The sequence below is a fragment of the Vanellus vanellus genome (genome assembly GCF_965231255.1).
Source record: "Vanellus vanellus genome assembly, chromosome: 3".
NCBI classification, from domain to species: Eukaryota; Metazoa; Chordata; class Aves; order Charadriiformes; family Charadriidae; genus Vanellus; species Vanellus vanellus.
In genome coordinates, this window is record NC_138907.1 from 67,657,751 (window position 1) to 67,946,108 (window position 288,358).

General features: G+C 40.3%; 4 protein-coding genes across 4 annotated transcripts in view; 2 read left to right on the plus strand and 2 right to left on the minus strand.

Annotated features, from left to right (window-relative positions):
• Positions 1-23,218: 23,218 nt before the first annotated feature.
• On the minus strand, positions 23,219-24,923 carry TMEM200A (transmembrane protein 200A; the record flags this gene model as incomplete). The annotated part of the gene is made up of 1 exon (XM_082481245.1): positions 23,219-24,923. The coding sequence occupies one exon, from the start codon at positions 24,921-24,923 to the stop codon at positions 23,448-23,450; it is 1,476 nt and encodes a 491-aa protein (XP_082337371.1). The 3' UTR covers positions 23,219-23,447.
• A 96,425-nt stretch (positions 24,924-121,348) lies between these two features.
• On the plus strand, positions 121,349-163,157 carry SAMD3 (sterile alpha motif domain containing 3; the record flags this gene model as incomplete). Its single annotated transcript, XM_082481580.1, has 10 exons — positions 121,349-121,427; positions 122,184-122,373; positions 126,879-126,989; positions 136,753-136,938; positions 137,223-137,307; positions 144,378-144,545; positions 159,357-159,560; positions 160,713-160,884; positions 162,544-162,626; positions 162,873-163,157. 10 exons carry the CDS (start codon positions 121,349-121,351, stop codon positions 163,155-163,157), a joined length of 1,563 nt encoding a protein of 520 aa, XP_082337706.1.
• A 1,971-nt stretch (positions 163,158-165,128) lies between these two features.
• Positions 165,129-241,526, minus strand: L3MBTL3 (L3MBTL histone methyl-lysine binding protein 3). The gene is made up of 21 exons (XM_082480801.1): positions 241,415-241,526; positions 228,247-228,358; positions 225,881-226,040; positions 224,736-224,874; positions 223,381-223,465; positions 221,012-221,103; positions 216,694-216,798; positions 214,929-215,064; positions 210,787-210,878; positions 210,075-210,226; positions 198,366-198,442; positions 196,872-196,957; positions 194,429-194,539; positions 193,109-193,223; positions 188,637-188,739; positions 180,486-180,632; positions 178,959-179,123; positions 175,969-176,060; positions 170,517-170,680; positions 169,433-169,495; positions 165,129-167,029 (listed from the first exon to the last, which is right to left on the minus strand). Exons 1-21 carry the CDS (start codon positions 241,514-241,516, stop codon positions 166,886-166,888), a joined length of 2,442 nt encoding a protein of 813 aa, XP_082336927.1. The 5' UTR covers positions 241,517-241,526; the 3' UTR covers positions 165,129-166,885.
• A 37,157-nt stretch (positions 241,527-278,683) lies between these two features.
• Positions 278,684-288,358, plus strand: part of TMEM244 (transmembrane protein 244) — a gene marked incomplete at both ends in the record, with an annotated part of 11,473 nt that continues 1,798 nt past the window's right edge. The window contains 4 exons of the mRNA XM_082481348.1: positions 278,684-278,716; positions 283,651-283,736; positions 284,300-284,373; positions 287,260-287,385. Coding sequence (XP_082337474.1) covers positions 278,684-278,716; positions 283,651-283,736; positions 284,300-284,373; positions 287,260-287,385 — 319 coding nt within the window. The remainder of the gene's footprint in view (positions 278,717-283,650; positions 283,737-284,299; positions 284,374-287,259; positions 287,386-288,358) is intronic.

Sequence of the window (288,358 nt, forward strand, 5' to 3'; positions counted from 1 at the left end):
CATTAGAAATTAAAAAAGGAGAAATTTTCATCCAGAATAAAACTTTCAGATTCTTAACAAAGCATAAATTTGTCAAAGCATCAGATATTGAAAATTTAGCAGAAAAAGTCTCTCCATTCTGCCACACCTTTCTGAATATTTTAATGCTAAAATATGTGAAGTGACATTCAATAAGCATCACTTAAAATATTTACATCAACTTTGTAGTACCACGGGAAAAACAGAATCATTTACAATGTCGGAGACACAGAGAAAATAATTGGTGAATTGAGTGGCAAAAATATTGGCCACTGAAAACTTTACATGATTTGAAAAGCCAATAAATCAGAGTTCTAAGAAGATTTTTTCTTTGCATACCACAGAGAACTGGAATAAATTATCATAAAACCTGTAGATCTACTACCAGGAGTAGACAATGTTATGGAGTTTCTAAGTACATAATTTGCACTTCTCAAATTATGGAGGTTGTTCTTTCCTCCTATGAAATATTCATCAGCAAGATTATTTTATATTGTCAGACATTCACAACTGTAATCTTTTTTTTTTCCTTTGCCATTAAAATAGACTTTTATCAAAACAAGTTTGATTTCATTTGCCTTGTTCCTTGGAGAAGGAGCTTTTCAAAGATGAAAAAAGCGATGGCCACACAGGCAGGCACCTAATCCAAGTTTTCTGACCTAGTCCAATCATTAATCTAATGTTCTGGCATGCTGCACCTCACTTTAGATGTAATAAATTAGAACTTTTGACATTCTTAATTTGGAAAGGCAAGGAATCCTTATAGTCACAATTCACTGAACTTTGTGCTACCAACAGCTCAGCACTAAACTGCACGTACCAAAGTAATGCCAAAGGTTTATACCAATGTATTCGCAACATCAGTACTCCAGCCCAGTTGTAGTTACTTTTAATTTCGATATAGTATGTGAGTCAGACATGAAGATATGATCAAGCCAGAATTAATTAAGATCCTTAGTCACACTGAGCATGCCATAAATCAAAGCAAAAGTTAAAAAGAAAAACAAACTCCTTTTCAAGTTTCTCTGAGCGGATGCTGCACAATACGGTTTAGGAATTTGGGTTATTCTCTGCTCAGCCTACCATATTTTATGCATGTGTTCAGTAAAATACTCACAGAAATTCAAAACTCATTTAAGAGGATATCCTTCCTCATCAAAAATGAAAGAGCACATTACATGAATAACGATGAGACTGAAATTAGCTCTTGTTCCTTAGAGGAGCACCAGCTCTGTCTAGTTTAGAGGTAGTTATGGAAGACAGGCGGCCCTGGTGTCACAACTGGTTTTTTTAATTGATGTTGTCCACAGGCTATGACCACACTGTGTGCATCACTCATGCAAGGCACCCTCATGAAAAACACCCTTTTCCTGGGACGTCTTCAGGGAAAGAAGCTGCTGTGAAGGGGACGATAGCTAAGCTGCTTAATTCTTTCATAATGAAGTTCGTCCTTGTGAAACCTATCAGACGAAAGGGTCTTCAGAACTGTCTACTCACATCATAGGTATGCCCAAACTTCCCCACAAGGATCTGGCAGTGTGCCTCGCTTCTCAGAAAAAGCATCTTTAGACCTAACAGGCCAGTTCAGCCTTTGCGTCCAGCCACACTTTCTTTCCTCTGCCATCTACAGAGGTGGTCAGCTCGCCTGCAGCTGACGTAGGGGACACCGCAGCTTACAGCAGCATATCAACAGCCAAACCAGGACAACTATAAAATTTAGTACAGACGTTTGAAATCTGTTCTGATGGTTAACGCAGCAGTACTGGGCAAATGTTTGTAAAAGCTAGGTTTTGGTTGCATAAATGGCGAAATGTTGGGGAGTTACTGTTCTTCATAAACGCCAGTATCTCCACATGCGGAAAAACTCTTGTGTATAAATAATATTATTCAGTATTTGCTTTTCATTCCTCTTCTGTTTAAAAAACTTCTGTCACCTAGGCAGACAACAAAGGAAATATTATGAAATGTAAGGCTGCAGTTTCCAAAGGCATCTCAGCAGTTAACTGTTCGACTGACATGGGAATTTACAAACTCTCGTAAGCTCTATTAAGAACACCAGCTTGGATGAGCATTCAAATGCCTCAGCTATTGTATAACAACCAGCGATGCAGAGAAAAATCAGGTTGCACAAACCCCTTTGGGTCTACACACAAAGGTACAAACAGAATTTAATTGGGACTAGCCTACTTTTGGGTCAGTAGTGGCTAACCAGGTGAATATCTGCCTGCCCAGGCAGAGTACTTCTCTGGGTATTTCTTTTCCAAATCAATACTTTACAGTTAAATCGTATTTTATAAAACAGCTTATATACCTCATTACGGGAACCAGATTTTAAAGACAAAAGCTGAAAACTTGGGAAAAGAAAGTGGAATATAATTTGAATCCTACCAGGAAACCGGTAGTAAGTGTTTGTATGAGTACAGGGCTTGTGGTGGGAGGGGAAGGAGGAGTTATGCTTTAGCATAGCTGTTCATGACAGAAAATTAACATAAGATTTGCTTTTCCTATTGTATTTTTATCATCCAAGAACTGAAAAGATAAATGGATGTGTCAGCTCCGTAAGTGGAACTGTGCTGAAAAAGTACCAAATGGAAAATTAACCCCACATAAGCAGCCACCCTAGAAAGAAAAATAAAAACAGCAATTGCTCTGTGCGTGCAGTAAGACGGCTCCGATATCAGTCTTTCATTTTGATTTCTTTCCTTCAGCGGAATGCATCATTCACTGTTCTCAGCAAAGACCAGCATTGCATTACAATGAATGGCAATTTGATGAAGCAGAAAAATTAAACTGAAGACAGCCTGGTAAATTCAACTGCGGCTTCACCTGACGCGAGGTGCTCAGCCCAAGATGTGCCTAACGGGGCCCCAGCTCTTCACGCAACCCCCTCGACAGCAATGCCTGCACTCCCCGTAATGATACGATGCTGCAGATTTCAACCTGTGAAGTACTTCTGCAGGTGAACAGGTCGTGTTTTAACGTCAGCAAGTTGTTTAAAGATTTATTCGTACCTTAGCCAAATATGAGGTTGCATCTATCTCCCTCACCCTTGCCTTTTTGGAAGGAGAAGAGGGCTGGGCAAAATTTCTCATGGAAAGTCTTGTGCGAGGCTTACCTTCCAGGACTGTTTTTTAGAAAAGCAGTACACTGCTGTTTGAGGAAAGAACGGAAAGACTTGGTCAAATAAATTAAAATTATCACACTTAAATTTATTACTGAATTTAGTATATTGGTTTAAAGCCAGTATTGGCATTATGTATATTGGCTTATAGCTTAAGGTTGTATCCTAATAATCAATCATATATAGCTAGCTTAATTTTGTACATTTTTTCAGTAAAGCTGCAACCAGATGTAGCAATGGAAGAAGCAACATCATAGCTGAAGAAATCTGCTTCCACTGTCACTGTAGCAGTGTAGGTCACTCTAAATCCTAGTAAAAAATGTAGATTTGTGACCTATATACAGTATGTCACTGCACTTATAGATGGATAAAGCCAATGTGATATTACTGCTTGGTGGACAGAATATTTGCTCCACTGCTGTCCTCAATGGTTAGACAGAGTATCACATGTCCTCTGACTTCTGATAAGTTTTAAATTCCTGCACTGTCCAATCAGGGAGAGTAATTCTCCAGGGCTCCCTTCCCTAACAGCAGAGAGAAATAGGCTCCTCCAGAAGGTTATTGGGGTTTTAGATACACTGGATCACCCACTGTAGAGATTCTTTTTTTCATTTATTTGTTAAACGTAAAGAAGGCATTTGGCAACTTAACCTCACTTTCAAGTTTGTTTCAAGTATGGCTGATACATGTGTATATGTTTACATGGAAGGGAAAAGAAAAGGTTTCAAATTCCTTCATATAACTAATAAGTTGCAATAGTTTCATATGACAGTGTATGTTAACCAACTTCTATAGCTGTCAGTAGGAGCTATTGATTCAAGAGGAAATGACAATGCTTGTCAAGAAAAGTAACCCTCAAATCTGTCTTTTCTAACCCCTGTGGATCATTTGCGAAGTGATGGACAGAATTATTGGTCAGCTGGGATCCAAGCCTTATTTTCATTATAATATAATTTATCCCCACATTTCAGCACTCTTAGGACAGAGCTATGTTCAGGGACACTAGAATAAATAAAAGTCAGACTGAATGCTACTAATAAGGAAATGTTGTCAGAGTGATAACAATGCAGTAATGGCACAGATGATCCAGAGAAATTAATAACGTAATGGCTCGCTTTTTCTTTTAATTGCTTTTCCTTTTACTGAAAGATTGAGGCTCTGCTTTCCATCCAGTTCTTTACACAAGTAATTAGTGGGTGCAAACTTCTGTCAGAAGTGAATATTTTTCCATAGTCCTCAAACCAAAGTAGGCAACAGAACATTAGGTCTGGCATTTCTAATTACAACTCTAATTATATAAAATCTTTTCACCCAAACCAGCAAGAAACAGTTCCTACTGCTTAATGGGAGTAGAGCTCTCACCAGTCAACATTCTGGTACAGTATTCATCTATGTAAAAGTCAATTGCTGCATACTACCCACTGCCAACTGTTACCCACATGTAGCTTGAGTGGCCAAATCCATCTAGCAGCGTAAGATCCTTCCAGCTTTCTTTAAAATTCTGCCTCAGCATGGTGCTTTTCTTTTTTTAATAAGTACATTATCAACAGTAAACTAATATCAGAAGCAACAGGGAATCACTGCTGCAAGCCAGCAAGCTCCAGCGTTCTTCAAATGATCACCAGCGTGTTTTGTAATGCTTTATTACTACTTGTGCATCTTGTAGTTTGTGAGGCCACTGGCAGCTGATACTGCTCACAGCTAAATACTATATAGTGTTACTCACCAATGCAAAATCTTTCAGACAGAAGAAATGAAGAGGAATGGAATAAAACTAAACAAATACCCAGAACACAAAGCCAGGATGCCCAAAGATGGAATAGCTCACCCTGTACAGGCAGGAGGAGGACCCGGGGAGATGTCTCATGATGTACGCTTCTCCACATCGTATTTTGCCTCCTCTAACTACCTGAAGAAATATGTAGCCCTACAGGACAGAAGGACATTGGCAAACAACATCATAACCAGGGTTCCTTCCATTTTTTCTTTTTCTTTAATCAGATGTAAAAGATTCTGTGAGTCCATACAAGTAAAAGACAAAAAGAGAAGGCAAATATTTCCCAGCAAAACAAGCTTTCTGCTTTTGGCAAATGCCAAACAGCTGGCCAGGAAAGAAATGTATCTCCCCAGCACGGTAGACTCTACAGCAGCTAGCAGAGGTGCGGTGGGGGACAATTTTATGTTCTTCATGCACAGTGTTTGGATGTATGTGAACTGCACCAAGCTCATGCAACCTCTGACATGGTCATAAATAGGTAAGACGACAGTATTGCCCAGGTGTTTGCACCAGCCTGTAATATTAGTCAGGTATAGACCAAACAAATTCTTGCAAAGGACCCAAAGTGTTGTTAATGCTGTTTTTACACAGGCATCCCAGATAAAGTGTCAGAGGAAATCTTCCCACCTTCTCGTGCAGTGCTTATGCTCAAATTCTGGAGCGCAGTTTAAATAGCAAAATTTGACCAAGAGCTAATTTTTTTAAGGCATTTAGATGCCTGTCTCCCATTGCTGCCTTAAAAAATCTACAGTGAACAGTGTAAATTTGGCTTCACCCATATACAGGCAATTTTGATTCCTGCGCTTATATGACATCAGATCCGTGGGCACATTTCCAGTGGTATGTCTGTAATTTCCAGCTGTATTCCCAGAGGCTCAGTACTGTAGAAAGGCTTCTGATAAAAAATGCTGATAAAATAGAAAAGATTCCATTACAGTTGTGCTGTAACACTTCCACATCAAACATCCTTCCATGGGCTAAGAACAGATTTTTGGCCTCTGATGGGAATAGCAAAAGTATAGCCCCAAGTCTTTGTTTGACCAGCATAAGTCTTTGTGCCTGAGCTTCTAAAATTCTGATGTTCACAGAAGTTGCAAAAGTTGTGCAAAATGTTCCTTTGTTTGAGGGAACGCAGAGAAAGAGAGGAGCAACACATTTTTTCTTGTTGCTTGAGATTAGTGGTTAGGATGCTATGGATTCTGCCTAGTCATAATTAGGAAAATTGGCAAATAGGGTCAGCAATTAGATAGCAGGTCAGCACGTACATCCAGCTGAGCTAGAAAGTCATTGATGGAGCACGCAAACATTGAAGAACAGCAGCGAGAGGGGGCCTTTGAGAAAGGAACCCAGCACCTCCATTCCCAACAGACAGAAAGGCAATTCGCCATGGGAAAGGCTGATCAACGTGCCATCAGTCAGCTAATAGTACTGTTCCTTAACCAAATCTCAAATATGACGTTTTAAATAGACTTCTGCCTTGACTGACAGGCTGAAGCTGGTTTCTCCGTTGAAGTTTTTAGGATCTCACCAGAATTCCTCACTTGCCTTAGTCATGAGAACGAGATGTCAAAGGCATGCATACGCGTAACAGAAAACAACTGTCCCTTTTAGCTGGTTAAAGCATTCTTCCTCTTCACCTTTTAATTTTCCATTTATTTAAAAATAATAATTGTGCTTTGCCCTCATTCTTATGACTTTTTGCTTCTCCAGCCTGCAGGAGAATCAGCCCCAGGTGGGTGACAGCTTGCAGGGAACACAGCGCTGCGGCGGGGGGTTCGCCTCTGGGTCCTGCAAGAGCCTGCGAGCCCTGCAGGGCTCTGCCATGCAGGAAAGCAGCCCCCATTCTGGGCCATGCTATGGGACGCGTCTGCTGTTACACGCTCCCAAATGATGACAGCAGACTCCTTCTGTAAACAGTGCTTTCTTGCATTCTGTATCTGCAGGGGAAATCAACATACAAATTCACTTCCCCTGTAAGTTATGCTTCTTGCATAAGAACCATCCTTTCCAATGTTGATTGCCCCCAGAGGCAGCAAATACGTAATCCTCCCTGCCCCAGGGTCTCTCAACTATTTTTACCGCCTATGTAATGTCTCCGTGTGGTGTTGTTTTCCCTGTCCACAGAGGGTTGAAGGCTCTGCTGCAGCCTGCAAGGCGGGATGGCACTCTGTGTGGGTAAGAATGTATATTTAGCGTCAAGCAGCAGTTGTTTAGGAGCCACTCTGTCTGTCAAGTGCAAAGGAGGGCCAGGTTTCAGGGCAGTGTAGACAGAAATGGCAGTGAATGCATCTATTTAAGGGTGCTTACTCCACTCGCATCAGCCTCCAGCCACCAGCACCAGCTAAAGCAGACATTCGACTTGCGAGCTAGGACAGAAGCAGAACAGAGCCCCTCGTTTCCTCAGGATGAGCCCCCTTTGCAGGCTGCCACACTTGTGGACATCTGGTGTGTGCATCAAGAACGCATTATGGCAGCCTCCAAGGGTCACGTGTCTGGTCCCAGGCAGAATTCACCCCACAAAATGTTATAGGCATACGAGCCCATAGGATCCCTGCAGGTTCCTGCATACCAGGCAGCGTTAAACCAAACACTGAACCACCTCGTTTGAAAACCTGGTGAGCCACAGGTCTGTCGATGCTTAAATATTTCTGCTAATCTTTGGAGTCACGCAGACAGACCTCCACCTGGGAGGTGAATGCTCTTCCCTTTTACTAGCTCACAAGTCAAACGATCCCTTTTCACATTGCTTTGTTTCAAAAAGAGGTTCAATAAATAAGGGATCGGGAAGTCAAAGAAAGAGAATGAGGAAACCTTATGCATCTAGGAATGTCTCAGCTTTCACTTTCTTCTGTTCACTTGCTCTGTGTTTTGATCTGGCACTCACTGAATTAAATGGTTCTTAGTACAGGTCTCCTTTCCTGCCAAATCCCATCATCAGTCACTTCAGAGCAAAGAACCAGATCATTCTGAAATCCAATCCTGAAATAAATACAGTCCAGTGAGAAACATCAGGCTTTTTCCTATCTCTATACAAAAGCACGGAAACTACACTTGGAAATGAGATTTCTTGTCTGCTCTCTCTTCCACGTTGTCTTGTAAGGACACTAAAGAGAAAAAGCAAGAACTGGAAAGGTATTACAGCATGAATCTCTCCACATACACCTGCAGTTGTGTAGTTAATTCAGGGGGTGTAAACTCATACACCCGCTTAGACATTATGTCTCCCACTTATCAGCTCCATGTGCAGCCACAAGACAGATTTGGAATCACTGCTGGGACACCTATAACCGTTTCCACATCAGGTAAACATATGTGTTTTGTTTGGGTGCACACAGCTCAACAAGGAAAGAAGCCCTGTTTCCACAAGGAGCTAACCTCCCCAAGCTGAGCACTTACAACTAGTCGCAACTCTCTCCAGGCCCAGGTCTTCAAAACTGGGCTAAGTTCAAAAAAATCAAGAGCCTCCCCTTAAAAAATTTCAGATATTTTACAAATCAATTCTTAAATTTACAAATACAAGCTTTTTCTGTCATTTTCTGACTTCTGAGTATGCAGAATATGCTCGAGCCACACTTCCAGGCGTTGTTGCAGGACGGAGGGTAAAGAATGGAGGGGTTGCTGAGGGTTTGGTTTGCCCTCCAATGAGAACAGATATTGCCACAAACAGCAAGAAAATTAGTCTCCATACATCGCAAGATTTACAATCAGACCATGACAACTGGCAATATGGTAAGACCAGTTACAGCAGACAGTTATTTGGCTCCTACTGCTTTCCAGGACTCTTTCCAGTGGCCCTCCACCCCCACTTCCCAAAATACATGATTTCCAGCTCTCTACTGGGTCACGGTCTTTGGCAGAGCCCCTTTAGCTCTGTTCTGGGCCAGCTTGTACCGCTTTTGTGGAGAGCCACTCCTCTGACAGCTTTCTTGCTTGCTCAGCAACCTGTCCGGTTTATTGTCACCAGACTCCAACCTAGTTCACCATGTAGGGCAGCCGAGACCTCAGGCGCTTCTGCTATCTCTCGACTCAAAATCGTCTGCTGACACTGATTTTTTTCAGGCTAAGCTTCTGCAATAATCTGTTGTATCTTTGCTGATTCCCCAGGCTTACTGCCTGGCTGGGGGGAACCGTAGCTCTGCAGTTCGGGTTCAGGATGCAAAACCAAAACAATGGCACGCAGAGCTTCAGCCCTCTTGGGTTCAGGAAACACCGGCCAAACTGAGTGGTGGGGGATCTTCTGCGTGCAAGACTTCGAGGCAAACCAAACCCTGATTATTTGCAAAAATGTCTGGTACTCCTTCTTTAAAGCCCATTTCTTGATGTCCAAAGCGTAGATGCAGTTGTCGTTGATGTGTGTCACTGAGCTTTGGGGATACAAGGGCCAGGATGAGGGCTGTCTTACCTTGTTTGGTTGTTTTTTTTTCCCCCCAATTGCCTGTTTTCTCTTGAGGGACGCCACCTACCTTTAGGTGAAAAAAAATTGATGTTTTCTCTGGGCAGTCGATCTGTTCATCTTCCCATTACTTCTGATCCTTTCTGGCAATTTTACCTCCATTTTCCATGGCGCTCTCCCCACCACAATAAGCTCCTCATTCTTCAGCTGGCCACCACAGTACTTCACGGCCAGCTCTGTTTGTCACCTGCTATGGCATTTATAGAAAAATATGCTTTGAACTAGGCAAATGTATTGGCTGATGTGAGAGGCCGGAGGAGTACAGCTCCTGTGCCCCTTCACAAAGGGAAAGAAAAGCAAAAAATTGCTAAGTATCCCTTCATTTAATCATAAAAAAAAAAAAAAAACCACCACACAAAAAACTTTGTGTGGATCTAAAAATAGAAATTCCCCCCCCATTCCATTCTCTTTCGAAATAAGCATTTTCACAGAAACTTCTACTTTCCAGTTACTCCACTTTGAGATTTTATCATTTATTTCTCTTACTTTCACTTTTATTCAATATTTTACTATTGTTTTATGTTCACTGGGCGAGTGAAGGACAATAAACGTGTTGCTTGCAGAGGCATCAAGGATGATTCCACTAAGTAGGAAACCCATTACTGAAGGAACCAGCCTCCCTCTGTCTCCTGATGCCAGTATGCTCAAAGCTGTGGTCACGCTCCAAACGAGCCAGTAAATTTTCCTTTTTTTCTGTTTGACCTTTGTTATATTTACAATCAAGACTTGATGATCAAATTGAGGTCAGACTGCGGTCCCTGCCCTGCACTGCCAGCACTCTCCATGAAGGAGAGAAGACTGTTCTGCGGCCACCTTCCTCGTGACTATTACTGAGTTTTGGGTTGGGCTTTTCTTTCAGGAAATCAGTCTGTACCGGGCAGGTAAATGCAAGAGACCTACACACTAAGCAAACCACTTTCCAGCCCACGCACAACATTTAAACCAAGCAAAAGTAAAACAAGAGAAAAATAACTGAAGGGACTTCTGTCTTTTTACACTCAAATTTGAGCAACGCCCTGTTGTGTGCACATACGGCTTCTTTTTGTGACTGCTTTAGAAATTTTCCCCATAACATCAACTCTTGGTTTTACGAGTGTTCACAGTAACAGAGTTCTGTGAACCCGACAGACACTGTTGAGTACAACTTTGCGTTTAACTCTGAAGCCACGTTTCTTCCTTTGCTCATTCCTCTGAGAGCAAAATGGACTTATATTTGGGATTCTGCAAAGGGATCTTTAACAGGGACTATGTTGTCTTTGGTGGCACATTTGAGCTAAGGAAATCTGTAGCTCGAGGCTTGTGATCTCACTGTTGCAAGGTGTAGGCTATGAAGGATAAGCAGAGATCCTGCAACAGAGGTAGAACGACGCAGGAAAAAATTAACTAACTGTCATGGTTTAGGCCAAATCAGCTACTGGGGACCTGGGGGACCCCACATGGGACTGACAGATGCTCCCCGCTACCCCTCTTCAAAGAGAGAGGCAGAGGAGGGAAAAAGAGACGTATGAGTTAGCCATTCCTTGCAACAGAAATGCCATGACCCTGGTTTTGCTGCATTCTTTTAAGGACCCAGTAAATCTTTTCTCCCCTTGAGCAACTAAGGATGCTGCTGTTCCTACTGAAAACAGCCACAGTTTGAAAAGGATGGACAAAGTCAGGGGGAAAAAAATCGGTTAATTTAAGGGTAGAAACTGCAATGGCAAGTAGCTGAAATAGGAAGGATTTAGACAGTCTGCTGGGTAAAATGAGTCCCTCTCATTTTCTTATCTGTTAAAGCCTACATTCACTGTGACAAGAAACATGGAGCAGTGATAGGGCTAAGAGGAAAGGCAATATAAACCTCAATTCCTACCAATAGAAAACTGAATTTTTGTTACTATAACGAGTTAAATTTCTGCTATATCCAACCACATACATGCTGTGGATGTTCATATACTTTTCAATATGTTATTTATGTTCCTTGGAGAAAGCAAATGTTGTTTTCTTTTCAGATAACATTACAGCAGTTATATATATATGTCCTTTGTCAGTATTACTTGTGTAGGAGAAAAAACAGATGGTTCCTTCATACTGAAAAAGGCAAATACTACATTCTGAGCTTTAGGATGATGCCCACAGGCTTGAGTAACGAAAGTATCCTGAAGGAAATTGTAAATTGAACCATGCTGATTCAACGAGAGTGACGAGCTTGAGTAGAAACTTAATGACAGTTTCAGGGTCTGGATCCTGCTAGTTCTACTGTTGATTCCTTTTTCTGATACTGTTCAGCTTTCCCCATGTTATTAGCTAGAAGTCCAGAAACTTACATTTTCATTAATTCCACTAGACACTAAATGTCATTTTAAAATAGCTGAATCATTTGTAGTATCAGCTGCTGCATTTGCAGGAGGTACGGCTGACTACATGAAGAGCTGTACCAAATACTGATGCAAACCTTATTATCCAAATACTGGCATTGAATAGAAGCTTCTTTCACCTTGGAAAAGTTCCCAATGTACCTAATGTTCCTAAGATAAACGAAATGTTATTACCCCTTACAGTTCAGCAGCATATATGAAATAACTAATCTGTTTTAGACTTCTTATCACACCGATGTTATGCTAATTTTAGTTATTAAGTTTCTTCCTACTACTAGAGAGGCAATAAAGAAAAAATAGAAAACTGCGGTTGCCTTCATATTCTGGGGGTGCTTTTGTTTAAATAGAGCAAATGCCTATTGATGAGCAAATATGGAGAAGCCTGTACTTTTATAAAGAGATACTGCCATTCGAGCTCTTCTGATCAGCTCCAAAAACGTAAAAAGAAATATATTTCAGGCAGTTGTATGCAGCAAAGAGTTGGCCAGGACACATTTCTTCAACAGCTTCCCTTCTATGAATAGAAAAAGGAGAAAATCCTTATTTCAAACTTGTCCATATAATGTATCCACTCTCTAAAACGGCATGCATCTAATTCTGTCAGCTGGTGATATTTATGGCTTTCCACTATACTCAATCTATTGAGAGTTCATTCAGGACTGTGGTTTTTGACAAGAGGCAAGTCTTTCAAAACTGTTTTCATTGAGTTTCTTCATGTTCTGTAACAGAGCTTTGTCACAGAGGAGTTGGTTTTGAAAGTTATTTAATTTTTATTCCTATATGACATCATTTGGTTCTATGCTCTTGAAAAAGTAAGACAAAAGACTACACTAGCTTAAGGGGAGAAATGAGGAAAGGCAATGAAAATATGGCCATGTTTGTCCTCCAAGTGTCTACGATTTTAAAGTGACTTACAACTTACTTTTTTATACTAGCAGACATTGTTACTCGTTCAGGAAGAAATTCTTCTATAGACAAGAAAAGCAAAGCACTTTACTAATCTAGGCCCTGGGCTGCTTAGGAGGGTCTTCAGGTAAACATTTTTGCAAGTTATAGCTGAGCTGAGCTGAGCTTTCCAGATGCCTAGAAATGATCCATCATCCTTCTCATAGCACTCAACCTGGATGATCTTAAGTAGCTGCAGAGAATCTATCAACTTCAGCAGATTGAATTTCCCCTTTCAAGAAAACCAGTATCTTTCCACATCTCCCCGTGCTCAGGTTTTAAATAACACAAATCCTTTTGTCTCCCATTGCATGTGCTTGCTTATGCTGAATCTATATTTTATGACGAAATACAAAAGCTTTTCTTAGATAGATAACATGAAGAAATCTAAACTGAATATAAGGTAGTTTTTCTTTTCTGTAGATACTAATTTGAAAATTAAGGACAGCTGCACTGTGGTCATCATCTGTGTATGTGCTTGCCACCAGTAGGCACGCATTGCTTACCCTGGCACCTGTGCTGAAAGTAATTTTAACCACTGATATTATCAAAAGCAAATGTGAATAATATCCTTGCAAATAAGGTTAGCTATAATTAACTAATTATTTGTGCAGTTCAGTGAAAAGCAGTCTTTCTTTCCCCAAACCAAGTTTATAGCCATGATACAGGCCAGTATATTGTACGTCATGGAGCTTTGAAGCCATTTACTTGTCCTGCTTTGGGTGAAGCTCATACCTCGTCCTTACCTGGTGCTTTTCATCTGCAGATCACATTTGAAAGCAGGTGCTCTGCCTGAAGCTTATGCAGCTATTTCTTACATGAATTCCAGTTTTTGCGTTGCAAATAATTGTTCTATTACAACACGGGTGGATTTAAATGCCTTTCAATCTGCCAAAGCCTAAACACGCTGGCAAAGACTGGCGTCAGCATATCGGAAAATATACAGAGTTTCTTTACCATGATACATGTTCCTGATGTCAGGGAAGGGAAGAAGAAAAACTAGAAAGGATGTGCGATTGCACATCCTTTTACTGCTTATGTTAATAAGTATTAACTCCGCAAGGAGACTCAGCCCCTGACCTTCTCAGGGACCTGCCTCAAAGAACCTGCAAACGTGAGTCGTCAAGTCCAGTAGCCCTCACTGGTTTTGAGTTAGCACACAAGTTCCAGCTCCAGGATGTCAAAATGAAAAAGCGATGACTTCTTCCCCCATGGGGAATGTGGAAACACAACATCTTAAAAATGCTTTACACCACATATTAAAGAGGTCATTCCTTCTTAAAGATTTTGGGGGTTTGTTAATAGCGTGTGATATAACGGCAGAAGTGCATCGGAAATGGACTATCCAAGTCTGCTGCCAGCAACAGATCTCTTTCTGATTCAATGCACTAACCTTTTATTTTTTCTGGGGTTTTCCAACAGTGATAAAATCAGAACAATCGCTTTAGTTTTTAAAAAAATCAGAGAATTTGATAATGTGGTAGCCTGAATCCTTCAAGAGTCAATTTGGTGATATATTAGCCTGCATCCTCCCAGGTTGTGACTTGGGTTTTTAGCTTCTTTTTTATGGCTCTTCAATCTCATTAATAATATTCTCACTTTTTTAAGTCTTTGCTTTTATGATTTATATTGCACTTACTTCCACTGAGGCAGGAACGGATGAAGGCAGCCTGGCGATTTGGACCCAGGCATCTTCCTCCCCCCACCCACTTTGCACCATGTTGTTTACCTCTGCTGAGCAGCAAAAGCAGAATGCTCTGGAGTAGCATGCTCCACAGTAAATCAGCCTCCAGATCCAATAAAAAATGGTGTGTGTATGTACATATGTGTGTGTAAGTTTCATATGCTTATATGATCCAGCATATGAGTCAAATGAAATAATTTAATTGAAAAAATAAACCCTTTCAATCTGTTCTGGAAATCAGTAAGACGTAGAAGGGCTCAGGGGCACAGTTTTTTCCATCTGCCCTAGGTTTGGAAAGCTGCTTATAACATCAACTAACTAAGATCTATAGGTCTCAGAAGAGAAAATAACTGACTATTACAAACACACCATCATTAAGAAGCATCCATGCCTACCTTTAGCAACAGAACAAAAGCTGAATAAATTACTTACCAATAATACATATCAAGTAAACTTTGTTCTCTTTCCTCTTTTCAGGAATGAATTTTGATTTCTGCAAATGGCGTGCTCGTTCACAGACAACCACCAAAAAAAACAGATGCTTGAAAGGCGACAAGAACAAATAGAGACAGCAAGTCATAGGCAGGTATTCCATAGATCCACAGGAACCAGAACAGATAGGAGAAACCACAGAGAGCCTGTTATGTTTCTCTAGAAACCATTAGGCTACGGTACCATGCAAAATCCCAGTTCACCTGAGTCACTGTGATATTACGAAGAGAGGGTGAGGTTCACAACCAGCTGAAACCTATCTGCTGCCGTGGCAGTCTGGCTCTTCCTCTGTGCTTACGCAGGTCAGTCTTGAAGCAGATCGGCTCTCCGAGCTTGTTTTCAGTTCCTGACCTGGTTGACCACAGCTGCTAAGGGGGTAGGATCAGGCAGGAAAGGGTGGGAAGAAGGAAGGGAGTGGGAATCTGTGCCTTATGTTGGCAGGCAAGATTTAGTCATCTTACACCGATTACGAGACCGGAGACTAAGGCATCGCTGTAAAGCGGTGCAGGTGCAACTGTAAATATCAGAGGGTTCTTAATGACTTCCAGAAACGCCCTAACCCGTCCTACCCGCAAAAGGAAAATGTAAAGTAAAATAAAGTATTAAGGAAAGGCATGAAAACTTTGCAAAACTGCCAGTCTAGATAACAGTGAGAAAGGTATCAATGTCATAAGAATAAACACATTTATTCAAAAAGTCAGTGGACAAGAAACAGGTGTATTTTCTTCCTTAGAAGAATGACCAGGACTGTTTTCTGTGACAAAAAGCAAGAGTACTCCACTTCAGTGTTAGTTATAAGGCATACAGGTTTAGAAGGTGTAGTTTAATGAGAATCTAATATCCATTTTATTAATTCCCAACCCCTCCTAATCTATTATACTCACCTGACTCCTCTACACGAGAATCAAAAGGTACTGCCATTTAATTAAGTTATAAGTCTAATCCTCTTCCTAGTCCCCATAAAGAGATAATAAAGAACACTTGTTTGCTGGAGATAATACAATATGCTCACATCGTATGTCAGAGTGCTTCCTGTCTGTTAAAATGATAACGAATTCTGTACAGAGGCAAGACAAGTTTAACTATGTTATACCCTCTGTGTGATAGTAGCTGATCTTCCCCATATTCTTCATTCACATATTTTTATTTGAATCCATTGAGACCCTTGAAAAACTAGTGACTGCAATAAGACAGTAATCACAACAAATTGGAGCAGCATTCCTTCAAGCTGGAATAGAAAATGCCTAAATTGATAATTATCTCTGAAAAATGCTAAGAAATGCACCCTGGAAAGGGTTATGTGAAGTACTTCTATATGGTGATCATTTCAACACTAACTGCACTTACACAGAAAATCTCAGGGAAGGCGGTGGAAATATATGTTCAACAGTTAGACTAAAAAATGAAATTTTGTGACTGTAGTAAGGAAACTATATGGGTTAATACTGAAAATATTATATTCCATTAAATCTATTCCTTTAACTCCACATAACAATACTCTCAGCTTGGATACTCACTTTTGGTTCACTGTTTTCAGAATTATATTGCGCACATATTTAAGACCTCCAGCCAGCCAAGATAAGCAGCTAGAAGGCACAGGAATATTTTTCCCTGTGACAACTGAATTAAAAAGCAGAAGTGTATTGGTCATTGCTAACCAAGTTAAATATTGTCTTTACCATGAATTTTTACTTTTGCCTTGTAGAAAACTTAATTTCCAACAAAACAAAAGACTGTGAACAAATGCTGGCTGTGACAACTGAGCAGAGATATCCCTAGACAGAAGAGCACACAGATGTCTACCACAAACAATTGCTGTAGCAAATACCGAATGGCTTTTGTTAAGCACTGCGTGTGCCGTACACAAGATACTCCCAGAAACTCAAGTGCTCATGAGCTGATCCAATCAACTTTATACAAAAAGGATAAACTACAGTGGGATTCCAAGTAAAGCGTTGCTTTCAGCTGAACAAATTTTGATAATTTCAGAAGAAAAGTAGTTTGTTGCGGAAATCGGCCGGGCAAGAAGACTGGCGATTTGACACTCAGGTAAGGCAGACGTGTTTTTTTTTAAATGAACAACACACAGACGTGTACCTCCACTGTAGGAAGCTTCTAAAGATAATTTGAGATCCAGCTGGATTAATGACAGCCTCACCAAACGAAACCAGAAAAACCCACAAGCGAGAAAACATAACGGGGAGATGTATGCAATGGAGCCAACAGTGATTGTGGGAACACGCTGCGCAGCGTGAAGTGCCACATCCAGCTACCCTCTAACCCAATTTAAAATGAAACAACTCCCCCAAACCACTAAAACTGACAGGTTCTTTCCAGATTAATCCTATATACTAAGGGAATACTTTGCCTCATTTTTCCGCTAGGTTAACTAGATTAGAAATGGGGGTAAGGTAAGGTGACTTGTAGGAAAAAAGATCTGGAAATGAGAGCGTGGAAATGAGAGATAGAAAAGTGTGGAAAATGGAAGAAAGAAAGTGTGAAAATGGAAGCTGTGTAAATCCTCACCTGTGAGAAAGCTAAATTCAAGCCCCGAACGGTCCCACGGTGAGGGGGCACATAATCTCTGACACAGTAGCCTGTAAAAATCGGCACATGAAACACATCCTAGCAAGGAGTTTCAGTACATCTACTGAGCTGATAGAGAGAGGGAAGGCAGTGTGTATTAAAAAATAGTAATCTTTTTTACTGTATTTATAATATGCCAGAAAGAAGCAAAGGAGGAGTTATCTGTCCACTCTCAAGCCTGCTAGTAAGATCCAGGTAGTATGGTAGGCTTCAGAGAAAAAAAAAAATCAAGGAACTAAAGACAAGAATTAAAATGGGAAACAGGATAAGATGCTAAGTAGATCGGCCAAAGACAGCTCATACCACACCAAACTGGTATCTCTTTTTGAAATAAGAATTTTTTAGACAAAATATGTAATAGACCTCATATGCTCTGACTTCAGCAATGCATTTGATACAGTAGCACACCTGAAAATATTAGCCAAGCTGAATAAGAGAATGGGGAGAAAAACTATGCTGAGCACTAACCATCAAATAAGGAGGTGACAAGTTGGGCTGGTAAGGGACATATAAGGCTTCAGGGACGTAATTAGTGGAGTTTTTCAAAGATCTGATGTGGAACTAATCTTATCAAATAGCATTTATTAACAAATTTAAGAATAAGGTACATTTGTGCTGATGCAATTCGCAGAAGTCACTAAGGCTGTGGCTGAACTAGCAGTTTTTTCGGGGTGGGTAGCGTTCCTCTGAAACAAATCTCCAAGTTGGCCTTGTGCACCACAATTCAGTTTGTGTCAAAGAGCAGTCCCATAGCACACACTGGACTCTCTTCAGAGGAACACAAAAGGGAAGATGTCGTCCAGGAGCGTATAACATGTTCCAGTCACCAATGGATGTTCAGTCCAGCTGGCACAGGTGGGTGCTGGTCAAGTTAACCCTCTGAAATCCAACCAGTATGGACAACAGGTCCTTGGCACCAAGCACAAGACCTCCTCCTGCTGGGCTGCACTGACTGCCCGTGTAGCCTGAGTAGATAAGCATTATCAACGTGAAAGAGATCAGAAGGAAAACTAAAGTGTCTCAATGGGCTGCAATGAAACGGGATTTAATATTAAAAGTGAAAAAACCATGCACTTAGAGGCCAAAACAAAGACAGATTTACTTATAAAGTGGGAATCTATTCTGAGAACAAAAAGATCTAAGTGCTAAACTGGTGTACAGTGAGTCATAGGATAACTGAGCAACTAGTGTGATGAATTTCTTTTAAAATATGAGAAATATGAGAAACACCCCCCCCAAAACATCCTTATATTTACAATAGATATCAGGTTATTCCTGGAATATTTTTTTAATAGGAGAGCAGTTGGCTGTTGCAATGAAATTAAAAGTGCTGATAAGAATTTCAGCTGATAAGAGAAATATATTTACTAGCAACTCATAATTAATCTGCTGCACTTTGCAAAAACAATATTAGTTTTTGGACTGAAGGGCTTAGTGGGATTCAGAAATGGATTAGATGTTTCTGTGAATGCTATCCTGAATAATTACACCATCGGGAATAAAAACTGATACGGGACAACAATGTTTTTATGATTTTTCCTATGGAAATTTCACAGTGATTGTAAATTACTCTCCTCTAAAACATTATCTACCTGAATTAGAACCAAGACAACAGATTAAACATAGTGCTCTTTGTTTAATACACTGTGTTCTTATATTTCAATTTCAATAAACTATTGTAAAATAAAAGTATTGTAACTATTAGAGCTCCATTCTTTATGAGACTCAGGGTTGTAATTCTGCCAACTGTCATTCAGACAAGTAATACTATTAAAAACTGGGCTTCATCGAATGCATAAAATACTCCAGTGAAGTTAATTTGAAATACTAAGTCCTAAAATACAAAACAACTCAACATTGCCATACACAGAACATTGATGAAAGAGTTAATAAATGTGACCTGAAAGTTAAATGTGGTAACTGTGGTAATGGCAATTAATTTGCTCCTGAGTTTAATCTGAAAAGGTTTAAAAAAAAGGGCATGAACTTGCCCTTGAGTAGCTAAATCATACTAATTGAAGCACTCCTACATTATAATAGACCATTTATTCCATTTGCATCCTCATATATACATGCACAGTGTCTTGCTAAAAGATTTCTACTTGTTCATCATAATGCCATGTTTGGTAGGAAAATTAACAAAAAAGAAGGTAGTGCTGGGAAGGTGAAAGTCCCTGGAAAGGGTCAGAAAAAGCCACACCGAAAGAAAGAACTTAAGAGCTAAGACTAAAGCAATCCAGGAACTCTACAAGCTGCCTGAAAAGCTTTACAGAGAGAAAACTGCTCTGTGGGTTAAAACTGTTTTTCAAATTTCACTCAGCAGAAACTAAAGGACTAGTAATGCTGTATTTTAAGGATAAGTAAAACCAGCTCTCGGTCAGAGAAAGGCACTCTGATACCATTGCACAAAAATTATTTGGCTGTCTAATATAAGGAGGTGGACAGATGTAGGTGCCTACCTCCAGAACTGGCAGCCTCAAAAACTCTGCTCAGTTCTAACATTAAATTTCACTTTCCTTCAAAAGCAGACTGATGGTGCCAGCTCGCCTTTCCGTCCTTCGCACAGCCCAGGCATTTCAGCAGCCGTCAGGACGGGTAACACCATGCCGGCCCTTCTGCTGCTGAGAAAACCCATGCCAATGCCTTCCCAGCCATTAAGCCGTGTGCAGTGGAGCAGCTGGAGCCTTTGCCAGTCCCTCCAGCTGAACTCCGCGCTGCTCTGGGTGGAAGGGGTCGGCTCATTGGCTCACAGGGACAGTAAACTGGGCTCCCCAGGGGAGCAGTCAAAATACCAGCCTGGCAAGAATCCAGTCCCCGTTTCGAGGATTTTATCCAGCATCCATTTCATGTGAAATATAGAAGCAATCCTGGAAGAGATAATGCAACCCAGCACTTCTGCTCTATCACTGCAGGGTCACGCTCTTTATTTCCTGATGAAACTTGCCCAGTGAATGAGCAGAGTGAAACAGCTTTGCCCAGGAAGGGAGGCACAGACCTTAACATCAGTCTAATCCATAGGTAGTGATTAAGATGCTTACCTGAGAGGTAGAAAATGTAGGGCTTTTTAATAGTCTTAGGCGGAGGAAGGAACAAACTCATTGCTTGCACGATCTAAATAATTTCTTTTTGGAGTTATTACATACAAGGCATGCAGTGCCGTAACGTTTCCTTTGGCTAGATGTAAGGTTTAGCTTCTTATACCATGAAAAGGCTTGTGGTATAACTATACAATTATTTTCTCTGGTGACAAAACTAGTTTAAAACTTCCTGACTTTCGCTTCTTTTCGACCCTGCAGTTGTACCAGAGCAACTCATCGTGGGGCTGCACAGAGCATTGACAACAGAAATGAAATTTAAAAAACAAGTCTGTAATCAGCAACAGATTGAATATGATATTTACAACCTAAAGATACGATTTAAGTTTAAGACATGCTCCTGTCTTTGCCAGTTCCTTACTTGCCAGCTGCACATGGCTCCCATTTTGGCCACTGTAAAGTTCCTAACTCTCCCCAGGGAGAGTTGCAAAGGGTTCAGACATTTTTGCTCTACTGAAGTTTCTGACTTCTGACGAGTGTCCTTGGGGTTATTCAGAAACCATCGGGACACAATTCTGGGCAACCGGCTCTAGGTGGGCCAGCTTGGGCGGGGGGGTTGGACACGATGACCTTCAGAGGTCCCTTTCAACCTCGACCGTCCTATGATTATCTGAATGAAATATTCCATTTTGGGGTAATTTGGGACTATTTTTGTAGTTGGTCTGTCAACCGTGGAGTTTCTTTGTATGGTGTTATTTTGATTTCTTGCTTTAAAGTCAGTAGGTTCACCTTGAACTCCCAAGCAGGTAAATTTTTCCAAAGCGAGTACATTTCTCAGTACCAAGTATGTATGTCAAAATGAAAAGCTCATGCCCTGCTATATTTACAAAAGACTGCAAGTCCCACATATGATGGTACCCAAAGAACAGTCTTTTAAGCTATGATTTAATGTAACTATTAAGGAAATAAAAGCTTACATCATTCATGTCTTTAACAGTGTTTTCCATTTTCATAAGAATACTTACTGCGAAACTAAAAAGAACAGGATGTTCTTTTTATATAAAATGTCCTTAGATCAAAACCACTTTGAATATATTCCACATTACATGGAAAAAAAACTACTCAGCCGTTACATGTGTAGGTATGTCATTGAAATCAATTAGTCACAGCCAGATATCTAGTGGCAGGCTACTATATTAAGCACAACGTTATACGCAACGTTACAATCCCTAATTATTCTTTGATATGGAAGATTGGAGATCACAGAGGAAAAACAGGTCTTACAACGGATATATGTAGATAGACATTTTATTTCAAAAAATAGCAAATGTCTTAAGAACACAAACCAGAAAGTTATTAAAAGCTTCATAGCAAAATATTTAGCCAACTCTGTTACAATATATAGGCTTGAGGTTCTAACAGTTAACACTATGCCTCAATTCACTGAGCAAGGAATGCTCCTGATACATGAACATCGCGCAGTTGGAGTTGAAGATTAAAAACAGAGGGCATTTTTATCTTTGATCTTTAGTAATCAAAGTAATTGAAGAACACTGACATTTTAACAGGTTTGATTCTTTTGGGGAAAAGCCGTTAAAAATAATTCCTGAGTGTTTAGGTTAAGTGAATATATCAAAACCAACCAATTAAGACCAACATCCTGTTAGGTGAGCCTTGCGACTTGCAGTGACGCTCTCTAGCATGGCTGTCATGGCAGGATCACGGCCTAAATACCTTAATGAAATACATGAAAACTTTCTGGTATGCACATTCAAATTCTCATTTTCTTTAGCAATAGCCTACAACTGTCAACTGTGAAGCTTGCTTTGCCGAGAAAAACATTGTTTTAAATGTCACTTTCTTTTGCAAAATCTTGTAATGCAAATTGCCACAGCTAAGCCTCCAGTGAACCACCACACCAATAATTACGTGAAATATATAAATCAAAATTTAGGCAAGGGGCTTTCATACTCTGTTAGTCTACGTATTGAATCGCATGCTTTGTATCGGTATTTTGAACAGAGAAATCTAGTTATTTAGCTTCTTGCTATTGTAACGAGAGGCAATATATTAATTTTCCATTATTTTCTTCAGATGCATGTCACAATATCATCTTATGATACATCATGTTTCTAAAATCCTGTTGGCATTCACCACATTCCTATGATTTTAATTGAATCTGTATATTTTGATTTTAAAACTGCTGCCAATCAAAGTGGTTTAGAGAACCAATCCCAGAAGAATTTTCAGATTTCTTACTTTATATATGTTTTCGCAGAATTACAAGATTAAACTACAACGGATGTAGAAAGATTATTGCACAAAGCATAGTTAATAATTCACAACACTGGTATTCAGCTCGACCGATTACAATGAATTCACAAAAATGGTTTTAATTATACCCACTCTTTTCTATCCACCCACCCCAATATGTAAACAAGTTTCTCACAATGACAATGGCAAGATTGCAGTTACCGAGATGTACCATGTGTGAAAGACAACACCTAGGATAAAGGCCTGGATTTGACAATTCCAGTATGTGCTCCTGCTCACTTCCCATTCTAGACCGCAAGCACCATTTCTAGACTCTTGCAGTCATTAAATAAACAGAATTTACAGGTAAATGGAGCTTTTTTTTTTTTTCTAATGCAGGCTTCTGGAGTCAAATTGATAAAAAGTAACATGCTTATATAGAACAAAAGAAATAATGACTTAGGAAAAAATGGAATCAGTCGTACCAAAATTCTCTGAGCAATGATAATGTACAGTATTGCAGCTGTGTGTTACTAAGACAAAAAACTCTTGGCATTACAAAGATGAAGATCTCTGTTCACATAAGCCAATTTTAATGGGCTATTAAGCATTTGGTTAAAAACAGGCTTGTACTAGTCTCACTGAAAATGAAACACTTGTCAAAATGTTTGTTGTTTTTTTTTTTTAAAAATACTGTATGACATCTTCTAAATTGCAATTTAAATATTAAAATCTTGTTTCAGAAGTTCCCCGCTTTAGGTTGTTACTCAAAAACTCATCATGTTCAAAACTCAAGTTATTATGAGATCTTGATATCATAAGAAGCTTTTCCTTATTAGTGAAGTCTTTCTTGACTGCTGCTTGTGGCACAAGTAACCTATCCATTGGGTCCTCTTTGTTTTCTAGTTTCATATACCCTTTACTGTTGCTCCGATCCAGTCTGGGCCAACTGGGGTGTTTCCTTTGTTCTGCTTGGACAGTAAGTGTAGACGGACCCCTGTCCAAATCCAGGGACTTTGAATGTGAAGACAGAAGATGCAAAGATGTGTTGGAGCCAAACTGTTTCCTGGCAGCACCAGGGGATAAAAGCTTTCCTGTGCTTGGTCCGAGAGTCATAGAAGATTTGAACTGATCCGATGGAGTGTCCACAAATGAATTGTGTCGTGGCAGCATGGCAGCGACCGGTCTGTAGGATTCATTGGTATCAGTTAGTGGAATGGCCAGAGAATCCATAGACAGATTTCTAGACCGACTCCTAGTGATCTCCGAGTCTTCAGTTATGTTATCTATACTGGGCTCATCAATAACACAGTTATTCAGTTTAATTACCGGCAGTGTGAAAGCACTAATGGAAGATGATACAATGGATTTTGTTTCACACTTTATAGAGCTAGTGTTTTTGTCATCTGAAGCCTTGCTGGAGTGAGGGTAAAGTCCAAAGACTGAACCAGATTGCTCAGTCAGCAGAGGTGGCAGGAGGCTACCAGGGGTCCTATCTTCATTTAGGGTAATCTCATCTTCTTCAGCAGAACTATCCATTCTAAAATTACTCTTGAAGCCAGAGAAAGGCGCAACCGTGTTCGCAGCCAGCCGTGATGCACACGAGCTCCCGCTGTGCCTGAGTTCTCCTTCCCCCAACAAGCCAGTGAAGGCACCACTCAGCTGCTTTTGTTCCTTGATCCTCAGCGTGTGGATGTCTATTACAGTGGAGTATATGTCTCTCATGTGTATGATTTTTGTTTCCTTGTCACGGTTTTCATGCAGAATGGCATTTGCGCAAATAAAAATGAAGATTCCGATGCCCATAGTAAAAGGGCCCAGCATTTTCATCTTATCCGAGTGCATGTGCTGTTCAAAGAAACGAAGTAAAATGCTTCCTTGGCTTCTCAGGACCTGAGTTTCATTTACAGATAGATTATTTTCAGATCCTAAAAGCTGTTCCTTTTGGGGCCAGTATCCAAGGATGGCCATTGCAATTCCCAAGAATGCAATAAGCACTCCCAAAACAAGGAAGAATCCTGATGGAGAATAGAGACGGATTTTGCCCCTGACAATTACAACATCTGCTCTGGGCCGGCGTCTAACTGGTTTCTTCTCCTCAGAAGCTGGTGCTGTGGCAAGATTTACATGTTGCTGAGATCTGGCAGAGTCTTGCCTTTTTAAGGCAGCCAGTCCTGTTATGACTCCTCCGGTTGCTATCATAGTTCTGTATTGTGCCCTGGGGAAAAAAAAAAAAAGCAGAAATATTGAGGCAAGGAAAGGTTTTGTCTGCAAATATAAATAGCACTTTGTTAATCTGTAGATATTTCTTGATAAAATATTCACGACTTTAAAAAAGCTACTATATCGTAATCCAGTTATGATATAGTAGCAGTTTTGAGATTCACATGGCATGTTAAAAAAAAAATCCAAAAGTCTTTTATCACTGTAAATATAGGTAATAAAACTTCCATCAGTGATACAGACAGTAGCAGAAACCTAGTGCTCTTAGTGGTGATCTATCAGGATTAAAGATGAAAATGTTCAGAAGTCTTAATACATGATTTATCTCTGGACTGGTCTGCAGCGAAGTCAGTAATATATTATTACCTTGCATGTGGTTTAGATCATTTTAGCACTTTAGCTCGTAGTTCTTTTAAAAACTTCTATGACACACAATGACTCCGAATACAAACCATTCTACATATCCCCTTTAAGAGATATTTCCTTATAGATTTCAGCATATATTAACACATATTTATTCCATCATTTAAAGAAGATTTTATTAAGCCTATTCAGATCACCTGAGTCTCAAACACACAATCAATTTTGCCTTTCCTAATAAAGCTGATCCTCTTTTATGCATATCCAGATCCTTTTTCTCCTCTTCTTGGTTCCTCACAGACTACAAATCCAGTAGATCAGTTTAGTTTACCACATAAGAAACCTTCATAAATTTCAAGTTCACCAATTCAAAGCTTCATCACTTTATGAGGCAATTGTTTCATTCTAGATCTAGTTTCATACCTGGCTGCCTACTACATGAGAAACATTAACCAGCATATGTTTAAAAAGAGAAAGACATGTTTCACAGTTTTTTATGAGTAACAAATGAAACAACACAGTTCAGGAAAATTGTATTTTATTTTACAAGGCATCTTATAATCAGACTCAAAAATAGTTTCTGAGCTTAATTAATGAATATTAGAATGAATACTAGATAATATTATAAAGTAAAATTAAGATACTGTAAGCCAGGTATGAAAAAATTAAGTTCTCTTTGGTGGCCTTAGTAGGCTCAGAGATAAAGGCTGACATTCTGTTGCAGAGGAAAAGGCTTCATGTCAAAGCTGAGGATGATTTAACAAGCAAAGATAAAGTTGGACTGGGTGAATAATGGGAGAGGCGGAAAAGCAGAGGCAAGGCAATGGGTGATGCTTGCAATTTACGGGCAGTAATTTTGATCAGATCTCTTAAAATATTTATGTGTTTTTAAAAATCTTAGCACTGCCCATGCAAAAAAAAAAAAAAAAAGACTAAAGATTAGATCTATCATGGTATGAGAAATAAACAGACAGACTCTATATTTGGACACTGTCATAGATTTCCAACACTGTGCAAGCAGATGTCACACAAGCACATCTACAAACAGAAATCGGCCCAACCCACCAATTATGAACTTGGTTATGAAATTAATAGGGAATTTGAGAGAGATGGCCAAGTGGAAGGACTAATTAAGACAAAAAAAGGCATCCAGTGTTCATTATTGTCTGTTCAGCAGCAATTCAGATGACAGACAGAAAGAGTAGCACCAGAACTCCCTCCCTGCACCATCATTATTAAAGGACAGAGTGCTTTCTCTCTCTGTGAGAAACCTTATCTTAACAAAGGAAAGACCTGAAACAAGGCCCAGGGTGCTAAGTATACAGCGTTTTCTGAATTTCTGAAAGAGAGATTCATACTATTATTCCAAAAATCTCAGAAATTTCACTTGTAGTGTCAGGTATGATGTTTCTAATCTCTCTGGAAAGTCTCACCCTTCACAATTCACTTCCACAAGGAGAGGAGCTATGCTGGATCTTGTTCTTACCAACAAGGAGGGGCTGGTAGACAGTATCAAACTCAAGGGCAGCCTGGGCTGTAGTGACCATGAAATGGTTTGAGTTTGAGATCCTCGAGGCAGCGAGGAAGGTGTGCAGCAGACTGACCACCCTGGACTTTGGGAGAGCTGACTTTGGCCTCTTGAAGAATCTGCTGGGTGTGGTGCCATGGGATGAAGCGCTGGAGGGAAGGGGGAAGGCAGGCAGGCAGGCAGAAAAGCCAGGAGGCCTGCATGAATGAACGAGGAGCTCCTGGACATGACCAAAAGGAAAAAGGAGGTCTATAGGGAGTGAAAACAGGGGCAGGTAGCCTGGGGGGTATACAGAGGAATAGTTCGAGCAGCCAGGGATCGGGTTAGACAAGCTAAAGCCCAGATAGAACTAAATCTGGCCAGGGACATTAAGACAAACAAAAAATCCTTCTTTAAGTATGTCAGCGAGAAAAGAAAGACTAGGGAAACTGTTCGCCCTCTCTGGAAGGAAATGCAAGAACTAGTTACCCAGGACAGAGACAGAGCTGAGGTACTCAATGACTTTTTTGCCTCAGTCTTCACTGGCAAGGACTGCAGCCACACTACCCTTGACACAAAATGCAAAGATGAGGATTGGGAAAATGGAGAACCGCCCACTGTAGGTGAAGATCAAGTATGAGACCACCTGAGGAATCTGAAGGTGCACAAGTCCATGGGACCTGATGAGATACACCCGCGGGTCCTGAGGCAGCTAGCAGATGAGGTCGCTAAGCCACCAGCCATCATATTTGAGAAGTCGTGGCGGTCTGGCGAGGTTCCTGCCAACTGGAAAAGGGGAAACAGAACTGTTTTCAACTGTTCCCTGTTTTCAAAAAGGGAAACAAGGAAGATCCAGGGAACTACAGGCCAGTCAGTCTCAACTCTGTGCCTGGCAAGATCATGGAGCAGATCCTCCTGGAAACTCTGCTGAGGCACGTAGAAAACAAGGAGGTGATTTGTGATAGCCAGCATGGCTTCACCAAGGGCAAGTCATGCCTGACAAATTTGGTGGCCTTCTACGAAGGGGTTACAGCAGCAGTGGACAAGGGAAGACCAACTGATGTCATCTACTTGGATTTGTGCAGTGTTTGACACTGTCTCACATGATATCCTGGTCTCTAAATTGAAGAGACGTGGATTTGACAAACGGACCACTCGGTGGATAAAGAACTGGCTGGACGGTCACTCTTGTCCACTCAAAGAGTGGTGGTCAATGACTCGACGTCCAAGTGGAAAGAAGGGACAAGTGGCATTCCTCAGCAGTCGGTACTGGGGCCTGTACTGTTCAACATCTTTGTTGGCGACGTGGACAGTGGGGTCGAGTGCACCCTCAGCAAGTTTGTCGATGATACCTACCTACCTTTGGCGAGTTAGACACGCTGGAGGAGAGGGATGCCATCCAGAGGGACCTGGACAGGCTGGAGAGGTGGGCCCAAGCCAACCTCATACAGTTCAACAAGGCCAAGTGCAAGGTCTTACATCTGGGTTAGGGCAATCCCAAGCACAAAAACAGGCTTGGCGGGGAATGGCTAGAGAGCAGCCCTGAGGAGAAGGACCTGCGTGTGCTGATTGATGAGAAGCTCAACACGAGCCAGCAGTGTGCGATCGCAGCCCAGAAGGCCAAACGTATCCTGGGCTGCATCAGAAGAATTGTGGCCAGCAGGTCAAAGGAGGTGATTCTGCCTCTCTACTCCACTCTCGTGAGACCGCACCAGGAGTACTGCATCCAGCTCTGGAGTCCCCAACATAAGAAGGACACAGACCTGCTGGAGTTTGTCCAGAAGAGGGCCACGAGGATGATCCGAGGGCTGGAGCACCTCTCCTATGATGAGAGGCTGAAAGAGTTGGGGCTGTTCAGGCTGGAGAAGGCTCATGGGAGATCTTATTGTGGCCTTCCAGTACCTAAAGGGGGCCTACAGGAGAGCTGGGGAAGGACTTTTTATTAGGGCATGTAGCAATAGGACAAGGGGGAATGGCTTTAAACTGGAAGAAGGCAGGTTCAGATTGAACATTAGGAAGAAATTTTTCACTTTGAGGGTGGTAAGGCACTGGAACAGCTTGCCCAGAGAGGTTGTTGAGGCCCCATCCCTGGAGGTGTTCAAGGCCAGGCTGGACATGGCCTTGGGCAACCTGGCCTAGTGGGAAGTGTCCCTGCCTATGGCAGGGGGGTTGGAACTCGATGATCTTCAAGGTCCTTTCCAACCTAAACCATTCTATGATTCTATGATTCAATTTTTATGCTATCTGGGCAATTTCAATAGTTGAATGCCAATTTATTTCTTGAATGCTTCATGAAAAGCCATTATTTTTAATGTAACAATTTAAAAAAAACCCAAAGAAAGTTATTTGATGTTGACAGTCTTTAAAAATGGAAACAAAACTTTCTCACATGCCTATACGTTTAAGGGTTTCTGCCAAAACAAAAGAATATTATTCTGCAAAACAATGTTTTGAATCTCTAGACAGAAATAAATAGAACTTACCCATTATAAAAGCTGCTGTATTTTGTTATGACTCAATTATATGTAATTAGTTCTCTCTATGAAATAAATTAAGAGAATTATGGTATGTCTTTACTGTAATGAACAGATCGTTCAGCTATAACCTAGTTAATTCCATTATTCTTCTCCAGATCCCAGACCTTTGCAGGGGGACAAAGAGTTTCCATATTCTTGTAGTATCTTACAGGCACACATCAACCCAATATGTCCATTCTCAGAGCTGCCAAGGAACTGCAGAGGTATGGCAGGATTTGTTATTTTGTGTATTGTACTGTGCTTATCACAGCTACCTGGATTGCACCAAAGGGTGAACAGAGCAAGCTCACATCTACTTGCTAAATATTTTAAACATACCACTAGCAAGAGCTCCTCTCTAACTCTGAAAAGCAGAGACAACAAAAATGTTCTTAAAAGTTACATCTTAGGGTGTCTTTCTATAGAAAGTTCTCATTCGCAAATTTTACAGAAATTGCTGGAAAACCACATCTCAATTTCATTATTAATTGGTCTCCCATAACTTTGTCCTAGTTTGAGGTAAAACAGAACCAATCTTCTGTTCAGTAATTTTACTTTGCAGCTAAGCCTCTTCTAACTACTGAAATTAACAGCATATTGTGCAGAAAACTGTTAGCTCTCAGAGTGATAAGACCTGTATTTATGGTCGATGCCAAGGGATGGTATGCAGAGAGGCTCTTATACTCATTGCTTATTTGCTCCATTGGGGGGTTGGAAGCAGAAGAGGGCAGAGGGGTCCCACCTGCGGGGAGGAGCGGACAGGACAGGTGACCCAAAACTGACCAACAGGGTATTCCATCCCATCTGCCTCATGCTCAGTATAAAAGCTGAGGGATCAAAAGGTCAGCTCTCCTTCTTCAGCGGCCAGTGTCCGAGGAGGACTCTCTCTGTTTGTGTGCCTTTGATCCTGATCCCTGCATTCCTGAATCCAGATCTGGAATCCACTTCCAGTTCACTGAGTCCAGTCTGGAACTCTCCCTGTGACAGCCAGTGGCATGATCATCATCCTGGGAGCTTGATACAGTTTTACGTATATTTAATTATTTTCTTTTTATTATTTTATTATTAATATTTCATTAAAGTAGTTGAGTTTCTTCTAAACTCACAAGTCTCTTTCTCTCTCTCCCCCCTCTCCTTGGAGAGAGAGGTGGGGGGACAGCATCTGTCATTTCACCTCAGCGGCCAGTCTGGCCCAAACCACAACAAACTTGAAGGACAGAGAAACTGAGATGTCTTAAAGTGCAAGTGAGAGGGAGATCTCTCAAGCCACCTGGCTGGCCTCTTCCCGGTATTTCAGGGGAACAGGTTGTTCCTCTGCTCACTTTACTTGCATCAGAACTTGGATACAGGGGAGAGAAAGTCCGGCTGCAACAAGATGCAAAATGTATTTTATACATAGAAAGTGTCTCTCTCCTATTTCTTGAGTTCACATCAGTATTATTAAGTCCCCTTTCATGGAAAAATTCACAACCACTTTGTAAATAATAATTTGTGATAAGCCACAGAGTTGGTAAGGCTGTAACCTTACCAACCTTAAGTATCCTACTTAACAGCTGAATTTTGATCTCTTCTACATCTAATAAAATTAATGGTATTAACAGACATATTGGTATGAGATGATTTCACTTCATACAGACAGCTTTACAGAAACCAATTACAATGAAGCACATATTAAGATGGAAACCCTTTTTTAGAAAATACTATATTTAGGATAAAGTGGCATTGTAGATACACTTGAATTATTCTGCAAATCTGTTTAGTTTTACCACACAACAGCCATAATGAGTGCCAGCGACAAATGCTGCTTCTCTTTTTTAACTTAGTACCATGATTACATTTAGTTTTCCTCTGAAGTCTGAATTCAAACTTCTGAACAAGCAAACTTTAGAAGACTTTGACTCGGAGGTAGAGAAAGATTATGCTAAGAGCTCAGATAGCATCTCTTTGGTGGCACTGTGAATGATGACGGCTTGCTCTAAACCAAACCAAATAATGGTAAAATGGATATGGAATAAATTAAAAAAAAAAAAAAAGAAAGGGACAGGCCCGTAATTCATTTTATAGAACACAACTGTTTTGCTGATACAACAGCACAGCTGCCAAGCTCCTTTTGAAGAACAAAAGTTGAGTGACTCTCTAACCTCATAGCTGCTCTGTTTGTTTCATCTTCAGCAAGAACATCAGGTCCAAAGGCCTCGATAGCTTCAGGTTTTAGTCTTGAAAGAAGCAGTAGCCCAGATTTACCTCTACATTTAACTTCATGTTGTATTGTGCTGTTGTTAGAGTGGCCCTGACACCAGCCCTGTCAGACACTCAAAGATCACCCAAGAAAAGCCTGTCTTGGTATAGAACCTGTAAAACAGCCCCTGCTCACTCTCACTCTTGCTCTTGTTCTCCTCTGCATCATTCACACAGAGGAGAACAACTCAAGCTCTTGACACCTCAGTTCTAACATCGTCAATGGCTATTAGCAAGATGCACTTCACCTTTCATCCAGGCTGAAGGCTAAGCTCAGTCCTCTGCATCTGGCACACTTTCGAGGAGATGCCCTAAAAACCTCAGCAGCAAATGGAGCAACAGGTTGTTACGTGCCCCTTAGCATGAAGAAAGGACGGACCCCTCAGCAGCTGCTACTGCTAGTTATCTCAGGTAGCCTCAGTAGGGCCTCTAGAGAACCGTGTGGCTAGGACAGAGAAAAGGAGCTGGAGGGAAAGACCTAGGTGGCACCTGCAAAAGTACCGGTGGTGGGTAAGGAGGCACAAGAGGGGCTGCAGCCCACCTAAGAAGAGAATACTAGAGCCAGAGGAATAAGTTCAGGCAGGAAAGGTTTGCAGATGTGATGCAAAATGGGTAATGATAAAAGAAGCATCAGTTGGGGGTGTGGAGTGACATCTGCTTCTTCCTTACATTACACTGGCTACCCAAGCCAAGGCTGCCAGAGAGGCTGGAAGGGATTCTCCTTTATCACTTTTCCATATGGGGAAAGGCTGCTCAGATGCTCATGGAAAGGCTGTCATAAAAGAAACTTAAGAAAGAGGGTAAAAACAGCTTTCACAAAACAGTTTCTTTTCTACCAGTACATCAGGCTATCACGGGTAATCAGAAAGAAAGATGGTGCATTTCTTCTGCTAGCATTACCCGCATCTGACACTGCCAGCCTACAGAAAGGAAGGGAGGCAGGAGGCAGGTGACCTGGGAACTTGCTAGAGTAGCTGCAGAGCACAGAGCAACGGTGAATGGCCTGGACACCTCCACAGGGAGGTATGGCAGATAAGGAGTGACTCAGAGTCCGTTTGAAGCTAGGAACCATCTAGTAACACTCAGTTATCCTTTGGAGGCTAAGCAAATAACAGAATGGGTGGGATAGGATTTGATGGAATTTGAGCCCAGTTGACTCATTGATTGATTATCCCGGATACAAGAGATGTGTCAACTGCAAGAACCTATTACAAACTGCACATTTCTGTTTTAACAGTAGCTGAGGCAAGAGCTGCTATTTAGACAACGGCTCTAATGCTAGGCAGCCTAGGAAAATCTGAAAGATGTGCGTGTAAGAGCACAGATTCAATGGAAGGAATTGACTTCATAGCATGTTCTAGTGGCTCCAGCTAACTTCTCCTGGTTCCACAAACTATAAACTACTTATTTCTCTCTTTTACCTATGAGGCCACCACCTTAATAACCTTTTTTCCTCCCTAATGACTAGCATCACCTTAACTGTACTGCTGTCAATTAACTTTTTTCAGAGATGGTCTAACTGTTAAAAGTCTAATTAATCTCATCAATTGTTCTCAACTTCTAGTAGGCTTTAAAGTTTGGGGCTTCTATTTTAGGTGCCTGAAAGCTTATCTAACCTTTTAACTATTTTGGTACTACAAATGTTATTACTCCTACCTACAACTTAGTCTCTTGAATACATACATAGTCATTTGAATTATACTGAGATCTTACACTTAATTTTAAATGTATGCTAACAGCAAAGATGGGAAGCAAACTAAAGAATACTAGAATTGTATTTCTTTAATATTATTTGTTTTCTCCCAGATACATTTCAGTGCCCCTTACAACTTACAATCTTTGTTGTTTTCATAAATATTTTTCTCATTTACTGATTGAAACTTAATTATGTGAAATTATCAGAACTGTACATGCTATTTCCCTGTACTTTAGCTTTATGTAAAACTTCATGAAAAGTACACCTCTTCTGTTTCAGCAAATAAATAAACATCACTGCAGTAAGTAGAATGTGGCAGAACCTAGTTTATATTCCCATAGCATTTCCTATCTTACTATTTCAGCTGATTAGGAAATTTTTTTCCCATTAGTCCTTGTTTTGTTACCATTTAAGTGACTCAATTTTAAATTTTAACATGACGAAAAATTTTAACATTAAGGAAAGCTTCTTTTACCTTTGAGAAACCTGGAGTCCTAGAAATTAAGTAGGTATGTGAGAGACTGTTCACTCATAAAATATTTCTCTCATAATCAATAATGCAAATGATAAAGTAATACGAGAACTGAAAACAAAACTGAGTAAACAAATCAGTATTAAGCTGTATTTAACACATCTATACTTTTCTCCTGATGTATAATATATAAATATCACTATGTTATCTATGCATACAGGTTGTCATCTGGTACAACCTCTTCTATTCCAAAGGTAAAAATATGCAGTTTTATAGGCCCAAAGGGATTAATCATTCTGGTAGAGATAATACAGCAATAGCCAAACAGAAGGTAGTTCCACAAGCAGCAGAAAAATCATCCCAAATTACATTTTTATTTAGCAGTTCAACAGGCAGTGCCCTCCAAGTGCCTAGCACACCAATGGGACTACCCTCATTGGATACATCTCTCTCCTCATATCCATTTCCCCAAAACTGAGTGGATTGAGCAGATTAAAAGAGAAAAGCAAGCAAGCAAAAGACATCTTTTGTATTCATGATTATGGGTTATCTTAGGTGTACTTTGACAATGGGTGAGCAGAAAGCACGTGAAATGTGGTTTTAAAAATCTTCATAACCTCAGCCAGGATTTAAGTCATGCTAGCAAGTGCCAAGGCTAGGAAATTGCATGCCTATTTAAAACATTAAAGCTTTGAAATTTCCAGCTGAAAAAAACCCTTTGGGTTCAAATTCCCTTTAATGGTGCCTCTTTTAGGCTGTAAAGGGATAAGCTTAGGGACTAATCATGTCCTTTTAACCTCCTGGTTGCCAGTCAGATTACGGAAGCAGGCCAAACTATGCAAGCAGTTTCACAGCATAAAAAGGAAAAAGCAAGCTGTACATGGGTCAGGCAATGCAAGAGCACCAGGATGTGCGAGTGGCAGCGACAGGCAGAAGATCCACTGCAGAGATTAAAAACTGAGGTTCCCTGGATCTTGGTAGACCATGCAGCTGTATCAAATAGTTTGTATTTGCTTTATAATGGTACCATATTAAATAGTAAAATCTTTGCACTCATAAGTGGAAAATAAATCTTGGTATTAATAACATGTCAAAATCTGTTGGGAACTTTGAAGTCCGACAGTGATCCATTTATTCAAAAAATCTAGATCTGGCAGTGGTTTTCAAATCTGCACTGTACTGGTCCAAGCAAGACCACAGGGGCCCAGCAGTCACCTCTGCAGAATCTGTGAAAGATAACTAGGCATGGCACACCAGAACTTTCTTTAAAAAAAAAGCAATTTTTACTGCTTTAAGGAATCCAGGGGGTCCACAAATTGTCAAGGACAGAAAAGCACTGAGTTGGAGTGGATTTAGAGGATGGACTGAACAGACATTGGGAACAAAAGATAAACAGCTCAGGGTTCTACTTTAAAAGGTTGGATACTGAAACAAACTAAGAAGGGAAAATGAGTTTTTAAAAAACAAATCCAGGCTTTAATGAATTATGAGATCTCATTTCTATACATATTTCTATAATTGCAGTGTCACACTAGTTTGAAACATATGCAAAGAGCTACCTTAACACTGTACAAAGGGTCACAGCTCCTTTTTATCAAAGTGACTTTGATGCAACTTTCAGGTGTGGCAAGTAGTTGAAAGAGCCACACTGAATCCACACCGAATATATCAAATCTCTGTTTGTACTCACATTCATCCTATTTCACTAGCAAGTCTGGGCCATGGCATTCCCTCTCCTGACCTTTATGGCTGTCCACTGCCTTCTGTTAAAGCAGGACTCTCACAGCTGGAAAAGTCCAAGTATGACTGTGAGTAACCCAACTTCCTAATCTAGCCTTCCTCAAGCTGTTACACTGTCTGCATAATGGCTCAGTGGAAAGGTTATAAAATTATGCCAATTCACAAAAATTACAATAGAAATCCTTTAACCCTCTTATTGGGGGGGAACCCTCCAATCAAAAAAAAAAACAAAACCCAAAACACCACAAAACCCACTGAACTAGTCTTATAAAATTATACTTCATTACTATTAAGTGAACCTCTCAACTGGACAAGAAATAGAACTTAGTTACAAAGAGAGATCAATACCCAAACTTTCACAGCTAATCAGTCTGTGTGCACAGTAATGCAAGCCTCTCCTTCCTTTAGAAAGCACATGGAAGTAAGCTTGAAAAGCACCATTTTATTTTTCAAATCAAATTTTGCGACATACTGTCCAAAACACCTGACTCAGCAGGTCAGAGACATGGTTCATATACACAATGTGGACATAGCATCATATGATCACGGGATAATCCAAGCTAAGCAGGAGCTCAGGAGGTGTCCAGCCCAACCTCTGGCTCACAGCAGGGCCAGCTGCATGGTCAGACCAGGCTGTGTCCAGTCTAGCCTGGAAACTCCCCAGTATGGAGCCGGCACAGCCTCCCTGGGCAGTTTCTCCCTGAATCCAGTCTGAACCTCTTGTTGCAACTTGTGTCTGTTGTCTCATGTCCTAGCTCCATGTGGCACTGTGAAGAGCTTGGCTCTGTCTTCTTGATCACCCCCCTGCAGGTACTGGGGAGCTGTTGTTAGGTCATCCCAGAGCTGCCTCTTCCCCAGGGCTGAACCAGCCCCGCTTGCTCAGTCAGTTCTCAGGGCAAGAGCTTCTTCAGCCCCGACCTCCGTGGCAGCCCCGCGCTGAACCTCCTCCAGTCTGCGATTGTCTTTCTTCACATTTTATTAATGTGAAATTCCTTTTTTGAAATCACCTGGGATTTTATTTGGCTCTAAACTAACTTGAAATAATCAGCCAATAACTAGGAATTTGAACTGAAAATTACAAACTCAGAAATACTGATCAATACAATCGTAACCTAAGTGAGGATGCCTGTTATCCAGATTCAGGGAATGTTGTGACTGCATTCTTTAAATCACACCAAACAAAAATCCCTTTTGAATGCCTTCATCACTTAAGAGTATCTGCCATATACATTAATTATTTCAACTATTATGCCAAGATCAAAAGTAAGGTGAACACCCAGCACTACTGCACAAAGATGAATGCCTGAGCTGCTTATCCTCTTTGCTATTACTTCTTCTTCAGCCTGATCCTTTCAGCGGGTCATATATTGTAATTCTGTGCGAAATCAGCAACATTCAATATTGGCAGCATTACACAGAGCTCATTAGCTACTCACAAAAGCACAGAGCACACATCAAAGAGAGAAAGAAAGAACCTGAGTTTCTATATTTTGCTTTCAAGACACTGCTCTATGACTTGGCCTAGATTTGGTCTACAAGCTTTTGCCTGGCCCAGTTGCACTCACTTTTAAATTTGTTCCTTCCTCAACTACATCTACTGGCATACTGCAGTAATTCAGGTGTGAGTCTACAGAAGTTCATGGATTTTACCAACGTAAAACTCATGTAATGTCAGGTTGGCCCCAGGTCTCCTGCGTCTAGAACAGCTTTCCAGTCATCATACACTGAGCCAAACATGTTTTCAGGCCACAAAACACCTGACTCATGCAGTGTAAACCCACCTGCCCCACCATCGTCGCATGCGATGTCCCAAATTCTCAGCTGTCCTGCTCTCTGTAGAGGTACCAGCTTAGCTCAGGTCCTAGACAACAGACTAAAGAATGCCAGCTCTCAGGCACTGGGTGTATTTGTTTGTGAAATGCTTACTGTTGTCTCTGTATTCACTGTATTAAATTATCAATAAATTGAGAGCTGTAACTTGTTTTCTGAAGTGTGCACTGATAACTTCTTTACTTATGCGCAGAAATTTTCACTTATGCACAGATGCATCATGTCCTGTTCCAAAATATATCACAGAACTACAACAAAAGGCAAGAGGGAGCTAAAAACGACTGGAGAAACAAAAATAGGAAGAGGCTTTATAAGATTTGAAGAAAAGGTGTTTAAAAGGTGATTGACTAATAATGTTTTCTCATAAAAAAAATGTAATACGCACACAGGAAAATAAAAGCTGGGTATACTAGGCTCTAGTTTTCCTTTTATTTTCTTGCATTCTCCAGTTTGTCTGAGTTTTTCTACTAAAAAACAGCTAGGGTTTTTTTAGCCTAAATTGAGTAAGGTGATAACTGTCCTTTATGACTAAAGTGACAAAATCTGTTTCTAAGCTATTTTAGCACTTTAGTTTGCGTAAATCCATTTTCTAGTGAAAATCAGTGCTACAAATGGAAGCAGATATTTGCTATTTAGCCAAATATTCATAATTATTTTTGACACATTTATCCATTCACATTATTAGTGTTCATATTCAGTAATTAGAAATTATTCTGGGTTATCTATGGTTACAGGTGAAATAAGTAGGCTATTTTAAATGTTTTATGCCATGCAATCTATCTGCTTTCAGTATAAACAGAAAGTAAAGCCTTTTATTGAAAATAATCACTTTATGACTACAATCTAATTTTCAAAGTGTAAAAGCAGCATGTGGACCTTTATGCATTTATTCTAATTTACTTTTTTCGTTTTTTATCTTTTAGACATTACAAAGAATGAAAAGGAGCTTCCTTCAGAAGTACAAAAGTGAAAACTGAGATAATACTATAGCCCAGCAACCCTAGAACTGAAATCCAAAATGCACAGAACTAATGGGAATTCTGAAGCAAGCTCACACAACGCAGATCAGATTACTGATCAGCTATCAACCACAAGCCATGAAACAAATTTTACAAAGGTCTCTAGATGTTTCTGACAGACTGACTGTGTAAAAGCAGAGTAAAAGGTATGTTCTCTGTCATCTACTGCAAAGGAAAGGCATGACTAAATACTCCAGGGCTCACTGTGCCAGATAAATTTGGTTTGCTCATAAAAACCAAGCATGAAACAAGATCAAAAATGTTAGGAAATATCTTCATTCACAAGCACTAGGCTTGCTGGTTCTTCAGTTCTTATGCAAAAACAATCGAATAAAACAGTGGCAGGCACTTGGTGTGGAGGTATATAAGCACAAACAATGCTGGAGTGCTTTGGCTACCGTTTACACTCACATTATCTATCTTAACTAGCAATCTGCTACTTGATTTAGTCAGAGGCGAAATCTCCAGCCTAGACACACACTCTATGTAGGCAATGACCAGCTGTCATGAGACCAAACAAATGTCCTTATCTGCACTACATGCTCAGTTAATCATGTTAATAGTTCTAACAACTGTAATTTCCCACTGTATACAAGTCCAATGATTGTAAGATCAAATAATATCAGGAACAAAATGAAGCAGGTATTTCAAAGAAGGCTTAAATAATATACATATTCGATATGAAATCAAATCTATTTGCACCACAACTAAGACATCTGAGCAAAGCTTTCCCTCTGACCTAGACAAGATTTCTTGTTCCATAAAACATACAAACTCAAATGAGTAGGAGCTATCATTCTCTGTTTACCATTAGAGACCTAGGATATAATTTTCAGACAGACTCGAATAATGCCAGAGCCTAACTCTGCAAAGTACTTAGGTACCTACACTGCACAGTTGTATCTGAAAATCTCAGTGCATGACAGCTGTACAAAAATATGTTAAATGCCTGACTTAGCAGAACTTAAGGACCCAAGACACAAAGTAACTGTGAAAGCCACAAACTTAACCCTGCTACCTGTCCATTAACCCTGGCAGCATAGTTTTTAATTAGTGGCCAAGACACTTGCATGGGAAGTGGGGCATCCTGGGTGCCAAGCCCCTCCATCAGCAGGAGGCTTTCTTCCATGTCATTAGAAAAGCCCACACAATGGGTCTTTGGAACAAGAAGTGGTATTTGGACTCCCCAAGTGCCCCAGCCATAAGGTGAGAGTGTTTATATGGCCAACAGGAGCAGCTACTTCAGCACAGCTGTGGCCTATGCCATCCTTATGCTCATCTGGTCTGTCATTGCCTTCTGAAATAATTTTTGAGGACTATGATCCAAGGAACACTAAAAAAATATGGGTCAGTCTTAGGATGTCTTTTACACTGAAGACCTTTGTGCGAGTTAACTCACCCTGCCAAGAAGCAAGACAAATCAGCCCCTCCTCAGGTCTCTGTTGCCATAACTAGCAAGGTCACTGTATCTGAGCTGCAACATTTAGACAGTTCCAGCATGTCTACACTAAGTTTCAGTGACTTGGGGGTGCAGGTGGAGTATCAGATAGTTACAATATCATTGTATTCATCCACAGGGGCAGAAAAATCAGTGCATGAGGTTTAAGTTACTCTATGTTGGCAAACTAATTAGGCCATCATTGTATCATAGATATATTATAAGGACACTAATAACGGAATAAAATTTTTCTTGGGTCTCAGAAATCCCACAAAAGGAGGTAAACTGGTTAGCATTGATGCTATTCCCAATATGTCAACAATAGTTTCAAATGCTAGTGTCCTGGTCCCCAGTAGCCAATTTGGCCTAAACCACGACAGCTAGCTACAAAAAAAGGGATAGAGAATGGGAAGCATAGTTCAAAAATACATTTGGTATCTCACATAGTCAAACTTTTCTGCCCATTAATGGACACGGCAGAAATAAATTGTTAATTAACAGTAAAACTCAACCATGTCTTTAGCTGTAGCGTAGAGTGATCTAGCCAGACATCCACATGGGGGCATCAGTAGAACCTGTAAGCATCCACACTGCTACTCAGCTTGTTGACTGGTAAACAGAAGTTACAAAGTACACATAAGAGCAGCAGTTTTGAGACACAGAGACAAACAAATTAGTATTTCACATGTAAAAAACAACGCAAAAGTCAAGATCAAGGTTCAAATTAATTCCCATTATATAATTATGCCTCACAATTTCTTCTGTAATTTTAATCAACACCATTATCACTTGCATTAGAATAACCACTCTTTTTGTGCTAAAACATCCAAAACATGGAAACAGCAAGAATCCACAGGGAGCCAAGTAGTGAGATGCTAAGAAAAAGACATGCTAAAATACTGTGGGTCACATTTAGGGAATTGTATCTTAAGCTTTGGTGGTAGAATTCACTTACACGGATACATGATTTGCTTAGTAAATCTCTTTTTTCTTTTACTGTGATCCAATCCAACCCAGGCTATACCATTGGGGGTTAAAACCAAGCAATTCTTAGGTAGTACACTGAGTAAGGCCAGTTAAATATAGCAGAAGAACTGCTTCCGATGCTACCTCCTCACTTCTACTTGCTTCTAGGATGCCCAGGTGTTGTTCACACAGGGGACTTTGCATCTACCACAAAACCTTCTTTCTTGACCCTTAAAAGGTCTGCCTCTCTCACTTCAGACATCTACACTCCATCCTTCTGGCCCACATTTCAAATATAAACAGCTTTTCCTTGGGACCACAGCCACTGAAATATGGCAGAGTTCCTGTTATTTCATTTCGCATCTATGAATCAGCATATCTCTGTCCTGCTGTTTTGCAGAAAACCAGCTCCATCCAGTTGTTCCAGTTAGACTGAGTTCCTAAGAGAGAGTTGGTGGAGCTGTAGGCTGTCAGGCCTGAGACAAATGTGAATATTCCTAATACATGAGGAACGATAAATGCTACAGCTAGCTAAAACATGGTGCCCTAGTTAAAGACCCATTAACGGATGCGTTGCCAATAGTGTGCTCCTTATCTAGTGTGTTGCTCAGTTTCAATGCCCTTCATTCATAAAGTCTATATATCTATGTTTTAACATATCTGAGCTACCCTATGTAATTTAAAACATGACCCGTATGATCAGGACAGATGTCAACACTGACACTGTCAAGACTAGGTAATACTTTAATTTTAGCAGGAGATGTCAACTTTTATTAGCATGTACTATAGGCTGCAATTTATTCACAAATGACTTGCCTTTTTCTTTTTTATAAGCTCCTTGAGATTCCTTCGTGTATATTGCTATTGCTACATCACCTTATGCTATTAATATTTTACTTACTTTTCTCCTGGGTATGGTCACTGTTAATTACCAAGATAAATGTCAGTTTATTTTAATGAAAATCCTCCTGACTTAAACAAAGCCAGCATAATGTTCAAGCACTTATAAATCAAAGTAAGGCATGTTTAAACTAAAATGAATGCATGACTGAAGTTATTTGAAGCACCTTGTAAAAAACTGTTGGTTTATCTGTGATGCAAATTTAGGCAATGTAAACAACTAAGAGATGATTTCAATAAGGAGTTAAAGACAAGAAGAAAGAAAATATAAAGCCAGTTTTTTCCGGTTACTGTAAAATTTATATTTATATTTTAATGCTTTAGGGTCTTCTCAGCCCATCACAGAGCATTTGTAGGTATCAGTCAGTCTGGTATGTCTAAATCTTTAGCCCAATTCCAGAATGCATTGCTGAGGAGAAAACAAAATAAACGTCAGTAAAACTCTCTCAGCAGACTACTGAATACCAACAGATACAGCGTGGGTTACTTTTTTTTCTCTTAAGAAACTACTGCAAAATTACCAGCTCTGTGCAAGAAAATCAGGATGAAGAAATAGGGAGAGGGAGGTAAGTTGAAAATGTAGTTACAGATTGAGCAGCAGGAAGCTGCCAGCAGTCCATCATAAAGTTTTCAGTTCAGAGTGTAGCAGAAAGGGTGAAATACAGTGTCACCAGTTAATTACTTTTTCAATAGAAGGCTAGCAGTGTGTTACTAAATTACTTGAAATAGATTTATTTAGACAGCTAAAGCCACAAGCAAAAAGAAAATTAAAATTATCCAAGCATAATTGAGAGTATTCACTAAAATTCACAGAAAATGTAAAGCATACTTAACAAATGTTTATTTATGATTCCTCCTGTCTCACGGTTGTGTTTGAAGGTCACTGTTCAGTGCTTGTTCCTCCCAGTGGAAAGACAGCACCGATGCCAATGTAAGTATGGAGTAAGAGATGAGAGACATTAAAATAGAAAAGGCATTATGGAACAGTTGGGACTATCAAGATCAGTGCAGTTAACACCAACCAGAACATGCCCGAAGTGTAACCATTCTCTAGTTCTGCAAGATACTGTCCTAACAGAGGTTAATTCTGAAGACAGATACTAAGTTTGCTCTTTGACTTCCTTGCGGAAACCTTGACAGCTTTCATTCTGCAGAAAAGGCACTTCCTAGAAAACCATGGGTAAAGTAAATGGGTGCAGATGGACTGGTGTATATATATACAAGTCCAAATTCATTATGGGACTAAAATGTGAAGCAAGTAATTACTGCTTGTTCAAGGCAATGAAAGTACTGCAGCAATGCCACAGTAAGCCAGATACATGAGAAAGTAAAAGGTGAACCGTTATTTTTTTCTAAAAATGTGCCCAAGAATTACCAGAGCAAACATTAGAAAGCAAAAGTTCCATACAACATGAACTGAGCTTGACATTTGAAATAGTGGCCGATAGAGCTGCAAACACTGAGGACCACCCAGAGTGAACAAAGGTAGAGGAGCATGCAGAGAGATGAACCAGATCGTGCAACTATGTACAAACAGCTCGGAATGTCAGAGATAGAATGTAACTTAACCAATGCAAATGCCAAAAAAAAAAATGAAGATAACAAATGAGAACACGCTAGGAGGCAAGGAAAAATCAAATCAAGAGAGACCTACGCAAGCAATGAAAAAACATGACAGATGAGAATGAAACCAAAAGGGAAGGTAAAAGCAGCATCTGGTTATGAGAACTGTTTCATTTGTAGGAAATGTGTAGGATCTGTGGGAGTTAACTAGTCAGATACATTTGCAGCTGCTGGCAGATTTGGAAGCTGATCACATCCTCCAGGTTCAGCTGCAGGGTAAGATTTTAAAGAACAAGAATCTCCTTTTCCTTTCACATCAAACTGTTGGTTTTCCTCCACAGAAAGGATCAACTATCACCTGCCCAGAGGCTGAACACAGGGGCTTCATTTAGGCTTCTTATTTACTCTTCAGTTTTCCTCACCCTAGAGCATCACTAAGACACCAACAAGAAACAAGAAACTTTGCTACAGTCGTCCCAGAAGTGACGGACTGCTCCATGCTCATTCAGTACAGCCAACTGGCACAGCTGCCATTGGACAGAGGAGTACGCAGTACTCGGAGCGGTTCATAAGCACCTACGGCTCAGACACTTACGCAAGCTGGCTCCCGCGCAAACGTGCCTGCATCGCCCTGGTACACATGTGCAGCTTCTCATGCTGCCTTGACATCCCAGGGTGTGGTTCTAAGCGAGGCACATCCCAACTGAGAGCGTTCTGAATTCCAGCTATCTCTGATGCTTCTGCCTTTCAAACAGCTGTGATTTTGAGAAAAGGTTTAACACAAGCCTTCTGCAATATTTCACGACTGAGTTGCTGAGTGGGTGAAAGAATGGGTCAAAACAGAGGGCACTCACAACATCTCTCCTGCAGCCCTCGAAAGCTAAATTCAGAAGAGAAAGATCCAAAGATAAGACGCCTCCTACAAAATTAGAAATATAATTTCTGTACTACAAGAAAATAGGGTAGAACATGTTGGAATTCTTGTTGTTCTTGTTGGCAAATTTCTATTTGTTGTAACATTTTATTCAGGATCTTTGAAGGACATCTGGCCAGCTGCGGACTGCAATGAATATGAATATCCCCAGCATTTCAGATTGCCTGAAAGCTGTGCTTAGATTTTTCATTTGGACATTCAATCTCCATACAGTTTCAAGTCATATTTTCCAAGCCATGGGGAGATGCTTGTATAGTAGACCTCTGTTATGTGCTCACTGGTAACACGTGGCAGGCTTTCTCTGCCAGTTATGCAGAAGGAACCTTCCATACACTCAGGAATAGTCAGTGACAATACTGAACCTGATGCTTTCCCAAGGGCTCTTACTACATGCCTTTGCCATAGCAGGAGCACAACATTCAGCTCATCGCTGCCAGACATGCTGAAAGCAGGGACACAGTATTAGGATCTTAGTGCTTGATATTTGCCTGCTTTATTTAAGATGACTTAAATCTGCAAACAGAAACCCAGCTGTGCACTCTTTTCCTAACTTTTCAGTTCATACTCTATATGCAGATCCACAAATCTAGCCAGAAAACTCCACATCTGAGAAGCAAAAAAAAAAAAAAATAAGACCCATGTTACAGGAAGCTTGTGTGTGCGCATTATATGGAGCCAGGGATGGTGAAACAAGAAAAACCCAGATGAGTCAGCCTGCTTTGGGACCAGTGAGGCAGATTCCTAAATAATCCGTAAATTAGGCAGGAAGGAATTACTGCTTCTCCAGTTCATAGGTCTTACCAACCAAGACTCCCTTGCATGCAGTCTACATGCAGAACCTTTCTTGATGAAATATTCTCACTTATACTAAAATCATTACAGAAATGTCAGTAAAGAGTGCTAGTGTTAACAACATCATGAGCCCCTGGTGCCATCCCATGTGATCCTGCTCACAGAGGATCAGCAAACGTAAGGAGATTCTAATTTTCTTTCCATCTGAGGTATGATGCAGATCACGCAACTCCTAAAGCAGGACCATGGTGTCACCTAAACTGATTTCAGAACTGCTGGGACATTCATGTCACTCTAAAAGCCTCAAGTCCTGCAAGCTCGGAGAGGTGGCCAAAAGTTGAGATGCCAATGTGTCCTCTTCTTCTGGCTTGGAAACTCACAATCCATGCCTGATGCAGCACCCTACTCCTCCCCTATTCTATTCTACTGTTGTTATACTCATGAATAAGCATAGTGACACCTGTCCTTGGTGACTGTCATACAGTCCTAATTGCATGACACCACTGTGTAGTACTTGTTCTGAAAAAGCATTACTGAATAACATTGATGAAGTGCAGTAGAGCCAACAGAATATTTCTATGAAACCTTCAATTTTCCAGCACTTCCTGATTATCTTCTGATTTGAGCTGTGTGACCCAGCTGAGCATTAACACTGATTTTTTTAATTTAATTAGAGACACTCTGGCTTGGAGAGCTGTGACATGCTGAAATTCAATTGAATTGGGCTTGCCCTGGCCTCCTCCTAATACACACTGTGCTGATTAATCCAATCCTGTTCTGATTTTCTGCAGCACAGGCTACATTTATCTGTTCCCATTCCTTCACAACGAATGCCATTTGCATCCCTGATTCAGCACTGATTAACCATCAGCTTCTTGTACTTCATTGAAACAGTTACTGCAGAAAACTATTGCTTTATAAAGAACAGGGGCAAGAAGAACAAGACAAAGGAAGGGCGGATAGGAGCTCAACATGTGTTCTGGGGATGGATTTACAGATTTAGATTTGTATAGGCTGCAATAGGCATATAGCATTCAGAACATCTTTATTCATCTACATCTTTATTCCCATCCTTTCCTTTTGACAACACATGTGATTGTATTACAGCTCAATATTTTATCTCACCGATAACCTAAGTAGATTACGTCCACCCAGTGCCAAGTCTTGAGGACCGATGCTAGCCATGGGATAATGACATATATTTGTTTACTCCATTAGCTCATGGAAGGAACAAGTAAGAAAGACTATTCTGAGCTAAAAAGTCTTGATTCATGTTTCTTAACTATAAAATCATAAACCGATACCAGCATACCGGAACCTATTCTTAGTCAATATCAGAATAAAATCATGCTCCAGGATGTCCAGAATATAGCTATAAAAATTATGTCATCAGGAGATTATCACCAGTAGAATTTAAAACACTTTGAAAAGTTTAATATCTGTTTCCTCTTCATGGGACAACTAATACACAAGCAAGCTTACAGCAGAATTTTAAAGAGTGATTCAGAACCTCTTTCAGAAGTTACCTGGGAATTTTCATTCAAAACGGAAATTGAGTTCCCAAATTACTTAGATTTTGACACTTACCTTTAGGGGCTGAGCCTGCAATTAGGGAAAGGTTTAGCTTTAAGCATTTGAACATTACAGCCTCCTAGTTTCCATCTATTAACTGGGCCATGTCTCTTTTGCTCTGACCCTACAACACCCTCGTCAAATTCCTATTTACTAAGCACCAAGTAATTAAGTTATAACTGTTTCCCTTGACAGTTATTCCTTCCTCATTCTTGCCCTAGTCTCCACATCCCTCAGCCTTATAAAAAATTGGGGTTTAAGACTTCAGGCAAGCTTTCAACTGATAAATTCATACCTTGCTGTGTCTGTAGATCTGTAGAGCTTTACTGTCTAATGGTCTCTGTCAATGGAAAAAGGAAGAAAACCATTTTAAACAAGAATACCCAGGCCATATTTTTCTTCTCTAATTTATTTATATGATGATGGCTGTCATGATTTTGGGACCAAATCTTTGCATTTTTCACTCTCTATTTCAGCAGTGCGGTCTGCCTGGGGTTTTGAATTGCACAAAAAAAGCAGATTTAAAACATGTTAAGTAATGCCCAAATTCAATAATTCCTCCTTTAAATTATAGTATACTTTATATAGCAAGAAAATACATGATGTCTGTTCGCGTGTATAAAAAACCCATCAATTCAGAAGGTGTTAGCAAAGTTACGATCAAAGATTTACCAATCTTTTGCTGAAAGCCCCTTTCTAATTATGAAGTCTTTCAATTTTGCTTTTTAAAAAACACGCTTCCTTGTAGTTCACAGGCCACCTGTGAACTTCTGAAGAGCTCTCTTGTAGAAAATTACAGGGAAGGGGGAAAAAGAACAATATATCATAAATGTACATGAAAAACATTATTATAAAATATGCCTATGACATATGGGCAATAGCAACAGTTTCTTCAAAAGCCCTCTGCCAGTTGAGTATTTAACCTGGGGACTTAGCATCAACATTATTAACATGCTTAGTAACACAAATGCTGAAATACATGTAAATTCAAAATTATGTATCTTTCTATTGTCATATGAATGATTACACAAGGGCTACATTACTTAATATACCACACATTCAAATTTGGTTTGTTTACACAAACAGAAAATAAACATAATAACAAATAAACAAATTATACAGGGCTTTATTTTTCCCTATCCGGGCTGCCTTGCTGAAACATTGAAGCTGGCCCCTAGACACAGTCTTCTTCATAAGGATCACTTCACATTTTACATTTAATATTCACTGCTCAGTAAACGTTGTGTTCTTTCTCCACACAAAATTAAAAAGAAACCCATGCTTTGCACCATGTCAACTACAGCACTTTAACATTCAGCATAACTTGTACAAATATAAACTTTTACCAATTAGGTGAAAATTTTTCTTTGGATAATTCTTAAGTACTCTTTCTTCAATGCTGCTCTTAAAGCCAAACTAAAATCTAGGGAGAAAACAAATAGTTTAGTCCCTTTACCAATGGCAAAGACAGCACCAAATATTGTTTTAAAAATACAAGACTGAAAAAGACGTCTGGTTCATTACTTTACAATCAAAACTGATTTATAATCTCTTTCAATAAATCTACTGCCCCATTTTAAAAGTGACGTATTTGTTCCCACTCTCCCACTGGGATCGCTTTACCCCAATGTCTAGAAATATTCTTCTCACTTCCAGCTCCATTTTATCCCTAGATTATGCTCATTTTATGCTCATTTGGTTTTGTGCCACATATTCTGAGACAGCTGAAGTCAACGATGTTTTTGAGTTAAGCTGCACCTCTGCTGTTGAAACGACTTAGTACTTTTTCTCTCTCTAATAATTTGTTACAGTACCTTTAGAATTCTCAGTTTTATTAAGCAGGACAGATTCATGACTTTTTACAGTCTCAGAGCACCTGTTTGATCCACTGATATGTTTAGCTGTATGCTAAACTTAAAGAATAGGAATATTGCAGCTGACCTTGACAGCATTACAAGAGTGCTTCACGCTTTTTAAGCTAAAATGCTCTGTGCATTGATGGGTTGAAGCCAAGGGCTCAGGATCTGAGGTAGACAATACAAAGAACAGGCAAGGAGAGCAGATGCAGTGAGGACAAGCTTGTGTATCAAGAAAAAGTAACCTAAGGTAAAATGTTTTGGGGGTTTGCTCTTCACTTTTCACATAGTAATTCTTATTTCATTAAGATCACACCTATTAAGATTTCTCTAACAATCTATACTATATTCACATATGATGCATTTGACACATCAGAAATTAAAAAAGACAGAAGTACTCTACTTGATATCAGTGATTGAGGGTTTCTTTTTGTGAACCAGCTAAAATGTTTCAAACCAAGCTATTTTTAAGACTAAGTCCATTCCAAGGTCTAAACATAAAATATTATTTGTGAAAAATCATCATATATTACAGATTGAAAAATGCCCTATTCTACAGTGCAGACCTTAAGTATTAAACTCTATTTTCACACTCATGCAATACAAAGCAAATATTCAAGTATCGGGCTATCTCTTCATTCTCCTGCTTTCCCAGATTCTAAACCTAGGCTTCCCTCTTCCAGAAATAATCATAGTAATGGGAGCAAGAGCTGGGCTGTAGCCTGTGGTGCCATCAACTTGCTGTGAGGAAACATGGAAACTAAAGTTCTGACAAACAAATGCAGGATCAAACACTCAGGTGTTTGTTGCAAGGTGGTGGATGTTTCCAAGTTGCACAAACCGGGGTAAGGTCCTGCCTGCTCCTGCAGTTCTGTCCTGAATTGTAATCATGCTGAAGTTTTTACGTAAAAGATTCACACAGTGATGCTGAGGAGCTCACATAAGTAAGTGCGGCTGGATCAGGGTGGTTCTTTCAAATGGACTGTAGGATTTAAGATTTCTACAGGTTCAGCGCTTACTGTCTTTTGACTTAGTAGCTATTTCAGAAGAATCGGCAGTTTACTTTTTTACTGATAGGTGGCTTCAATCAATGTAAAGATATTTGTGCAAATCCCTATTATTGAACCTGCAACATACAGCTGGAGAAGGGCTACATTTTTGATACTTTTTTCCCTTTGCTTGCTTCTGGGTTGTCTGAGGTTTTGATTATTCATTTTTTTCCCAGGCTGCTCTGTTTTCCTCAGTCATGTCAACTGATTTTCTTGAACTATTCAAAACTAACATGTTTGACAACTGTAAAGAAAATATATTAAAAATAAAAACAATAGGTTGCTCTTCCCAGATCCTGAAGACACTGTTACCCAGCTAACCAAGTCGGAGGGAGAATATACTGATGTCTTCAGCAAATGCTGAAGGGTTTGAAGTCTTTTTCTAACCATAAAGGCCTGATTCCTTAGTTGCAGAATATGCTATCAGTTAATAATAACAAGATGAAAGCATATATGTGTATCTCCACTGTATAAAAGGACTTTTAAAAGCTGGCTTCAGAACAATTATCCAGTGACAACAGTGAAGGCAGTAGTAAGTACCCAACTTTATTATAATGCAGACAGAATCCTGATCAGTTCCTGAAACTTTACTTGTAAAAACCATTCTGGTGAATTGCGACAGTGGAACACCTAACATGGTATCTTCCCTCTGTCTGGTAACACATGCAAGAAGCCCTGCATTGTCAGTTGCAGAGCATACCAACCACAGAAAAAAAAATTCTCCCTAATTACCTTTATTATAACAAAAAGATACTTTGGTTTAATTTTCATTATTATTGCCCAAAATACTGTCAGCAAATATTTAATCTTTTGAAGCTCACAAAGCGTTTGATTTCAAATATTAAATGTGAAGTCTTGTTTCCTTTGATTATTTTTTTTATTTGTTGAATGCAGTCCAGTTCTCATGTGGGTGAAGAATAAACACCCCATTCATTATACTCATTGATTTGTACACCTTCACTTTGTCTTCCATATGTCCCTTACTCGACCCTTTCAGTCTAGTTTCTTCCAAGAACTCTGTCCTTTGAGAGAACAGTTCTTATGAAAATTCTCCTACTGCCACCCTAAATCCTGTTTCTGTCTTCTATAGTCTTCTCATAGTCTTCCACTCCCAGCTGCTGTCCATCAGCATGACTGAAGAGTAGCTGAAGATGTACACGTTAGACTGTAAACTCTAAGGGGCAGACACACCGAATGTGATCCTTTGTTGTCTTCCAAGCTGTGCAGGAGTTCACACCTAAGCACAGCAGGTTGTGTACATCACTACCGCTCGAATGTGGCAGGGCATCCCTTCCCACTTTGCATCTCCTCAAGTCACTAGCAAAAAAACTAAGTCAATTAAATCTTGAATCATTTTCAATTAATGCGTGATGTTAAAGTGTTTTCTGTTGGTAGAAACATTTCAGAAATTAACTCAAATGCTCAGAATTAAGTTTGCTTTGATGCTAATTAGTGAAATCCTTTGAAAATACATAAAGCAAATCTTTTGTTTCAGTTCCAGTCGTTGGACAAAAGTGGCCTCAAAGGAACCACCTCACAAAATTGTGAAATCAGATTCTGTACTATTCTCCTCGGGGAAACATTATTAAAACAAAGATAAACTTGCAGCCAGTGAGATTCAGATGGACTGTTTGTACTAAGCATAAACACAGATGTCTGCTTGAGCCACTACCTGAATCCAGGCACCCCAGATTAAGAAAAATTAAATTCTCCTATCATAGTAGACAAAATACAGATAAAGAACCTACTGTGTACTCTCATAAACCATGTATCATATACTTAAGAGAATATCTGTTGCATAACAACAGTGAATTTAATTATTTTGTTTATCTGTGAAGATTTATGTGAAGATATATATCTTCGCATTTGCATCTTGACATGACTAATGAAAGTACAGTGTTTTGTCTGCAACTAATTCGTTTTCACTTAATACGGCAATGACTGATTAATTTCATTTTCTGGTGTGGAGGACATCCTGTAACACAGTCAATGTTGCTTCAGAACCTTTGAACTTAATTATCTCCAAATAGAAGGCAGAGTAATAGATACAATTTTTCTCTCTCTTTTTCTCTTTCTTTATCTCTGAAATTACCTGCTGTGTATCAGATTTTCAAAGATTTATGGTTAAGAAAATGCTACTCTATCTGGTGCCCAATTCTCAACAGGAACTTTGCATTAATGTAATTTCTTTAAACTAAATTTGAAAAAAAAAATCACAAATCACCTACAATTAGAGGCCTGGTCCTACTTTTCTAAGTGCATATAAAATTATGATTAGCTTTTATGGAAGTTTTGAATGTGCAAGGAATACAAAATGGTATTAAAGGATATTAAGTTGCTCCTCTAACACAAAATAGCATTATGAATACCGAATAACTAGTCTGTGGTCAAAACACACTGGTGATGAGATCTCTTGAATTTTGAGAACCCACATTTACAAATGTGCCCTCTCAATGTAGAAGAGTTATGTATTTTAGTTCAATTTCTAATTGTTTTAAACAGCATTCAGAGACTTCTCACATCATTGCCAAAGTGTTTTTCCATTCCGCTTTTGCAGAATGGAATTCTGAATTCTGAGACATTATTGAAATTATTGAAATTTATATTATACATTATAATTTATATTATAAATTCAATATAAATTCAATAAATCAGGTATGACAGCTGAGTCAAGAATCAAGATGGCCATGACACTACTGGGTGAAATCCTAATTATTAACACCAGTTGCTAAATCTCCATTGACTTAAACAATGACAAGCCTTCACTTATGAATTAGAAGTTTCTTTTGTGGATATTCTGAAGCATTCCTTTCACACACGCTATCATAATTTGGAAGCTATACAAATGTGGGCAACACCACATAGGAAATGAAAAACTATAGCATGCAAGAATGAAATTTTTCTAACAGTGCTAGGTTTCCAAAACCAGAATATAATTATTTCTAGAGGATATTCAGTAACATATGTGCCAAGTCAGCATTCTGAATTTTTAGTTGCCCATATGCAGGGAAATCCTCAGCCCAGTACCCCCACAGTGATCCTAACAATGGAATGATAAGGAAAATTGTTTGGACGTGAACATAAATAGCTTTTAGCTTTCTTAGCAAAATCTTAACCAAGCAAAACTAGTTCTAGGTCAAACAACAGGGTTTTTTAGGGTGAATTTTGACTAAAAACATCCTTTTGATTGGAAAAAGAGAGGTTTCACTTTCAAAACACTCAAAAAATATTTTGGTTGCTTCAACTTTTGTTTTCAGTTGTTATTATTTTAAGCCAAAACCACCTGCTAACAGTAGTACAGATGCCCATACAAGGTTTAGTTTTTTTAATCTATACTGTATTTTCGGCAAAAAGATTTCATTAGCAAAAATGCCGCTCTGATATACATGTAGTATATCCTCAATTTTAGCTCCATCCTATTTCAAAGTTTTGACAATGATTAAATCAAAAGATGATGAAAAGAAACTTTACAGCAGCTCTTCTTTCATATTATTATCAACATTGAGTCGGAATGAAATGTTTCACATGTAAAAGTGATTTTTTTAACCAAAATATTGCATGTACAGAATGAGTCATATTATAAGTCACACAACTTCTGTCAAAAGAAAGAAATACTTCACATAGAACTGACATTCATCTGGTTAAAAAAATTATCTGTTTTTATGAAATGTGATTTTGATCTCCGCAAATCATGATGCTCGTAAGGAACTTTTATACAACATGCACACCATTTTCAGATTCATAAATTACCAGCTGTCACAGATTGCAGCCAATCTTGCCCCCGAGGTTTTCTGAATTCTTCTCTTTGCTATGGAACATCCTACACGTTTGCCAAGAGCTGAAAAGCTGCTGCCCAAATACAGGAGATTTATTAGAAGAGCTGAAGAGGTTTATGGCAATGACCAGTTATTTTCCCTTAATGTATCCCATTGTTCTCTCACCAAAAGCTACTCTTGGTTGCCAACATTTTTACACATTCCTGTTTGCTGGATTTTATGAAGAAGGGAGTTTTAAACAGTAGCTGCAGAGCTACTTTAAATCAGGAAACTCCACCAAATCGATATTCTCTTTGGGTGACTGACTTTCTGAACTTTATTTTCACCACAGTTTTTTGTCAGACAACATACTTTCTATCCTAGACAGAGCTCAGTCAGCAAAACTTCCTTGCAGGATATTAATCGCATTCGTTGCAGACCTGTGGCATCTTCCTCTCTGCCAGGCAAAAGACCGCACTACCCACAGAAGCTCCAATTGCTGCCTGGGGACTTCACAGCAGCATTCATCGAACTTTAATTAAAGTGTCCCCTTTGTCCCCTTTTTTGGGCTGCCAGCCTGATATCGTATATGGGAAGATAAGCAGAGAAGTGGAACAGATGGTGACAACAGATGCCATCTCTCAACACAGGCGAAAGGCCACGGTTAAATTCACAATACCACAACTCCCATCTTTCCCTCAGCCCCCCACCCCGTATTGTCACAAATACCCTTTGCCACTGGCAGTAGTCCTCTGTACCCACCCCAACTGTAACTGCTAACTTCCATGCAGTCATATTTCCCAATTTTGAGATTGGTTACGATACTCAGCTTCAACACAGGTTGATTAACTTCAACATTAAAATTACTTCTATTCAATTTGCATAAAATATCACGCGTGTAACTGCATATAGTTCGCACTGGATAAATATTAACCCATAAAATATAATTTAGAATTGAGGTATCATTCACTGGTAAGGCCCCTATATGACCTCCAACTGAATGCACTAGCAAAATTACTGTAATCTTTGGTGCAGGATCAGCCTATAAGTTGCCAGGAATCAATACTGCAAGGTAGTGAGCACTCTGGCTGCAAGTGCTCTGAAATAAATTTTTAGCCTGGGACACATCATCAGGAGACGAAGTTGGTTACACCACATCCTCAGACCCCCACAGGAATCTTCCAACTCGGAGCAAGGCCAACACCTTGATGAAACCTTGACTCCACACTCAAAATTTTCAACATAGCTAATTAAATAAATCCAAACTTTAAGTATTTTCTACTGCTTGTTTTCCTTGGTGCAATAACAATTGTGAGCAACTAGAAAAGGACACATTTTATTTTACCTTTTCTTAATTTTGTGTATTTTCAGTATTTTTGTACAAGTTTCTCTATTTCCTATTTAGTCATTTAGTGTGTTATTTGTAATAGTTTTTAACACGGTAATATAGAAAACAAGAAGTGCTAACATTTTCAGGAGCACTCAGAAGTCTAGCATTTGAAACTTACATTAGGTACTGAAGTACTGATTTCTAACACGTTGTCTCCTTCAATCTTCTTTGATACACAGATAATAGATATTTAAGATAGAAGCACTTAAGAACTACTTGCACTGGTCCTAATACCCTGTCATAAAACTGGCAATGGAAAATAAAACGTGTATGTCTTCCAGGAAAAGACTTCAAGATAACTGCATGATGCCACCAGCCAGAAGGTAAATACCAAATTCCAGTTTCCAGAGCCAAAATGCCTAGGAAAGACTAAAAGCAAAGAAGAGGGCAAGCTTTAGCACCTGTAATTCAGCTAGCAATACATTCATATTCTAGATGTTCTGATGTTTGTAGACACCTAAAAAATGTCCAGTGCAACCCTCCTGTAGAATTAATATATGTGAACTTTTTTCCTCAGTTATCTTCCCTAAGTGTCTTAGAAGTTGTTCACAGACCGACCCTCTTCCATTCCCCATGGAGTCCAAAGATCACATGCTGAGAGCCACAATTAGAAATTCAGCAACCAAACAAACTGTCATTTAAAAATACTTACAGTTTCGGAAGGCAGGTTTTTGAGGAAAAATTACAGGGGGAAAAAACCAAACCAAACCAAAACATATACATAAAAATTCTTTATTGTACGTCAAAAAGATTCCATATTGTAGCAAACTTCTTAACATTCTAACTTCTCAAGGCCAAGTCCTGTTGTCCTTATCCCACAGCAAGTTCAGATCTCCAAATCTCTTAGGGCCTTAATGGACTGCTACTGAAAGTCAATGGCCAAGTCTCATGTTGACTGACTTCCAGATGGCAGAACTGGGGAGCGATCAAATCTCTCTCCATGCCTGTTATGTCTCCACCAAGTTAACTCCTTAAATCTTCATGGGAAATTGTTATATTAACAGCCACGTGTTTTAAACAGGCCCACTTGTGGTATGAAGCAGATCTTCCACACAGATGGGTCCAGGTCCTCCATGCGGACTCTGGCTGAATCATGCACTCCCCCTACACTCCCTGCTAGGAAACCCTTGGCAGTTTCTGAGATAGCTGATTTCCTTCAGCCAGAAGGTGTCTCATACACATGTAAATGTGGGAAGTGCTATGGCAAATTAAGTAAGATCTCTGCAATATAAGAATAAGTATACTTGATCAGAAGAAATGAAAAGAATAAATTAGAAGATGCAGAAAGTCTAGTATGCAGCTTTTACTCATAGGAAGAAAGCATTCATACATTAGCCTTGGATTAGTCCTAAAAACTAGAAAAAAAAAAAAGAGATAATGTCTGTCTCTAAAAAGATTAGTTTTCCTGGTGTTCATGCAGTTTTTGAAATATATAAATATACAGTTACTTTTGCACAAATGTTCACATTGGTTGCTTATTATTCAATTCATCTGTGTTAGTGATTAAGCCATCAAAACTGATTTATCATTTTCAATAGTCTTGGAATTCAACATTCCACTCCGCAAATGCCGAATGGAAAAACACTTAGGCAATAAAGTAAAAAGTCCCTGAATGCTGTTTATCAAAGTAGTAACATCTGAAGATGAATTCAAATACAGAACATCTGCCAACATGTTGTCATAAAAATCCACAGCTGCATTACAGGCCATATACATTCTCTCAGGATATCTGCTGAGATGGGGGAAAAGAACCCTAACCCAAGAAAGGAAGAGGGGCTAAAAAAACTTCCCCCTGTAATAAAGATACTAATATAGACATGGCATCAATGTAGAGCTGAAATTCGGCCATATTCTTGAACACAGGATAGAGATTTGCTGCCTATACTTGCAGCCATTCTTGCCACAACCAGTACTTTGCTGGCTGGGGCTAGATGCTATTGCTGTGACTCATCCGGGATATCACCAAGCCGCAGGAGAAATCCTGCTGTGATCTACAGTCTGTTCAATGTAGGAGTATTACAGTAGCTCACAGAAATTGTTCTGGGGCCCTTACAGATGCCAAATCATACCTTACTTCTCCTATTACAAACAGTTCAAGTGCAACTGACTTGGGCTACTCATTTGAGTAAGATTTTATTTATTGTTGGTACAGATGCAAGAGCTGGGCCTTTAAATTTCTTAAGAAAAATGCATTTTCTAACATATGGTATAATGCAGATTATAAAATCCTTGAGGAGGCTTAAGAACATGTCATACAACTAGCATACTTCCAATGTTTCCTTTGAATGCCTTCAGTGCTCCTGCAGAAGGCGGCGCACCCCCAGTCCTTAGTCTGCCCCCAGTCCTAAACCCTCCTATGTGCCACTTTCTCATTAGGACCTGCTAACACCTCCCTCCTTCCTCAGAGAGGATCTGATTGTCTCACTTGGTCACCAAGAATCCCTCAAATCATATTGCCAGGCTTCCTTGCTCTCCCCTTGCAAGAGAGCTGGGGCTCTACACATCCCTCTCCCCATAACTCTCTCTGTGCTTGGGTCTGTGTGTCTCTAACTCTTCTCCACCCTAACTGCACCACATGCTTTCTTCATTCACTTTATTCAACCTTCCTCGTTTTTCTCCTATTTAGGCGATGAACCATTCAGGATGTCAATTCTTCTAGAAGGACTGTAAGATCCGAGATAGAGATCTGTTATGCCAAAAATGCTAGGAGCTGGCACCAACCAGCTCTTTGACCTACTGTAATGTTTCCCACACTCTGATCTGTGTATGATGGGCAAGTGGAGATCCCAGAAACAGAACAAAAACATTAAAAACCCCCTGAATTTAACAAGATAAAACTCTAATGAAGTTTAAGAAACACATAGATAGGGTATATTCACAAGGCTACTAAAACAGTGACTAGAGCTCTTATCAAGTAAACCGGGCCAGCTTCAGCTCAGCAGGGTTGGGTGTTGCTACCAGGGAAAGTGCCCTGATGCACCAAGTCCAGTGGATTAAGTGCTTTACCCTGCTGCATCCAGAAACTAACTGGGTGTGCACTGCATGAGCACCTGTGTATTCACTCACAATCCTCACGTTCAACTAGCCAGCGAGTAGCAGGCTCTGGCACCTGGCAGGGGTATCAGGTGGGCAAACGGTTCACGCTGGTATTTGGGGGGGGACGCACGAATGTGGGATGCCTGTGGGACAAGTGTGTGAGTGCATGTGTCTGTCTGCAGCAAGCATAGAGCTGGACCAGCTGGCGAGTGGGGGACCTGTGGGGTGAGTAATACAAAAGCAATTCATCTTATCCATCCCAGCAGAAAGAGAGCAGTAAGTAAAGGTGTGCCATAAAAATGGAAATAAGCCCACACTTCGTTTAGCCATCCAGTCATAGAACTGTTATATTTTAGTTGAGACTGTTAAATTTTAGTTGAGAAAAATGTTTAGTGAGGAAGAGGTATGGAAGCCAGCAAATTCTAGGGTTAACTTTCTTCTCCAGGTTTTCTCTCTATCCTTCATCTATATTTCCCCATGCTTCACATAATTTTCAAGTCATTTGTCTTATCAATTAGATATCTGAATGCCCACATATGTACTTTGAAAGCGCATAACAAGACAAAAGGTTAAATCTTAAGTTCAAGCAACAGGAGGTTGCCATCAGTTTAAACGGGATCAGAATGTTATATGTGATTCCGAATTATTTTTTTTTCTTCTCGGTATTTCTTGATGTGTGCCTTGCTGCCTTTTAAAAATAACTGCTACTATGGTTTATTATTTATATGCTTAAGAGTCTTTGGAGGCTGTCCATCTCAAATCTTACGAGAGTCGATCTTGTTATTCATTCTTAAACATTCATGCTTCAGCATTAAATTGGCTTATTAAACAATATTATGATAATTACTGTGGAACTTAAAAATGCTGATCTTTTCATAACCCTAAAAAGTCGAAGACTCATTTTAATGTACCCACAGGAATTATGGGAATTTAACTTATTATTTCTATAGTGACAAAAGTATGCTTTACTTTAGCATAACAAATTTAGCATAAACTTCTACAGAGAGCCTGATTTGTAAACATCTACTTACTTGCACTAACTTTTTTCTCATTTTAAGGTCACAGAAGTTTTACAGTAAATTCTTCAGTTATTGCACCCTGCAAAATAACATTATAATCTTACAAGTTGGCTGCAGAATCTGTTCAGAAAGAAAATGTCTTTAGTGCACCTAAATCCTGGAATTCCCTCCATTAAAATCAGTGTGATTTTTCATGCGACTAATGGCTGCTAGAACTGGCAAGAATTTGTAGAGCTGAGGCCAGAACACTACAGCTTTTCATTTTTCTGTTTGGCAGGTGAGGAAAAATTCTGTCATTCAACGGAAACTGGCAGATCTAATCATATGTGTAATTTCATATGGTTTTGCTTATCAACAAAACACATAAGCTGTATGATTTTTCAAAGCTTGTATTTTAGTTTATTTGCAGGATTGACACTTTGACCAGTCAGAATGAATTAATAGGAGAGATGTGGCCAAAAAGTTGAAAAACTATTTTTAAAAGTAGTCCTGCTGTGCAAGGTTTCTTCCAGTTTTAATTTATGAAAATAGTTCAGCTCTTAAGTTATTAGCCGCAGGTCATACACAGTAACAACAGCACCTACAATCTCCTTCACTAACCAGGACCTTTCGGCACCATACTCTATAAAAATAAAACATAGTACTCCATGTTCCAAAGAGAAGTATTTGCTTCTTACACCTTAGATGCATTAATTTTCCTCACCTCTTTATACTTTTTATTTTCCTAATCAGTTCAATTTAAAAAAAAAAAAAGATGATCATGACCTCCCCATTGCCTTTTCCTCACCTAACTCTGGTGACTGCAGAGAACAAGCCCCTTTCCCCCTGAAGGCACATCTGTGTATATGCTTCCACCAAATGTAACATTACTGTAGCTTCCCTGAACTCCCCCTAGAATTTCACTTTCTATTACAGCGCATCAACTAGCCTGAGAAGTTCTTCCTCAAATTAAAATTAATTGAAAGGTGCATTCAAACAGTATATTTTCATGCTCAGCAAGCCGACTGCAGTGAAGTATGGTATGACCACAGAGAAAAATATTTTCTCTGAATCTCTTTTTAATCTAGGCTTGTCATATGCTTCTGTACACTAAAAGACTTACTTTGGCTTGCTCCCAGCCTTCTCTTGAAACAAAGCCTGGTCTCTCTTTAGTAGATTACTTGTCCGTGTGTTAGCATACACGTTCAGATCCTAGAAATAGGGCTGGTTAGTTCCTCACTTCTAGAGAGGAACCCAGACAACTTGATTTTATCAAAGTAACTCTAAAATGATCACTATTAGAATGGTACGATGATATTTCTAGTGAACGCCTATCATTGTCTCATCTTCCTTCAGAAACATTTTCTGTTTCAGAGTGACAATAAAGGCCTCATCCACAGCAACTTTAAGACAAAGCAACCACTGAAGTCCACTATGTGTGTGCAGTACAAAGTAGACCATATGAAAAAAAAAAAATGACTGAGTAAAAGAAGATTACATTACAGGGAGAACAAGGACTTAATGAAAATACTAGCTTGCTTTGGATTCTCATTGTTCTCCATAGCTCTCCCTGCTTTTCTTCATCTTTTATTTCATGACTCACTCATTTGTTCCAAGACCTTAAGAGTTGCACTCAGTGCAGCACTGGACAGATTTTTTGGTAAAGATAAATCATAATCATTAGTAGCTTTAAATCATAAATAAGCTACACCGAATTAATGTATGCTATCAGCACGCAGTGGTATAGCTTTTACAGAAGTGGAAATAAATAAAATGTATTTTGTGTTCAGTGTATATGTACTAATGTACATTAGTAGAAATGTACTAATATTCATTGAATATGGAGATCTCAATAAATAAAAATAGTGACTAAATTATTACTTTCAGATAAAACCAGAAGGTCTACAGATAAAGCTAACATATATTACAAAATATTTGGGTTTACAACATAAATCGCATTTTTACAACTATCATTGGATATTCTTTGTTGTCCAGCCTTTGAACAGAGATGTAGGATCTTTTGCACAGATCATATAGAGTCTTTTCCACTTTCATTACCAGCCAGAATTCCAAAGACTGGGCATACTTACACCACGCAGTAAAGTGCAGTAAACTGAACTCTGAGCTACAGCTAACAAAATCCAAACCAAAGCACTGTGCAATGGTGCGAGCTTGGGTCTTGAAAGCAGAGAAGCGGATCCTGCTGCCTTGGATGCAACATCACTTTTCTATTTCTTTTTGCATAGGTGCTACTTGCTCCAGATGGCACGATGCTGGTTAAGCAGGTAACAAAATTTCTGACATTGCAATGTGTAGACACAACCAACTTTGGTTTGAACAGCTAGCTATTAGCTGAAGGGCTCTCATGAAAACTAATAGCCCTGCCCTTCACGCACTGGTATCAAGGTTTGCCATTTGTCTGAGGAAGCTGCAGCCTAAAGAAAGTGCGAGAGAAAATTAGTCCTTATGTCTGTCCTCGCATTTTGAGAGCCAGCACTTCTTCTCCACATTCATCCAAAGGGAGTGATCTTTTAGCACGGCCTTGTGTGACTGACAGAGCTTAAATCCTTACAAACACATGTGACCAAGTTGAACATAAAATGACCAGTTTTAAGGGAAGATCTTTAAGCAAGATCCTTTTTATGCATCGACTTACTATTTTGTAATGATTTGACATTAAACTTAGATTTTGGAAAAGTGCATTAAGTCAAAGTATCTCTGACTGCAAAGCCTTGTAATTCTCTAACAGATAGGTGAAGGACGAGAGAATACAATTGTCAAAATATTTAAATTATGTGCATAAATTTTTAGATTTTCAGGAAACCTACATAAAAGTAGACCTTGAATGTACGTTTTTTAAATTACTAGGAAGAATTTGGAAGTCTCCATATTAAGGCTGCTTGACGTCCTCTCTGCAAAATCTCCTTCTCTGCTATCAGCATCTCAATTTAAAGTGTAATGATCGTTAAGGATCACTACAGTTAGATATACCCCAGATGAAGAGCTTTTGCAGTTAAAAGTCAAACTGAGCATAACGAAACCTCCCATAGTCCACTGAAAAAAATGCATACAGATTATGCCTTGCCTTCCTTTCCCTGAGCATTACAATGAAGGAACAGTTATGAAAATCCGCCATTCTTCAATTCTTGTCTTCTCCCTGCTGATATTTTTCAAGATTATCCACCAAAGATATTGTGCTTCCTCAGTATTTTTCTTGTACCTCACTCTGCACTGACGCCTTTGGTTTGCAGGAAAGATGAAATTTAGAACTAAATAGGCACTGTAGATCCAAACTATTTTCAAGTATTTTGCTTTAAAAGATAATCAGATGATGCAATTTATAATGCTTTAACTTGCATTGGTCTTTTAATTGTGTTCTGGGTATGAGAATTAAACATGACGGCTTGACAGTACCTGGTCCAGCTGATTCTGCTATGGACCACAAGAAATTATAAAATCACCATTCTCAATAGCCCTTCCTGTCTGATTTTCTGCGATACATTTTACTTTGTATCATTGTGAAGGAAATAGTTTCCTTTTCCAAAGTCCATTTAAAATGCTGCCAAGTTAACCAGCTGCCTGGTTATTTTCTTTGTAAATTCTTTTCTTTGTAAATTTTGCCAGAATTCAGTAGCTTAGGGCTTTTATGGAACGGGGCAGTCCTGCATCTGAAGTTTTTGTGAAAACTTCACCAAAAACTGGTTGCCCGACTTCTAAATGAGATTGGGGAAAAATATATACTAAGGGTGAGATTTATATTTTTAACTGGTTATTTGAAAATCTGCAACACCTTACATACATATACATTCTATGCAGACTGTTGGTGTAACTGGGACATCAGTTCTGTGATGACAATTTTTGTTCAGACTCTAAAATAACATGAAAGAACAGGATACACACACACACACACAAAAATGATCTCTTCTGCCCAAAATTGTAAAATACCATTTAAAGATAAAGGATCACAAAACCTTTCTTTACACAGTACAGACTTTGCAGACTAACACCTAAGTTCTCCATTATTAACCAACCCACCTATATATATATAGGAAAGGGGATAATTTTTATGTTTCACATAATTTTCTGTCAGCTTGTCTCAGGTAAATAATTTTTCTTCTAAAAATATATGTCAGAAAAAGAACTGTTCAATCATATGAGTTACAAATCTGAACAGTAACAAAGTTTGCTCATACTAAATTGTGAAAATCAGACTTTGGGCCTGGCTTTAGGCTCATTGCACATACAAAGGCTTTGGTGAAGTACCTCTGAGTTTTGGGTAGCAAATGAGAATTTTAGAATTAACAAAACATTTCTGCTATTTAATTATGTATATGAAATTCTGGTCCCACTGAAATTAACAAGCAAGCTCTCAATGATTCTTTGAGACCACCACATCATGTGTTGCTTTGTGACATGAATGAAGTGAGAGATATTACCCACGCTTTGGTCCAACCTTGCAAACATGCAAGACAACACAGTAATTTTCCTCTGAAGTACTATCAGCAAGTACTAGCTGCAAACTTTTTCAAGTGGTTAATTATCTCATGAACATGCCAAACCAATTTCTTCAGAAACACTGCAGCTTGTACTTTTTACGTTCTTTGTTAAAATAGCCAAAATGTTATTTTGCTTATGAAAATACGTATTTCTCCTTAAATTAAGTGTTTATATCAGATACTAGAGGGATTAAGTATATTTAAAAATAATACTTCATTCACAGTTGTCCAGACCATGTTTCTGTTTGGGAAAAACTGGCGTGTCTGACTTTCCTGCTCCCAAGTCTACCAACGGGAACAGTCCAATACCTCACCAAGAACAACACATAAATATCATAATGTTCTTCTTCCAAAAACATGATCCATCTTCATCAGTGTCTTGGACAGAATCTCCAAATCCCACACCTGAGGCTTACTAGGAGACAAAGCTAACTGCGACACAGCCAACAGAAGCTGCCTGTAAGAAGCACAGACAGGAGGAAACGCAGTCTCTTAGCAGTGACATTTCTTCCTTTTGGGTGCTCTTCCAGGTACAGAGCTATGAAGGGTGCCAGCCAGCTTGGAGGGCAATTTCCCCAGGGAAGGAGAGCCTCCTCACTGACTGGCCTCCATGCGCCATCCTCTCCTCCAAAGCAAACCTCCCATCCAGCCCTATAGCAGACTGGGTGCCTCCCTGCATCCCCATTCAAACTTATCCCCAAAATTTCATGAAAATACAGGACCTTGTCACCCAAAATCTCTGACACTTGATAGTGTGATGATACAGTTAGTCATGCAATGGCCCCAGCACTAGTAACCAACTGTTTTTCTGACCAATACTGTTTTCTAAAGAAGACAAGCAGTTAGCTACTGCCTCTTACTGGCAGATGTCTGCTGACAGTCAGAAGTCAAGCCAGGATATGGAATCAATACGAAGACCACACATGATGCTCCACCTGTCAAAAACCTATCAGAAATGTAGCTCTGATGGACTTCTTGCAATATTACGGAACACTGGGCATGAAAATCAAAAAGAAACAACCCAACATATTCCACTAACAAAAGGTTTTAAAACACAAAAGGAGTGTCCACCTCTGGGTTATTGCTCCTTCAGTTCCCAGGGGATGTAAGGCTCAGGCTTTCCTGATGAACTGCTGAGCCAACTCACAACCAGGAATTCAGGCAGGAAATTACACAGGGCAAAAGTCATAATGTTCACAGAAGTGTGATACAGACAGTGGAACTCATCTCCACAGTCAGTAAGGGTGTCTACAGACTCCTCCACATGTGGAATGGCTCCAACTATATATATATATATCTCTGTCCAACCATGTGGCCCTGAAGTCTGCAGACTCATTCTTACATGCATACAAAGCAAAACCACTTATTCTTAAATCACAGAACTACAGAATAATTCAGGCTGGAAGAGACCTCCACCGCTATCTCCAAAGTTAGATCAGGTATGCAATCCACATTTATTTTTCCATACACTGCAAAGTAAGACAATAGAAAGATTTTTATTTCAACTTAGAAACAGTTCAGAAAGTGTTGAAATAATCTAGTCACGTGCGCCATAATGATTCGAGTCTTTCTTCAAGCCATCAAGAATATTACCAAATTGCTTGTATGCAAGAATTGTACATTAAACTTTGCTCCTTACAACTCGTAGCATGACAACTGCTCCTGAACTTACAGGGTTTGTGTAAATTATCCAGTCCTACATGGAGACATCTGGACCAACTCAGCTGGAGCACACATGTAATAGCTAACCCACATCTGGTGCCCATATTAGGTCAGGCATCACAAGGTATTGAATTTTGTTAGGCAGACTTACTGATACCAACCCTATTTTTGCCACACACAAATAATGCATTAAAGGCATGGTGTGTCTGCAGAATTTTACTCCTACTTAGACACGTTTATTGCATTCACTACACTGAGCATGTGCAATCTAAACTTTATCCAAGGAGCTGCGTGCTGGAGAACCACATCCAATCTCTCCAACATCTATTTATCAATACAGCTGGAGAGAGTTGCCTAAAATAAACATCTAGGCCATTATGTTTGTCTAAATAACGAGCTTACATTATATATTTCAAAGTAATAGCTTTGATGGAATTTAAATCCCTCTAGAGAAAAGCACTATTTAGCCACAAACATATGACTGTTCCACCAAAAAAATATATATATGCATGGATATTTTAGGCCAGAAAAGATTGTTGTCGTCTGCATGCTGCATATATAAACAAGGATACTCACCTCTGATTTCTTTATCAAGCCCATAACTCCTTGAATTAGATATTTCAGAAAGATAGTCTTGATTCTAAGAAAGACAGCTCAGCTCTCAGAAGATACTTTAAGAATTAATTCTTCTCACTGTTAGAAATGTTTCCAATTTCAATTGTTATTTCATTTTCAGTATTTTAATTTCCAATACATTTTGGTGCATTAAGATGCCTTCTGCCATTAATGACTCTGCTCAGGCACCAACATTCACAGAACTCTTTTCACTCAGGGTATATAATAATGATTTGATTTTGCATAGCACCTTTCATTCAAATATCTCAAAAATGCCTCATGAGTATTTATGAGTGTTAGGCCTCCTATAGAAACATCCCCATTTCGCAGGCAGGCAAACTGAACGAAAAGACACTAAAGATCATATTCTCCAAAGGGGTGAAAATCACATGGAAACAAGGCGCCTATGCATTTCTGGGAAGGCAGGGTGAGCCAAACTCTCCAAAGTCACAGACTACCTTCGGCAAAGCCAAAACCAAAACCCTCATCGTCAGATTCTTGTGCCTGTAATTCTATAGCAAGATCATTACGATTTGAATAAATTATTTCTAGATATTGTTTTATAAAGCTTAGGCGTACAACTCTGCATTTAAAACTCAGAAATGCACTACAAATTTAATACTGATGTTTCAATTACATTAACAGTACACACCATCCAGCACAGGACTGCAACAGTTTTTACAATGCTTAAGCAACTGACTGTTCTTACCCCATTTCATACAACAAGACACTTCAAGCCTAATGAATCACAAACACCAATATTCACAGCAAGCCCAAATTTGGCTTGGCAGCTGCTGAAACTCTGACCTATGGCAGAGACAATGAAGACTTCAGGCCAGCAGTTCAAACCCCAGTAACTCTGTGTCAATGGAAGTATGCAGACTCAGTCGCTTCTTTTCACACTTGAACCTGGGAGGAAAGTTTTTTTTTTCTGGATCAATGAACACTACTGAGTAGATGAAAGAACTTAATAGGTTTTCTCCAAAATGCAGCTAATAGGTACCAAGAGTGTATTCTGAGAGGAGTCTTATTAGGCACAGACCTCTTACTCTCCCAGCCTTATGTCATGCCAAGCAGCAGGTCAGATAGTACTAAGAGGCAGAAAATCAGTGTTTCCCATTCCAGCAGATGGGATTACAGAACCAGAAGAAAAAGTAAGTTCTCAGCACATTTATATAACCTTTCGTACAATTCCAGTCTTACTGTTCAAGCACACTGGGATGTAAAGGTTACTGAGATTTTACTACTATTTTTGAAGTGAGGGATATGGACTTTCATGAATGGCCAGCTTTTCGCAGAATGAACATCTGACCTCCTGAGATTTATTGGCCTCAGAAAGTCTTTCATATCTATGTTAAGGCATTTCTAAAAGTTTTCTAAAAAATGTTTCTCCTGGACTGGAAGAGATATCTTCCCCATTATGTTTCCATTAAGCATTTGAATATCACTAATAAGAAGACTGAAGATCTACTCCATATCTTGATTAACTTAATTAACCTACCATATGCTTTTATAATATTCTATTATAATCAAATAAATTAGATGGAAAAAAATCTCTCATACTTCCAAAGTTCATTCTACTCCGGCATTTTAGATATACAATTTAGAAACGTAGAAGACAGACATTTTAAAATCCACCTGATAAAAGCATGCTTAGGGACATTAAAACAACAACAAAAATAGCACCTTAACAGGGCTTGGATAAACTACAAAGTCTTCTTTGCAGAAAGCACATTCTGGAAGGCGTTGGGGGTTTCCAGGATGGCAGCTTATTAGCTGAAACTGATTGTCATGGCTTTGAACTAAAACCCTTCTAGCTCCTGAGAGCTGTTTTGGCTTGCTTGTGTAATAAAGGCAGAAAACATCTGTGACGTTTTTTGGGCCATGTAAGAACCAGCACTAAGTCCATGCCTAGCTAACATGCTGAATGAAATCCTAACCTTGTTGAAATAAATAGGAATTCTGCCTTTGATTTTCCATGGTCAGGATCCCACCACACTACCAGAGCAACAGTAAGCAAACAGGAAGAATACAATCTTTTTGCATTGTCTTGAGATCACAACAGGAAAAGACAATTCTTGACTTGCATCATCCAATTCTCAGTCTGTAATACCTAACCCTCCACAAGTCTTACGACATATATTAAAACTTCCATTAAAATCAAGGATTTATATTGATGTAAAATGTGAGTAACAATACCTGAGAATCCAAATTTTTGTCTTTGCTGACCTGTGTAATTAATACAGCTCTCCAAATTAACTTTGCAGGAGTCATTCAGTGGTCCAGTACTAGTTCCCGGCTGTGTGCACCCTAGATATAAGCAAATCTAAATACCATTTGCTTCCCAAAGCATTTGTTGCTCTGATGTAGGAAAAAAGGCAAAAAGGCAGAAGTGAAGCAAAGGAAGAGAGGATGGATCTCCCACGATATAAATAAAGAGAGGAGATAGGATTGCAGGCACACAAAAAACCTGAAGGATTTAAAGGACTATTTCAGAGAGGAACAGAGTAAGTCAGCTGTTATTGAACCTTTCACATAACATCATGTCCATGAGGTTCCTACATGTTGTACTACACGTTGTACTACACCCTGGCACCTTGTCTATACTTATACAATACAAGGGTGGCTTGGGTTCACATCATAAAGTAGAGCTACAGCATTAAGGTGCTTCTACTGCTATTCTTTGAAGCACACAACAAAACTGCATATGAGTATGCATATGAGGCAAATCCACTATCTGGTTGTTTGGTTTTGTTTTTGTTTTTAACAAAAAGAGGGGAAATAGTTCCATAAACTCCCTACTCTCCTCCCAAGATTTTTCACATATATATATTTGCTTGGGAAAAACAGAAATTACTGTCAGACCAGCCACAAGAGCCATAGTAGATTCAGCTAAACATTCAAATAATGCAATATTAGCTTGGCTACATAGCCACCCTTTTTTCATGTTCCCTCTTCATGAACTATTCAGACAGAATGGAGAGAGTTGCTGTGCTATAAATACACAGAGCCTGTCTCAGTAAAAACAAACAAAACCTATACTGAGAATGAGCTATAAAAAAGTTTGACAATGAAGTATCCTGAAAACTAAAACACAAGCCAAATATAAAATGATTAACACAAGCCATTCATCAGCTTCAATTTTATCATTCTCCCAACGCCATGACATGAAGTTGTATAATCTTTTGGGTTTTGATGAAATCCAGGATGGTTTCTCTGGCAGTTTTTCAGATCTCTGCTGTGGCTCATATTGTCTGTTTTTACAGTTTGATCATTATGACTGATAGTTCTTCTGAAAAATCTGTGTAAGGCAAGTTCTACTCAGCAACAGTCATCCTCTAGCTTTCGCACACAATGAGCTTGTTTAATCACAGCCACATGGTTTTACATGTGATGTATGTGAAAGTGATTTTAAATGTTTTTTAAACCATTTCTACTGTTTTGACCAAATCTCAAATTCTTTTTTTTCTTCCAGAAAAGCCTCACTGCATCTAAAGCAGTAAGAAATGTATAAATTAGGATCTGTAGACATCTTGCATCTCATTCACTTCATTGATGTTTCTGTCTGAGAAGATAATTTCCTATTAAGATGGGATTTAAGGCGCAGGAATTGTAGAAACCCACCCAGCACCTTAACTTCAAGGTCCATGTGATTACATGCTCAAAATCTCAGCTTTTGAAAACTAAATGCCTCAAGATCTTGAAGAAAAATCTTGAAAACCTGAACTTAGTGCTCATCTCAACAACCTCTGTGAATAACCCTTCCTCCTCTCTACCTTCCATATTGTGAATAAGCATACATGGGCGGGAGCTTGGCTGGAACATACCCCCAGGACACAGTACCCGCAGCACATCACCCCCAGGACACACTACCCGCAGCACATGACCAAGTACATCACAGTCTAAAACGCAGAAGTATGGCCAAAAGGCAGACAAGAAACAGTACAAACATGCATATGACCATGCTAAGGGCAATCTTTCAGTGCAATGCCGTTGTTGCTAGGGAAGCTTTTAAATTGAATGTTTGCAAAGAGTTCAAAAGCCACAAACTTATGGAGAATAGTAGGCACAAAAAAAAAAAAAAAAGAAGATCAGACCCCTTTTCTAGGGCCCTTTTACTGCTGTATGTCAATGTCTCTGCTGTCACTGCTGAAGACCTGAGTGTTACCCCTACTGTGTTTTTTCTCTTCTAAATTGCTAACCGTGGCAAGTGCCAACACTTGGCCTCATCCTTGTGGATTTACTGAAAGGCAAGAAGGAAAACAGTGTTATGATATTAATGCCACACGTATTTCTAGTCACACTACATGATAAAACTTGCTTCTCATACTTCCAGTTATTCAGATAAGAACCTCCCTACTACTTGTCTAAGACATTATTTGCAAAAAAACAGTCTTGCCCCTACAGAATAATTTATGTCTGTGGTTGCTGCTATACTACTGACCTATCTTCCTCTCTGTCTACATTCTGCCTTCATAATATCCTCATATTCACAGTCCTGCAGTTGTCAAGGAGTGAACTGTTCTTGCCTATATTTTTTTACGAAAGTGTAACAAACTGTGTCAGAGTTTCTCTGAGTTTTCTGTACAGCACAGAGCTACTGAATATGTGCAACTGAATCAAATGCAAGCAGTTAGGCACAATACAACAACAAGATTATTAATATAAAGCAACAGAAGAATCCACACAATAAACATTAGCCAGACCTCCAAGCACCAGGTCTAACCTAAGAAGCCCCAAGCCCCAGGGTACTAGAAGAGTTTCAGCCACATGCTCTTGGGAATATGGGGATTCCCAGACATAGTCTCACTGTTGAAGGGCAACATCCGCAACTAATTCCAGAGCAAATGACTCATCAGTAAAATCTTCCAATCCAAAATTCCATAATATCAGCACCCTCTCCAAGGGTCATCTCTGTTCCATACTGGTTTAACCAGCTTCTTTCTCCCCCCCATCTGAATTCATAGCTTGCTGTACTGGACTTGCCTTTTCTTTTTTCTTTTTTCTCCCCATTTTCCCCAGTAGATGCTTCTTCAACTGTAAAGTGAGAATAGCCAAATTAGGAAAGAAAGCTTGGAACTGAATTCTGAAGTCCATCTCTTCAGCCACAAGGTTTAACAAAAGCATATTTAACATGAGGGTGATGCTGATACTGCCTTCTCAAGGAGTTTTAAGCAATGTGTTACGCCTATTTCCAAAGCACTCAACATTCTGCGCTGAAAATTACCTCCTAAACTCAAACCTGAAAAACACGGATGACGGGAACTTATTCAAAGTGAAACTGTGTCTAGTAACAATTACAATATTCTGTGCAAGAGATGGAGTTTTACCTGAGACTAAGTCTAAATTCTGGAAGGAAGGACTGCAGAAACGAAGGATCACACAGACTGTTTTCTGTTCCAGGTTCTCCCTTTGGACTTTGCCTTCCCTAACACAGGGTAAATACCTAGTGACATGCATGCTGACAAAAATGGTTATAAAAGCAGAGATTAACTATTCTCAAAGTTCTTTGAAAAAAGTAGGAAAAACAATGAACTTCACGTCATGAAGTCATGTCATAAAGCACAATAATAATACATTTGTATGCTATGAAAAGGGCACAAGAATACATTAGTAAAATTATCTAGAAAACATTAACAGGAAGCTATACTACTTCATCTAAGACCAGCCTCTCATAGTCTAATTGTCACTTTCTGATAGTCTTAAGTCTTTTACAGGAATTCTATAATGCATACAATGCCATCTAGTCATAACCTCCAAATTCCACAGGGGAAAAAAAAAACTAAGAATGAAAAAATTCACATTAAGAACTAAACCAAAAACAGAACCACAGTCTCAGCTATAACCTATTTTCCATTACCATTTCAACTCTACAGCCAATAGGACAATGAAAAATGACAAACCGGAGTTTTGCAAAACATGACATTGCTTGTCCTTAACAAGTAAATGCTTCTGTGTGTAATTTCATCGGTATGCGTATTGTTTGCAAGCTTGGATTGGAAAACAGTGAGTTGTGTCTTTCTAATATAATACAGCCTATTGAACTATGTTCCAGCAATGTATGCAAGACCTTGAAGATATTCCACCATGGGCACCAGTTAATGAGGCCATGTCTTAGGAGAATAAAATGGAATTAGAAAAAGAATGGCAATAAATTCAGAATAGATGTCTGCAAAGTAATTTGAAAAGAAATTTCTTCCTGGCAAAGAGCAAAGCAAATACTTTGTAGGGGTCATAAGAAGGATTTGGGGAAGGCACTTTGGCACTGAATTAATGCAAAGTGATTCTAGTGCTCTAAACTCTATAAACTGTATTAATAGCCAAGCCCTTACTTCCCAAGAAGAGTCTTTTAGGCCTCTGGAAGTTTATTAATATTTGCTAGCCATTTTTGTACCAGGCTAATATTACCAGGCCAATAATTGTGACATTAAGGAACTGCCAGCTAGAGATTTATTTTGTGTGCAAGTTCATGCTTGTTTGGTGTATCTCTTGTAATCCATTTGGGAGTACGGTGTCTCAGTATGCTCCACCAATTCCACATATTTTGTATATCCAAACATAACATACCAAATCCCAGTTTCCATAACAGCAAAGTTACTATCAGATTTCTTTTAATGTAATTAGAGCAGATTGGCCTCCAAAGATAACTTTTAGTATCTTACTTCTATTTCAAATCCATGTATATTAGGACCATTGTAATAAGATTGTTTGGGCTGAGATGGAAAAACACTTTAATAAGTTGTGGATCTAGTGCCCAGCACCGGCTACTGTGTCTGGGCCCAGGCAGTGGGACTCCACCATGTCTCTTTCACGCTACCAGGAGGATGCTGGGGGCATTTGTGGCCAAGGTCAGCTAGCACCCTCTCAGGCATTTAGCTAGTTCAGTCCAGAAGCTCCTTCCAACTAGGCAGTTTGGATGCAACCATCTCAAAGACAGTTTAATACCCGCACATAGCCAGACTGCTCTTCATGGCCAGAGAACAGGTCTTCGCCTCATTAATTTCTTAACACAGACATAGCAAAAACATATCAGAAAGAATGCAACTTTGGTAGCTAAGTATTCACTTGATAAATATCACTTAATTATCCACCAATAAGTCCCCATTGTGCTTATTGTGCTCACTCGTCTTCTGTGAGACAATGACCGATTACATAGATGTGCATGGTGGTAACTTTTGGGTTCAGAGTATTATTTTGTTTGCAAACGGAAACAACAGTTTATCCAACTTGCAAATACTTCAAAATGCAGTTTCTATCTTCGTAAGCAAACTATACTCCATAGCTCCCTTTCCTTTCATATGTCTGAACTGATTTCCTTACAGTGTATCTTTTGTAAGAATCATTTTTGCAGAGCATCATGCTTTGATACACAACAAAGACAAATCATTTAAAATGCATCTGAGGAATACCAGAATGAATCTCTTCATTTTCCAGAGCCAAAAGATGGGAATGCTTCAAAAAAGAAACACCACCATATCTTTTGGTCTTACTATTGTATTCATTATTTGAGTTTATTTATGTTTATAACACTGAATGTAGCATCATTTATCTTTAAAAATGCAACTTACTATATCTCACCCTTTCTCTGCCTTCATTTTTTTGTCTTCAATATTTCTTTTTTGTCTTTTGCTTTTTTCCACTTTCCCTTCTCCCTTGCTTTCTTCCTTGTTCTTTTTTGCCTGTTATCTGTCATTTAACTTCTCCTTCCTACAGAAATATAGTCACACCTCAGGTGAAACAAGACAACTGTTAAATACACAGTCATTTATAGCAAGAAGTACACACCTGCCGAGTCTCAGACACTATCAAGTTTATTCAGTTGGCCTCCAACAACTCTACTGTGACATCCACATCTCCAGAACAGCATAGTTCCACGGTGCAACTCTTTCTGAGTCCAGCAGGCTGCCTCATACCTTATGCGCCACGTCCCTCTAGCACTAGATCATGCAAAAGAAAGAAACTATAGCAGCTAAGTTAAGCACACCTTGTGCGTCCCAACAAACACTTCCTTAGGAAAGCTTGTTGCTGCAGCAAAATGCTGCCCCGAGACATAGTGCTGCTCTCATCCCTCTTCACGAAGGCATACATTAAATGTATGTCTCATTACAATGCCAATACATGCGAAATTCCGTATTTAAACAAGAGAAACAGATAATGTCTGTGCAGAGAGAGGAACATACCTAAAAATACAGGTAATGGGATCAAGTCGATTGCTAGGCTAGAATATGTTTCCTTGACAATCCTGCCAACTTGTATGAAGAAGGGCAAGCACTACCAATACAATGCAATACTTGATTACGAGTTTACACAGGAAAATGGTTTAATAGCTTAACGATTCTGACAGCTATTCATTTACCTGTAGTTTCTCATACACTGAACCCTAACAAAACATAAGTAGCAGCTTTCAGTAATGGCAAACAGAAATTAGGTAACTGGAATTTTTTTAGTGACAACATACCTTTTTGTATATTTTCTCTGTATTTTAATATGTAATATGCCTTTGTTACTTTGAATTACACAAGTGAGAGGGAAAACTCCAGTGCTTTGAGCTGCAATTTTACACATGCAACTAGATGGATGGACAAGTAATGGTACTTTTTTTCATTTAAAACATTTAACATTTAAAACAGCATAATGTAAGCAATAACAAACTTGTTCTTCAACAATAGGCAACTGATTACAGCTAAACAGAGCCATTTATTCAGACACATTCAGATAGAGAATGTGGAAAAAAATAATCAAATTCTATTACTGTTACCACTATCACACAAAAGTCAATATAATAAGTGAATTTTTAACTGCCTCCTAATTAATCTGCTTTGATGGTGGTTTAAATTGACAAAAATTAAAATTACTTTTAGAATTCCCCCCTTTATTGGAAGAAAGTAGTGTGACTATCACTGGAAAGCTCTACAAAGCTTGTTTTGATTTCATATCCACTCTCAAAGCTGATGCTACAGATCCCAGCATAGGTCACAGGCATCAAAGCACAAACCTCTACTAAAGAATTAAGTGCCACTATCCAATTGCCAGAACTCCTAGGCTATTAGCACCCAACTGTATCAATGCTTCATTGAAAATGTCCTTCCCATTTTACAGCCAGAGTGAATTACAGAAGTATGCAGTTTCAACAGGCTCAAGTTTTAGCACTTTTTATCGATAGGTTTTAAAAGCACAGCACTGAGATGGTCAGTCCAACTGGTTTTGTGAAAGAGCAAAGAACACCACCACATTCACATAAAAAGAGGTTTTTCCTCTAGTTATTTGTTTTTAAACTAGTTTCTGTGAAAAGTAACTTATGCTATATTTTACATCTCTTGTGATTTTTAAAATCTGTTTGGTTATTGTATGTATCTAAAGCATATTTTGTTGAAGTGACAAAATCCTAGTTTCTCTGATTCAGTAAGAGTTTCATCGTTTAGCTCAGTGGGGTAGAATTAAAAAACAATGTAGAAAAATATGTCCTTTGTTTCTACTTATTTTAATTGAAGGAAAATGGTCACACTTCCAACAAAAGGAACAATTGAGTAAAATTCCAGTGAGATATAAATAATAACGAGATGTTGATACAAACGGACAGAAGAGAATAAAGTGACAACTGTCTTACAGTTGTCATAAGATTCTTCAGGATTTATACACAAAAAAGGTAGTTCATAGATGCATTTCCCACAAGCCTCTTTTCCTGAAAATCTCTGCTTCATCATTACACCTCATTGACAATGTTCCTCAGATGTCCAATTTTGGTCAGGTGGCCCTGCACCTCCCTGCCACACTTTTTTAGGTACTGGAACATGGAGAAAAAAGAACAATAACCTTCTCCAACGTAAAACATAGAAGAACAGAGGAGATGACTGAGAAGAAACATCCTTCTTCCTCAGGTCTTCTGGTCATTGGATTATTTTCAAAAAACACAAAGTGCTCTTTGTAATATTTTTGTCACCAAAAGACCAAAGAAAGAAAACTGAGTGATACAAAAATGTTCTGCTACTGCTGCAGATAAAAGATTTCAAGTAGCTCTGTATTACAGGATATCCATCTCATTTGGGTAGCTGTGCAAAAGAGAAAAACTTGATTTTTAAGAAGAATCAGGCAAAATCATGAAGTTTAAAATCAGTGATCCTGTAATACAGTTTGGGAAGGAGAACGCAATTTCATTTATACTAGAGGACCAATATAATCTGAATATTTCAGTACTAATTTCAGTCATCAGGTCCACTTGAGCTGCTCCTGGCAAGATTCATATACGAAAAGCAGCTACATACATACACCCGCTACTGAATTGTGTTATGTGGAAATGGTTAATGGTGGAATACAGTAATGACTTCTTGATGTACAGTTAGACTGAAGTCTCAATATGGAAGTTTAGAACAGTGTTTATTCTCACAAACTCCAGAAAAGGTAGGTACTCAAGAGCTAGTAAAACTAGTGAGTATGATAACAGCTGTGCAAAACATCTGTTCAGCAGTCTAATTCACTGGTGTTGTTAGCATTTCACCTTTCCATGCAATCAACAGTCCACCTATTAAGAAACTAATTACCCAGAGATTGTGTGGATTATGTGTTACCTAGTAAAGAATAAACCCAGAAACTTTCCTTTTCAATATTTTTATTTGAAAACTGAAGTACTAGCTATAACTAAAGTGCTAACCTAAGCACTGTCTGCAATTTCCTTTTATTTCCAATGTGCTTAGAAAGGGTACACAGCTCTGTGTTATAAAATATGTATCAAACTTCTCTAGGAAGATTTCTAATTCTTAAACAATTGATTAGCATCTTTGAGTAACTCAAGGCAGCACAGGTAGTACAAAGATTCTGCTGGTAAATGGACATCAGGAATGGACCTCCCCAAATCCTGATAGTCAGGACATATTTGGAATGTCTTCCCACATCCATCATACTGCAGCATCAGAAATCTTAATGACAAGGTTTCAGAGAACAGATTCAAGTCCTCTTAAAGGCTTTTTTGTAGAACTGTATTACAAACATTATAGAATCATATAGTGATTTAGGTTGGAAGGGACCTTGAAGATCATCGAGTTCCAACCCCCCTGCCATAGGCAGGGACACCTCCCACTAGACCAGGTTGCCCAAGGCCACCTCCAGCCTGGCCTTGAACACCTCCAGGGATGGGGCCTCAACAACCTCTCTGGGCAACCGGTTCCAGTGCCTTACCACCATCAAAGTGAAAAATTTCTTCCTAATGTTTAATCAATTTATCTAATAGGATATTCTACCTGGTTTTCATCTGCCTTTCTAAAGTGTTCCTGTTCTCCTTAGACCCTGTTTGCCAGCCTCATATTGAGGTCTGAAACACCTTAGGGTGTCTAAACTGGCAGAACATGCCTATGTGTTCACAAAGTAATCCTACTTTTGCTCTCTATGAATCATTTTTGAGTGTGCAAGATTAATTTCCCCTTTGTTACAGTATCACAAGATCAAACACATGTAGACTAAAAGTAATTCATCTGCTTATAAAGCATAATGGCACCAAATCAAATGGAGGCATCATCGCTAGCTAGGATATCAAGTTCCTCTTATTTCCATTACATTTTCTACCACTATCATAGACAAGACTGAGAGCATTCTTCTGTTAAAGGCTGCTGTCATGAATAGGGTTTGTTTTTTGGTTTTTTTTAGGTATCATATTTTTAATATCATAACTTTGTCTGGTTTCAGAAATTTTAGCGGGACGTTTCACTGATTTTCAGTATTTCAGATTTTTTGGCTCCTAAAATATATTGAACAAGGCACAAGGAGCAGCAATGTCCTCCTGCTGCTCCATACATGCATTTCACTCCTTAACCAATTTTCACTTTTCATTTTGCCCTTTCACCCCCAGAGAGGTATAAGTCAACCAAGAATATACAACCCATGAGATGTGGCTGCTGTGAGCACCTGCGTATGGCACAGGTATTTTATGTCACATGCCCAGCATTCAAGGAAACGGAAGCAGAACACATTGAAAGGTTTGGTCTGGGAAAGGTCTAGCAATGCAGTTAAGACAGGGAACAGTTTTATTGGTATTACTAGGACCTATCGCTACGTGCAATGAACTCGCACCATAGGTGATCATTAGGGATGGAAGTTGGAACTACTTACCTGCTTGAGGACCAGCACACATTTCAGTGCTTTGTCAGAACAGGGCTTGCTCAGTCTATACTTCAAAGGATTAAACTCAGACAGCCCACCTCTTATAATCTGATTACAGAGCTTCCATAAAAATGCAGCTCTGTTCCAGTTCCAGTGAGGTTGTATTGGGCAAAACCATTTCTATACATGGAATAAAATAATTCCAGTATGCTAAACTCTTGCACCAGTATTCCTTTTCCAACTTTCATTTGGATCATTGTTGCAATCCAACAAAGGAGCAACAAATCAAATATGTTTCTATGCCAACAAAATATAAATTATATATGATTTTATTTTCCAAATTACTATTTAACTACCACAGATCTTTTTCCATGAGGGTGGTTTTCTGTGCTCAGGACAAAAACCCAATTATAACTCATGCTTCAAATTATGAAAAATTGTCTTACGATTATCTTCTAACAAGTATTTTGCTAGAAGTACATTTATTGGCAACATGAGAAGTACATTAAAATATTCCAAACTTTGGCTTCATTATCAAGTAATGTAAGTTACATTCAATGGAAATATAATTTTCAGTTTTAAATGGGCTTTTCCCCACCCATTTTTACAAAGCAGCACAGAAACAACTAAAGGAAAAAATACACTGTCTCTTTCTATCTGGACATTTACTTGATTTCCATCCCATAGATTGGAAGCACCATCTACTTATAGAAACATAACAGTTGCTAGCGCATTGGTCTAGAACCAGGGTAAGCCAGAGAAGACAAAGGCTATGTTGACAGAATTTTACTAAACAATATAGTCCTCATGTCCTAAAAGCACTATGAAGTGCCAGTCTGCTACATCGCTACAGGTTATTTTGTAGTTCACGTAGAATGTTACACTAAAGGAAGACTTTTGTCTGGATACTTTTTGCCTTTAAACAGCAAAACCCGGTTTATTTTTCATAACCACTGCATAAAATAGACTAGCAGTGGTTAATGACAATCAGTCTTAAGAGTCAAGTAGATACAGCTATTGCAATTCCAGGTCTGCAGAACAGCTGCACGCGTACTGAATTCAAGCGCAAGCACTAACAATGGTTATGTTAGTAAGATATGAGGAGTGTCTACCATGCAACCAAGCCGTTCGCAGTACTTTTGTTTCAAAGTCTACCTCAGGAGCAAGCCTATGAGCGAATTATTTTGCAGTGAGTTATGTTTGCACGCAAGGGAATAGGGCAACCCCCCCCCCCCCCCCCCCCCCCGTCGTCCCCATCTGCCTCTCATCCTTCCAGATAACCAACACACCACCATCTTCCCCCTCAAACAAAGCTGAAGGAACCCCCCCAACTTCTGTGAAAATAGAGACAAAAGGGGGGAAACTCGCCGGGAGGGGGGAAGAGGTGAAGGGGAAGTGGGCGCAGCCCGGGGGCAGCCGCTCGGCGGGGCCGTGCGGTGCCGGGCTGCCGACCGGCGGGGCAGGCGATGGCAGCACGTAAAGTATTTCGGAGCCGAGCGCGGAGACAAAAGAGGGTGGGTGTGTGTGCAGCAGCCGCACGGAGCGCGGCAGCCGCCGGCACGCCAAGCCCGCTCCGCTGGGGAGCCTGGAACTCCATTTCTGGCCGGGGAGGGGAGGGGAGGGGGAGGGTAAAAAGAAAAGAACCCCCCCTACCCGCCCCCGCTCGCTCCCTGCCCCTCGCCCCCCAGGGCACGGGCGCGTCGCCCCGTCCGCCCCGCCACGAACGGCCCCCGCCCGGCCCGGCCCCTCCGCTCCCCGGGAGGGGTGACGGCTGCAGGCGGGTTGAAGTTTGGGGGCGAAGGGGAGTCCCCCCGCCAAACGCACACCCCCCACACACGCCCGACCGCTTACCTGTGGGGAGGTGCGAGGTGTCCGCCGCCCTCACGGCGCGGCGAGCTGCGGGGCTGCGCGGCGCCCGGAGGACATGGGGCTTCGCCGGTGAGGCGGCGGCTGGCTCAGGGACGGACAGGGCGGCGGCTGCCCTCGCCTTTCCCCGGCACCGTCCTCAGCGACAGGCGGGCGGAGGGAGGCATGGCGAGCAGGCAGGGAGCGGGGCCGGGGCGGTCACTGCCGGCCGGAGGAGGAGGACGCCCGCCGACCGGGGGCTGCGCGCCCCCCCGCCGCCGCACGGCCAGCCGGAGGCGGCCTCCCCCTGCTCGCCCCGCGGCGACGGGCGGGTGCCATAGCAGCGGGCGCCTCTGGGCCGCCGGGAACGGCGGAGGGGTAACGGCCGCCCGGCAGCCGCCCGAGGTGGGCGTGGGCGGACGGCAGCTCCGGCGGCGCAAAACTTTCCCGGCTCCTCAGCGCGGTGCCCGGGGCGCCGCTCACCCCGCCGGCACCGTCCACGGGCGGGACCCCTGCTCTCACGGCCGCCCGCCCGCTCCTTCCTCAGCGCCGCCCGGGGCTCGGCGGCCCCGCCCGCGGCCCCAGCCGCCCGCCGCAAAGTTTCACTCCGAAACCTCCCGGCTGCGGCCCCGTCTCCATGGAAACGGCCCCCCCATTTCCCGCCGCTCCCCACGGGACGCGGCCCAGAGGAGGCGGAGGAGGGCGGCGGGCGGCAGCGGGGGCGGCCCCCTCGCCCTCGGGATGGCTGCGGAGGCGGCAGCCGGAGCCCTGAGGGGCGGCCGGGACGAGCCCGGCGGGGCCAGGCAGGTCTAGCCGCAGGCGGCGGACGGGACGGGACGGGACGGGACGGCGGCCGGGGCAAACGGAACCGCTGGACGGGGACGCGGCTCCTTCCCTACCTCCCGCCTGCCGAGGACGCTTCCCCTCTCTCCCCAGAGGGAGAGCGCGGCGAGCCGCCGGGAGCCCCGTCCGCCCCCTTTGCCGGGGCTGGTGGAGGCGCCGCTCTGCCGCCGGCTCCGCCGGAGCGGCGGATTTGTAGGGCGCCCAGTTCCGCCCCGGCGGGCTGAGGGGCCGCGGCCGCCAGGGAGGCGGGGTTCCCCACCGGCGGGGGCGGCCCGGGGGGAGTCGTCGAGGGAGGGGAGCGCGACCGTGCCGATGCCTGTGCTGGTGCCCTTGGCGCGGCATTGGGGGGGCTCTGCCTGCCGGGGGGGGGGGGGGAGCCGGGATGCGGGGCAGGGTGACCGCCCTCCCTTCCCCCGTGTGAAAGCCGGACGGCAACCGTGGGAGCAGGGAGTGATTCACAGAAATGTGGAGGTTTTTTACCTCAGGCAATTACACTTTTATGATTCAGCTCTTTTTCTTCCCCCCCTCTAGTAATTTTGGGTGGGTTGGTTTGGTTTTTTTTTGTGTCCTCCCGCCCACCCTTCGTGTCCGGCCGGGGACGGCCGAGCTGAGCTACCTGCTGCTCGCACCTTCCAGTCAGGCGAGGTAATCAAGCAGATGGGCTTGGGAGAAGGGGGGACTCCAGCCTGGATGGGAGCTCTCCACCTTTGTAAGTCAAACGCATCTTTTGAGGGGAGAAAAAAAAAAAAAAAAGGAAACCCCCCCAAAACGCACCTGCACTTGTTTTGAGTTGGTAGCCGGTTTTATTTCGTTTTCAAAAACTGATCGTACTTCAACGTTGCCATTGCCTTTTATGTGACTTAGCATAATTCTCCCTAATGCATCTCCCAAAAAGAGAGAAAAATTCTGAACTTGGCATAAGCATATCTAAATTTGTCTCAGGTAGTGCTCTCCTCCAGGCAGGTAGTGACTTAGGAGCTTCTGTCCACCCTGCAGTAGGACTTTAAATCCTAAGTGCATACAGTTTCTTTGTGGTTGTACAGTATGTTGTCTGTTCTCAGTGTACGCCTTATAATGATTGTACTCTTGCCTGATGGCTGCAGTGGCTTCCACACATTAAAGATATCCTCCGTTATCACCTTATTCTAGCAAAGAGACACACATGCCAGCAACTCTGGACTAGCGAAGAGAACAGTAACATTCCTCAGAAGCTGAAACATTGCATTTCCAGCTGTTCAGCATGTTTTGATTCAAGGAGCAAAGAATCACTTTCAAATGTCAGATTTCTGTCTGTTCATTCAGATATTGCTAGATCTGTAATTTGGTTTGTGCATGACAACATGTATTTGATGTCAGCTAGCGAGAGGACAGGTCTGCAGGCGGGCGTGTACTTCAGAGACCTCAAATTCTGTAAGACCCAGCTGTGCATCACAGAGGGAATGAATAAAAGGATTATATATGCCCACCAAATCCCTTTTAGATGCAATGTCTCTACAAGTAAAAATTCAGACATTTTCTCTGGAGTTTACAGAAAATGTCACTGTGGAAGAGATATGGAAACTTCATCTTCCTGTGCTGTCAGTAGATGATGAAATGTGGACCAATGGTGTGGTGTGAACCACTCGTACTCTCTCTAGAAAGGCTGGGGTTTGTAAATCTGCAAGGAAAATTATCTGTTCAGTTCTCGCTAGTGAACTCTGTTTTCCCTCCAACACTGGACCAGGTACAGTGTCATCATATCTTTCTTCTCTATTCATATATTCATGACAGAAGATGCTTCTTGGATACCTTTTGTCCTTTTGGAAGTGCTGGCATTGAAAATAAATTCTCAGATCATTTATGCTGTCGAACAGCCCCCCTAAAAAAGATCCTAGGCAGATGACAGTAAAAGCCAGCGTGGTTTTGGGAGCAGAGCGAACAACTCGGGGGATTAATTGCATTAGTGCTACTGGGTGAGAAGCCTCCCTGGGATAGACTTTCCCTTGCATTTGCTATATGTGCATAAAACCCACACTGCCACCAAAACACAGGGTGGTTGTTTTTACACATGAAACACAAATTCTCTGTAGGAAAATGTGACAATCAGGATTTTAAGAGGTGGGCAACTGTTTTGTGGGAGATTGCAGTGGATTATAGTACAATAAGAGCTGCCCATCCTAACGACAGACATTTGGGAGACATGTCTTGCAAGGAGATGATGTTCAGCTTTGCCTCTTACCTGTGTTGTCTGGATTCTTCTAAAATTCTATCAGTGCATACTTAAAGAGGGGTAGTGCCTGCTCCTTTTTTCTACTTATGACAGTGTTACACTGATCTTAAGTTCATTGATTTAAGGAATTTACTCCTGATCTGCAGTAGAAAAAGAAGAGAACAAGGCCCGAGGCTTTTCAAATCTCAGTCATCTGCACATCTCTGGAGAGTCAGCCAATGTCAAGACCAATATTCCAGGCTTTAAAAGTCAACACTGATATTGCTAATGCCCAGTAAAACAAACATTTTAATGCATTAATTATGAAGGTGGTTGCTTCTGAGATTATAGCAAGAATCAGTAATTAGCCTCATGAGTGAGATCCTCCCTTTTAATTTATTTAAAGGCATGGAATACTTCTATTTGAAAGTTGGGAGGTTAGTTCTCCTAGTTTCCCTTCCAACCTACACCTTTTAGTTCATAGTATGAAAAGTCATTTATTTGCTGTAATAAGCAAGGCAGTGGGTGGATTAAACTGTAAGCATATGTTCTGTAAATGTAATGCAATTAAAGAGAAGGCTGCCATTCTTTTAGTTCTCACGTTTGGACAGGAACTTTTTCTAGGATCCAGACTCATTTCTATATTGACTTTGGCTAGAATTTGTCTAGGATTCGTGACACTTAACTATCCTGTGTGATAGGGAGATGTGTGAAATATCCTGAATTTGAAACATGAATGAAATTGAAGGTTGAAAGGATCCCCACTAGAAGTGCAGAGCTGTAGTCAAGTCTGGATCATTACAGTTAGAATAAACAACACTATAAGTTTTTATTTTTGCAAAGACTTAATGTGACTAACACTGTGAATCAGTTATCTTACATAGCTTACTTTCCACATTATATTAAACTAAAAAAATAGTTTAAAGCTGTTATCCCTCTAATTCTGATTAAGACACAGAGTAAATCTTCAGTCTGTCATTTTTTCATATTGATTTGTTCATACTCAATTTTTTTATAGTGTAATCAGTGAGAAATTAGTCTCCCTAAGCAGTGAAGAAGGATATCAAGAGTTCCATGGTGATAATAAATTATGTGTTAGTCAATACATAAAAACCATGTAAGTGCAAAATATGTCTAGATCTCTGTCTTAACAGCTGGTTTCTGCCCCTAAAAGTACAAAATCTAGGATCTTCAATTTGTCCATGAGAAAGTGCTTAAGCAAGCCATGACCTGAATAGTGTCTAACTATTAAATCACAAGCCTGTTACATGTAATCAGGAGGTACAAGCTAGTAACCAAGATTAAGTCATAAAAGATCTGAATCATCCCAATGTTTTCTAGGAGGAAATGGAGTTAAAAGTGTAGATATTTCTATAATATACTTCTAGATCACACAAAATGGCCATGTATGCTTTACTGTCTTTTCCCTTGAACTGAGACACTGAAATCATTAGAGAGGAATGGTGCCACAAAGGCTGTTGTTTTAACTTGTGACTATCACTGCCTCCCACTGTCTGTCTCTTCAAACAAAAATCACCTTTTCTCACCGTCAGAGGTCTAGAAGAGGTGTCTTTACCTCCTTATTTAGATGTGGTGTTGGGGAATATGGTGTAGGGGAGAACTTTGTAGAGTAGGGTAGTTGGTTGGACTCGATGATCCCAAGGGTCTCTTCCAACCTAGACAATTCTATGATTCTATGATTATCCCATACTATACTGATAGTTCAGCTCCTGGCCACTTATGCTAGCATTCCATTAGCCAACCGCCAAGATATTTAACAAACAATTAATTACTTTTCCTATGATGCCTTGCACACTAGTCCTAGCAGGAGCTCATCATAAGTATCAGCAGAGCTACTTCACTGGTCTCCTTATAACACTGGTGTGAAACTCTTTTCTGTATTGCCTAGAAAAATCTTGACAGTGGCCAGGCTGCGGCAATGCCGAAACCACTGATCCTCAGGCTGACCAGTTCAATTCCCTGTACTCATCTGTTACAGACCGTCTTTACTCAGCTGGAAGCTTTTCATGGCAGATAGCACCTCTTCGGTTTGCGTATGTACACCACAGAGAGAAATCACTGAGATCCTGTGCAGCAGAATTACGGTGCAAATATTTGGTAATAGCAACCTAAGGCAAGAAACACGGGGCCAAGAAAACGTCAGAACTGTATAAAAGGATCGTGGCATGTGACACTATTTACATTAATAATAGTTAAACAGCATGGAGTCCTATGTAACTTATCATTTACTGGCTTGAGCTTTACCTTGAACAGTTTCTGAAGCTAGTGAGCATGCAGATAGAAATGTCTGCTTCCAAATGATTTGCAAGCTGTCAACAATACTTAAAATGCTGGTTTACCTTAATCCTTTCATGCTTTCCTACAGTCTAACTTTTTTAAAAAGAATAGACAATGTTTAACACAGCTCTCCAAGTATGGTGCAAATGTATATATATTAAAAAGAAAACTTTTAAAACCATGTGTCAGTAGTTTCTGTAAATAGAAAGTCAACTTTTTTCCTCCATTGAGCATTAAGATTTTATATGGCTTTTTGTATATAAAGAATACCTATTGTTAACAACTGAAATATGAATCAAGTGTTTGAGTTTAGTAGGTTTTAATCTGTCTTGAAGTGGTTTAAGAAATCAGGCTTTCTTAAATGTGTTCCACTGGTGTAATAAATTTTATTATGCCGTTATTTGAAGTGTTTGTCTGAACAAAGTGTTATTATGGATTATGAATACCTGGGTATGTTGGAACGTATAACGTTGGTAACTAATAAAAACCATAGAAATCCTTACCTAGAAAGAGAACCACTATTTATTACACACATGTAGGTGAAGAGACTCTGAACGATACACTAAATAAAGTAAGTTGAATACATGTAAACTGGAACTCTTGTTTAACGCATAGGATAGTGAAGAAAAAATTCTTCCAGAATGGTGTATTCTTTTCTTTTTAGTTCACTATGTAAGTCAGTGCTTTTAAGAGCTTTGCCTTATGTCTGGAAGACGTTCTTGAGTTGGCATGTTTAAATAGCAGCACCATCTTGAAAGGAAGATGGAGAGTAATGTGTGCCTTTTATGTCCATTACAACAGAGGCCCGCAATAAATAAAGTACTAGTGGAATAATTTTTTTTGAATTAACAAATATACAGAAAGTGTGATCTTTTCTCGGATTACTGAATTGTTTGCAGCAGACACTTTTTCTACTCTGTGTGTAAGGTTTCCTGATACTTCATGACTCAAAAAACACAGGTCTTCTGTTTGGGCTGTTTCAAGATGGGTAGGTGGGATGTTGGGACTACAGGTAGTGTATTTGCTTGTTTGTGTAAGGACTTGTCTCTGCATTTTAAATGCCAGCTGTAGTGCCAGCACAAAGAAGCTGGCTTACAGACTAATTTTTCATCATATATTTCCAGGAAGATAATGAAAAGCAATGTACCGTGTGATTTAACGTCCTAGTTTCGTAACAAGCTTCCCATGCAAGTGCTGTCGAGAGCAGCAGTCATACTATCTCTCTATAAAATTCCACTGGGGACATAGAGGAAATTAGGAGCAAGTGAAGCAGAACTATCTTGGAGAAAAGTATTGTTGCTCTTCTGAATGAATATCTAAATAATGGAGAAAATATAATTTCTTCACAATTTTGAATGGTGTCACTGAAGTATTTTATATGTGACAGACTGGAATTATCTGTGATCATTTTAGTTGTGGCGATGGTGAGTTCAGACTTCATGCCATGCCGTGCCATCTCAAATTCTTCTCACTGTTGTTGTGGGAAAAAGACTATGAAGCACTAGAAAAAGTGAATAGATGACTCTTATTTGAATATTTATACCCCTATCAAAAAGCATCATTAAGGGAATTATCAATTATTCCTTCTGTTGCCTACTTATGTAGAAAGAAAAAGCCATGTCTATGTAATAAATTCAATCTTATTATGTAAAATATGTAATTAATTACCTACAAGTGCTACCAATGAGCTTCCTAAGTATTATTGTTTCTAGACAAAAAAGAAACTAGACCTGAACAACAGCTTGCTTCATTAGGAAAGCATGAGGGTGTTAAAAGCCCCCTGTGACATGACCAGATATGCATGTTTTGCTAAAGCACGAATTTTACAAAGTGCCTCAAAGAAAGTGCACCTCTCCCATAGCATTAGCATTTTATCCACCATAATCACGTGTCATTACTGCCTCTCCTTAATGAAAGAGCTAGATCTTCATGCTTAAATTATAGGAAATACTTTAGAAAAATATTGATGTTCCAGGAAAATTTGCTAAAACATCTTAAGCATGAAAAACTGGCACAAAATCATCTTTATAGAGTCACATTAGGCTTAAAGACTGTCAGGATGGGTTTTTAGGACGCTACGTAATAGTGGAGTACTGGAACATATTCTAGAGGGAAAAAATGTGTTTGCATTAAGTCTAGTCTGAAGTCATGAGGGCTTTCCTGTGTGGTGTGATTATGGAAGTCACCCAAATAACTGAGTCCCACTGAGAGTCTAGACAGAAGTTATCTTTTATTCAAATAGTTTAAGAAGGTGCACAAAATCTTACACATAAGGTCTTCGTGGAAATGTCAGTCATCATTTCTGAGCTTTATGAAGAATAGATTGTGATTTGTTGTTCTGTTACTTTTTATGCCTGTTTCTGAATGGCAAATGCTGAATAATTCTGTAACAAAGACTACCAAATGTGGCAATTAAAGCAGATTAATTGATGACATCAGGAAATAAACATTTACTATGAGAATAATTATGAAAATGACATTTGTGCCTAATCCAACATTTTGGTTCCAACATAACACAAATCTGTAGTCTATGTTACCTGGTATTTCAAGGACTTAACCTTGTGTAAAAGATTAGTCGCTGTAGATTTTGTCTCAGCAGTCCTCTCGTCATCCAGCTACCACACTCTCTCTTTTTTTTTTAAGATTTCAGTGAAGATTTAAGAGGGTACTGACAGTTTACTGTTTAAATACTGAGGTAGATTTTCAGAGAAAAGTGATTGTTCTGGTTTTGGTTTTTACATTTCAGTGGTGTTAGAAGCTAGAGTATGGAGTCAGAGAGCAATGTTCTTAGATTAAAACTGAGGGAATAAGGTAAAACTAAGAGTAAATACACTAGAATTAAGGGAATGATCCTTTTTCTGTTGAAATCAACAGCAATACTGCCCTTAAAATCAGTACTATTTGTCTTACTGAAGTGTGGCTTGAGCCTCCTCAAGATGCAGAGTATTCTGCCACAACAAAGTAAAAAAATTTCAAGGCATACTTAACTTCAGACATGAATAATGCAAGTAAAAGCCCCATATATTGGTGTTGGACAGTGTTCTCAGTGTCCTGCTAAACTGACTCAGTGATGATTATGGGGCCTTGGTGCTATAAAAATAATAAGATTGGAGTCTTAATTTGTATTAGAGTTTTACTAAAGTATGAGTATTAAAAATTATTATTTTGTAATTTTCAGAGTTCAGTTCAGCTCAGGAATGACGTCTTCAGTTATTCTGCCTGTCCTTCTCAGGAGGTGCTCTGAACCAGTGGCAAAATATCCTAAGCCCTGAAAGAAAGAAGAGAGTTGACTTCATGCCTTTTTCATTTGGATCTGCATGAGAGAGTTTTCTGTACTAGCATGCCCCATCAACACATACATGGTAAAACGTTGCAATAACTTACTTTTTCTTTCCCAGCTTCTTAGAAAATATTTTGTTGTTTTTTTCTGATAGGGATCTTCGAATCATGGAATAGTAGAAACATTTAGGCTGGAAAAGACCTTTAACCTAACCAACCGTCAACCTAGCACTGCCAAGTCCACCACTAAACCATGTCCCTAAGCACCACCTCTACACATCTTTTAAATACCTCCAGGGATGGTGACTCAATCACATCCCTGGGCAGCCTGTTCCAATGCTTGACAACCCTTTCTGTATAGAAATTTTTCCTAATATCCAGTCTAAACCCCACTGGCGCAACTTGAGGCCATTTCCTCTTGTCCTATCATTTGTTATGTGGGAGAAGAGACCAATCCCCACCTCACTACAACCTCCTTTCAGGTAGTTGTAGAGAGCAGTTAGGTCTCCCCTCAGCCTCCTTTTCTCCAGGCTAAACAACCTCAGTTCCCTCAGCCATTTCTCACAGGACTTGTGCTCCAGACCCTTCACCAGCTTCATTGTTCTTCTCTGGACACGCTCCAGCATCTCAATGTCTTTTCTTGTAGCGAGGGGCCCAAAACTGAACACTGTATTCGAGGTGCAGCCTCACCAGTGCTGACTACAGGGGGAAAACCACTTTCCTAGTCCTGCTGGCCACACTATTTCTGACACAAGCCAGGATGCTAGTCTGTCAACCAGTCTCCTAAACAGGCTGTAGTTTGCCTTCCAGAAGTCCAAGGTAGCAGTTCTGCTGACCCCCCTCCTTACTTGTCCAGGAACTGAAAACTCAATCATTTCGTGATCACTATGCCCAGGTCAGCCTCCAACCATCACATCACCCACAAGTCCTCCGCTGTTCAGAAACAACAGGTCCAGCAGGGTGCCTTCCCTAGTTGGCTTGCTCACCAGCTGTGTCAGGAAGTTATCTTCCACACACTCCAGGAACCTCCTAGACTGTTTCCTCTCTGCTATATTTCCAGCAGAAATCTGGTAAATTGAAGTCCCCCATGAGAACAAGGGCTAGCAATTGTGAGACTTATCCCAGGAGAATATTACTGCTTATAGAATATTTCCTCTGTCTCTTCATCCCGGTTGGGTGGTCTTCAACAGACTCCCACCATGATATCTGCCTTGTTGGCCTTCCCCTTGATTCTTACCCATAAAGACTCAACCCTGTTGTCACAATCATTATGCTCCAGACAATCAAAACACTCTCTAACATACAGGACTACCCCACCGCCTCTCCCTCCTTGCTTATCCCTCCTGAAGAGTTCATAGCCATCATTGCAGCGCTCCATCTTCTATTTATAAATGGTGGATTTTTAATACATCCATATACACGTACTTACTTTTTTTTTTTTAATTAGAATTATCACGTGGAAAAAAACGCATTACATTCAGGTTTCCCTCCTTCCACAGAAATTTTGCAATTCTTAGGGATTTAAGTTTTCCCATGAAAACAAAGTAAGACATACTGGGAGATACATTACTTTTAGAGGGCTGTATACTAAAGCAAATCACACTGAAAGATACCTCCTAGCTAAAAAAAAAAAAAAATAAATGGAAAGGAACCCTTGAAATTTTTAGCCCATTTTAAAAGTGCATTCTACTGCCTATCATTTTGCAGTCATGAGTGAGAAGCCCATAAAGAACACTTTCGTTTCTGAAGCAGTAACCCAGAGCACAGCAGATTCTCATCGTAGTTAATATCAGGGAATTGTCTCAGAAGGGACTGTGGAGGTAGCTTCTATGCTAAAACGTGCAAGGAAAACTTGAGGGATAGAGCAAACCTCTATACAAAGATACCATTGAAAGATTTTATTTATATATTTAATGGTCCCTGTTATGCTTAAATTAATTGTAAATGCCTGTTAGGGGTGATTTAGATACGAACATGTAATCTGTTGCTTATTTCCAGTAAATTACTGACATAAGATGCTTAAGAGGGCAATGCAGAAAAATAACAGTGGAGCTATTCATTAATGTTTAATATTTCCATTATTAATAATTATATAACAATCATATCAATCTTCCATTCAGCGTATTTTATCACAGTATCGTCTCAAATCTCATTTATGAATGGGTTATAACTGAACAGTTATTTATGAATATTAGATTTGCTTAAATGGTAATTAACATCGAAGCTTGATAAAGGGGAATCTGTTATTCATTATTTCCGTGCATCTCCCAGGATTTATTATATCAAAATCCTAAGTACAGGGGAATTATTTTCAGAGTATTGATACTTTCACTGAAATGCTGAAGATGGAAAGGGTTCATGTCAAAACATATTAACCTGATACTAGGAGAAAAATGCTTCGGAAGAACTGTTATTTTAAAGATATTTTGCAGCAATTTTATGAACATATTTAAGTTAAAGGAGATACTCAGGAACAAAATGCTTCGCAGAATGAGCTTGACTACCTTAGCATATTTCTAATTGCTTCAGCACATCTGCCGACGAGCACACAGCAGGCTGGCTGGAGCCTCTGTTGATAAAGTTTGCCAAAATATCAATTCATTCTTTGTGTTGATATGAAGCACAAGGAACTTTGTCAGTATCTGTTTGATTATTTTATGGTCTCTTCTGAAAAAAAAATCTTTTTTCTTCACAGCTTGACCAAAGCTGGATAACATCTTCCTCAGGAGAGCAGTTCTGTTACAGTTATTTATACATAAGCAGACAGTTTATTATGTACCCATCTGCACTCAAATTCTCATTGACTTCAGTGTGAATTTAGTGCACCGGATGGGAGGCGGAGGTACTGCCTAGTACTTACTTTCATTTTATCTATCAATGAAAGCCATTGCGTAAATAACATTCTCTTTCTGATATTTTTTCCATCCCAAGAAAACTACCGATGTTAAGCTTGGGCTCCCAGTTACATTCCAGCATTAATTTTATTTTTTTTTTTAATTTTAATTCCCTCTGCAGTTTCCAATTGTGACAGCACTCCGGTTCTCACCAATAGCTGTCAAATAGCAAGGCTGTACACGAGAGCCTCCATTTTTCGTTTAGTCATCAGTTGTGTTTCACTCTACAGTTTATTTACCATGGGATCTGAAGCATCTTACTATTCCTATAGAGATTCTCCCATCAAGGGAAGCTTATATCCGTTTCTCTAGTGGAAAAAAAAATGCATCTGATTTTCAATAAATTTAAAAATCTATTCTGTTACTAACTTTGCAGGTAACCAGTTTAATTCAACTAAAATCCTCTTAGCTGTATGTGATGTCTTTAAAAGAACTTGACAATGTGGAGATCAGTGCCCAGGATGCTGACCAGGTACGATTCATATTGTTTCCTAATTTGTTGTTTTCCTGGTAAGGTTCGACAGTGATCCTCCGGGGTCAGGGACTGCCATGGATAGAAGAACATGGTAGAGTATGATTTGATGAGTATGCTTTCATTGTGCATTGCCACAGCCTCCGTCTCCCTACTTCAAGACAGAGGAAGGATTCAAGCATGCTAGCTCACCCAGATAGGAAGGATATCACCATGGTTTTAACGAGGAACTACTAAGAAGATGGGTTGTTGAGGCAGGAGACACCAGGGATTCCTGCTCTGGGCCATCTAGACTTCAGGCCGCAGCAGGGGGAGAGCGGGAGAGTGGGCTGGAGGAATCAAAGAAAGACCACAGGCCTGAAAGACTGCAAAGGAGTGACTCCATGGCCTGGGGCTGAATTGACCACGTGAGAGGCTGAGACTAAGCAAGTAGGCTCCAACAAGCAGACCTTGTACCTACAGTGCCCAGATATATTCACATGACTCCTGTGGAGCTGGTGTCCCGTTTCTTTCCCCACGGAACTTGGTTTCCAGCTGTGGGTGAGGCCTCATCCAGAGGCAGTGACTGGCTTTGGGGAGACACGGGGTGAAGTGGGGGTTACAGGGACAAACAGCTCCAAGGCTGACCTTGCTCTAGAGATGAGTCATGGCTGGCTAGGTGAGGGAGTGACTCCAAACTGAGTTGGGAAGCGGTCACGTTACAGACAGCGCTTCTGGGACAGCAGAACTGATGACAAGGATGACCTTTTTGTTCTGTTTTGTCCTACAAAGGACGCCCACCAGCAGCACAGAGGATTCTGCTCCATGGCAGGAGCTTATGGGTGTAATAATATTGTCACTAGTAGCAAGCACTAATTTTACCTGTTGGTAAGACGACAGGCAGCTTTGCCTGATGCATTCATGTGGGTTTTACTACAGCCGTCTACTACCAGTTCAGAGAGTAATCTCCCATATTGGAATTCCTCAGTGCCATGTGGAGTGTATGAACTTTCATTATCAAAATGTTGGAGTTTGTTAGTCCAAGTGTAAGTTCTTCACATGGGCTATTAATTGGAGGGGTTTGGGTTGAAAATGAGCATTCTGGCATAAAAGACAATGAAAAGGCAATGCTCAAAAATGCAGGTACTAAACATAAAAATATTACAACAGCAATGGCATCAGATGCAGCAGAACAGTGTTTGTCCTCAGTTGTTCAGAGCAGCTATTTGTTGCACAATAGGGAACAATGAGGGTTGTTAGAAGTTTGCTGGTACAGGAAATATCCCAATTTTATGAAGTGTTTTGAAAGTGCATCAGAGTAAAAATTACTATGTAAATATAGGAACTCATTCATTTAAGAGCAATGAGCCTCCCATGGCATTCCGAGTGCAAAATTTAGATAAGAAATGGCTGCACAGTGCAGAAAAGGGATTCACAAAAGGGGAGCAGAAGCTCCACAGAAGAGCTGCTCAGCAGCCTGTATAGCATAATGCCACAGACAACAGACGCTTGATGTGCCACGACCCTCAGCCTTATTGAGCCTCCAACACCCATGCAAAATACTGCCATTCCGATTTGAACCTGGTCTTACAACCAGTGTTTCTGCTAAATAATTTTAGAAAAAATTACAAAGCTATTCTTTACAGATATCTTTTTCAGGTTTAGAATGTGTTGAGAGGGAATTTTAGAAATACTGGCAAACTACCTACCTTTAGTCCTGTAACGAAGCATATGAACTCTACAGGTCTGTGAATTCTGGAAACAGGAAATCCTTTTGGTGAAAGACATTCTGGAAGACATGTAAAACACTGGACTCCTTTAAACAGATCTAGTTTGGTCACCTGTGGAGAAATCTGAAGTCTTATCTCCCTAAAATGAAAATAACTCTCCAAGATCTAGTCTCAGGGCACATGTGCATAGAAAAGCTGTTGTGAAACAAGGTAGGGCATGAATTTAAACTTCATTTGCTGTTTTACAGACAGCCTCTACATAGATAAATTTATTTGGATTTAGGACCTCTATAGCATTCAGCTTAATCGGCATCTAAAGGAAGGATATTTTGACTTCACTGTAGTATGTCAACATGTAGAGCTACTGAAAATATGTGTTGATTACAGTGTCCCTTTTCAGTCGTGCCCAGTGACAGGATCAGAGGCAATAGGCACAAACTGAAACACAGCAGGGTCCCTCTGAACATCAGAAAACATTTTTTTTCTGTGAGGGTCATGGAGCACTGGGACTGAACTTAATCTTGATTTGTTTTCCTACAGGCTAACTTACACATATTTTTTATCAAGTTAAGTTAATTGTAAATACTTAGAATGGGCGCACCAAGTTCCCTAAGTGAATTTTATCTATATATAATGTGTTTATAACAGTGCAGCTGCAGCCACCTTACTGGCACACCCATTTGACTTTCCATTGTTTTGTGAACTTAAATATCATATTAATCATAATAAGATATTAACTATGTTATCTTCTGTTATCTCTGCCCTTACTGTTTTCTCAGGCTCCTTCAAAATCTGAATACCGCTCTCACTGTGTGGTAGCCGGGCTTCTTGCAGATGTGGATATGTAAGAACAGTTATGAAATACTATCTGATTAAATACTATCCAGCACTTTCCACACCACTGGAGATTTTGCAGCAACTTCATCAGAAAAATTCTAACATCCCATTAAATATACTTTACACATGTTTAAGTACAGCTTCCAATCCCAATGGCTTTGCATATAACAGTACAGAACCTAACACACGGTCGGTTTTCAGTTTGTTCATATTTTAAAGTTCAGCAATTGTATGTAAAATTATTTGAAAAACCCTCAGCTTATAGCCAAGGAGAGAAGGCAAAGGGAATAACTTATTTAATATCATTTTATATGGCTATTGTGCAGTGGTAATCAATGATGTATATTTCAACCAATGGGAAGATAAATGGGTAAAGGAGGCAGGAAAGTTTATAGCAGAATGTGCTGGTTTTGACTAGGATAATTTCCTTCAGAGTAGCTAGTATGGGGCTATGTTTTGGATTTGTGCGGGAAACAGTGTTGATAACACAGAGATGTTTTAGTTATTGCTGAGCAGTGCTTACACAGAGCCAACACCTTTTCTCCTTCTCACACCACCCCACCAGCGAGTGGGCTGGGGATGCACAAGACGTTGGGAGGAGACACAGCCGGGACAGCTGACCCCAACTGACCAAAGGAATATTCTGTACCTTATGACATCATGTTCAGCAATAAAAGCTGGGAGAAGAAGAAGGAAGGGGGGACATTCAGGGTGATGGTGTTTGTCTTCCCAAGTAACCATTAGGTGTGTTGGAGCCCCACTTTCCTGGGGGTGGCTGAACACCTGCCTGCTGATGGGACATAGTGAATGAATTCCTTGTTTTGCTTCGTCTTTATTTCAACCCACGAGTTTTCTCTCTTTTGCACTTCCGATTCTCTCCCCCATCCCACAGCAGGGGAGGAGTGAGCAAGCGGCTGTGTGGTGCTTAATTGCTGGCTGGGGTTAAACCATGACATAGAAAAATAAGTTTATCGTTTCCAAACAGATGTTTACTGAAAGAAAAATATCTGCTTTTCTTCAAATAGATGACATTTTGCAGAGCTGCAGATTCAGAGCTTGAAAGCAGGTGTGAATGTGTTTAATGTTTCTTAATCCAAATTGTTTATACGGTTTTAGAGCTGCACCTTTTGGCAAGCCTTTTGCAAGGCGGATGGTGTGCAATTATTCTGCTCACAACAGCTGATAGCGGAATTATGTTTCCTTGCTTCTCCTTTCTCCATGGCAGAAGACCTCAGTATGGTTCCTGTCTAGTTTTCAGCACACTATTGGTTCTGCTACTTTGAAGCACACTGAGGTTTAGTGCCTGGCACGGTAGGGAGTGGGGCTGAGTGAACCACTAGCCCTGTCCTGATCCCTGGTACTCTTGCTGGAAAGCAAACATCATTTCCATGGCTAAAATACCCACATCTCAGAATATTGACTTGTGAGATGCGGAAGGCAAGGTGGTGTCTAAGTCTTGATGACTGCGAGGAAACTCAAAGAAGCTAGAGAAACTTCATGCCAGTGCAATAGCAGTAGCAAGACTTTCACGCATTTCAGTGTATCACCAAGGCTTGGAATTTTGACAGCTGATCCTCTGGTCTATGCTCAGGAAACAAGGTTGAAGATAGCATCGGTTTTCCCCAAGAAAAGCGAATTGAACAAATGAACAGATGTTTATAACATGTACAGTTTATAAAAATAAATACACGACTTTAGGTGTCACATTTTACCTTTGCTGTACTGGACTACAGAAATTATGATCCTAGTTACTAGGCTGTGTTATGCTTAATTTGAATTAAAGTTACTAGAGTTTCTCTGAATACAGTATTTTCTGTTACTCCTATCCCCTGGAATATACACAAGCACTATAAAAATACAAAGTCTGTTCCATTTCATTATAAACAGCAACATCTACAACATATTACACGTAATTTCTGAGCCATTGGTCTCCTGCTTGCCAAAAGTCTAAAAGCATGCGTCAATGCTGATTGGACACAACTGTCATTTCATCAGGGGATGATGCTGAGATCCTCAACAGCAAGCACACAGCTCAAGCAGTTTGTGAATGGTAGCCAATCCCTGTGATTAAATACCAGGACTGGAATTTAGCTCAGGACTGCATCGCTATCTGTCATCCACAGCTCTTGTTCCTTTCTTAGGGGAAAGTTGCCAAAGGCACAAGAAACAACCCTGAACTACACTGCAAAGTTACCTCAGAAAAAAACAGTAAGAAAAATACGCCTGACTCAGGTGGGCAGGGATTAGTCCTGAAGTTTGGAATATAAAGTAACCGATCTCACAGTCATTAATGAGGGGTAATTAGACATACAAAGAAAAGGTTGCCTGACTAAGTACTGCACGGCTATGCTCCCCATGAGTTAGCAGCAGCGGCATTGCAAACACGCATTAAGCAGAACTGGCTGAGAGCAGCATTGCAGAGCAGAGATTACTGGATAATTGCGTTGATTTGTACCAGGAAAGAGCTTGCTTACAGAACATTTTAGTAAATCACCATTATCCATTCTGAATTTATGATTGTTGATTGTAAGGTGTGTATGGAGGCGAGAAGGGCCAATCAGTTCATCTGAATCTTTGAAGTTGAGAAGACTTAATTATTTCAGTCCATTTACCAATGTATTTTTATATCCATTTCCCTGCTGAGAAGGTTTTAACCTAGTTTTTCCTCTAAACAGAAGAAAAAAAAACCCAGTCATTTACAGTAAAATCATGAAATCAGAGGATCTTGCAACCAGGTAAGATCCATATTCAGCCTCATATCCAACCAGATGACTTCAGCATACCTTGGACAATGGTCAGCCACAGAGGTAAGCTTCCTCCTCTGTTCACTTTGTTATTCCATTCGGCACCGTGCTTTTTGCCCTGTATCGGGTTCTGGAGAGCACAGGCAGTGATTATATCGCCTGAGGTGCAATTTTGACTAAATTTCTCCCTTGGTTAGGGCCAACTCAGCTTACTTATAAGACCTTTTAACAGCTGAATATTGCCCTTTTTAAAATTCTTTTCTTTTTTTTTTTTACCATTTTGAAGCTGCGATTCAGATTTTATCTGCTATAGACTTGATTAAAAGCTATGGTGGAACCCTATTTTTAGGAATTTAATTTCTTCTGTTCTGTTCTGTATCTTTACCACACCAAAATACATGTATGTAATTTATATCAGATACAGAGCATAGCCTTTAATTAACACATGTTCTGAAAGAATGACATATAACAATAATTTTATTTTATTAATATTAGCTTTCTAAGAGGCTATTTTTTAATCTGTTTTTTCATATTCAGCTTGGCCAAAAAGTACCTAAAACATACGTGGAATATCAGGTAGATTTTTCAGAAAATTACTAACTATGCTGCCACCTAGTGAATCTGTACTGTCCCTGATAGTACTTTTGTTCCTAAAGAGATTTAACTCCTTTTTTTGAGGGCAGAAAAAGCTCCGGTTTAACAACTGTTTCAATAAAATAAGAGGCTAGAAACGGATAAAATACATTACCATTTTCTTCAAAATTTGTTTTAAAATAGCCAGATACAACTACTGTAAAATGCTAGTGCTTTGAGCTTGGGCACTGTTGTTAATCATTAAATACCTTTTTCTTGTAGGATCATCCTACAGAATTCAAAAAAAATATAATCCTAAGGTCTAAGGCCACTGTACATGTAAGCATCTTTTTTCAGTCTTTGTGTTCTCTCTAATGGTTAAAACATCACCGTTTTGCCAACTGGCCTGGGTTTGTCCCTACACAACTAAAATCAATGCACTTGCCATTTACTTTAATTGAACTGGGTTCTTCTGTAGCTGCAAGACTTAATCCATATGTTTGCCAAACTGTTTTTAATAGAAATCATCTGCCCAACAAGCATATCAGCCCCTGTTTGCAAACACGTTTTTAAGGAAGAAAGGCTGCTTGGATTTCATCTCAGAAAATGACACATTCAGCAGGCTTAATTTTTTTTTTTTGTCTGCTGTGCATCTTAGTGCAGGAAAATGCTGAGTAAAATGATTATTAATGGAAAACATCAGCAGCTGATCCACAGTGAAATCAATTCTTGCTAACAGTAATTAGCATTCCATAAGGAAATCCACGGCATAAACCCTTGTCATCTAACATTTAGAGTCTTTCCCAGATGAGTGAATAATCGCATAGCACCTGTGCAATCTTAATGCCCTATTCAAATCCTAGAAATATGCCCTGAAACTCAGCACCCTATACACTTATTATACCATATCAAAATAAGCCTAGAAAAATATAGACAATTGGTTGATCATAGGACTGTGTAACACACATTTGTTTCAGGGCCAATTTTCTTGTTTCCAGCCTGCAGTTAGGGTTGCCTCTTGTTTGCTCTTTGTCTCCATAAAATTGTGTCCCACTTTTGCCAAGGGGAGTCTGCTCTGGCCGCTGAAGCTGCTCCGTCCTGGAGGAGTCTCACACCAGGCTGTTCCATGGCCTGGTAGTCCCACCACCCTTGAAGATGGTCTCAATCCAGGTCATCTTTTTCCTAGATGAGTTATTGCACACTGTCGATCTGTGGGTTTTTATTTAATAAAGAACAATCAGAATGAAGGAATAGGCTGAGCAGGTCTAACTAAAATGCTGGGAGGTTAGTCCAAATGTAGATGTCATCGACCCATCTCATAATCCTAGTAGAGTTCAGGTGTGTAGCTCCCCAGACCACGTTTCATCAAAGCATACATCAACATAGACACGTCGGTGGCTCACAATAAAAGCATTTCATATTGGAGATACATATATAATCTGTAAGTATTGTAAGGCTGATTTTAAGCATGTCTACAGTGAGTTAGCACTCAGGAACAGGGGAGTGTAAGCCAGCCTGAGATTTAACACTCTGAAGCCCGCATAAGATTGGAGTTTATATGAAATTTAGATTGAGAGAAGTTGAACTGATGCTTTTCAACCCCTGTGTTTTATTCCTAAATAAAGTATCACCATGCTAATCTAAGTGCTTCTATATAACCAGAGATGTTTGTTTAGTCTTAGGGCTGTGTTATGCACAGGTAGCCCTACGGAACCCAACTCTGAGTGCTTAAAACTTTCCATTAGGGTCAGATTTTTAGGGAAGCAGACTATTTTGGCTGCTGACGTTTCTGGAATATTTGGCTGGCATTGGTGATAGCAGGAGTTAGGCTAAACAGTCAGCCTTGCTTTGGGTTGATCATAGCAGTCATGCAGCTCAGTGATAAATGTCACCAGCTGCAAAAGCACATGTTCAGGGTTGCCAAATCCAGCAGTCCAACAGCAGTGGGGCTGCTGCAGCTCTGTGCCCCAGGGCTGACCAGTAGTATGTGTCCCTAGTAGGGACAGGCCCCCAATAGGTGCACACACGCACCCCTATACAACGTGTATATACATAAATACACTGTCAGCCACACAGATCAACACAGAAACCCTAGCACTCGCACAAGCACCAACAACCTCATCCAGTTCCCCTCTCTGGCTGATCCAGATGTTGGTCCGTTAGTGGAAAATATACATATATATATATGCAGTGTGGGTACCTCTGGTAGCTGGGCTTAGATGTAGTACAACCAGTTTGGGTCTCCAGTCTCCTCAGCTGCTGGCACCTGGCTATGGAAGCCCCTTACACATGCCAGCACACACACACACACACACAGAGCGCACACACACATCCCCCAGCACATATGCATACATCGTGGATGTCTCCAATAACTGCAATTAGCCGGCAAGTTGTGCGCCCAGACGTGCACCTGGACCATTGCTCTCCTTTTTTGTGTCATGCACAACCCCTCTCTGGCTCCCGAGCCACTTGCCCTGCTGGCACCCAGACACACGGCCCCGTGACCTGTGATCCAACTCCAGCTGCTGGCACTTAGACCCCCATATGCGCACACACACACAAATGAAAATAATTAGAAACAGTGTTGAATAAGAAGCCAATTCAGGCTGTGCTGGTGAGGCGCAGGGCATGGCCAGACAATGCACCTTTCTCTCACTAAGCCTGAAGAGCCTTTGATTTTTGGGATCAGCTGTAAAATGGAGAACTTCAGCGCTCACCGTCTTTAAAGTACTTTGTAGTTCTTTTTTTGTAAAAGTTGGTACTAATCATTGTATCTTAGAATTTATCCTAACAAAAGTATCAACTGATAGAGTTATTTTTCATCTTATCTCTGTTAAAAGTATCTGTGGTATTAAGAAATATTGAAGAAAGGCTTTTGTGAACAAAGGCTGCTCTTTTCTATTCAAGGTAGCTAAAAACAAGAATAGGAGAATGAGCAATTCTTATGCAGTTTGTCAAACATTTGGGAACCTTCAGTACATAATGTAAGCTTTTCTAGACCTGCCACTTTCCAATAGGCAATTATCTGCCTTTATTTCTGGTAAATCAGAATGCAGTATGTATCCTAAATGTAGGATTATATGACATCCTATGAACCAAAGACATGCTTTATAATGATCCCATACAGTATGACATTTATTTCCCACTTTAGAGCGACCTTAGAACTGCTTTTGTACTTCAGAAAGCTACTGATTAGCAGCAATAGCCAAGCAGAAAGCTTAAGCTATGCAACATTCAATGGTACCTCAGTTGACTATGAGCTACTTCAGGATGCATCCACAGTAATGTTATTTTATTAACAATAAAGTCTTACACAGATATTTTCCATGAGATGCAATTCTGCAGCTGCATAGCTCATAAGGATAGTGCGCACTTGGCCACAATATCACTTTTTCCTTGACATATAAATATAGTGATATATATAATGATCTTGCTCTAAGAGTATCAAGCCACATTGCTGCATAAAGCTGGTGTCTTTTTAATCTTCAAAAAATATGATCAAAATGTATCTTAAAAATAAAAGTGCCTCCAGAATCAACAACATTTCGACAACACTTGGCAGCCCCACAGCAGGAGCAGGTGACTCCTGAAGGTACCGCAAGTATAAAGTCCTGAAGGAAGATGAGTCTTGTCTGGGTGAGATGTTTGGATTGGCGGGGGTGAACTTTCAGTGAGGACTGGATTGAGATTCTAGTACGGTACAGTGATATTCTTGTCACCCTGAAGGTGTCAGTCATATAATTACGTAATGATGTAATTTAGGTGATATTTCTGCAGGTTCCTCTAAAGGAATGAAAAGGGAGAACCGTCAATCATGAGGTCACAGAACCAGTCAGACCCCATAGAATCCTTTCGACACTGAAAATGTCTGAAGGGAAGGTAAACTGAGGCAGAGAGAAGGATACTCCTTCTCTGGTGAAAGTAGGTCATCTGAATCCAAGCCATATTACTATTTCTAAATTGTCCTGCCAGGGTCCCTAAAAGCAACTTTTGCCAAGAGTGCCTGGTAATGTAAGTCCAATGCTACTATTCTGAGAGAAAGACGAGGGAGAAGGTCTTTGGGCCATACAGCTAAGGGAGATATCATTGCAAGTTTTCTCCTGATTACACGCAAGAGATGGAAAGACATGGCAGACATCAGCATTGGTATAGCAGCTCAGATGTGGCATTATCTAAGTGAAATTTCTGGGTAGGAGGATCCGTGGTTAGCAAAACCTACATAAGTAAGAGGTGTTCAGTGCCACATCAGATGGAGCCACATAAGGCAGGGGAGCAGTTTCAGAGGAAAAAATGGGGGAGCATTATGTGTTTTCCAGAAGATTCTCAGGCTATTCACACCTTCCACAAATCACATTTCTTCACTCCCTAACCATGAACCTTTCTATCCAGTCTCCTTGGACATTGCACGCCGTCAGCAACACAGTTGTGGTGCCTCTCTGCTCTCCTCCTCCTCAGCCTTAAGAATCCTCAGCCACTTCTGTGCTATCCAATCTTTTAGTAGCTTACCAAATATTCCTCTTTTTACACTCTGGTCCTATCATTTGCCAGGTGCTGGATGCTATCATCAAAAAGGATGGGCAGCGAGGCGGGAAGCATTTAGCAGCTACATTTTTATACCTCTGCAGGCAGTCCCTAAGTCAGAAGAGATGTCACAGATGAAGGATCATAACAAATGCCTATTTCAAAAAGCCTAAAGGGAGCACAGCGAGGTACACACTGACATCATTCACCAGCACCGTCACACCTGACATTCTTCAGGTTTGAAAGGCCAGAGCTACCTGTTCTGAAATGAAAACATAGCAACTCTCCTTCTGATGCTGGAGCGATAACAGAGTACTTTTATGCACCAAAGTTGCATTTTGTACCCCCTGCAGAAACGTACAAAGTTTGCAGTGACATGAATGGAGTTACAACAACTTTTGAAATTCTTAGAGGGCATGGTGACCTGAGCCTGTCACCTTACCAATGCCTTATTATTTGTGCATGCTTAGGCATTCAATAAGCAGAACACTGGAATTGCTGACTTTCGTATAAGACACCACCGCCCCCCAAAATACACACAAAGCCATCCAGTTGTCCTGCTGCAACTCTATGCTTTTGTGCTACGAAACCTGAAAAGCATCTCACCATACTGTTCCACAGAGCTTTACAATGTACTCTATAACTTTCTATGCAGTCTTAAAAGACCATTAGTATTGAGATTAATACAATAATTATCATAATTCAAAGTCTGAGCTGTACATGGGGCAGGCAGGAAGAAGAGGTCACTGTTGTGAGTACAGAACACCTGGACATCCAGCTCCCCATAAGCAAGAATAAGTGTAGAACAAGAAAGAAATGGTTTCTGTGGTGACCTCGTTAGGTACAGAAAATCTTTAAATGCACAGGCAAGAATGATCGCTCTCTGACATAATCATAGAATCATAGAATGCTTTAGCTTGTAAAGGACCTTGAATATCATCGAGTTCCAACCCCCCTGCCATAGGCAGGGACACCTCCCACTAGACCAGGTTGCCCAAGGCCATTTCCAGCCTGGCCTTGAACACCTCCAGGGATGGGGCCTCAACAACCTCTCTGGGCAACCTGTTCCAGTGCCTTACCACCCTCAAAGTGAAACACTTCTTCCTAATGTTCAATCTGAACCTGCCCTCTTCCAGTTTAAAGCTATTTCCCCTCGTCCTATTGCTACATGCCCCAGTAAAAAGTCCTTCCCCAGCTCTCCTGTAGGCCCCCTTTAGGTACTGGAAGGCCGCAATAAGATCTCCCCGGAGCCTTCTCTTCTCCAGGCTGAAAGCATTAATAAGCAATATTCTAGTTATGAGTAAAAAAGACTCAGTAGCTATCATAGAAAGTTAAGCAAAATATTTATAATGAAATTCAAATCTGACCAGATTTCCATCCCAAAAAGAAGGAATCCCATCCAGAAATCTCGCAGACCAAGGAGTCTTGTCTGATATCTTCTTAGAGAGCTTTGTTTTTTAAGTGGAGGTTCTGGTTTTTAAATGACTGTTATCAGACTCCATGTGGATCCTGGCATCATCTCCATATTGCAGTATCTCAGTACCCTTTTCCAAACCACAGGCAAGCAGAAGTGTCTGGCCAATAAAGCTTAGTCCAGCCTCACTTAATAATAAATAAAGAGCGACTAATGCTGGAGGGCCACTTTTTGTTTTTCATTAGATTCTTGGAAGACTGTGTTGGATTTTTTCCTGTGGTCCCACACTGCAGGGCAGACACAACTTTGCTAAGCAAACACTGTAGTGACAGCTTTGTAAAGACCATTGCTATGAAGTTTGTTCAAAAGAACAAATCAGCACCTCTTCCCAAAGGACAAGGAGACCAGTAGTGTATTGCTATATATAAGGCACATTTTGAGGGTGATGTACCCTCAAATTTAGAATGCTTTCAACTGGAGAGAAAGCTTTCCAGCAGGAGGTGGTATCTAGTCCAGGACAGTGGAGGCCACATGGATAAACTAACCAGCCAGTCATGTGAGGATGCAAGGTTGCCAAAACAGCAGGCCCTGCGAATGAACATAAGTGCATCTGAACTTAATGTGCTGTGAAGTTTGTATTCCTTCAGGCAAAGGTCACAGAAATCTGTACTTCCTTACCAGATGCTCAGAAATGGGTGATACAAGCAGTAAGTGGAACCAGTTCTCAGTGCAAGCAAGGACACTGTTCCAGAGCAGTTTAAACTGATCTAATCCCAGACTACCGTGGTCCTCCCATCCTTACATCAGTGCTATCAGCAGGGGCAATGGGAAGAAAAACATCCATGCAATGATCAGTTTAGGCTACCATAGATCCCACAGCTTGAACAGTCTCATGTGAACGTGTCCTGCAAAGAAAGTTGTGGGTTCTATTTACTGATTATTTTTTTTTCTCCATAATGTATTAATTTGGATAGTTTTGTTTTGTGCAAGTTGCTTGTAACTATTGACCAATGATGGTACTTAAGACAGGATTATGGTCACTGCTGTTAGTCCTCATAAATAGGTCAAGTTCAAGACGGAAGAGGTGTCCTTAAACATCATCACCACATCTTAAAAGCCATTTAAACTTAACAGTCCCACAGAATTAGAGGGTTCAAATTATCAAGATTTTTAGAGTATACTGATCAGAAAGCTTATAAGTACTGGATTCGGTAGCTTGGAGTTGTTTTTTTTTTAACAAAAAGATTTTCTTCTTGGTATGTGTTATGATTTTCACTGTTCTTCCTGTCATTTGTACAGTTGATCGTACTCTGTAAGATCAAAAGTCGACAGCACTAACTTCTGCTCTGCCCAGAAGGATTTCACTTCATGGGTTAAAGCACAAGTAAACAATGAAAACCAATTTAAAAAAAAAAAAATTGAAGTCTTAGATTCCAATTATCTTTCCTTATTTATTTTGCTAAAAAAAGGTCCTAGCTGATAATATATCTGTATTATTAAATAATAATATGTTCAAGGCCAGGCTGGATGGGGCTTTGAGCAACCTGGTCTAGTGGGAGGTGTCCCTGCCCATGGTAGGAAGGTTGGAACTAGGTGATCTTTAAGGTCCCTTTAAGGTCCCTTCCAACCTAAACCATGCTATTCTATTATTCTATGAAATAGCAGAAATTGCTTCCAAGATGTGAGACTGGAGGATATCTTTCACTGGTTAATATTTTGTAACCATTTTTGAGAGTTTGAACAAGAGTTTGTTAACAAATGCATAAAGCAGAACCTGATAATAAAGCTTAGAAGAATGATAGACTGTCTGCAAATCCAAGTGGTAAATTTAGAAACCTCTTTGTAATAAAATGTCTGTACAACTGGCACAGTTATGTCACCAGCAAAATAAAAAGTGTTTTACAAAGACAAAGAAAAGAAGGTAGGTGCTTTTGGTTTAAGCACCTATCCTTCTAATATCTCCATACTGGCTGGATTTGGCTTGAAAGAATATGCTATATGGAATTTGAAACACCAAGGCTTAAAACAACTTATCATCTGACTATTTTTGCTTTATATTTAGTAATGAATTCCTTAATATGCCCGTGTTGAGAGGACTAACACCAACATTAACTACACTAGAGATTTGTAGGCAATTTATAACTTTGCCAATGCAGGCATTTTGTTATTGAGATGGAAAAGGCACATCTTAAATACCAAGACTAACATCCTGCCAAATTTCAGATCATCTGTTAATGTCTACTTCTTTACATGCACTGAAACAAGCTCCCCAGGGAAGTTGCTGTGGCCCTGAGCTTTCAGTGTCCAAGAAGCATTTGGACAACACTGTTAGATATATGGTTTAACTTTTAGGTTGCCCTTGACAATCCTCGTGGGTCCCTTCCAACTCAGGATATTCTGTGATTCTATGATTCAAGTTTATTTTCTGAAGTAGCCACCAGGTTTTCACAGAGTTGTATTTTTATTTTACTTTACTGAAAATAAATTTAATCCCTCAGCTGATTTTAACATAAGGAATATTTGGGGGTAGACATTATACATGTACGTTTTTTTCCAGACATAGAATTACTGGGAAAGATTTGTGAAATATTAATTAAATATGCTATCTTTGGGCTCAAAATGAATTGCAATTTCTGATAAACTAGTAACACAAAGCTTAAAAAACCCAGGAGCATTAAAAAGTCTGAGCTAGTAACAAATTGTTTTGACTGCAGTTGATGTCTTAGTATGCATATAAATAAATAAATGAACAATAGCAGCCCACTGAGATTATAGCAAAAACAGTTAATGCATAATTTTGCATGGAATTAGGAAAATGTCAATCATAGAAGGGATAACTGGCAAGTGTCCTGCATCAAAGCTTTAGCAAGTTGACAGATGGCTTAGTTAACATTTTCTTTTACCTGTCTACTGGGACCAGTTCCCATGACCTTCATGTATGTTAAGAATAAATGTAATTAAAACTATTGCTTCACGTATAGCTTTAACTATAGCTACCGATACAGCTATCGAACTAATCTCCATTCTTTCAAGCAACAGCTTATATTCCTTTTATTGGAGGAGCATAACTTAAAAGAAAACTCTGCTCTGGGAATATTTGAAACACCTGTATTTTAAAAGTTAGATCGATCGATCTCTCTGCTTACCCAGTAGAGTAATTATCAGGGCATGAGATACAGTTTATGCCACTGAAAGATTAGATTTGCTCTGACGCAGAGTATTTTAGCGCAGGTTTAAGTTTTCAAACAAAAGTAAGGGAGAAAATCTATCCCCACAGAAATGCTGTTATGAACTGTCATCGTTTCACACCAAGGTGAACCACTTCACCACCACTTCAAGGTGTTACACATTTAACCCCTAGACAAATTATTGTGGCATAAAATCCCAAATTCTGAGAGAGACATCCAGGTACCCTATACAGTGAGCATACCATGTTGGGTATCAAATGAGGGGATCCACATGGACTGTTGCCAGCAAATTAAAACCAGCAGCTTCATACTGCTCCTGGCCAAATTGGGCTAGCCTGACCGGAACGTCCCTTCAAGCACTTTATCTGTTCCTGGCCCTGGGAACTGACTCAGTCTGTCTTATAGCAGAGTCTTCCTTTCTCTTCTCTTCCTCCAGACCAATAGCATCTAAAGATACTCCTCTAGATGTGTCTGGGAGGTCCTAGGCACGTGTCTGCAAGGCAGAAACCATCAATTTTGCCTAGCAACTACCAGCATCAGAGACACAGACAAGATGCCTTGACACCCAGGTTGTATGCATATGCAAGACTATTGCCGTTTCATTCCTCATCAACTACAATGTGCAATTGCTACTGGCTCAAACCAAGCAGCAGAAACCAGCTTGGCCCTTTCTGAGCAGACTGAGCCTTCATTCGGGCTGCAGGAGCCCATAAGTCCAGGAACGGTGAGGAGCAAACCATAGCGATGGGAATACAAGATGTTCCACATGGTGCACAAGGCATGGTCATGGGGACAGTCCTAGGGACTTGCTTAACACAGCAATGTAGACATAGTCTTATCTGTGTCATGGAGACTACATGGTTTTACTTCAGTGTTGCCACACTAGAGTCCAAAGTCTCAGGTGTAATCAAAAATAGCCCACGACAGTAGTATTTTATTAAGTAAGAACCATCGGCTACACGCAGTACAGGGGTTGCCACAGTGCTTCCAGTCCTTTGCTCCCTTCTCTAACACAACTTTGTCTGAAACCAGTATAGCAGAGAATGGCTTCGTCGCTTGCTTCAACAAGAGCTGAATGTGAAGCATTTTTGCTAATTGACAGTGGCAGTAACATGGGAAATTTCACCAGAGCAATTGCACATTGTATTTTAAAAAATATTTATAAAATAAGGGCTGGTTTTCTGCCAGGAGAGGATCCAGCAGGCAGGTACAAGAAGATAGTTTATTTTCTTGCTTGGAACCCAGCAGTTTATTATTGCTGTTGCTTTCAAAAGACATAAGGGTGCCCTTCAACCATACAATATCAGAACTGAAGGAAAATAGCTAGCAAGAAGTCACTGTCAATAAAAACTGTAATAAAACCCCTGTTTTGTTACCACCTGCTTATGTTGAATAAGGCTGTTAGCTCCAACAGTGTTCTATGATACTTTTTATTATGCTGAAATTCTATAAAATTTGTTCGCTGTTTGGTCAAAACCAACAATACCTGTATGACATGCTCAGCACAAAGGAGCATGTTAGCGTTCTTGGCTATAAAGCAACTTTTAAAAACAGGTTTGTTCTGCATTGTTCTTGCAGTTTTTGAACATTTGGAGTTGTTCCTTTTGTTACGGTTTTCCCAAACCACGAGCATTTAGTTTGTGCTATTTCAGCCCATGTACTAGGGTCAGATTTCATGTTCTCACTCACCCAAAACTTCCTTTGACTTCAATTCTTTTACTTTATCTTTCTAAATAGGGAACAATAACCAGTTATTTCCAAAAACTCCTACTGTAAATAAGATTATATAACAATATTACATACACATACACAAACACAGGAAGCTGGAGGGACTTTCAGGGGTCTCTTTCCTGAAATTTGCTGTCTGTATAGCAAAGAAGGTTGAGATGCTTGTGAAAGAGTTCTTAAACTAACACAGTTTATAGTCTGGTATTTTAAAGTAATGCAGGATTAGCTGTGGCTTGCTTTCATAACTCACTACCCTAGTGGGGACATGCATTATAGAAACACCGATGAAAAGCTGTTAATCTCTTTCGAGCAGTTTGGTGTAATTCTTTAACATCAAGAGATCCTAAAAGTCAAAACTGGGAATGTAGCGAATTATTTCCTCTCAGTAAAACTGGATTTGCAGACAGCTCTGCAAAACATAGTTGATAACATACCTTGAATGTTTACAAATGTTTATAGAATCGGTAGAATAAGCGTGATAGAAGTCTTGCTGTATGGTAGCATTTGAAACTTCATTTAGCAGTCACTGTGCTACCATTTGATTCCTTAATTACATTTTTAATGACATAAGTAATAACAGTCAGTATCTGATTATTTTTAGACCTTTAAGATATAGCTGAGTTTTAGATACTTCATAAACTTTAAGGCTGCAAAGATACATTCAACCATCAAATCTTCACATCTGTATATCACTGGCAATTAAGAACACGGACAACCCTTAGTTGAGTTAGGACAAGGCAACATGAAGGGCAAAGCAATCCTGAGGTTGTCAGATTTTTCAATGAAAAAAAAAAGAGGATACAAATAATTGTCAGGACCCGTTTCGAGGCTGCTTGTGCAGCCATGCTTTCCCCACCATCTCGCCGCTCTGCACCAGACAGCAGGATAAAAGTGCTGCTGAGCTCTCCCCAGGTTCACCCAGGACCCCAGAGTACGGGCGAACCATGGTGTTCATGGGTCATACTGAATGAGGACCAACCTACCTTCATATTCTGCAGAGACACATACACCCTTTTTACAGTCATGGAGAACCTGTCCTGTGCTATGCCATGCTCTAGACACAGCCTTGCACGGTGCTGGGCTGGTGTAAGCTATGACAGGACATCTGAGCTCCAGCACTACAGCACCCAATGCCTCACGCTGGGGCAAGAGGAGGAGTCAAGATTTTGAGGATGTTATTAAAGATCCTAAACTCCCAACTATACTTTGGCAAGAAGATATGAAGAAAAACCCCACATCTGTCTGCATTTATAAGGAATACAAGATTTGCAAGTGTAATGTGAGAAATTCCAAATACCAGCAGTCTTAAATAATTCAAGTTGCTCAATAATGCTGATTTCCCCTTCTCCCCTCACCTATTGCTAAAGATTATCTCATCCACTTCAAAATGGTAATGAAACCTTTAGCATATCAGTAAGAAGTCCAACAGCTTGGGTTAAACTAACAAAGAGGATTTAAACCCTGACTTTATATTAAACTGGACGTGAATGCACTCTCTTCCATTGACTGTGTGAGACTGGGGAGTAATGAGCTGCCAGGCAGCTGTAACACATGGCCAAAGCACTGGCTTCCGAAGTGACTGCCCCCGCCATTTCTGCTGCAAACATGTAAATGGAGCCCCACAGACTCACATCAAGCCTAAAGACTGAATTTGTTTTGCATGGAATTTGGTTCTGATGAACACTCAGATTTCAGAAGACTGAGCCTGAGCAAACAGCAGCAGCAATACCACCCTCAGAAAAACTGAGAAACCACGGTACCAGCCATTGCCCAGGACTCTGGGAGCAATAAGGCACGGATGAGATGAAATATCTGGAGGATCCCAGAGGCAAGCCAGCCCCTAACCTGCAGCAAGTCCTACTTTCTCTCATTCACCCCTTACCAGACATACCTATCAGTATGATTTGTAAGAACTGCTGCAAATATGGAGACCAGTGTGTCTCTACTGATGATAAAGACTCACTCACTTGGCATCTAAATCATAGAATTGTAGAATAGTTTGGGTTGGAAGAGACCTTTAAAGGTCATCTAGTCCAACCTCCCCTGCAATGAGCAGGGGCATCTTAAACTAGATCAGGTTGCTCAGAGCCTTCTCCAACCTGACCTTGAATGTTTCCAGAGATGGTGCATCTACCACCTCTCTGGGCAACCTGTCCCAGTGTCTCACCACCTTCATTGTAAAAAATGTCTTCCTTACATCTGGTCTAAATCTACCCTCTTTTAGTTTAAAACCATTACCCCTTGCCCTATAGCAACACACCTTGCTAAAAAGTTTGTCCCGTCTTTCTCATAAACCTCCTTTACATACTGAAAGGCTGCTGAAAAATCTCCCCAGACCCTTCTCTTCTCCAGGCTGAACAACCCCAACTCTCTCAGCCTTTCTTCATAGGAGAGGTGCTCCAGTCCTCTGATAATTTTTGTGGCCCTCCTCTGGACCGTTCCAACAGGTCCAGGGTTTTGATCAGGGTCATTGTGAAAAACAGATGCAGTGATTTAAGGTATCGTGCATAGTGTGCCAGTGTATAGCTAAACTGGCATACAGAAGTACCCAAACAGCTTGGTTTTAACAGCTTTCCAGCTGAGAAACAATGAGCAGCTGGAGGTAATGCTTCACATCAGGGCAGCTCTTTCCAAATGACTGTTTGTCTACATCCTTATTTAAGTCAGGCACTAGTTCAACAGATATTTGAAGCCTGCTACCAAAACAAAGAAGTCTTCCCCCATAAACCCCTGGTAGCTCATTGCCATCTTTATGCCACCATCTCCCTTTTATCCGCACAAGCATTCATACGACTAAGATGAACTGGACGGGGGACCAGAATGTGACAGAAAACTCAGTATCTTCTCAGTTTTCAGTGGTATTGATCCCCTGACCTCACTTATACGACCACAGAGCATTTGTGCTAGCAGGAGGGGTTGGGGCAGTGTGGGCAGGAGAATGAGGAGGCAGAAGAGGGGACAGAGACGGCTTCTTTCAGTGTCAGTGGCTTGTTTCTCAGAAGCAACGCTGGTGCCTACAGCAGCTGAGAGAATCCAGAAGGGAGCTGCCAGGCAAAGGGACTGCATAGGGTGTTTTCTTTAATCAAACAATGAGAAAAGGGAAGATAATTTTTTTTTAATAACATGAATTGGCATAAAGTTTTGGACCAAAAAACATGTTAATCTCTGAAAGTTTTTTCATGCTATACTAAGCATGGTTTCCACATCACAGTGTCTCTCATAAATGCCTAGTTTTAGTATTCACCAAGGCTGTATTTGACAGCCACATTAGTAACATCTTACAATATATCCCTGAATAGTAATATACCTAGTAACAGATATAGTGAAACATAGGAGTAACAAATCCCAAGCAGTTTATTTACTTACATAAAGTTAATACAGTATTTTTAATTAGATTTGGGTGTACGGGGAAATGGTTATTCTGCTCTTTCATTCAAAAAGGAAAACAAATTCATTTTAATAGGTTTTTCTGCATTCTGATCACAAATGCTATGATTTTATGGTGTCCATAAATACTTGAGTGCACATGCCTATTTTTACAGTACTGCATCCATAAAAGTTTACTAATATATCTGTGTGTATATACTGGCTGTGTGTGAGTAAGCTGTTTGTGCTCTTTTGGTACAATCCCAAGGATAATGCAAATGAGAAAACAAAGACTGGGAATATCAATAAAGCAATATTGTTAGGTATTTATGGAAAGAAAAATTATTTCAAAATGTATTTTTCCCGGTATTTGTCAGAGAAAGGTGAAATGCAGAATATGGCAACACTGACAGTCTGTGACAGAAGCACCACTGTGCCACTTGCTGCCATCATTCCTGGTTTTGTTAAAGCCAGCAAACGTGACTTTGGGAGGAGGGGGGAAGATGTTGGTATACTGCTTATCCTTGACTGCTGAGCCAGGTATACCAAAGTATGTTTTATTGTATTTGGTCAGTGTGTATAACTAAGCACAAATAACTTGCACTGTGTATAGCTGTTTGGGATACGCATTTGCTTAAAATTATTAGCATTTTAACAGTGAAATGATGTTTTGACACTAGCACTCTATTTAAGACACACGCAGAAGAATTTCACACCCCTTTTGGTGATGTATTGCTTCAGTCTGACTGTCTGCAATGCAAACAAGACCTACAGTCAGAAAGGATTTATTTATAAAATGCGTAGGTTTAGGAGCCACAGAATGAGTGAAACAAAGCTACATCAGTGAACCCTTACACTTTCCCATATATGTTGTAACCGCCTGAGACTGAATCACAAAGCTGATTTCTTTTAGCTATTTTGGAAAACAAGTTTAACTTCATTAATTCAGCATACAAGCATAACATGAACATTATATGCCTGTTTTGAATGCACTCTAACGACCTATCTTCAGCGTGGAGGGAGGTGTTTACTTTCCCTTGAGATCCTCACCCGTGGCCCCTCTCCTGGAGAAGGCTTGTAAACTGAGGTCAGGCCTTTTCTGACATCTCCTCCCCTCCAAACCACTATCCCACCCCATTCTGTAACAGCTGACAGCCTGGAGGTGTAAAGCATATTCCCAAACTCTGCTCAGCTTAATCTGAAGCAGGGATTTAAGAGCAGTTTTCATGTACCCTAGGTGCTAACCAAGAGGCTCTGGGGCAACCCATGGTGAATGTCTCAAACTGAGGAATTCGGCTTTACATAAATAATTCAGAAGGCCTGAAAAGCGTAGACTACAGCAATTAACTGTGGGCTTGCTAACTGATAGGCTGTCTAAGGATACAATCTCAGTAGGTCCTTAGACTGGGAAACTTATACTCTTGTCACTAGAACAAATGGTTATACTTATATAGGTCCTGATGTGTTTGGGTTAGTGTTTTCCTCTAGGCACCATAAATTAGCATATCTGAAAAAGGGGTAAAAAGCAGGATGAAACAGTCCTCTGAAGTGGGCTTGTGAATTCTCTTCCTCGGGTCATGATTACACTATCACAACAAAATAGGACTTTACAGATGTCCAAAATTTCCTGTTCCCTATCTCCACCGTGCACATAGACATTATTGTCTTTCCATTGGTGGTTTCAACCAACATTCTTGTATCAGATGTGGAGTGTTTACGCGCCTTCTTCATCTGGATATGACAAGGACACAGTAACACACAGGCAGTGAGCAGTAATGACCAGTTTGGTGTGGTAATATTGTAAGAAATGGGCTGTACATGCCCTAAACATCAATGAACTAAATAAATGCAATCACCCTGTGGGGATATCTATTTTGGATTAGTACTGCATTACTTAGTTCATCCTTTAAAACACTTTATACGTAAAGAGTTGCACCAATGGATGCCAAATTAGTTAAACTGCAGCTTTTAGTGTATAAAATAGGCCTCTCATAGGCCTATTTTAAAAACAAAACAGCCTGGTTTGTTTTTATCATCTAGCTCAATCACGCTCACCTCACCTGGTTTCATATGCCAACACAATTCCTTAACACAAAAATCTATGACTGACTGGATCCATCATTATGAATTAATAGCACAAAACAAAAAAATGTGCATCGTGAAATGTGTTAAAAACTAATTATTCATCTTCGTCTCCGTATTCGTGTGATGGATAAACTGGAGGAGGAGTGCTGTCAGCAGTTAGCAACCATATAATTCAGCAATCCTCAGTCATGCTAAGATGTCAATCCAGAAGTGCTAGGCGGTGGCGTGCACTGCTTAGCAGTGGTGCTCCGCTCTTTGACTTGGTTGTTCCTAAAAGAAATTGGTATCTCTTACCGGGGAGGTGCGTGACACCTCCTGCCCAGGAGGCTCCTGCCCAGCTCGCTGAGGGAGGAAGGAAGGGCTAGTTAGTGCAGGAGAGACGGGCCATATCCCCAGCCACCCTACAGCTGTCTGTCTGCAGCACGAGCAACACAAAACCCAGAAGTGTCTTTGCCTGAGCTAGTCAGCCCTGGCTCCTGTGCTTCAAACACATTCACTTGCTTTACTCCTTCAAAGTGCTGATGGGCTGTGAGCATCCTACTAACCATTTGTAAGGCGTAGCAAGCTTTAGTTTTCCCAGTCATGCAGTGACCACCTGAAAAGGGACCTCTGGATGGGTTCTCACTGGCTGGCCAAAACTGATGGTATGCAGTCGCCTGTCTTTACCGATGAGGGCAGTTTGTTCATAGATAGAATCATAGAGTCATAGAATGGTTTAGGTTGGAAAGGACCTTGAAAATCATCGAGTTCCAACCCCCCTGCCATAGGCAGGGACACCTCCCACTAGACCAGGTTGCCCAAGGCCATGTCCAGCCTGGCCTTGAACACCTCCAGGGATGGGGCCTCAACAACCTCTCTGGGCAACCTGTTCCAGTGCCTTACCACCCTCAAAGTGAAAAACTTCTTCCTAATGTTCAATCTGAACCTGCCCTCTTCCAGTTTAAAGCTATTTCCCCTCGTCCTATTGCTACGTGCCCCAGTAAAAAGTCCTTCCCCAGCTCTCCTGTAGGCCCCCTTTAGGGACTGGAAGGCCGCAATAAGTTCTCCCATGAGCCTTCTCTTCTCCAGCCTGAACAGCCCCAACTCTTTCAGCCTCTCCTCATAGGGGAGGTGCTCCAGCCCTTGGATCATCCTCCTGGCTCTCTTCTGGACAAACTCCAGCAGGTCTGTGTCCTTCTTATGTTGGCGACTCCAGAGCTGGATGCAGTACTCCAGGTGGGGTCTCACGAGAGTGGAGTAGAGGGGCAGAATCACCTCCTTTGACCTGCTGGCCACCATTCTTCTGATGCAGCCCAGGATACATTTGGCCTTCTGGGCTGCGATCGCACATTGCTGGCTCGTGTTGAGCTTCTCATCAATCAGCACACACAGGTTCTTCTCCTCAGGGCTGCTCTCCAGCTATTCCCCGCCGAGCCTGTATTTGTGCTTGGGATTGCCCCCACCCAGATGTAAGACCTTGCACTTGGCCTTGTTGAACTGCATAAGGTTGGCTTGGGCCCACCTCTCCGGCCTGTCCAGGTCCCTCCGGATGGCATCCCTCCCCTCCAGCAATTGTTCAGTTTCAGGATTTCCAGTAAATCTTGCTCCTCTACCTGGCTGATTCATCCAACTGATCAAATGCCAGGAGAATTCAAAAACTTTGTTGAGATTCTTGTTTCTTTGCTGCCTGGTAAACATTTCTGGATTGAGCTAGCAGCTGTTTTTGAGATTGGAGTATCTCAAGACACATGGCCCTGCCTGATGATGGTACATTTCAGAGACTAGCAAAGACCCTTCTCAGTGAGAGGTCAAATCCTGACTTTGAGCACAATTGAGTCACTGACAAAATCTCACGTTGATGCAAGACTTGTTTTAAAGAGATGCGCAATTTTTTGTTGCAGACCCTGTGAACCTGGAAGGACAGTGCAAGCGCGGCATTCTGAGGGACAAACATGTTTGTTTCCACTTTAAAATGTATTCCAACTCTACTGGTGTGTTGCTTCACTGTTTAAACACGGCTGAAAAATCTTACTTTGAGTGCAGGCTGTAATACAGAATAAGAACAATTAAAGCATGTGAACAAAATCCAAGTGATATATTTTATAACACCCCTTGTGTATCAAAGGTGTAACTGCTGTGTAGATCACTTACTTGCTGGGAAAACCATGTAATTGCCATGTATCCATGTTCCATATGGAAGCCCCAACTTATGTCATAGTTCAGCTATGCAGACTCACTTAAGGGTATGCATCGCTTCCTGGATGTTACCCAGGCTAAAAAGGTTTCAGTATCCATCCCTTAGAAACAACAGAGAGCAGCTGTGTCAAACATTAGCACCTTTGAAGATCTGCCAACTGAACCACTTATAAGTTGCCACCAAGACTTTTTCGTCAGAATAGACTTCGTAAGCTCTTATTTTCAGTTAACCTTAACCATTTTTGTAAGGTCACTATGACTGACTGCTGGTTCAGCTCTCTGAACTGTTTTATGATTCTAAATCAAGAGTGGAGCAAGCAAGTAATAGAACTTTGCACCTGTCCTCCTCAGTAATTAATGGATTAGCCTCATTATTATGAGTATTCCACATCTTGTTAGTCTTATTCACTAGGCAAGCTTGAATGGGCTTTGAATGGGAGCAAGAGTAACCTTGCAAGAAGCAGAGACGGTATAATTCAAGCAAAATGATTTGAGGGAAAGGAGATGAGTAATCATTTCCCAATTCTTTTTTTTTTTTTTTTTTTTTGAGGTGGAATAGTTGCTACTTACGTTTGGGTTTCTGGCCTAACTTTACAAATCAATGCCCCAGTAAGACAGAAATCTTCATTGCTGTAATGCATTGTAACAATGATCAGTCTAAGCCTTGATGAATCTAGGGGTATGGTTCCACCAGCTACTTCACCCAATTGGCCAGGGAGTTGGTAAAGGCACTGATCCGTCCAAAACCCACCATACCAAAAAAAATATGTTTTCAGCTTAGCCAGCACCGCTGATTACATGATCACACGGATGGCTGCAAAGAGGGCTGGATTATGACTGCTGTGATTTAGGCTACTGTGGAATCACGCTGCAGGGCTTAAGTGTTGGAGGTATCTGCACTGCTCAGTGGCAGGAGCTGGAGTCCTTTGCTAAGCCAGCAAACAGTGACCTGATCAACAGTACCGATGGTCCTGGTGAGAAATTTGTACTTCTGGGAGGAAAGAAAAATCAGGGTGATATCACTTACAAGAAGAAATTTTTTTTTCTTCAGTCTTCTGAAGCTGTCCCTGTGTTGTACTGAAGATCTTCGGTCTGGTTGCTTTCTTTGCAGTATATAAGATTTTATTTTTGTGATTCATGAATTTTTAATCTTTATTTTTCCTGTTCTCAATATTCAGTAACTTTGTATTTTTAATTTCACAGTTTTCTTAAAGCTGAATATAAAAAGGGTTTGGTTTTACAGGGGCTTAATTTCCAGAAGTTGTGTTCTTAAAAAAAATAAAGGCGCTTTCTTCTACAGCTAAATGTACCATTCCACAGCTTGTGTGCTGTTGCCAGTGATAGCAAGGACAGAGTCTCATCTGCATGACTATTAAATCACCTTAAAACAGAGTCAAATTAATTTTCTTTTCTTCCTTTCAAATTACCAAGTAACTTGTACAGCTGTAACAGAGAGGAGAACTCGGTACTTGGGTTGAATCTTGTTGAAGTGGGATGGCTTATTTTTCCAGTAGCACTGTAGATAGTGTTATAAGTTGATCCCACAAATTGATGCGAGACAGAGTCAATTAAAATTTGGAATATTTATTTAGCAAGCGGCAGCAAGCAAAACAGCGCTGGGCGGCCCGGGAGTCTCACTCCGCCGACGGCTCGCGCTCGGTTCCCGAAAGTCCCTGGTTTTATACTCTTCTTTTTCCGGTAGAGAGGTACTCTGCATCTGCACGACACGACTTGTTGCTAGGGGGTCATTTTCTGCTTTCCTTTTCCTCCTGGTTGTCGCAGGGATGAAAGATTCATGTCTTCCTCACATCATGTACTCTTCGTCTTCATGAGCCCCCCTCCCCTCCTCCGAGTCTTTTTCACATCCTACTTTGTTTGCATAACCTGACCTTTGCAGTTTTAGCCTTGCCCGCTCACAGGATGCTGGCTATCTTGCAACAGCAGGTTCAGCAATTGCCTTTTTGTAAAACAATGTGACAATGCGAGTTTCTAGGTTTGGTGAACAAACAGCGCTGAGCTTATTACAGATAGTACAGATAAAAATATTTTTAAAGTTCACATAGTAAAAACTTGCACGTTAGAAATGGTGTATTTAATCAGAAGCACATGTATTTAGGAAAGAGTTATTGTTTTATAATATTCTTCAGAATTATTTCCTGCAGCAGAGAAGTCTGTCTGCTTGATAAGCTCAATATTCAGGCATGTTCAGAACCCTTGATACTCCCCTTAACTCTGATCAAGGCTTAGAAGGGCTGTCTGGCTTGTTCCCCTTTATCTACAGCTGAGTAACAGTTGTGCATGATCTTGTATAGCCTTACTCTTAGGTGAAATGGGTTTTCCCTTGCATCTGCTGTACATTTCTACGTCTCCCGATCTTGCAGCTGCATATGTCTTACTCTACAATAGCATAGAAATGAGAACGGAAATGTTCACTTTAAGATTTGCACTCAGGTTGGTGTTCAAATTTTCTTTCCCTCCCCTCGCATTGCTTCTTTCGCCCATCTCTGTGAGCATTCAGCACAATGCTCCGCGCTCCTAAAAATGTCACCAACAAGTTGTTGGCATTTTCTTTGGTGAGTGGGGAGGGTGACAGAAGTGCTCTCTTGGAGTATTTCCCTATATGTTATTGAAAAGGTTTGTGGACAATTGACTTTCTTTTCATGATAACTCAGCACTGGATCCAAGATCACATATTTTGCCTTCTGTAAAGTTGCTTGAATATATGTTTAATTATTTTTAAACTAGGTTGGTAGTTAGTGGAAAGAAAATAATAATGTCTCTGTAATGCATACAAAGACAAAACCAAATTAGGAGAGTATAAAAAAAAATGCACACGGGATACTCTGCATATATCTTTGGTATGCACCAATTCCTACTCATCACACCTGCAACTTTGAGACCTGGCCCTGTACAAAATGCACCACATAGCTGTGATGTATAGATATGCACACATCACATTCCTCACTCTTGTACTAAAATGTACTAAAATTAACCTTAATTCCAACCTCAGTGACATCCACATAGAGGCCTGTTAAAGCTGTTGTATTTGTAGTCTGTGACGCCATAGACTCTCTCACAAGTCAAAATATAAAGCAGATATAATAACTCACTTTTCGTGTCTATAATGTTTTGACACATGGGTTTATTCATTTAGAACTGTCACTTCAAGTTGATGGGAGCTCATTATAACTTCTCGTAAAACAAGCTGCATGGTAAATTAGTGCACGTGCAGCATGGATGAGCCAGCACAGGCGTGCTGGTCAGGAACCTCATCTCTTGCTATTGTGTAACCAACTATATCAGCAGAAACCTGTACTGTAGACAGGTCTTTGGCTTGATCTGATTGAAAAACAAGGTTTTCATCTTTTGGTCTTGAAGGATTTTACACTAAAAGGAAGTGTTGTCCTGACTCTTCCTAGGGAAAATCAGTTTTCATTAATTTAATTATTTAATTTCATTAACCAGGGCTGGTTAAGTCCTGATGATAGACATCACCCTAGATGTTTGAAGAAATGTGTTCCAGTGATTGGCTGCATTTATTAACAGCCGACGATCACTCACACTTAGAACTGTCCTGAATTTGACTTGAAGATATACTAAATTGCTAAAATACTGTCTGTCTTTAAAATTATGCCATTGTCGGGTTTTGCTGTTCTGACTTTTAAGGGTTAATTGAAGAATATAAATGGTTTGCCACACTGAGCACAGTCTTTTGATGCTACTGTAATAAACAGAATCATTAATGATGACAAATATCAGCATCCATGCTCAGTTTTTCTCGTTGCCTCCATGCTGCTGCTAGGAGGCTGGTGTGCTCTTTTCCTAGCTCCTTTATCTACAGTACATGGCAAGTAAGTGGAGTCACTTTTGAGAAGCATTTCAAAGTATTTGGGCGTAGTGAGCCTTAATACAGATAATCTGATTATTTATTTTTTTAAACAGCCTCTAAACTGTCAGCACTTCCTTCCCTCCCTAAAGTGTACTGCCTACATTTTCATGTGCAAATGGACAATTCACTGTAGAGTCAGCCACACAAGGCTAAATATGCTATAAATATTGTTGTGCATGGCTGTAGTTCTCTTGACACTTTTTGAAACGTTGGTATCTGCCTGTCTGCTTTAGCAGGACCGTTCTAGAATGCTAGTCTTCTTTTGAGGTGAAGCAGTGACCTTTCCACCATTTTAATGTATCTCTCTGCTTTTACACTGCTTGGTTGATAAGGCAAGTATCTTTCTGCTTTGCATTTGGTTTTATCTTTCAAGTTTTTTGAGCCTTTTTTTTTTTGCCCTACTCTTTGCAAGGAAGTAAGAAGTGTGACAGGAAGGTGTGATTTTTAATTTACACCAGAGTTCTCAACAAATAATGACTTTTCACACCCTGTTATTGCTGCTTAGCCTGGGGGAGGAGTTGTATGGCTACTGTTGTCATATCAAATTAAATCCACTCATGTAATTCAGAAAGACATTCGTCTTAAACTTAACCCTTTTAAAGTTGCTGAAGACTACTGGCACAAGAGCATAAGCTGAAGTGCGTCTGTTTTGGGAGTCTCTGCTGTTGAAGGATGAAAACGGAAAATTTTTATTCAAGGATGGTGCGGGTTTTTTTTGTTTGGGTTTTTTCTTTTTTTTTTTTTTTTTTTGAAGTGCAGTGGACCAGATCCTGGGGAGGTTTGTGTGGGTGAACCCTCGTGCTAGCCTGGAGTTCGCTGCAGGCTCGGGGTTTGGGAGTGGATGTACTTTCAGAAAGGAAATGTTTGGCCAACGATGCCAGACACTTGTGTTCTCACCTGAAAAACTTGCCTGAATAATCTCCTCTACTGTTGGTTGCTGTAGATTGCAAGCATAGTCACGGAGCACTTGGTGCTCCTTTACGTAGTAGTGCTAAAAGGCGGTAACAAGAAAATCACCCGCAGAGAGAGTTTGCTGCCGTCAAGGAGTTGGCAGCGTAGAACAAGCTTTGTCTTCATCAGTAATCTTCTCTGGAGGAGGTGGCTGTTGATTTTTGGCATGCGATTCAAGCCAGCCCTTCGGGGAAGGGGCACACAGTACCTGCTGGACTGATTCACCCGGGGGTCGGGATCCGGGGACCGGCTCCCGGGGCTCCTCCTTCCTGGGGCGCCCGCTGCGTCTTCCCAGGGAGCAGTGGAGCCTGAAGGATGGCACCAGCAAATAACAGGTGGAGTGGTCCCCCTCCCCTCCATTTTCCAGGAGCTTTATTGCCCCTAATTGTTGGTAATTGAGGGTTAAGCATTTGCTTGAGTACCCGCTTGGTGGTGCGGAGAGGGTTAAGGTGCTTGATTTACTATAAACATATATGTGAGAGACTCTTATCCGATGGTGGGGTGGTGGTGTTATTTTTCTTTCTTTTTTTTTTTTTACTTTCTGTAAAATGTCAGCCATTTCCTGATGAGCGTGGTGGTGGTGAATTTCACACCTTTTTTCTTCTCTGTGTGGAAACCTGGGTGTTAATGGTACTGGAGCAGGTCGTGTTTTATAAGGAATGAGGCTGTCTCTTAGAACAGAGGGAAAGTGGGGAAGGGAGAGGAGGTGAAGAAAGGGATCCAAGGAAACTGCCACTTGCAACAGGCATTAGTTGGATTATTTTGCACTATTTTTATTCAGAGGATGTAAACGTAACATTTACTAAGTGCATTTTTTTTCCCTGTGAAATGTTGGAGCTCAGTTTAGAGTTCAGCATAAAAAAATAATCCTCTCTCTTAATTTCACAGTGAAATTTAGCATTGCAACATCTGAAGATGGAAAATTGGTCGGTTGATCAAGTCTGCAACTGGTTGAGACAGAGAAATTTAGGAGAACTAGTTCCTAAGTTTCGTGGTAAGCATTTTTGATGTTTGTGTGGTTTTGTTTAGTATTTATTTCTGTGCCTTTAATTGGCACTGACTACCTTGTTTTGGGGCATGTATATGTATGCTAACTTCAGAATTTTATGGAAGTTTATTAGGGTGAGAACTGGCATAGATCTGATAAATCAAAAATAAGTGTGCTGATTTATTATGAAGTCTCTGAGAAATGCTGGGGGATGAGATTAAGCCTGTATACAGATATATATACACCTCGAATCAGATCTGGCAGTTTAAAAGGCTTGACAGGGCCTATTTTATATTATATAAATCTTCTGAAATAATGCAACTGTAGTGTGTAAATGTTTTATGTCTGAGTATATAAACACCCTACAAAAGACTGCATGAGAAACTGTTACGTGAATGGGCTATTTGTTGTGCGCTCTCTTAAAAAGCCTGCTGTCCTTCATCAATGAAGTAACAGTCTGCTGTAGTCCAAGCAAGGCCTGATTTAAAGCATTAAAATAGTAAGCTCACTGCTTCTGTATGTTTCAAACTTGGCTTTTTGTTAGGGGAAGGTTTCTGGCCAGGCACTAGGACTCCTGGAGCTGCTTGGGAAAGGACAGTAGCTAAAACATCATGTTTTTAGCAGTTGAAGAAGACCGTCAGCAGTAGAAAGCATCGTTGCCTTTAACCTGTCCCTCCATCATCTTGTTTCTTAGGCACGTGGAATGTTACTGTAACTATAAAGTTATTTTACAGTAATTCTTTACTCCCCTTCAACCTGCAGAAGAAGAAGTAAGTGGAGCAGCTCTTCTGGCTCTTAATGATCGTATGGTGCAGCAACTGGTGAAAAAGATTGGGCACCAGGCAGTGCTGATGGACCTGATTCATAAATACCAGCGACAGAAGAGCGGGCTAGAATCCCTTACATACTCTTGTGAAACAGCTTCTCCAAAACTTCCAGAAGTAATCAGTGGGTGAGTTTGTGCATGGCACAGAAAATATCAGCCTGGGTATAGTTGTATTCTTTTCATGGCATTTTAAAACTGGCATTTACTCGCTCTTCAGCTGTAACTGTTTTTTACGCTTTCAATATCTCTAACAACATGTGAAATGCAACATAAGGTTTTTACCTTGTGGTTTTAAACAAGGCATCAGCATTCCTGAACAACATCATTAGTTAATTTAAACTGCTCTTCATTCCCACTTCTAGGACCTAGTTTTCATTTGGATGAAACATCATCAAACTTTCACTATAGCTAAAATTTTCTGTATTTGTGATATTAAGCTTTTGAAGCACTTACTTCTAAAGTCTTGGAGTAAAATCATGATTTAGTCAGAGATAATGTTTGTTTCACAGGTGTATTTAAATTCAGTCTCTCTAAGGAAGCTCTGAATTTGATCTAGGTGTTAGCATTTAATAATTCCCATTGTGCGAAACTAGATAGATTTTTAGAAAACAAATTCCATAGGGATTGTCTTCACTGAGCATGTTCTGGCTCTTGGTGGAGCAGGTTTCTTTTTTGGTTTGTTTCTTTGGGTTTTGTTTTGGTTTGTGTTGGGTTTTTTTTGTGTTTTTTTTTTTTTTTTTATTATTTTATTTTGGGGGGCAGAGGTTGTTTGTGGGTTTTTTTGATCAGGTGTTTTGGTGTGGTCTGGTTGGGGTTTTTGGGTTGGTTGGTTGGTATGGTTCCCCTCCATCCCTCCCTTCCATTCTGCTCTATTGTTAAGTCTTGCAGGATTATTTTTTCTGGAAGTCTTGGCTGAGGAGAGACATCCTGAGCTCTTGGAGTGATCTCTTCTAAGGCCAAGAATCATGACAGTAGAGAATGGCTTGCCATGGATGCAAAATGCTCTTTTTCGCAGGAAAGGACTCCAGCACTAAGCCTGCATTAGTACACGGTAGTAGCCCAATAGGAGCAGATCTGTAGAGCGTTCTCTGTAGCATTTGCCTTCATCCGAAAGGAGTCCTGGTTGTGCACTCTGAGATGACTCCACAGCACAAACCAAAGCATGGTAAATGGTGATGACTGGGTAATTTCTGACCAAACTGTACTCATGAGCAGAAGTAAAACACTCCCATAGATACATCTTCTTGTCCTTGTGGAAGTATTTATGAAGCCCCTTGGGTAAATGGCCCTGCATTGTTGGAGGGAAGGGGGGTGCAGGACGAGGGCAATGTCACTGCGTGTGTGATTTGTCATAGACCTGAAGTGTGCAATCACAGCCAGTCTCAGTTCTCTGCACCAGGGTCCTGCCTCACTTGATTCAAAGGAAGCTCCCTCTTTGGAGGTAGAGCAGGTGTCTGCTGTGAAGACTACTGTATGTGGGCCCTGTACTTCATCCAAAGTGTGGTAGATACATAGTGATTTCAGCAGGGGGTTTCAGAAGAAAACATGTCCTTGTGCTTAGGGCAGTTTAAATGCTGCTTTGGATATTTAGATTTCATCCTTGACTTTGTCAGGGATGTTTGGCTAGACTGCAGCTCAGGTGTGACTGTTCCCTGTGTAGTTCTCACGTCCTGCAAGTTGGACCTTACTGTCTCACAAAGAGCATGCACTTGCAGTAGTGTGAGGGGACAGCTTTTCTGTGAAGTTCTGCAGGCTCCAAAAAAATCAAATGCTGGAAATCTCAAATATTAGTGAATATAATTTACCTTAAAATCTCTCCCTACCTGGTCTTCTTGCCTGGAAAATAAGGTGCTGGTGTTCCTCTATTTACAGAGAAGTTAGGTAAATAAGCTGCCGTTTCTGAAACATTTTTCTGTGTCAGAGTCAGGAACCACAGAATAAAACTCAAACAGGTTTAAGAAACGCATTCAGTCATGTATTTTAGGATGAGTAAAAAAAAATCAAGTTATTCTAATACAGTTTGGGGTATAGAATGCTGAAAAAGCTCCTACAGTAAAAGCAGTATTTGTTATAAAACTAAAAGCTGTATCCTCATATGCAGATAGCGGTAACTCTTCATTTCTTAACTCTGAAGTGCTCATCTTAGTGATGTAGTTTGAAATGATTTTGTTTGTTCAGTACATCTTGAACAAAATCCTGTAAGAATTATTTATGTTGACCTAATTCAAGGACTCATGGCTAGAATAAAGTGTACAAGACATTGTTTTGACGTAATGTATTTTTTTTTCTTTTTTGTAATCTGCTTTGACACAGAAGAACAGAACATGTGACAAAACCAAAAATTCTTAGATCCACAATGTATGTGAAGTGAACTCATGTTTCCTCTGTTGCTTAGTGTGGTTAGGCTGAACTGCAATCTTGGTTGCACAAGCAAAGTCACCTCACTAAGGTTCACAGTTAGTAGCATCTGTAGCTGAGTGTGTGGCCCCACAGTGGCAGGGGACAGCTGGGAAAACTGAGTCTGAGTGATCCTAGCCCTTCTCCTCGCGTGCTTGAGCCCAGGTGAAAACCAACCACCTTTTCTATTTCGCAGAATTATTTCTCAGCCAGGCTGGTTCTCAGAACTAGTTCACCCTGCCAGTACCAGTGGCAGTGGCTGCTCAGCCAAAGGGGCAGGGGAGAACGCAGCACCATAGCTGTCTTCTTCTGGGTCAGCTGAAACAGCTGTGGAGCTTCCAAGAGCTGCCAGCAGTATTTCCCTATTGTATTTCTCACATGAATGCTATCTCTGGTGCTTGTTGGTGCGCTCCTGCCTGGCCACCTCTTTATCCCAGTGCCCTTAGCATGTCTTCTAACTGCGTGTGAGTTGTGCTTAGCTCACCTCTCTGCTAGGAACAGAAATGAAGTTGTTTGTTGGACATAGAGTTTTGAGTATGGTAGGTGAACATGTTCTGTGTGGAAGTAATGGACTTGTGAAGGGACGTCGAATGTGACTTACATCTCCAGTACTTTGGATTAGGACACTGTCTGTCTCTGGCAAGGTGGAAGCATTCTGGGTCATGCAACAGAAACTTTTTTATGTGTGTATGGGGAGCTCACACAGATGTTATCAGGTAGATATCAAGATGCTTTCCAATTCCAAGATCAATTGTTTCTATAAGCCACACAGAGAACATACTGGATTTTTCTGGTTTTAACTGGATAACTGAGAAAAAGATGTATTGATTCATGAAAAGAGGAAACTCCTCTTACAAACTTGGCAAACGTTAGTGTCACTTCCAATAACAGCCTTTCACGTGTGAGCATAGCTGAGGCTGGAACAGTTTATCAAGCATCTCTGGAGTTCAGAGGCTCTGAAGAGATGAGGTACAGAAAGGAAGCCATGCCATCCAAAGAAAAGACTTCCAGTTTTCATAACTTTGGGGATGTTTAGTTCTTCAATGCATGTTTGCATTTCTTTAAGCCTGGTCCTAGTAAGTCTCGGGAAGGCTTCAGCACTAGGGCTTGCAATAGTGAAACTTCTGAAAATGTCACCTTAGTGGCCTCATTAAGAACATCTTTGTGGTGTTTCCTAAGTGATTCAGTTAGAAGGTGGAGAGCCTGTTGGTAGGGTGAAGTGAATCTGTGTTTGATGCTGACTGATGTCTGGTTGCGTACAATGTGCTAACATTGAACAGTGCCTCTAATCGTGTTCCCTGTTCCCCAGTCCTCGAGAGATGTAGCTTTGGCTTTGAGTGGGCAAAGCCTAATTGATTATGGCAAAAATTATAAACCCAGGGACGAATGGAGCCTCTAGCATCTGGCTAGCAAAGTACAGCTTTGTTACCAACCTTTCTTGTTGCCTGTGGGTCAAAAAATGTTTGATGACTACCATGAATTCTTGGCAGCATAGTAGTAGTTCCTGTCTTACCTCTGCCTTTTCCCCAGTGCGTGGTAAAACTGTTGATGTTGGCTTCTACAAGCAAAGGGTGAAGAAGAAATGGCTGGAAAATAAGGAGGGAAAGAGGTAGATACACAGGTTAAATGGGCAGCAGTGGTTTGAACTGGCACATAGATAGTGAAGTGGGTGTCTGGAGTTTTTGGTGCTAGAGACAGGCTAGAGTTGGAGCAAATAGAGGGATGTGAGACCAGGTGGCATTCAGGGATCTTCTAGAGTTGTTGGAGAAATGTAAAGTGGACCCAAAGGTTCAAAACGGGCTTAACCCTCAGAAAAAAATGCATGTTCAAGACTCTAATTGAATAGAAACCACCTTACAATACTGTAGATGTTCCCCTGCCCTTGCATATTGTAATGGTTAGTTATTCCCAGAGATTAGGGGATGCCAGGCTAAAGATGGCAGTTATCCTGCAATGCCAAGAAGATGTATTTTTCTGGGTTTTGTAACTGTAGTAATTAGAATATCACTAGGAGATATTATTTACAGTTTTCCTTTTAACTTGTCAGAGTTTGATAACTGAACTGAGAGATTGATTAAGAGACATCAGCATCATGTAAAATCATGACTATTCAATATGTTAATTTTTCTCCTTTTCTATTTCTGCCACTGCCATTTTAGGGTTCTAAAATACCTCTTTTCTATATACTGCACAAAACTTGACAGTGAAAACTTTTTTTTTTTTTTTTCTTTCAGGGCTATTGACAGACAAATGTTAAATTCTTCTGGTTCTGTGGAGCAGAAAAAATATCTGTGCTCAACTGAAAATGAAGAAGGACTAATTGATCACAGGGTGCTAAAGCAAAAGTGAGTTGATAATGCATTTACTAAATTTTCCTTACCTTTTTGAAATGACATAAACACTTCTCTGCTTTAAGACTAAACAGATCGTTTATAAAAAGTGTTCCTAATTATTGGAGGCTTGGTTCAAGTATATTTAGAAAACATCAGGAACAGAAATTTATTAGTATTTGACTGAATGCAGTAGTCAAAGGGTTTTTTTTCTGCTCTCTATTCTCAGTCCTTCCTCACTCTCTCATGTTGCCTCTTGCAGAGGGCAAGATACAAGTTTGTCTTTGTCTAGATTTTAAAAATCCTCTTTGCTGTTGAAAACACACGTTTAAATCTGGCAAATTAATCACTACACAGTGGAGTATGGCTATAAAAAAAAGGCATGTGCTTGAGGCACCTTAAATATAGCACTTGGGAAGGTAGGCACGCTGGTTCCATTTGCACACTCATTTTCCTTGAGTATCAAAATGTGTCGTCTTAAAAAACTGAAAGCAAGCGGAGGAGGTTTTGCTGTGTGGTGTTTTGTTTTGTTTTTTTTTTTTTTTTTCTTATTTTTCCTACACATGCTTTTCCCCTTTGAGATGGGCAATCAGTGTTGCAAGAGTCCCCTTCCTCTTTCAAGGCAATTGTTTTCTTGTTTACAAAGCTGTCTCTGCTGTCATTACCACTCTTTATTCCTACCTGTTATAATTTCTCCTCCATGGAGGTGACTGATGGCTTCACCATGAGCCTGATATTCTGAGATAAGGGAAGGTCTTTCTGTAAAAATGTCTATTTTATCACTTCAAAAAAGTAACAAGGAGTTAGGGATAAGGCTGTCTGGGAACAGAGGAGAGGGCTTAGTGAATCACATAGTTAACGCTTTTAAAATAAAGTCTTGCTATGAGCTTCAAAAGAATAAAAAAAACCCCAAACCTAAAGATCCTGTCAGCATTGTCACCAATGAAACAAACCCAAGTCACTTAAAACCCTTGCAATAAACCATTAAAATGATCATGCAATTATGGTTTTTAGTCTGTATTACTAAAGGATGCTTATTTTTAATTAATGATGAGCAATTTGCTGTGTGCTTTATAGAGTTTTAAACGGGCTGCGTGAATCAACTTAACCCAGAATAGACTGGTTTTAGGAAAGCTTCTCAGCAAATGTTGTCAGTAGTAGCTTTCAAAGGCCCATAATGGCCTGTTAAGGGAAAGGGACTGCAAAAGAGCAGTGCCAGTTCACCTTGGGGCAAAGAGGGGGGAAGTCTGCTACTGAAAATGGAACTGCCCTTTCTTGGTGAAGTAGTAGATGCCCTAAAAATCGGTGGAGCTGTGATGAGGTTTGTAGTCTTGAAGACCTGAGTAAATTTTATGAGGGCTTCGCTGTGAAGGTCAGATGGGAAGCTGGTAAATGTCTTTCTTCAAAACAGCGGTTTTAACCAACTAAGACTGAGGATGGAAGTGAACAGCCCTTGCATCCATTAACTGCTGTATTAGAATAATCCTTAGTTATATACTATTTTTGGAGGTGAATCCTGCTGTTAGATATGTCTATGACTTGACCCACGCCAATCAATGCAATATTATAGAGTCTGGGTTCAATATTTTGAGGTGGCTCTGCAAATAAAACACTCAGGACTCTCTTATTCTGAATAAGAAGGAGGGTAGGTACCCATGGCTCTTTAGCCAGGCCAGATTTGGAAAAGCAGCTAAAAACAATGGCAACTTCCCCTTTTTTTTTTAGTGGGGGTTCCCACCTCACCCATTTATTTGGTGGCAGAGCAGTTCATATAAGCACTTCTAGAGTCAATTCTGCCAGGAGTTGGTTGAATTCAGTCGTGTTGGTTTAAATGTACAGTTCAAATGGTTGATATTTGGCCAGGGTTACAATTGTAGCCTCTTGTCTTCTCATTTATCCCATCTGAAAAAGAAGAACTCTGTGCTGCTTCCCACCCCCAAAGGCCCATGCAACTACGGCTTCAATAGCCGGCATGGTTTTACCTGAAACAAATTTGTGGGTGCTTTTATGGATTATTAACACTGGTGAATTGGCTCAAAGTTTCTCTGTATCTTTCCTGTGTAGATAGTCCTAACAACTGTGTGAAATACACTCTTCTGTATTACTAAATAATATAAAAATATCAAAGATTGTTTAAACACAAAAATAAAGAGAAAGTTGGTGCAGCAATTGTATAACTTTATTTTTCGTGTGTTGAAATTGTGCATACCTATAACCAGATAAGGTTTGCGGATTATTTCAGTGGAATAACTTTTTGCTAGCAACTACAGGCGTAAAACCAGCCAGTCTTTTTGTTAATCTCCCAAGAAGATTAATCTTGAAGCAGTGCTTTTCTGCGAAGACAATAAGATAGCTATGGAGGACGATTCAATAAATACATTTCCCCTATACCTGCTTTTCTGTATCAGAGTACCAGCGGTTTGATGGCTCCTGGCAGCATGGTGTTTATCTTGTTGCTAGGACAGAGGCTGTTATTGCTTGTAAATACCTGACACTGCTGTGAAAAACCAACCTTTTATTGGCTGGTTTATATGTCCTGTCTGCCTTTCCTCAAGGTGTTTGTTTATCAAATGACATCCCTAACATATCCCTTCCTCTCTCTTTCCAATCTGACAGTCCAGCTGTTTTCCTTCAGGAGTGATGTCTTGGTACAGGTTTATTTGTACATTTATTCTTTCTATAAAAATGTGTTCTATAGCTCTTGAGTGCTGTGTAGCAGATTTACTGTCTGAACACCTTGAAGTAATTTGCTCAGGGCAGGCTTATGTGGCACAAGCAGGATAACAGATCTGGCCTTGACAGCCTTGAACTTCTCTATCTGCTAAAAATTTAGAAGACGTGGTCAGTGTTCATTTAAACCTGGGCCTGCTCATTGTTCATATACCAATACGGCCATTGCCACCATTGACCAGTATATTGGTGCTGGTGCCCACATAAATTTGGGCTGATACCAAGGACAATGAATTGCAATATTTATTTTAAAATAAACTTGGCTCCCGTCTCCGAGGTGGCCGTGTTGGCCTGCACGGTGTCAAACCACCATTCATCCGTCGGCTCAGCGAAGCCACTTTGCCTGTTGCAGGCCCTCTCGAGGTCGGGCAGCTGCCAGCGGGCACTAGTGCAACGTTTGAACGAGTAACACCCCGCTGATAGGGCCTGGAGGTGAGCAGAGCACGGAGTCACATCAACGATGCTGTACATCTCCTTAGCTAGGACAGTCTTGCATCTCGTTGGGTCGCACTGCAGGCAATTGCACTTACTGCTGGGTAGCTGCACCTCGGGCCTGTTTTAGTTTTGACATGTCGTTCTGCTAATGATCTTTATAGAGCTCCTTCCTTTGCTTCCCCATTACCCACACATTGATACTGTTGGTCTGTGTGTAATGTGTTTTATCAAACACACACTTATGCTTGTGCTTCAAAAAGAAGAAAAGGGGGGAAAAAAAAAAAAAAAAAGAGCTAGCCTGAAAAATCGTTGCTTATTCAATTATTCCAGACGATTTTGCTTCCTTTATACAGGAGACGAAATCTTACTTTTATATGTATACATATAGACACATATGCAACTATAGTCGTACAAAGAAAATCTCAGCTGGACTTTATAACTTAAGAATTTCTTAGTTTCGCTGCAGAAACCTTATTGTTGATAGCATCAGAATTATTTCTAGTAGATGTGATGATCTTTTTTACAATTAGTTCATACAGACATGAAAAGCAGCCATAAAAAAATAACCCAACATGTTGAGTCTTTGACAATGATCAGTAGTAGAAGAAAAGAAGTACTGTCTGTCTATTCTGTTCAGAAGTACAGACATCAGATGATTCCTTTGATTATACCTTTACGACAACTAATGTTTAGGGATTCTAAAACCACAAATTGCATCCAGCCCATTATTTTCAACAGTGATTGACTGAATCTTCTATGAATTTGTCTCAATGCTTCTGAAGCTATTTATTGTTTCAGTAGTAGATTCCCCTGTTCAATGATGAACACTTCAGTAGTAGATTCCCCTGTTCAATAATAGAAAAATAACTTATTTTTTATTTTAATGATTCCTTATAATTTAACTTCAATTGTTGCTCCATAAAAGCTGTTACATCTGTGGGGTTTGGTTTGTGTAGCGTTTGGGGGAGATTCTTTAAATTTAGGTTGTCAATTTACATCCTTGTGAGAATTTCTGCTACTTTTTTTTTTCAGCATTTCATGTCTCTTTCATTGCAGCAGGAAGCTTAAGAATGCTAACTTAAATTAAACTTCAATACTCACAATAATATTTTCTCTGTGCTTGTTGCCTCAGTATTTTGGAAGTCAAGGCAATTGGATGCATGGATTTGGATCATTTATGGTCAGCAGAGCTGAATTTACTGCTATGGTGCTGTAAGTCTTCCACTAAAGTTTGCAGGAAAAAAAATTATTAAATCTCCATTCTTCCACACCAGAAATAAGCAATGTCTTACAAATGACTTGCAGGAGATGCTCACTGCATTGCCTTGTTAAGGTCTAGCAAAGTCATAAAAACACCACCACCACAACCTGAATACATAAAATTCTTTGGATACAGCATAACGCATCTTACAGGGGTGAATGCAAATAAACCCTGTTTCTTTAAAGTGGCCTGATTTAGCTGGCGGTTCTGTCAGTCAGATTCCCCAAGGAGCACTTTCTCTCCCCCGTCTGTAACCTACAGCTGCTGCCCTCGTATGAGATGGAAGTGCAGAGCCTTCGCTTACGTGATGCAGCTCCTCAGAATGGAAACTGTCAAAAAATCTTGACTCCCTTTAGAAGAAGGTTGTGTTTGCATCTTGCAAACTTTCTTCAAAGCCGATTAATTTTGTCTGCAACTTCGTGCTTGTACTGAACCTGATGATTTCTGTAGGGAGGGTACTGCAGGGAAAGCTGCAACTGTAGCTGCTCTGGGAAATGGGCAGCTATGGTTTGTCTGTCAGCTCCCACCTCCGAGCCTCGCTCGGGGTAACTTCTTGTTCAGTCTAAAGGATGCCTGCCCCTGCATTTAATGGGAACAGAAAAAGTAAAAGACATCATCAAGCACTGGGTAGGCTGCAAATCCCTGGCTCTAGGGAATAACTGAGAAACTGTGCATTTGTGCTGGAAAGTAGGAAATAGCAGAGAAGCACATGAAGAGAAAGGCAGGAGAATCTTTCAGGCGCTGATCTCAGAACTGTGAATAGAAAAGAGTGCCCTGTTTTATCCTACTATTGAGAGGGGAAAAAAGAGCTGCTTTTGATATTTAATAATCTGTCATAATTCCTTCCTTTGGAAGGAAACAACCTTTACAACCTTAAATATTGTCATACAGTTGAAAGCATATGTGTGTTAGGGAAAAGGAACATTTTCTACAGCTGTGGACTTTTTCTTCCTTCACCTCTGCAAGTTCCAGGTTTTCTTTTCTCTTCTTTTTCTTCCTTGGCTTTATAGATGTGGACTTTTTTCCAGCCTACAAATCTTTTGGCAGGAGTCTCTGGCTGATGTTTGGTGTAGACATGTGAAAGCCTAGACCTCCACTTGTGAAAAATGGGAATGGATGAGGCTCAGCCATGTGCTGAGTTCTATTGGACGTGCTGAATGTGGAAACTCATTGACATCAGAAAAGTTCTGCTCAGCTGCGATGTCCTCTGAGTTACTGGGACCTGAGCTGATACAAGATGTAGCAATGAGTACCATAGACTCACGGACTTCGGTAAAGTAGACAATAAGAAAAGCAGCCTGTTTATGGATGTGCTCAGTGGGCCTTTAAGTCACTTTTTTTTCTTCAGTGAATTAAATAGATGCAGGAAACCGATCCTTCTTACCGGTATGCTCAGAAGTTTGAAAATGACAAAATCCCGTGATCTCATATTTGAACCTGTTTCTAGGTATCTACTGCACTTTGCACAGCTATCTTGATTATGCTGTCTATGTTGATGTCAAGATTAGTTTTACTGACTTATTACAGCTAATTCAGTCAGCCCTGTCTCTCTGCGTGAGGTTGCGCGGGACACTGAGCATGGAGACCGTGATGCTGTGTTAATTCACCACTCCACTGCAGTGCAGTCTAAAACCGTAATCGAATGATCTGGGCAATGCTGCAAGTGTGTAAAATCTTTGCCTTTGTGGCAGGAAACCAAGATATTCCGTGAGATTAGGGATACCAGGGGTTATATAATTCAAACAGGTAGACTTTTTGGTTTTGTTTGGTTTGTTTTGGGGCTTTTGGTGGGTTTTTTTTTTGCTAGCTGAAGAAGACAAACGGCATCTCCCAAAATGATGTTATTTTATATTTTCATGTCTAACTAAACATGCTGTGCGTGAGCAGTGTGAAGCTGTAATGGAGCCAAAGAACGAAAAAGAATGAAACAGCTGTGTGAAACAGTGCTGTGACTTAGTACAGTAAGTCAAGCGGTCACCTACAAAAGCTGAGCGCGCAAAAGCTCTGTGATTAGTTGTGTCCTTGCTGAGGATGTGCTTCTCAGGGTGGGGTTCCATATTGCAGCTGACATAAAGACACCAGCTCGCTTCATCTGCACTGGTATTTGTTTCACCTCATGGGGAACCATTCTGGGGACCTGAACAATGAGAAAACTAAATCAAGAAGAAAAATTAAGAATTTCGTCACTGTAGCTCCTTGAAGTAACTTGCTGCGGGGTCAGAGGCTTCCCAGTATGAGTAAGAAAGGGGTAGAGATGTGACGGTGGGGAGGGAGGGGGGCTGACATTTGGCAGCAGCTAGCTGTGGGGTTGATTTAGCTGCAACATCCAATGTCTTAAGAATTGAGAGAAAAGAAAAGATGTAGGAATTTGTATTTTGGGATCTTGATCTTATCTCTGTGTCTCAGGTTATCTAGAAGACCAAAGAGGGATGGTTAGAAACAGGCTACGCTCGTTTGTACCTAAACCTCTAACTGTAACGCTGTTCTCCACAATCAAGGAAGGTCATGGCTATATGCATAAATCCCAGTGCACACACAGTTTAGTTGCGTTGTTCTTTTAGTTAAACAAGTTTGCATGTGAGCCTTTCTGGGGATAAAGTTTAGCGTGGAGTTGTGTCTCTTTTCAAACAAACCTGTATTTCATTGTAAAATATTACTGCACGTATTTAACATGGCTGCCTAACAGCAATGATTTCAGCAAAAGCTAGTAAAATATTTAATCTATTGCACCGTGGAGACTAAAGGAATTTTTGGATCTTGTTTGGACAGCAAGGAGGTATTTTCTGTGTTGGGTAAGGCTGAAGAGAAATGGAATTTGGGGTATTTTTGTTGTACTGGCAAATGCGAAGGGACGGTCAGAGGGGAGAGTTACCATGCCTCTGTGGCTATGAGCCATCCCGGCTCCGAGCAAATTTTTTCTTCAATGAAATGAGTACAGTTCAGTGTGCCTGAACTGAACCTGCTAAACCATTCCACTTTTTGAAATGGTAATTCAGCATCACTGGTATTAGCAACAACAGGACTGTCAGTGCTGCTCAGCTACAAATTACTGCACGTTTTAAACTTCTGTACATTTTGGAGCTAGTTTAAATGATAGCGTGTGGAAGATAGTATGTAGTAACTTACAGCCTGTCTGCTACATCACATGCATCAGTAAAGTTTGTGAAAGTACAGGTTTCAAACTTAGAGGCTCCTCATTGATGCTACATTGAACATCTGCACTTTATTTGCATAGGAGGGATTTCCAAGTGATTTCAGAATCTGGGTTGGATTTTATTTTCCCATTTGTGTATTAATTTATCACCAAAAAAGGACATGAATGTGACTGTGTGGATATGTTTGTCACTTCTCATGCAGCTTTTCCTTCTTTTGAGACTGCATAGTACTAATAGAAATTCACTACAGCGTGCATCTACTGTTAACCGTCTGTGTCCCGTAAAATCTGGTGAGCTTGGAGAGACAGCAGCCCTGGCCATTTTGTACCCGTTTTGCATGGGGAAACAGTAGCGCTGTGAGTACTGCTACTGCTGTTAACATGTCTACAAGGATCAGCTGACAGTAGTCATTTTTTTTTAATTTTTTTTTCAGCACAGTATCACAATTTGCAGTAGTGCTGGTGTTGGTGAAGTTACATCATGGCTGTAGAGCTTTTACTAGCCTGGAAGCTAGCAGCCTACATTAAAAGATGCCAAGATGGTGTGGCAGCATAACCAGGTCAACAAGGCTATGAGAGTTATAAGCTAATCTACTCAAGAAGGTATTGAGGCTACAATTAATGCTATTGGGGCCCAAAATAATCTGCCTCACAGATATATAGTAGTCTTTCAAAGTGGTATAAGCTAAGCGATTGCAAATGCCTGGCCATTGGTATTGCAGGTGATTTTGCCAGCCTAAAGCTATCGGTTACCATGGGGATTTTTCCTTATCTGAAAGAGGCTGGTTACCAAAGCCTCCCAATAAAGACCTTGCTAAAACTCTTCACAACTCTTATTTATGTACCTAGCTCTTGTTTATAGGCTACTGTAGAGACCTTTAGGACTGAAAGTGTTGACTGGACTGAAGTCTAGCAGTATTTCCCTCCCTAACTTTCATAGACTCAAAAGCTAGTGCAGCTTGGCAGGGACACCAGAGCATGCCTAGTCCAGCCGCATGTCTCTGTGTGGGAGCTTTCACCTACCAAGGGGGGTGTTCCTAACTTGAGACATATACAGTATAGATGTCAACAACTATGGTAACTATCTTAATTCCCTTCATAATTAGTGGAGAGAAATAGATGAGAGAGAACATCTGGTCTGATTTACATGTCTTCTAGTTGTTCTGTCATCCTTCAGTGGTGCTTATGTCTCCTCAGTCAATATAAAGGGAGTGCAGATAATTAATTCAGACATAGATATCTGTACGTTTATACCATGTAAGCATCTACATTTGTCATCTATACTGATAGCATTTTATTTTAAGAATTCTTTTAAAAGTCTGGTAGTTGTTTCCAAATTGCAGAGAGCAATTTAAACTAAAGCGAACATAAATTTGTGATACCACATACATAACAGGACTCTTTAGATGTCTTTGGCTCCTCTCATTTGAAATTTCTTAGTTGGGTCTAGACTACCATGATTGGGAAGCTGTCTAGGGCTGCCAGAGCCACTCCCCCTTTTAGGTGGCTTTTGATTGACCTCCAGCTCAATTTATCTCTACTTCTCCCTGTGTTCCTTCAGAATTAGGGTTTGGCAGGCTCTCTGGAGGCGAGAAGCACTTGGCTAGGCAGTGGGGATACCCTGCCTCAGGCTCACCCCAGCTGGGGTGGGACATCTGTAAATAGTGCTGATGGTCTTCTTGGAACCAGAGCTGCGGGTACTTACAGGCTGTGTCTGCTTTATTTCCAGCCGTGTGCTGCTGATAACTGCCTTCATCCCTTCCCTGCTTTCCCCTTTGGGAGGACAGTCTTAGCTAATGTCGTGTATAGTATTTTATTCAATTAAGCTGTCCAGCTTACTTTCACGAGTAAGTTAACAGAACTGGTGGGAAACACACTATAAATGATGACAGATAAAGTTATTTTGCAACAGTAGCAAGTCCCCAGTGACTTCCTCCGCTCTGCCTTCTGCTTTCAGTTAGTGACCACCTTCTAGCATCCTCTGATTAAAACATTTCACAATTGACATCTGGTTTTAACCCTATATGTTTTGATTGCAGCTTTTGCAGGTATTCTTTACATAGAAACCAAAAAAGCAAGCCTTGAATTTCTGTAACTCCTTTGCTTTGAATTTTTGCTTGTATTTTTTTTCCTTCTTGCTTGCATTCCCCTGGAAGAAGGACGTGATGATGATGACGACATAATCTTTTCTTTTACAGAAAAAATCTGAAATCATTTTTTGCAAGATACAAGACGTTGCAGTGGACAAGTTCTTACGCTTTACCAGACTTCCCTTACGATGTCAAGTGCCTATTGGCAGAAAACAAATGCCCCGATCACAGTATGAGAATAAGGATTATTGAATTTTTACAAGCAGACATGACAAAATACCTAGAAGGATCACTGTGAGTAAACGTTGTTAGATTTATCTGGGGGCATTACCAATTGGCTGCAGAAGTAAATTTTCAAATGGATGTAAAGCCATTCCCTTTAATATGCTTGCTTAAATAGAGGAGGCTAAGGCTGAAGCCAACAGGAAGACTTCATGCAAACCTTGAAGCTGTTCCCTTTGTTATTTGGAGGCCTCGGAAATAGTCGGTTTAATGTATATCAGTATGTACTCCAGACAGTGTCTGATACTGTCTGGAATACCAAGTATTTCTTTTACATCTCTGTCTTGTTTGCACAGGTATCCGAACAGTCAGCAATACAACATTGTTGTCAATGCTCTGCTGCAGGCATACCCGTTCCTTGATGAAGATGGGAATGGCTTTGTAAGTATTGTAATGGTTATAAATAAGTAGTGTTGTAATGGTTGCAAATAAGTATTTTGGTGGTTAGACCCGATGATCTTAAAGGTCCCTGCCAACCTAGATGATTCTATAAAGAGTCCTCCATCTTGAAAAATGCAGGTGGGGTCTTTTTTCATATAATCAGTCACAGGAAAATAACCTAGTGCAGAGGAACTCAGTATCGTTTTCTTATATACTGGCTCTATTCAGAGCTATAAGCTTCACTTTGATGTGTTTGGCAAATCATATTCTTATTTCATTCTGTTAATTAAAGATTAATCCAGTTATAGCCATCCCTCAAAGCCACTGTGAGCTCATGCAGACCTGTACATGAAATCCCTGGTTACTTGTTGGGTGCAGTTTCTTTCTGGATTGATTTCTCCCAAAGGGTAAATTTTAAGTAAACGTGACTTATTTTTGCTTTTAAAAACAAAGAAGCCTGTATGAGGGCTAACATATGACTGATGCTCTTGCAGTGCACTACGATCGCTTTTGTGTTAGGTATCTAGGAGCTGCATGCAGTAATACGACCGGTTTAGGTATGTCGGGAATCTAGGCCTAATTAAAAATATTTAAAAACCCTGGTTGGGATCTCAGTGGGGACATAACAGAAAGCAGCAGAAGGAGATGACTTAAATTTGAACTACGTTTTTTCACTCTTGTGACCCAGAATACCTATCTGTAGTCTCAGAGGACAGCGTTCACCTTTTGACTTCACATCATTGCTTTGCCATGTGATACTTTTATAGAATCTTGTAAAAGCTTGTGAGACTCAGTGGGGTTTGTTAGCTTTAAACGTATATAAATATATATCCTGTGTGCAGTTACTGCAGAAAGCAAAATAATTTTGAGAATAAAAAAAAAAAAGTAGGGATTAAGGAATGGCTATTCTAGTTCTCCCCTGAGCCCAGGCGTTGTAGGAGGGAAGGGACTAAAGAAAACAAACACATCTCGGAGAGGAGAGAGGGAGCAGAAGGATCAGAGAGCAACAGTCCACCCTTATTTTTAATCAGGATTCCTCTGTGAATACCCCAGCGGGGGTCCCCGGCCGGGGTTCTGGGTAATGCTGTGGCTTCATCTGGCTCCCTTTGTGAAGGGGAGTTGGAATGACGTCCCGAGTGGGTCTGAAGACCTTTTTACAGCCTTTAGCTTTTTAAAACTGTTTTTAAACAGAGGTTCTTAAACTAGGTTTTCAAAGGGCTTTCATTGCAGCAGGACCGTAGACTGAATAAAACTACTTATAACTCGTTTTTTTAGGAAACGGCTTATTGCTGCCCAGATCGGTCTCAGAATTGGGGCTGGCAGAAGGTAGGTGGTGGGGCAGAGACTTCAGAGTTGTTGCTCTTTATCTTTTGATATGTCTCTCATGCTTACCAGAAAGCGTATCTGGAAGGAACCACCATAAGTAAGTGAGGAGGCTGGAATGAGCAGTCTGCAGTACTGCTGGTCTAACGCCTCTGAGCCAGCCCCTCCCGTCCCTTGAGGCAGGAAAAACGCACTTAAGGTGGATGTCCGTATACTTAAGTTTGGAGGAGGGGGTGAGGATGAATTGCTATTTTTATTGGCCCTACTGTTAGACATTCTGTTCTTCCTTCATGATCATAAAGGCTATAAATACTTCTTTTTTTTCTCGATCTGAGATAGTTGTGTGTTACAACAGCAAAGGCTTAAAACAAACCCTACAACATATGCACAGCTACTTAGCACGAGGCTTGCAGTAAAAACTGAATTCATATACCTTTAAGAAACAAATGAACGGCAACAAAATTTGGTTAACCACCATTCTTTTATCTTTTCTCAGAAAAAAAACCTGTCTTTGGCAGCTCAAAAAGGTGTAGGTTTTTCTTTTAAAATTGCCTCAGGCTAACACGGATCTATAAGAATTACTGCTTCTTGTTCCTGGTAACAGTATTGAATCACAGGTCTTGTAAGATGTAAAATATTACTTACCAAGAGGTTTTGAATACCTTAAATTTGTTTATGTGTAATAATTAGACAGTTATTACAATTTTTGAATAGTACATTGAAAGTATTTAAGAAAACTATGAAAAAATAATTTCAGAGGCAAAGCAGAGCTCTTTATTTGGGGACTGATAGCTAAATGTAGAAAAGAACTGTAACGTATGAGTAGTATTTGAAGCAAAAATGCTGGTTACATTAGTTATTTAATAACATATATATATAAAAGTCTGGAGATGCAGTTCATGTAATGTTTTTTTTGATGTCTTCATTGGGAATAGAGGAATAGCACTATGGAAACTCTTGTGTCTTTCTGTGGACTCCAAAGGGAACCTTGGGTGACCAGCTGTGCACAGCTGTCTGCGTCTGATAGATAACCCCCTCCTTTTGGTGTGTTGTAAGGCTGGAGAAAGGGACGCACCGAACATGGCAATTCAACTGGGCAGGCCTCGGAGAATAATGGCTTCCAGGACTGGTTAAAGTTAGCTGAGTTTATTTAGAATACCAACAGACATGTTTTCAGATACTCAGACTTTCAATTTCTTGTCAAAGTTACAGGAAAAAGGAATAGTTGCCTGCGTTTCAAAGAACCAAAGGGCTGAACATATGTTGGAGTCTTATGATCCCTCCGGTGTGCTGGAGCTCACTTCTGCCATCGGGTGTTTTCCTCACTGCCGCGCAAAATGCTCTATCCCACTGTATTGTTAACGACATTAATATATTGCTCTTTATTTATTGCTGTGCTATGTCTTGATGCTTAAAAGGAAAGCAGTTGCTTACCCTTTGGGGTGGAGGAGCAGCCACAGCGTTTGCTGGGCTCTGCAGACGGCTGCAGTAGTTCTTCATGAGATGCCCTGAGGTCTGTCCGTGGTGTGATTTTATTCTTAACTCACAAGTCTTATGGTTTGGAGCCCTTCACCAGGAATGGATGTGTCTTGGCTGCTGGAAGGACACAGTGGAAACTATTCCGGGTTCTTCCACGGCGAGTGTGCACGCCTGTGCGTGGCGTGGGTGGGCAGGGGCAGGTGGTCGGGCTTTCAGCCTGAGAAAAGGGAAAGTTCATCCCATGAGAGATCTCGACATTCCAGAATTAGCTTTTTCTTCTGACCAAGAACAGAAAATCAGAACGTGATGTAATGCAAAACTTGGAGAAACTTTGAATTGGAAGTGTCAGCACTTTCGTTGCAACATTTTCATGGAAATGTAATGGCTTGGGAAACTGGAAAGGGGAAAGATCTGCTGGAAAACATAGAGGAACAACAACAAAACCCTTCAAACCTAAGTGGGCCTAAATTCACACCAGTATTTTCATGACAGGAAAAAATTTTCTTGCAAAACTTTGAACATTCCATTTTTTGTTGGTTTTTTTTTTTTTTTTCCAAAATACTGGACACTTTTTATTTACAACTCCAAACTATTTTGAACAAGTAATTTAAACAATGTGTGCGTTATGTAGAAACTTAGTCTAGTATTTTCAGTCTTATACTGTTGCAATGAGAGGTCACTAAAGGTTCAGTGTTTCAAGATTTATTAGTAGATTATCCATAATTCTGTTTTCTTGGTTAAAAGGTTTCCCATTTAATTTTGCGGTAGGGGAAAATATGCTTCTGTGCTATCAGCCCTTTTGCAAAGGAGATCCAATGCAATATGGTCAGGATGGTGATAATGATCCTAAATGAGTAAGCTTACGAATAAGGTTACGAATAAGCTACTTATGTACTATGAATTTTAAAAGAAGGTTATTTACTAGGCCACTCTAGAAGCAGTAATTAAGAAATAATTCTCTGAAATTCTAAATAAGAAAAAAAAACATTTTATACTAAAGGCAAAACTCATTTTAGAGGTAGATGGAACATTTGGAATGAAATTACTTTCTCTACCCTGTTCCGAGATTAGCTTTTGGAAAAAAGTGCTTTAAAGTAATTACCTAAGGAATTTTTCCCATGATCTTTCCTTCTACTGAAAGAACAATGTTATCCTAAACTAACGCGTAAAACGTTTTTAAAAAATTAATCTCCGTTTAATCATTAAATAGATTGTTAGATATCTGGTGTATAGTGTAACCAATGCAACATTTCTAAGTAGTTACAGACAAACAGGTTATATAGAAAAAGCCAAGGTCATAGTCACAGCAGCCAAAAGAAAATTGGCATGACCCTGTTTCTTGACCACTTGCAAGATACTACTCTATTTGTATTTATTCCTTTTACAAGGGTTACAGCCAACTATTTGGGAAGAGTCACTTCATTTCATTTCAGCCAACGTGATGAAAATTGTACGGTTTCAAGAACACGTTACGCGAGGAAGGAAAAGAGAGGGCTCTGTCATCCGCACAGCTTTGCCATGGGCTTTGCGTAAGCGGTTCCCTCGAGCTCGGGGCTGCTGCGCGGTGCCGTGGTGCCGGTGAAACCCGGGGTCCCAGTGCTGACATGCCTGATTTATGTAACCGCTGCGCACAAAATGATTATTCGCTAGTAAATTCCTGCTTTTAATCTGTGTGTAATCCTTTCCCTCCTATGTCAGATAGACACAGACTAATCCTTCTGCTCTCTTACAAACGTTGTAAACCTTCCTGGGGTTGTTTGAGCTGCTTTTTTTTTTTTTTTTTTTAAGGGGGGGAATTAATAGAAAATAAAGTTATCCTCTCAAAAATGGTAACGAAAGCATCATTTTTAGAAGATGCGTTACCTGCTAGGGAAGCCACATAAATGTATGTGCTCACAGTCTCATTCATGAAATAGGCATGTGAGAAGGGAGTCGGCTAAGCTTATGAGAATCCTATTACAGCAATAGATTTAGTTAAAACTCTTAATTTATCCAAGGACAGGAGGATGAAACAGCTGAATGTTTTGAACTTTGAAGGATGTTTAAAGCTCTGTATAGGTGTCAGCATATTCTTTCCCGTGGAAGAATAAGCGAAAACGTCTTCTAGCCAAGCAAAGGTTTTCAAAAGAGAGAAACTGTGCAAAACTCAACTAAGGGGATATTTAAATTGTCAGCTGCTAATATATTCTGGGATGATCGTGTTTTAAAATATTTTAACATCTGTTGAACACTTCAGAGGAACCTTAAGCTGAGGTTTTTGTTTGCTTGTTTTTTAACAGCCTTAAAATAACAATATTCCAAATAAATTTTGCTAGGTGTATAACGTTGGGGTATTTGCATTAAAATGTAAGTGCACAGGGCCAGAATTGTAAACATATTTAAGAGCTTCAATCATTCAGGCAGATACCAAGTGGGCTTTTCAAGGCATGCAGTCATGTTACTGGTTTTCAAAACAGTGCTGGGGTGTAATACTCAAATCGAGGTTGTAAATAAGCCTTGTGAGAAGAGTGGGTAAGCAGTGGTGCTCCATTTCTACTCATTATGTTCAGGTTGGTGACAAAGTGACTCCTGTTCTGGCAGAATCCTAAGTCTGAAGTTTACATACTAGAAATGCAGATGGGTTGGTTTTCTTTCCAGTTCTCAGAAGTTCACGTGTGGCTGGCTGTGAAAGGATATTTCTATAAGAGCCCATAGGTGGGTGGCAGAAAGTGTCCCACCGGGAAGGACACACCTGCCCTGGCTGGCCCAGGTCTGCCCAAGAAGAGCTGAGGAAGATGCCACCGGGGCTGTGTTCTCATTGCTCTTCCACTGTCATTTTTCACCGTGAATGGAACTCTTGCTTTTAGGATTGAGGACTTGTAAGTCAGGTAGTACCCGTGGGAGGTGGGAGCAGTATGTTCAGCCGGAGAAAGGCACGGTCACACTGCATTCATGACCGTTTCAGAAGAGACTCTCCCATCCATATCTTGTAGGTGAGAAAGGCAGGCGTCAGACTCCCTGGAAGGAAAGATACTGTACTACTTCGTCTACTTTTACTGAATTCTGGTTTACGCCAAAGTTAACTCTTAAAATCATATGACCTTGGCTAATAAATCACACATTTTTGGCAAGAAAATTGGAGTAATCGTTCTTCTGTTTACATTGTGGTTTAGTACTTCAGTAAGTACAGGCTTGAGTGTAGTATCAAGTGAGTATAGTATTGGAGTCAATTTTAGAAAATACAGTAACAGCTCTTTGAATCTCTCTTGCCGTGTCCTGTCACTTACAGTCACTTTTCTAATTTTTATTCCCTCTGATTGTTGAAACCCCTCAATAACTGGAATAAGCGGTTGCTGTTAAGGATCTGAAAAACGTTTTCGGTATTCACAAGTGCAGGTTTTGCCTGAGGAAATGTTTAGCAGCCTTGGCTTAGTAATTGCTTCCCCACATGTTGGTAGTTAGCAGGGCTGAGTCCCACCACGGGATGCCCAGACAGGGACTGCAGGTGAACAGCCGTCTGTCTTTAAGGATGTACGAGGAGGTTTGGCTGCCGAGGAGTGATGAGCGGCTCCATTAAACGGGGACTGCATCCACTTGCAGTGCAGAACTGCCTTTGAGTTCCAATTGACGTGCCTTGAGGAGTCTCACAAATGCTAGGACCTCCTTAAACAATCCTCTTAATTCCGCAGTTTTGAGTTCAGCTTAATAATACACTTGATCCAGTGTAACTGTAGGCTCCCTGCAAAAGGCAGCATCCCACTGCGTCTTTCCTATCCCTTGTGTTAGATATAATAATCATACAACTGCACAACCAGTCAGATGCCATCAGAGGCAAGAATAATCCACTCAACATCCCGCCCTCCCCCCCTCCTTAGTGTTCTGTGGCATCAGGGAGCTGATCTGATTAACTGTGTAGTTTCATGACCTGATATCATGAATGAAGTATCCCAAAGTAAGAGCTGAGAAATGGAAAGCAAGCTGCAGTTTCACTGACAGCCCTGGTTATATTGGCTAAATCTAACCCTTAAGTTCAATTACTGTCATCCTTAACAAACCACACCGGCACCAGTAGCCCCCGTGTTTAGTTGCCACAGAGTCATATACCACAGGTGCTTGTGTTTCCTTCAGTTCTGATGCCACCCGTATCCTGATGCCACCCTACGAGTCTTTTTCTGTTTAGTGGCAAACACTTTTTTATAAAATAGATAAAACAAAGTGACCTGCTTTAGGAATGGGGCAAATTCTTGAAAGGTACTCTTAATGACAGATATTTTTTTGTCCCTGTGCAGTTGCTATGGAAACGGGCCCTTAAAGATCGTTTCAAATACGTGAGGAGACCCATTGAAGATGATGAGCAAGTCCTGAGGAACAAATGCAAGTTTGGCCACAGGCGAGGGCAGACCAGGAAATCTTCATTTGCTGAAAGCAAACCTGATGCCGTCCAGGTGCAGGCAGAGGTAAGATTTTGGTGCTTAACTGAGTTCTGTGTCTTTCGGCTCCTCTGCTGATGCTAAGGCCATCAGCCAGTGAAGAAGAAAACAAAGGGATCTCATCCTATTTAAACTCATTTTGTATAGAGTTTGTCCTATAGCCAGACCCTTAGCTTTTTTTCCATTTCTGGAGAACTAAGTACATCAACAGCGGAGCTAAACCTGATACTGGATGCTCTACACATTCGTTGTCGTTTAGAGTTGTTGCCAATTGGACATAAAGTTCTGTTGGGTTTTTTAACTGCAATATTCCCATTCTGCTTTAGGTTATATGCATCCAGTTAGAGTGGAAAACAATAGAGGCTTATGTCTAAGATCTGAAAGTTCTCTACAAGTAAGAATGCAAAGAGATATTTGAGCTGGTAGCAAATGGCTGTATTCTATTGTCACATTGCACTTTGTTATATAAAATGTATTTCTGTTGATGCGGGATATACATAGGGATGGTTATAAATGTGGGCATGCAGTTGCTGCATTTCCCTTTAGTTAGAGAATTCAGGGAGCCATCACTGTCCAGTAAGTGTTTGAAGCATGTTAATTAATTTATACACTTTCATAAATACATTAAGATTCCAGTGATGCTTTGCCAACGCTCCTTACACTCCATTCAGTGCTGCAATTCGAATGTAGTAAAATTTAAACAATTGTAAGAATGTGGTAAAGAAGATACGTTAGCAGATATTTTAGTTTAGTTTACATACGTCCGTCCTGCTGTTTACCAGACACATGTCTTTACGGGAGCAAGAGTGGTTTACTGGATGCATTTCTGCATACTTCTCCCTTGTGTTTGAAGGTAGCTGTAGTTTTCTACCCAAAAAGCAGATATATGTTTTTGCTTTGGTTCATGGTTTTGGGTTGGTTTTTTTTTTGACACTTCAGTAATTTCTGTTTAGTACCTTTTGATTATTGTGCACAGGGATAAATAGTTCCCTCTTTTTGCCTGCTTTATTTGAAAGGTGCAGAATGTGTGAAGCAGGAAACCTTTAATTTAAGTGCAAAACAATAAACAGTCTTGCGTGCGCTAAAGGAGGAATGACAGGTTCCTGGCTTTGTGTGTGCATTAAGAGTTAGTCACCATTTATCTGCTAATGCTTGGAAAGGGCAAACATAGGCCTTTTTTGTCACATCAGCTAGCTGAGAAGGACTTTACAGTGATCCTGTAGGGACTGCCTGCTCACCTTAATTTTTCCTATAGAGAAGGTGTAACTGTACCGCTCTATGGGTCTGTAAACTAGGAGTCACCACTCTTTTTAACTGCATTGCCCAAGGCCATCGCTGGTCACCCCTTGTTCGCTTCAGAAATTGAAGAAGAAAGTACATTCTATCTTTTCTAAAGTCCGGGGCGTTTCCTGCTAGCCTTAATGTTGTAAGCAAATAAGGGTTGAACTGGAAGGAGGTGAGAAGATACTGAGTATCCCTGAAAAACTTTTCCTTTCTTTCTCTCATTTTTCCCGTGTCCTGAACATATATCTAAATAAAATGTAAACATAAATGCAAGAATTAACACCTGTGGAGCCTATTAAGGCTTAAGAATGAGTCCCACACAATTGAGGAAATTGTTACTTCCTCAGTTTTAAATATGTTTCTACATTGAAAGCAGGTATGTCGAGCTCTGAGATCCTAAATTATGTCACCACAAATGTGCACAACTGAAAAAGATGTTTGTCTAATACTATTTTAAACAAATGCAGTGTGGGCTTTTTCATTCTGTAAATTTAGGAACACACGTAAAGGCACCTTTCTGCCAATCCTTGGCACTAACTACTCTGTGATAAATTTAAACTGCTGAACAAAGAGTCTTAGCCTCAGAAAATAAATATTTGGTCTAGAAGCCAATACCACAGGCAAAACCAAATGATATTCAAATTATCATTAGCCAGGTCCTCTTGCCTTCATTTCTTTTCCAAGTCTGGAAGAACAGATCAGCCTTGTGTGGACTAGAAGCCAACACATCAGAATTATTTAAGATAAAAGGGTGGGAAATGAATTCCAGGTTAAGGAGACCTTTGGAGAATAATTAGTGAAGGATTCGCAGCCCCTTTGTGTCACCACACTCTGCCTTAGTTAGGCAGAGTAGGACATTTAGGGCATTGTAGGTCAAAGCCAACCGCAAGCAGTGCAGATAAAAGAGCACATCTGTTCCCAACAGATGACCTACTTACCAGCCACACAGCTGACTTCTATATTGAGCTTTAGTTTCTGGATAATTGAAAGATGTAACTCGGTCAAGTGTGCTTTGTGTCAGTATAATCTTGGATTGTTAATGGTATGAAACTGGTAAAAAGGTTATTTACTAACAGGAAACGCCTCACTGGAATACCTGGCATTTGTTTTTATATAAAAAGAGTAATAAAGCTCTTACTACTAATAAAATCCTTAACCACTCTTTCTATTTCATCGTGTGAAAAAACAGTTGCTTGCCAGGACAAGCTTCCTGTGATGTTGTGGGATGTGCTCAGAGCCACAGATGATGTCTGCCCCTTGGTCTGTCCAAGCCCCGTTACCTGCCAGCGGGCATTCCTCCTCCAAACACAGCACGAGCGTCACTTGGCCTCCCATGCAGGGCATTGCTTCCAGATGCAGCATCTGGCTTTCTCCTCCAGTTTCTTTAAAATATCTGCTGATGGGTTCCTCGTTACAGAGCATTTTATTTAAGCAAGATGGAAGAGTATACTCATTTTAGAGTGGCTAGCATCACAGGAAAGGTCTTGAGCAAGTGCAGTGTCCAGGGCTGTAAAATGATTCTATGATGGTAAGTAAGCACATAAAGCCAGGCTGGAGGTGTCTGTCACTGAAGGAGGTTTTGCTTAAAATGACGCTCCCTGCAAATATTCATCAGGTTGAGCCACCATTGGAAAGAAGCCTGGACTGTGCCTGACATAGACATTAATATGAGTCTGCATATCTGAGGGATATTCGGAACTTGAGCAGGAAAGCCTCCTTAATTCACACATTTTCTGGCTATGGAGTGAGAATCCTCCTCAGTCATTTTCCACAGTCAGGCAAATATCCTGGAGCTGCAGTAATCCATGGGAGAGTGCTTTGTAATTATAATGACAATCATCTGCTGCAAATGGAAGGTACTTTGCATGAGAAGGGTGAAAATAAATAAGAAAGGCAAGCCAGTCTCCCCTCTGCATCCAGGGTGGGATTACTGCTAAGGCAGCCATCCGGTGGCTTGTTCTGACCGATCTCCTCGTTCTTTTTTGTAGCATCAAAATGGCATCATAAAACTCTTCCTCTGCCCTAAGGAGTTATTGGGTTTATGGTCCTTCAGGCTATGAGAGAAACCATCTTTTGCCAGTTGTAACATGAGGGGCCCCAGAAGGAACAGGAAGATAGGACGCTCTTGGTGTGTGTCTTTGGCCTGAGGATTATCAAAAGGCAAAAGGTGATGGAGAGGGAAGTGTGCTTAGAGCTCATAATTGGTTTCCATACGATGAAAGCATGTGGTTCAAACACTAGCTTAGTCACCACAGGGATGGTGACCAAAGAGCAAATTGTCAATTTCAGAACTTCAAGTTTTGAATCTTGTCAGTCTTGAACAGCACTGTCCATGGAAAATGTGACTTCACAATCAATTCAGTTAGCTGAAGACAGACATAAAAATGCCCACAGATATCCTGTATGGCTCCACCAGCCAATCTAGAACGGCATAGGTCTCCCATACGTCCTGTGTCATATTCTGCTACTTCCAAAGGTTTCTGGGGTACCCTTATGACATCCCAAATGCCACTAAATAACTACATCTGTGCAACTGAGTCAAGCTCTTTCAATCCATCCCAGCTGTTTGCCCTAGTTTCAGCTGGGAAAGAGTTAATTTTCTTTCTAGGGATTGCTGTGAAAGGATTGTCACTAATGCATATTGTTTTGTTTGTTGCTAGGCAATGTTTATACTTTTCAAGGACTCTTTTCCGATTCCCATAGAAGCTGAGAAGGAGCATAGACAGAACAATAGAATGAGCAATGGAATATTCTGTACCATAGATGTCATGCTCAATATATAAAGGGGGATTGGCCGGGGGTAGGGGGAGAATCTGCAATCACTGCTTGGGAAAGTACCAGTTCACCGGGTGGTGAGAGTGGCTTGTGTCATTATTATTGTTGTTATTTTCTGTCCTTGTTCTACTAAACTGTATTTATCTCAACCCAGCAGTTTTTTTACCTTTCCCCTTCCCCTCCCCCTCCTTTTCTCCCTCTTCTCCCTGCCCTTCTGGGGGAGGGGGAAAACTGCGTGAGCAACTGCGTGGTCCTAGCTGCCAGCTGGGGTTCAGCCACGACACTGTTGTATGACAGAACCTGTCAGCAAAGGGACTATTCAAGGATATCGTAAGTTACCTGAATTTTAGGGGAATGTAACAGGCTAGAAGGCTGTTAATAGTTCATCTTAAAGAGAAGTGGAGAGAGAGTACAGTCTAAGGCCTCCAATTTCTTACATCCTATGACAGCCTGTTTGTGAGGTCATCAGGGCTTCTCTGAAGCTGTCACACAAGCAAATTTGGAGTTAGGTGTGAAAAGGAGAAATAGGCTCTGACAAGATGTCGGTTAAGATAACGGTAGATGTTTGCAGATAACTGGGCATATTTGCTACACCCAGCAGAGCTGGGAATAACGTAATGAAACAATTTCTAAAGGGGCACCAGCAGGCCATCTCCTTTCTGTGTCTATGGGATAGACATAAGAAGTGTTTTGGTGAGTACTGGGAGTTTTGGTGACTGGGAGGAGTGGAGGGGTTCTGCAGAAACTTAAACTCATTAAGTTGGACATCTGCTGATAATATTCCTGCACAGGGAAGAAAAGCAGGAATGTTGAAAGTGGTGAATGTGCATATCTTCTGCCAAGAGGACCAGATGAAAACCAGAGAAGAGCTCTGGCCCAGGAGGCATCCAGGCAGAAGCTGAGCACCATATGTGCTTGCTTTGGTGGTATCATGCATTACAAGAGCCGTGAAGCTGCTAAGAACATTCTTGCCATAAGGCTGAGGCTTCTCTTTAGCTAATGAGGCTCAGAGAGACAGCTAGGCTCAGAGACAATGGGTGGGCCTCCTGGCTTTAAACAGGAGGAGGGTTGTTGAAAAGCTGTGTGATGGGCTTCCTGAGTTTGGCCAAAATCTGTATTAAGATCACCTTGGGTGCCCAAAGCCAGATTTAATGACGAGGCCTGGACAGCTTAACCTGCACAAAGTACCTGGTTCAGGGCAGGTGTAGAAGACAATCCCTGAACCAGCCAGCAGGAGGGAGCTGATTGTTGAAGGAAGCTAGCCATTTAGTGGGGTGAAGCAGATGATCTATGCTGTCTTTTGTCTTTACTCTTCCTCAGCCTGCACAACCTTTTGCCAAAGTCATACTGATACTGAAGCTGGGAGTCTGCTTGAGCCTCTGGTGGTGGTCTTAGGGCTAATTGTGTGGAGAAAAACAGTGATGGAAAAGTTGCCGCTTTGGAGTGCTCCACAGGAGTTCACCCCATTGGCTTTATGCTCACCATAATCTAGAAAGCGTCTTTTCCGATGGAAGAAGGAATCAGGATTGAGTGATGTCTATCCTGTCAGCTGGAGTTTCTTTTACCTTGAATTAGGTAAATTAGGCAAGTTATACATTTCCTAGGGTTATGCTTTTCTTTGAGGTGATAACTAACATCATGTTTGTCAATGAGATTATGCCACTGCAGGAGTTAGAAACTTGAAACAATGTTTTAAGGAGTGCAGAGAGAATAGGATTTGGGAGGTGATGGCTGGAGGCACGTGGAGAGAAGAGCCATCAGCAAGGGAAAGAGGAAAACAAATGAACCAAATGTCTGTAAAACTCAAAGGATGAACTGGTTGTGCATGGGATGCAGAAACTCTCTTGGCTCAGTCCTGTGGCTGAAGGGCGTTACTGGCAGGTACAGCATTAGGTACCATCTATACTGTGAATGCTGTACATAGATGAAGCAGGGGCGATAGCCCCTTTTCCTCTAAGATTAAAAGTCTCAAATCAAGTGCTTCAATGTCTGCGCAGCCAGAACATGAGTGTGCATATACGAATGATCATTCAATGGCTGTACGGTTGTAACGGCATTTTCCCACTAAACTTTGATGTGCATACACAGCGTATGGTGTTGCTTAGCTAATATTTTAAACTGCTTTTAGAGTCCAAGCAAGAGATTTAAACACAAGTTCCTGGTGTACATCTTATGCTTACCCTTCTTACTTATGTCATTCAGTATCTCCATTGTTCTGTGAGTTAACATAAAGTTTGAAATACGGGTTGTCCCTTGGTAGGGGAAAACAGATTGCACCTGGTTTGCTTATGCTGTATGTTTGGCAGCTTACAAATCAGAAAGCAGTTGTGATCAGAAATAACCCGACTTACATGGCTTTGAAAGTTTGCAGTTAGCATTGGCACGTAAGTCTAGCTCCAAAAGTGTCTGCCTGGCTCAAAAGAGTAATTATGTGTTAAGCTGAGCCTGCTTTAATTAAACTAATTTGAGCACAAGTCAGCATGGATCCTGCAGTAGGTTTCATGCTTGTTTTGCACGAGAGCAGCCTGCCCTTGCTGTCTTGCTTGTCTTTGTGTTTAGTTTGTGATGCTTTCTCAGTTGTATCTCATCGTCTGGGGCAAGAAGGTGGGCCCTCAGTGGTGGTCAGCCTACTACCTGCCTTTCAGATTCAGACTTGTTCCAGATCAGTCTGGGGTGTTTTGGGTTTTTATGAGCAAATCTTCACTTTCTAATGATCATGACCTGGTTTGAGCATTCCTCCTGATATAAAATGCCCCAGTATTCAGCATACTAAATGTCATTATGATGAACCTGAAAGTCACCAAAGAAAAAAAGGCTGTCTCTTACAATAGTGGTTTTTAAAACTGTTCTGTACACTGTTTTTTTATGATGCCTTGTGTCTGTATGTATTCCAGACAGAATAGCAAGACCCACTTTTCAGTATTCAAAAATCAAGACTCGAGATTCAGATTATGAAAGCTGTTTCTCATCCTGAAGAAGTTACAAAACACAATTAGTGGAAAAAATTATCCCAAACAAGGGTCCCACCATACTCCCAGTGTGAGTACACAAGCACCATATTCTTTGTTTAGGCAGAGAGAAGACTGCTACCAAAACTGCTACCGTCAGGCTTTCTTGCATAAGTACCTTGAGCATTGATGCTATCATCTCTGATGCAGGTAGACTCAGCAATCAAGATGTGTTACTGCATCAATGCTCTAAGCAATAATGTGACTTGGAGTATGCACTGGCAGCTAGCAAGGAAAATTTGAAATGTTTTTTTCAAATGAAATATTATTAGCTGCTGCTGGGAGCTGGCAAGATCATAGAATCATAGAATGGTTTAGGTTGGAAAGGACCTTGAAGATCATCAAGTTCCAACCCCCCTGCCATAGGCAGGGATACTGAAAGCAGCAATAATGAAAGGCAATGCAACACCTGTACCAACACTACTACTCACCAGCAACCCAGTCCCAAAGTATGGTATAAAACAAACTCCCATTCAGTGCTGGCACCACCAAAACTTTCTATGTGGCACTGCTGTTCCAGAAGACCGTTCTCATTACCATTGCATGGTTTGTACCCTTTCCAGCAAGCAGATTAGTCTCTGTCCAAAGGAATTCCCTCAAAGGAATATTCCCAAAGGATCCCAGGTGAGGGACCTGAATCCATGGATGTCAGTGATCAGAGCAGCAGGATGTGGTGCAGTGTCCCCATAGCCATCCCTTTAACTCTGCTGGTCCCATTTGAATTCACTCTCTCAAACTGAGGAGACAGTAGGTCCTGTTGGCATTCTTCAAAAAAGAGATCTTGATCTTTGTCATTAGCAACAGCTAGGCTACGTTTAATTTACCATTCAGGAGCTGGTGTAAACCCTTGTAAAGAGCAGGAGGTGCCTGCTGTCCTCACCAGAGGAGTTTTCATTGCTCTGTGATTAGGCAGTCATGTTACTTTGGTGTTGACATTAATGACTTTTAGGATTTATGATGCTGGCTTTCAACAGTAACTGAAAGCTTAGACCTTGGTGATACACATCACGCATAAGAATTGCTCCCTTCTTCCCCACAAAGAGATGTAGCAGCTTCACTTCCTTGGCTCTGGCACTGACTCATGAAAGTGCCCCACTAGCTGAGGCTTTTTACAAGAATATGGTAATATAATCTCTAGCTGTATCTTGGGAAAAATGAAGATCCACCAAAAGGACATTAAGGAATTTGGCCTTTATTTAAACGCCTGTCTCTGACCAAATGACTAACTACTCTCTTCAGGAAATGGGAGACATCAGGGATTTGGAGTCTAGTTGTTCTATCTATGTATGTTTTCTTGCTTTTATGTGAGCATCTTAATACAATTGAATTGTATATGGTTCCGAGTAGAACTGTGAATATTAACTGGAGATCACTGTCCAAAGACATCTGGAGCGTGAGCAAAAAGCTCTACAACCTGTGTGGCTCCTAGATCTAGTGGCTTGAGTCACAGATATCTGAGATGCCAAGAAGTTAAGGGTGGTTGTGGGCATGGGCACTCAGGGATGGGCGCCCTACCGCTGTCACCCTTTGCGTGTGAATCCAACAGAAGGGCTAAGAGCCTTGGCAGGACCATCCCTCAGGCAAGGTCTAGGTTACGCTGCTATACAAGTGCTGGACATCCTCTGCTTACCTCATTAAATTCCTTTCTGCAGCCTTTTGACCTTTTTCTCTCTTCTGCAGTATTTCTCAGGAGCTTGTGACAAAAAGGCAGCTTGCTTTTTAAAGGCATTGAAGGTAAATTCTCGTTTCTTCCAGCAAGACTATTTTTTAAAAAATTAAACTTATCATTTAAAAAGAAATTCTTTATGTTATAAATTAAGGATGTACACTGCCAAATAAGACAAAATTCTATATAAGAAATAAATTCGCCAGTTAACATTCTCCTTATCACTGCAAAGAAAATGGATGTTACTGGTGACACAGTTGAAAATCTGGCCAGAGGAGTTTGGGTGACCTCAAGAATGCAGGATTCCTCATTTAAAAGGGCTATTTTTTACTTCTCTCCTGCGCACATGCTGACCTGTTACCTTTGGCTTCTTTTCTTCAGACATTGAGACAGGAGACGCTGGCTTCAGTCTAGATAGGATTACTTTTCTGCAGTGTATTGAAATAACTGAAGTTTAACCTTATTGTCACAATTTTTCTGGCATATAGCTGTGCTGTCACTAGCTTCCTCGCTTTGATGGTTAAAGTGGAGAGGACCTAGCGTCCTCCCTAAATTAGCATACGATAAGCTGACAGACCGGCTGAGTAACCAGCTTTCAAACCCAGATTCGTCCTGTTCACACCAGCAGTGTTAAAATTAACCTTAATAAAATATTTTAAGTCACATTTGAACTCATTCTCCAATAAAATTTAAAATACATTGCAGAATGGTGTCCCACTGAGGTAACTTCTTTCCTCCAAAAGAAAGGCACCTCTTGGTTACCTTTCTACTTACCTTAAAAATCAACCTGTTCACAAACTAAAAGGAGCAAATGAAAACATTCTAAGTGAATCCTGCATTTAGTGTGACTAAGTTAATACTCATTAATTGCATTTTACTAGAAAAAAGGCGAGTTTGCAAAATAGGAAGAAGGGCTGAAGGTAATGGAAATTGAGTTATAAAGCAAGTTACACACAGAACGTGTTCTGCTACCAACATGGCATCTTGTAATTCTTTAATAAAAGCAAAAACTTCTTTTGATGTTAGAATCTGATAGATCCTGGGGTCAGAAATCATTTGTGTAAAATTCAAGTGTTGCCAAACTTTCTTGCTCTATCAAAAACCTTCAGATTTTATTCGAATGAAACTATGCTTAGAAATAATAAACATCATAAATCAGAATGTTTTGCCCTTTAGATTTTCAGCTAGGTTGACTGAAAACAGCTACTCGTTCACAAGCATCTAAATTCACTGTTGTCTAATTCCACACTGGTTCTGCTAAAGACAGTCACTGCCCTTCGACTTAATGTACCAGTGCGGTCCCATTGCCCTGTTCTGTTCTTGACCGATAAACGTGCACCACTTGCATTAAATCAGTCGGAATTAGAAATGTTCAATGACGCAGTAAATCTGTCCTCCCAATTATCAGCTAATCTATATTTGCATAGCACTATTTACTATAGTACATTGTTCGTATTCCCTAGTAGGAATGAAACTGTCCAGAGAGAAAACAAAATTAAGTGATTAGATATAAAAGGCACAGATCTGCCACTGTATTAAAGCCACTGTATGTAGACAAGGAATCCCCCAGGTCATTGCAACTTTGGTTGCTAATGCCAATCCTACAACTCAGTATTCGCTTGCTTTTTCATTGCAAGCAGCATAGTTTTACAACAGCGCAGGCTTTTTACATCATGCTTGCCATTGTCCATCCTCAAGATACTTTATTTGTTACGTTTCCACTGCACTCTAATAAATGAGAAGTAATCTCTGAAACAGCAATGGCTCCTAAGGCCAGTAGCAAAGTGTCATTAATTGGTATCTGAATGGTGCTACCACAGACTTGGTACATTTCTGGAGCTCTATTATTTGACTGAAGTTTTAAGATGTGTTTTGTGGCTGGGTATGTATATCCATTACATATAGACTGCTAGTTCAAACAAGTGGTGTTAAAGAGCTTAAAGTTCAGAACTGCCAATACCTTTCTCCAGCCTAGAAGTGCAGCTTTAAAAGGTGAAAAGCTTACAAATAGTGAGTGCTCGAAGCAGTCTGAACACTGCAAGAAAGCCAATTCTAACACTGACTTTTGCTTGTGTTTCTCATATGTAATGTATGATTTACACAATGAAGTTTGGCCTTCCGTCACATTTTTTTTCCTAATAGCGAAGTATGACAGCGATTCTGCCTTATCCTGCTGCCGTATTTCTATTGATAGCTTGCCATTGATGCTTACCAAAATGTCAAATGCTCTCATCTAGCTAATAAATAATGTCATTAGCTAAACTAGCTCTCAAGGACAGAGCTGGCTACGTGGAAAGTCCATCAACTCGAGCGGTGTTTGCCTTGACTAGGGGGATGGAGATAAGCTGGAGTAAAGGTCACAACTTGTTCTCCTCGGTGTTTGTTTCTAAGCAACCCAGTCAGTTTGTCTGTGCTTACAGCACACCAGGTTGAGTTTGCTTTGCTTTCCTGCCTCTGCAAGTAAGGCACCGAAGGTGACAGCCCCTCTGGAAATGAGCTGCTGTGCTCCACATCAGGTGGCTGAAGAAGCTCCTGCTCTACGGGCAGGAGGCTTGGAAGCAAACCCAGGGGAGAAGCCAGCAGTAACAGAGCTGTTTGGAGTCAAGTGACTTCAAACTAGCTCTCGCCCAGAGTAAAAAACATAACTGTAATTAAAAATTCCCAAACAACTCTCTGTGTATGTGCATGTGTGAGAAAGCACGAGCATCTTGAGACGGACAGGAATGGACCAGCCCTTGGTTTTGTGCAGTGGTCACGCTGAAGCAAGAGACAGTCCGTCCGGCTTAGCGCAAGTTAGGCAGGTTAAGGAACGGCTGACCAGCTCACTTCGGGATGTGCGAATGCTTGAATGGTACTCACAGTCTGGAACTGATACAAATTAGATACGAGAAAATACCAAGCAGCGATGCAGGGAGCTTGCATGTTAGCAGCAAAACAGAACTCTGATGACTGTGAGCGATCCGCTGGAGATTTACACAGAATTGGGTTTTGTGGTCTCCTGCCTTTTCTGCACTGGTTATAAAGGTTTTTTTCAACCAGATGAGAAGCAGGCAGCCCGACGCTGCTAAGGGACGGGAGCGCTCGGGGTGCACTCTCGAGGTGCAGGAGGGCTCGCAGAATATAAAGCCACACCAGAAAAACCAGACTGACTTTGCAAGAATTCTCAGAAGAGGAGTTCAGGCAATCACGTTACTGGGACCATCCTTCATAGGCATCTGTCTCAGATCAGTGCGTCAGGGAAGAGGCTACAGAATAATACACTAAAGTGAGCTGTAACGCATTCCCAGCACCAGATGATATTCGTGCAAAATTTTCAGATGTGTCCAAGGATAAAATAGTTTTTTATAGATCATTTTTTTGTAGATGAATATATTTTTTTATATAAATATATAAACTATATATATTTTTTATCAATAAAATAAAATTTTCTAATTGTGATGTACAATTTCTCTCATGAAACATGATAGTAGCAATTTGGAGGTAGCTAATTTGATGCCAGTTTCTAGAGTTTCAGGAGAGAGCTAGGGAACATATGGACCAAGAAACCTGCTGTCTTTACTGGCCAAATTGGCAAGAACTGTAATGCAGACCCAGGAGATGAACACATTGGGAATGAATCAACGAAGTTTCTGTAAGCAGAAGTAATTCTTCATAAATTCATTAGTTCTTTGAAGTATTCGACAGCCCTGAGGACATGGGAAATCCAGCTGATATAGTTTTCTTTAACTTCAGAAGAGATTTCACCACATGCCTTTCAAAGGCTTTTGCGGGATGTAATCTGAGGGGATAAGCAGGAAGGTCCTTGCATGGATAAACAGTTAAAAGATAGAACAAAGGCGGCTAGGCAGAACTACAGCGGAAGAGATTATTGATGCTTAGTTTATGCGATACAATGTATTTCTAAATGATGTGGAAAAAGAACCGACCACATTTGGTGATGCTACTAGGGGTCCTAAAGCCAAAGACCGACTGAAGAATTGCAGAAGGAGCCCATGCTACTGAGTGACGGGGTAAAAAAACAGCAGACAAAATTCAATAGTGATAGATGTAAAATAATGCACAAGGAGAAAACCCAGTCCTAACAACATTTACAGTGATGGTAAATGTTTACACAAATGGTATTTTTCTATCATGCCAAAGAAACTTTGGCACAATGCTAAGCAGCAGTCCAAGAAAGTATATCAAATGCTCGGAACTATTTAAGAAAGAAACAAAAGAGAGCTCATTATTCCACTGTAGGCACCTGTGGTGTCCCACCATCTCAACTAGTATTCGAAGTTTTACGGTGCCCATTTCATAAAGGCTGTAGTGAAATTAGAAAATACGCAAAGACAATAACAAGGATAATTGAAAGTATGGTCCAGCTTTTATATGTGGAATGATTAAATAGCTTAGGACAGTCTTGGCTGGAAAAGAGGTGGCTGAAGACAAAATATGACATATCAATAAACCTACAGTGGGAAGGAGAGGGTGAGTAGGTTTTGAATCCAGTAGGACAATTAGAAGGCAGAAGCAGCAGGAGAAAACAAACAAAAGAATGTATTTCTTCTGACAGGGCATAGTTAAACTGCTGAACTTAACGCAGGATGTTGTGGAAGGTATGATTTCATGAGAGTTGGAAAAGCGACTGGAGAAATAACGGAAGGAAAAAATCTACTGGAGGCTATTAAATAGAAAGACATAACCCTTGGGAGTCCACGAACCCCAGTTCAGTGGAGTCTTGACAGAACTCAGGGGAGGTATCACTACACACTCCTCTTTATGTTTTTTCCCAGCACCCTTCTCAGCCAGGTAGAGGATGGTACGGGACTAAGTCATCTGACCCCACCACCTCTGCTCCTGTGCAGTGAGGAAGAGGATGGGAATCCCTACTCAGGCTGGTCACAAACATACATTACTGCTGTAATACAGTTAAGACTAAAATCCTCTATTAGAAAGAGTGCAGACTGCGCTAATGCAGCATCCGAGCACAGGCCAGGGGAGTTCCTCTGGGGGTCACAGTAGGTAACTGTCCTGCACGCAGGGCTGACTTTCTTCTGTCATACCAATGGCTATTGAAATCCATGGATATAATAGTAGGAGGGAGACAGGTTTTTAATTGTGTACCTCATGCAACCATTCTTGGGATACCACACGCACAATTTTAAAAAGGCTGTTAATTAAACTGGAAAGTTTAATTGCGCGTACAGAGCACTGCGAAGCAGTTTTGGATGTTGTATGTTTTGCAGCTCCATGCCTTAAACGTTCTGGGGAACAGGATGAAGTGTCTCAGCTCGCTCTAGTGTTGACCCGTAGGCCACCACTGACACAGACAGCAGCTGCATCAGTGACAATTCGTATGGGAAAAGCCAGTGCAAATGCAGCCCGAGAGTGGTAATTGTACTAACAGTGCATCTGTGCAGCTTGTTAAAATGAGCAAATTCACTTCGTCCTCTGATAGAAACTAAACAGCCCCAGGCTATTGCTACTGATGTACTGCTTTGGATAGCCACTCCTCTTCTTAGTAATTATTGGGTTTGGAATTACAGCAGGGACAGGAATAATAATTTTGGGGAAGACTGTTAACTATCTTCAAGTATAACATAACTTTTTGAAAACACTCATAGTCAAACTGCTCAAATAATGCTTTCCATTGAGAGTTTTCTTAATTCAGCTGGTCTCCTTGGGGGTAAATACTTCAGTTTCTTAAATGTGAAAAGTTAGCTGTCCTGCTTTTAGGACCTGTATCAGTAAGAAGCAAATACTATTTCTCTTGGTAATACAGAGCTAATATTGCTAAACACTGAGTCATCATTAGAACTGCCTACTAATTTCCAATGAACCACAATCAGGCAAACCGAACACAGACACAGGAATTTCATGAATACCCTCAAATATTTAATTTGAGTTTGGGATACTTGGCTGACAGCTAAAGTATTACATGAAAACAGATCTTAATACAACTATTAGACTATGAGGGTGAGTTCCCAGAACTGGTACCGAAACCACACTACAGGTACTTTCTGCTGAGCTTGACTACAATTTGACTACACGCAAATCACACAAACCACGTCAGATAAAATGGACAGCTGATTTGTTACAATTCTGTACTTCATTTCTTGATAGGAAGAACCTGTTCATCTTGAAGGCAGTGCAATGGATGTACACATCAAGTGGCTTAAGCAAGAATATAAGAAAACTCAGAGGAACTGGAAAGAAGTGGATAACAGAATGAATGTGACGATAGAAATGCGGAGGAAGATGATCAGCGATAAGGCACCTTTAAAAGACATTCTTAGGCTATTTCCTTTCTTAAGATGCCCTTATCAGGTAACAGATATTTTTAATAATGACATTGGATCCTATGTTATAGACGTCATACGACCGTAGGCATGTATTTTAGTGGATGTTTCCGGTGAATCATAGAATCGTATAATGGTTTGGAAAGGACCTGGAAGATCATCGAGTTCCAACCCCCCTGCCATAGGCAGGGACACCTCCCACTAGACCAGGTTGCCCAAGGCCACGTCCAGCCTGGCCTTGAACACCTCCAGGATGGGGCCTCAACAACCTCTCTGGGCAACCTGTTCCAGTGCCTTACCACCCTCAAAATGAAACACTTCTCCCTAATGTTTAATCTAAACCTGCCCTCTTCCAGTTTAAAGCTATTCCCCCTCGTCCTATTGCTACGTGCCCTAGTAAAAAGTCCTTCCCCAGCTCTCCTGTAGGTCCCCTTTAGGTACTGGAAGGCCACAATAAGATCTCCCATGAGCCTTCTCTTCTCCAGGCTGAACAGCCCCAACTCTTTCAGCCTCTCCTCATAGGGGAGGTCCTCCAGCCCTCGGATCATCCTCGTGGCTCTCCTCTGGACACGCTCCAGCAGGTCTGTGTCCTTCTTATGTTGGCGACTCCAGAGCTGGATGCAGTACTCCAGGTGGGGTCTCACGAGAGTGGAGTAGAGGGGCAGAATCACCTCCTTTGACCTGCTGGCCACACTTCTGATGCAGCCCAGGATACGGTTGGCCTTCTGGGCTGCGATCGCACACTGCTGGCTCATGTTGAGCTTCTCGTCGATCAGCACCCCCAGGCCCTTCTCCTCAGGGCTGCTCTCCAGCCATTCCCCGCCGAGCCTGTATTTGTGCTAGGGATTGCCCCCACCCAGATGTAAGACCTTAAAGCGAAGTATCCATCAACATTGTTCTCTTTACTTTAACTCATACTTTTGCGATGAACCCCACTTTAAAAGATTCACCAGTCCTGTCTGAAACATGCCACTCGCAACACCAGTGGGTTTTCTGAAGTACTTTGGCGTTACTTGATATATTTCTTCCCTGCTTTGAAAAGAAACGAAACCACCCCCTCCAGTTTATAATCTTATTTTACTGAGCTAGTCTTATCCTGTCTTCAAAGCGTGCACCTTGTGTGTTGTTTTCAGTTTGGGTTTTGATGGTTGCAATAATACCAAATTATTTTTTTTTTTAGCTTTTTAGGGAGTTCCAGCTTCTCACACAGATGGACATCTATAAGAAAACAGTCGAGATTTTGGAGATTTATTCAGAAAACATATTATCTTTGTATGTGGTGAGGAATAATCCAATTAACATTATGCTGCAAGAAAATCTGAAGCGGCACACAGAGGAAGACATTCTGAAATGTCAGTAGAAACCTTCTATGCTCTGAATATCAGAGTTTTGTTGTAGCTCACTGTCCTTACTTATGTAACTAAACTAGCTCTAATTTTACTGCAAAAACATTTTAAAATGCCACAGTTGCTTGAAAAATATATAGTGATGGGGAAGCATTAAGAATAAAAGCTAATAAATTACTAGGAAAATTAAGTCAGTCAGGTATTGAAGCTTTTTTTTCCCCATTGAATAAAAAATTGGATAAAGTTAGTAACTGCCTTAAAATAAGATGAGCAGAATTATGTATTTCTAGATATGCAAAAAAGTGATTATTATTTTCTAAAAATACATGCAGAAAATGAACAAAGAGACAATTTCCTTTAGCAAGAGAGGTACTGTTTCTATGGCTGAAGATTTCATCCCAGTGAAATAACAGAAGTGGTTACCGCTGCCTGTGTTTCAAGTACATCTCTGCAGAGCTACATCACAGGAATAAGTGCCCAAATCGGTACCTCTGGCGAGCAGGTACCGCAGTCACGCAAAGAGGTCCGGGTACCTCAATGTGTTTGGCTCGCTGACTGCAAGGCAGCAAGCACCTGCTGCCACTCAACTTCTTTCAGTCTGAAAAGCCCGGGAGTGCCGTTCTGCAGGGACAAAATATGGAGGGAGTTACTCATAATCTTGGTTCTTCCCAAACTGCAGCTGTCGATGCCTATGCCCGAGCTTAGCTCTGCACGAAGTGCTCCTCTGACTGCCAATTTCTATCGAACAGGCATAATGCCGGGATGTCAAACCAAAGGCGACACAGTATGAACACGTGTGTTTCCTATAGAAGTTTCACTCCTTTTATTACCGGGTGGTTTCTTGAAGAAGTAAACAGAGTAGGTTAAAATATTGGGGTTTTCTTCCTTTAAACTTAAAAACACAAGTTCTCAATAGCTCATGATAGATTAAAAAGTGTCAACGAACAGCCTAATCCAGAAAGCCTTAATGGACTTTCTACTTATACATTTGGCCTTAGAAAGCTATAGATGTTGTAAGTAATTTCCTCTTTTCTTTTATAATATGCCCACAAAGATTTTAACTCATACCTTAGTGAAGTCCCAAGGCCTTTCTTTACTTTTCTGTTATTTCTTACAAACAACTTGACCTGGCACCTAGATAATAAATGCCTGACGAGATAGGTTCAGTAAAACACACGGTACCAGATGCCTGACCTGCAAAAAAGATCTTGCAGTCATTAACAGCTGAACCAGAGGGGTGGCGGGTACCACATCCCAGGAGGTCCTGCAGCAGCAGCTTCTACTGCAGCCTTCAAAGTGGAGTTCTCTGGCAATAGAAGTCCCCAGAGACATCTGATTTACTGGGGAGAGAGGAGTTGGGGGCAGGCGGGTTACTCAGCTCGCAAACTCCACTAGAAGCAATCCAAAGGCCTACTTACTTATTGTGAGAGGAATTTAATATTTGAGTAGCAGAGTGTCATGAATGATTTGAATCCTACTGCCCGTTGCCATCTGAGGCACCTGAACCTTCACTGTGGTACAAACCACTCGTCGAAACGGACTGAACAACAGTTCCATTGCTGAGCTCTTAACTATTTCCTAGGCTGCAATCTGCTTTTTCAGGATGATGCTGCAGTGCCAGAACGTTTTCATTTGTAATTTAGTAGAAATCCTTGCCTTTGACAGATATGAAAATGACTGCTGCATGTTTACTCCTGCCAGATGTCTTTGGAGATGATTCCAGTCTGTTCGCTGCAGTGAACGATGAGGTAGGAGACAGAGCGGTCTTGGTCTCTCTTCTTCCTATGATCTGCCGGGACACATCTCCTGGCCTTTTGGTGGCTCAGCTTAGTTGCTGGAAAAGGATGACATTAGTCTGCCTTTTGGGTAGAAGGCAGACATTCACAGACATACTAGCTGAATTCAAAGCAGTATTATTACGCTTATTTCTCTGAACTGTTCGCCAAAGTGACCCTGTGACATCATTTGAAATACCCCTTTTTTTTTAAATTTAGGTGAAGGTGCTGACACCAGTGTTGGAAGTAAAAAACCCCTTCAATGTGAATTCGTGCGAGTTTGCACTGTACGTGGAAAGAGAAGAGCTAGCCCAGCTCGATGACTGCACCATGGCCCTGGCGGCGCTGGTGGCCGCATTTCATGTGTTCGATATCCCGTGCCCAAAGAGAATCCACAGGACGCTCAACTTCCTGGAGTCCCTGGTGTTTGAGGTGAGGAGCCCAGCATCCCTCCCCGCCCAGGTAAAGAGAAGGCTGGAGGTACCCGAGCATCCCAGTATCTGATGGCGTACACAGCACTCCTCTCAGGAGCATCTGACATTTTGTCACAATAAATCCCTTTGTTGTGAAGATAAATCAGTGCCATTCTTTCTGGTGGAAGTGTTTATATATTTGTACCTCTGTTATGTTTAATAATGCCCCATTTTTATTGTACTGGCTACTTTTTTAAAATTTAAAACCTAAGCATTTTCATTATTTTAAATGGAAATTCTAGAGCAGTTTAGAGGCATTAGAGAGAATAAAATTTTCTAGATTACTGCATGTGTCGTACATTATTTTTCCATATGGAGCATTTAAAAAATTCAGATAGTCTTTTGGCTGTCAGAATTTAAAAAACACACTTGTGATTTGAAGTGAACACTTTGCTGTTTCAGATGCTAATACATTTAATGTTTTGAAGTGGCACAAATCAAAGATTTACTAGTTACCATCATTTCATTATGATGATGATCACTGAAAGGCTACTGTAATAATTTTTGTGCTTTAAAATGTGAGCCTGATTTATAATTTGCAGGATGAGTTTTCACTGTTTTCTCCATATATGAAACATTCTTTTCTTTTTTTTAACATTAATCCTGAATTGGCTAAATAGGGATTCTGAGATGAGCTCTCCAAGTAGCAAGAATGACTTATCTGGGATGGTGCCACGTGCGTTTGTAACCACAGCTCTGGCATCAGGATGAGAATGCCTCATTTTCTTTCTGAATTTACTCCCCAGAGCAAATTGGCCTTCTCCACATGGTGGCTCTCCTATCTGTCCACACAGAGCGGAGGCCCTCTCCCCTCTTCTTCCACAGCCTCTTCTTCTCCATAACATCCTTTTGCTCCTTAACTCCTGCATGTCTGGAAATCCCAGGGGTTACTGCCTGACAGCGCATGGCTTCAGACGACCGCCTAGCGATGGACAGCATTAATTAGGAATTAAAATGTTTTTTTATTAAAACACTGCATTCTTCTAAAGAGATCAGTCTCCTACCAGTTCTAAAAACGTCTGTGTAGGCAAAGCAGCGTTTGTGGTCACAGTGATTCTTTAAAACTCTTGGAACACGCAGCTTTGAAGACCACAGAACTTTTGTTAAAGCCTGGCTGTGCAGGGCTGACTCCAATGCAGAGATTACAGTGGGTGACTGCAGCACGAGGGTAAATTGCTGCATTTAACAGCCTGACTCTCTTGCTAAAGTGTTAGGATTTTTCCTGTGGCTCCTATGGAAATCAGGGGGCAACCTTTACCTGTGTGACAGCTGGGCTACCTCCAACACGACTTACAAAACAACACCAACTGCCATTTTAAAGACTCAGTAGGTCTCCTGGGTGTTTTTCGTTTGAGTGAATTTGTTGGGTGTAGTTTTTGTAACAGAGGTGGCTACACCCTGCCATCTCATCACATGGGATACAAAAGTATGGATTATGCATGTCCTCACTGTTGTAAGTGGCAGCTGTATGAATAAAAAGTTGGGCTCTGTATCATTTAAGTGAGGTTTATGCTACATTTTGTAAACAGTATTAATTCAAACCCCTTTCTTAAACCACACAGTACTTTGTAAGTAGGTATATAAAAATTCAGGGAGCTGCTAACATCCTCAAGTAATCTGTCGAGCAACAAATCTCTTCATTGGTTCTCACTGTAGGCTACAGAGCTGGCACACGAGAGAGACAGAGTGAGGGAAAATAAATTACATGGAAGGACAGATGGAAAGAAAACAGAAGAATTTCACATTTTACTGGTCTACACGTGCAACTTCATCTACTGCCAGTTAGAAAATCCAGGTCCATAAATGGGGTTCTGATTGTGACAGCAAGCAGCCTGTGAGCCTTAGCAGTAAGTGTTTAGGGGAGAGGGCAGACAGCGGTAGGCAAGTCACTCTTTTAAACTCATGGCCACATTGAGCTACAGTGAGGAATTATTCCATGCCACCCTTGGGAACAGCTGGGTTCATCTGAGAATCTTGGGCACGCACAAACGTAACAGACAGCTCCAGTTCAGGTTTTATTTGTATTGTAGTACAATAAGAGTGCAATTTGAATGTACAAATATTGAACAAAATGTAAAAATATTATTTATACAATGCTATGGAAGGAAATTAACAGAGTAATGCAACTTACTTCATACTGACCCTGTTTCACCTCATATTATGGCAGGTACCAGTTACCTACATGTTGGGGCACAGAGAGTACTTGAAACCTTAAGGAACTCCAGCCAAAGAACAGCCTAGCAAAATCTGTGGGAAGATGCGACATTCTCCCAGCTCTGTGCGACGGAAATGCTCTGTTTGTTCTCAGCTCTGAAGGCTGAGCAACTGCCCACGGCAGCGCTAAGAAGAGGGCGGTCAAAAATCTTCATCCAACTCTTCTCTCTCTTCTTGCAAAAGTAACATTCTGGAACAGTCCTCAGTATACAGGTAGCTAGGCTTTCTCCCATTTAAAGTGCATCTGGTTTATATCTTACATATATATATACCGAGTGCAACGACTTGCCCTGACAAATCGTTGTAATAATCCTCCAAGAAAGAAGGTTGCCTCACCTAAGTACCTGCTGGTGTCGTCTGCAGGCTGCTAATGACCCAGTGAAACACATACGTTTTACACCTAGGATGTGCAGATGCACCAGATGGCGTCTAAGTATCCTTTTCCTCCGAGCTTTTGTCTTTCCCCCGATGCCTTATTCATTTCTAAATCAGGCTTTTCAACTAGGACGTGGCAAGTGAAATAACGCTCCCACCATTGCAAAAACAAACCTACATTGAACGTGAAGCCAGAGTAGCAGTCCTAGCTTTAGCACACCGTTCTTCTCCACTGTTGTGGTAACTATACTGGAGACTGGCATGTGCAGACACGAATGAATATATTCTTTTTTGCTAATATCGTTACCTCAAAATACATGTGTCTTCCTGCATGTGCTGAAGGAATAGAGCAGGCTCCCATGTGAAAGGCTGGGACTCTATTGTGCAGCATAAACGAGAAGCCGTCTATGAAGTCAATCTTTATTTTTCAGTTGCTGCCTTCTCTATACTGATCTTTTGGTAAAATACATTAAAGATGCTGGTGGAAAAACTCACATAACATTTTTGTAATCGTGCAAAAGTAAAAACATTCAGTTATCAAAAAAGCATTATAATTTCAACCCCAACAAGGTTTGTTTTGTTACAAGCAAACAGACAGTTTTATAATCTGCAAAGTTATATGCTATAGCATAAAGTGTCACGTATGTAACATTAAGTGTTTCATTTTTAAACTATGGCACAAATACCTATTAGCCGTAACAGTCTCATCTGGCTACCTGTAGCCTAATTTTCGGCTAATCAGTTTTTATTTTGATAGTATCAAGTAAAAGCTTCTGAAAAGTAAAATGGGTACATGAAGTAGAGTTCAAGAATTCTTAGAAAATATTAACATTCCCTTATATAATACAGCATAAATAATTAATGAAGGTTTTCTTGATGTCCAGAGAAAGTTAGGGATCCTAACCATCCGTGGAGAATTAGCGCCATTAGTTTGGTAAGTAAGACTAGCTGACACGGTTGTTACGCAGTACCTTCTCAAAAGCCTGAACACTTCCCAGAAGGATTCAGATGTGTACTGGCTCTAGGAGAATATAAATAGTCCACCAGTGCTGAACATACGTTTCTTCCTTTCTAAGAGTCCTTACTCAACAGTTCTAGCAAGTCTTTGTGCTTTGAATAAAACATGAGCTCCAGTGGAGAAAGCTGGCTCGTACACATTTTCCATTATCTTCAAAGCTCATTGTGTGAGTTTTTCTCTGCAGCTTTGAACATCAGAATGGAATTAAAGATTTTTAGGGCTGGTCCCAGTTTAATGCTCATTATTTTGACTATGTCTGATTGGGTCATTAGTAGAAATGCTTCTCCATCGATTTGCTTGAAAAGAAAAAACACACAAAGCTATTAATAGGTCTGACAGCGCAGCAGTATAGATGTTTCTGAAAACATGAAAAGAAAATTCCCAGTGATTTCAGACAGCGTAAACAAATGGCTAAAACCACTTCCATATGCTCTCAGGATAGCTTTGATTTCAACCTTTTAGACAGATCAGCTACTCCAAAAGAACAGGATGATGATCTTGCTGCTTGAAAACAACTGTCTGGCTAGTTTTTAGGTAACCAGTTCTTATTTTCATACTGACAGTATGAACTAAAAGCTACTGTTTACCCGTTTTACTTTTCAAAGTAGAATTCAACTGTACTGCGGCACAGGAACACCTTTTAACATCTTAGCTGCTCCTTTTATGCAAGCCTCCATAAGAAAGCTTCTGGAGTTAACTCCTAACTACAGAACTGCAATCCCCCTTCGGGCCACCCCTTTCTGTTCATTAAATAGCAAATTAAAACGAATTTGGTCCCAGATGTAAACAGGGGCCAGGCTACATAAAACTGCCTCTTTGACACAAACAGAACTTTTCAAAACACTGAATATTTTTTCTGCCAGCTTTGTAGTGTTGCTATTTTAATAAACATTACAAGTGAATATTTTCCTGTAAGCAAATTGCTCTGTCAACAGGAGTGCTAAATCCGAACGTCAAGAGCCACAAGGCCCTCGCTTCCAAGGGCTTCAATGGGGCCAACACTTCTTGTGTAAACTTCAGGTCACTTAGTAAGTTTTCAGCGTAACGTAAGCAGGATAGCTAGGCCTAAAGGCCAACTGTGGTTAAATCGGGAGCGCTGCTTAGGCATAAAGACACTAATTTGAGATAAAAGCAGTGTAATTAAGTTTCTGTAGGACTAAAAGACAAGCTTTCTGAATCAGACAGGCTGCAAAGGAAGCCTGCAAGGTACACCCCAGCACTGTAAGTTGAGGAACACTATGGTGAGAACAGCATAATGCAGTTACCACAATTTCTTTCTACACATTTCATGCACAAAGCCAGACTGGGTGGGCTCAGAACCAGGAGTGTGCAAACACAGGGGTGCCTGGCTTTTTGCAGCAGGATGAGGCGTCATTTCCACAGCAGAAGTTTGAACTAGCACGTTCTACCTACTGAAAGACCTACTGATGGCAGCCAGTCCACACCAGTCGGCCTCACTGGGAGAGGTTTTACCTACTTCTCACAGAGAAAGGCCACAGAGGCTGAATCCTAAATAGGGGAAGTATTTACTTACACATCTGAGAATGAAAGTGTTTAGGATTCATCCACCTCTCTGTCACTTCCCACCTGCTGACTTCACTGGTAATGCGCCAGCTTTTATTGATCTTAAAACTTACTGGTGAGACACTCTAAGTGACACAAGGGATGATCTATGCCTGCATACCTGCTGCAACTGTAAAATGCCTAACATCTAAGCAAGTGCAAAATGTCCAAAGATGCTGCCTGCCAGTCCTTTGATATGCAACCATACAAGTCTCTACAATCTAGAGCACAGCCTGAAAACTTCTGGCAAGAGATTAGCAGGGCCATCCGTATGCATTTTCCTCAGGAGGTGCCCTTCTCAAGTTTAAGTACCACAATTATTCTTCACTTTAGAGGCTGGCTGACTTGAGATATTGCAGTATCAGACTGCCCATTCAGGTGGTCTGGCTGGGATAAGCACCTGAACTATTCACTCTGGCAATTTGTGATCAAACAGCCTTCTTGAAACTAAGCATTACCGGGAGTAACAAACCTCTGAGCAGAAAAGAAAAAGCCAACCTAGCTTACAAAGGCCTATCGTACCTAAAAGCCCCATCACTTCCTAATGACAACTTTGGCACAACAATCTTCTCAGATATCAGAAATGCATGCCTGGCATCCTCACAAAGTGAGTACACACTCCTTTGAGCCTTCAGATCTTCTCACTTCCCACTCACTCAAGTCACTTTCGTAAACTAGCTATATCAGAAGGATGAGCACCAAGAACTAAGAGTGATCAGACAAGATACAAAGAGTTTTAAGAGGTGGTTATCTTGGCCACTGCTCTGCTGTATTTTATTTACTAGCATCCTGCAGAACTAAAACAACATACTTATAAATTTCCTCAAAGCAGTCTCAGAGACAGCAGTAGCAAATCACCAATTTCCTCCTCTTCTACCATTAGTTCTATGGAATTTCAGTTGCAATAACAAAGCCAGAGATGCACAACAGACCTGGCTGACACTTTGCTAGTTTTATCTTCTTTACTTCTTTCCCATTCCACGACCTGCAAACCAACCTAATCTTCCATACATTTGCATCTGACTTCAAAAATACACTTCATCCTACTACTTCACATGTATTTTTAGTGATGACATAAAATTAATCTTTCCACCAAGCTTTGTACTCTTTGTCTTTTGGAAATAAAATTCACCCACCTCATCTTTAAACACCTTGCCATGTTCTTCACATCCAGGTAAACTCCGTATAAATTCAGAGACCTGTCACCAAAGCATACAAAAGATCTAGTAAGACAGGTGTCTTCTTGAAGCAGTCTTGAAGTTTGACAATCATTAAAGTTTTTTAGCTATTGTTTTTACAGCCTTATATTAGGTGTTCCACCTTCTATAAGCACATGGAGTCATGCAGCTGGGTGTTTAAGGACAGGATTCACAAAATCTGCAAACTAAAAAAGCACCTGCCACTCCTGTCCACGGGACATCTAAGAGTGGGATACACTACTCCCTCAAAACTCAGGTTATTCTATCCATGCAGTTCCAGAACCATGAATCTCTTGGTGAATCACTTCTCACAAATGGTTGCTGTCTTCCTCTTCTTTATTCTTTACAGCACAGAGATTAGCAAATCCTTTTTCCAAGTTCATGCTTCTTTTTTCTCCGATTAGAGGAGATCCAACAGTCCCAGCTGCAGAAAACTGCCTTAGTCACAGGTACTTCTGAAAGTAAAGCAGGCACTAGACCCTGTCTGTCCAAGCATTGTTACATACTTGAAGAGTGACTCTAATGTTGAAATCAGGTGTCATGGCCTGACCATACCTACACCGTTCCTCTCTGCACTATATTCTCACTCTCCAAAACAGTGTGCCACATCCAAACAATGCAACAGAAATAGCTCCATGGTCCATGCTGACCCCTAAACCATTCCTGCAAAATGTTTGTGTGGGTGCTGGGTGTTAGCTGTGTAGACCTTAAGCACCTGATCTGCTGGGTCATATATTTAGCACTTTTCTTTCCCTTTTTAACCCCAGTGAATATATGTGTATACATATCTATTTATCTATACGTATACCTAACTATACAGATATGAATTAATACTTACTGCTTCTAGAGCTGGATGGCAGCTGAAGAGGTGTTTTGGGGATCTGTAACATTAGGTCTGGCTGACTCTAATTGTCTGAGTATTAATGCATTATTGTTAATTTATGGGGTTAATTTAAAGCTCTGAATCAACCAAGACTTCAAGAGCAGTGGCAGTGAGACAGAAGATACAGGGGCAACCTACCTCATCTGTACTCCACTTAGAAACTTTACTGGCTGGGATCCCAGCTACACTTGGAAGGAGCTTGCTCTGCTGTTCCCAGCGCAAGGGTAGGCCAGGGATTTGCAATTTGGAAGACACAATAACGGGTTGAGAAAGAAGCCTCTGCGTGTTGGGTTCTTCGACATCTTCAACAACAGGAAGCAAGAAACAAGCATTAAATCCCTCAGTCAGTGAGGAGAGCAGTCACAGTAAAAGCACCTCATTTCTATTTATAGATATAGGTGTCCCTACACAAGTTGTACAGTTTTGCTTACACCAGAATTAGAGAAGTACCATGACTGTTCTTCCTCTAGTATGACTGTGATTATATTGGCTTTACATAAATGTAACTACTCTTACATGGAAAAAGTATCTTCCAACACAATATAACCCTATGCCAACACATCGTTGGCATACCACACAATAGGTCAAATAATCTTCAATATTTTGATACAATAAATTACACCCACATTTAATAGTTGCATAGTAGTATAAGAACTAACTTAATTCCAGGGCTGAACTGTTATAACTTCATCAGAAGCAGCGCTGCACTGCTACTTCAAAGTGAATCAGTTGTACAGTTCCAGCCCACACAACATTTATGCCTCATCCATGACAAAATGTTTTTCAGTTCTTCTGAGGAAAAACCACAAATGTCTACAAATTCCCTGCTCCCACTTTAACTAAATGTTATATTCCAAATAAAACATTCAACTCCTCCGCGCTGCTATGGGATTTTTTTTAATTTTATTTTTTTTTTTTTTACAAGGTTATTTCCCTTTTTATCTCACTTACCCATAATGGAAGGAATGAGCTCCCATCCCACCCGTCTCAAGGTAATGTACCAGGTGGGAGGGTGGCTTCAGCCACATGCTGCTGTGGCTGCTGCTGTCACTGCTGCTGTCTGCAGAGCAGCAGCAGTTGCAGATGTGCGTAGGAGGAAAGAGTGAAGAGGCATGCCTCAAATGATGTCAAACTGCGTAAGACAACTACGTTCATTTAGATCCATTGCAAATGCAAAAGCAACATGCCTGCTATCAACTCAGGCCTGAATGCTTCCCACTTGCCCAGTAAAATTGTAGAAAAACTTTTCATTCAGAAATGAATTCCAGATAGCCAATGAAGAACTTATGCCTAATACTCCTTACTAACATGGCTTCATGCAATCACTCCAAAATCCTTGTGCTATTTTTGTCTGGATCGCTCACTTGTATTACAGCTCCATTATATTTCCATTTTTGGGAAGTTGCTGTTATTCACAGCTCTTCCTACCCTTACTGTTCTAGTTTGCATACTTTTATGCCCAACAACTAGGGCACAAATTCCTATTATAGATTTTTTTGCCAGCACAGTGGGATGGTCTAGAATATATAATGTGACCAATATAGGATGTGATTACATTTTCATGTGTTGTTCTGCTCCTCCAAATTAGATTTTTGTTACTTTCAAGATTTATCCTCATTTTATATCAATGACCATTATTCAGAAGTTGACTCTTAAGCCATTTAGTCCATATTGTCAGCCCAGTGATTAGATTTTTAAAGAGCCCTTAATTTTTTCCAACATCATGCTCTTACTCTTGGAAGAGAGTTCCCTAAATGTCTGTTTACGCTTCACTGTTGTTCTTCAAACATTCCTTAGAGCTTCTACTACTACTAAAAATCTCAGTGAGAAAGGAAAGTTTTGTAAGGCAGGAAGCATGATGAAGGTAGAACCTATTTTACCAAATAGTATCTTTCTCATTGTTCCCTAGAATCCCCTCCCCATCCTTACCCCATTTTTTTCTTTCTAAAAAAGGTCTCTTAAGAGTCAAAAGTATAAGTATTTAGTTATTTTTCTGTTTTGCATTTGCAAAACTTATAATATATTGATACTGTAAAATAAATAGACAACACTCCATTGCACTCCATTTTTGCACACATTTAAACATATGTATACATAAGAGCATACAGGTACATGCATAGCGAGTAGCAGCACTGACAGCTAAGGTTACCTATCTATCCCATACGTCTATTTTCAATAGTTTACAGCTGTGTCAAACCCTAAAAGTTCCAGATGAAAAATCTGTGCTGGGCATCTGTCCATGCTGTGTGTTTTTGTAAAGCTTCAAGCAAACACAGGTCAGCTGGTTATGAATGAGGTCAGCAGGAAAAAAGTTCACTAACGTGCCACTGCATAATGCGAAACCTTGTACTCCATCTGTCCACATTCAAGAGCTCTATTTAGTGACATGGAAAGGAATGCAGTGCCTAATGCCTTTGAGGACGTGGTTAAAACCGCCTCTGCTTCTCAGGCTGTGTGCTATCTGCCTCACAGGTAAGATGAGCAGCACAAAAAGGAGCATGTTAAGTGTCAATTCACCCAACTGGATGGAGGAAAAGAAAAAGAGTCTCCAACCCCAACTCTGAAGAAGGTGTAGCATCCCTGACAGCATGAAGTTTAGGTTTAGCGTGGGTAACTTCTTGCAAAAAACCAGTGCAAAGCAAAGTCATTTGGCTACAATCTATGTCTGTAATACCAGACATCTAAAAGTTCTCCCTCCCTCATGCTCTGGTATTCCTCAGTCTGTAAGCCCTGCTTCCCATAGAAAGGCTATCTGTGTTAGAGGGCCAGAGAAAATATGTGATCTACTCCAATTTATGTCTCAATTTGGACATTTAGGAGAACAGTAACTTGAGGTGCACCATGGGTTAGCCGGTTTCATCACAGAGCCACAAAGAGCTCCTTGAACTGTGTAGCTGAAGAAACAAAATCTGCTTGCCAGCTCCATGCCAGACAGCAGAGCCAGATGCAGGAAGTTCACATTTTTAACCCTGGCCACTGTTCTTCTCTGCTCACGTTTTGCTTCAGCATCAGCCCACCTGCCTCTATATTCTTCATACTTAATGTCACCTTGTTATCCTTCTCCCTGAACCGTATCTTCCTTAATTCACCTCTATCTTCTTCGTGAGTCACCTTTCAACAAAATATAACCTACTGTTTCAAAGAAGCTAAGTGGCAAACACTTTCTGACATTAACAAGAGACCGTTAACAGTTCATTCCCTCCTGCATGTCCAAGGTCCTAGCATGTATCATGTTCTTCAGCACAGGATTTGTGTCTGCAAAAAAAAAAAGCTATTATGAAGGGGCCATGATTGCAGTTGAGTTCTTTATCTCCAAGTAATCTTTCTCCAAAAAATGGAAGATGGCAGTACACATTTTATAAAGTACCAGTAGAGAACTGGTCAAGTGAGTACGGCAAAAGTAGGCTGAAGAATAATAATGGAAGTGACATGCAGAAAAAATAGGGCAATAAGCACAGGTACCAGTAGTCACAGTTCACAGAAGTCTGCACAACTGCAATTATTTTAGCTTGAGCTTACCATGACTATGATAGCAAAAACTCATTGATCCGCTTTCATCCTAAAGATTAAGTATTATGGCACATTTAAGTAATAATGGCACAAAATTATGTGTATAAAAAGGAGGTAAAAAGGATAACTTTGTTAAACAATAATGTAAGAAAGCGTTCTAGTTTTATAAATCTAATTAAGCAAGACCCTATGCAGAAATGTATTCTAGTAAGCAGAGCTTGTTGGTGAAATTTTATCCAAATAGTCAATTCTGTCGAACTTTAAATGCTTAGAATAAAAAAAAAAGAATTGCAGACAATTTTAAATGCTCCAAACTATTTGATTTTGAATTTTTCATATTGTGTTATATAATGCAAAGTCAACATCAAAACTGTATGTTTCCATTCTGCTGAAACAAAATACTTCAAATGACCAAAAAGCCTCTTTCTTTCATCTCCTTTAGAGAGATTCTTCTTTTAATGCTTCATTTTCTCCAGAACTCCGAACTACATCATGTTTCAAAACACCATAACAGTCCGGATTTTGTACATCTTTTGCATAGCTCCTGTAATAGATGGAAGCTTTCATACTTCACACGCTCTTCAGAGTGCCTCTTAGATCTATCTGAAAAGCACTGCAGACAAATGATGTACCAGAGGTTAATAATTAAAAATTATACACTACCTTAATTTATCTTTATGCAATGCTCTAATAGTCTCAAAGAATTTCCTGGGTTTTACAAGGATGAGCTCACTTAAAAGGTAAGAAATGTAGCCCTTAAAGAACCACAGTTACTGAAGTCCCAAGATTTTCTATGAAACCCTTACAAATTTTGTGTTGCAAAACAAATTGACAAAGAAAAAAATCTAAACATTTAAGGAATTAAATTATGAAATTAAGACATTTAGCTTCTCATTGAACTTGCACGAGTTAATAAAATTATTGCAGCAAAAGCTGCACTGAGACGATGCACTGACTCAGTCCAATAACTAGCCTGACACACTAAGTTTCACACATGCAAAATAATCATCAAGTCTGTGACATTCTGCATTTGTGCTATCTTCTTTTCAAACAATGAGGACAAAAATGAACAGCTACCTCAAATCTGTCCAACTGGATCAGTGGACAGTCAAGAGTTTGGACACAGCAGTACACACAAACACACAGAATCACTGAACCAAAGAAAAGTCCACTTTGGAAGGGACCTTTGGAGAGCACACGATGCAACCTTCTGTTAAGAGGAAAGCATTAGACTAAGTTATCCAGGGCCCTGTCAAGCCAAGTCCTAAATATTTCCAGCATGAGAGATTCCACCTCTTTTCTGTGAAGCCTATTCCAATTCTCCTCACTGTGAGGAGTTTCTTCCTTATATTCAGACAGAACTTCCCCTGAAGCAACTTATGTCCGTTTCCTTTTTTTCCCCCACCACTGTGCATGCTGGAGCAGAGGGTACCTCCGTCTTTACAACTACCTTTGTGTTACTGGAAAACTGCGACTAGATTCTTCCAAACCTTTCCTTCCCAAATTCCTTCAACCTTTCTTCATACATCAAGTCCTTCAACCACCTAATAATCTTGGTAGCCCTCTGTTGGACTGTCTCTAGTTTTTAAGTGAAGTGAAAGTTTTAGCCATTCATCTCTAACACTCATGAAAAAGAAAGCACCCGTTCTGCATATGGGCTGCTGGAAAGTACCAGACTGCACAACAGACTGAGGTTGGGTTGAGTAAGTCACCTTAACTTTGCATTATGCCTGTAATGTGTAAATGCTTTTACTTTCTTCAATACACTTTTGAAGCAATAAGCAAACATTAAACAATCTGAGTTGTAAAGGTATAATTACCTATTTTTAAAAGTCAGTGGAACAATATTCTTGAAACGAAACTCTTTATACCAGTATTTATTTTGCACTCATCTTTTTAAGTTCCTGGCAAAGCCTTTGATGATTACAAGATAAAGAAACACAGTGTTGAAAGTGTCTCTGTCACACCAAAAATGTGGAAAATAAGTTGCAATGCAGTTTCATGAAGAATTTCAAGGAATATCACACTCCTTTAGTTCTGCAGATTTTAATATGAAACTAATGAAGTACTGCCAATTTACCTTTAATTTCATTTGAAACGAGCAGCTTATTTTCTGTTTCCTCTTCTTCACACTCTCTGTTCTTTACAGAGTCCTTTGTTTGTAGTACTCCGCTGAGGAAAATAAGATGTTCAGTTTTTGTTAATACATCATAAAAATCACTAAGCATGATGACATCGCTTGCTAACAATGCTATTAACACACCGGGATTCCCACAAAAAGGTTGTTGTATCATCATAAAATAAAAAAAGAGAGGGTCTAATTTCTGACTTAGATGGCATGACTACTGACATGAATTCTGCAATGAAGGCAATGAGTAGTCTAAGATTATGTAAACCATATCAATACACTTTACTTCATAACTGAAACTGGAAAAATATATAAATGAAGCCGGTGGATGTGTCTACAGCAGAAGATGGGGAGAGCAAAGAACACATATATCTGCATCTCCTACAAAGCCTTACTGGTTATCCAGGCCATTTTCAGGAGCTGTCTGAAACAACATTTACTCCTTTTCCTCTGCCCAACCTTCATCTCCACCCCACCCCACCTCCTGTACTATCCCGACACACCGCTGTGCAGCTGTCAATGATCCCACTGAAAAGATCTGTGTTCTTTTGTTACTGTTTTTGCATTACTTCCTCTCCAGCTAAGAGAGCCGCTCTTTTCCTGCTGACTGTGGCTGCTCCCTCAGCTTTGCCAGCCCAAACATTTGCAAAGAGGGAATGCCTTACCCCTATTGAGAAAAATGGGGCAAGAGAGGTGGAGTAAGAGAACTTATCAAAGGGGGATGGGTGTATGTGCATCATAAAGTCAGTCCTGGGAAGTTCCTTTTCAAACTCTGCCTTCACAAGGTATTTCCAGCCTGGTTTCTAACAGAAATGATGCTTATATGAACTTGCTGACATCGTGCATGTATTTATTTCCTTCTGCTTTTAAGAACTTGAGAACACTTTGGCCAATTCTTACTAAACCTTTATAGATGCAAAGCTCTCAGAGATACTAAGTACATAATGAACATTTTCTAAAAACAGGCACCAGACAGAATGATCTTAAAGTCAAGACTACAAAAAAGCCCACCACATGAACTCCGACTTTACTATCTACCAGAGAAGCAAACAAGAACCCACTTACAAATATCCCAAACACAGATAAGAAGCCCAACTAGAGCTACCACCTTGTTAGACATCAAGATTAGCTAACCTCAAAACACAAATCCACAGAGAAACAGACCAGTTTAGTTCAATTGTTTACACTTATACTGTTAAATACAATTATATATTTAATACTATTTGTACTATTAAATACATGTAAGAATTTGGGAATAAATCATCCGGGAGATGCAAGTTCACCAACATCAACAGAAATATATTTAACACACCATTAATAGTTCAAAATGAACACAACAAATTGGAAAATCCAACCTTTGTAGTACAGTAAGACACAAATAATAATGGTATGATAAGCAGTGCCAGTGGAATGCAGGCATGCCTTCTTGTGCTATAAAGGACTTCTCCACAGTATCTTCCTCAGAAATACCACCTGCATTTATTTACTTAAAAATTATTTTCTTAACCTCCACAAACACAGAAAACTTCTAAAGTAAGATGCTACAAAGGAGTGCAATTAATTACAAAGCCAAAGTAAGTGATTATTGTAATTCAACATAAGGGAGATCACCAAAACCTGTGAGGAAACATGTATCTTCCTATTTTTTGAGGACAATTTTCATAGCAACATACAGCCAGAAATTTTATCTCACTAGTTAAATACAAGTTAGTACTATGAATTGAAGGGCTTGGGGAAGGGGATGGAAGAGAAATTGAATTTTCTTTTAAGAGGTAGTACCATTTGATTCCCAAGCCTGACTGTTCACCTTCTTTAATTGTAAGTATTTCCAGAATGGAATTCCTATTACAGTGACAGTCTTCTGCTACTCTGAAGCTAGTATAAAGATGCTTTCAAATTAAAATTGAATATGCTGTAGGCATATAATTTTTACATTGAATTTTCGCCTTAGGAGCATTCCAGAGGGACAGACTTCAGTTTTTACACACATTTTTGCAAACCAAAATCTTCCAGTATATTTGTTTGTATGCACAGATACCTCCTACTAGTTTAAAAACAAACAAAAAAAAGAGTAACTGGAAATTAGCCAAGTACCACTTAGATTTAACACAACAAAATAAATCTCATGTTTGGCTTCATATGTGGTTGGTTCCTCAATCAAGGACATCTATGAAACAAAATATTACCCAGAATATGAAGGTATACAGAACTGTACTGAAGTCAAACATAATTAAATCCACACTATAAGCTCAGCAGTTAAAGAGCACACAAGTATACACATCTGTGTCTTCAATTATGCATGTGTACTTTGAATACACTTCTAAAAAGATCCACTGGGTATTGCAATAACCAGATGCTCAATATTTTATAACTCTAGCAGTTCACGTATACCTAATGTGAACACTATTTTTTGTGCCTTTTTCAATGGAAGTTTATGTATCCAGCATAGCCAGAGAAGACTTTTAGTTGAATAAAGAATGCAGAAAGCTAGATGGTAAAATGTAGATAGTCAGTGCATTCAAATACAAACTGCAAAGCTTCTGGGTAGTTCAAAGTTGGCACGAGGTTGTTATTCTCCGAATGAAAATGACTCAATACAGTGAACAGATAGCACATGTATTGGTTATTTTGGGTCTTCATAAAGATAATATTTGTACATATACAATAAGGTATTTGTACACAGAGGTAGGGAAGAAGGATCTCAACTTCCAATAATTTCTCTTTCTTGTAGTATTTTTCCTCTCCTCTCTGATACGCATTTCTTATTTCTTAAATACATTGTGACACACCCCTATTTCTAATAGAAAAACAACTGAAGAACTTCCATCTCCCCACTGCTTCCAAGAGTTCCATGAACAAATCACCGTACTGCATTGCTTGGTAAGCTGCATTTTAAACTGACTATCTGCAGACAACATAAATTGAAAGGAACTGATAGTTACCCAGGTGCCTTCTTTTCTTTCACATCACATAACAGGGGCTTCTTGCAAGGAGATTTACTTTCTGCATCTTCCTCCTTAGTTGTTTCTGATACAGTTTTCCCAGATGATCGATTGTGAGCTGAAGATTTCATACCTATGTGACCAGGGCTGGGGCATTTTCCATCACTGTTTAAAACAAATTAACAAAATGTTTAAAACTGAGAGCAGCTGAGTTGTTATTCAACTTAATTGCTCTATGGGTAAAGAGTCATTAGTGTATCTGAAGAAACACAAGCGTTTCCTTTGTTTTAAGAAACAAAAGAATTTGCACCAACAAAATTGTATACCTGGGATTTTCAGAGCTCTCTTTCCCATGATATCAAAGGTAAAACATTCAGGCAATTCAACAGGAATAGGATTTGCCTAACATTATTTTTGGATAACAAGCTATCCACTTCAAACATTTGTAACACAAGAAAACTGTGAAGTATCATTTTCCTCCTATCCCTTCTCTACCTTCCATGATACACCACTATGCAGTTGCGACCCGTTCAAAATGTTATGCAGTCACTTAATTGGGACAATGAAAAAAGCAGCACTTGACACTGTCCCTGCCACAGAGAACACTGCTCAAACTGTTACTGGCTTCACCGGGATGCTACCCAGGCTACCTGTCAGAGGGTAATTAAGTCACTTTGGATTTCTGCAACCCTACACTTATAAGAACAATCGAACCAGGCAGAGCTCTTCGACAGCTGAAGATTTTGGTTTTTAAAGCATGAAGCTGCAACTGTCCCCGAGAATGTCATTTAAAATACCATCTATTGAAAATACATGGTCATTACAGTGGGAACTGGAAATCTTCTCTACAAACATTCGTATTTTCACATTTACATTAATGTAGCCCTTGAAAAGAATCGAAAGTCTCTCTTTTCCTTTCCTTCTTAAATTCTCTATGTATCCTCACAGCCCAAAACAAGCACAGGAGTTGGTGTCCACAATTCCTGACAGAAAATCATCATCTGGGTCTCACATCCCTTTGTTTTTTCACAGTGCTCCTGCTAGAAGCATCAGCTGTTACAGACTTCAGAATCGTTCCTGCAAAACTCACTCCAAGTAATTTGATTCCACACTCCCACAATAACAACAGAATTTGTCATGTCTATTCTTGAAAGAACAACATTAATTTACAGTCATGTCAATAAGGCCACCCCAGCAAACGAAAGAAACACAAATAAATTATTTTCTTAAGTTAAGCCAACTGGCAAACAACCCATTTTAAATTCCAATTAGTAGTCTAGATAGTTACACTGAAGACAAAACCAAACTCATTAAATCATACATAGTAAAATCAATATCAGTCTTTGACAGCTTGGTGACCTTTTCGATAAGCACCCATGAAAACATTTCTTCCCTGTAAATGAAAACGTAGATTAATAGGCAAGCCTTTCTGAAACCATTCAGCCATTACACAACTACAGATTATGTGGCAGAACACTGAAATAAAGTACTGCTGTTAGTCACGGACATCACTTCAATTGTAATTACTTGATTACAGGAGAGGTGGATCTTTCACTTGATTCCACTTTTCTGTTCCTGGGGACAGGACTGGCTGCAGGCATCTCCCCGCTCAACCGGTCAGGTAAGAGGCTTTCTTTGTTCAAGTTCATCTCTGAATACGGGCAGCTGACTGCACTGCAAGTTGAAGAAAAGAAATACCTCTTTATTCTTAGGCATTATTGACTTTACTCAACTCAAATGAAATAACATCAGAGACCAGTTTTCTAGAAGCAGATGCAATCAATTAATATAAAGATTAGAGAAAAATGCAGTAGTAGACATACTTTAAAATGTTAATAAATCCACTGATTAAAAACCACAACCTGAATGTTTTTCCCATTTCCTTTTGACAGAAACTTATGTAACACAAATTGTATTAATTTATATTAAAGCATGCAGTCTTGAAAATTGCTTGCTGAATGTTTAGCCTGCTTTCTCATGCCTTTAACAGTATTTTATACATAATACACAAGATGCCTCTGACTATACCCACCTCTCTCCAAACAAAATCATAGTTATGATTTTTTTTATATGGGGAATCCCAAGGGAATCCCATGGTTATCTTTCTTGCAAAGGAAGGTATTTCTATTACGTAATGTCCACACAGAAGCTGCATTACAAGGGCACAGTATGAGGAATGGCGCACACCCTCTTGCTGCAGCAAATGCCCCATCTTCACAAATACCATTTTGTGATAGTCTTGTGATGTAGTCCTTCCTATTATTCAACATCCTCTATTTCACTACACTCCAAGTAGAGACAGAGAGAATTGGACATTGTGCTTTCATAATGACTTCTAAATATGACTAACAAATGTGAAAGTCATCTCCCACAAGATATAGGAAAGGGAGGAACAGCAACACAATACACACTGGGCTCAACTAGGATTTTGTCTTTAGAAGAATGCAATGCAATGTTCAACTGATTAGTCAGGCTACATACTCACACTTCAAAGATAGTATCACAAATTCTGAAAGGTACATATATGCCACGACAGAGAATAACACCTAACTCAGTTTTCAAATCTCTATTTAAGGTACAGGAGAGGCTATACTAAACATAACGCTCTACTTGTGGTTCATGAGCCATGACACTAACTATAATCTAAAATTATGCTTTCCTACTCACCTGCATTATTACATGGACCTCTACAATAGTAAAATATAAAAAAAAAGTCCTAGGATTTCATTTATTCTTTTCAAGAATATAACTATCTGCCTTTCCATAAACCACTGCAATGTTGTATGTTTCACTGATTGTTACGTGCATGATTTCCAAACTGTCTAACGAAAACAAGTCTACCTTGCCAGCCACATGCCTTGTCACCTCCAAATTACAAAAACTAAATAGAAAACCAAGATTTGATTATCATGTTAGTTTTACAAAGCACAGAATTAAAAAAAAAAAAAGGCCTTTTATTCAAAATACCCCATACATTCTCCTTTTCCTTTACCGATGAAGCTTTGGATTCGCAGCATGTGTGAATCAACTCCTATCACAAGATTGGACCAATATTAGTAATCTAATTTTGGTCTTACCAACAAAAAGTTGGTGAAAATTCTCAGCACTAGCATAAAAGGAGAAAATTCCTTAAGGCTACACAGGCCAAGTCAGTCAGTCCTTGCTGGGGTTATTGGCACAGAAGTCCAATGACACATCTGATTTTGGCAGTTGGTTCATTTGAAAACAAGTCAGTGTCAATATTTTTTTTTTTATCCTTGTATAGGTGTGCTGTTCTCAATTATGAAGGAAAAACATGCCAGCAGAATGTGATTTCTGCTTTCCTAATCAAGATGAGACCCCCGTTTAAGGCCATTCCAAGCAGATGGTTTACCACAACAGCCTGTACAGTGTTCTCAAGGGACATACAGCCATCCATCCCCAGATGATCTACACGGGACAGTTATATTTGCTGCCTTCTGAGGAACTGGGTGGTAGTCCCAGCACCTCCTCTGAGACACAGGCACTGAAGTTTTTTGCCCCAAGAACCTTCATACCAGAAGTTTACATAGCAGAGTAAGATATAGCCAAATGAGTGGCTGGACTCTGAAGCACTACACTTGAAATAGCATATTTTTTTGTTAATGAAAATGTTTTAAAAGACATAGAACAGAATATACAAAGAAAAATTTATCTTGGAGCATTTAAGTTTTATTTCTAATTTCTCTTAAGCAGCATCTGGCATTTTATTTTAGATATATTTATATACCTCTAGTTACATTTATTTTTCAACCTACTGGTTTTGACAGTATTAGGAATAGCCTCTGCCAGATGTCTCAAAAGAACAAAAAAACATGAACTGAAAGATGGGGAAGAAAAGAGGAACGCTAGGAAAGATGGGAAGTTGTTTTATATTCTCTATTCTTTATATTGCTGCATCCATCACAATGATGCCTTTTTTCCCTTTCAAATTAACTACAAGATGAAAGATACAGGCTTCTATTCAGAAAAAGGTTTTAAGGAGCCAATGCTAGTGGGATTTAAGTTCTTGCTGTGACAAACTCATACCACTGTGATGAAATACAGTTATCAGAAACGCAGGAATCCTTTGGTTAATCTCAGTTCTGCCACTGCTGTAAGGCAAAGCATGTAATTTTCTTTTGGCTTCCTATGCTCACAGGGGCATTCTGAGGCTTAGTGTTTTTAAGCAGTTAGAGGGCTGTCTCAAGGAAACACTAAACACCACCAATGTGGTATTTAACTTCAGTTGTGTATTATTAAACAAGGCTTATACCACAATGAAATCTGACAATACAATTTCATCTCCAGCAGGTCTTCTGTTTACCAGCACCATTGATATCATTTAAGTTAAAAAAAAAAACAAAACAAACCCAAAAAACAAAACAAAAACAAAACAAAACAAAAAAAAAAAACCAAAACAAAACAAAACAAGAAAGAGCCTCAAATTTCAGCCCTTCATTAGAACTTGTCAGTTTATATACTGCCTTTCCTTTAGTATTTTCTGGAAAAACAGAAGTTGAGTGACAATTTCAGTCAACATTAGTTGTAACAGTAACAATGCTTTAGTACACTAGATTCAGATGGGGTTTTCTTTTTAATTAATCATTTGAGTTGCTATATAATTTTTTAAAAACTCCTTGACAGTCCTTTGATGTTACTATTACTTGGAGCAACAAAGAGAACCCTCATGGTTTCTTACTGTTGGCTTTGTTTCAACAAAACACGGCATGAATGAACCTGTGTATGAGTTACATGGCTTCGGATCAATTAGTAAGTCCTCCTGAATCTCAGTTCAGTTTGTCTACTACAAAGAATAAAAAATTAATCGTTATTCGCATGTAATAGAAGTATTTGATTTACACAGGACTAAGTTTTACAGACAACTCAGCTCAAGGATTCAGAAGTCTTGATGTTTAAGTTCTTTAATATTAAATTAGGATTTTTAACTCTTCTGTCAACTTAAACCCGGACTTCTGCTCCAGCTTGCAGTTTGCCATCGCATGCTATTTTGAAGATGGCAGAAGTTCAGAAGCCAGTTTCCAAAACGATCAGATATCCTTGACTTGAGGGTACCAAGGTCTGCCAGAGGCACAGTGAGCATGGTAAGAAGTGGAAGCAGCAGCAGGTACCCGGTTTGAAATCTCTACTATACATCTGATAGGGCTCTACACCCTCCAGCGCTGCTTCACAGCTTTCAAACCAGTCCCACACAAAGACACTTAATTATCGTCTGAGCTGCTTCAGTAGGCTCAACCCATGTTTCAGTAAACAAATACTCACATTAACACCACCCGACCCCCCACCAGGAGAGTAATCAGCCACCTCTAAATGTTGAAGGATCAACACACACAGCATTTAGCTGTACACTTTGCATCCTACTGAAATAGCAACAGAGTGGCTGGCAACCCGTGTCAATAATGCTGTTTTCTGAGGAAAGGGAGCCACTGTTTCCAGAGTCCTGCATAGGCTGAGTAGAAATTGAGCATTAAAATAAGCTTCTGTTTTTATCAAATCAGGAAAGATCAAAAAGGAAAAACCCAATGCACCAATTACTACTTCTTGTATACCATTCTGAAGAATTCCAAGGATCACAGACCTGGGATTTTCAAATCAACAGAGGTTTTACATAATCAGCCCTTTCCAGAACTGACCAATGGAACAAAGGCATCAAGGTAGCATATCCCATTTGTGGTTATTTTGCAACTGCTCTTCTATCACTCTCATAACCTATCTCTAGGCGGGATTACACACTAACTCTAGAGAAAAAAAGATACAAGGGTAGCATGATAAACTGGGCTACTGATGCGTGGGCACGGACGTTGGTCTTCTCCAGCCATCTGGAGATGCTCCTATCTTGGAGTAGTATGCAAAGTTTCGGAATCACAGAGTCCAACTGGATTATTCATTCTCAGCCACACCTAACATCAGAAGGGAACATATGCCAGGATTCTCTCTTAACCTGAAGAGCAAGCTGGTACTCTGTTCGGTAACAGAAAGTTTAAACTAAATTATTTTTTAATATAGATTAGTCTTTATGACGGCTTGGAATATTTTGCAAACCTGTGTGAAGCCACAGACAAGACTCCTGGTTTAGCTGTACTGGTTGGAAATGTTACCAACCCCAGCTTCTCATTGCCCTTCAGGTGAACGTTATTGCCATGCCCTGCCAGGGGATGAGGTTGTATGGCAGCTCCAGAAAAACTCACCTGGATTTGCTCAAATTATCTTCCTTGATGGATTAAACAAATTGGACAAACTGATGGGTTAGACTTTATCTAGAGCAGCCTATGTCCGGATGACTGCATCTGCTGGTAGTGATATGTGATTAGTAGGAAACATCTAGCAAAAAGGTCCTGATAACATATGGGGGATATATTCATTTTTTCTGCTGGACTTTTCTTAAGTGATGTCTTTACTTTAGTTGACTTTACGAAAACATTTTTAACTAGTCTGAAAACAAGTGATACAAATGTTCTCTTTCACAATTTACAACATATGTTTATCATCCAAGCATTCTTTTTTAGGAGAAAGCTGCTTTAACAGTCCAAACCTAACCCAAGAGTAGCTTATAACACATTTGGCTGGGACCAATGATCTTACACAAAAGACCAAATTCAACTTGAGACTGGCATCAAAATCAGACGAGAATTACTTTGGCAAACACTGAATGAATCAATGCGACATCCTGCTGAGGTGAGGTTTCCTGCGTTTCTGCGCTGCGGTTCTCTTACAACATAGCCTCCACCACAGCATGTTCAGTTCACTTCAACTTACACATAACACAGGTAAAGTTTTTGGTAAAAATCTTTACTCATGGAGAGTAGACCCAATGACTTCCTTACAACTGATCGCTTTGCATTGCTGATTGTCATTCGTTTCAGTGGCCAGCCCAGCCCAAACCATGACAGATTTGAAAATTATTGCATGCATTAAACATCAGAGAGCATACAATTCACAATCATAAATATGCAGGTGATCTGCATAATGCTACCAACCTGCACATCAGCCTCAGTTTCAACTGCGCAGCACAAACCCCTAGATCAGCTGGTGATAGATACCAAGTCCTTATTACCATCACCTTTTCCAAAAAGTAAATGCTTTAACCCCACTACATAATTAATCACTGAGGCTTTCATCTGGTTCCTAAGGAACAAGCTCTCAAAATTATTTCAGAACTACTTAGCATTTTAAATTATCATCTTTTCTGCACGCAGGCATTTATGCTGTAGATAGACATTGCACCTCATCATGGAAAAAAAAAAAAAAAAAAAAGATAAGCATGGTTAAATACACTTCAAGGTTGCCAAGATAAAAGAGCCAAGGGACTGCTACCTGCCACGGATAATTATACCAATTTCGAAATGTCTCTGTTACTTCAGAAAAAATGTTATGGTACAACATTAGAATTTTTGGGGTGACCTGGACCCTCAAGTCTGTAGACTCCAGATAAACAACAAATCTCATTATTTTCCTCATAAATGCTCAAGAAAAAAACCTACAGTATCAGCACAGAGGGCAAACCAATAGAGTGAGGTACTTAACGGTGTTAATTTCTTTGCTATGAGACAGCAAATACCTGTCTTATGATCAACAAAATCTCTTTGGTTGTATTTTTATCCCCCAGAACTATTAGTTAATGTGCAAATAATAGGATTGCTAAGACTGTAGGAAAAATAAAACACAATAGATTGCCATGAGTTTATTTCTTTCCTTAATATTCAGGATGAGTAAGTATAACAACTTTAAATACCATGGAAAATCTAGTTATAAAAGCAAAGGCTACATGAACTAAGTAGACATATAGCTCTTACTCATACCTTCCCTGTGAAACATTAGAAGTTTTAGTGCCAATGTTTATTTAAAGGGATCATAAATTAAAAACTTTTCTGGACACATTCACTTGCTGGTTTCTTTTTTTTTTTTTCCTTTAAATTTCTGCCTTGGGCTAAAAATGGGTATGTTCACCTGATTCTAAGTAACTAAGTAGCACATGGTAAGGAAGATAATATTCTGAATTGGAACTTACTGCCTTACAGATCAGGTACATTAATAAATCATAGAAGACTTGGTCTACTGGAATATGAAATAAAATGGGTTTCAGCTAAGCAGCCAGGAAGCTTATTAGGCAAGTCTAGTTTACTTCATATCTGCAGCGGACAGTATCTTTTAAGTACTAATCTGACTGTTTAAGGAGTTATCCTGCCGATTGAATGCAAGAAAGGTTCTCAAAGGAGAAGGTAGAAAACCTGAAAAAAATTAACCGAAGAAAAAGAACATGCACAGATAAAAAAGAGGGTGAGAATAATCTGAAAGACAGCAATGAGGTATGCTGTGTCATGACACCACCACCACAGTCCATACTGCAACAGGTTTTGTCACTGGAGCTAACCTAGCCACGTCCCCTCCTGGAGATAAAACTTGTACTAGCATCAGGAGTTCTTCTGCCTCCTAACACCACAAACACAATGGCTCCGCTGTAGATAGGAAAAAACTTCTTGCAGCAAAAGATGACTTTTGCACACTAAACATGTAACAACACAGCGAGTTTTGCTGGCAGGTATCTTTGTTAGGGATGAGTCAGGACTTCAAACAGTGTTGATACGCCATCAAAAGACCTTGTAGCATAATTCTACTCAACAGGACCAAAACCATGGAAAGATTGTAGAGCTAACTCTTGGATCATAGTATTTTAATAATATACTTAAAAATCACGAATAGACGAATAACCAAAGAGTAACCCTACGAGAGTAGGGTTAATCACACGAGAGCAGAAAGCACAAAGTGCTATGACATTCAAGGATTGCCTGACAGTGTAATGGAAAAATGCCAAGAAAACTTCTGGAAGCTCTAATTTGCAAAAAGGTAATAGGGTGATATTTATGATACTTAATTCTCAACTTAACTTGTTACATGAACTGTGTAACCCTTATTGAAATACCCAGAATTCACTTCATGCTGTAAATATTTTTAAAATAATAGAATTTTCACTTAGTAAATGTTTCCCATTTATTCTGTCAGTCTCTCTGCCCCTCCAATCCATTCTCCCATGCTCCTGCTCTCCCTATGTCAACTCTACTCCAGGAGAGCCTGGGATGTCCACATTTCTGTATTATATTTCAGAAGACATTCAACAAAAGCATCTTTAGAAACGTTAGGTACAAACAGCAAGTTGTTCAGGCTGTCATTTGGGAATATGTTAAATCGGAATTTCCTTTTAGCATTTTTCCAAGACAACATGCAAATCCTCACCCCTACCAACCAAGCAGCACAAAAAACATCCAAGCCGTAATAAAATTAGTGGCCTCATATTTCAAAAGGTTCAGAAGTTATTGCTTTCAACATATCTGTCTGTTACATTTTGAAATCTGAACATCAAGCCCAAGCCGAGGAATCCTCATTGGAACAAAATACAGAGTAGCTGAATTTATCAATTGTGACAAAAACCAATGTTCAAAAAAAATCTTATCTTGGCACAGCCTGGTGAAATGAAGTTACAGATTGCTAATGTTTATTTCAGCATCCTCACCATGGCAACTGAAATAATTACATATTTAGGTTTACAAGATTTCATATTTTATTTTCATCTTGGATCTGTTTTCTTGTGAACAAGAATTAAGAAAACCCACGTACATATATCACTCAATTGAAAAAATAAAATTACAGTTTCATAGCACATACCTATGATGGCCAATATGTCTTGCTCTTTTAATGTGCCCAACTCCCTTACATCCTGCTGTGGGACACCCTCCATGCTCTAAAGCTTCTACCAATTCCAAGGGACCTGCATGTCAGGGGAAATGACATTAGAGATTATAAAAAAGTATCTAATTTTTTAAAGTTACAAATATGTAGGAATACGAGAGTGTCATAGTAAATACGAAGAACTAAGTAAACAGAACCTAATTTTAAAGTACTTTAAAAATGCATTCTGCAAAAGCACGATGGAGATTCAAACAACCTAATCCACTGGAGAAATAACTTTGTTTTGTATGAGTAAACCTGTACAGGAGAGGTACATCTATATAAAGAATCCAAATCTTGGAGGAACTGTATGACTTCAAATTTCTCTATTAACTGCATGTAGTTGGAACCCGGTTGTTTTGCAAGAGCACACAAAGTAAGTTACCCCGCTGTTCTTGAAGACAGGGATCTGTTCATAATGGGTACTGCCCTTTTTCAGCTCAAGTTTTCCAGTGAAAAAGACGTGAAAATAAAGGCTGAAAATACTACTAAAAACAAGCCATGAGGAGATTTTTGACATTTTTACTTATCTGAATTTACGTGTCTATCTGATTTTCAGCACCTGTAACAATAACATCTGCAGAGATATTAAAGCATGTAGCTGTCAAAACCAGCTTGCAAGCAAACATAGTATATAACCCATAGTTTCACAGCAAGTGAGAGACAGACCTACTCCATTATATGAAACTGAGAACACCTCCTGCACATCTGCAAACATGCTCTGTCTCCCTAGTACTGGTTTTACTTTAAAAGTACATGAACTTGCATCTCCCCCTACAGATAACAATATTGACGTAAAAAGGTTTATTTAAATAAATTCTCCTACATGAAAGATTCTTGCTCACAGATGCATAACAAAAGACAGAGAATTATTATGTATAAATTAGGACAGTCCAAAAGCATTTTTTAAAAAATGATCCACCTATGCTAATATTACAACACTGACTACACTGAAGTCCAAAGACTTCTATAGGCTTTAAAATGGTGTAATGGATGAGAAAACTGATTTTTATCTTTTCTACCTTTATGCAAAATTGATGCCTATAATGTAACAAGTTAGTGGATTCAGAGGAGTCAACTTAATAAGGACACTTTTGTAAAGGGAAGTCCTGCCTCACTGATGCTCAGGTTTTGCAAAAACTAGCTCCCTAAAAATGTTCTCTCTTCACTTAAATTCAAACTCTCTAAAAATGTAATTTTAAAAAGCTGCAAGTGGCTGTTCATATTTATGCAAGAAGCTGCTGCTTGCATCACTGTGAAACAATATTAAAATCAATACCAATATATGGCTCTTAATTCCCTAACTGCTATCAAAAAGGTTGTAATCCATCACAACTTCACTACATCTTAAGAGAAAATACATAAATACTGGGAGCATGTGACCATTATGGTGACTGCTCTACACTAATACTGCTAACATCAAGCAGTGTTCACACAAAGCTTCCAGTGGGATCTGGACCATATCATAAAAAGGACTACTTTACTGACCGAGAAAAAGAATACTGTGTCTTGCAAAAATATTTTCTTCCCTCCTTCTGAAACCCTTTCACAAAACTTGAAATGAACTTTAACTTATTTGGAAACAATGTTAATATTTTTATAGTAATCTATATTCTATACCATATTCCATAGTAATAATAAAGTCATGTTGTTCGACTAATATTATTCAGTAATCATCCTATTTGAATAGTATTTGCGCAGTTAATTATTCTTTTTCTGTTTAATTGATAGTCACTTTCCCTCCTGTCACATTATCCATCTTTGTAGCTTAACTAGTGTCAGAGAGTCACTTCCACTGGTCACATGCTAAAAGATATGAACAGCGTGTGCTGTGCCACCACCTAATAGGAGTCTTGTGTGTGATACACATCTGTATTTTATTTCATAGAATCGTTATGGCTGGAAGAGACCTTTAAGAACGTCAAGTCCAACCATTATCTAATTCTACTGGGCCCACTTCTGAACTTCTCATGTCCTTGAGCACCATATCTAGACAGCTGCCAGTCAACACTCCCAGGCCCTTTTCTGCCAGGCAGCTTTCCAGCCACTCCTCCCCAAGCCTGTAGCGTTGCACGGGGTTGTTGAGGCCCAACTGCAGGACTCAGCACTTGCCCTTCTTGAAGCTCAGACTATTGGCCTCAGCCCATCAATCCAGCCTACCCAGGTCCCTCTAAAGAGCCCTCCTACCCTCAAACAGATCAACACTCCCACCTAAGTTGGTGACGTCTGCAAACTTACTGAGGGTGCTCTCAATCCCCTCATCAAGATCATTAATAAAGATACTAAACAGGAGTGGCCCCAACACTGAGCCCTGGGGAACACCACTAGTGACTGGCCGCCAACTGGATTTAACTCCATTCAGCACCACTCTCTGGGCCTGGCCAGCCAGAGTGTACACCTGTCCAAGCCTTGGGTAGCCAGTTTTTTCATGAGAACGCTGTAGGGAACAGTATCGAAGGCTTTACTGAAGTCTAGGTAAATAACATCCACAGCCTTTCCCTCATCTACCAAGCAGATCACCTTGTCATAGAAGGAGATCAGGTTAGCTTAGCAGGACCTGCCCTTCATGAACCTGTTTTGACTGGGCCTGATCGCCTGGCTGTCCTGTAGATACTATGTATTGCCACTTGAGATTACATGCTCCATAAGCTTCCCCAGCACTGAGGTCAGACTGACAGGTCTGTAGTTCCCCCGATCCTCCTTCTGGCCCTTCTTATAGAAGGGCATCACATCTGCTAATCTCCAGTCCATTGGGACCTCCCTGGTTAGCCAGAACCTCTGATAAATTTTGAAGAGTGGTCTGGTGAGAACATCCGCCAACTCCTTCAGCACTCTTGGGTGTAACCCATCTGCCCCGTAGACTTGTGTATGTCTAGGTGGTGCAGCAGTTCACTGACCATCTCCTCCTGGATTATGAAGGTCTCATTCTGTTCCCCATCCCTGTCTTCCAGCTCAAGGGGCTGGGTACCCAACAAACAACTAGTCCTGCTATTAAAGACTGAGGCAAAGAAGGTGTTAAGTACCTCAGCCTTTTCCTCATCCTTAGTCACTGTGTTCTCCCATGCATCCAATAAAGGAGGAAAATTCTCCCTAGTCCTCCTTTTGTTGTTAATGTATAGAAGCCTTATTCAGCCTTTTGCCATATGATACAGTTTTTCTTCATGTGGCCACAGGCTACTTTTTCTGACAGGGCTGATACTTCACTCAGTACACAGGATGCACATCTCAGTTTAAGAAGCAGATATGCAGCGTCTGATCTTCTCCTCATTATTCACTTTGTGCTTTGGCACTTACAGCACTCTATTCAGACTCTACTTTGAAGGCAGAATGATTAACTTCCTAAAAGGCAGTCATCACTGTACCACTGGAGTGCTCAGAAAACTAATGAATGTACTCTGATCACGCTCTTGATAGGAAACATTTCTTCTTGACATTTTAGAGACGCTGAATTGAGGTACAGAGATTTTCAGGTAACACGTTCACACAATCTGTGTGTGCCTTATCCCAGTTATTTTACTTTTTTTTTTTTTTTTCCAGAGTACTTGGCGTTGCTCAGCATTTCTTATTTTCCAAGTACAGCTCTCTGTGATCACAGTTACAGCTGTGAACACTCAGAACTTATGCAAACCATACCTCAGATTCAAAATATAAAACAATCCCAGAGAAGAGCATGCAATTAAACATCACCTGTTCAAAGTTTGGCTAAGGTGATTTCACTACCATTATCCAGAAACAACAGCATCGGCAGGGATATGTTTACCACAAAAGTCTCTTCTCCCTGCAACCTTCAGTCTCATTTGTGGCAGACCTCCCACTTCTTCAACAAGTAAACCAAAAACCCCACAGGGGGAAAGCCAGTAAATTTACAGTATTATTATTGGTACCATGCTTCTGTTAAATTTATCTTCAATGTGGGTACCATTAACCCCTCTTTGCTCAGCTGAAGAAGAAAAGGAAGTCAGCTGGTTTTGAGGATTTGCCACAGCATTTGAAAGGAGTCCCTTCTCAGTGCAGTCTGGACCTCTTTGAGCTAAAAAGCACACTAACCTTCAAGAGGACGTGGACAGAAGATTTTTAAGAGTGATACCCTATCCCTACTGAGGGCCACAGCAGTTTCATCCCTGGCTTCAAGAGACAGACAGGATTTTACGCAACAGATCTTTATCATTACTTCAGGTTTTGACTGTAGTTCTTATGCATAGAGAAACATTGTATTTCCATTACAGTAAGGGTTAATAAAGCTATCTACCAAAAGGTGATTAATTACTGACTGTTGATTTTGCATTAAATGTCACATTTACATTACTTTGCATATCCTAGTTGCTACTCTTCCTTGGATGGCACTAGCAAGGAAAAAGATGGCACGCGTGCTTTTTAACATCATTACATTATAATGTGATTTCTCTTACTAAGTGGGGGCTGAAGAGGGTGTCCGGTTTTTGTACACCAGCCTGCAGGATGGATATCAGGGCTATCTACATCAGTCCAATAATCATAAATACTATCCCAGCCATCAAAATGGACCTAAAATAAAGAACACCACATTTTAGATCAGAACAAATTCTCTACAAAATCAGTTTCCCTAAGTAATTTCTAAAAATGATGTGTCCATTAGAGAAGTCACTTTATGAAAACTGTTGACTTTACACACAAAAAAAATACATGTATGTTAGCTTCTGGACTCAGACATACTCTCACTGAAGTAAAGAGAGAGGTGTCATTTGGTTGTTTACTATGTCTTGCATCATCAGGCTCAAATCCCAGGAATAAATCTGGCAAGTTTACTTCTCATACTAATACTTAAATTAAGTATGAGTAAGTTACATAGTCAAATTACAACCCTAGAAGCTACAAATACTGTAATTTTAATAAATTAGACCGGAGAGGGAGGGTGGTTTTTTTTGTTTGGTTTGGTTTTTTGTATGACCAACTTAAAGTCTAGATAGAAAATGCGTAGGTGTGAAGATATTAGTTCTGATGACTCCCTATCACCAGTTAATTCAGATTCAAAATGAAATGTCAGCTGCATTTCCTGCTAGAAATACCATGTACACCTAATAAATCTGTACAAACTGCAAACACAAATATGCTTCATATCCATCTAACCAGATATCTGGAACATGCTAGCCCTTCTAACGGTTAAGGGCTTCAGAGAGTTAGCAGGTTTTGTACAATAAGAGAAAAGTAATTCAAGTATACAACTTCTGGAAAAGCGTCATTTCTTTAAAATAAATTATTTGAGATTAATCCAATCTAAAGTCCATAATTAAGATAAACTTCAGAATTGCACAAGCCACTGACAAGGCACAAGAGATCAGGTTCCTTTTTTTATATCTATCTCCTCTCCCTGAAAGTTTATGGAAACAGATTCAATTAACGTGGGCCAAATATTTTATGGGCCCTAATACAAATATCACAGCAGCCCTTTGACACTTGATATTAAATCATCACTTTCTTGATAGAATAGACAACTGTTTTATATCAACTATTCCCAAAGCAATTTTTGAACATATTCAACTCTGCTCTCTAATTACCTACATCAGCAAATGTAACTAAGAGGAAATAGAACAACCCATTCCAAAGGAATTATACTCATATTAACCAGTGAAAAAAATGAGCAGAAGCTTAAGCAGGACATAGCCATGTGACTCATTTCTTCCTGTGCTTAATTTTACAAGATACTCATCAGTCACTCAAGCAGGACAGTACAGTAAGACAGAGAAACTTACTTTTATTCTATAGTCATCAGTATCTACAATAGTTGCTACTCTGATAAATACTGGATTCCTTTTGTCAACTACTTCAAGTTTCATGTTTTTCTGAAAGCCATGAGAAGGTTTCTAGAAAGGAAGAACAGTATTATGTGAAACAGAAGAAAACCTCAAAATTCTCACACAACTGTAAAGTATATAAAATCCATACCAAACTTTCTGCCTTCATTTTCTCAAATCTGCCCTCCCTCCCAACAAATCCAAGGATAAAAAGATCATTCAAAACAGTGTTGTTAAACTAGAGAAATAAAGTAACTACAGTGGGATTCCAGGTTCTCCACTCAAGCCTTACAAGCAAGTAAGCAGGGACCTTTATTTTACATCAGTTGTTTTTTTCCCCTAAATTTTCTAGAAAAGTTTGCCCAGAGATTTTGGCCAACAGTTTCAATGCACTACTGAATGAAGTACTACATACCAACAGCCTGCAATGTCTATGAAATTGTCTACAGGAAAAATATTTGTGTTTCTTAGTACCTATTTTCACTTTGTGGATCAAACACTCTTTTTTTCAGTCTCCTACTGAAAACTTAGCTAATCCATAGTGTAACAGTAAATACTCATTCAGAACAAACAGGACCAAATACCTGTTTTGTAACACTATTTTGGCAAAAAAGATGTGTTTGGTAGGAGTATCAGATTTTATCTTTCCCATCTACAGCTATGAAATCTAAAGCAAAAATTGTATTTCCACTTTAAAGGAACATATGCACAAGACATGTTATGGGTTTTATTTTAGATGTCTAGGAAAACAACATATCTGTCTCTAAGACTTCCCAGCTGATTTTCCCTCAGCTGTACCTTAAGAATTCTATTTTTTCCCATAATATCGTATAAAATACTGGGACTGTCTCCAGAAGACTTCACCCAAACTCCGACACAATCAGCATTTTATTCCCATTACATCTGCTTTCTTATTGTTTATCACAATTAGCATTAATATGGTTACCGATAGATTAGTACAGAAAGCAGGGAGGTGATTTTCTCTGGGAAACCAAAAGGCAGAGCACAGCTGACCCCCATGCAGTGAAGCTCTCCTTCCCCTCCATCCTCAAAGCCAGATGGACTAGTCTAAGCTACCTTTTGGGACCTATGCCTTCCCCAACTGCTCTCTGCTAGTATGGTTTCTGGAACAGTGTTGCGCCATGCCAGCTAGTGCTCTCCCCCTTCAATGCTGTCAATGCCTGCACGCTTATGGCGGGCCCTGTTCGGTTTCCTAGGGCAGACACAGCCAGATGGACCCTGTGGGCCACTGGTGGGGCAAGGCCATGCTACAGGGTGGCTGTTCCCTGAATCCCAGGGAGAGAAATTAAATCATGGATGCTCTGAGAGAAAAAGTTTGCGTTTAGCCTGATGTAGTCAATGTCACAGCCCTCCACTGTTTCACCAAGGACTATACCTCTCAGACATAACCAAACACCTTCCTAACCCTTGCTCCGAGTATTCTTGCTGAGAAGGTAAGATTGAGACACATTATTAAACAAAATGCATTTTGGGGTGATAAACTGCAGGGGAGTAACAACCTCTGGTGATCTACTGACCCCAGGAACTGCTATAAGCACCACATTTCTGCTTTCATTAATCCAGCTCTTAGCAAAGCGTTATTCAGAATCAGTGACCCTAATCTGAAAAGCTGAGGCAAACCAGCTTCTGCGTGCTGTGAGACAAGGGGCTAGGAGCTACCAGCCATCTGATGCTGGCTCCTGACAGGGACGCTTTCTGCATTACTGACCAGTCCACCTTCCTCACTAAAATCTTAACAGCTCAAGAAAGATGGGAGTCACTGAAAGAAAATAGCAAGTACAATGCTAAAAGGACATTGCCCTCAAACACCATAGTTAAGCTGGGAAGCTGCCTATGTGCCCTAGTCAAAAGCTCACAGAAGAAAAAGTCTGCTTTAATAATTAGCTTATAAAATTATTACATTTAATAATATTAAATACAAACTCTCTCAGCTACTACCAGAGACACTGGACTCGATGGACAACCAGGCTGACCTCCTACAATTGTTTTTACATTCTCACTGTATTTATTGCACCATTTAAAATGCATGGATAGAAATACATATGTTCAAAATATGTTACGATGACCCAGTAGCTATCTCATTATTTCTAATAACTAAGCAGTAATTTCTCATGGAAAATTATATTCATTAGTAATATTTTGTAGCATTTAATCCCATTTATAATGATTAAAATAATGAAGTAATAGTGATTTATAATAATAATTATCTGATTTCTAACAGTAAACTCCTAGCTTGCACAAAAATAAACCACCTATTATGCAACTAATTAACTGGATACATTTGGAAACATAGGAACACCATATATGTATTCTCTTCTTAAACCCATTACTTATATGCACTTAAAAGCATGAAAAAAAAAAAAGAAAAGCATTTTCTCACCACTTTAAAAGCCCTTGCAGGTGCAGGTAATGAACTCGTTTCTTCCAAATACTTCTCCCAAGAAAAATGCTTAGCATGTGGATAATCTGGCACAGAAGAAATATGAGCAAAAATTAAACATTGCAGTGCACAAAATAAAACTGATGTCTAATTTTCAGAATGCCTAACACTTTTACAATATTGTTCCGGTTTATGCATCAGATTTATAGAATAATTACAAGAAAGGCTATTCTCAATTGTCTTTGACACATCCACCACATAGGTTAAAAAACTCAACCACCTTCTCATATGCAATACCGAGTAGCTAGCAGAAAAAGTCACAATTGCTTTGGGTATGAGAATATAAATAATGTGGACTGGAAAAATCTGTCCACTTAATTCAAGAAATTCATTCAAGTATTATAAGTGCAATCCTGTATTTTATAAACAGTAATTTACTGGCTAATACAATCTAATCAGTGATAGCTTTGTACTGTAGAAGAGCATACCTGACTACTTGCTATTCTTTTGGTGAATTGGTTTTAACTATATTTCTAAAAAAATAGAATTACATTTACTGTAAGAATAATTTACAGACATCAAAGAAGACGTTGCCTTTCTCAGAAAGTGTCACGTTTACAAACACTGTATGCAAGAAACACAAAGAGAGCTTTGCTCTTAAAGAAAAGGCAGTGCCTGTCCTTCGCCTTTAATCTGCACTAGAAGCTTAACTTGAAGTTTAAACATTATGATTCATAATCCATACCAGAACAAAACCAATTCTGATTTGTTTTAAAAGGGATTTCACAGAAATAATAGCCTGTAATTAACCTCCTGAGAGATTGTTTACGACTTTTCAAGATTGCTGGCTATTAGAATTTCTGTCAAAGTTGGTTTTAACCAATTAAAATTTTCCATGTTCTCAGACCACAGATGGCAGTTTCTGCAACAGGGCATTTAGATCATCCAGCTATACACAACAGTCCTGAAAAACAGTGGTGGTCTTATATTTTGTACTAATGAATACACTTTCATTCTTCTGTATTGTCTCTCTCATTGTGTTTTCCTCCCTTTCAAAGAGCCCTCACAAGTTTGATTCCTTGATCACATAAGGCAATCTTCTCATCAGTCCATTATCTTGCATATATAGTTCACATGAAGATGTTTTTCTTATGCAGCAATCTCACACACCTGGAATTTGTTTTATCAGCATTTTCACAATGTGAGTCTTCCAAGTGAATACATTCAACCAAAAATACAAACTAGTTCAGATTCCAAGGGCTATCTTTCATGGCTAGATCTCTCTCTACTAAAGCAGCAGTCGTGTGCATGTCTACTGTATTTCAACTTTCAATATATCAAGTTCTGTAAAAAAATTTAGAACTCCCCAAATACCAATTCTTAATTACAGAAAGAAAAATTCAGGAGAGGTAACAATAAGCTTATTGTAAGCTTTAATGCTGCTAGCTGACTATAGCCTCCTTAAATCTTTCACATGTGTAATAAGATACAAACCTGGTGGGGTGATAAGAGTTCTTTTATGTTCTTTACACCATCCTACAGGATGAATATGTGGGCTAGCCGCCTCACACCTGGAGGAGGGGGAGAAAAAAGGGGACTGATAATGCAGTTCATCAGACATCCTATTATGCTTAGAAAACAAGACCTACAAAAAAGATTTAACAAATTCCAAATAACCTATGACAACCTCAACTTACACTTCAACTGCAAACATAACCTGAAGATATGAACACATTTAACAGACTTGTTACCACGTAAAAAAGCATAAGGCTTTATTTACAATTTGACTGGAAGATCAAAAAACCAAGTTCATTTAGTCAGTGGTAGATCTCCATTGAGAAGTTATAATGCTGGACCTGAAAAATTCACACGTAGAGACTCTTAGTAGAAACGTATTGGCTGGTAGCAAGAACACAGTAATCCCAAAGACAGATGGGGTTTTGCAATGCCAAGACCAAAACTTTAAACCGAAGGTTAAAGAGCTTGATTAATGATCCAAGTTGCACCTGGAGGCAGATTAGAAAATCATGCATTACTGCAATGTGCTGTCAATAACAAGTAAAAATTCAAAAACAGATTCTGAGGGGTTTGAATGGAGCTATAAACACGTTATTACAACCCAGTAGCATATAAGCAAAGTAAGTCTGAGAAAAACTGTCAGCAAAAAAAGAATAAAATAGCATTTTAGGCCCCAAACTGCCTGAAAGAATCCACAACTAATCAGTGAACCAAGACTGCAAATTGCTCTAAAAAAAAAAAAGCTGTATCAAACTTTCTTACTCAAGGGACTAACAACTTCCCATATTTTCTGCCATGTGCACCACATTTTGCACTAGCGCTGTTGCCTGTGGCGTGCCACAAGAACCACAGAAGACTAACAGAGGCAGGGTGAGCTACACTTGACATGTGCTGGCATCTGTCTGAAGCAAGGAGAGATTGCTCTCACTGTTACAACGTGCTTAGAAAAAAGTGGAAGTGGCGCTGGCTATAAAGTTCCGTTAGCAATAAAAAAAAAATAAATAAGCACACGCTGCAAAAATGTAATTGATATAAAAGCAGATGAGAGAAAAACTGTATAAATGTTCAGTATTATTAAGTTCTATATAGAACTATGTAATTTGTTACATATTGTATTATTTCATAACATAATACATTACATACAGTATAACATATCACATAGAATACAATGTATACACTGCAATTATTATACTATTACTCAATATTATTAGGAAAGGCAAAAACTAAGACTGATCTACAGGAAAAGTAAAAAGCCATCAGACTCTGCTGTGAAACATGCACCATCCCTATGCCTGCATCGATACTTAATGATTGTTTTTGAGTTAGTTGAACAATTAATGGGGCTTTTAAAAGAAATAGATAGTACTTATGTAGTCAGGGCAACTAAGGAACATCATGCTGACACAAAAAGCTAGCGTTACTCTGCATGGCACTGCACTATGCCATGCAAACATATTGTTTGTCTCTAACTGGAAACTCACATATAACCATCTAATTGCCATGTAGATCTGTCCTCAGGGACCTCGCTTCTCTTAGCGGCCTGTCCCACCTAATTTCTTCTTTAGTTAGATAAATCCAATATTATACTGCACTAGCTCTCTCCTCCACTATTTCCTAACCCTAAAGATGCTTCAGTAGCTGACATTAAATATTCCCAGCTACATGCCCTCTCTTCTGGGGAATCCCGCCAGCATTTCCAGCTCAGTAGCCACCAACCCAGTGCCTTACTCACTCCAAGGACCCACCAAGGCCAAAAAACCTGCAGCCTGAGTAAGTTGAAGTAGCTAAGGCCTTCATTCCCCGTTCCCCTGAGAGGGATCAAGAAACCAAGCTTAAGTAGCCAAGCGGTAGTCTAGATAGAAACACCCTCTCTCCCTCCTGCTGAAGGAATGCCACTTTCCAAGTACTCCTCAAGTATTTAATGAGAAAAGATGACAAGCAGAGAGCATCCATGCATGAAGACATGTACTTCATATACAATAATCACTGCATAAAATAACAAAACACTCTTTTTGATCGGGTTTCTATTTAATCCCTCTCTGAAATCAATGTCTCAACCACCAGGCTGAAGAGCATTCTCCCTCTGTCCCCTCAGCCCAAGAGTTACTAACACAAACTACCTCGACAGGGCGTCAGCTCTCCCTGACTGTTATAAAATAATCATTAACTGTATCTACCCAGAAAGTATTAGCATGCTAGAAGTTCATATTAATTAAGGTCCCTTAATTAGCAGTACTAATTTGTATTATTTTAAAAGTATCATGTTGATATTCTGTAATACCTAAGAGGGTGCAATGAACTGTGCATGACAGAAAAAGAAGGTAAATTAGTAGGCACCCTAATGCCTTAAGGTTCAGATCAAGATGCGAGGTCTGCAAACCTTCAACACAAACACATTTTAAGGATTGCAAAAGGCAACACAGCACAGAACAGACAGTAAACTGAACCCTGGGCTACTATCACATTGCAGTTTTGAACCTGTGCTGCATAAAAAAAAACTGAAGGAGCACATCACATTTAGAATACACAGAATAACACTTTTTTTTTTTTTCCAATCTGAAAAGTAATTTTACGTGAAGTCTACATTCAGTATGGATGTACTTCAACAACAGAAATGCAGGTTGGGTGTCTCAGAAGCACTGCCTCACAAGAAGCGCTCGTCTAGCCTTCTACCTAAAAAGAGTCAAACGCTAATGATGAAAAATAGTGGCCAACCTACCACTCTGCTAGTATTTCTTTGTAATGATGCCAAACAGATCAATTTCCAGCAGATAAAACCTACCTTTGACAGACACTGTAATGGCTCTGACAATAGCCAAGGGTTCGACTCATTTCAAGAATACCAGCCTTTTGTCCTACTACAATATATAATGCCATACTGTATGTCTTTAGTATTTTTAGTATCACACCAGGTACTCTCTAAGTCACTGAAGTTGCCACTAATAAAAGGAAGCAAAAGGACTTTTGTAATAATTTTGTACTGATAAAACTCCATACCTGACTCCCAGAAATTCTTTGCCCCAAACACACTGGAGAAAAGGTAAGTGTTTCATGCTCCCTCTGTCCTCTTCCCTTCTCCTTACAGCAACCACGAAGAGAAGCTAACAAGCCAGGAGGGCAGCACATCTCTCTTCTATCCCTCTCAAGTGAGAGTTTTACGTGGAAGAATTTTACATGGATGAGGTATCCTTCCACACTGGAAGGATATATCCTCTTACTTCATGAAATGTTTTGGAGTAAAGTCCACAAATTATTTTCAAAAGTCTCCTGAGTTAAATTTGGGAACAAGACCCATGCTCATGAGTCACTATGGTATTATCAGTATTATACTTAAAATAATGAGGTAGACGTGTAAAAACACTTATCAGGACAAACCTTTTAAATGCATTTGTTCTGTTTTGCTTTTTCAAGCTTAGTTTGAACAAACATTTTCATAAAATTCTGAAAAGTAAATGCCACTGCACACACTTCTTGCCTTGAAGATTCAAGAAGCAGCAAGTGACCGAGGTACATCACAATGAAAGATGTACTCCTAGAAGATGCTCTGACATTATAGCACCACAGCACTGCAAAATAACACTATAAAACATCCACAATATTTTAATTTGTTTTCGAAGAAAAACCCAGTCATTACAGATGAGCCTGTAAGAAACTTCTGTAACCATGGTGGCCTCAGGAAAAACACCATCCCTGTCCCAGCAAAACCAAGTCATATAGTGCATCTTTACCTACTCATTTCACACAGCCTTTTAGCTTCTAACAGTCCACTTAACAATAAAAAGTAGATAGCGGTAAAAGTCACAACAATTGAAAGTAAAACTATTATGCCTTAATGTGTATTATTTCATGGGCACATCTAGTTTGGAGGAAAAACAACAGTCTATCAGACTAAGCCCAAGTCTTGTCAGCTGGAATGCTAAAGGCTATTCTGACTTTTCACAATCAATTTGCCATGTCCCACAGCTTTTTATCTCCTTTGTTCCAATACAGAAGGCAGATCACCCCACTCACACGCTTCATAAAACACAATGATCCATGAATTGTGAGATGCCTGCTAGGCCAAAATAGGTTACCATCACTAGCAGGAGCTGAAGAATTTTGTACTACCAAACCTACCTACCCCTGGACTGCAGCGGAGCACCACCACGTTCCACCAAGCAGTGGAGTGGTGACAGAGGCATACTCAATTAATAAAGCAAGATTATGGTGTTCACACAATTCATGCCACTTGTGATCCATTCTGTCATGTGAGAACACGCAGAGAGAAAAAGACATCTATTATCCATACTGGAAACTGAAGCTAACCCAGGAAGCCAAAGCGGAGCCAAAAGCAGCTGAGCACACCTGTAAGAGACCCACACAGAGGGACAGAACAAGCAGCAGCTCCACTGAGTTATGGACGGCCTAACTACATCTCAGAAAAGACAAAGCAGGGTATGTGATGTAAAAGGCCAGGAAGAACTTCTGCAATAAGGAAAGCCAAGGGCAGCTGACAACATGAGCCCCCTGAGCGTGCACCATTCTGCATGAAAGGAATACGTTTTGCAGTTCAACAGGCCTTAACTCAGGGCAGGAGAGCATGCCCCAACAGGAGACTCAGATACAGAAGACTTAGTATTTTTCGATTGGTCACCTCCAGCTGTCCTGTTAATTTTTCCCAAAAATCTGTTTCATATATACAGCTCATTAAATTCAGATCAAGAGAGCTGGATGATAATCCTCACTGTTAAAAAGATGAATATTCAATTCTTTTAGAAAAATATTTCCCCATTGAGTTTCCACCTGAAGATCTGGACAGAGTTTTTATTGAGTCATTGGCATTTTCTTTAAAATAAGCTGTATGTGTTATACTCATTTTCTGTTTTGAAATGATTTCTGATTTTCCCTTTTGGGACGACAAAACTTTTGGCATTTTGATTTTTACTTTATTAAATGTAGATACAATCTGTAATGAAAATGTTATCTGTAAAAAAACCCACTCATATACACATTACACCCATATATAATAATATGCTGTCAAGAATGCTACTTATACAACTTCTTGATTGTGAGATGTCAGTCATCTAACTGTGCATAAAAAAAAGAAGAAAAACACAGAAACCATCCTGCAGCCCCATCTAGTGCATAAGTGAGAATACTTCATCACTGGCAAGTGTAAAGCTGGTATTATTTTAGGTCAGGACTTACCAAAACGTGGCCCATGAGGTTATGGTACACGTCCAGAAGCGGTATAAAAAGCCACATTACCATATTTTCTATTTAAAGTCTGGTAAGACAGCTGCATGGTGATTTGCATGACATTTCAGAGCTCTAGGGTCAGATACTGGTCCATTATCCATCTGAATAGTTAAAAGCATGCACTGTGACTCCTCTTTAAGATTGTTTTATCTTCTTTTTGGCATAACATAACCCCTTCAAAAAGATTGTTTCTATCAAAGAGAGAGCGGAGCAAAGTTAATTATCTCAAAAACGAAACAAGCAGAGCACAACTTTTAAGGACTTGGCTTTTAGCAAAGTAGCAGGTGCTGGTGGAAAGATGAACTGTCCTCTTTTTCAGTCTCACACCAAAAGCCAGTCTGTTCCAAAACTCATACACATCAGAAAATGCTTCAGAAAAAAATCAAAAGTTGATTTGTCTTCAAGATGTGCTTTAGAATAATTTTTTCAATGTAAGACGGACAGGTGAGTGAAGCATGGGACTTCTCTGCAGGGGAAGTTCAGACCAAGCCGTGGATGAGGGCAGCTGGAGCCCTCTGACCGTGATTTTGGGCTGCAGCGTCCAACGCTGCCATTGCTCCATCTCTCCTGTGGGCAAGCGGCAACAAGCTAGCACAGCTTCACCCCCTGTGCAAGCTCTGGCTGTGTTTGGGTTTCATCACAAAAAATTAGGAAGCTGAGGCAATGTAAAAACATAAGTCTGTGTGTAAGTAGAACAGATGCAAAAGAACGGAGAAGTGAAAGCCAGCTTGGACCTGTAGATAATTCATAGTTCAGACATACCCAAAGATTCCCAAATGCTATTTCCAGATTCAGTCAACGTTAAGAACATTTGGAAATTCCACTCAGAGGGAATTTGGGTCTTTGGGTCTCAAAAGAGTATTATTTGTTTCATCAAAAAAGGTGGGACAGATGGAAAGCACCTGATGGCTTGTGTAGTATAGGTAAAAATTCTCCTTCCTGAAGGAAAGTCTTAAATTTGTCAGTTTTCTTCACTTTTCTTCCCTCTAAAAGCCACTGCCAAAGGATAATTTAATGGGATTTACAATACACTGAATGTACCAACAGCATGCATTACAGAGCTGTAGTAATGAAGCCAAGATACTTGTTTTCAAACATTAACGTATTTTCTAATGCTCAGCAAAAAGTCAGGAAGAGTATCTTCAGGCTGAAAGCCTGAAGCCTAAAAAACCTTAGGCGATGGAAATAGATTTCTGTTGCCTGAAGTCTAGTAAAATCAGTCAACTGTCTTCTAGGTATCCAAGAAGAGGAAAGAATTTTTAACCTCAAAGAAAAAGTTCAATCTAACTAAATCACAAAAGGTATACAGAAAAAATCATACTTGTTTGAAAATAAACAACTACGTACACCAAATACATCATTTCTCCTTCATTATAATTCCAAGATCGAAATTTATATGCAGATGCAGGGGAACTGTGAGGCTCTGCTCTGGGTAATCCCAACAGAACTTTGCATTTTTAGTTACAGACACCAGTTGTTAGATGCAAACTTACACACCTAAGATATTTCAAGGCCCCTACAAACCTGGTATCTACAATTAAAAATGGAAGTGGGATGCATTCAGGGTGCATTTTCAGACTGTTTTGGTCAGACATTCCACTGCTATTTTCATTTGATGTTCTTTTCTCCCATTTTCTTCCCTTCCTCCTCTACTCAGTCCCATTCTCAGTCGCAGCAACGCAGAGGTAGGCCATGCCACTCAGAATTTAATTTCCATGCACAGAACTTCCAGCATCTTCTTGCTCCTTCCAGAAAGGTACTTTACGATTTCACCAAAAGAACAAATCTTCAGCTTGGCTTCAGTATAAACACAGCTCCAGTGATTTCTCAAACACCTATACATTTTCCACTTCAACCTTTCCTCATTGTTTAAGACAGTATTATTTCATGCATCATGCATTCTACATATGAAATTCAGAAAACTCACTTCAGAATACTATGACTGCAAAGACATAAAGTGTGCTTATGTACTCAAAAACTGCTTTTCCCTCTTCTGAGAAGATTGCTGGACAAATTCCTGTTGACGTGAGAATATTAACAAGCCTGAAATTCAGTGTATGGCTACTATACACAGTGCAATGTTTTAGAGAGATACCTATGCTACCTCTGAACAAACCACAGCTTATATATATACCTCCATCCCTGGGAAACTGATGGAACAGCTTATCCTTGGTGCCCTCTCAAGGCATATCAAGGATAAGAGGGTCATTAGGGGCAGTCAGCATGGCTTTTCCAAGGGGAAGTCATGCTTGACCAACCTCATAGCCTTTTATGAGGATATAACGAGGTGGATGGATGATGGCAGAGCGGTAGATGTGGTCTACCTTGACTTCAGTAAAGCATTTGACACGGTCTCCCACAGCATCCTCATGGCTAAACTGAGGAAGTGTGGACTGGATGATCGGATAGTTAGGTGGACTGCGAACTGGCTGAAGGAGAGAAGCCAGAGAGTCGTAGTCAATGGGGCAGAGTCCAGTTGGAGGCCGGTAACCAGTGGAGTGCCTCAAGGGTCGGTACTGGGGCCCATATTATTCAATATATTCATCAGTGATTTAGATGAGGGAATTGAGCATACTATCAGCAAGTTTGCTGATGACACTAAGCTAGGAGGAGTGGCTGACACGCCAGAGGGCTGTGCTGCCATCCAGAGAGACTTGGACAGGCTGGAGATTTGGGCAGGGAATAACCTAATGAAATACAACAAGGGAAAGTGTAGGGTCCTACATCTGGGCAGAAACAACCCCAGGTTCCAGTATAGGATGGGGAGCTACCTGTTAGAGAGCAGTGTAGAGGAAAGGGACCTGGGGGTCCTGGTGGACAGCAGGATGACCATGAGCCAGCACTGTGCCCTTGTGGCCAAGAAGGCCAATGGCATCCTGGGCTGTATTAGAAGGGGGGTGGTTAGTAGATCGGGAGGTGCCCTAGTGGTGGAGGACGCAGAGAAGGCAGAGTTACTGAATGCCTTCTTTTCTTCGGTCTTCACTGCTAAAGCTGTCCCTCATGAATCCCACCCTCTGAAGGCAAAGGGGGAGGTCTGGAGAGTGGAAGATTTTCCCTCAGTTGAGGAGGACCGGGTCAGAGACCACTTGGCCAAGCTGGACATTCATAAGTCCATGGGCCCTGATGGCATGCATCCGCGAGTGCTGAGAGAGCTGGCGGATGTTATTGCTAGACCACTCTCCATCGTCTTTGAACGGTCATGGAGAACAGGAGAGGTGCCTGAGGACTGGAGGAAGGCCGACATCACTCCAATCTTCAAAAAAGGCAAGAAGGAGGACCAGGGAACTACAGACCGGTTAGTCTCACCTCTGTCCCTGGGAAGGTATTGGAGCGACTCATTCTGGATGTCATCTCCAATCACGTTGAGGAACAGGAAGTTATTGGAAGTGGTCAACATGGATTTACCAAGGGTAAATCGTGCTTGACCAATCTGATAGCTTTCTATGATGTTATAACTGGTTGGCTGGATGAGGGGAAAGTCGTGGATGTCATCTACCTTGACTTTAGCAAGGCTTTTGACACTGTCTCCCATGACATCCTCATTAGGAAGCTGAGGAAGTATGGGCTAGACGAGGTGACAGTGAGGTGGATTGAGAGTTGGCTGCGGGACAGGACTCAGAGGGTTGTGATCAGCGGCACAGAGTCTAGTTGGAGGCCTGTAACCAGTGGTGTCCCCCAGGGGTCAATACTTGGTCCTATTTTGTTTAATATATTCATTAATGACCTGGATGAGGGGACAGAGTGTATCCTCAGCAAGTTTGCTGATGATACCAAACTGGGTGGGGTGGCTGACACCCCAGAGGGCCGTGCTGCCATCCAGCGTGACCTGGACAGGCTGGAGAGCTGGGCAGAGAAGAACCTAATGAGGTTCAACAAAACCAAGTGCAAGGTCCTGCACCTGGGGAGGAAGAATGCTAGGCACCAGTACAGGTTAGGGGCTGACCTGCTGGGAGATAGCTTGGAGGAGAAGGATCTGGGGGTTGTGGTAGACAGTAAATTATCCATGGCCCAGCAATGTGCCCTTGTCGCCAAAAAGGCCAATGGAATCCTGGGCTGCATAGGGAAGAGTGTGGCCAGTAGGTCGAGGGAGGTCATTCTCCCCCTCTACTCTGCACTGGTGAGGCCACAACTGGAATACTGTGTCCAGTTTTGGGCTCCCCAGTTCAAGAGGGACAGGGAACTGCTGGAGCGAGTCCAGCGAAGGGCAACTAAGATGATTAAGGGCTTGGAGCACCTCCCTTATGAGGAAAGGCTGAGAGAGCTGGGACTCTTTAGCCTGGAGAAGAGAAGGCTGAGGGGAGACCTTATTATGGCATACAAGTATCTTAAGGGTGGGTTGAAGAAGGATGGAGCCAGGCTCTTTTCATTGGTTCCAAGTGACAGGACGAGGGGCAATGGGCACAAGTTAGAACACAGGAAGTTCCGTTCGAATACACGGAAACAGTTCTTTACGGTGAGGGTGACAGAGCACTGGAACAGGCTGCCCAGGGAGGTGGTGGAGTCCCCTTCCCTGGAGATTTTCAAGACCCGCCTGGATGCAGTCCTGAGTAATGTGCTCTAGGCAATCCTGCTTTAGCAGGAGAGTTGGACTAGATGATCTCTAGAGGTCCCTTCCAACTCTGATAATTCTGTGATTCTGTGATTCTGTGAGAGAGGTCCTCCTTCCCCTCTACTCTGCCCTGGTGAGACCGCATCTGGAATATTGTGTCCAGTTCTGGGCCCCTCAGTTCAAGAAGGACAGAGAGCTGCTGGAGAGAGTCCAGCGTAGGGCAACTAAGATGATTAAGGGAGTGGAGCATCTCCCTTATGAGGAAAGACTGAGGGAGCTGGGTCTCTTTAGTTTGGAGAAGAGGAGACTGAGGGGTGATCTTATTAGCGTTTATAAATATATAAAGGGGGAATGTCATGAGGATGGAGCCAGGCTCTTCTCAGTAGCAACCAATGATAGGACAAGGGGTAATGGATTCAAGCTGGAACACAAGAGGTTCCACTTAAATTTGAGAAGAAACTTCTTCTCAGTGAGGGTGACAGAGCACTGGAACAGGCTGCCCAGGAAGGTTGTGGAGTCTCCTTCTCTGGAGACATTCAAAACTCGCCTGGACGCCTTCCTGTGCAACCTCATCTAGGTGTTCCTGCTCCGACAGGGGGATTGGACTAGATGATCTTTTGAGGTCCCTTCCAATCCCTAGCATACTGTGATATTGCATTGCATTTGCCCTAAATGCCTTGCCTAACTGCTGTTCTCATTATTAATTAATAGCTTAACTGTTATTAGTGAGCATTTAAATATCAGGGAATTTGGAATACCTTTTCCCAGCCCCAGTTTCCTACTGCTTTGTAGAGGAATGTATGTTCTATGTTACTTCTTCATGGAAATAATCACTAATCTTTCTGGTCTTTGACATGTATGACTTTCTATCTTGATATTCAGTTCTTGACTTTGCTGAAATGCCTGTTGACCGCTGCTTCAATAATTTATTTCCCCTACAGCTTATTTGTCATGTACAATTATTATTTCAGGAGATGGACTCAAAGTTTTGAAGTGACATGATAGTTCCACGGCATTCTCATTGACGCAGTGCCTAAGCAGCCATCAAATACAGATGAAGAAAACTTTTCATTTATTCTTACAGCCTCAGCTATACAATTAAGTTGCCACTGCTGAACCCAAGACATAGGCTTACAATGCTCTACCTGTTCTGCAATAACTTAGTCCTCAAAGAATGTAAGGTATATTATTTTGCTCTAAATGATTTAGCAAAAGATGCAAGTGCAAATACGAACCTGCACTGTGACAGCAAAAGCCTGAATTTCCTTCAGTATTTTTATGCTCACAGCATGTCCTGCTCTATCCACTGACTTTTCTATATAGATACAAAAAGCCCCTTTATCATACAACATGGAGATGACCTTTCTGCAACACAGGTTAGGATAGCAGGATCCCAGTATTAAGAGGACTGTAGAACACATTCCTCTGTGCCACTATCCTGACGCCTTACAGAAGACGGCTAAGGTTCGGTTTGAACAATGTAAGTGGATCAAGAACCTTATGAAAAAAGGCAGCCTTTCTCTTAATTTACAACTATATGTAAACCTAACTGCAAGTACAGTCAGTCACACTGTCATGGTGCACATTCTTCACCAAAGTCATCAACCTCAGAGATACTATGTAACTGAAATGAGAAATCAGTTCAAAACTGCAGATGTAGCAGCACACGTGAACACTCATCTAGCACAATCTCTGGACATTTTCTATGTACAAGCTGACATGGGAAACTTGATTCCTCTAGTATGCCATTGAGACACACTTTGGTGGCCATGATTATAAGTCTAGCAAAAGTTGGTACAGTAACTGTATCAACAGTCTGGAAACTATGACAGAAACAGTGCTTAAAGCTACCGCATTTCTGATACGTCTCACTAGGATACAAAACAAAAATATCATACCAGTAGTCGTAACTCTCATCCCAGTTGTCAAAATGAACCAGAAAACGATTGTCCACCATGTCTGTTACCGTAGCAACACAGATGAAAGTCGGGTTCTTCTTGTCTACGGCTTCCAGCTTCATCCCCACTCGAAATCCCGACGGAATCACTGTCTACATAGAGAAAGACATTTAACTGAAGATAAATACTATAAATCCAGAAATCTCCCCAGTGTCCACAATCAATATATTCATGTCATTTCTAAGTTTCCCAATTAGCTGCCCCAACAGAGTGGCAGCAGCCTAATTAGTTGACACGAGAGATGCTCAAATACAGGAGAGACTCATGGTTTATGAAATACAAAAGCCCTAAACATACTACTAAAATTAAATGTGTTGGTTTTAACTCTGCCTTAGACACTCTCTCTGAAAGACCATGCTTGTTCCAAAACATTATGGTGCGAGACACAGTACTAATAACAAGTCTTAAATTTCATTTAATACACCATTTCTGAATATGCCAGATCAGATGTTTAAACAGGTTAGTAAAAACTTAATGGATCAGAACTGCAGAGGTGAACTGAAGTGGAAATGGTTATTAAATTCGTTGTAAACATTTTCATCTTAAATTTCAGGTCTCAAGTCTGTCATCACTGAAATACGCTGTGAGTCTCTACCACACACCTGAGCATACTAGCAACTTTCCACACCATTAGTAACAAGTGAATACTTACTGCATTCTGGTTTTCAAACAGTGATTTGGGCGCAGCTTGAGCTTTGCATGCCTTCAGGTATGAGGGCCAGCTGAATTCTTCTTCCTTATATCCTAAATGCGGGTCATAAGAGAAGGGCAAGAAATGATAGGCATGAGACAAAGTGCACGCAGGTGACTTGATCATAATTGACGAAATTATTTTTTCCATCCAGTTCTGAACTGTTTCTTACCATTTCAAAGAAGAAAAGATTATGCATCGTTAACTGTTTATTCCAATTTTATATAAACTACACTGGGAAAATTTACTTTAAAACTATGTATTAATTCTACCCCAATATGAAGTCAGTTAGTGTCTGAGGGAGCACTGGTTTGGATTATTAGAAATTTTAGCAGGACACATCTTACAGTAGCTTATAGAGTTCAAAAGAAAGCTGATGAAGCTTTTCTATTTTTATTTGGGCACCTGGTATTACAAATAGGAATCATGTTCTTTATTTAGGGTTGGCTGAGCTTCCTTACCAAGATGTAAAGCTTTCTTTACACTAACTAAGCAAAATACTCTGCTTTCTTGAGCTGCACATTATTAGTTTCTTATAGTTGGCTAGGACTGACATTTGAACTGTTCCTAATCTTCACCTGGGAGTTATATAAATGGGCAAGAACTCAGGAGATTTCAGCTCAGTTTCAATTTCACCTCCAAAACAAACTGAGGGCATTTCTTACAAAATGACTGCTCTATCCCTGATGTCCAACCTTGCAGTCCTGGCCATCAAGAGACCTGAAGGCCCTCAAGGAGCAGAACATCTAGGGGCAGCCTAGAAACCAAAATCCATAATTCCACTAGATATCAAAGAATCAGTCTCAATAAGATATCAGTTTTATACTACAGTCTCCCTCCCTTCGAACAAACCTCTCCAAGCAGCATAGTCTACAAGTCACCTCTCTGTCTCTCCCCAAGAAAAAAAAACACCTTGCCATCTCTCTGCTTCTCAGGTACCACTAAGTTCACTTTGGTGGTCTGACTGACACACACACACACACACACACAACCAACAAGCTGGGGGCAAGTGCTCTCCACCTGCTTTTCAGTCTGTTGCTTCTACTTCAGAAACAGCAAAGGGCCTACAGGCCCCAAAGCTCCTCCCACTACACCAGTCACTCTAATTAAAAAAATTCCCTCCTCCTACAGACTTTACCCTGCTATGCCCTCAGGCTATCACTAACACAGCATAATCACCACTAGCTTTAAAACAAACTCCCTAGGTTATATCTAAACAGTTGCTTACACCAGCAGTGCCCCAGGACCCCTTACACATTTACAGCATAAACTGCCCCCTGCATGGACTTTCCACATTTTTCATTTTATGCATACAGCACTTGGAAAGAAACCTAAATTTCTGTTGAAACTTTGCCTTTTCTAATTTCCTGGGGAAAAAAAAACCAAAACACCATAATATATTGAACTGCATAAAATAATTGTCATGGTTTGGCCTCAGCCAGCAACAAAGAACCACGCAGCCGCTCACTCGACTCCCACAGCCGTGGGAAAAATTGGCAGAAGAAGGCAAAAATTGGTTTCAGTAAACCGTGAAACAGTTTCTGGACAGCGTGATTCCTCCTGTCAGCAAGTGAGAAAGGGAGATATCTAGCTCCTACCTTACCTCTGAAAAAGGAAGATGTCCAGCTCCTACCTACACCTGTTTGGAAAGTTAGCCTCTTTCAACTCTCGGAAAACAAGGAGTCAGTTACCAGGCCCCAAAATCCCCCGGGAGCATACCCTCCTTACAGCCCCTCCTGTGGAACAGCACACTTCTGCCCAAGTTTGCAGGAACGATTAACTGGGGCCACACTGCACAGAAAGGAGGCAGGAGTATCTGCTTCTTTATCAGGCCACCAGGTTCCAAATAGTTTACAGTTTACACCATAAAGGTCATAAGTTTGCATTGTATCTGGAAAACAAATGGCTACTAATGCAAACCCTTGAATTCTTCTGTGAGGTGGTATTTTATATAAGATACTGTGCCCTACGTCATTACTGATAGTGGCTTTAGTGTCCATATGATTTGCAATGGACGCTAAAAAGAAATCACTATTAAAATGTTATACCACAGCAAAACATAAGCAATCTGTGCAACCCAATAAAAATGCACAAAACCCCTCAACAACCTCAGACTGGCACCTTCTCCTTCCCCTCAGAATAACAGAACTCCAGATATTAGTAAAACATAAGTAGTGAACGCCCTCCTGCTGAAAAACTAGAAAAAGTATGTTTAACTTATGAACAGCTGGTTGCCCTCAGCCTCCTTCCAATGCATGACTACCATACTGCTTGTGCTTTCCTGTTCTTCCATCCCACATGCAAGCTAGGACAATGGAAGAAGTCCCACAAGTACAAGAGCAGGTTTCGGCAATCACACCATATCTCATCAATGGTGAAATGGTTTTCCGCTGAGGTGAAGTGACAGTGCCAAGTCATACAAATGGCAGAATACTTCGCAGGTCTTGGATAAAAATACCAGAGAACAGCCTTGCTACTCAAAATCAGTAATATGTCTTGGGGATAGTAAGAGTACGTGGCTGTGCAGGATGAGAACGAGATTCCTGACAATTATCTTCAGGTATGCCCTTAACTTGTCTCCCTCAACACCTCTGATAGGCTCCATGACTTTCTTAAGTAAAAAGACCTATCCACTGCTGCAGTATGGTGAAAAAAAAAACAACCAAAACCCACAAAAGAACAATCTTTCCACCAACTTAAAACTGGAAGAGAAACCGAAGAAACTTTTCATGAAAGTGACTCAGAGACAGACAGCAACTTTCCTCCAGCAGCAATATTTCATTGTTAACAAAAGCTTAAGCTTTCTAAAGCAGGCATTTAAGATGGAAAAGATGACAAACCTTCATTACAGATCTAAAACTAAGAAGCATGCTGTAATAACATCAGTAACTCTATAACTGGGGACTACTCAATTGCTGCATGTAACTTATTACTTCAGTAGAGAATAACCTTCTGAGAAATTCTGATTTATGTTCAAGAAATGGCTATTTCTGCATGGCCTGTTATGCAGAACTATGCCCAATGAAAACTCCCATACTGGAGCAGCAGCACAGAGCACTCCTGCCCTGTAACCAGAGTGAAGCTCGCAGAGCGAGGAATGATGCTACACACTCCTCGATGGCTCAGTTGCAGAAATGCCATCCTTTCCCACACTGGGTGGCCCTCTGCCTTTCAGTGGCTTTACTCTCACCTTCCACACCACAGCTGTTATATCCACAGTTTTAGAATTCTCCATAACGCATCCTCTTGACTCTGTACACTAATCATTTTGCAGTCTTTTGAAACCACGTTATCCTACCCTCATTGTGTATGTCAAAACACCACATTCATTTACTTCTCACTCTTCTGTTTTCAGGACGTGCTTCGTTCAACCCCACGTATTCCCTTCCTACCCCAAAGGGAGCCCATTTATCCCTTTTTTGATGGTACAGTTCAGTGCAGATGCATTCCATCTGCCAAAATAAGTGATTTACATAATCTGAAATAGAATAATTAAACAAGAAAATTACACATATTTCAACACGTGTATACCATTTACATAAGCTATGTACAAATTACGCTTTCAGGCTTGTAATCTTACCATTTTTTCTCCCTTCTTATCTGTTCATTCCTCTTTTTGTCTCTATTTCAAGCTTACTCTTTGTGAAAAGAGCACAATCTTTATTAGTCTGTGCCAACATATATACAATAACGGTGATCAATATCTACTAATGAAAATGTTCTAAGACCTTCCACTAAAGGATACTCAGCTGCCTGTGAGATCTCAGTTTAAGCATCCATGTCAGCAGTATGCTGCCATTTTACTTGCAATAAGCATTTATTTGGGGTCTAGGTTTGTTGCTTAACTTTATTTCCTAATGCCTTACAAATTACTCTTACAGTTCATTTTGTTTTCTTGTTCTCTCTGGATTTCCAGTGAATAAAAAAGGTAGGATTTCAACCTCAAGATTTTAGCAAGGCTTAACGTAGAGTTTAATTTGACATGTTCAAACACTCTGACTAAATGAGTAAGAAAAGTTTCTGCCAAAAAAATAATTGCAGCATTATACAGATAGTCTTGATCTCAGAGCTATGGAAAACACACATTTCAAACTAAACAATACCTTTAGGTGGATGAAGCTTGTGACCTGTTTTCTCACACCATCCCACAGGATGAATGTCTGAAGAATCAGCGTTCACCCAGAAATCGTAACAATCTGGGTATCCATCGAAATGGAGTCGTATTCTGTAGCCACAAACCTAGAAGCAAGAATGTACAACATACAAGGCTATGTTTTAAGATGTCTGCCCTACACATAACAGCTGCTGTTCAGTATTACATATATTAACAGTGTGCTTTGAGTCAGCCTTTTACTTCTGCTCAAGCCTGAACTGGATGAATAAATTCATTTGATAAAAAGGAAAGAATAAAGAAGCAAAGCTATTCACAGTGTCAGTGCCTCCTCTTCTGGTGAAAAGAATTAACTAAAAGCTGGATATTGCCATTAGTGTTAAAAAACTTGAAAACTGTTCAACCCAACATTAGAATAAAACAGAAACCCTACAGAAGAGCATGAATACATCTGGTACAATCACGGAGAAAACACAGATAATGATACTCTCAAGCTATCCCAATTAATCAATATGCCATAGAGCACTCAACAATAACTATGTTCAACAGGCTCTCCAGAGAGATACTGAGAACTGTTATTAAAGAGGAGAAGTCAGTGGAGGTATCCTCCAGAACTTCATTATTCCATAAGGTGCTAAGTTAACCACCGAGAGGAAGAGAAAAAAAGGACATACAACCCCTCTCTCTCTGCAGAAGTTCTCCACATCTTCCCGAGTGCCAAATGCCGTAACTTTCCTGCTGTCATCAGTAAAAGTCTCCTGACATCAAGGTTACCTTATTTTATATTTCATTTATACTGACAGAACTTTCAGTTTACTGTCTTAGAATTATGTGGAATTCAGGTCATCCTGCAGTAAAACATGACCCACCACTCAGTGACAAGCACAAGGTGCACAGGAAATACTCAACCACTGACACACCACTCACAAGAAAATGAAAGATATCTCCACAGAAATGGTGTATGATTGTGGGCCATGAAGAGATCCAGACATAGGAAAACAAAAGCCTAGGCTATAAAAATATAAACTGCAAAATTACAGCTGCTTAGAGTAACGGTCATACAGAGAAGAGTACCTACCTTTCCCCATTTTAATTCACAAAGCAAAACAACAACAAAAAAAGGATTCTTGGTAAAACTACGTCAGAACTAATGTAAGGTATGTTTGAAAGACATAAAAAATGTTAACTGACAAATGGGTTCTCATTTGTATTATTAAAAGCAAAGAAACTACTCATCAATAAAATTATTTCATAAACTGCAGCAAAAAGACAAACTGAGTTTATACAGTTTGCTAATTTGTAGAAGTTGCCAATACAGGCAATTTCTGAGGCCATCAGTCTGAAAAAATTGTGGCATAATTGCAACACAAAAAAGTGTTAGGTGTTTGTATCAGTGAATTGAGCAACTGTAAATAGTATCAAACCTCTATTTAACCACTATGTTAGTTGTCATACTAATTATTTTTTCTTTAAAATACAAACTACAGGATTACAGAAAAAACACACATCATCCAGCTATTGTAATACATTTTCTCTAGCTGCATACATTAAGTGTATGTAAACAGTCACCACTGCATGGTACCGGACATAGTCACCACATGTTTGTCAGGTAGATTTAACACGGCGCCATTCATTTAAAAGCTCTTGTCCTACATGCAGCTTCTGTCTGCCTTCTAGGGAAGAGCAAGCACTTTCAGTTGCTGCTGTTCAGTCTCTCCTGTAGTCCTGCACAACGGCTGCTCGCAGCCTCTACTTACCTCGGCCACCGTGAGAACACAGTATATCGACTGGTGCTCAGGATCCACGCCCTCCAGTTTCATGCCTACTTTGAATCCGTTTTTGTTGTATGGGAAAGATTGATACTGCAATGAAAAAGAACAGTTTCAGTCCTTCTGAAGGTACACCAGAGAAAGACAGAATAACTTTATAAGGAAAAAAAATATTAATAATAAAAAAAATAAAAAAACATAACCCCCCCCCAATTATTATTTATTATTCAACAAGTAATAAATTGCTTTAAAATAAGTTTTGCATTTTTAAAAGCATACTGCGGAAAACAGAAATTTATGGTTGTTCGAAAACCACATTGATACTAGAATGACTTGAGAAATTTGAAAAGAATTAGCAAAAAACCTATCCAAAGGAAAGAAGAAAGCACGATTTGCCCTCAGCTTTTTCCACTAATTGTTAATAAAACATTTTAACACTATAATTGTTTGTTTTTCAGCCTGTACAGTGACACTTTGACCTAGTGGTCATCATTCCTATAACAATCACAACAATGATGCTCTATTTTGCGTTTTCATTTCCACATCTCAGGCCATCAAAGACAAACTGCAAGGCAGAAATACAAAACATTGTTTATATATAGGGATGGCCTCTTAGGCGCCATCTTCTTCTTTCTATGTTGGGTCTCAACTATCTAATTTTCCAGGAATAGTTTTGCATCACAGGAACATGACTACCCTTGTATCATGTTACAGTGAACCCAGAAGAACATCTTTCAAAAAAGAAGAAAGTGAAAACAAGGCTAAGCAGAGAGGATGTTATCAATCAGAAGACATCAGCATCCCCTGTATCATGCTCCTCGTCTTCTGCTAAAGAAGGAAGGGAGCTAGCAACTACTAAGGTTAAAGAGGAGGGAATATCAGAACAAAAATTAAATAAAGCTGAAGAGGGCTTCCAGAAGTTACCAAATTCACAGCTAGACAGGTTTTTTTGTCCCAAATGGTTACAGACAAAACACAGGAGAAGCATCTTATATGCTCCCTCTTCCTTCTGTTCTAGCCTAAAATGTATACATGCTCCTTAGCCATCTGCAGTCAACAGAAAGAGAAGGGTACCAAGGGAGGTACTCAGAGAGGTCTCACCTACTTGGAAGGAAGGGAAACCTCTCTTTTTGGTGGCTTTGGCTGCAACTGGTATAACTGAATAATAAACCCAGCAGAAAAAAATTCAGTGCATGGCACAAGAGCAGGAATATGCAGTCAAGGAGAAGGGAAATGGGAGAACCCGAGCAGTTTAAATCAGCTTGAAGTGGCCAGCTAACAGATATCTAACCACAGCTCTAAGTCCCTATCTAAAAATAGGTTAGATCATCTTGTAGACCCCAGTTAAGGGATCAGAGTATCTCACTGCAGTACATGCTTTTGAAAAGTTATTTCATCCTAACATCACCACACTTAACATTTTTATTACCAATTAAAGTTTAATGATGTTACACTACATATAATTCTGGATACTTCCTCAAGAGGTATGCAAAAGCAGAGCATTTTTTTTTAAATCAATAAATTGAAATTTTTAAAGTTCATCTTGGTGCACAGACTTGCAATTAATGCCATCTGTATCATAAATACCTTACAGATAAAAAACCTCAGTGGAAAACTGAAATGCTAGAAATACTAACATGTTAGCCCCATTGACACAGTGGTCAAAAATATAACTGAGATTTTGCAAAAGCAAGCACAAATAAAATTACAAAGGAAGGAAACAATTTAAAAGTCACATATCTGTTTATTCTTTCATTATTATAATAGACATTACTGTACAAACAGTGCAAAATTCTACAAACAGTACACTAAAAATTAAGCTATTATCACACAGGTATTTCCTGAAATTTAAGACGAGAATTATTCACTATTTTTTCCGTTGTCCAATCTAGAACTTCTAAGGCAACACAATCTTTTGTTTGGTTTCTGTTACAGCAAAGTAACAGGCAACTTTTAGAAGACTAATAGCTTTAATACTATTTAACAGATTTCAATTTTGTGCATTATTCTCAATACATCACCCACGGTAAAGCTATGAAAAACTTAGTAATCACACATTATTTTCACAACAAACATTTGAAGATACTTTTTTAAGGAGAGATATGAGAACAAAATAAGAGTAAAGGTAAAAGGAGTCAGCAAACAAGCAGATGGCAGACTGAGGATTAGAAATATTTATGTATGGTGCAAGAACATACATGAAACCTGAGCAATTACATGAGCAGAGCTGGAGATTGGAAAAAAACCCAACATTCAAGGGTCAATAATGTTACTGGAACAGTAACAGCTTGTCCATCACAGACTAGAAATGACTCTAAGATTTAAGTACCAGGAAGCACCAAGGACTCTCCATTATCCTGACCATTCCTAACTAAGGGTACGAAAAACCACTGTGAAAAGTAGTTCTTCTGAACTGGAAAAATAAGAAAAGAAAAAAAAAAGAAAAAAAACAGTAATTCTCACAATCTATACAGAAATCAAGGATTCAAAACTGGTGGTGACGTTTGGTGGGATTTTTTTTGAACCTTACTGTTCCTGTGGCTTGCTTGTCCATCTGTAAAACGGAAAAATATTACCTGGCCACTTCTGAGTGCTATTAAGAATTCTGTCTCTGCTACAGACTTTAAATATCACACGCTAAATAAAACCCTACAGTTACCCAGGGGCTAAAGACTTTAAAAGAAAATATTAAATAAGATGCACTGAATGAGAAACGTACACTGTGGAAAAGAAAGAAAGAAAGAAAGAAAGAAAGAAAGAAAGAAAGAAAGAAAGAAAGAAAGAAAGAAAGAAAGAAAGAAAGAAAGAAAAGAAAGAAAGAAAGAAAAGAAAGAAAGAAAAGAAAGAAAGAAAGAAAGAAAGAAAGAAAGAAAGAAAGAAAAGAAAGAAAGAAAGAAAAGAAAGAAAGAAAGAAAAGAAAGAAAGAAAAGAAAGAAAGAAAAGAAAGAAAGAAAGAAAAGAAAGAAAGAAAAGAAAGAAAGAAAGAAAAGAAAGAAAGAAAGAAAGAAAGAAAGAAAGAAAGAAAAGAAAGAAAGAAAGAAAAGAAAGAAAGAAAGAAAGAAAGAAAGAAAGAAAAGAAAGAAAGAAAAGAAAGAAAGAAAGAAAGAAAGAAAGAAAGAAAGAAAGAAAGAAAGAAAGAAAGAAAGAAAGAAAGGAAACAGTCCATCACCATGTAACTCCAGACTACCACTGGGTGCAGTGCCCAGAAAGGCTGGTATATGCCTGTGTGCTGCAAGAGCATTTCATGGAACTTCAGACAGGCAGAGAGCAACGCTTTGTAAATCTACCTTCCAGATAGAGCCACTACTTACCCAGATTTTTTTGTCAACTTTTCAACCAGTATATAGCACAGGGGAATATAACTAAGTATAGTCAGGTAACTGTTCTTGCACCGACAAATCTATAGATTCTCTACATTGCAATCCTAGTGCTTCTGTACCTCAGTAACGTCTAAAAGCACCGATTAAAGGTCAGCATCACCTGCACATTTAAGCTGAAAAGCTAATCCCCGCACAAAAGATTTAATAAGGCAAGCAAAAAGAAACAGATGCAAGAAAGAGACTACTAGTAAGAACAGAATTATCAAAAAATAATACTGGATATACATAGCAGAAGTACAGCAGCTGAGACATGTTCGCATGTTTTGCCAGATTTTGCAAGAGAAGAGAACAGCGTGCAAGCTTTGTGGATTTGCATACAGAGCTCTCTTCCAAGCAAGAGAGACAGCACTAGTGAAAAGCACTGAAATGACAAATGACAAAGACTACCATAGCAGGCAAAGGACAAGCAAGAGATGGTGATGTGACATCTAATCAAGATGACAGGCAAAATGGGAACAAGCCAACTAGTATCTGATGTAGTAAAACAATACGTCAGCAGGAGCTGCAAAAAGACAGGTAATATAATCAAAGCAACAAGCCAAAAGATGACCTTTGTACCACCTTTCTAAATATAATTAAAGAGAAAAATATGGCATGAAAAAATGAGGGAACGTATTAGACTTTTAGCTTCAGAGATTAGAAGGAAGCCTTGAACTTGCAGATTTTGGAAAAGCATCTGTTTTCTGTAGTCTCAGTTGACAGCATTCATCTAAAACCACAGAATTCTTTGAAAAAGCAGAGAAAGATAACTAGTTTCACACATTCTGACTATCTTGACGATTGCTGATGGATAGCATTGTTTTAATCAGGTAGGTTTTCCCCCAGAGAGGTATAAAATCTTCAAATTACTTTTTTTTTTTTTACACTGATCCTAAAAATCTCATGATCTTAGGTGGCTGACTGATTTCAACTTCAGAAGGTCATACCTCTTTAAAAAGCTTAGTAGGTACTGCAACAGCCTTTTCTTCCTCCAGATAGGAAGCCCAACACCACACTTGCCTTCCTTTAGATGGTACAGCTGTAAAGAAGCACACAATAGCCAAAGAATTCTGTAACTGATAACTACTCAAGAAATAAAAAACCTAACACTTTGAAGTTTATAGCATTCGTACTGTATTTCAAATCTACATTTTATTAAATGCATTCATGGTGTTTCTCAGGACTTACTTCAGGAAAAGAAGTAGCTCTGTAGGTTTAACGGCACCAGGAACATGAAGGTTCCTGGTTTGTATAGAAAGGTTTCCAGCAGTTCAGACCTTGATTAGTAACAGGAAAAAGCTCTTTCAGGTGACAAGAACAGCTTACAAGGTCTTCCACCCTGTCCCTTTTACCTTATTGCTCATAAGAAGCATTATGATGCACCATTTGCAAATGTGTAAAATGATCTGTTCAAATCACAAAGTAGCACGATATTTTAATTTTTTTTTCCTGAGAATTTCTTTTCCTGGAAAGCATTTTCAAGTGGATAGAACTTGTGACTTTTTTTTTTTTAATCGCAGTTGAAATACTTTATTCTTTGACAGTATTCAGAATGCTTCTAACCTTCACTTTGTAGTTTGAAGGTTTTGGGTGGAGAGGCAGTGATTTAACAGTAATTTCTCCAAGCCATCAAAACTGTCACCAGTGTTTTTTTCATGTCATTAGCATACGATAGAAACCTCCAGTTTCAGGTTTGTTCATATAGTATGAACACTTGCATACACTTGCATAGTAATTGTAATACTGGCTACAGTCACATCAGTGAGTAACAGTTTTTAGGCCTTGAAAATGAGGCACTAACTGCACTAGCAAAAGCCAGGAACTTCAAAAACAGATGGCTTGTGAGGCTGGCCATGGATCTATGTACTTTCACACACCTCCGCTCTGCTCTACTGATCTTCACCTAAAAAGCCTCTTCTGCACATGCAGCTTAGGATTTCAGACCATAAGCTCATACTGCCAGAAGGATTCCTCACAGTCCACAGTTTGATTCTGGCCTGATCCTGACTGTGGGCTACTCACAAGAGAAATAAGCCCCTTAAGTAACAGTCTGTCTAAGCATTGTTATGATTAAAACATGAACCGCAACAATAACGACGCCAGACTCTCCTGAAGAAAGCTGATAATGTAACCAAAAGATAACAAATTTCAGAATCACAGCAATCGCTCTACACTATTAAAGCACATTCACTTTATTTTTGATTTACGCAGTTTTTATCTATTCCACTTAAGAGATGTGTTGCTCAGCATAATAATACAGAGTTATATGCTTGATTCTGAATATAAATTGGTCTTTTAGACCAAATCTCTTGTGCTGAGCTGACATTTTCCCAAATGAAAAAAACAGAAGAAACCCATACAGATCATTCTGTCAGTGGACAGCAGTGATTTCCACAGAGCATCAGCTTTGTGCTTGTATCGCACACACTTCTTATCATCTCAGCTTTTGAAACAACTGTAGAAATAATATTTATATTTCAGGAGTAATTCTATCTCGGGAGGGATATCTTCTATAACTTTTATGTGCTGTATCTTCAATAAGTATTTCATCTGCCTAGTGTGCAGCAGAGCTACTTGGAGCCCTGTGCTGATCAGCAGCCCGGCAACTTCTGCTAATGGTTCCCAGTCTACCATAAGAAACATTTTGGAGAGCAAGATGCAGGTTTGTGCTTGGTGTATCACTCAGGTATAATAGCTGCCGATTCTCTGATTCTTCCTTAAAGTACCTTTCATACAAACAGCTTGAAAAAACAGTACTCATTTAAAATATGTTTTATTATGCTGCTTGATGCAGCATATGTCCCTTTGGACTGATTATAGCAATTATTCCTAAACAGTTCCATAAATGTGTCTATTTCCAGCACACACTGTAGATACAGAATTGATCCCCAAGGAAACAAAAGTAAAATATCACTTCTGCTTAATATGTGTCTTTCAACATCTGGGAACTCAATGGGCCTGATTCCCTTTAATACCAGCACTCTTTAGAGGGATGAAAAGAACACCTAAAATGTGCATCAATTACATATACACTCACTATATCCTCCTCCACGCTGCCAGAGGTATATAAATTGTAAAAGGTAATCAGTCTCCCAGTGACAGTGTTTTTTCCCCAGCTTTCACTTGGTGCTCAGTTCTTCAACCCTTAAAACTTAATTGCTATAAATAACACTGGTATTTTCTTTTTACAGAACTGACAAAAATCTATTCAACAGGGAATACAAATTCACTGAAACAATACTGGCAATTCACAATAAGAGACAGATATTACCTGAAAAACTGATAGTTGAGATTTTTGTTTCATAAACTAACTTACTTTGTTTCAAAACTGTTATTTCCCCTTTTCTTTTTCTCCTGGCTCTCTGTGAGACTCTCAAGATCCTTCCTTCAGGTTTGTCCTCCTAAATTAGAAAAAGAGTACAATAACCTCATTAGTTCAGAAGTCTAATACAGTAAAAACAGAGACACCCAAGGTTTAACTGTGACTTCATTTACATGCCTATTGGCATAGCTCTCCACTATCTCAAACAAACCTGCAGATGTCCAATAAAAACAAAGCGAGCCATCAGTGACAAATCACAGCAAGCACGCTGAAAATGACAGAGGGACTCTCAACAGCCGGCACTCAGCCAGCCAGCCTTGTCTAAACCAGGGACAGATCACAAAGCCTTCAGCAGGCCTGGCTCAGCCAGAGAGAAATAGCAGTATCTTTGATATGTTCGTGTTTCCAAAATAATTTAAAGGAACACCTCTCACAGCTTTAGTCTGCTTTTTTCAAATGTACAATTGCTTTACTAGATATAAAATGGCACAGATCCTTTTTATTTATTTAATTGGTTTTGTGTTAACAGTTTTGTTAGCACTTGAGTAGATAAACAGAATAAGTACTCATTTGGGAGGACAGATGCACGGCAGCAAAGGTGTCCCCTGACTTTTGCCTAAGATACTGCTATACAGAGAGCTACAAATTCCCTTCTGACAACTCTAGTGTCCTCAGCCGTTAGACAATTCGACAGTTGCAGAGCTCTCCCCTTATCCCTCTAAACTGTGCTCCTCCCAGCAGTGCCACAGCTATCGAGAGGAAAACAAATACTACAGGAAAATGAATGTAACGGCAAGGTACTGTGATAAGTTTATTCTAAAATGAAGAATAAATAATAAAAAAAAAAAAGTGTCCCAAAGCACATTACACTACCACATTAAAAAACCCCAAATCTTTAGCTATGATTTTCTAAGATAAATTGCACTATGAAAATCAAATGTATTTTCAACTGTAACGTAGCTTTCTTTGTAAATAAATTATTGGTCTATAGTAATTTATTCATGTAGAGTGACAAAATAACAGGTGTTGGGAAATATGTACTCCTATTTTTCTGTGCAGAAGACATAGCAAGTCTAGGTTAGTATCGTATTTCCTTTAAATTCTTTTTGTTCTGTTCTTAAAAAAAGAAGGGAAAAGAGATAAAAACCAGCTCTTATCAGTTCGTTGTCAGTAATTACAATTTACTGATGAGGCATAATTAAATTGGTAAGTGAACCAACTACTTATTGTGGCTCTGACAGAGTGATGCCATCACTCCTCTATGTAGACCGATGAAGTTACTGACGTTGCAATATAAGGCAAAACTCCCACCAAATACTTGCAGGAATGGGTTTATGATGCATACTAACAATTTCATCAGTATTCTCTTTCTTCTCCCCATTATCCCTGGATTCTTCTTTCAGAGGTAACTTTGCTTTTCTTTTCCGAATGCCTTTGGACTCATCTTCCCCATTGCATTCCACGCTGGGCTTTTCCTCCTTTGGTTCTCTATTACAAGAGTAACACAATGACACAAAGCCAAAATTCTTTCACTTCTCATATTCATAAAACAAGCAAAAAGTGAGTAAGTCTGAAGGCCAAATGTTTGTAGGTCCCAGGGTGTTATAACAAATATATTCTTAGAACTACTACTGAAAATTACATCTGTCAAAAGAATTAATCTGAAAGACACACAATAGCAACTGTAAAAGCAAAGCTGTCAGCTTATGCTGAACAAGTTCTGCATGTTTTAAACAGTGTGTCTTTCCCATGTACCATCAAGTCTCACGGAGAAGCAAACTGTGAAACATTTAGGACTGCAGGGCAGTTTACAGAAAGGAAGGCAAAGGTAATTGTTAAGACTGACATATCCAATTGGAGAAAGCTGGTATGTGACACTACAAATTGCTAAATAAGCAGTCAGAACAGACAACTTTGAAGCAATTAGCTAAAACTGAAGGAAAACGCACAAAATCACAGATGTTAAAAACTGCCATAATGTGGTAATACGCAATACAGAATGGACACTAACACAGACCTTCTTCTATGATGAGATGAACTGCACTAGCAGAAAGAAAAGGAACTGAGGAACTACAGTATACTCATGTTTTCACTCACTGTCATCTATAACACAACTCTTGCACTTAATTATAATTAGCTTACCACACCAACCATCTCATTACTGATTATCTTATTCCAATGATTATGAAACAGGGTGGGAGTCTGACACTGATTCATGCATCCCATAGACTCTTTTACTGCTTGCATCTGACAGCAGAACAGCGCACTCTAAGCAAAAAAGATTGCCTTCAACATCAGCATTAGACAAAACCAAATTTACCATGTGTATTTACATGAAAAACAGCGACGGAACATTACAAACTGACGAAGACTCACCAAAACATGGCTCCTTAACACCTCCCTTTGTCCCATCATTAACATTTTATCCAGCACATTTATCGCATGCTGCATTTATGCCAAATTCTTTGTTTCTATGCTTTGTTACAGCACCTACTTGTTTTTTACTTGCTGGGCACATTTCTGGCTGCAAAATTTCCCTTCAGGAACAAATTCTTCTATGGTACCATAGCGATAACAGTTTTCACAGAAAACAAGTCCATCCATTTTTGCAGTTTCCTTCAACCTTGTGGAGATCCCTGTCTTTTCTGAAAAGGCTGAACAATGAAAAAAGTAACTTCACTTAGGTAGAGGCCATACATTTCCAACCATTCTGAGCAGGCTTTGCCAAGCAAACAGAAAAAGAGAAGTCACACCACTCTTGTTAGAATGGAGTACTGGGAGTTAGTGTCTGTGTGGGGCCTGTATTCCTGACAAGCAAGTTGGGTTTTCATATTGCAACACTGGAGAGAGGAATCCACCGATTTCATGCTTCTGTCACCAGTGGAACATCGACACTGGTTGATGTGGCTACTCGTGGAAGGAGTGAATTTTGTAACAGGCACTGCGCTGACTGCCCAGAGAGTTATCACTGCACAGAGTCCATCACCTCATCTCCTGCTGACATGTCTCATTTTTGACCTATATATAGGGTCATTTGGGAAAAAGGTTTTGGGAGGAGTTATCTTTCAATAGGTGAACTTACTTCTGGAATTAAATCACTGACTACATTCTAGAGTCTCTCAGCAGTAGCTATTGCTCAAACTGCCTGAGGTCTACCAGAAGTAAAAAATCACTAATTTGTAACAAAGAAATTTTCAAATACCAAGTTACTCACTCATCCTGAACTACAATTTCCCTGCAAGAGGCATGTAGCCTAGGAGAGGATGCTGTCTCCTTCTCTCACAGGCAAGTATGAAGCACTGTCAAGCTCTCCAGCTTCCAGAGCAGGTCGTTGACTTTGCACCCCCGCAAACAGCGAATTTCAAGTCACAAACTATTTCTTTTGCTTGAGCACTGTACCGTCTTTGAAAGCGAAGTCAAATGAACTCTGGTGTGCAGACTATCTCCACTAGAAGAATATATAATTTATGTGCTATATTTACATTCCAGGATCATTAGTGGTTCAAAACAATTATTTTCTCTCGCAATGGAAAATTTTAGCAATATTTTTATCTCTGGGGAGCATTAAATCAATCAAGGACAGTGTAAGGTAACAGTAGGATGCTTACTTGGTATGTTTATGCACCCATAAACACACTTTAATTCATTGCTAACTTTTTTTTTTAGTTTTACCAGACCGTAGGGGATGAAGTTGTACGCTTTACTGTAGGTAACTCATCTCTCAGTCTAAGGAGAGAACCTGCTGTGCTACTACGCTATCACACTGTTGCCACTCTCATCACAGATTTCAATCTTGAATAGCTATCATTGCCTTGGAGACAGATGTACAAAACAGAGTAGCTTGTAGTCAGAAGCTTCAGACTTCACTGCTGAGGTCCAAACTACTTTCCCACTGGTGTAAATATTTCACCTATTCATAAAAATCACATGACAATTAAGACTTGATGGTGGGGCAGTAGCAAAGGAAAACTTTCATTGACTTTCCTTATCATGCTTATACTGATGATATTAAAGCAAAATTTTGAAGTCTGTTTTTCAAAGGACTTACATAATGCAAATTTTAAAAGAAAATTGATAAAATATAATAATAGTTGTAGGTATTCGCAAAACCATTGTGATGGTTTCACGCTACTCTGTCATTGCTGGAGTCAGTGTATCAAAATTTTCAGAATTTATGACCATGTGAACCACCTTTCCTCGCACAAAAAGGGTGTTTCCTTATATCAGTATTTTAAATCCACAAAACACCTTATTTGGTAGACAGATACTACAACTATTAGAATTTTATCATTCAAGATAAATATAAATTGTTACTACACACTAATTTTAATACTGTAAAAAAGCACAGTCAGCAGGAGCAGGGCAGCAGTGCAGACGTACATGGACATCAGTGATAGTAGCTGAGCAGCAGCCAGCATCATATGAAGGCAGTTTACAGTGTGCAGTACTTCGGTCACAAATGAACTCTAGGCAGTTAGTAAAGTCTGTGGGCAGTCTGGAGAACCAGTTCAACAGAAATAACATCTAAAAAATTCTCAATAATATGAAGTAAGAAATATACTATTTTGCAAATTACATAGATGGAAAATACTGATTCTAAACTTAGAAAAAATTATTGTTATAAAAAATTGTGGCTATAATTGAACTTCAGAGGTCTAACAATGGAATTATTTCCCTTTAACTTAAAATGCATTTACTTTCACACTTATTTACACTCCAAGAAATAGGTAAGATCAGAGACAGTCTGTGCATTAACGGAAATAAGTTTTTTTTGTATTTTTGGGGGTAATCTTTAAGAAAAAACTGACATACTAAATGAAACAGTCTATCACAGAAAACATTTACTGCCTCTTAACTGACCTTCTTGAGCAGTTGGAACCATCCATGTTGTGGTAGCAGTTGCCTTTTTAACACTTTCCATCTCGGTTTCATCTGTAATCACTTCCAGGGCCCCAAACTCATTCACTCTAAACTGTAAGACAAAACAAATGGCATAGAGTATAGTAAAATTTTACTAATACTCTCTTACGATGTCTTCTTTTGTTCACCAGCATAGTTTTTACACGGTGTTCTCACTGTATTATCTAATTTCTATGTGTTTCTGCTTATCCCCAAGGAATTGGAAACAAGCCTTTCCTGTTTCTTTCAAGCAAAATGTAAACTCATTTTGTTATCAAAAAATATTAATTTGCTATAGATATTGACAGAGATGCCTCCACATGCAGATCGATATCTAACTTACACACAAGAACCAAAAACTCAGTAGTAGAAATTCATGGGAAAATCTCCTAACCATATGCTTTTCATTGCCAGCAAAATCACACACTCCAGTCACTAAGTATTTTTGTCGATGAAAAGAGAAGTGAATGTCAAATACAAATGCTTCAGACAGTACAGAAATTTCAGCATCCTCTGAAAACACAGTACTTCTCCGCTGTAAAGTGCACATAAACAAACATCTCAAGGCAGTTCATGAGCTGTTTAATTACACACTGAACGTGATGTTACTGTCAGCCAGAAGCAAGGCTCAACAATACCCCACACGCTGTGCTTACACAGGAGCACCGGGAGTTATATCCACCCTGCTGCCAGCAGAAAAGCATCTTCCAAATGCCGTACTGATTACAGCGCTACCAGATGAAAATAAACTTCAGCTTCCCAGTCTACTTGGTTTGCAGGCCCAGCTGGTTACATGGGTTGAACCGAAGGCAGCGTTTTGTCTGTGACAGTCTGCTCTGCAGAGCGAAGAGGTGAAACTCTCTGAGCTTTGCCACAGAGGACAGGTCTCTAGCAGTGAGGTGCACTCACCAACAGCGATCAACAGGAAAAATTATGCCTGAGAGAGTCTTTCAAAGCTCACCAGCACCCACCTGCAGGAGTATTCCTTCAGGGCAGTAGCATGAAGCCTATTTCTGTTTTTCTGGTCAGCCAACTTTACCTAGGCGAAATGACAAGGGGAACAATTGCCTGGCACTACATTGGTCTTCTCTGTGCCTCCAGAGGCTGCAGGATGGATCACTCCTACTCACTTTGGACCCTGCTATGGTATAGTACTGAAAATAATTCTGACTGCAAGCAAAGGTGAGCCCCATGACGTACATACCACAACAGTGTGCTTTCACTAATACGGTCCTACCAGCCCTGGCATTTGCAGAAAGCCACCAGGTCCTAAGGAGTGCAAGCAGCTCAAAGGAGGGAGAGGAAGAAGAGGACCTCACACAGTTGTATGAATTCTGGAGTCAAAATTTTTACTTGCAATGAACTATGCTCACAGCAGATACGCAAGTGTGGACAAACTGTCAATAAATCCATCTGAACGAAAGACCAGGAGTTCAGTTTTGAAAGTCAAATGCAGTAACACCACATGCTCATACTCCACTTTGTGGACAGACATTCACACTGCTCCACCCAAAGAAAAGCAGTGGAGTTACCATTCAGAAGATGATCCTTGTGTCTTAAGGCTGACTTAAGCACCCAGCCTGGTTCCTATTTTGGTTAAGCTCATTTTTGCTACAGGTGTTTTGCTGCCTTGGCAGTAGGTGGACGCCAGAAGGAAAAGCCTTTCCTTGCTTCCAAGGAGCTCTAACTCTGGAAGAGCCAGCTCAGCAAGCGGGCTGCAACCACAGGCCAAGACATGGTGCTGCAGCCCACCAACCAACAGGTCACAGGCAGGCTACTAACCAACTTCTGGAAACACTCTCCTGCATCTTCACAGCCAGAACATCCGTACAAAAAAGGTATTTCTGAACAGCCCAATTAATACCTGGTGTATTTCTGCATGATCTGACTGACGTTCAGCCCTGACACTATACATAGGCTCCTCCTCCACCCGCGCCGCCTGTGGTACGTGAGGACGTCACCCTAGCTAGAGCAGCCACCAGCCAGCCCTTCTGCCTTCAGAGGGCTGACTGACAGGCATCAAACGATGAAAGAGATGACTGAACAAGAGGTAACAGGCACAAACTCGAACATAGGAAGTTCAACCTTCCATGAGAAGGCACTTCTTTACTTTGAGGGTGGCAGAGCCCTGGAACAGGCTGCCCAGAGAGGTTGTGGAGTCTCCCACTCTGGAGACATTCAAAACCCACCTGGATGCCGTCCTGTGCAACCTGCGGTAGGTGCCCCTGCTCTGGCAGGGGGGTTGGACTAGATGATCTCTAGAGGTCGCTTCCAACCCTGACCATTCTGTGATTCTGTGACTGCAAGGAAGGCTGCTCCCAGCTACCCTTTCACTGGAGGCTGCTCAGGGCAGCGAGAGCCAAACCGCTGAGGAAGCGGCTCTCCAGCAGTCGCGCCGCCATGCTACGCTGCGCTCCGTAATGGAGAGCAACCACTTGCTACTGCCTTAGCAGGCAGGAGGGCACCACAATGTTACCAGGCCCACTGCCCCATCAGACCTCTGCATCTTCTGGTTTTGCCCACGGCCTTGGCTCTACCAGTGTCAGAGGCCTCCGGATCCTCTTTGGACGCAATCTGGTAGCAGATACGTCTGCTTTTGTCCACTGCTTCCCCAGCTACAGGTACTTCAGCATTGCTGTGCACGCTGAGTTCCCTGTAGCTCACCAGAAAAAGGCCTCAGACCTGGGAAGTTGTACTCTGGTTTTAGCTGGGGAAGAAAAGCAACCAAAAAAACCCACAAACTTATGACAAGAGGTTAATTGCTTAAAAACAGGATAAACAGATGTACAGAGCGGCATGCTGCACAAAGCCATCACAGGATAAAAGCTGCCAGAGCAATGTGCCAACTAGTGTCTACTGTTGGAAGCGTGACAAAAAAGGATCTAGACTAATAGTGGTTTATGTGTCCACAAAAAAAATTCAATACTTTCGGAAGCCTCTTCTACCTAGAAAGTAGGCAACAGCAACAACAACAACAAAGGTAAAGTTTCTGTCATAATATTTCCTCTATATTTGGTGATCCAAGATAGAATACAGCAAGAACAGTCCTCCCATATGTTTCCCTAGGTGTCCCAACCGTCTGCTGATACAGAGAAGGAAACAGTGCCATTAAGCTAACTTCTGAGGACAGACCAATAGCTTTCTAAGAAGTAAATATCTGTTTCTAAGTCACCAAACTCCTTCAGTAAATATATAAATTGGCATTGGATGAAGGGATTTTACTTAAACCTGTCTTCATTAAAGCAAACGGTAAGATTCCCACTGATGGAAACAAAGTCAGACCATTATCAGGTACTTTTAAAATAATCTCACAAAGATGCCTGATTTTTGTCACTTGATTGTTTGACAGAGAATAAATTATAAAGCTTGTTGGGTATGAATTTAATCCACTTGAATTTTGCCAAGTGCCTGTTTACAAATTTTAAGTAACCTCTTATGAAGACAATCCTCTATCCCACTCAATGGAGCCAACGGTCTTAAAAGATCGGAAGGCAAAGAAGAAAAAGAGAAAGAAACTTCAACAGCTTTCACAAATGATTCCACAGTAAGATAAACAGAAATAAATATAACATTTAGATGGAAAATTTAACTTTCAAAGTTTCATGTACAGGTGAGCAACAATGGCAAAAATACACGTTCTCAAGATACTGCAGTTCTTTTAACACAAATATATCATAAACTGAGTTGGCAGGATGAGTCCAACTAGTAGTGGGTAAACACACAACACAGAACTTAACTTAGCTGCCTTGTTTAGCAGGATCAAAAGGCAACTAAACAGCAGCCTCCACCCAAACATCTCTGTAGATCCCTTAGAGCTGAGATACATTTTCACATTCTTGGGAAACGATGCCCTGATGTACCAGGACTTCATCTTACACAACTGTTAATTTAATCCCCGGGAACATTTTAATATTCATTCAAGAAATAAAGAACACATAGAGGGAAATCAAGACTTAAATAAATAATGATCAAACATTATAAATACTTTCTGAACCATTTCTGCCCGGCCACATGCTAAATTCTTCAACAGGGATCAGAATTACTATCAATAAACATTTTTTTAAGAATTAAAATTGCATTAAAATTTACACAGGACTGGGACAAGCATTGTAAGTCACTGAGATGAAGCCTTTTTTTATTGCAGGCAATAGTATCACACAAAGTGCTTCACAAATGTTTCAGCTGCAACGGAGAAGTGGCCAGATTTTCTGTTACCAGTGCCTCTACTGAAAATCCATTACTGAATTTCTTTCTCAAAAAAAAACTTATTCTAACTCTTCATTTATATCTATTCATAGTCAGTTTATACCCATTTGTTCTTAACCCAGTTATGTACCCCCAAACTTGATTTTATTAGGCTAAATACAAGCTCCTTCTGTTCCTCTTATGAAAACAGTGCTTCGTCTTCTTGATCAACCCGTCATTCTTTGCCCCCCATCTGCTGGGCTCAACCATGCAAATTTACTTTTTCTCAGTGAACCTGACTAAGCATAACACCATAGGTGGACTCCCGCTGTCCCTCCTCCAATGGCTTTAAGACCTCTCAATTTCTAATGGCAGTCCTTTGCAGGCTGGAAGGCACTCTGAAGTTCTATGGAGGGGCAATTATATATTAAAAGGGCTTTCAGTTCTCTTTCTCCACATTTCATAAAAATACTCAGTGTATTTGTGACTACGTGGGATAAGAATAAATTTGCAAACAATGCAAAATGTCTACCATATGGCAGATTAATTCTTAGAAACTCAAATCTATTGGGAAGAAATATATACGATATAGTTTCAAATTAAGTCCCTGCTGTTGCATGTGTCTTACTCAGTGCAACACAGATCAGACTATCTCCGTTTGCTGTTACTTGTGCCCTTTTAAGAATGTACAAGATCTCATCAGTATTCAGAGATCAAATCAGAATAAAGGCCACTATTGTTTTCTACAAGGTAAAAAATATTATTTGGGACAGCAGGCAGAAATAAAAAGGAAGAAAAGGGAGCAACAATTGAAGTGCAAAGGACAAAAAAGAAGAAGAAAAAACCCCACACATCTTAATGCACAACTTTAAAATAAATTAGAAAAACAGCCAACACTACCATCTACTGGACAAGATAAGGACAAAGAGTTCATAGCAATAAATACAATTGTTGCTTCATTTTGACAGTAACTTCAGGAGTAAAACTTATCTTGACCACACAACACTGATCATGGACTAGCTCAGAATAAACCCATAAAATTTACATTATCCAAAACAAAAGTAAATTGAGCAAATGCTCTTCATGCCTATGAAGTAACTAAACTTAAGTATAAGAGTTACACAGCAGTCTGTCAAGAGGGCGCATACCTTGGGACTGCAGGGATAAAAGCCAAAGAACTACACTCAGATCGCTGGTTAGCAAACAGTTATCATCACTCTTCATTTTAATCACAGTTTAATCACAGTGATTTCAGTAGGACTTCTCAGGCAAATCAGAGCATTTCTGTCATCTTACAACTCCTCCCTTTAAAGCAAAGGAATCACCTATAGACACTGTATTGTCCAACCACATCCTGCTACATGCTAAACTATTTTTTACATATTATTTAAGTTAAATAAGTTAGTAAATGCCAGAACTTGCCCATTCAACCGTTCTCCTCTTCCCTGTGTGTGTGAGAGATACAGGCTTTACATGCATGATCACATACTACTTTTTCCACAGAACCCCTGCCCCAGGCAGGGGCTGGATAGTATTCAGAAAATGAGGCAGCTGTTGTGTATTTTTATACTCTTTCTTCAAGCAGTAAAGCCAGTCTTATTTACTCTACACGGTTTGAAAGTAGAATGACTGTTTATTTTCTTTAAAAAAAAACAACAAAAACCAACACTGAAATAACAAAGAGTGTGTATCTCGAAAAGCTTTAGGCACTCCAGCAATTACTGTTACAATGCAGTGCAAAGTAATTCCTGAAACAAAACCTCTGTTCTCAGCCACTTAGAAAAGAAAATAAAAATATCTCTTCCTAGCCCTTCATCTTTCTGAGTACTCTGCTCCCAGCTTATTTCAAAGCACTCAGTAAGCATGTGACACCCGATGCTCGCCTGGTCACAGAATTTTGACTCTTTCAGGGATGCAGAAGGTTAGGGGAACGTGCCCCTGCACCTGGCTGTTCCCTTTCCTTAATGATGAGAAGGGATTCTGCCTGCACGCTCCTGCTCTGGCAAGTACGGCAAAAGACAAACAACTTAAGCAGGATCTCAGGCTATTTAGGGCTCTCTAAATCATAATCAGCAGACATTAAATTTCACACGACAACCAAGGGGCAGGGCCAGACCCTCTCTCACTGGAATGATGCTGTCAGCAAGTAAGTCAAGCACTTTAAGCAACCTTCGATTGATTTTAAGATGCCTCAGTAGCACTGCAAAACGCTATTCCTGAACCAACGAAGAAGAGAGAACAATTTGCATCCAAAAGGAAAGGTTTTTTTCCTACCTGGGCAGGCACAAGCAGGAAAGGATTACTATAAAATTATAACCTTCCAAAAAAAAAAACAAAAAACCAGGAACATTCTGTCATCACTTCTGAACTGAAAGCTCAGGTACTGTCAGAAAACATACACCTTTAGCAAGAGAGACTGACGTTTCCCCAGCAAAACGCCGATACCTCAGTCTTGTCTGCAGTAATGTTTATCTACTTTATTCTTAGATACTCCTCAGGCTCTTCCAATTCGCCCCTCCGCTCTGAGTGCTCAAGAATTATCTTAGTACCAGACGGCTTCTCAATGATTTCTCTCCACTGCAAACTCAGCCTGCCTTATTATCTCCACTTGAGTAGGAAATTGCAGCTAAACAGACTTTCTTAAGGTGACACATAAATCAGGAACAGAGCCAGAAGTCAAGGCCTGCCAAGACGACGCTTATTGATCCAGAAGTTGACCTACAAAGCAACCCTGGCTCCGAATTATTTCAGCCAGCACATTTCTAAATACCAAACACTAATATCTCATGGGGAACCCAAGCAAGTGACAAATAAAAAAAATGAATGGCTACCTGCCAAAGTTTGGTTCCAGTGAGTTGTACGGCACCGCACAGGAAGGCTGTGGTAGAAGCAAGTGCAGGGCTAAGCTTTCCTGTGTGGGATTTACCTGCATTAATCACAAAACTATTCCTTTTCCTTCCTGAAATCCTCTGCCCAGTTATTTACAAGTCTAACAGCATCAACAGCAAATGACGCAGTAGATTTTGTAGTAAAATACCATGTGATCACTTAAGTGAAGACTCTACCATGACTATACATGAGGAAGCCCAATTGAAGATCCAAAGGCAAACCTAACTCTGGCATTTCTTGGCTTTGGCGTTTTAGCAATTTTAATAGTGAAATTTCCTTTTTGGTTTGGGGTTTTTTTTTATGTTTTAAGAAGGTAAAATCATTTTACGACAATGCAGTTTTAACCAGAAATCTATGGCGATGAAGCACAGCGTAAGCTAATTAATTACATTAGATTGCAACAGAATAAAGTCACTTCCATGCAGAAAAGACCAGACCACTAAGTACATCTGCTGGGGCTGGAGAAAGCCTATTCTGCCTTGCTTTCTCCTCTCTGCACTACCCCTTACCACCTTCCCTGAAGGGAATCTACCTTCTCTCTGGAATAACGCCTTCCCAGTGGATGCAGTGATTTAACCGGTTCCCGGTGGTGGATGTTTCCCATGAACACGCTCAGGGACTCTCCCCCGAGAGTGAAATGCCTCCCCAGATTCAGTGCAGCACATGCCGCTACATGAGGACAGAAACAGTTTTGCATTAAAAAAGCACTGTAGTTAGTTACCGCCTGAGACACTACCGGTATTTCTGACATATAATCATGGGGGGCGGAGGGGGGAGAAGTTGTTTTCAAAATGTTAATTATCTCAGGCAAGCTTGAATGCAATTTCAGAATGGGCAGGTGGAAGGATGCACATTACTACCTTGAGTTGCTGCACCTATGCATCCACAAACACAGCACTGTGAATCACTGATACCTTCTGCACAGCGTGGCTGGAAATACCAAGCACCACCGACCATTATTCCACCATTCATGTTCCACTATTACAGTTGGTTTCCTACCATATTAGTTGTCCAGCTTTATTTACAGGTTAATTTCTTCATCATCAAATTTATTTATATTTTTTTTTTCCATTCAAGCACAATTTGCAAGCTGGAAATAACGACCAAAATTCTGTCCATGCAGTATATAACAGCTCACTTTCCAAACACAAGCACTAGAAAACTCATTACGAAGTACTTCATAAACTTCTGTCACTGCAGTAGGAAGTGACTGTAAATTATTACAGCTTTTCCAATTTAATGAGTACATTTAAATCTTGAAGTGATGGTGTTACTGCCTGCACTCGGCACAGAGATTTAAAAAAAAAAAAAAAAAGAGGAAAAAAAGAAGAGTATTTCACATTTATATTCACACCATGCAGAGTAACTGGTAAGCAATGATTTTTTTCAGATGAGCATACATTACTTAGCCTGCCACATGAAGGCACTCTGTAATTCGTAAAACATTTTAAACTCTACTGGAATTCAAGTTTTCTGGTTTATTTAAACATCTTGAAAGAACTAACATACAATGCTAAATTTTTTGTTCTCAGTCTTCAGTGCATCATACTGTACAATTTTTAATTCTCCCTACCCCCTGCATAATTTGAAATTAGTGTTTTCCACAACCACTCACTATTTATCTGTCACACAGCATGCTCAAAGCAGCATTCAAGAAGTATTAACTATTTTATGACTATTTTTGTGAAAGATTTTTAACAAAATCTGTATGAGAATGTATTTCCACAGCCTTCTCCCACTATGGGTGGCAAAAATCTAACAATTTACACTGCTCAAAATCATAGGAAAAAAACATTTCAGCATTTTACCAATGTGGAAACGGATGTAGATCATGGCATGGCTGAGAACAGAGGTTTGGTGTTTGACTGGGATCCCTTGTTTTAATTAGACTGGGAAGTGAGTGCCCCCTGGTGCAGCCTATCTCAGCCAAGTCTAATAGGCATGAAACTGCCCATAGGTCTTCGTAACAAAAAGAAATAATGCAATTTCCTATTTCTGATTTAGTTGTTCTTCTATATCATAAGAAAAGTTAAATTTAAGCAATGATAATAAAATATTGAGAAAAGTTATTTGTAAACATTTCAAGCATTTTACACTACTTAGAATAGCTTTTTACCAACTTTCATTCATAGAGGAACATATACTCACAAAAATGAGGTGGCTCTTAAAAAGAAGAGTTATTCAGATATGCTTGCCTGATAATTTGAGGAGGCTGGATATTAATATACCACACAAGAGAAGAGTTTTCTTAAAAAGTGCATATGTAAAAATGAGCATGAAACTTCATCACGCAAGCAGTAAGACAAGCAAATGCCATATGACTTACATAACTAAAAATAAGGACTTGAAGTAGGTAACTCCCCAAAACTTCTATATTAAAAAGCAGTATTTCAACATTTTGGTATATGTTTAACTTAAAGCATGCTCATACAATACAGTTTACCAAATCTGAGTGTTCAAAGACAATTTTCCCCAACATTTTATGGAGACAAAAGACTAAATGTGAGAATGTAAGCAATGCATTGTCTGCAATAAATAGTTCAGCAATTGCTTGTTATTTCTTATATATATATATTAATATATGTATAAAGGCACTCTAATCTATTACCAAGCTGTAAAAATAGAATCTTTGGATTTATGCATCTTGCTACTACACTGTTCTCACCGTATTTTTCAATTGCATTTCAATGTAAATATATGGCAATGGTTTGATATCTTTAATGGAACAATTCTATTATAATTTTTGAAAGACACATGAAAACTTACAAGAAGTAACTGCTTTGTAAGGGCATTTTCTTTACATTCGGGACACAATATTAAAATACTCTGTTATCAGGAGAGTTCAGACAAACCATCCTCATTAATGATATTCTGAGAATTCCACAAAGAGCATAACATATCTTCCATGATCACATTTACAGTTTCAAGGAATTAGTCACCCTTTTAACCATCAGTATTTAGAAGCAGCCCTGAAAAACAAGTTGTTACAATTATCTCGGAAGCTTAAAAATCCTTACTGTTGTAACGGCTCCAATTGTTTTGCTATCTATATCTAGATATCTAGATATCTTTGCTACCTAGTCTTTCACTGAGTCTTGATGCTCCCTGGTCCAATGACATCCTCAGGCTAATTCTGCATTGTCAGAAAATATTCTTCCTTCAGTCAGTGGCAGAATGGATCCATTTCAATTTCATCCAGTAACCCCTTGCTTTTGTATTAAAAAAAAAAAAAAGACCAGAATGAGCTGCCTTGCCAGTTCTCTCCGTATCTTTCATCATTCTGGGTACACTACCATCACACCTCTGTGTCTTCCCTAACGCCTGGACCAAAGAATCTCTGTCCAAAAATCAAATACCTGTTTGTTTCAAAATAAAAATAATAATACTTAAAAAAAACCATACCAAAACACAAAACAAAACAAAACAAAACAGAAGAGCAACCTTAAAATGAAGCTCGTGCTTTTCTGAACAGGACGTAGTTAAGAATCTTTGTAAATGATTTCCTGAAGTTACCCACAGCTACACCTCCTAGTCCCTTCCCTCACTTTGTAGGGAAGCTTTCCCATTCCTCTACTAATTAATGACCCAACCTTTGCTTTGGTTTTGTTTCTTTTGACATAGGGTAACCAGAACTGAACAAAGCGTGTACCAGTGATTTATATGAGTTTATTATATTTTCCCGCTCTGTTCCCTTTTGTATTCCTCAAACATTTCAATATTATGTTTGCCTTTCACACAATGTCGCTTATTAAAATACAAAGGAATTTTAAAAGCTTGGACTTTTAAAAAATATACAGAACTGGTCAGGGATGTGGAGACTGACGATAGCCTTGGCAGCAGCGACCACGAGATGGTGAAGTCTGAAATCCTGAAAGACGTGAGCAAAACAAATACTGAAATAGCAGCTCTGGACTTCAGGAGAGGCAGATTTTGGCTTGTTCACAGATCTGCTTGCCAGGATCACACAGGAGACCGCTTTATAAAGGGTAAATGAGCCCAGGAGATCTGGGTATTCAGGGACCTCACACCAGGAGAATGATGCATGCCAATGCGCAAGAAGCTGAGCAAATGTGCATGAAGGCCAATGTGAATGAACTAGAGTCTCCTGACTCAGTTCAAACAGAAAAGGAGGTACACAGAAGGTGAAACTGGGGAAACGTTATATAGAGAATGTATACAGTGATATTGCTGTAGTGTACAATGATGGAATTAGGAAACCCAAAGCTCAACTGGGGGAGAAACTAGCAAAGGCAACAAGAAAGGCTACTACATGTGTACAGCCTGCAAAAGCAAATTACCAAACTGGGCGGAAGGGCTGATAAACTGAAGGGCAGGTTTGCTATTCAGAAAGTCCTAGACATGCTGAAGGAACAGGCTAAAAAGATCTCCTGATGCTCTACAAAAGCACATGCGAGGCCCTACACCTGGGATGGAACAGCTGCATGCACCAGTACAGCCTGACGACTGACTATTTGAAAGCAGCTTTGCAGAAGAAGACCTATGAGATAAACGCGAGTCAGCAATGAGCCCTGGCAGCAAAGGTGGCCACAGGCATCCAGGGCTGCTTTAGCAAGAGGGTAGCCAGCAGGTCCAGGGAATTGATTATTCCCCTCTATTCAATACTGATGAGACCATATACAGACTACCGCGTCCATCACAAGAAAGACAATGACGTGCTGCAGCAAGTCCAACAGATGCCCACCAGAACAAGGAGGGGCTGTAGCAGATGACTGCAAGATGCAAGGAGAAGCTGAGAGAACTTGGTTGCTCGGTCTTAAGAAGGAGAGATTTTACTGCTGTCTTCCAGTAGTTAATGGGAGGACGCAGAGGGGGTGGAGCCAGGTTCTGGACAAGAGACAACAAGCACAAGCTGCAAAAGGGGAAATTCCAACTAGGTATCGGTAAAAGGAAAAAGTCACCATGAGGGCGGCCAATGCAGGAACAGGTTGCCCAGAGAGACTGTGGTATCTCCAACCCTGGAGTTAACCAAATCTATATTGGACAAGGCCCTGAGCAACCTGATCCAAGTCAGTCTGAGGTTTGGCATGGTCTCCTGAGGTCCTTTCCAAAGAAAGTTATTCTGTGAGTCTATTCTATGACTCTGAGATTAAAAAAAAAAAAAAAAACACAAAACCAAAACACCACAAAAACACACAACAACTGTATCCTGAATTTCAAACATTTTTTGACTCCTTACTTCAACAACAGAAATTCTATCAGGCACCGTGGGATATAAAATTATTTTAAAAAACACGTTTTCTAATTAATTTGTGAGATTACATTTAAAAAATTAACTATGAGAAAACCTCATCAACGTTAGTCTCAATGGAATTATATGAAAATATTGACTATAATCAACAGGAAATAGGTGCAAGAAAGTCTCTAATATTGAAACTGCATTTTTAGCTAACACAGCAGAGGACATCTGAGGACATCGTAAAAAAGTATCAGATAAATAAAAATACGTAGAATACTTTGAAAACAAAATTAAATTGTTATACTTTACTTCAGTAACTAAAACCAGTGTGAAAAATGAAACTAAAAGTACTATTCCAATATCATTCAAATTTCTAAACTATACCAAGCTCAGAAGCACTCACTTTATTCATTTTTCTAGGCACTTACATGATAAAAGCAAAGCAAAAATAAACTATTTTTAGAAATACAAAGAACTAAGATTACTAGACCATGAGAGTCAGTGACAGTATAAAGACTCTTAGTGAGACAATAATCTAATACTCTAAGTGGACTGAATTTTCACCCTTAACTTTTGAGTTTTCTTCTGGATTTTGTGCACTTGATTACTTCTGTCTATATAGTGAGGCAGTGTTAATTTATGCCTTCCTACGGGGATGACGGCTGTCTATGCCAGCACCAGAAACTGAATCAAGAAACTCCAGAGCTAAAAGCTAACAGGCTACAGTCTCTTAACTCAGAGCTGCAGATTCATGTTTTATTCATAAAAGCAGATACCTACACACCAGCTTATGAAATGCATTCTTTTGGTATTTAATATTTTTATTTCGCTTGTTAAAAAAAAAATTATACATCTTACCTTCAGGTCACTTCCTGGCAAAGTACCTATGCCATCTTTCCAGTCCATAGCACTAAATACATCAAATTCTTGACCATTTCCACTAGAGGCAGATTCGTTCATGATGCATGTACTAAAAAAAAATTTAAAAATAAAAATGTTTTATATGAAAATGCTCTAAGTGGTTTAATGCTTATATTATCAGACATTTCTTCAAACACACTTCATAGATTAGTATCAAATGCTTCCCTCAGCACATTGGCAATGTGGACAACTGATGACAATGCTGATAACATAGACTAATGTAATAAAAACAAGGGGAAATCTCTTGAAAACCTTAAAAAATAATACCTGGTTTACACACTAGGAGGCTATTAATGAGGCTGTATCGGAGAGAAGTGAAAAATTTCAAACTGCAAGTAAATTGACATGGGGAAAACATACCTCAGGAAAAACATTTGTTCTGGGGAAGGCAAGACATGAGCGCATGCCTACAATAAATATATTAAGCACTGATTAATAGAACTGCTTTTCCTTAATATTGGATAACATGCTGATGTGAATGCTTCACCCAAGTTCAAATTAAAATTTCAAAATTAATTTGAAACGTCTTTCATTTTCACTGTCTGACTTAGGACACCCAAATACTCCTTGTCTGTTTTCAGGCAGTTTCACTAAATTTTGACTTGCATTTGTAAAATTTATGTGCATGTAGAGAAGCACACATGCACCAGAGGAAACTACTGCTTTGCAAGACTTTATTTTACTGGATCCTTCTGTTTCAGAACAGTGAAAGGAGAGGAGAGAATATTTATCTTCAGAAATAGTGGATTTGGACATCCTCTTCTGGGGCGAGAGCTTATCCCAAGTAATTTGCACAATCAACAGAAGCATATAACACTTGCCATTGACCCCTGGCTTTGGCCCGGCACTTGTCACTGCCACAAAGACAGCACCAGTTGCACTGAACTGCAGATGTTTCCCGCAGCCAGTTGTGACTACCAACAATTTCTTCCTTTCCACTTCTTACAAACCCAGCAATCTTTAAATCTGTGGCCTGGCACCTAATTTACTATTTGTTCAATGAAATCTGATGCATTCATTTTCTTTCTGAAGAACTTCTGCCCTATGCCTAGCAGCTGAAACATTTTGTGGAAAAATTAGCTCCATCTTCGGTTTGTGAACTAATAGCAAAAGCTCATTCCTTTTCAAATTTACACTTTCTGAACTTTTAAACAAATACTTTCTAAGCCTCGTACTCTGTCTGCAGACTGCAAACTTTTGCTGCAAGTATCAGTATTTGAAATTAAAATACGTAGAGAGCTTCCTCAGTGCTTGACCTTGTTTTCTAAAATCTAATTTCTAACTTAGGTCCCACTCCCAAAATCTGCAAATATCTATTAATACTCTCTGGAAATCTGGAATTTCCACAAAACAGACTGAGTGATATTTGTTCACTCACAGATAACAGAAAAAGATGCAAACCAACCAGAAGTAAACACGGGTCGCCTAGAAAATTTTACTGAAAGTCTGAGGAGAAAAATGTTTAGCTAGTTAACTCTATTGCGTGAAAAATAAAGGAATTTACATTTTTTTAATCAGAAAAATTGTACCAATCACTGTAACACACCACTACAGACAGATGCTACTCTGGTTTTGGGTCCACAATGTGAACTCCCTTGTATTTTTCCTTGGTTTCGTCCTCATTTCTAGCAGAATTCTTTAAAACCCAAAGCAACACCTTACTCCACGAGTACTTCCATTACACTACATCCACTACACAGTATCAACAGGATACCAGGAGCTGGACCTCAGTCAGTAATCACTGCTTAGGGTGAAAGCTTCTGCATCCCCCTGCATTTCATATGATGGGTAGGGTTCACAAAAGGCTCTTTGAGAAAGCTTCACGTATTTCACATGACAAGTTTGAACTAAGAAGAACCACATGATTCAGTGTCTTCTCCATCCCTAATTTCAGTAATCCTCTATGAGAAAGTATTGAAAACCGTATCATCAATGCACAAAAATTAATTTTAAAATATGTCAATAAATCTAAACAAATTCAGTGCAAACTGAGAAATTCCCCACAGCCATAGACTTTACCTTTTAAAATCACTTCCAGGCAAAATCCACCACCCACCCTACCTCAGGGCAGCTCCTGCAATACAACTTGGACGATCTCTGTTCGACCCAAGAGCACGGTATGTCGCAGAGCCCAAGCCCACCAAGCACCCAGCCCTCCACACCCCAGTGCACCAACTCAAGCAGGCTTCCACCCAACCGAATTGCAGTACGATGGCAGAGGCGCAGGCCCTCTCTCAAGAGCACAAGACCCAGGCTGCTAAAGGAGTAGCTGAAAAATTGGATCTATCCAGAAACCCGTGAAATTTTAAGGACGTGAAACACGCTGGTTTAAGCACATGGTGTAACATGCTCCCTGAGATTAGCCTGGCTAAGCAAACACAAAGCTGTGTTCTGTATTAACTGAAGTTTCCAAGTAACCTTAAATTACCACCCTATTTAGAGGACACTCCACTCAACTCTCCTGTGGTTTATTTATTACAGAAAACGTGTTCCAATGGTTTCTGCCGAAGATGGGAAGAAACTTGGGAGGCTGTGGGGAAATGCTTCCTCGCAGCTGCCACTGTCCCATGAAGTGAGGAGCAGCGGACAGACACTCCATCAGATGCAGCATCTTCGATAGTGTTACTCTCGTTATAGACATGCTTTGTAACAGAACCAGTTGAAAAAAAAATTACAGGGGAAAAAAAATCTTAGAGCCTAGCCTACTTAGGCAGGATGTAAACTGTGCAAGTAAAAAAAAAAAAAAATCGGTAACAGAAATATTCAGGGCATATTTTTCTCAAGAAAACATACAGATTTTAACTTTATTACACCTAACAAAGTTTCCTCAGGTAACAAATCAGCAATAATGATATATTCTATTGTTTGATAAGGTATTCATTGTTGTTTTCCTTTTAAAATTAACTCAACATAAAAGGCACAATCTGTACTTTCACATTCTGCAGCCTTCAGAAACGTTCTTAGTGAGGATGAAAAGGTCACAGGGCAATGCAGATAGAAATGAATTTACCAAAAGAAATTACATTTAACAAAATATCTGTTTCCAGCTTTGCTGAGTTTGAACAGATGAAAGATAGGGCTATATCCCTCTGCTAATGATAATAAGGAGGAAGACAGAGACCAATTAAATTGTTACAGCAATGAGGTACTAAAAAAGGATGAAATCATCACAATATATAGATCTAAATCATGTAACTATTATCTATTAATTTTTGGTTTTAAAGCTCTGATGTAGTTCTTTGAACTAGTATAACTCCTTCCATAATGATTTCATTTGCTACAGTTTCTGTTGCTATACTTCCCAAAAAGTAGTAAGTAACTACAGTACTGTCCGCATGCCTGTCAAGGAATGCCATCTGATGTGAAGGGAAGGACATAATAGTAAGAACTTGGAACAGTCATCTTCCAAATGCATCCCCAAAATCCACTATAGTGGATGTAACCGTATCTCAGTCTTCAGAGCCATAAGCTCTAACTTTTATAGAGGAGTGTGTGGCATGTTAATATTTCAACATTAACTTTGTTTTAGACATATGTAATAAATTCATTAAAATAAGCAAGCATATAAAATAAAATTAGACACATCCTTTAGAAAAACCTTCATTTTTACCAACTGGTTCAACAATAAGTGAGTACCTCACAGGGGAGATATTTAACGAGAATAACAGCACTAAAAATTAGATAGTTTCATCTGGTGAAAGACTCTCTAAAGATGTAAAGCAAAGAAACAGGAGAGAATATGCCAATTAAACATACAAGTAGTTTTTGAAATAATTATAGGGTTATGTACCGAACACATCAAAAAGTACTAGTAGAAGGATTCTTTCTTTCAGTTGGTGCTTTAAAAAACTACCTGACACCTACCCAAATTTTAAAAAAATCTAAGATGCCACCTGTGAAAGGTCCATACGATTTCTAACCATCGGGGCCAACTCAATAACCGGTCAATGGGCAGCAGAGAGAGGAGATTTCAGCAGTAAAGCCACCAATCAGCACTGCCAGATTGGCATAGTGTGTCTTTTCTTTTTATGCATCCCTGTGTATTTTTATTTTTACTTTTGAGGGTTGCTGTAGCCACTGTGACAGGATTTGCCTAGCAGATTTGCCCCGTGCTGGTCCTCTCCCCAGCCGACAGCTCCTGCGAGGAGACGCAAAACTGGGCATATGAAGCCGGAGAAGGTCTCAGCAAGTGGCACCAAGGGTGAGGTCGAAGGGGCAAACCGAGGTCCGAAGGGAGAAGATGTCCTTATGGAGCCAAACCATGGCCCTCTTCCCCACAGGGCTGGGTAACACCAGCACTGACGGACATTCAGAAACATAGGCAACAGGTGATTTTTTTTGTCCTAATATCGCAGATGGTTATTTTAGACATCTCCAAGGAGCAGGCTGCCTGGCATAGCACGCAAGGGCTAAAGGGGCACATTCTCCCTACACAGTAAATCAGGAAAAGTAAGTGGATCAGAAGGGGACAACCCAGTGTACCAGAGCTGCAAATACGCTAACTTGTAGACACCACGGGACAAGTGGATAATCAGCTTCAGCTTTATTTAATGTGTAGGAACACGAACACTACCAGGGCTGACTTGTTACACCACTGAAGCCACATGAAGCAGAATTATCCCTCACAATGTAAGCTCCCTCTATTTCAGGCAGATTTGTATTAAGCTAGCTTTATAGCGACAGCAAAAGGAAAGACGACTGACCGTAAACCCACCGGGGTGAGCCCTGCTTTCTTCCTCACAATCCTCTCTAGGAGCTGGGCGCACCCCACGCTTGACTCTTTCTCACCCTTCATCTTTTTGCACCTGATTCTTCACTTAAAGAAAAACAACCACAACAGGAACAGTGCAGGAAATGGTAAAATGCTTTGAGGCTATCCACCACATTTTAATACATACTTTGTTTTGTACCTGTTTAATGGTTCAATTATTTTAATGTTTCATTAAAAGTAGTATCTGCAGATAACACATTTCCCTCAAAATCTCATTTTTCGTTGTTTAGGAACCACTCTACTAGTTCTGCCATGTTTCTATTCTGCGTGTTGAAGAGCTCCTTCAGTAAATTTCACTATTTTGCCTGTTGCTCATGAAGTTTATCACAAGTATGTTAAAGATGGGCTATATAGCTTATATACGTATTCACAAAGGGACCACAGCTTAAAATTCTTTGTCATTCTTAAAACTTGTAGCAGAAAATGGACCAGATTTCCTATTGACGATGTCCCTTTAGCATTATGTCCTCTTATTTTTATCTGTTGCTACTTTTCTGCCTGCTAGATTCTCAAAGCATACTGTGTTATGTTTGTTCCTGCTTCCCAATACATCATCTTAAAACCCTTCTCCTCACAGAAACAAATCTGTCCACAGATGCATTCCATAATGCTCTGAAGCCTGAGTCTGCACCAGGAGGTTCACGCTGTCCTCACCTGAGTCTGGTCTCTGCCAGCGAGCTAACACAGGTATTGTTGTACCACTGCCAGAAACTGGGTAACACAGTTACGCACAGCCTTCACCTACCACCTCATTTTCAAATACCCACAGAACGCTATAAGAACAACAGTTACCCAACACCATAGCTATCCCATCATCTAATGAAACTTACCACTGACAACTTTAATCTTGTTCGTAAAGAACCTGTACCTCACGCCAAAAAAACATTTCCTCTGTCATGCTTTCATGACTCCTTTATTTCTGTTATTGCCTATGCAGTCCTCAGTGGAGGTTTGACTTACTTGGATAGTAAGACTTGAGTACAACAACCCTTGAAATCCTTTGTCTTAATTTCTCTTAATTCCTTGAACCACCCACAGAAAGTTACAGAAAACTTCTGCCTTTGTTTATTTGTGCCTCCTTCCCTCCCCTGCGCAGGCACCTCCTTGAGAAGAACTTGTGATGCACCGAATCTACAAACTGAATATCACCTGACCTATTTCAAATGGTTATTCTTACCCCAAGTTAATTCAGTATATGTCTGAACACTCCTTTTGTCTGACTCGTGCCCTCCTCTTCCTCTTCTGCCAGTTCTTAGCAGCTTCCACAAGGTCTGCTGTCCTTAAACAACTAATTCACCTTCTGCTAGCTCCTAAATACACTCAGCAAGTTACTGCATTTATAGACTTTCCCTTCTCTACAATTCATAAAGAGCTCATATCTTTCATTGTGATGAGCAGTCCTACTAGTAAAGCACTAATAAGCTATGACTACACACACGCCATCACTTTCTTCAGTTAGCCCCACGCCAGGTAATCACTCACACCCATCACTCACAATCCATCATCCTACTTACCAGGTGAAACATACAACACCACAACAAACAAAACCAGAGTTCACGGCAATTGCCCAACTGCCAACAAAAACCATTCAAGATGATGATAGCTTCAGCCACCTTCATTAGAGCACCAGTTCATCAGACCAACTGGACCACAGTCAAAGCCGCTGAAGTCACACCAGGAAAAAACGAGTACCCGGCACCACCCGGATTCCCGCGGAGTGCTTAGCTGCCTTCAGCCGCCAGTTTCAGGGAGTTTCTGTCTTACAGATGTTCATCATATAAACTTCTGGGAATGTGATAACCTCCTTGGTAAAAAGCACCGCTTTCCTAACCAGCTTTCAAATTCGTGTTAAGAAAACTCTGCTACGATCCTTAACGCAGACTATTTCCTAAAACAACCCACGCTGAAGACTGCGTACCTCGAGTTTTACCTACGCTCAGCACCCACCGTCAGCACCGGTGACCGAGCGTCCGCTCGGGAGCAGAAGAAAACGCCAGAAAGGGTCAGTCCAACGCCACTCAGCTACACACGGGAAATTAAAAACAAAATAGAACAGAACTGAAAACACAACTCACGCTGCCCCCCGCCGTACAGCCTACACGCGTCAAGCGCAGGTAATTAAAAGAGACCGAAGAGGCTGTGACCCTCACCCCGCAGGGGAGGCCGCCGCACCTCCAGGGGCCTCTCCTTCCCGGGACGCGTTACTCATCGGGGCTCACACCGCGCTCCCGAGTGGGACAAGTGACACAGACCCGGGGACGCGCCCCCCCCCCCATCCCCGCCCGCCGCTCCCCACGCAGGCCGTGGGCCGGGCCCACCCGCGGCGGCACGGCCGGGAGAGCCGGCGGGTCCCGGCAGCGGCCGCCCCGGAGCCGGCCCTCCCTCCCTCCCTCCCTCTCTGCCGCCCGGCGCGGCGGCCCGGAACGCGGCGGCGAGGCCCGGCGGGCGCGGCCGCCGCTCCCCGGCGCCGGCAGCCCGCGGCCTACCAGCAGAGGTCCCTCCTTGGCCAGTTTTAGCGGCGTGTTTTTGCTGCACTTGAAACTTTCTGGAGAAAACCCGGGCTCAGGTCCGCGTCTTCCCCCGGCTCGGGCAGAACAACCGAGACAAAAGCGCCCGCCCGCCCGCTCGGCTCCTCGGGGGGGGGAGCGCTCGGGGAAAGCGGTTCTCGAGTTGCTCCGTTCCTCTCCTGAATTTGCCTTTTTTTTTTTTTTTCTTACACACACACACACACACACCCCACACCCCCCCACCCTACGCCCCGGGCAATTAAGCGGAGCGGGGAAAAGTGCCCCCCTGCCCCAGAGCTGGGGGCGGCGGCGGGGGCGAGCGCGGTGCGGGCGGGGGTGGGAGAGGAACTGGGTGTTAAGTGTTCCTGAGGAAGTTGCACAACGAGAGAGAGGGACTCTGCTTGTTTACCGGGTACTTTGCCTTTTTTTTTTCTTGCCTTTTTTTTTTGCCCTTCCACCTTCCCCCCCTCCCTCCCCCTTCCCACCCCCCGAGACCGGGATCCGGGAAAAGGAGGCTGTCTCCGAGTGGAAAGAAAAATGAAAATAAAAAAAAATGTTGCCTTCTCCTCCCTCCTCCCCTCCCCCAGCGCGGAGGAAGAGGAGGAGGGGGGCGACCCCTCCTGTTTTTTTGTTTCGGATTTTTTTTTTTTTTCCTTTTTTCCCCCTGAGGGACTGCGGGGGTTCGCTCCCCGGCCGCTGGCGGCCCAATCTCAGGGCATCCCTCGGCGGAGAAGTCACCCCTTCCCCCGCCGCGGGAGGGGCCGGCACACGCCGCCGCCCCGCAGGGCTCTCGCCCCCGCCCGCCCCCGCAGCCGCCGGCGCCCGGACCCGCGCTCCCAACTTTTTCTCTCACGCTCCGGTGTGCGCTCGGCTCCGACGGGGACGAAAAAACATGGGGGTGGGCAGCGGGCCCCGACGCGGCGCCCCTCGCCCCGGCGGCCTCTTCCCCAGCCCCGGCCGGGCTCGGCGGGAGCGCCTTCCCGTCGTCCGCCGCTCCCCCCATAAAAAATCGCTTTCCGCCGCTCCCCCTCCAAAAATTGCTTTCCGCCTCCCCCCCCACCCCCCCGCTGAAAAAACAGCGCCTCACACACGTTAGCGAGAACAAGTGTGCCTATATCCTGTTGTTATATGCACCGGCTGCGGAGACGGGGAGGGGGAGAGACGGGCGTGTGCGCGGGGGCCGCTCCCCCCCCCCCCCCCCCCCCGGGGCCGCACTTCAGGCGGGAGCGCGCAACTTCACAGAAAAGCCGCGTCTTATTCCCTACCCCCCTCCCCCCCCAAATCGGCCAAACACGCACTCGCGTGTATGTGCACTCACACACACAACCCCACGGGGTCGGCAGCCGGGAGCCCCTCGAGGGAGCCCACGGGGCCGGCGGCGCTGATGGGCGCCGGTGTCCCGTGTCGTCCCCCCCCCCGCCGGCCGCCGCGGGCAGCCCGGAGCGGGCAGCGGGGCCGTTCCCCCGCTGCCTCACATGTCTGCCGCAGCGAGCGCGGCGCACGCACCGCACACAGGCAGGAACTGAGCACTCCAGCTAAAGACTTTTTTTTTTTTTTCCGCCGCTTTAAAAAAAAAAAAAATTTTTTTCTAGGAGCTGGCTGCTTTTTTTTTCCTCTTTTTTTTTGGTATGTGTATGTGTGTGCAAACTTTCCCCAAAATGGCGGAAATGGGGAGATGATTATATTTTAAATATCTCTCGCGCACACAAGCACACAAAGTGCAGGAGCGACGGAAAATACAAACTCTCTCTCCGCTGCGCGCTGAAGAGGCCTTCGCGCACGGGGACCCACGGCACATTCAACCGGTATATCCCGGCGGCCGCCACCTCCCGCCGCTTCCCACCCCAAAAAAACCCCAAACCTACAAACCCGGGGGCTTTTTCGCACCCGGCTCCGACTGCGCATCGCCCCCCCCCACACCCCCCCCGGCAGCCAGCACTGCTCCCCGTCCTTCAGCCTCTGTGAACAAAGAGCCGGGGCGGGGGGGGGGGGGCTGGGGTGGCAGCGATCCCCTTCCCTCCGCTCCCCCCGGCGCTCACACGCACACCCGTCCACGCACACACAACACACACACCCCACACAACCCCACGCCCCCCCCCCCCCCCCCCCGCCGCCGCCCGCCCGCTGCACCCGCATCACATTGTTCCCAACGGCGCGGCGGTGCCCCGTAAGTGTCATTAAATGGAGCCAACTGACAACCTCATTGGTGGGGCAAGTCTGCAAAATGTCTCTCCCCTTCCCTTCCCCCTCCCTTCGGAACCACCTCCAACCCCCCCCAACCCCCCTAAAAAAAAGCCCCCCCCCCCCCCCGCACATTTCCACAGCTCCCTCCCCCGTATATATATATGTACATACACATACGTGAGTGCGTGCCTGTGTGTGTATATAAATATATAGCGCACATACACACACACACACACACACACGTACTCCCTTCATGTGTTTGGGAAGAGAAAAAGAATTACCAGGCACCTCTCTCTTTCTTTTGTTCCTCTTTCACACTCGTACACTTATGATTTAGTGAGGTCCCCGCTGCCCCGGCCGCTCCCCAGCCACTTGCGAGTCACTTGCCCACTTTCCCCGGCATTAACTTCCATCCTTTCCTGCTCGAGGTGGTGGGGGAGAAGCCCCCCCCCCCCCCACTCCGCCTCCCCTCCCCTTCCCCAGATACGTTTCGTAAGGGAGGGAGAGGAGGTGCGTCTCTCCCTTCTTTATCTCTCGCGCTCTCCCCAACTTTCATCCTCACCCTGGGGGAGGGGGGGTGGGGTGGGGGGAGGTGGGGAAGGGGAATTAAAACCCATCGCCGGCCTTTGCCACCGCGGCTCCCTGCGCGGCTTTGCGGATTAGATCGGAACCCGCCGCTCCTTACCCCCCCAAAATTCTCTCTCTTTCTCCGTCTCTCGAGTAGTCCTGACAAATATGGTCCAGGGCTGCGGGCACCAGTGAGCATGCGCCCGCCGAGCCGGGGCTGGGGAAAGGGGAAACTGCCGCCGCCGCCGCCGCCGCCACCGCCGCCGCCGCCGCCGCCGCCGCTCTTCCTCCTCGCCTGCGCTGCCGCTGCCGCTGCGCCCCAGCCGCCGGCGACCGGCGGCAGGCCACCGTCGCCCTCGCCAAAATTACAGCCGCCGGCAACGGCCCGGCGGAGGGGCATCGTTTCCTCCGGTTCACAATGCCGACGCTGGAGGAATAATAAGGGGACTCGGTGCAGCAGTCGCGCGCTATTTTGGGCGCTTTCAGAAATAACGCGGTGCACTTTTCGGGGTGGTGGTGGCGGGGGGGGGGGGGTGGGATGCGTGTGTGGTCCCTCTCCTCGGCGGTGCCGCCGGGTGACGGTGGGTCTGGGTGGTGGGCGGCGGGAGGCCGGGGAGAGCCTTGTCCGCCGTGCCCGGGGTGACCCAGGCGGGGGTGGGACAGTCGGGTACCAGGAATGAGGGTGCGGGTCCCGCAGGATGCGGGAGAGGGACAGACCGCCGCAGCTCCCAGGGAGGGGGCACCCGGCGGGAGGGGCTGGGTCAGCCCGGGGCCGGGCGCCTTCCGCACCCCGGGAATGGCGGGGTTCATTCAGCAGGGAGATGGTCCTTATGATGGGCCTCGACTCGCTTAGAAGCGAGACAGTTTACAAATTAAAAAGAGGTTTCAGACGTGCCACCTGCCTGAATCCTCTGCATCGTCGCCCTGTGTTCACAAAGAAAAATACTGTCCTCAGCATTTATTTTCTGTCACTTGTTGTTGTTCAGAAAACAGTAGAAACTAAAGGCCCTCCGTTATTTTATGGGACTGGCCGGGGCAGACTTCCTTCGCCCACAAGAAGGTCTGTTATGCAGAAGAACATTAAGCAAAATACAAGGCCTAACTAGGCTGGGGAAGAGGGAGGATGGAGGATTGCAATCCACTGTATATATGATATCTCAAAAAGTGTGTGTGTGCATATATGTATATATTGTTTCAGGCAAAATATAAATCAACGCAAACTATAATCTTAATTATACCAATCCTAAATATTTTTTCAGATCACAGAATATCTCCCTAAGGTGACTCTATCCTTAAGGCAAAAACTGGCAAAGTGAATTTAGAATTTTTAATAGTTCGGCATATTATTACATAGCTCTTAAAATAACTCTCAAACCGTGATATATCTTTTGATAACCCCAATAATGATAAATGGCAAAACATTCTTGCTTTTATATACACTCCCTTCTACAATTACACTGACAACTTTGGCCCAGATTACTAGAACAGAAATACTAATAAATGCTAATAAATATCCAGGAATAAATATCAGCATTAAATATCAATAGAAATAAATACATGGCAAAAACGCTGACCTACAAAATCAGAATAGCTAACAAAATGGTTTATACAAGACCAAATACAACCTTTTTGCTGATGTGGATATATACAGTGGTATTACCCACGAAGGGTACAGCATTGCACTGGACGTAGGAAAGAGGTGGTCCTTCTGTGACAGGACTTCCAAGCCTCAGCTTCTGTTCAGTAGAGTATTTGCTTAAGAATGTGTATTAAAATATTTAAGAATCAAACTTGACAACTCTTATCCCTTAAACTCTGCCCATGCTCAAACAATTTAGACGTGACTTTACTTAGATTTTCCCATAATATCTTCAGCGTTTCTATTTATTTAAATTAATTTTTCTCACAGCAGTAAAATGGGGCTCACGCCTAAGTGTTTGCAGGATTGGTGTCTAAGCGCAATACATGGTAGCTATTTTGTGATGAGCATTTCTCACGCCCCTCCAGCTCAAATGGCATTGCATATAGACTGCAGTTTTCATCAATGAGCATATGTTCATTAGAAACTAATTACAGAAAACAGTATTAACCTAATTGTAATAATTAGTGATAACATACATTTAAACTCTTCTAAAACACAGATGCAAAAAGTAGTAAAGGACGAGAAAATTCCTACTTTCCACCAGTGAACTCTTCATTGAAGAAATTTATGGGTTAGAAACAAAGAATAAACTGTAACTGAAGTCATTCAGTGCTTTTCTGAAAATTATTTCCCAATGTTACTGAAATGTTTTTATGCAGATAGTTGCCAAATAACTAGATTATTCTATTGTAGCATTAAATTAGCTGGGCTCTGCAGAAGGCACTTAAAGAATGATACAATTTGGTACTATTTCAAAGTCTTTAGGATGCTGGACCTGTACTGATTATTTCTCCAGATGACATTGAGGTTTTGGGGAAGGCTGTACCATACCCTGTTATGAAGATGCACTTCTAAGAATACAAATGACGAGTTATCTGCAGTTATTTTATTTATGCTTCAAAGTCTTTGTCCCTTTTCCTTTGAAAATCTTAGAGGGATACACAGAACTTGTAAAAACCTGTTAATACTCTCATCCATCTAATCTACTTGCCGAAGTCATAGGAGTGTAGCCCCATATAGAAAATGACTGCACGGGTGGAAAAGCTCCTTGAAGGATATATATTGGAAACCGGAACTGAAACCAAGTATTTGAACCAGAGCATAGCTGTTTTATTGAATCAGTAGTTTATAATGGATAGCTCTTTGATTAAAGTAAAAGGTCCTGGGATATTAATAAAGGTGCCTTCTGTTCTCTGTCTCTTCTTTGATCCTTGCCCTAACCGTATTGTGGCAGCTCATGATGTATAATAAGCCCATTATTTTGTCAATAAAAATATATTGAGTAAAAATATATTAGGCATTATTCAAATATGCTCTTTAAACATTAGTTCTGTTGCCATTTTATTTAACAGTAGACTTCCATCTGTATTCCGAACACAGAGAATTTTGAGCACTTGTTTTCTATATGTAAGTATGGCGTTTAATATGATTTTGGCAGTATGTTTAATGACAGATTTTGGAGTAGCTAAATTTGGTCTCTCTCTGAGTATTCTTGTAACTCGTTGAATAGGTGCTTGTGCTGTAGCCAAATACTGATTATTTTTTTAAGAGCATGCGCGTGAACATCCATATACATGGCTTCCAAATCCCAAATCTTGAATACCATTTAAGGTGGTGAGAGGAAAGAAATGTACATTATTCCGTTTGCATATTGGGTTTATACCATCACGTGATCTAGTGGTTCCTCAGCAAATATCTAAAAATAAACTGAGAAAAAGAGAATCACTATTTACATTTTAACAAACTGCTTAGCACTTCTGGGGTCCTGATTTCTGAAATACAGGCTAAGATGCCTTAAAAATGGCCTTATTTCTGAAAAATAGCCTACATGTGACATTTTATCAGCCTTCTTCTAGTAACTGGTGCAGCTCATTGTGTGACCTTTCTCACCGGTGACAGTCACCAGTCTGCCGTGTGATTCTTCCCCAAGCCAAACCAGGAGGACAGGAAGGAGTGCTTGAGGGCAATCACTGGCAAAAAAAATGTTTTATATGATACCACATAAAACTCTAAGCCAGGAAAACAGAAGTGTAGAAGCTGTAAGATATTGGGGATGAGGAGAGAAGGTGCACGTGCCTGTCTAGCAAGAAAGACATGCAAACCTGCAGTCCGTGGGGATTCCAGTTCCCCTCAACAGTGCCTGCTCTCTTTCCGGGGAACTTGATGTCCCCACAGATACAAAGAAATAACAACTGACTCATTATCAATAGAATCTTCCCCATGGAAGTTACAAGGGCAGTCAGCTGGGTTGGTTTTTTTTGCCACTAATACCAGATTAATTATCAAAATCGATTCAAATGTCACACTAAACTGGAGAACCTGTCATACTTCCTATCTTCCAAATCTGACCGTGTGCCCTGGCCACTTCCCAACCCCGTACCAGTGTGAGACTCAGGCACACAACAGTCTTTTTTTCCTGGGAAGCAAATACTTGAAAGAAACTTCAGTGTTCTCCAACCGGTTTTCAGCCCAATACACATGTGGATGCGCTCTAGGTGCAGCCCTGGAGAGCTTGTTTCTAGAGACTAGGAGTTTCGAGACATTGTAAAGTAGGTGTTTCGAGGATTTCATTCAAGTTGCAAGACTACAAAAATTTCCAGAGGCGGTCTTCATCCTGACGAAATTCAAAGGCAAATACGGAAGTTACGGGATTGTCAGTGCAGAAGTGGATCCAGAGCAATATTGCCTATGAAAAGTTTGGGAAGCATTGGACCAGAATAATGAGGTGTAAAAGCAGAAAAAGTCATTTGTAAGAGTGGGTCAAATGCAAATTAGGAATTCCGATATTGGGAATATTGATGAGGACTCTTGAGTCAGGAGAAGACTGCAGTTAGAAGCTTGGACGTGTGGGTTGGGCATTAGGGAAGGGCTTGGAGCACTGGCAAAAGCTTTAATCAGTTGAAGGAAGTGGGAGAGGGCACCACCTCAAGTGGTAGGGAGGAGGGATACAAAGGTAGAGCGGAGACTGTGCAATCTGGAATGGATGATAGGCCAAAAGAATTCGGTAAGAGTAAAGGTCCTGTGGGAGGGGAAATGGGGGGAGTAGTAAAAGAGAGAGTTACCACAGAGGTGGACGAGTGGTGTGGAAAGGGGAAAACAGAGAGGTGGTAGGTGCACATCCCAGGAAACAGAGTGCGAGGGGGCAGGGAAGGAAAGGGGGAAGAAGGGAGGGAACCTGTGTCAGGCAAAGCTAGAACAGCAGGAGGTTTGAGCCTTCAAATATGGAGTTCACTAGAAGAAGTTTGAAGGGGTAGTAATGAGCAACGTCTTTCTTACAGGTGGGGAAGAGGGCAACCACCACAGGTCTCTTTTTGACAGAGAGTTCTATTCCTTCACGCTCTTTTCTAAGGTGTGCGGGCACATACTGCGTAGAAGGGCCACTATCATTTCCCTTAGCAAAAGGCTTTGGCTCCAACCATGCGTAAGATTACAACAGCCTCACAGCAGAGCATTACATCGGAAAGTCTGTTCAGGCTGGGTACTCCAGACCCGTCATCCAAAAGCTTGTAGTCACTCTTAGAGCTAAGGCTGTATTTTTAAATATGCACAAAGAAGGCAAGTTGATGAGGCAGCACAGGAACAAACATCACTCTCGGGAACGGAAGCTGAATGAGAAAGGGTTGCAGCCTGCACTCCTTATGTGGAAAACAATTCCGTTGAAATAGGCAAGAAATGAAGGGTTTATTTTAATAATTGTTGGTAGGATTTCTAGATCTACAACTGTGGCTGAAAAACGTCTGGAAGTGAATGCATAGCTCATCCTGTGGGTCTGATTAGACGGCGAAGCCTGGCAGCACGGAGAAAGGAGGAGGAAGCCACATCCAAGGTCCTTAAGACACAATGGCAGGGCAAGAACTTGCTCTAAGTCGCTCTCCCTGGAGAGCAACAGAACAGTTTTTAGAGCAACATGTGTCAGAATTAGTGACTCACAACCACATGTGGACATTCCTAATAAAATATAAATTGGTCCAGCAGTAGATGAAGAGGAAAGAATCCCAAGTATTGCTTCTACTAGACATAAGATCTGATGACTCAAATTGTGCACGCAGACTCTTCGTTCTTTCATTTCAGTGATTTTTTACTTAATAGTGTGTTCCGATACTTTGTTTTAAAAGGGTAATGATGATGCAAGACAGATTGCACCTAAGAGGCAAGAAATGCTTGATGTATGTGGGATAATGCACAGGTTTACTCTGAGCAAACAGATTTCTCCTTGAAGTGGCTGATGCGAAAGCCTGACACTGAAGGTTAAAGGCAATAGAAGGAAAAGAGAAATGCAGCTAGGCTGTAGCAAACATTGAACAAAGCTTTTTTGGACATTGGTAAGAGATTTTCCTTACCTGAGAATTCAGAATTAGGATTGCAGCGGAACAGGTATCCACTAGGCCTACCAAACGCGACTGTAATTAAAGCAATAGACAAAGCATCTCCTGTTCGCTGTTAGGCCCAACGTTTCCTGTAGAACAACAAGAAGTGTGTCCTTTATAACGTTTTTCCAGTGACGTCATGTCACGTGGACACGCAGCAATAGCATTCCCCTCTTTGTCAAGCAAGAGAGAATATTAATGGGGCCTGTTTCTGAGACTGACAACGAATGGATTATTCAGAATCAGAGAAATTCATATTCCATTGTTGCCAGTCCTGAGTCATCAGGCTTTGTGGAGGCAACTCTTACAGCTCCTGGGCTGGAATAATGGGCATTGTGGCTATATACCTGCTATCATGGATTGATATACGTAAACGTAAATAGTGGGTTCACTAAGTGAAAGGGAGTTTTCATTATGAACTTTTAAGCTATGTACTAACCCCTCGTGCTAGGAAATCAATGTGTCAAAATCTCATTTATTATCTAGAAAATAATGAGAAGCCTTAACTGGTATTCTTAGAAAAAAAATTACGCACAATAGTAAGAGGTGAGAGTACCCGCTTGCTATAGATTTCAAGGTTCGACAAACACATTTTAATGGAGAACTCAGTCTCCTGGCTACCACAACAAAGCAGGCAGGGTATTCTTTTTGCTTTGAGTACAGAACTGTATACGTTAGTAGTCTGTGCAGGCTGATGCCTGTTCGTGGAAGAATCTACTCGTGTTGGTTTACATTTACAGTTTCCCACAACATGATTTGATTTCAGTATCCAGTGATAACAGAACCGATGCGTGCTCTTAGGCATTCGTGAGGAACTGAACTTCAGAAAAGGTACTTTTGCTGAAGCGAGTTCATTTTCACATGTTCTAAGGCGAGCTTCGTATAACACTTTACATCGAGTCCTCCTAGCTTCTTACCCCCCAGGGAATTCTTTGCAAACCGAAAATCCTCTGTGGCTTAAATCTTAGAAAGAAGATGATGTGGCATGGGAACATGAACCATACAGTCATTATAATCATTATAGTACTGTACTGGGAAGCATATCTACCCTATTTTACCTAACCTCCAAATATTTAATCTGGAAAAATGAAGTAAAACTGAAGGACTTTTTGATTTGCAGTGCACAAATACTGCATTTGAGGGTGTTGGCAAGTTCCCAGAGAACATATGAAATTTGTGAGTACCCAGGAAAAGACAGAACAACTTTGAGATCGTTGGCTAAAAAACAACGATGGACTTTTCTGGCTCCCAAGGGAAAGCGTCTTCCCCTCTCATCGCTCATCTGGGCAAGCACGGATGTAACTAGTAATTTCATAAGTATTTGATCATCCTGAAAGCACCATGAATATTCTTCACTTTAGTCACAGAAGCAATCACAGGGATGATGATGATGTGCACAGGTACTGCTAGTGCACAGACCTCACCTAGGGGCTTTTCTTAACCACTAACTTCTGGCATCTCTCTTATGTGATGAGTTTGGAACTAAGGCTTTCTATAAAGTTAATGGAGTGAACAATGTTCCTTAGAATGGGATTCAAACGTATACACTACGAGTTTATTGCTTTTAATTAACTATACAGTGAATTCAGATACACGCCTAACATTATAGACTATGTGAATATCTGAATTGCAATTCTCAGTCCAGAAACTTTTGGCAAAAACTCTCCTACATGATGATGATGATCTCTTTCCATTCCTAATATTTCTGACTTCATCTGTCTTGGATGAGGTAGCTCTGAGCATCCATCCAATGAGAAAGAGATACTACCTAAATATATCCAAACAAGAAAGAAGAGTCTAAAATTATAGTGGTATAATTACACACACACACACACACACAATTTATTTATTTATTTATTTATTTACATTAAAATACTTAATCTTTTTGCAAGTATCAGGGTTGCTCTTCTCTATGGAATGTAAGCCAAGTTTCAGCCGGGAACAAATAATTGAGTTATATAAGCACACATAAAAATAGACTGACCCACATCTATAACAACAGGATCACATTATAATAAAATGGTATTTGTTGTATAATTTCCTGAAGGCAGAGAGCACCTACATGAATGGACTTACACGAGGAAAGCCATGTAATGTTTGGTCTATATTAGGAATCCACGGGGCTCTGCGACATGATGGTTTACATGCATGTGAGCCAAAACACGAACAGTTTGTCTTCCTGGTGCAATGCCATTCTGCAGGGAAGATGGATATCCAGCTCTGAGTATCACGATCTGCATTTGTATCAGAAGATTGATGTAAGTTGACATGGTCTGCGAAGAAGTAGCTGCATACAAAAAGTATTAAGTAAAATTATGGGTTTTAGATTTTCTGGAATAGGCCACTTTACTCTGTGGTTTTGTTTACGTTACTATAACTGATCAGAATAGGGCTCTAGTGAGCACAGTTCTGCGCACATCAGGGAATCTGCAGCTGCAGATTTGCATAGGATAGGAAACATTATATAAACTTATTGCACATGCTGCTTCTCCTGCTGTAATAGCTAATATGTCAAGACATGCTTATAGAAACAGACACATGCATATGCGCGTCGCAGACAAGGTAGGTGCTCAGCTGGAATTCAAACCAATGCGTATTTACAACTACTGTCGCCACCCCTCTCTTGCACAGCTTGCAAATTCACAAGCTGCCACAGTGTATTCCAAATAATTTAAGTTGTAGTTCTCTTCAAAGCTAAAAGCCAGAAGTATAACATGGTAATTGTGAATATTTAATACTTCACAATACTCCCAGACTAGTTTTACCAAGCAAAATCTGTTCTTAAGCCAACAGAATATGTGCATAACACCACCTTTCTTTAACTATAGCTACCATTACTGCTGCTCAAAGCCAGCTTACGAGTCCTTAAAGCTTAGTTAACTCAGAATTAATTTTTCTCACAGTAATAGCATGATGTACTCCAAAGTAATGAATGTTTCAATGTCAGTTTCTATTTTAAATTCTTAATTTTATCATCTGTATATTTTTTCAAACTTATTTTTTAGTGGGGCAGAGACTGTTTTTCTCCCTAGTATTCTAATGGGTGAAAAATAAATGTTGGTAGAAGCTAAGCATGGAAAATTTCAGCCTAAAATATTTCTTTAAGTAACGAATGACTGAAAATAGGGTATTAGAATGAAACCCATTTACTAACCTTGTTGCATTTGCCTCCTTTTAGCTCTAACGTAGAGTTTATAATAGATGGAGCACGGGATGGTTTCTGAAGCATAGATCTGGTTGCTTAACCCACAAGATACAAACTTAACCGAACAAGTGCAGTGCAGAAAGGGCAAAAACTGGTTAGTGCCTCTGCCTTAACACAGGTATAAAAGTAGCCGCCTGAGGCAAACTTAGGCTCTAGTTGCTACTTGAGCTTCGCTGAAAGATAGCTCCGTTTCTGCACGCATTTACTCAAACATATCTCAGCTGGCTCTGTCAATAAGAGCAAAAACTAAGCATTCTCTATGACACAGAGCCCAGTTCTCTGAAAACTAATCAAGACTACAAGGTCATCTTGCACTGGTTATTGAAGAACCATCAAAATCATTTTTTATTGCTTCTGTACCAACATGGACAGAATTCAAGAAGAAATCTACAGCAGAAATTTGCAGTAGATCAAGAAGATCAAATCTACATAATAACCGCTGATCTCTCCAGCTAGCACGTATGATCACATAGTCCCTATATCTGACCACATAGTCCCTATATCCCAGGAAATCATGCCCATATTTCAGGTGCTTAGCGTGTCAGATATAGCAACACTTATGTTTTGAAATAAGGGCAACACTATAGACAAGAGGGCACGGATCTCTCAATGTAACTGCCTTGCTCTCTATGTATCCGTGTGAGATTGCAACAGCGTGGTCATTATATATGTTTTTGAAATGAGGCAAAATAAAAAATTAGAAGATACTTCTAAACTCACTCAGTGATTGGTCAGCCAAAAGCCCACAGAAATCAATAGGACATTAATTCCCAGTGAGAACTGGGCTTAAAAACCTTTATACCATTTTGAAAATTTTGCCCATGCCTAAAACCAATCTAATATTTCTGGAGTCAAAACCTCATGGGTTTAGTGGGTCTTTATACATTGGAACTTCAGGATGTGAAAATACCTGTAATATTATGAACGCTAAGAAAAAAAAATTCATTGTGCTTTACATATGCTTGGCATCAGGAAAGAAAGAACTATGTGACCAAAAGTAAGCTATGTAAATTGAAGCAACTAAACAAAGTGACAGTAGTAATTATATCAAACTGCTGAGTGTAGCCCTCTCTACGGATGGCAGTGAACAATACAGATTCATCTAATCTTATGTACGTCTTTCATGTTGGACTCAATGGTTTTGCAAAGTTTTAACTTGCAACTTTCCAAAAGGAAACATTTCAAAAACTGACCTGTAAACAAAGTAAGAATTCTATTCACAGATTCAGCTTACCAGGGTATACCATTCACTGCACTGATTCAAAATTTACCTGCAATTTATCCCATACCTGGCAACTGGAAAACATAGGAAATTTTGTTTTAAAGCGTAGTTTTCAAGTTGCAGGAGAGAAGAATTCAGTTGCTCAGACCTTAATCAAAGTCCCTAATAGGTGTTTGCAAAGTTTGGGGGTTTTTTTGTTTTGTTTTGTTTTTTTTTTTTTTTTGTAAGGATGACCATTTCACAGCAAGGGTATTAAGTTGCAGATCACGTAACAAAAATTTAATTTCCTTGGCCATATCTTTTCTCAGCTTCCAAATGTTCTGGGGCTCCATGTCAGCTCAAATGTTCCTTTGCTTGTCATCCCTAAAAGCACACCCAGTGTGATACAGCGTTATGGCAGCCCAGGGAACTGAACTTGCAGTGACTTTGCACAACTGTGGAGCGTGTGAGAGCAGCTGAGGTTCACCCCGGTCTGGAATGCACAGCTGGGAGATTTCCCCAGCTTCATCAACAGCTCCCATCCCCACTCATCCACCCCAGTCACTCCAATTCCAACATAATTGAAGAGATCCTGTAGACTTAGATGGCAAATTTAAGACTGTCATCTGTCTCTGTCACCCATGTATAAAAGCCTCTGTGGGCCACAAATAGCTCATTGGGGATGGGGAAATAAGTAACTTGTTCAAAGATTTCCCTTTTTGACTTCTGAATCTAGCTTTTGACTGCAGTTCATCTGCTAATTACTCCCAGCAAGCAGAGTCACAAAGAAGAAAGTAGTTTTTGATAAACCAGTTGACAAGAATCACTGCTTCCTGAGAAAACTGAACATCTCCCATGCCCCTCTGGTGATCCAAACTCATGCTGTGTTGACTGTGAGGATATGAATCACTTGGTCTTTTACCAGCAAGAAAAAAAGAGTAAAGTCTTAATGTCCCAGATCCAAGGTAGACAAAGTCTTGGTGCTCTTGGACTCAGCAGAGCCTGAGCAGTGAGTTTTTCCTGGTGAACCTCCAGCCAGCTCTCCACTGCTACCGTGGGAAAAGGCGTTCAAGGAGTCACGCAGGACATTTTGCAATAACATCCACTGGATGTGGGAGTCATTAGCTTCTTTGAAAATTTGGATTATATTGTTCAGGTATCTTGAGTTAAAAAATAAAAGTCATACTGAGTCTTGCCAAGTAGCTTAAAAATTGGCAGTTCTGATCTTCAAGGTGAGAAAACATTTCAGTTTTTCAATACGATAAATGATAATTTTTCATTCCTATGTATAGAAGCTGAACTGAAAAGAAAAAACCTCAAGCCTGACCCGTCTGGAATTGAGTGACTGCTAAGGAACCTGGAGCTAGGCGAGTGAGGAGCAGTCTAAATTAAAACAGATAGGAGTACAACCTTATAATTATTATGTATAGAAGTATTATGTATGTAAGAATATATAACATAGTTTTCCTACGTACCATATACAACATAATTTTGCAGACTGTTGGAAAGGTGGGTCTTAGGCTTAAGTAACTTGGTGAGGATGGTAATATGTATTTGGAGGAACATTTTTTATGCATACATTTTTGTTTGAGTATTCTTCATCTTTGTAAACACAAAAGCTTGAAGTTGCTTTGAGGTTTGGCACCTTGGAAGTTATTCCACTGGAGACAATTAATACACAGTGTTTGTAGCTGTATATATTATGATTGGATCTGATAGCACAATCTGTAGTGAAGACGTCCCAACATTTCTTACTTCAACACACCTATTTTAGTTACTTATAACTTTGCCAAATGGGTTTTGGAATGAAAAATTTCTCACCAGATGCTTTTCTTTAGCCTGATTATTTTCTTGTTTGTTTCTCAGATAGAAGGATGTAAGTCTTTATGAGAACAAGGCTAGGCAAAAAGGGTATCATCTTGCCCGTGTTGAAAACGTTGTGGGTTTTTATCTTAAAAGTTTTACTTCATCCAGTTTTTGATGTAAAAGTATGAAATTTTACAGGAATGGAGGGGCTTTATGCTAGGCAAATATTTCTGCTGTTCTTCTGAAAATCTATCCACATTTGAAAAATTCCATATTGCAGGTGTTCAGAAAAGACTTGCTAGAGATTTAGCTGGAAACTCTGAAGAGTCTTTCTGATGTGGATATACTCAGGGCTGCACAGACATAATTCCTCCTATTATTGCAGCTGAGCACCGCAAAATGTGTGCCTCTCAGGGACCTTTCTGTTTACAGAGTGCAGAGGAGAAGACAAATTAATTTGAATGCGGTGTAGACAAAAGTGGAATTTAGGACTTAGTGATGATATAAAGGGAGAAAGAAATGGAACGAGTATGATGAGCGAGAAAGTAGGACCACGAATTGCCGTGTGTATATGCAGGAGATGGGGACTGGGAGCTCATGTGGAAGATGAGGTTTAGAGGACAACAAACAACCGAGGTGGACAAAGGAAGAAATTGAAGCTAGCTGAGCAAAGGGATCAGGACAAACACATGAAGAGAAGTAGATGAGGATTTCAGGAAATGGGGTCAAAAATGAACACCAGCTAAATCAGGGATTAGATAGTGCAAGAGGGCTAACTGGTAGTTTGGGAGCTGGTCAGTGGTTAAGCTGAATTATTTGGGTAGTTAAGAAGACAAGAATGTAAAAGGCGTAAAGATGACTGTGAATAAGGGTTAAACAAAACATTAAACCAACATTTTGAAAGTGCAATGCAAGGTTAAATGCGAGCTTTTAACACAGGAAATGCCAACATTGATACTGCTTTTGAAACTTTAATTTGAACCCTTGGGCACAAGCATGATGATACCCTATTATGGCATGATGAGAGACTATTTCTTCTACAGAAATCAGCCTTACTCAGGGAACCCCATTATTAGAAATCTCCTCTGGGTTTCCATAAGGTCATAAATTGGAGATTACAAAACTCCTGCTTCATTGGCTCTGGCAGTCGGAAGGTGTGAAAGGCATTAAGCAGTGGACTGCTAGAAGGAAAGCCACCTGAATGGAGATGCTGAAAATTAGGTTCCTTCTTTGCCTCTGACAGTTCTCATATGGTACTAAACAAGTAATTTTAGTCTGACTTTTCCAGATGGTCACTAATTACACATTTTCAGAGAGCCACCCGGAGATCTGAGATCTAGCTTGAAGTAGCGTTGGTAGTCATAGCTGAATTCTGCTGGAACGACACTTCAGACGTAAGGACTTGAAAAATCAGGTTCTTGGCACCTTGGACACTGTTACAAAACAGTTTGACTTTAAGTTCTCACTTTCCCATTCTACGACAGTTAACGCTTCTCACCTCAAACTTTTCCTTGGGTCCAGATGTCCCTCCAAATAGAGAAACATAATTTTGTTTGGTTATTCCACAATTCATTTCAAGTTGAATACCTCAATAAACAACTCTTCTATTTATGCAACACTACATGGGTTGGTTTGTTTCAACTTGAACATTTAGTTCAATCTTACAGGGCTTTTGGCACTTCTTTGGTTAGCTTGTGATTCATCTCATGCAAGAGGTCAAATAGGTTCTTGAATTAAATACATAAGGAGAAAAAAACAATAGTTCTGGAATGAGAAAACCATTGTAGTTTGCATTTACTGAATAAAAACCTATGTGGTTAAGCTTTGTAACTAAAATAGAACCTCCACTTCTGGATAGAAACCAGAGAACAGTTTGGAGTTACAGTAAAATACCGTGTAGACAAATTAATTTCAGTGGAACAATAGTCTGAAGTGTTGCATTCATTTTATTTTCAAACTCAGGAAACCCAGACTGTGATTCTTTCATACCCAAGTAGAGTTTATTAAATGACAGCTAATGTAGGAAGATACAGAGCCAAAAACCTAGGGTAGAAAAGGAACATTTTTTGTAGTAGTGTGGGAGGATGAAGCTCAGGAAAGTGTTTTATATCTTTTAGTGACTCAGGTATTACATACTCAGATGAGTGCCTAACAGCAGAACAGCTTGCTGTAGAACTTCTCAGGCTCGAGGACTGAAAGCAAAGGGTTGCACAAGGGAAAACATAAGCGTGCTTGGTTCAGCTGAACTCAAACTCGGCACACTCCTAATCCTGGAGTGATGTTTACAGCCCAGGATCTTGTAATTAGAAAAAAAACCCTGCCAATTTGCTAACATCAGAACTGGAGATAGCATGGAAATATTTAAATGTGTTTTTTTCTCAGAGTATTAAATGGTGAAAACTTAAACTAGAACCTGTCATGTGCTAAGCACATGCTAATGTTTTTCTTTTCTTTTCTTTTTTTCTCCCCTCCCCATTTTGGACATAAGCACTGTGGCACCTTGCATTAGCAAACCTGAACCAAACATCCAAATAACTTTATAGTAGAGGAAATCTTATTCTCCCACATAACTGTAGACTGCCAGCAGATGCACAGGAAGGCTCAGGCCTCCTAAATTCCACAGATAAAGTCTATGGGAGAAACAAGCAAACTCCTGAGACCCCGTTCTGTTTCTTAACACAACTTTTAACACAACAGAGACGATCCTTTCCCTTTTAAAAAGGTCACTCAAAAGTAAGGAATGTCTTTTGCTTTTTTAAATGTGTGTGAGGATGTATGCACACTTTCTTGAAAAAAACAATTTCTTTTTCATAGAAAAAGTTAACAATCCGTTACAGAAAAATGACTTCAGCCTTCTAGGCTGTGAGAGTATTATTGCATTTGGATTACAGAAGTAAAATATTGCAGGAGTTTTCTCTGAGCAATTTTCCTTTGAGCGAGACAATGCCTTGTATTGAAAACAAGTTCATGAGATTATAATCTGAGCCTCTAAATACTTTTTAAACATCCATTTAATTTTATTTAAAAGAGCCCCTTGAAACCATAGAAGAGATGATTTAACATAAGAACTGGCTTCCCTTCTCTCTTACATGAAAGAAAAGCCTGTGAAGGGGCTAAATTTTCAAGAGTAGTTCAATTTGCAAGGAAGAAGTCATCACTGTGTATTCAGGTCAATGGTCCAGCATTTTGGCCAAAAAATGTGGAAACCTTGTTTTCGGCATTGCAATAAGGTGACCTTACAAGTTTCAGCAGGCTTATTTTCTTTTCACAGCCTACAGCCAGAAGGAGCCGTTAGACCCCTTAGTCTTACCTCCTATGTAATACAAACGATCAGGTTTCAGCCAGATCTGTTACTGTATTACACACAACATTAAGCTATTAAGTTAGATGAATAAGGTTTCAATGCTCAGAAGAGTAAGAGTAAGTATTAGCCGCAGTCAGAAAACGACACATAAGGTGACACTCGTGCCCAAGGTCGCGGCAAGAGCTGAAGGCCCAATAGGTGATGTGATCTCAGAAGATGAACCACACTTCACACTACGGAGGAAGGAAAAGTCCTCTCAAGTACTTGGCAAATCTAACGTGGAGGTTATTCCTTTCCGCCTCCAAATCTCGTAACGAGTGAAAATCTGAAAGTATGAGGAGGACACATTAAGCAGGACTCTAAAAGCAAAGATCCCCAGCACAGCCTTAATGCGTGAATTCATTCTGCATGAGGTCCTATATCCAGGTGTGGTTGACCTCTGGTACTTCAGAGGAATATCAAAAGACTTGGGATAACTTGCTAATTGTTCATGAGGCAGAAAAATGCTGTACTGATTCTTGCTGGTGAATAACTAACGGCCCTATGCATGAGATCCAATTGTAATGATTGCTTTACTGCACAGCTGTAATTTAACGAGCATGCCAAGGGCACTGCCTACAATATCCCTGAGGCCTGTGAAGGATGGAGATAAATATCACTTCACTAGACACAGACTTAGTAAAACCAGAGGGACCTGCACACCTATTCAGTCAGTCCGGCGGACCTGCTAGATTTTTTTCTCAGGAAATGGATTAAAGCAAATCTGTTTAGAATTAATCTTGCTTGAGATTCAGACATGTGTCTTAAACCGTCTGCATATTTTTAAATACTGTCAATCTGCAACACCAATAGAAATTAAATCAGCATCAGAACCCCAATTTTATTTTTGGTAGCATAAACTAGAGTGAAAAATCCCAAGCCAGAATTGCCAGCATATTTCCATAAGAAAATGACAGTACAACTGCTGATCCTTTGCCTTTAAGAACTGTTAAATCTGAAACAAGCTAATTCACAAAATAACATGGGTAAAAACACAGGTTTCAAATAGAAACTAATCAAAGGTGGATACAAACATCAGTTAATGGCACAGCGAAGACAACGTTTTTATATATTTTTATATATATATATTATACACATCTGCTTATATAAGAAAGTAAAACACAGCAAGCAAGATTGTTGGTGTTGTCTAACTCCTGCTTTTAAAAGGGGTCTCTGTTTCTGACTGGTGGTGTTAGATCAAGGCACAATAGAAAATGATACTATCAGATGTAAGGCCTATGCCAATTGTTTTTAACATAGGATCATAAAATATTGTCTTGCTTTATGAGAGCAACAGTAAAGCGGCACTGGTGTGAAACTGATAAAAACAAGATCTTTAGTAGGTTAATGTGTTTTTACAAGTGACCCCAAATTGCACTTGTGAATGGAAATGTGCGGCATCCACTTAGAAAAGCCATCCATTACTGCAATATTATGAGGGAAAATGAAAGGATAACATCATAAGAGGTCCTGACTCTAGCTGAGCCTCTGTGTGAACTGATGGATGCAAAACTCTCTAAATCAGAGATTTGTGGCACTTGAAGGATCGGGCGCTGTAAAACGTGAGCATTTACACGGGTCCTGTACGAGCGGGCACGTATAAATGGGGATTTTGATTTTCAAGTCCCTTTTGTCTCTGTCAGCATGTGCCACTCTCTACCTCTTAAGTACCGTGGAACATACCTGGTACCTAAAATTGAACGATGGGCCTGAACTCTTGCATTTTTGCTGGGTGATGTGAAGTTAAAAGGTTTAGTACAACAGACTTGATTTAGACAAGCAAACAGAAACAAATATGATATTTACTTACTGTAGGCGCTTTCAGTACTTAAGGTTAAAGAGCCATCTGTTTCTCTGGTATAATTCCAGTGGTTTCAACGGAATCAGGGCGGGATAAATTTGATGCAATACGTTCACCTGGTCACCTAACACACAGCAGAGACGTTCCCTTTGTGTGGAAGTCTGCATACAATCAGTTTGCCATCTAGTGGCAACTACTTTGAACACAGACAGTCATTTAAAACGGTAGACGTTCTTTCAAATAGCAGGGTGTATCAAATCACCTGAGGTGTATTAAAACACACATTGTCAGGTAAAAATTATTTTGAAGCCTCAAAATGTATGTATACCCCAGCACTGTACACTCAGACAGGAAAAATTTCCTGACTCAAGCTGACCATCTAACACAAAAACATTTCCAATTGCGCTCTACAGTGTGGCTGGGTGTACCTCACCTGTAGCATTTTACATGAAAGAAGGTGGAAAAAATATTGATGATTAGACACCTTCTCATTCACCCATCTCCTCCTCCTGCCGGTCTCTCGGGGAGTCAAAGAAATGCTACCACTGAAAATTTTTGCATAGCCAAACCGTGGCCCTACCTGAGTAGTCTCGATGACTGGAATGGGAGCTGCTCATGTGGGAAAAGCAAAGACATGGCCCAGTCAGATTGTTTGTATTAAGATTATGAGTTACTAATAGAAAGACTAGTCACAGCTAGCGACCACATGCCGTACCTCCTAACCCAAAGCAGCTACCAGAATCTGCTCAGGAAATGCAAAAAAGATGTACTTTTTGGTGGTGGATGGCCTGGTAGCACTTAGGCACTTATGTAAGTGGGTTTATTTTCCCTACTTGTAATGCTAATTTGGCTATCCTTAAGAGTTACTGGACATTTATCTGCTTGTAGTACTTAAATTACCTTTGTTACTATACTATTCATGGCTTTACTATTATTATCATATGTATTGTGACACAGGAAATGTATCTGACATAGGGAAATGCTGTTACCTTATTATAGAGATAAATGTTGCATTGCTTCAGACTCTGAGTGGTAAAGATGTCCTTCTGCATGAGTAATTCCATAAATTTCATAAGAAGCTTAAAAACCATTAAAACCAGTGTCAGAATACAGTGTCCCTAGACCTGATTTTAAAATAGTAAAAAGATATGAGTCCTGCATGTCTAAATCCTACCGGGAGCCGATTCCATAATCATGGAGATGAAATACTTGAGAGCCAACTGATGTCAGTCATTGTAGAAGATGTGAAATAGCTAGCAGTAGCTAACCTCGGCGAATGACAGAACCCAAAGGGTGACAAAAGGTCAGAGATAAACACAGGTCCTTCCGTTTTAGAGTACCCTGAATTGACAGGGGAATCCCCCAGATACTGAAAACTTCAGCAATGTCATGTGAAAAATTTGATTTAAAGAAGATTTAGGCTGCTGAAATTCGTATTAGGATGTCATTAGCTATTATCCTGCAGAAAACCATTTAATAACGAATTCTATTAAACTGGAGCTAGCTGTACTAAAAAGCTGTTGAAATACATTTTGGAGATGTCATAATACAATTTTTGGGTTTGTTTTCTGACAAATATCAGCTGGATCTAATGTTAGAGGAGCAGTAAAATTGAGTAAAAAGTCTTTAGATGAGAGAACTTATCAGGTTTCTGAGCTTAATGATACATCTGCTTACACTGTAGCAGTCAAAAACATAATTATACATAGACGCGTCATTGCGTTACTGAACGCATCTGTATTCAACCTCCTGTTCAGTGATCACAGACAAACGCTCAATTCATTAAAAATATACTTTAACCCCAGTTGCCAACCTAGCTGCAATCAAGTTACTTGCATTCTGCTCTGGGCCATGAATCATGGTCACAAGAGTTAATTAAAGTTCTAATGGCAGGGTTACCAAGGTCAAGTGAATGAGTTTGTCTATATGTAATTAGGGCAGAACAGAAGATAATGGAGTTCAACAGGTGTAACTGAGAGCAGAAGCTGTCTGCTGTATTGCAGTGCTTGACTTGAAGATTCAAAACTGCTTTTGGAGAGAAAAGTTAGGAAAAATACCATTTTACTTGTCAATGGAATAAATTTTTCTCTAGAAATGACAGGTCTGAAAATAGACAACGTCCCAGCTCTGTCTTTACTCTCATTTTCAAACCTGCTAAACTCAAGAATGTGAATAACGTGATTGTTTCAACAGCACACATTTTTAATTTCTAGGCAAATTCAGTGTATCAATGACTGCAGAAAAATAGCGATAAGTGAGAAAATTTTGTAGATGGAAATTCATCCTAGATATGGTTTATTCTACATCAGATCAGTTTTAGAATTTCTGTATTTTCTCATATTGAAACAATGAGCCCAAACTAAAGATACTAAATCTCAAAATTCATTTATTTGTGCCGCTTCTCAATCTAATAATAAAAGACATACTTTATCCTGACTACTCTATAAAGACATCTCTTGCTCACAAGCTTGCTGCTTTTAAAACAATCACTTTCCTCAAATACTGATAAACAGCAAAAGCGTACTCCGTGAACAGGACAAAACGCATGCAGTATAATTTACTGTATGATCCTAAGAATCCAGCGTAAAAGCACTGAGGCAGAGTTATTTAAACTCCCTCTTCGGAGAGCAAAGGGAAACGTGTGAATGTGGAAGTGTCCCAATAGTCCTTCCCCAGCAGTCCCCCAGCTGTATATTAACACATTTATGATAGCTATTGTCAGTGCAAATTTCTTTCTACTACCTTGCCAGCGCTCAAATCAGCCCTTCAATCAGAAGGTACACTTCTGCAAATGAAAAAGGAGTTCAGTTTCCATGCCCAATCAATCCCGATATCTCTCCTCAGAGCACCAGAATGGGATGGTTAATTAGTGCCATGTATAACTGCGCTGGGGACACCTGCCTGCAGCGAACAAAAATGAGACCGCTAGGTCATTTCATAGAGACTCTACAGTTACCCCAGTAAATTTAACCAGTGACTGGGAACATTTTTGGGCACAGAAATGGCATGGCACATTATATCAAATGGTGACAGAAAAGGTTCTCGCCCACGCCAGCTAGCACAACTGAGGAGGCTGGCAGAAGCCTGGGTCATGTCTCCCAGACAGCTTGTGGGCAGCCACTCTGTCTGGTGGAGTACACACCAGTCACATCGTGCCACGTGGCCCAGGAGCCTTCCTGGCACTTTCATGGCACTAGCACACGCATACTGTATTGTTGCTTGTTAAGCTTTCACGTAACGTGAAAAGGCCATCAGTCCAACTCCACAAGCCCAGCGCCAGGTGCAACCCAAGTTACAGCCTTCTGAGGAGCAAACACCTTGTCCAGCCTCATCACAGTATTTTACCAGGAGAGCTTCAGCCTCACGGCCCAGGTGTGAAACCCATCAAGATGAGGCATTGGGAGCAGCTCTCTGGATCACCCTTCAGCCTAAGGGATGCAGGGGAAGAGCATTTTTGGGATTGCCCAAGATTTATTATGGGATGCTTAGGGGAGGAATTAAAGGCTGGCAAAGGAGGGATTTCAGTGATTTGGGGAGGAACAGGCGTGAAAAAGTGCATTTGTGTATAAGTCTGGGCCAACAACTGGAATGGGGCTGCACCCTCAGGGGCTCATATGTCCAAGGCCCAGCAACCGGGGAGACTGGGAACCAGGAGCCAGCTACTGGGCAGACTAAGCATCTGACCCAGCTACTGGAGAGATCTAACTTGTACATGTCTAGAAATATATCTTCTCACTTGTAGGCCTCCAACCTACTATTGTAGGAGCAGGATGAGACCATTGGTATTGTCTGTGTTCATGTAAGTACTACGTGTGCCTGTCCGTGATCTGCGTGGCATACATGTATATATGTGTATATATGCATATATGTGATGTATATGTATGCACTGCGTGTGTGTGCTTACTGAGAATACATTTCAGCGTTGGTACTGTTTGGACCTGGGGGCATGGAGCTGCAGCAGCCTTGCCTCTCTCAAACTGTTTGGTCCAGCATGATACATTTTCTTTGAACAGTAGCAGCAATTTTGCAGCCCACTCCTCATTTTTGTGGGCCTAGTCCTAAAGAGATTTTTCAGTGCTTCTCCATATTTATCAAAAATTCCCTGTACTTACCAAAATTTCCCACTAACACAGTGGAGATGCCAGAATATCTTCAAAATGTAGGCTTGGGGTAATCAGCACATTAAGCTCCTCAGCAGAAAAGCCAAATATTGACTTTTTTTAAATACAGACAATTAAACTTGGTTCTTAGACGTACAGTGGGGCCAGGATGGAAAGTTTACATTGCTGCAATTCTGTTATAGCTTCTCTCTGGTTAAACAAAAGACTTCATTTTCAGTTCTATCAATCCCACACCATTCACAAACAATAAAATTAATTTCTAGTTTGAATAAATAAAGCCTACTAAATTGGTTCCTTTGCCAATACTTTCAGGCTTTATATTGAACTTGTTCACAAAGCCAACAGTGTCAGTTAACAAAACAAAAGATGTTGTTTACTATTTTTACTATTAATTAAGCCAGCTCCTTAGATACAAGTAGCTCATTGGGGTTAATTATCTCTAAAAGAATCCAGTTCATTTGCAGTTCGCAAATCAGAAAGAATTATACCATTTTTTGAGTTGAATTCTATTAGTACTATGAACATTTTAGAATTTGTGAGCTTTTACACTGAATCATAGAATCGCTGAGGTTCGAAGGGACCTTTAAAATCATCAAGTCCAACCATTAACCTACCCTGACAAAACCACTTTTAAATCATGTCCCCAAGTACCACATCTACCCTTCTGTTAAACACCTCCAGGGATGGCAAATCTACCACCTCCCTGGGCAGCCTATTCCAATGTTTAATAACCCTTTCAGTGAAAATTTTTTTCCTAATATCCAACCTAAACCTCCCCTGACATAACTTGAACCCGTTTCCTCTCGTCCTATCACTTGTCACCAGGGAGAAGAGGTCACCCCCACCTCTCTACAACCTCCTTTCAGGTACTTGTAGAGGGTGTTAAGATCTCCCCTCAGCCTCCTCTTCTCCAGGCTAAACAACCCCAGTTCCCTCAGTCGTTCCTCATAAGACTTGTCCTCCAGACCCCTCACCAGCTTTGTAGCCCTTCTCTGGACATACTCCAACACCTCAATGTCCTTCTTGTAGTGAGGGGCCCAAAACTGAACGCAGTACTCGAGGTGGGGCCTCATCAGTGCCGAGTACAGGAGGATGATCACTTCCCCAGTCCTTCTCACCACACTATTCCCAATACAGGCTAGGATGCTGTTGGCTGCCTTGGCCACCTGGGCACACTGCCGGCTCATATTCAGCCGGCCATCCACCCACACACTCAGATACTTTTCTTCCGGGCAGCTTTCGAGCCACTCCACCCCAAGCACTGCATGGGGTTGCTGTGACCCATGTGCAGGACTCGGCACCTGGGCTTGTTGAACCTCATACCATTGGCCTCAGCCCATTGGTCCAGCCTGTCCAGATCCCTCTGTAGAACCATCCTACCCTCAAGCAGATCAACACGCCCTAGCTTAGTGTCATCTGTGAACTTACTGAGGGTGCATTCGATCCCCTCATCCACATCATTGATAAAGATATTAAAGAGAACAGGCCCGAGCACCGAGCCCTAGGGGACACCACTTGTGACCAGACACCACTTGGATTTAACTCCATTCACCACCACTCTCTGGGCACGGCCATTCAGCCAGTTTTTTACCCAGCAAAGAGTACACCTGTCCAGGCCATAAGCAGCCAGTTTCTCCAGGAGAATGCTGTGGAAAACGGTGTCAAAACTTTGCTAAAATCTACAGCTTTTCCCTCATCCACTAAGTGGGTCACCTTGTCATAGAAGGAGATTGGGTTTGTCAGGCATGACCTGCCTTTCACAAACCCATGCTGACTGGGCCTGATCCCCCTGTTCTCCTGCATGTGCTGTGCAATGGCACTGAGGATGATCTGTTCCATGACCTTCCCAGGTACTGAGGTCAGACTGACTGGCCTATAGTTCCCTGGATCCTCCTTCCGGCCCTTCTTGTGGATGGCTGTCACATTTGCCAACCTCCAGTCAGCTGGGACCTCCCTGGTTAGCCAGGACTGCTCATAAATGATGCAAAGTGGCCTGGTGAGCTCTTCCGCCAGCTCCCTCAGGACCCTCGGGTGGATCCCATCTGGCCCCATAGATTTGTATATCTCCAGGTGCTGAAGCAGGTCCCTCACCATTTCCCCTTGGATTACAGGAGCTTAATTGTGCTCTCCATCGCTGTCTTCTAGCTCAGGGGTATGGGTACTCAGGGAACAACTGGTTCTACTGCTGAAGACTGAGGCAAAGACGGCATTAAGTACCTCAGCCTTTTCCTCATCCTTGGTCACTATGTTACCGGCCCTGTCTACTAGAGGACAGAGATTATCCTTGGTCCTCTTGAAATTCAAGGAGACAACTTTTCAGGGGCTGAAAGTCCCTAAAATTCACCTCTTATTTAATCAATTATATCGAATGCTCTTTTACATGATGTTATCAGGAATGAGGGCATTGTTAAAAGCAATCCAACAAATTTTGGAATTAACAATGGACTGACACAATGAAAGCAGATTCCTGCCTCCACTTAATTCTCAGATTGCCCATGCCTCAAAATTTATCCATGTGCAACCGAGGTTAAAGAAGGAAATAATCCAGTTGCTTTAATCCTCATGGATGTAGAGCCTAGACCTCACACAATTCTAGCTCCTTCCATATGGGAGCCAAGCTGTCATATTAAGGTTGTATAATGCATATACGATTAACACCAAACTGTATGGGTTGTCTTCCAAAGGATAGAATTAAGCTATATTTGCTAAAGTTGTAACAAATTGTAAGTCAATACATTTTAGTGCTTTTTTTCTTTTAAAAATGCATTTTCGTGAAGTTCCCTTCACTGCATTGAGAGTCTTGCAGTCACTGCAGTAAAAGACAAAAATAGTGGCTGTTATTTATTTTGCCAAGGTTTTTTATCCTCATACACAATGTAAGTATAGTTCCTCCCTATCAGCAGATGGAGACAGAGTACACATGTTTTGATGTCATCATCCTTCAGTTAATTAAGAATTTCTCAACACACAACGTAGACAGCATCCATTTGGTTGATCTTTGTATTTTCTTAAAGATTCCAGGATAAGGAATCAACACACCTTGGGGTTTAGTTATTTCCCTGATTTTAAGATCATTTTCAGGTTTTGGAATTACCTAAGAAATGTGGTTCTGGGTCTAGCTCTACTTCTTAAGGCACAGTGCACTGCAGAGCAAACAATCAGTGTAAGAGCAACACATATCACCTGTTAAATTCCATGGGAGATATTCATGTAGTATTGCTCTATGATGTAGTTCTTCAAGTTGTTGTTAATTATTTTTGCAATGCTATTCAACAGCATCATACATTGTGGGCTTAAATGGGAACATTCTAAAAAAAAACCCATAAGTAACAAGCTTAGGCAGCAAACTTAGTAGGAAGCTTTTATAAAAATTTTCTCACAGTTCATTATTACAAATTGACCTCTTGTTTTGACCCAGGTAGCCGATAGGAACTGGGTATTGCCTGGGTAATATTAAGTGCCATTATCTTAAAAGAGATACCACCCCATAGAAGTATCCTTAATTTCACTTTCAAAACGTGTCTTTAACTATTCGCCTTTCTGCAATTGTCTGCATTTATGCTTTTGTCTCTCTCTCTTACATCTTGTCCATTACATATCACTACAAAGAGAGTACATGGGTACAGCCAAATGCCAAATAACAGTATTTATTAACTATTCTCAAACACATGAGGGTAAGGTATTGATATCCTACCTAAGTAACTGTTTCCTGGGTCTTTCCGTAAGGCAAACCAGAACAAACTCCAGGGGTTCAAAAGTAATGGACTACTATTTTTCCTCATAGCCTTAATAACAATCTGTAGTGTAATGCTTCAGTAAACAGTCTGCATTTAAAAGTAGGGCTTGTTGAAACCAAAATAGATAATTTATTTTAACCTCTATTAAAACTTGTCTTCTGTCTCCCTCTGCTGAACAGGAGTTGTCATATTGCCTATAGTTGACCCAGTAAAAGCAAATTTGAAGAAAATAAGAAATACAAAAAGTGATTATTCCATTATCTCTGCGTTTTGCTAACTGCAACACATCTCTTCCATTAATATTCGCTATTGAGTGATTTAGTCAGTATTTTGGGTCATACACAGTTTTTGCCACTGCCAATTTTTATTTGTTCCTGTTCACTGGGTTACCACAATTCAGGTGCTTCCAATCTTGAAGCAAGGATGCAACAGGAATATTTCCTTTCTCTCAGAGTATTTAAAATTTCCAACTGTGCAATAGGAATGGGAGGAACCTCTTAGTCTCCTCAACAAATCCATGTCTACAGCTTCCATTACATTTCAGTCAAACTCGGTGACTTTGGTTCTATCTTCTGTCTTTGTCTGGTTAAATTGACTCTTTGTGAAGAAGTCAGTCAGTGAATGTAAACTCTTGTTATGTTTAATAATGGTCTTAGATTAATGCAATCCATTACTCTTTCAATTATCTTGCAACTTAGAGCTACCGCAAAAGTTTATGCGAATTAATTTTAGGTCATGGCTGTTTTCAGCTGATACTTTGGGGTAGATAGGATGCTCTTTGAATGAAACCTTTTGTTCCTTTTCAAATACTTTTAAATTACTTATTATATAATTAATTATAAAGCAAATATTTCTTCATTAATTTGCTACTTCTGACAATTGCAAATATTTAAGCAGATTAATTTAGGCTTTTAATTTTGTTTCAGTCTATTGTTTTGACATCACTTCAGCCCTTAAAATAGAACTTAACTGATGTACAGATTTTTGTGCTAACATTTTGCACAGGAAGGAATTTCACACAATACTACCAGTAATTTCCCTGACATTATTCACAATCTGGAGCTATCGAATCCATGAGTGAAAGCTCATGTTTGCTGAGTGCAGACTACATTTTAAAGCAGATAGCATTTATTTTGTATGATTAAAAAGGCATAAAAACCCTAGTGAAACTTGCACGTATTACGTTAATGATAGCAAAAAATAGAAAAGTTCATTCTTCATTCCATTTCAGAGGTGTTCCTTTGTATGATCTCCTTTTTCCAAATAACGCAGCATACCGAATCATAATATGTCTGTAAAAAGTCAAATCCAAATTTGTTAAGGAACTGCTTGGTAGAAGTTGGATCTGCTCTAAAGCACACTAAATTTCATTCTGCTGAAGGAACGAAATATGGTTCAGGAAAAGGAGGAAAGTCATAATATGTGTCTGGCATTTCTTAACCTAATTGTACCTAATTTAATGTGAATTATACTTGATGTAATAAAGTGATAGTCAAAAGAAAAATGTTAGCAAAGAACATTGTGACTCCACATCTATAGTCAATAGAATTAATGTTAGAAATTGCAAAACTAATTAAAAGCAGGAAGGTATAATAACCCCAAGGAACTCTGATCAAATGAATGCTGAAAAAAAAGCAAACAGAAGGTAGAAAATAATATGAATAATGTCATCTCTTAATAGCCAAGTTGTATCATAGATATGCTTTGGATGACTGTAGCTACAGAAGTACGGACATTAAATGAGCTGGTAGGATTTTCTCTTTACTCTTCAGCAGCTTACAGTTAGCTCTCAGATGGCTTCTGTCTCGATTCAGTTTAATCCAATCAGCTCACCTCACTCTGTCCTATACTCACCTATAAGAATGGTTTTTTGGGTGAAAAACAGCTGCTTCTTCCTGCTGATGTTGCCATACGGAATATAGCAACAGCACTTCCTTTTACTCATCATGTGTCCATGGCTCTCAAGGTCAAAACTGCTGAAACCAAGGTAAAGGGAACTGAGTTTGTTTAGTGTTGTGTGTCACTGAATAGTATTTAGAGAATTAGACAGCTACTGTGGGGCTTGAAAGAGCTGTTGCTTTCATCCTCACCGAGTGTTCTTCAATGTTCTCTTCCTAAAAAAACAAAATTGAAAGGACACTTTGTACTATAGCGCTGGTAGTAAGTACTGTAAAGTACATCTTGTAAAAAGGATTTCAAAATATATGATGTAGTTCCATTTATGAGATATAATTCTTGGAAGGTTCTAATAAAATCCTACATTTGATGACATCAGTGATTTCCTAAGATTCTTTCTTTAAGTTGTTTTAACGTATAATAAATGACCCTGTAGTTTTTAACTTGTGGGTTTTTTTCTTTGAAATACCTGAGGATTTAGAAAGGCAAAAAGTAGTTAGAAAATAAAAAGTATTCTGAGATTCAAAAAATACACGTTTACATTTCAGTGGAAAGGTCAAATAAAATAACGAAGTAGAATATGATACAACTGGAATTTTTTCAAAAGGTTTTTGTTTTCACGTTACATGCATTTGCTCAGCTTACTCAACTGAGCAAGGCATGCTATACCTGGTGCATCACTACATCCCTAAGACAGGGACTAAGAATATTCTGGATTCAAAGAGAAAAATCCTGGGCCTTTGACGCCAATGCAAGTTTGTTGCCGAGAGGCTTGGAATTCACCTTCTGTAATTAGAGGTCAACAGGTCATCGTCTCACAGCCATCCTTCAGCTCTGTGATTTTCACTTCAGTCCTGTCTCACGACTTTTATTACAGTAGAAATCTATATCTAGATCAGATAAGCGTCAAGGAGGCAGTTGACAGAGGAGGGGCAGCAGATAAAGGATTATTACAGGAAATGTGCATCTGCTCAGAGCAATGGAATTAAAATGATTCCCACCAAAAATGTGCCAAAGATTAAACTTCCAATGTTTAGAGATACTTTGAGGAGGGATGGAGGTAGCACAGCTGCCAAACTTGCACGTGACATGGTAGTCAGTTATCTTTACAGTGACCATGGTATACACCGTGGAAAAGAATGGATCAAATGGGTTATTTGGCCAATTTTCATTTAGAATAAGACTGAAGACAGTGGAAATGGGAAAGCTGGTTTTAGCCCTCAGGCCAACCCGGCTGAAGCGATTAATTGTTCTCAGTTTTTGCTTGGCTTTGTTTTGATGTAGGGAAAGAAGAAAAGAGTAAGACTGTTCTGGACATTTACTTATTGACAGGCATCAGTTTGTATTGGCATGATGGATTTCCCTCCTATTGCATTAGAAAATAAAGCTCCTTGATCTCTCTTCTTGTAGGAGGTAGATGCACTACTCAATATTTAGCACTTTACAATATTTAGCAATATAAAAATAAGCAGTTTCTAAATTCACAGTATCCTCACTTCTGTCAATGTCGGATGGCTCCATAAATACGTTATCTACCCCACAACCATTCAAAGAACTAAGGCCAGAAGTGAATGTTAGAGATGTTTGAGTGACGCTTCATCCAGAGAGGCATCTGGTTTTGCTTTGAAGGATCTATTATTTCCAAAGGCAGTTTGTTCCATTGGCTAATTGCCTTTACAGTTAAAAATGCCCTTCACACAGCTTTCAAATTTGTCTAGCTATATCTTGCAGCTGTTTACATCTTGTGGCTTTTCTGATAGATTAAAGAGCCCTTAAGTACCTGGTATTTTCTGCCTGCGAAGGTACTTATCCATCATAATCAAATCAGCCCTCAGAGCTAAACAGATTGACCTCTTTAGGGCTGTAGTCCTAATGAAAAAAAAAAAAAACAACCAGCACCATTTCTAGCCATCAGCTCCCTTTTGTGGATCTTCTCTGCACCTACTTAATTTCTTAACTTACTTTAAAAATTGCTGGCACCAAATTGGATGCCACTTTTTCTTCCCAGTGTTGTCTTTAGAGGTAATACTTCTTCCTTATTTCTATTCATATTCTCCCTCCTTAAAACCCAGAGCCTTAAGAGCTTGTTTTGTGTCACAATATTGCAAGTGAAGCTCATAAAAACGAGCTAGTATGAACTCATGCTCATCTACAGCCCTTCTCAGAGCCACTGCCTCCTTGAATAAGGGCTCCTTATTCCTTTTGCCAACATAGAGCAAACTAAATCAAAATGGAAATTGTTCATTAGTGCTGGCTTATGTTTTACATTTTTCACTGAAATCTCACCTGCCAACTGAGTTTAATTTAAAAATGAGGAATTAAAAAAATTCTATACCTTTTAGTTTCTTTTTTCTCTTTATTAATTTTGAATCACTTGTCAAGAATGTTATCCAAATTTATCTTCAAAATCCACAGCAATGATGAGGGCACTCAATAACCACTTTTGATAAAAATTATTGAATAAAAGCAAATAAATAAAAGGAGGAAGTTTCTTTCAAACTTTGCAAAATAGAAATGTTTGTTTAAATTTTGCAGTATCTTACACATTCGGGGTTTTGTTTCATTCCTTTAGTCTTAGTTGTTCTCAATTAATCTTCCTTTTAAGTTATCAATATGCAGTTATTATTTCCCCTGCCTTGGTCCCTGTAACCAACCTACACACATGTGATTCCTTTTACCTTTCTTCAGAATTGAGTCCTATTCCTCTATTAGTCGTTACCTATTTTTCCTAAAACTCATTCCCATTGTAAATATGGTGTCACCATTCAAAGAGATAAACACTGGCTTCTTTTGCATTGATACAATGCTTCGCTATATGCAGTCCATACTCTCTGCTTGCCATTCTGATACACTGAAAAATTGCATCCAGACCCCTATAGTTCATTTATACAGGGCTACTTTTCAAGGATTTACCTCTGAATGAATACCTGTATTTGGAATATTTCATCATCTTAGTCTTCATTTTTCCGTTTTAAATTTATTTGTGATCAGCATAGACAAGAAGTCCTGTAAAACATCAAAACTTCCAAACTCACTTGCTGTCAGCTCAATTCCATTGATCTCAGGGGAAATTCAGCATGGGATCTTGTGGGGCACACAAAAATGTGCAGGCTTAGGGCCCATATTTACATGTCCAGGCATATTTACTTAATAATGGAATCACTAGAGTAATTATGTTCCTCTTAGATCATTATTGCATAATGGATCATAGTTTGGAGATCCACAGAGGTCTTACCAGAGGAGTCAGGAGTCACACATTGCTAGTTTCAAATATTTGATAGCCAAGCTGAAGAAAGGGCAAGATAATTCTTAACTCATTACATGTGTTGTACTTGGACTAAGAATTTATACAATAGTCTACTCCTACAACAGAAACTGGAATGCTTCAATAACAAAAAGCAAAATGTAGCCACAGATCCTTCCATTGTAAAGCATCACGTAGCACAACATTAAAGATGGACAATATGGAACCGGTAGCAATTCTCTCTACAGTCACCGTCTTTCTCCTGATTGCTTTCTACCTATATTTTTTTCAGAGGAAAGTAAAGAGTAGAAGATGCAGGATGGAGAGGATAGGCAGAGGAGAACACCAAACAATAAAGAAAGAGTCAGGAGTTAAAAAAAATGGCCATTGAAAGAGGAAAGATACAATGAAGTTAAGAAAGAGGAAAGGAGAAATATGACATGATAAAGCACTAGCTACAGTGAGAAAATGCAAGACAATCTGGAGTCTGTAGAAAAGAAAAACTGATTTTATTGGCCACTCTACTGACCATAGTAAACACCTTCAGTTTCATGTTCTTAAGCAAGAACATGGACACAATACTGCCAAAGCAGTTGTTTAAGTTTGATGAATAGATACGTCTAGTCCTGATGTCTCATGTTTCCTTTTAAAAAAATAAAAGCCCAAATAAACATCTGGATTGTCATTATAGCATCACAGAAAAAAAAAAAAAAAACAAACACACAAACCCAACCAGAAATTAAAGTGTTCTGCATTACCAAGACTATTATGATTACCAAAACATATTAACCTTCAGAATATAATTTTACATTATACCTGTAGGAATGAATACAAGTCCTAGGGTCTGCATAGCTCAGGAAGTCAATTTAGAAGATCAGAGATATGTGATCAGAGATATGTTCCCTTGAAAGGATCTCAATGCATTTTATGAACTTTATCGCGTGAAAGTTCACAGGTTTTTCTCTGGCTGCAGTGCTTCTGAAACTTCAGTTTAGAAATGAAGACACTGAAATGGAATGAAAGAAGTAATGATACCGAGGTATCTTAGGAAACATACGTTCTTTGTGTAAATCTGTATAATGTGTTTCTCGTTTCTTAAAGACACAGTATTTGATCATAAAATAGTGATTGTTTTATGGAATATCTTTAGGGGTATTGTTTTCCATTTGGAGTTGGGATTTATTTAGAATTAATTCACAAACAATTGAACTTTGAAAAATATTTAACAGATATGCCCCATTACTCATTTCAGTTGTCTACACCCTTACCTTTGGAAGTAAGCACTAGGGTGATGTCTTCTAGAGGCTGGGAAACTTAAATGTCGCTCCTTTACAATTTTCTACATTTTATTTGTATACAGTTTTAACATAGTCACAAGGATGGCATTTCTTTTAAGTTAAAAACTAGGCTAAAACTAGGTTAAAAACTAGTTAGGCATCTGGATGATCTTAAACTCTCAAGGTCTCCTGTGTAATAACTGTCAAGAAATGTGCTTCTCATTCACTGAACACTTATACATGCAATAAATAGTTGGTATACAATAATATATGACAAAAACAAGGAACCATGCATTATAACCACACAACAGGAGCTGAAACGTACCAAATAGACTTTAACAACTCTTATGTAATCAGCAACAGCAAAAATTCTGTCTAAATAGTTTGTTTTCTACATTTTTTTTTCCCACATTATGATTGATAGAAATCTGGAATTATTTTCCAACAATTATGTAGCTAATGTGAACGTGGCACCGGGTTTTACTGTCTTTTTCCCTTTTGCAGGTTGTTCTGGTGAACCTGTTGATATGCATGGTAGTTTTCTACACTGTGTACTATGTGGTCCTATCTGTGTGCTTCGCAGTATTCAAGTAAGATTTTCTTGGTTTTAGTCTAATATGACAGCATAGTACAACTGGATATAATGGGTAGAGCTATGACCCAGTGGAGGAAGCATCCAGACTGACATCCAGTCCCAGTTATCCTTTGAAGGCATTTTTTTAAATTCAGTTGAATTGTTGTACCTGAACCTTCATTCAAGTGCACAAATTGGCAAACGGAGACTCAAAACTAACATAAAATGTTGGTTCTAATTTACTTCCTTGCACTTGCACCATGTAAATAAATGAACATAAGAGCAAAGATGAGAGCAAAGACATTAAAAAGGAAAAGAATGATTTTATAGTCGATAAAAAAGACAAATTCTGTTCTCTTAGGAAGTGGATTAGCATGTAGAGTGCCAGACATATCTCCAATAAAAGTGGAGATCATGGACACAGTGTGCAAGGGCAAGACCACTCAATGGAATACAGACGGCTTGTAAAAGCTGAGTATTCCATTTGAAATTGTATTTAAAAACAGCAATAATGTGTCATATAATCACTAAGGCTTTATCAAAAAGCTCTGGTTAAATTTATTCTTTCTATTTCCACAGGATTAAAATGTTGGATGGTTTGGCACCTTTTGATTTTAAGACAAATCCCTCATGGATTAACCCATATTATTTAGGTAACTGAAATTTGTTTCTTTCTTTTTTCCCGGCCAAGAAATCTGGCTGTAAACTGGTCTTCCTTATGGACAGTATTTTAAAACGGGTTTAATAACACTGATTTCTGTATTTTAACTACACTGCATTTAAATGTTTATTCATCTTGCCTGCACATCTCTATTCTCATATTGCTACTTATCATTCAAGTGATTGCTAGGCTTTTCCCTGAGTTGTTCTTCTGATCTTGCATCATCTGAAGAAAAGGTGCTGCTTTGGCAGGATGCTTCGTTTTCACTGCAGAACAATTACCTATTCTCTGCAAAGTCCCTCCACAAAGTTGTTAAATTTGATTTTGTACTTCATCAAATTTCTCATGAACCATATTGGATCCAGATCTGAATAACAGGTCACATTCAACTAATGGATGTCTGGCTTTGGTATGCCCGAATACAGCGTGCAGTAAAACTTCAGGGTTTGATTGTAGCTCAATCCCTAAACGTATCTTTATATATCCTAATACAAATTTTTGCATTTTTGTCTGAAGCTCTCAAAACATACTCTTTTTCCTAAACCATCATTCCTACATGCACACATGAAATTTTACCAGCTTCATAATCTGTTTTACAAAGGCAAACCACATAATCTGTCAGTAAAGTAAGTAAAGCTCAAAAGTAAACTGGTTAGTTCATCAGGTTAAAAAGAGTAATAAAAATGCATGGACACTTGTACAGTGTCAATACTGATTTCAGATTAAAAAAGAGCATTTCAGTTGTAGCAATGGAAAAGAAAATTTAATCATATTCCACAAGAATTACTTTTCAGGACTCTGCATCTCAATATGATTTTTTGTTCCCAGAACTATATCAGCTAGTTTGATGCAACACGTTTATATGCCAAAGACAGCAACTCTATCATGCAACTGGTTTGTAGCCCACCTTCCTTTCCATCCACCCGATGAAATAACATGGCATAGCAAAATGTACCAAGGATCTTTTTAAAGTCTGTGGGCACAGAGACAGAACAAAGGTCTCTGAATGTTGTTGCAAATGAGAATTAGTTTACTCGAGAGTCACACTCATGCCTGTTAAAAAACAGAATTACGTCTTTGAAAGATAACCTCAAAATAAAAATGGAAGTCAGCTCAGAACTGAGGTAACATGACTAGCCCAGTGTTGTAAAAAAGTTCACAGACCATCTGTCTACACTAAGCATACTTTTTAAATTATAAAATTATTGGCATAATTTAGAGGGATACTATCATAATGAAATATAATAAATTAAAAATGCTAAAATGCTTTGCCAAACATTGAATTTTTTTGAAGTGCTATTTTCCACTTTCCTAACTACATGTGATTTTTCCAGTTATATTTTTCTTATTTTTTACATTTTTTCAAGCTGCTGGATGAAAGATCTATATTACAATCGGAAATTATTGACCCTATAAAGAAAAGAATAAAATTGAAAGGCACAAAATTCTGCCAAATATATAAATTAAATACAGTGAAAAAATGATGACGGACTCTCTCTACTCTCAGCTACAGTTATCTTAGATATTACGTTACTGTACTCAGAAAGAAGAAGAAAATGCATTTAGATGGAAAATTATATGACTTACAAATGCACTGTTGCGCATTTGTACGCACAAATACAACGCCTGTTGTATGGTAACTCAGGACTACAGCTAGAAGAGACGCCAGGCGTTTTCCATTCAGCCCCTGCTGTCCCAGGTAGCCACTCAGCATAAAGTCAAACCTTGACCTAAAAGTGATTATTTTTGATCCCGTTACCCGTAATAGCAAGCAACCAAGCTGACAGCTAAGCATTGCTGTGTTGAAGAATACATCACACCAAATGCCGCGATGAGGTTCCTCACCCTTCTTCCCGGGGTAGCTGCTCGGTGCCTTCCAGACTGCGTTCCTGCCCACGGGGGAGGCACGGCTTGCCTGTGCCATTGCTTTTTGCTCTTGCAGAGCTGCGCCCCACCTCAGGGGAGGTGGTCAGCATGGGCTGGTGGCACAGCGTGGCTCGGCGTGCTCCAGAGAGAGCACCAGGGAAGAGAAACGCACTGTTTCATCACTGAGAGAAGGAATTTTCTTGACCAGACAACTTAAATAGTCTCTTTTAGCAGCGTAGTTTAGTTATTATCACTTTGCTGGTAATCCCCATTCCTGGTTTAACACAACACAGAGCTAGCTGCTGAATGTCAGGCAGGGTGACCCTTGCTATCAGCGCTGAGAAAAGCCAGGCTCCTGGTTGTCCGTACCATGAGATCCATACGGATGGATGGCTTCTGCTCACCTTGTAGGCTCTCTGCTCTATCTCCCCTTGCACGTCTTGTCTTTAAATTGTTCTGATATGTATACATATATACACACATCTCAGAGATATACAGACACATATAAATATATATCGACATACATATTTTCATATATGTATATATCTGATGCAATGAAGTGCACAGGGAGAAAGCTATGAAGCTTCTTACTAAACATAACCCCTTAACCACACAATTCTGTTTTGGATGGGAAAAATTTGATCAGTGTCAGTACCAACCAAATCTATTTGGCGCCATATGCAAAGAGTGTGAATGGTCCCTAAGTAAAATTTCCACATCATTTCTCCTCCAGGCTATATGAACTGGCCACTATCCTGTTAATTCTCATATTTTTCCATAAAATATGTAACATTTTAAAGTCCATAGGCAGATCAGGACAACCCATGCAGATGTCTGTAGCAAAATTAGAAATTAACTTTACAATGAAAAGATTAGTATAATATTTGATCTTGTAAAACACAATTTTCATAACTACCTCTGACATTTTAACTGTCGATTGCTATCATTTTGAATATAAGAAAAATGCCTTTAAAAACTGTGTTTCGTGTAAGTATCCTATTTTCATTTACAGTTCTTGTGATATCATTGGAAATAACTTTCTTCACTTGTGGTCTGCTGTTTGCCCTGGTTGTGGAAGAATGGGTTTGGGATTATGCTGTAACAGTTACTATTATTCATATTGTCATAACTTCAGTCGGTAAGTAGCTTTACTGCTAAATATATGCATAGTATCACAAACTGAAGGCTCAATCAACTACGAGTCATCTACTGTATCACTGGACTAACTTTATAATTTTTTTCTTGAAGCTAAATAAATACATATATCTAATTTCCATCCATTTGACCTATGCACATATTTAAATACTGCTATTTAAAACTCAATTCTGGTTGTGTTGCAGAATTTTAAAACACTATTTTCTTAAAAAAAAAATCAGAGTTTCAGCTCATAATCTAACAGATCCAGCCTAGATACAATTTCAGCATCTGGGAGGTGTTTTTTTTTCTGTAAATCAAGAAATTACTAGTTGTCCATGTCCTGACACTTTAAGATCTCCTGATTAACACTTCAGCCCCAGTTCAGGGTAAAAATGAGGCTTGCTTCAGCAAATTCAATTCAAAGTTTTTAAATTAGATCATTTGAACTAAATCTCATAAAGGAAAATAAAGCATTTTACCGTTGAGGCGTCTTTTTTTTCCCCTGAAACTCTTCCCCTCAAAGGAAAGAAAAGGAAAAGAATTGGCTGCTGTAAATGAGACTCATCATCACTTTTTGCCAGCACCTGGTAACCTGCTCCCTCTTCTCATGCTATTTAGCAGAATGCTGCTATGGCTGATTAGGAAATATATTTTAACTCCATCCTTGCCAGAGCTCATCTGGGGATGCTTTTCTCCTATAACAATGAGCTTAGTTTTTTTATTCTAGAATTTAGAAATACGAAAGATATCACTGACAAATTAGGACTCCCTCCCTACTACATAATAATTCATCTTCCATTTTCCAATGCTTTGTCCATTTGTCTTTTAGCACTTTATACAGACAGGGACTCCCCAGTTCCCATGACAAGTTAAGCCAGAGACCAACAGAGACTTCATCTTAAAAAATTAAGCATAATTTCTCATCTACTGAATTTTATTTCCTGGAATTTAAAGTGCTGTTATACCTTATGAAT

Coding starts and splice junctions, on each gene's coding strand:
- L3MBTL3 (XM_082480801.1), bottom strand. CDS start 241,516: ATGAACGAATCTGCCTCTAGTGGAAATGGTCAAGAATTTGATGTATTT. Junction 224,875..225,880: donor GCCCAGCAAGTAAAAAACAA/GTAGGTGCTGTA, acceptor CTCTTGTAATAG/AGAACCAAAGGAGGAAAAGC. Junction 198,443..210,074: donor GATGAGAGTTACGACTACTG/GTATGATATTTT, acceptor CCCCTCCTCCAG/GTGTGAGGCGGCTAGCCCAC.